The sequence below is a fragment of the Pleuronectes platessa genome, chromosome 3, assembly GCF_947347685.1.
Source record: "Pleuronectes platessa chromosome 3, fPlePla1.1, whole genome shotgun sequence".
Classification (NCBI taxonomy): Eukaryota; Metazoa; Chordata; class Actinopteri; order Pleuronectiformes; family Pleuronectidae; genus Pleuronectes; species Pleuronectes platessa.
Genome location: NC_070628.1, coordinates 29811980 through 30100337, shown reverse-complemented (window position 1 = coordinate 30100337; position 288358 = coordinate 29811980). Strand labels below are relative to the sequence as shown.

Here is a 288358-nt window from a genome sequence, read left to right as displayed (position 1 = left end):
ATTTAATGAGGTTTTTACAGCGAATACACAACTACTGATCCTAGTAGACATCACCATCCAGCAGGACAAACCATAAAAGTAGGAGCAGAATATATTTAGGACCTTTAGTGAATCACAGTGTCACACTGCACTCCTCATACAGAAAGAAATTGCTCTTACAGTACGAACGTTACTGGTTGGACAAGACGCCACTAAAGTGTCAAAATTGACCATCCTGGTGAATTTATTATTTATTTGTCTGCTACTTGTTCATAAACAGTTGACAGGGAAGTCAACAAAAGATGAGAGACTGCAGTTGAATGGTGGCCACAGTTCAGGGTTCATAGAATAAATTACGTCAACTCAATTGAGGTTTTTTAGTCGGCTTGACTTGTTTTCTGAGATTTAGTCTCAACTCCATGACACAAATGTCTGCCTTGTTGGTCCCTTAAACAGCTTTAAATATATTGATTAAGTCTCTTAGAGCTATGCACACATGGATGTGGGCAGTTTATCCCATTCTTCCTTGCACATCCTCTCAATTTCCGTCAGAAAGAATGGGAAGTGCCTGTGGACTGCCATCATCATGTCTCTCTACAGATGTTCTTTGGGGTTTAAGTCTGGACTTTGTCTGGACCACTCAAATACAATCAGAGTCTTGTCCTGAAGACATTACAGACTTGTCTTGGCTGTATGTTTTGGGTCAGTCCTGCTTTAAGTCCCATGTGCTTTGGAGCAATTTTTCCTTAAGGATCTCTTCCTGCAACTATCTTCCCCCTAAAATGAGAGAGTAGGTCATCTGTTTGAGCTGCTCATTCTGAAGCTGGAGCAGTTTGTTCTGGAGCTGCTTTAACAGATGACCTAACTGTTTACCTTAAAAACACATAACCATACTAGCGGGGCCTTCACATTATTTATTTATTTATACATTTATTTATTTCTATGTCCATATGTCAATTAGTTAGGCAGGCTTAACATAGAAAAAGTCAGATTGGAACTATGTGCTTCTTCTTTTTTGAAGACAAGATGCAGTCCCTTCATGCTACCTTCACAGGCTGATAAAGCAATGAGGCTTCATGGACCGATGTGTCCACATCTCTACAGAAGCCGATGCTTGAACATAGTCCGAGGTAATGGAAAAATGTTTCCCAGATACGTGCAACTTCATTAATTGGTTCTTCTAATGTATTGTAAAGCTTGGACATGGAAAAGAGTTTGTGCCCCCAAAAGCCAAAAATGGCATAAGGCAAAAAATAACCAGATTCATGAAACAGTTCACATACACACCTGCACATGCAAAGAATTTAATTTATGTTGATGCATAAAAATGGCCCTGCTGATATTTAAATGCCGCATTTATATGTTAAAAGCATAGGATACATCACACCTTACCAAATTGATCACGACAATCAGTGGTCTCTTAACCCTGGGATATCATTTGGAATTGGAAAGGAAATGGAAGTTTTACAAGTGAAAGCCTGTTATTTATTTAACCGGTCTCTGTGTGATCTGTGCAGCTGACAGAACAGTCATGTTCACTACAGCAATTTGAGAAACAAAAACGAATGAAAACAAAAGTTTGTGAGTGTACAATGATATTATTGAAAACTATTAACATCCTTGGGCATCTTGGTGTAAAAAATTTGAGCAGTCGCTGATCTGCATGGCTTCTCTGGATGTGACATTTTGAGTTCTCGGTTAGGAATTAAAAAGCGCACACACCTAGCAACTAGATTCTCCCCATCACCTAGGACCTAATTTACAACGCAGTGTGTAGGATTCACAGTAGTGGAAAAAGCATGTACACAAAAAAAGATTCAGATTCATAAAACCATGCGCATGCACACATGAAGGGAATATTCCCTTTATAAAGTCTGTCAGAGAAGAAAGGGAGGGAGAGAGACTGAATGACGAGGCCGAGATACACAATCTGGGAGCACCATTTTCAGGTACCTCTAGAAGGCACAAATTACTAATCACATCCCACAATCTGAGGTCACTTACAGAGACAGTTTATTTATATTTTGTAAGTGGTCTCCGGTGCACTTGACTACACAGTCACGCTCACTACAGTCATTTCACAAACACACACACACACACACACACACACACACACACACACACACACACACAAATGTTGATACATACACAGTGGTAGACAATATTATCAACAACTATTCATCGTTTGGCTCTGCTACTCTGCTATTGAATGCAATCTGAGCATAATTCGGGTTAATAACTTGATTTTAGTCTTATACAATTGAATGAAGTTATGGCAAAGTTATTTCTTATCACTAATAACACTGCTTGTTTAATGTTAACGATAAAGTTGAACTATAATCTGGCTTTAATTCACCACATCACGTCTGCATCATCACTTCGCAATCTCCAACCTCCAACAAAGACTCAATGAATAAACAAACCCAGTGGACAAACTAATAAGCTGCAGTACATAAGGAGCCCTGAGAGTGGACAAGACTTGACAAGACTGGACCTTGTTCATTGCTCCTGTAAAAAAGCAAACTGTGTTAAGGGTAGATGCACATGTTAACTAAATAAACTGCAATGTGTCAATGCACAAACCGCATTTCAAGATGACTATGCTTAAATGGCTTGATTCTGCTGATCAGGTAATGGTTTGTATGTGGTACCCTGCAGGACATACACTCCTGATCAAAATCTTAAGACCAGTTAAAAAATTTCATGAATTTGCATTTTGCACTGTTGGATCTTAGGAAGGTTCTAAGTATAGCTTCAAAATGCAAAAAGAAGAAATGGGAACAAGAGCCCAAAAGTTGTGAGCAGGCAATTTATTGAAAACAACAATTTAACTCAAATAGGCTGTTCATCAGCTGATCAAAAGTTTAAGACCACAGCCTTTAAAAGCCCAAATCTGTGCAAAAATTTGGATTCCATGTCATTTCCTGTCAAGTAATCACACTGTGAAGATCTCTTGATGGCAAAGGCAAAAAAGCTCACGTCTTTGAACGTGGTAGGATTGTTGAACTGCATAAACAAGGCCTCTCACAACGTGCCATCGCTGCTGATGTTGGACGCAGTAAGATAGTCATTTTGCATTTCTTAAAAGATCCTCAGGGTTATGGAACAAAAAAATCAAGTGGTAGACCCAAAAAAATCTCACCGGCGCTGAGCCGGAGGATCCGAATGGCTGTCCGTCAAGACACGGGACGATCCTCGTCCCAAATTAAGGCCATTACTGGTGCTGACTGCAGCCCAATAACCATCAGACGGCATCTGCGAAGGAAGGGCTTCAAAAACAAGAAACGTCTTCAAAGGCCACGTCTCCTTCAACGCCACAAAATTGCCCGTTTAGACTTTGCAAGGGAGCACCAAACATGGGACATTCAAAGGTGGAAGAAAGTTTTATTCTCTGACGAGAAAAAATGTAACCTTGATGGTCCTGATGGCTTCCAACGTTACTGGCATGACAAGGAGATGCCACCTGAGATGTTTTCTACGCGGCACAGTGGACGGGGGCGCCATCATGATCTGGGGTGCTTTTTCCTTCAATGGAACAATGGAGCTCCAGGTTGTGCAGGGGCGTCAAACAGCAGCTGGCTATGTGGAGATGTTGCAGCGGGCATCCCTCATGACTGAGGGCCCTCGTCTGTGTGGTAACGACTGGGTTTTTCAGCAGGACAACGCTCCAATTCACAATGCCTGTCTGACCAAGACTTTTTTCCAGGAGAATAACATCACTCTTTTGGACCATCCTGCGTGTTCCCCTGATCTTAATCCAATTGAGAACATTTGGGGATGGATGGCAAGGGAAGTTTACAAAAATGGACTTCAGTTCCAGACAGTGGATTCCCTTCGTGAAGCCATCTTCACCACTTGGCGCAACATTCGCACTAGCCTTTTGGAAACACTTGCATCAAGCATGCCAAAACGAATTTTTGAAGTGATCAACAATAATGGTGGAGCTACTCATTACTGAGTCCGTTTTTGACACTTTAATTTCTGTTTTAGGAGTTTTTTTTTTTTTTTTTAGCTGTGGTCTTAAACTTTTGATCAGCTGATGAACAGCCTACTTCAGTTAAATTGTTGTTTTCAATAAATTGCCTGCTCACAACTTTTGGGCTCTTGTTCCCATTTCTTCTTTTTGCATTTTGAAACTCTACTTAGAACCTTCCTAAGATTCAACAGTGCAAAATGCAAATTCATGCAATTTTTTAACTGGTCTTAAGATTTTGATCAGGAGTGTATAAGAAAGGAGAAATAAGATGAAATGATATAGCTTTGTTCAGTTAAATTGTTCCTATTTTGTTCCTTTGCTGTACATTCTATAATAGGGAAAGAAAACAAATTTACTTATGCTTAAAAACACATCTGATTAAACTGTTAAACCTTGCCTGGCTTGCATACTCAACAGGACTGTAGTTTTGTTGTTATTTTAGATTTCTTTTAACTCTTCTCGCTGTCTCTACTCATCGGTCAAATAAAAAAAAAAAAATGCTATTTGTGAAGACAAATTTACGATCAATTAATCAATGATTAAATGGCAACAAGAATATAACAGATTAGTGTGGTTTATGAGACTTCAATAATTGCTATATTAATTGATGAAAACTACAGATGCAACACTTTAATATCTAATTTCTGTGCAATGTAAGAGTAAACACTAGCTAGTGACATTATTTGTAAAAGCTAACTCTGCCACAAAATGTTATCCAAAACAAGCAACATGCATATTTATATGATCAATAACATCAACACTTGCAGTTACATATTGAGTGCATAGCCGAGTGGTGCAGCTACCGTGTCCAATGCCCATTCCCTAAGAATATCACAAACAAATCAAGCACAAGAGCATGTTTGGAGAAACAGGACCCTGCTTAATCTCAAAAGGTTTGCCACTGTTTTGGTTGAATGATATGTTTGCTTGAAATGGTGTGCAACAGGCTTCGACTTATGTTTTCTATTATTTTGTAAATGTGTTTGAGGTTTTGTTCACAGGAACTCCAACCCATCATATTAACAGGCAATGCACACGATGGATATTAAAGTTTTCCACAAATGCGAAAACTGCTGCTTGGTGTCTGCATCAATTGAAGACGATTGAAAAGTATTTTATAATTATACTAGTATAAATATTATACTTATCTAGTTATTAAATACAATAAGCTTATAGCAATTAATATAGCTAATAGTTACACTTTCTGACGTTATTTTAATGTAGGAATACTTGTTCATGTAAGTTAGCTGATCAAATGTGAGCTCACCATTCCGTCAGCAGTCCCTATAGAAAACCCATGTCATCAACTTTCAAGATTTCTGACACGAGAATGTCGACAACGGCCTTCACAGCTGATTGTAGAACAAGAGGATGTTAAATGCACCACATTTTATAGGTGAACCATTCAGCAGCCTACAGCTCCCTAGCCCAAGCCAATTGATCAAGACCTTACAGGAGGTAACCTAGAGGTGCTTTCAAAGGTCCTAACCAGCAGACCAAGCACCCACTCTCACACAAAAAACCGTCAGACACAGGCACAAATGATGCAAACACACATCTGGCCTTTAAGTGCACTGATAGCACACCTCAGTAGTTGTTTGATGGAAAAAGAACAGGAAAAAACTTATCTGCTGGAAAAGCTTCTCCCAAGTTGAACAAGCAGTTTATGAGCTTATCCCCTTAAGCACTTCCTCTGGCCCGGAGCCCCTGTTTTGCATTAACTCAAAGTTTTTATGCTGCAGTTATTTGTGTCTGCTGTGTTGGTTTTTAGTCTTTATTTTTGACTTTGTATCATTTTAGAATTTTCAGCATGCCTTTCACCAGTATGATTATTTCTTTGCAGTATTTTTCCACTAGGGTATTTCATTTAGATTTGAGAATTTTGATAAAATATAAAGTTGGGGCATGTTTATATTAAAAAGAACATTATTCATTTATTTTAATACACAAATCCTTTATAGGACAGTGCCAGCTGCTGCCTCCTTTTGGTGTTTATTCTACTTCTCAGCTTCTTGGAAAGATTTTATCCATTCACATAATGCTCACTGCTCACCTCGTTCAATTTCCTTCTTCCTTCCTGTCTGTAATGAAAACACAAGCTAGCTGTTCTCTGCTGTCCTGGAGCTGCACTAGCAGCAATAAATCTACCACCAGACAGACAAGGGAGAACAGAGAGAAAATGTGATCATGCCTTTTTGTTTCTTTTGAACTAATAAATCTTAATTGAGTGTCTGCTTGGGCTTCAATGGTCTGCAAGCTGCTGGTGAATGTTGCACATCACCTGACAAGACCTGGGACACCGGCAGTGTCCTTTAAACAGCTGCTTTGAGGAGTCTGAAATATAACATGAATACCTGCCAATGATTGGTCTCTTTCACGTCTTTTTCAAATTGTATGTTGTTTCAGTCATACTGGGGTTAGTGCATTAATCTGAAAATAGAATTAAGAAGTATTGTTGGCTAGATTAAATTTTATCAGATTATTTTAGCAGGGGTAAAAAAAAGCAAGTCATTACTTTTGTAAGTTGCATGAAGAATTAAATAATTTTTTCCATCTTTCAATTTATTTTTTAAACTTCCATTCATTTCCATTTCCATTTCAAACTCCATTAAATATTCTTTATTCTAATGCATTTGAGAGAAATATGCATCGATCTTCGAAAAGCTCATGTCACTTTTATGTATCTATGTACATAGAAAACTTCTGGAGTTTTAGGGGTAAACTGTGTTGCAGCCGAATCCAATACAATTGAACTCATAAAACAACAGAAATGAAATAAAGATTTTTCCGACTCTCACTTCAAATCCAGGGGTACCCAGAATACCATGCTGCCCTCAACCCTCAACAAGAGTAAGGAAAAAATGTATGAAAAAGCATCCTGGCAGGGCTGCCTACAGACCACTGCTAGCATCCTGAAGCTGTGTTCTTTTGATAGATACCTTAAATAATAATGCAAGCTTTACAATTTCATAGATGTTATTTGAATATTATAGGTTTGCCACTTTAGTAACTGCAAACAATAGCATTGGTTGATTTAAGATCTCAACAATATTATTACAATCACATCCCCAGCAAAACTTTTGTCTTGTTTGTTTACATCAGGGGTGCCCCAACTTTATAGGCTTGTGAGTTACTTTTTAAATGACCAGCTCAACATGATCTACCAACCTAATAAAACATAATGGCATTGCTGCCAACACAAAAATGTACTGAAATAAGAACAAATTAAGGTTACGCTACATTGTTTCAAAATCAAATAAGAGATTTATTAATAAACTAAAGGTAACATGGAGCTATAGTTGTAACTCTTACTTAAATTACTATGTACAGTAGGCTCTCTCTCATTGATTCAGACTGTGTCCATTCACTTCCCTGCATGTAAAAAGCACAAGAAGCATCGAGCTAAGAAACCAAACTAACCAATAGAGCTGTACATAATCCTGAGCACACAGCAACACATCATAATAGCCTACATTTCAACAGATTTAGGACAGCAGCACATGCACCCTTACACACAACCAGTGCAGGGCCTGGCGCATCGCAGCCTATGTGAACCGCTCAAAGGTTTTGCAGGGAGGTGGATAGGAGGTGCCTGGCTCTCCTTGGCGCTGCGCGGCGCTTCAGCATCCGGTGTGCAGTGTTGCCAACTCCTCAGTAAGGAAAGTAGCTATTGGCTGTCCTAAACGTCGCTTGAAGTCGCTAAATGACGTCTTCGCCTAATTTGCATAATTGTAATTATTAGTAAAACTAAATATGTTTAGTACTACAAATAAGCTTTCTTCTACAGAATTGTATTACGATTCACTTCACAAAAAAATTATTCTGTTTTTCTGAGATAATTATCTCGGAAATTCGACGACTCATCCAGGAGGTCATAAAAGACCAGAGAACAACATCTAAGGAACTGCAGGCCTTACTTGCCTCAGTTATGGTCAGGATGTTCATGATTCAGCGATAAGAAAGACACTGGGCAAAAAATGGCATTCATGGGAAAGTTCCAAGGCGAAAGCCACTGCTGACCAAAAAGAACACTAAGGCTCGTCTCACATTTGCCAAAAAACATCTTGATGATCCCCAAGACTTTTTGGAAGGTGTGGGTCCCGTTACATCTGGCGTAAAACTAACACAGCATTTCAGAAAAACAACATCATACCAACAGTCAAACATGGTGGTGGTAGTGTGATGGTCTGGGGCTGGTTTGCAGCACTTGGGTTATGCAGCAGGACAATGATCCGAAGCACACCAGCAAGTCCACCTCTGAATGGCTCAAAAAAAGCAAAATGAAGGTTTTGGAGTGGCCTAGTCAAAGTCCCGACTTAAATCCGATTGAGATGCTGTGGCATGACCTCAAACAAGCCGTTCATGCTCGAAAACCATCTAATGTGGCTGAATTAAAACAATTCTACAAAGATGAGTGGGCCAAAATTCCTCCACAGTGATGTGAAAGACTCATTGCCAGTTATCGCAAATGCTTGATTGCAGTTGTTTTGCCGCCAATGGTGGCACAACCAGTTATTAGGTTTAGGGGGCAATCACTTTTTCACATAGGGCCAAGTAGGTTTGGATAGGGTTTTTCCCTTAATAAATTAAATCATCATTTAAAAACTGCATTTTTCATTTACTTGGGTTATCTCTGCCTAATATTAGAATTTGTTTGATGATCTGAATCATTTAATTGTGACAAATATGCAAAAAACAAAAAAATCAGGAACGGGGCAAACACTTTTTCACAGCACTGTACAAATAAATAAATATTAAAAAAATGTAAATATACACCTAACAAAATAGTGAAATACTGTAAAGAAGGGTGCATTTGCACCATTTAAATGTTGTTGTATGCTAATTCCATCACAACATTGATTTTCCAAGACAAGATCTCATGGTTATCACCATGTCCTGTGAATTAACCTTGTCCTACTGTATAAAAGACGCCAGCATCCATAAAATACAACTTCCATTCAATTTTGAAATAGGCTGACTTTGAGGAGCATTGGAGAGAGCTACAAAAATGCCCTCCACCAAGACTGTCCACTTGTGCCCAGTATGTCAGAAGGGCAACAACATGAGCTTTGACGCTGTGAGTCTTGACTTGGGCTGGAGCAGACCGTTGGCTATGACTCCCCAGTCATCGTGCCCATAAAAGCTCCTCCCTCAGGCGAAGAAGCAGCACAGGGCAGATGCCTTTGCTGCTGCTGCTGACGAGGTGTGGACAGTCAAGACACTTATCCTCTGGATGGCGATATACTTTCGACAACAACTCCGCCCCTTACAGCGAGGGTTGGGCTCCTGCACAGGTGGATGAACTTGTTAAAGTTGGAGCATTCTCAACCTCCCCACCTCAATCGCTGTGTGCTCCTCGTCTTCCACCACCTCTACCTGCTTTTGCTGACATGCAGTCTGATCCACAGCACGGACAGAGGAGACAACAGATGGCTTGATCCTGGTCAAATCCTCTTGAGAGGCCACAGAAGAAGCAGGTCAGGAGAAAGTGACTTCTAGGTGTGTTGTGATCCGAAATGCAAAAACACCTAGAAGTCCCTTTTACAAACTGTTTTCTTCTAATCAATGCTCTAAATTCTCTTATTTTCTTGATGTCCTCAGTTCACACGTGTCATCTATTGTACTTCTGATCGTCCTGGGAGAGGGATCCCTGACATGTGGCTCTCTCTGTGGTCTCTACGTTCTTTTTCCCCTGATCAAGTTTTTTTTTAGGTGGTTTTTCTTTACTCTTGTTGAGGGTTTAGGACAGAGGATGTCACACCTTGTTGAAGCCCTATGAGACAAATTGTGATATGTGAATATGGGCTACACAAATCAATTTCATTGATTGACAATTTGTTCTTTGTGAGTCAATGCACAACAGCTCTTTTAATAGCCACACACCAAATTCCTCTAAAGAGCATCCTCCCTGCTATAAATCTAAAAGGGCAAGAGACAAGAGACAAGAGAAACAGGTATGTAAGGTAAAGTCTGAAGACTACAGAGAGGAACAGGGTTTAGTTGTGTTATTTGATTTTAATTCCTGTTTTGGTTTTGTTTACTCTTCTGTATACAATAATTAAGTTGACCTCTTAAAAGCCCTGAACAAGCTCATAGCACTGTAATGTCCTATCACTTCGCTCCCAAAATATAGAGTTGCTAAAGTCTGGAAAAGTAGAACAGCAGGTACAACTTTAGGCTACAAGGCTCACCTCCTGTGGAACCAGCTCCCACCTTTAGATGTCAAATTGTAAAATTAGTCAAATTGTTCCCTTAGCAGTCTAGTCCTTTTAGCTTTTAGTTAGAGCTGGATCAGATGTATTAAGTAAGGCTTTCACATTGCATTGCATCACAATAACAGTCATTAGCAAAGTATTTGAATAAAAATATTTATCATGTCTAGTCATAATAATAATTATATGTGTATATACAGTTTTTAGCATTGCTATAGCAGCAGTAGCAATTGTAAATGATGAATGAGTTTTGGTAGTAACCATAGTAACAGTAGCAGCAGTACCTGTCGAAGCGTCAGTGCGGTATTTAACCAGGAGTCTTTTGTAATCCAGTCTGAAGTGCATGTCTGTGTTGCAGTGGCTGTTGCAGTGGCTGCTTGTGCTGATGAAGTGCAGGCTCCTGGGCTCAGGAGGCCATCCATCATCTCTATCAAGCTTAAATTGGCCTGTCTACCACCAGACAACGAGCTGGGTCCACCGGTCTGAGCTGGACTGAATAAATGAGTGCCAGTTGACTTTTTTCTCAGGCACCTTAAGTACCTTATTTAATACTGAAAGTAAAATATACATTTTATTCCTTATTTTGTACCGTGTGCCACATTAAAACCTTTTCATAACATGTTTCTGTGTGGACAAAACGTAAGACTTTTTCATTTCATGTCACTGTAAATACTTTTGGAATTTTGGATTACTTGACACTAAAAGCACTTCTGCTTGAAAAGTCCAGTATGAAAATGCATATATCAAAATTCACAAATATATGTCTTTGTGTATGTGTAGACATAGGTCATGTATTTCTCCCCTCTGCACTCTTTTAATTTGCAGAACGTAAACACTTCCCCGGGATAGGCTATATTCACAAAAACACAGATGTCAAAGGTCATATTGTGTCTGGAGATGATTTACTCTATTTTGCCTGTTTGATCTCAAATATGCATATGCTCTCTCTCTCACACATACACACACATTTTTGTTTCTTTATAACTTTGGAGACATTCATTGACTTACTATACCCATAACCTTAATCTTAATAATCATAATTAAAAACCTAACCTTATCCCAATCAAACCCAAACCTTACACTCTAAAAAAGAACATTGGTATGGTCTGCATAACCTTTCATCATCAAAACGACTCTGCAAGTCATTTGTATAAGACATTTAATACAACCTACGGTTTGATAGTTCATGGAACAGCTAAATATGACTGACTGACTGGCCTCTAGTGGTGTTGTGTAGGACAGCATCAGTTGTTTCAGAAGTAGATGTGTTCAAGTGACAAATCTATAGAATAGCTGCAGTTATTATTGTTACCATGACGACAAGGGTCCCCTCACCTTTCAGAGTACTAATTTTAGCCCAAACCATGATTCACTCAAGAGCCGTTGGGTCTTTCGAGGCCCAATATATGTTCTAGAACAATTTTTTATGTGCAATTAATTTGTTACTTAATATCGCTCAGCAAAATCCCAATACTGATTTCCAAGCATTGACTGGATACAAGTTCGAAAAACAGGATTTGATGTGTAATATCTCCTGCAATTGTTAAGGAAATTAATTCAGAAAACAATCCGATGGTTTGGATGGAGCGTGACAACAAAGCTACTCTATTGTTACTTAGGTCGCAGGACTTGAAATCATCAAAGTTGAAGTCATTAACACTTCTGATTAATGACTTAGATCAGATAAACACACTGTTAGTGCGCTTTCATTAAAACGTTTGATCTGATTTTAATTCATATTTTTCATCTGATTCTTATCAATAAAGTGTAACTATTATATTATTATTTTAATTACTATATAAAAAGGTGTGCAAATTAATATCCTTAAATAATATTATTTTATCAGTAGTGATAAGCTATAGTAGCTCTATCATCATCAATTAATTAATCCATAGAAAATGTAACTGATAACATGTCCATACTGTCAAGCCCAGATTTAATACTTCATATATAAACAGGATGTGGCCTTCCTTCAAAATTGAAAGCGAACAATAAAGTTTCAATTGGAAATCAGTGTCAGCAATGATTAATTTTCAATGAAATGAATTTGAAGGAATTAGAAGTTAAGCAATGGTAAGATAGACTAAGATAAGAAAAACGTCATTAATTCCAAACTAGGGAAAAGTCTAGAATCTATTAACTTACAAAAAGACAAATAAAAAAGTTGTACATTTTCGTATTGCAACTTGCAATCTAGTTGATGATATATACCCTGGTAATCAGGTTTAATTATAAAACCGCCACAATGCCCTCCTGTCTCTGCAAAACACGTTTAGTGGCCATTGTGAAATGCTAGCTGCTGGCGGAGGGAAAATACTTTATCGCGATCTTATGGGCATCATTATTAGCCAAACAAAATTTTGACATCCAACAACAAATATAATCAGCATTTAAATAACACCCTTTTGTTTTATTACTTTTCATATCAGTTTCTTTATTTTATCAAGGACTGTTAGTTAAAATTGCGAAACTTAAACATGCATTCCTCATCATTCCTTGAATAACGTCCCTATCACACCTGAAGTGATGTTATGAAGTCATTATAAAACTGATTGTCTAAGTCAAAATGATGGATTATTCTATTATGTCAGGGACGTAGTGACTGCGTTTTTATGAAATTAAGCTTTTGACTTGGGCAGTTAAACATTTGGCAAAAATATGAAATTATAGCTTCTTTATTTTTAAACAGTAAATGAATGAATCAGAAGCACTGCACATTTGACTTCAGCCAACATTTTTATCCAACTTTAGAGTCAAACTTACGGAATGGCTTGCTGAAAAAAAACTGAACTGAAACACAATCTGAATAAATTTGAAGCATTAATATTATACCCATATATATTATATATAAACTTTAATATTATAAAATAAACCCCTAAAACATGTTATGCAAAGTTAGTTTCTCCATTTACCATTTTACCATCATGCCTTGCCACTGAGGTGTTTAATTTCCAATTGACACCTGGTATTAAAATGTGTTTTGTCTCATTGTCTGATGGTAGACAGGCCCATTTCATTTCATTCTTTTTCAAAACATTTTTATGAATGCAGCCTGTCCACAAGTGATCAGATTTCCTATGCATACACCCCCTTATGAATTTGTGACACTCATTAGACAAGCAATTTAAAACACAGGGGAAAAGTATGAGATATAGGATTAAAATGCAAACATTTTCTTCTAGTTAAATCTTGACACATGGACATTCTGATACGCAGGTAAAAACTTTACTAGTGACTGATCTTATGCTAGCCTCTGTCATTTGTTTCACTTCCCACAAGAATAGGTGGACCAGTCTTTATCCTACCAGTGAATGAGAAACTACTCCTGTCCAACAGTTAATCAGCACAACTCCCCCAGTATCTCTGACCAGCCGAAGGGAAGTTCTCCCCTTCCTCCTAGACCCTTCACCATCATTAGTCCCCATGTGTCAGTGCAGTATCATAGTTCGTCCTCTTAAAACGGCCTCATTCTTGACTTTTAAAGACATTTAGATGATGTTACACCTGTAATTTTACACTAATAACATCACTAATATTTGGTAGCACAGTCATAGTCTCACAGTGTAGCAGATCATTTTCTTTGTTTTACTAATATTTAAATAAGATTTATTTATTGTTACATTCTTCAAAGGACATGTTCTTCCAGTTCCACAGTGCTCCAGACATGTATAGGGTCCTAATCACCACTTCCTGTGATTCAGTGCAGTATGAGAATGTATACTGGTCCGCTGGTTGGTGCAGCTATGCAGCCACATGGCCAATCAGATATATATTGTCATAGAGGTGGCCAGCAAAGTCATCTGAGACATTATGTGCTGCTCGGCGAGTGTTCCTGATAAACTCCCTCTTCGACATTTTGTTTTTGACATGTGGGCTGGTCAGGTCGATGGACAGCAGGATCAGACTGTAGCACAGTACATAGACAGCATCTGCAGAGAGATGACAGGATATGTTGATTTAATGTCATTGTTTCCCAAAAGCTTTTAAAAATCCTAAGCTATATTCGGCACTAAGGAGAACAAGTAAAGAGTCTAATGTGAGTGGGGATGTTAACACTACAGGACAATGCTTTGAATCTCTAACCTCTAATCCTCGTTTAACCAAAATATAACTTAAAAGGAAACACTGTAAAGAGAGACAAAGGTCAGTAAAGAAAACATTAACACTCTCTGAATAGGACTTGTAAATCTTATGTGTAATTTAAACCTAAAATATGATAAATTAAACAGACAAATGTGTATAGTGCTACTATGGAGAGGCAGAGCAACAGTAAAATTATCTGCCTTTGGAAAGCAGCTATCCATACTGTAGCCATGGGCTTGGAACAATTACTCTAATCCTACTAGTGCTACTAATCGTAGAAGCAGGTTCTAGGACTGAAGAGCAACAGAGTTAGAGATTGTTTCTTTATGGTCTGCTGACACTGGCAAAGCCCTCAGTTAATAAATGGATGGTCCATTGACAACACTGAAGCCCAGGATTACTTGGGAAATCTGTGGTTGGGAAATAGATTTGAAGTGTGGCAACTTTAAAACCCTTCTACTGTCACATCACCTACTGGTCTTCAAGCTGCAGGGTTTACATATGGGGATTACTGGTTAAGGTCAGGATGAATTGCATTTCTATTTTCCAAAGAGGACATGATCCCCTAAGAAGCATCACCATCCAGCCAAACTTTCAAAGATTACACCAGATTTATTCAAATCTAACCACACTGTTTTAAATTGACTGAATGTGTTTGTTATCCAGAAGATTAAGACACTTTTATTTTAGACAAAACATCAACAGTATTCCTCTAGCACCACCTTCAGGTCAAACTGTCACTTCATACAAATTGTGCCCAGAGTTGTAAATTATAGGATGATTTTAGTTTATTGCATATATATCTTGTTTCTTCATGTATTTTGGCCGATGAGAAGCAAGAAATTGTAGGATAGGAATGTGAAAGTTACACACTGTGTCGCTTTTTCTATAATCATGCATTTTAATTGTTGATACAGCCTATCATGGAGCTGTTCATTAATGTTCTGGTTTTGTCACACAACATCCCCACAGTGAAATAAGATGGACTGTCTCCCAGATGTTGTCTAAAATTAGCAATTTTGCTGTTTACATGTTAAGGTAAGAAAAGAAAAATGTACATCTTTCTTTGTTCAGGCGTTTCACTGTGGACAGAGGCCTCTACAATACCAGCCTAGAAACAATAATGCGCATACAAATAATTTTCAAACTAAAATTACCGCCCTGCAGTTTTATTGCAGGTCTGAAAACCATGAATGTTGTCCCAGACTCAAATGAGGTGACCACTGAAATCTAATCTCTGAGTCCAAAGCTGCATTCAGACATGTACTGAACTCCAGAAATCGTTCAGAAAACAAAACAAAAAAACATCTCAGGATGAAAATATTGTGTCATCGAAGAAGATGTCAATAGAGCTTTTGGAAATAAGGACCAAAACTGTTGTCAATGTGCTGTTAACAAAAATAAATGATCTCTGCAGTGGAATTAATAAATTAAGTCCTGCTTCTCACCGGAGTGCTCCAGAGATTTCTGTGTCGTTGTCAACGCATTTGAGTGGAGAATCACCCGCTGCGTTGATCATGTGTACCTCTGGATAGAGATTGCAGACATCGTCCTGAGTTCAAGTCTGAAGACGGCTCTTCCGACAACTAGCCAATATTTTTAATGAAATTCCCTAAAGGCAGACTTGAGATATCAAGTTTAAGAGGCCAAATGTGCCTGTGAGATCACTGTGAACTTGACCTTTGACTACCCACATCTAATCAGTTTGTCTGTGAGTCAAAGTATACATTTGTGCCAACTTTGACGAGGCTTTTTTTAAATAAAGCATTTTGTTTTCGTGTGAATGTGGATTATGTTCCTAAATCTCTGTCCATTCATGTGTAGGGTTTGGTCTTTTCCTATTTTCTATGTAAATAATGTGCTTCAATTTCAAATATTCTCCGTGCGTGTCATCATGGTGGGGAGGTTGCTATGGCCGAATTATTTTGTTGACACCTCAAAATTGCTCACAACAAGCTGGATCGTACTCTTCGCTTATATTTACAATCCACCTAAAATTTTGTCATCCTGAAGGTCAGAACTTTTAAGAACTTTCTCAATATTACATCAAAAAGTAGATAGTTAGACCTATTGGATAAGTGCTTCATTACGCGTAATAATATTCAGTGTGTTGAAGTACTGTGTTGAAGTACTAACCAGGGCTGAGTCCCAGTTCTCGGATAAGAACTGGATTACAGGTACAAAATCTGTGGCTGAACTTCGTGATGAGGGTTTCCAGATATTCTCCTCTTTCCTCTGGTGCATGGATGTGTCTGAAGAAATCCCGGAGAGCATTGGGGAGGAACTGGTTACTGAAATTATGGAGGGTCACCAACTCGTCCAGGACATCTCGCCTGCACATACACAGACACACAATTTATTCCCAATGGAAATATAAAGGCAACAATTTTTTATTTTGTTTAGAAAAGGGTACCAATAAATAAATGTATATTTAATATCATGGCAGAAACCCAATATAATCTACTTAGTATAGCAGTTGGGATCTAATGGTGAGGCCCATAGTCTGTGTGTGCATGTTTTAACCTCTCATCCAGATAAACTCTTAGCATCTTCCAGTTGAGCCGTCTGGTGTAGAAGATGAACTTAGCCAGCTCGGTTGGATTGTCACGTAGTATACCTTTAGACATAAAATAACTGATACCCTACACACCACACACCACAAAACAAACACACAGACACACATCCAGGCACACATCCAAGCACACACACACACACACACACACACACACACAATCACAACACACACACACACACACACACACACACACACACACACACACACACACACACACACACACACACACACGATTAATATGATATGATTAAACACTATCATGATTGATACACACACAAACACTCAAACATGTATTACCTCCTCTGGGTTGGCATTGAATGTTAGGCTGCCTTCATCTAGTTGTAGGTATAGTCTTCTGTATGAATAACCACCCGATAGTCTTCTGTTGTATATGGAGCAGTGTCCCCACGTGGACTTACAAAGTCTAATGGATGAAGACATGCATCATGGAACAGATGAAAGTAAAAAGTAAACAATAGAGCTTTATTGTACACATTTGGGGAAATATGGTTTGTCTGGAAAGTTCTGAGAAAACTTAAAGGACAGTAGCTGTCAGTACATGGCTAAAACATGTAATTTGTTTTCAATGCGTTGAACTTTGTCCCCTCTAAGTCTAAGTATCTTTCAGCATTCATTTAGTTTGACAGATCATAGAAGATCATGCAAACAACTGTTGTCACTGCTGAGAATTGGACTGAAATTACTACATCATAACTGTAATCCCCCAAAAAGATGACAGAAACTAGAGATGATGCTCCTTACCCCTGCCATAGATACTCGTCCTTTCCCAGGCCCTGCCACACACAGCCAGCCAGGCACAGATCAGTAGCATTCAAGTATGACAGTATGGTGATGCCTAATTCAGGTGGCAGCATCTCCAAATCTCTAAAACCACGCTGCTCATGAACTGCGGAACCCCAAAAAAGAGGAGACAAATAGACAAAACCAGATATTTAGATTTTGTTTTTCATAATGTATATTGTTATTTAATTTGGCTACAACACTGTTTACCCCTGAGACTCCTAAAGTGTTTTGTGGACTCAAACACTTCACCCACCCCTCCATAGGCATAGCGGTGAGTAGATTATAAGTAAATTTCATTTTTCGGTAAACTAACCATTTAAATATTGTTAATTGGAATATGCCTTAATGTAAGCCTTTTGTTATATTCTCCCAACTGGGTGTTCAAAAATTTAGCAGTGGTGGATAAGGGCAGATGCACTTTACTCTTGTTTGCCTTGGTTATCCTCCCTCCCTACTCCCCTGCTGGCCTGCACTCTAACAATACACTCAAGCAGTTCTGAATCAATTATTTTGTGTTTGTTTGATTCGTTCTAGAATTTCTGTGTTTCCAGAAACACAAAGAATTGAATTGTGGTATTTAGTAGCAGCACGAACACCTCACAGCAAGAAGGTTCCCGGTTCGTCTTTCTGTGTTGAGTCTTTATGTTCTTCTCGTGTTTGCCAGGTAATCTGGCTTCTTCTCACAGTCCAAAGTCCCTCAGATCGAGGTTAGGTTTATTGGAGACTCTAAATTGTCAGTGTGAATGCAAGAGTGAGTGATTGTGTGTGTCTGTATGTTTGCCCTATGATGGACTGGCGACCTGTCTGTGTGCCCAATGTCAGCTGGGATTGGCTTATAAAAATTGAAATAATAATGATGTTAGATAATGTACATTTAGACGAACTTGATAATTAAAGAGAGTGTAGTGCAGATACAGACAGTAGCTATGCCCTTAGTGTGCATTTGTGTGCTCATACCTCCCCTGCATGTCCTCAGCAGATGGTAGATGTCAGGACCATAACATTGCGGAGGAGCTCTCCTCTGGGGACCTTCATACTCTCCTTAAAAGAAAAATCGGAATAATCATTTTCTTGTTATCCCAGCTAACAATGTGACTACTGATTTGGCCGTCCTCATAACCTGGTTATTAACCTGGGTATTAAAAAAAGACTGTCTCAGTTCACAAGTCTAGCCCCAACTATTCATGTCGAGGCAGAGTTATTAAAATGCAACATCATCAGAACCATGAGTAAAGCATTTAATATAATGTGAGAAAAAACTCCAATAACTGCTAGTAATTTCAATTACGGCAAAAGATCAAAGTGACATTCATCAATATGACATGTTAACTATATAGCAAAACTACAAAAGAAAAGTAAGACATATGTGATATATTACGTTTATTATTTATTATTTCCTGACAGATTTTTGTTTGTTCTGACTCTGTTCTATTTTGACGAGCCTTTGTATGTACACGCGTGTGCACATGCACTCGTGCACTCAAGCTGCCACGTAACTTGAAGCACACTTGTGCACTCACACATGGATTAAACCGGAGATGCTGCAGTGACCACAATTAACTTCATTTATTAAATATGCTTGCTTGTTTTTGGGGTATCAACTGATTAAATGGCTTTCTGCTTTTTACTGCTCAAAAAGATCATAATTAAGGTAATCCTCTAACATTTCTATTAAAAAAATATTGGGAAAATAATTGTGGTCTCAATTCTAAGAAGGAAAATTGTGATTTTCATTTGTTTTCAGAATCCGGTAGCAGAGAATATTATCTATTTGATTAGTTGTTTTGACTAGAAAAGTGCCATATACTGTAAATGCAGTTCATTCAATTATTCTTTGGTTCTTATTTATGGCTACAGTATTGTGTATATATGTATATATTATGAATTTAAAAATTAATTCCTAGACTTCTCAGGAACCCTAACCCTATTAATAACTCATACTTCATTAGTAAGAAATAAAGTGCTCGTGAAATGTAGGTAAATGTTATCCTTGCTTTGAAGTCACAGAGAGATCATCAGCATAACTTGTAATAGCAGTGGGTGTAAACTTCTTCTTATCAACACAACATTGATACATAAAAATGTCTTTCCATCTACATTGCCAATCTGATTACCCCTAATATTGGAAATAATTGTAGGCTTTGACCTATGCAGTGTTTCAAATAAAATATCTAGATGGTGGTGGCCCGACATATTCTTATTCGTGCCACAAACCATAATGAACCTTATTGAACTTCTCCCTCACTCGATCTTGCACACTTGCGCTATTGCTAAAGTTTCACCATCCTGGTAGACTGCCAGAACTTGTAGCAATATGAGGCGAGTGGTATATAATACAATACATGCAAGATATTCTGTTTCATTCTGTGGTCTGTGTATCTGTCACTCGTGGGTACATGTGCTGGTGCACCCACGCTACCACCATAGACTGAATCAATTATGTGGGAAACACTGCTGTGGTATGTTGTTTCCAGCTGATTATGTTACTCTCCTTGTACTGCATTTTATAGTTGGTGCAAGACACTTGGACCATGTTTTTTCCATGTTCCAAAAACATAACTTACATTGTTGACAGATAAAACATGCATCATTTATTATTTAGAATTGCCGTCCAGGGACAAATAAAGTTTTTGGAATTTAACTGAATTTGAACATCCTTAGATCTATCATAACTGAGTAAAATGATCTCCTGCGTTTATAAGTCATTCGCAAATTTGCCATCTGATTTAAGGTATCACTTCCTATAATGACAATAATTTGAATATTTATTAAGGACTGAAACTCCAAACCTGCTTTTTCCTTCTCTATAACAAAAATCTTATTTTGTCTGAAACTAAAAGCATTAAAACCAAATACTTCTGATAACAGCGGCCACCTAAAAACTATAGAATCCTATACTACATCTGTTGTTGATAAATTGTAAGGATTACCTTGCTCTTGTCTTCTTCCCTGGTCAGCCAGTCGGTCAGCTAGCTCTTCCTGAAGCTGCTGCTGTTGTCTGGGAGGCAGCCTCCACAATGCCTGACCCATCTTAATGGCAGCCCAGTAACAAAATTCACACAATGAATTTAGATGATGAGATACAATATATACTAATAATAATACAAAATGCCTTATTACTACCAAGTCTGACCATCATGGTAATCAGGGGTAGTCATTAGTGCTTTAAATTGTTCTCCTTTATATCTCACAGCATTGTACTGCTCGTGATGAAAGGGAATGCTATGAGGCAAAGGCTGGTACAGCAGTACTGTAGTTGTCATGGTTTATAAGCAGCTGTCTATGATATTTACATGCTAGTGCATGTAAAATACTTTACTACCCTGAATAAACTGTTAAAGATTAACCATGAGAAAAAAATCTCCTCAGTATATTTAAGAGTTAGTAATATGACAGGAAAAGTAATAAGATCACATTATACAAGAATGCACAGGATACTAGTAGCTATGATCTTTCATTACAAGCATCCTGATGAAGAATGCAAATCTATAACACAGGGTGAAACATCAGTTCATAAAAGAAGTACCACTGTATCTGAAAACTATCACAAATAAGTCTCGTATATCGACAGGTGTGTAATCATACTATATGCCTAATGTGCTTTAAACAACACGGACTAACCACCGGGATGAAAATAAAGGAATTGTTTGGCATCATATTGTTCACACTGCAATATTGAACTCACCAATCACCACAGGTTTCATACAAACTTTGCCTGCTAATTAGGTTATTGTGCTTGAGATGAGACTCACTAAGACATTAATGAAATGAAGATGTTACAAAACTCGGATTACATTTGGCTCACTCATGTCCAGGACAGTCCTCTTAAATTTACCTGAACGATTTTCAGTAGTCAAGAATTCAATGGGATCAAGTAGACTTGATTTCGAATGAGAAGAAAGGCTGGCCTTAAATGCTTACTCTTACTGATTAAGTATTCTGATGTCTATTTTCCTATCCCGGTGTTTGCGGTTATATGAGAGACAACAATAAAATGGGACTTTGTTCGACATTTAATACAGACAACAGAAATACTACTTGTATACAAACTACCCCTGCTGATACAATAGTGACAGCATCTTCTTACAGCATGATCAGGGCTTTAAAATCATCTTCCCAGGTTAAATCCACGTGTGTGTATGTCCAGTCAACGCAATAGAATCAACAGAAACCTGCGGTAACTCTCTCGCTGTTACTCTCAGGCCGACTATCGTCAAATGTGTTTCATAAACAAGTTCATCACACTGTCACATTACACTGTTGGAACTTCCAGCCAGCAAGGTAGTGTGACCTGTAGTCCCGCCTTCCCTGAAATACTGTTGGTCCCACACAACATGACAGCCTTCAAAATCGTCCTTCGCTGGTTGAATTGGTTTTCACTCACGCTTAGTTAGCTGTCTGCGCTAGTTTAACTTGAGGAAGTCAGGCGACCAACACTCTGTTGCTGTGCTGCGCTTTAAACGACGCAATGTATGTTTCTGTTACTAGCATGTTTGCATGGATGGTAGGGCGATACAGCAACCTACCTGAGTACAGTGGTTCCTGTTACACTCCGACCTGCACACAAGGACGGCAGGAAATGTGATTCCCTGCTACCAGGCGTGCTCAAGTGTCATCTCACTGAGCCTAGTCCAAATAAAGATTAAGCAGTTATTGCGTTTCTCCATACTGTACTACAGTGCTGCTTGCTTATCACATGTTGTTGTTGTTTTCTCTATTCTTCTTCTTCTTCTGATGTTTATTGGCGGCTGGGAAAGAACTCATCGGTGCATTACCGCCATCTTCTGGAAAGGCGTATGAGTCAGACCTGAGTCCCTCTGTAATATTTATCTTAGCCTTCTTGCTAAACTGTTTCTTTGGAGTGACTTTTTAAGTGTGCTGTCTCTGTCGATGGTATTGTGGACAGACTAAAAATACATGCTCCACTGTTTCCTGCTGTTAACATTGTCACATGTGCCTGTGTCAGACCTGTATGACCACTTCTTCTTTGTCTTCTTCTGCTGCTGCTGCTGCTTTTTTTTTATGGCAGTTGGCAAACATAACATAACTATACAAAACACAGGCAGAAGAAAAAAAAAAGCAAGTAAAAAAAAACAAATACATAAAAAAAAACATGCCATCCATTTTTTTACAACAAAGAAAAATCAAGCTGCTCCTCTTCATATTGTCTATTTTGGCAGTATAATCACATTTGATATTTCACAATAGTATAGAACGATACAGCAATGCCGCCCCACTTAACAGTGCGGCGCACATCGTCCTGCGGCGCTCATCATCCTGCGGCGCACATCATCCTGCAGCGCATTTCATCTTCACCGCACGCGGCGCACATCATCCTGCGGCCCACATCATCCTGTGGAACATCATCCAAGCTGCTGGAGCCGTATCCAATGCCACACAAAGGAACAATCTGCTCACAGTTAAACAGACTGTCTGCATGGCTTTACGTTTGTTTATCTGTTACCTGTTCACTGTGGGTGATGCAGAGAAACTCAGCAAAAACACTTTCTGCAAAGCACTACATATGCTAATTATAGTCAGATCTACTCTAGGCCTAATTATTGCACAATTTTACTATTAATTAATATTACCAGCTGTCATTCCTGCCTTTAGCAGCTGTAACTGTGCTTCTTCTTAGTTTTCATAATGTGTTTATACTTATACTTTATCCTTGTGAAATATGCAGCTCGGCTGTCAGTACACTTGCTCAAACTAGAAACCTTGGTTGACTTATCGAGTTGATAACCAGCATTGTGTGACTACTTAGCCTGACTGTATTTGTAGATCAGCCGGATATGGATATGTTGAACTGGCTTCGTAATATAGGCCCCTGGTCTGGACTACAATGACAATGCCCCAAACTACTGAGAAACTGTTCAGGACCAAGCCACGAACCAGTATACTAGTACTAGTACGAGTATATTTGATGGACACATTCTGATCTCTGACATTTATTTTGCTAACATTGTTGCAGGTCGAGCGAAGTTGGTTAGGACCACCCTTCAACAGACTCAAGTGGTAATAACCAATGGATTATTTTCAGTGATCTTGGTCATACTGTTTTAATTTTAACAGATTTTAAAGTTGTGCAAAGATGATTCGCCATGATTGAATGTCAGGCTGTAGTGGTTTTCCCGGACATGCTGGGTTTAAGGATAATGCAACTGAGCATTTCACTGCAAAATACTCTATTAATAAATATAAAATAAATGTGAACGTATTTTTTGAAAAGTTAATTTTAACTGAATCCACTTAACTTGGTCGTGATGGAGTTGTCATTCTCACAGTATGTCTGGGATGTTTAGCTAAACTGTAGAAAATGAATGACTTGTTTTAACAATTGTCAGATGTTATTGTTTTCTGTATTTTCTGATTAACAGTTACAACTGCCCATAGCCAATATGACAGCTATCAACTGGCAAAGGTACTGACAAGCATTTGAAGGACCAGCATAACCTGCAAACTCTATATACTGTATACTCCAAACAGGCAGAGTAACATTTTTATATTGTAATCCGACTTTACAATGACTTCATCATGACATAATTTATACCATATGATGACAAATGATTGGTAATTCAATATAAACCTGACATCGACTTTCTAATCTTATTGGTTGCAATTGTCTGTGCATTACTACTGTCTATAAGGTCATTTTCTGACTTCATAGTGATGTCCTGATTACGCAATTCCTCTAGCATATGATCATACATTTTTCCTTATAAAGTCATGTCTTTAAGTCAAAAGTAAATAGTAGAACACAGAGAGACCTGGAAAATGTCATTTTCTTGAGCTGTGTTGACGTCTTGTTCTGACTTAACTGTGACTTTTTCATGAAGTCACTTATGTTATATAAAGTGATGGGGAATCCTTTTCTGATCAATTTAAGCTTTGCATTGACTATTATTTGTGTAGATATCTAAGACGCATACGCGCGCACACACACATACACACATACACACACGCACTCAACAGTGTATACTGATAGGTTGCATCCTTTGGGGGGCAGTCTAAACGCTCTCAACTACAAAGACGAAGAAGCAGCAACAGCAGAAGAAGAACTCACTAGCCAATCCGACTCGTTGCCGTTGATCCCCCGGCAGAAAGAAAAGGAGCCACGAAAAGTATCGATGTCGGGGCAGACAACGCGTATTGTGTGTTAATATTTCTGTGAAACAAGCGGTTATTGAGGAGGCTGCCTCTATAACAGATCCAAGTTAAAGATGCTGTCTACTGGAGATGTCCAAGGTTGTCTTCATAAACTGGAAAGTCTTCTGCGGGTGATAAGGTATCCAGGATATGTGGACTATAATGGGTAAGCCATTAAACTAACTGTAATGCCACTTCTCTACTCAGCTGTATCTTGTTAAAAGTCACCATGAATTTGTTTTTCAACTGTAATAATATAATAATCTTAATTTCTAGAGCACTTTTCAGAAGGCAGGTCATAAAACATCAGGTTTAAAAGAAACAGATAAAATACATTAGTGTATAAAAACAAGTGCTGTATAAGATGCTCAGTAAAAGTTATAAAGAAAGTTAAGACTCAGGTAAAACCAGGAAAGGCTGTCCGATAAAAGTGTGTTTAAAGAAGAGTTCACTCAGGCAGCTGATCTAGCCTAGCATAACGTTAATAAAGTAGTAAGACAAATAAGCAGAAGTAATGAGACCCTCTGTAGACATTTCAGTGTACGTTTAGAGAGTTCATGTTTTTGTTTTACACCAGAAACAATAATCATGATATTTGCCGTCTCTGTAATTCTATGTCAAGTCAACACCGATCATTTGTGATGGACCAGCAGGATATGTTCTTAGTAGCTGAACCTATAACAGGACAGACAAGACAATGTCTGGCAAATGCACTATAGCAGCAGAAACAATTTAGAGCATCAAAGACTCAGAATGAGTAGAAATAAAGAATGACCACTGCCTCTTAGAAATTCATAACCATCAAGATATAATGTAGTTTTACAAAAAAAAATAATGCATTACTACATTGCATGTGCGTGACCATCCACTCATCACTAACTGCTGTTAAACTAATTTGTAAGCAATTTGAAGCCACTTCAGTCAAGTAATGGTACATCAGCAATGATTCATGACACAGAGATGTACTGTATGAATGTGTGTGTGAAATGCATGGATGGCAAAACTGTACTGTAAAGAAATTTCGAGTGGTCATTAAGACCAGACAAGTAATGTTATAAATAAGGGCGGCAACAAATAACTACTTTTGATAATTGATTAAATGGTATATATTTTTTATTTATATAGAGCTTTTCTAGTCTTGATGACCACAGTTTGCCATTCATCCATTCACACACACATTCATAAAGTGCATCTATTAGCAGCACTTCTGGCAAGCAGATGAGGAAGACTTGGATCAAACTGCCGACCTTCTGGTTGGAGGACGACCGCTCTACCACTCAACTGGTGGCTTAGTTTAATCGGTTGATTATCCTATGCAGCAGTATTAAAAAAAACCTCCCTTCAGTTCTTGTACAATTATCTTACTAAATATTATTTATCCACCAGTTTCAGCTATCTGCAATTACATTCTGACCAATCATAATTCAAGTTCAAGATGCTTTTAATTTATTCTCTTTTCAAGATAAAATAAATTAGGTTTTAACTAATCAGAATGGTGTTAGATAGTATGAACCTATTGAGAACATAGGACGAGATGCTAAATATCCCCATGTTTGAAGGTCTCCTGCACAACTTAGGTTACCAACTACCAGTAGCTGTTAACAGGTGTTAGTGGCCAGCAGAAGATGTTATGGATATAACTGTGTACCGATTAATCTACCGATTTATATTTTATTTCTTGATTTAATGATTTAAAAATAAAATGAATTTATAGAAAATAAAAAATGTAAAACTTGTGTCATTTATATAAACTTCTCTTACATACAAACAAATCTGACAACAAACTAAGTATGCACTGAAAGGGCATTTTTCAAACAAAAAACAAAAAAAAGCACAAAAAAAAGCCCTGTCTGAACCACTAATCTGCCTTTTACAGTCCCATATCTCTCCAAAATAAAATTTGTGCAAGAGCTTGTTCCATTCAAGTAAAAGGTATCAATCTACATTAAGCTGTCCAACAACAAAATAAATGAAAATGTAAAATTCAATTCACTTTCTTGAGGAATGTCAAAACACTATGTAAACTCAAGTTCAGCAGTCTATCAAAAAAATTATCTTAGAGTAAATGGTATTGGTAAATGGTTTTGTATTTATAAAGCGCTTTTCTAGTCTTGATGACCACTCAAAGCGCGTTACAGTACAGTTTTACATTCACCCATTCACACACACATTCATACAATGCATCTATTCCCAGCACTTTGTTATTCTATGGGGGGCCAATCTGGGTTCAGCATCTTGCCCAAGGACACTTCGGCATTCAGATGGTCAGACTGGGGATCGAAATGCCGACCTTCAGGTTGGAGGACGACCACTCTACCCCTCAGCCACAGCCGCCCTAGTAGCCTTGTAGTTGTATTAATGTCTGTCTGTTTTCAACTAAAATAAGGTTTGCATTTAATAACAAAATAAAAAGCTTTTGAAAAAGTCCTTAAGATAAAATTCTTTATTTTTGAAAAATGTCGTTTGAGTTTCCCCTTTTCTTCTTTTTTCCTAATATATAACTACATTACACACATAAACAATTTCAACAAAAATTAACAACTAAACAGCTTTAACTTTACTCTTTGCTCCCACTTTATCTGGTTCAGTTAGAGAAGTAAACACCACGGTGTGCCACCAGGCTTTACCACCGTAAAGACGGGAAAAGCTGCGCAGGTTAAAATAGAAAAGTTCCTTCACAATCTAATAACAGTTTCTGGGTCTGTATAGAGCGGCTTCTGGGTGAGTATATGCTTTGACTGTGCGCAGCCACCTAGTTATGTATCCGCGTATGCCTTCTTTTGGAGAGACTTATTTTACAACCAGTGAGGGTGTGCCTGAGGATAGCTGGAGTTGAGCAGATTGGGCAGGATGGGTCTTCGTTCAGTCACTGTTGTAGGTTTTTGGGTGATGGAAGGACGTCATGGGTTGCCCTAAGCAGGAAGCTTATCCTGCTTGCTTCCATTAAATTATGACCCCAGCAGAAAAGCTGCACTGGGCTGCATTCATGTCTGCATAACCTGCCAATTCTACATTTTCCTGCAGGTTGTTTTTGTGGAACTGTGGTGAAACAAAAAGATCAGAAAATGTTGTGTCTTTGTTTCATTATTTTCTCTCCTCGTTGAACCAGGGAAGTAACAATAATTACAAAAGTGGGGACAGATAACATTTAAGCCTTCAAAGAAAACATCACTGTAATATGCATCTGAAGAAAAAGCATGTTGGAGCTTTGAGCAAACGGGACGACTACTTCTCAAACAGTCTTCTTTGCAGGCTTTCATCTAATTATTATTAATCTAATTAATAACATTATTTGTTTCTCCACCAGTCTGTCAAAAGGAGATCCATCAGCTTTTCTTCCAATAGTGAGCTTTACCCTGACATCCTTCTCTCCACCTCTTGCTGAGCAACTATTGTCAACTGGACTGGAGCTCACTGGCAAAACGGACCTCCGATTCACGGACAAGCTTTACAAGGTATAACAACGTATACACACGTTTTGAGCACTGTGTTCGCAAGTGGATTAAAGCAACACAATGTAGAATTTGCACCCGGGTAAACTCTAGATCCCCCTACAGGTGGGAGGTGTACTTCACATTGTTATCGTTTCACTCTTAAAGCAGAAAGGACTCTGTCTGCTGTTTGGGAACTTCATTATCCCCGATGCAGCATATCTTTTTTTGAAAGTTTTCTATGGAAGCAGCTGCTACTCACAGCATCCATACATATATCAAGAGCAGTGATGCATAATCTATTGACATAGCAACTCTGGATGGCATTGCCCAATCCTCTAGTGAAGTGGTTCTCAACTGGTCTGGCTTCGGGACACACCATCACCCCTTAATAATAACCCAAATCGAGTAACATTTTCAACTGCTCAAATTTATTTAATAAAAAGATGGTGCAGTATGAACCTGAGATAGTACAGAAGATCACAGTATGCCAACACAAAAAAAGACAAGTTTAATGATAAACCAAAACGACCCGCAGATGGCAATGCTAGAGAGGGAAAAATCCCCTTTACCCTCAATTAGCTGCATTTTAATTAAAACCCCCAAAGTGCCTTTTAAGGACACAAGGTAATACAACTTACATAACAATTCAGCAACTTCAGCCTTTTTTAACAGACTCAACAGTGCTTTCATGTACAAACTTGAAATAAAAAAGTCCATCTACTTAAAAGTAGTTTCAAAAAGACCCAAATTATGTAGCTTTAGCTGAGAATACTCACTCACTGAATCTATGCCAACAAACAAAACTGATCCTATTCACACTCTTTAACAAATACTGTTAAGGAGTGTGAATAGACGGCACTCCGCTGCATAAAAAAATCCACTTCAAAATAAAAGCACAGGATTTTTTTCTTAACATTTTTTTTTGCCCAGGCAAAGGCCTGCGACCCACTGAAAACCGGTCCGGGTCGCAACCCACCATTTGAGGATCACTGCATTAGTGAAACCACCCAGAAACTAGGGGTTATCTTTGATCTGGACCTAGTTATGTCCTGTCTCAAAAAGATGCAGAAAAATTAGTCCTCACAACATTGTAGAGAAACCCAACAGTTAGCTCAACTGTTTTTTCTCTCTTTCTAACTCTGCAGTGAGCCATGACATGATAAACCAGGTCGGCATCTATCCTGCATCCCTTTGCGTCTTTGAGCTCTCTGTTTTTCACTTCTTCGATATCTTCAACAAGGCCATCCTCACTTTCTGATTGGCTCTGCCATGATTACCTTTAATACAGACCTGGTTTTTCTTATAGTTATCTGATAGCTTTTGCTCATAGATGTGGGTTTGGTTTTTGATATGTGAGGTATGCTGTAAATCATGTCGCAAATACAACACACTATTATATATTGCAATTCCATGAGTTCTGGTTGTGACAGTCGCAGATATTTCATTCTCCCTATAATATTTGTTCACCATCAAAATTATTTTAAAACCATTATTTCTTCAGGTTAAAAAACAACATTATTTTGCTTTAAGACTGGTCCCTGCTATGTTGCAATATACTGCACTCATTCCACATTCGCAATCTTCCTCAATGAATTTTTTTGATTATATTACTATTATATATTACCGTACTATTGACATAGAAATGTGCAAAATGTTTGTTAACATTAACAATGACTGATCTGCTAGCCTTTAGTGGTCTGTTCATTTGAGATTGTATGTTTTGTGTGTTTAGGTACTAAGAGATATATTCCACTATAAGCCCATACTAACCAAGCAGCAGTTCCTCCAGTGGGGTTTCTCTCAAAGGAAAATCTCTGTCATCTGTGACGTCATTAACTTGGTACTAGAGAAACATAACCAACTGAAAAAGGTACAGTATCTTTTAAGTGGTTAATTTTCCTTTACATTAATATCTGTATATGTTGTGTCTCTTGATTGCATAACCTGTACCAGTTCTACCTCTTCTACCAACCTACCATTTTATCGTAAAACAATATGACTGACAATTACCTCGTGTTTGGTGACAAACAAGGGGTCTTTCAAACATCTCCTTGTCAAACCTTTTTAGTAGCAATGGTTCTTACATGAATTGTTCATTGTGCAAGGAGCAGAAGAGGAACTCTTCCCTGTACTGCGTCTGGCGCTAAAGCATTTAGTGGTACAGACTAGTCCTGTTCTGTATCGCTTTACTTTCACCCCTGCTACAACAACAAAGAGTTGGTCAGAGCTAGAAACCGGAGGCTAATCCACACAGAAGTTGATGTAGTCCGTGAGGCTGTCAAAGTCCTCCCTATGGCCTTAGCAGGGTTCTGCCCTCACAGTTGAATTAAAAAAAAAGTCAGAAAGTGGGCAGAGTGGAGGATTGAGAGGCAATATTGAAGTCCTCAGAGGTGAGAGCTGTGTCTTCAGCCTGCTCACCACAGAGTTGAAGACATCACAGGCTGCATCAGAGTTAGCAGAGGGGGTAACATTTGCAGCTATGGCGATAACATGGGAAATCCCTGAGTTAGGTAGTGTGGTATCTGTCCCTACAGCAGGGCTGTTCTTTAAAAGGGATGTTCCCAGAGTTTCACCATCTATCATTTACAAACACTGCCAGCTGTCCTCCTTTCCTCTTACTGATCTCCACTGTCCTGTCCGATGGATCAGCTGGAATCTGTCCATCATCATAAGGGACCTTCCATTCCTTATGAAGATGAACTGGAGGACAGGTCTGTAGCATATCCTCCTTGCACGATGCGTGGCCCCCGCACAGTTCCCCGGCCTCCTCCTCAGCTCGCGGGGAACATTGGGTCTCTCCTCAGGCAGCACCGCCGTGTTGCAGAGTGCCAACAGCTGATCCCTACTGTAAACAATAGGGCTATGGCTCCACACAGGATCTCCAGTCATGGTTGAAAGTGTAAAAAACAGCAGAAAGAACGCAGCAAGCATGAAGTAGTTGGGTTTATAGTTCAACGATGTCAGCTGAAGTACAACATTTGAAAAAGATCAAGTTAAAAGGGGAAAAAAAGATGTTTCTGTATGCATTCATCAATTAATCTAAATAAACTGAAACCAACACAAGCTCAGTGCATTGTTGTTAAAACAGGACCGGAGCGAGGCTGACGCAGCCACACATACAAATGGACGACACTGCAGGGATCCAGGCGAGCTGAATTTTCGGGTAGGGGTTGCACCCTTGTCTTGCTGACAAACAAGCAAGGAATAGATTGCTACTAATTCTATGTGTTTGTATGTTAAAGCCCAGAGGCAGATGTCCAGGCCCACACAAGGATCATAGAGGAGAGGCCCATCCAAAGCTGACTGATGTAGGCAGTGTAAGTATTAAGTTATATACTATTGGGATTGTGCAAAGGAAAGTGTTGGACGAGAAGCAACAGATCAGCTAAGCAGTACAGCAAAAATGAAATCAAACTTTAAAAAAGCTAAGTATCTGTACAGCCCATTTTCACAAATCACAATTTGTCTCAAAGGGCTTAATAAGGTGCAACATCCGCTGTCCTCAACCCTCAACAAGAGTGAGGAAAATCTACCAAAAAAAACCTCTGCCAGGATGTAGTTTGCCCAGGCAAAGGCCTGCGACCCACTCAAAACCGGTCCGGGTCGCAACCCACCAGTTGAGGATCACTGCATTTGTGAAACCACCCAGAAACTAGGGGTTATCTTTGATCTGGACCTAGTTATGTCCTGTCTCAAAAAGATGCAGAAAAATTAGTCCTCACAACATTGTAGAGAAACCCAACAGTTAGCTCAACTGTTTTTTCTCTCTCTCTAACTCTGCAGTGAGCCATGACATGATAAACCAGGTCGGCATCTAGCCTGCATCCCTTTGCGTCTTTGGGCTCTCTGTTTTTCACTTCTTCGATATCTTCAACAAGGCCATCCTCACTTTCTGATTAGCACTGCCATGATTACCTTTAATACAGACCTGTTTTTTTTTTGGAGGAAAATCTACCAAAAAAACACTCTGCCAGGATGTAGTTAAACACACCAACAAAATCACGATTTTTACAACATTGATTGGAAGAAACAGTTATTAACATAATGGAAAGGTGTGTTAATGTTTAAAGTATTTCAACAAATGAAATAAAGGGAGCTGCAGTGACAATTGAAATGGAGGAGTTATTGCCAATAATGGTAGAATATGTTAATAGGCCTATTGTTCGATGTGGCTATAAACGTTGCCACCGGGGTCTCCCCAAAGCAGATCTACTTCCCAAGTAGCCTTAATGTCCTTTGTCTAAGTGGGTAAGCGCTGTGACGGTTAGCGCTGTGTGGGTCGCCAAAGGAACGGCATCGTTCTTGGACCTGTTAGGTCTGTTGACAAACTATGGGGCAGCGGTTGCCGATCTGCCAATCGAGATTGAGTGGTCGTTATAGCCATTCTCCACTGTCAATCCCCGCTCTGGACCCACTGGCTGCGGTTGTTCCGCAGACCAGGGGCCTCATTTCTTACGGTTTTGTAAGCACAAATGGGGCTTGAAAGATCCACTAATATGTGAAGTAATCGGTTCTATTGCTCTAAATATATAAATACAGATGGACGGAAGGCTGAGGAGGAAACGAGTGTTTCACAAAGATCACAATCACACAGATTTGTTTGTCCCATGATGATGACTAATCAGCTGATATAGACTCTACAGATCTTTGATCTTTCTGATGAATTGAATCCAGTATTACAGAGACGGACTAACAGAACGGACCATCCTAGTACAAACACAAGTACTCACTACACGGCTTATTAGCCGACAGGTCTGTGTGTGGTATGATTAACAATGTATAATATTTACCTTTCTGTGTAAAGCCTCTTATCATTTAAAATATCTACTTTATCATTAATTAGTGTTTCCTGACAACTGTAGTAGACATGTTAACAGGAGGCCACTGCTTTCTCGGGGACTGGCACGATGATGGATGACTTAAAGAGACGGGGACCCCGGACTGACTAAGGAAGCGGTTGAATATGTCGGTGAACACCTCTGCCAGTTATTCAGCACAAACCCTAATAGCGCGGCCTGGGTTAACATCTGGTCTGAGAGCTTTGCGGGGGTTGACCCTTGTAGGCTGTGGCTGAGGGGTAGAGCGATCGTCTTCCAACCTGAAGGTCGGCAGTTCGATCCCCAGTCTGACCCATCTGCATGCCGAAGTGTGCTTGGGCAAGATGCTGAACCCCGAATGGCCCCCCATAGAATAACAAAGTGCTGCTAATAGATACACTGTATGAATGTGTGTGTGAATGGGTGAATGTAAAAGTGTAATGTAAAGCGCTTTGAGTGGTCATCAAGACTGGAAAAGCGCTATATAAATACAAAACCATTTACCATTTAACATTTGTATAGGACCATATTCTGCAGTTTTTAGGGTCAACCTGGCAGCCTGTCCGTCCACTCAGTTGTTTATGTTTAACTGGGCGTAGAAGGTGTCTAGTTGGTCTGGGAACGTTGCAGTTTCTTTCAAGCCAGTTGGAGGGTAAAATTCTCAACCACATGCCAACACTGAAAGAAGCCACACCATCAGTTGATCACCTCCGCAGGTACACTGCTGGCAGAGCACTTTAAGTCAGCATCACTGCTGGAGTTTTATTCTTCTCTCAAAGAGGAGAACTTTTCATACGTGAGGAGGCATGCTCAGAAGATGTTGGTTCTCTTTGGATCTACTGACATATGTGAACAAACATCTTCTGTGATGAAGTTTAACAAATCCAGATACAGATCCTCTCTCACTGATGATCACCTGTCAGCTGTCCTTCGCATATCCACCTCAGATATTCAACCTGACTTCAGTGCACTTGTTCAAGCCCAAAACAGACTAGATTTGTCTCACTTAACAAGAAAAGAAAAAAAAACAGCAAATGGGATGATTATACTATATGTAAATAGTAATAGCACTTTGTATACAGTTAATTTAAAGCTGATCTTTGGAATACTGCAAAAAAAAATCATATTTTGTTCACAACTGTGCTTGTAAATAGTGTGTGATATATTGTTGGCGTTATTACTTTGCCTGGCTCACTTTTTCATTGCCTAACCATAACATTTACTCTTACCTGTAGAAGCTTATCAAATTAATATGAGTAGAATTGAGTTCAGCTTATTGGTCCGGCCCTCCACAACTGTCCATGTTTCTTATAGGCCCCTCGGGAAAATGAATTGCCCACCCCTGCTCTAGTCTCTCTTGTTATCCCTGATGGAGTTTCGAAGCTGCTTTGTTTGCATCAGGGTCTTCTGAGGTTGAAGGCAGTGGTCTTTGCTAGATGGAGACACACAGTCAGTCCTGGGACACCTCCAATTTGAGGATATCTCAAAGTGGAGTCTGGGGACCCCAAACAGTCCTTGAGAGAACAAGGCAGAAGTATTTACCTCATGCGTAACTTAGTGAACTCTTGTGTATTCACAGATACAAAACTGCCTTAACTTAAAGCAAAGTGCTGTTGATTCAGACAGGTGAACGATTGAAAACATGAATTGGTAAAATTATAGCAATCAAATAATACATACAAACATTAATATGCCATTGTGTTTGTGTGTGTTTCAGGTGTCCGGGTCATTTGGTATGACTCTAATAGAAAATCCTTCCACTTTTCCCACAAACTCCTCCAATAAAGTAACCTCCATCTCTAAGCATAATGAAGTCTACTCCATCACTTCTCCTGAAAATGGAATCCCAGAGCTGGTGGAAGGGAAAGATGACAAGGATATCATGTTGCACGTAAAGGCATACTTTTACATATTTATCATATAATATTATAATTACTCAAACTAAATGAAAACATATATATATATGTGTGTGTGTGTGTGTATATATATATATATATATATAACCCTTTATCAGGAATTTCCCCTACTTTGTCCACAATGCGCTGTTTTTGGGAACACAGGGTCGCATTACACAATATAATATTTCTATGATTGTTTTAACTAGGAGTTAAGCTTTTTGCCTGCTGCTTTTCATTTTTTCCATTCTCTTCATTTGTGTTTTTGTTTTTTGTGATTGCTACCTAGCCTTCAAAAATGTCAAGAGAAAACACTGGTCTTTTCTGTCTTTTAGTTGTCTGAAGTGGATAGACGGCTCTTGGCAATGGAAACTCAGCTAAAAAATACTCTGTCTGGACTAGACAGGCTCGAGGTCCTGGAGAAACGCCTGGAGGAACTTGAGAGAGGGAGAAAGAGAGACAAGGTTGATAAGACAATCTCTTTTTCTCTCAATCTTTAATTTCTTCCCCATTTTATTTCTTTTATCTTTTATCATACAGAAAGCTAAGACAATTTAATAAAACATGATATGGCACATAAAAAAATTACTTTTATGAACGCCACTTTCTTTATTTACCATTCTCTATTCCAGACGGGAGAAGAATTCCTCACCATAAGTAGCACCAGCTGGGAAAATCTGATGAGCAGAGTCCTATTATTGGAAACTAAACTGGAACTGAGCAATCCACAGGTAGGGCAAGTGCAGTGACATTTAAAGGCTGGTTAATTTGAATGTGCGATAATAGTGTTGGGCTGATGAACGATGATGACTGATAGTTGGCTCAACATGGTGATCCTGTTTTTAATGCCAACAAACTTTAAAAGGAAATTCACTCACTTCATTCACCTTGGGTTCTAGATATGCCATCCTTAAACTGCAGCCTCTGGTATAGCAGGAATCACATTCTCCTTCTGGTGTGAAGTGGGGACTATCGATACACTACTGTGAACAAATTATTCTGATTCGCTGTATCAGTGTTTTTGACAAGCTTATCAATAGGTGGTAAAATGTCACTTGATGGAAACTAACACAAAGCCAGTTTTTAAAGGAATATTTGCACATAAAATGTATGTATTTTATTTATACTGCCCATTATGCATTTCCCTTTTCTATTTCGTCTCTCTTCTTTAGTTAAATGCTGCCCAACCATGTCCATCCTCCAGCACCTCCAACTCCACGCCAGATTCTTCAAAGGTGAGACAGACCAAACGACTATTTGGACTTTTAATTTTGAAAACACCTCATTTTGTCCACCCACTATAAGTTGTCTCTTTGCCTCTAAGTTCATCATAACTTTCTAAGTTAGGAGTTGGGGAAGTTGATCTTCCACCAACAGCAGATTTTTATGCCCGCTAATTACCTGTTTCGCATGGCCAATACCGATATAACCAGGGGCGGTACATTTTCATGACACGTGGGGGGTGGCACAAAGCGGTTTTCTATTATCTATCATATCATTGTGTGGGGAATTGGCAAATTGGCGCCCCCTGCAACTGTAGGCGCCCCTGCTTGATGTTGTGTGAGAAGGGGCAAGGGGAGGGGGCGCGGGGGACAGTTCACTCTGGGTCTCCCAAATGGAACGGACAAGAGGGGGAACGGGGGATCCACTGTACAGAGAAGTGATTCTCAAACTGTGTGGCGTGCCCCAGGCATAAACTAATATTATAGCCGAACCAATGTTTTAATGTCCGCATCTCTTTAACGGTGGAGCAGTAAACAAATCGCTCTTTCGCCGTAGCAAGGGGTTGGCAACCTGAGGTTCTGAAGCCGCGGGCGGCTCTTCAGCCCCTCTGCAGTGGCTCCCTGAACAGTGTTGTGCCTGTCGCGCTTATTTTTCGAGAACGGACAGCACACACACACAGGCTCGCTCACTCTCTCAGAGTCACACATAGTGAGATCAGAGCTCGTTCACGTGAAGCAGCCGGTCAGGGACAAACAAGAAACGGTGTACAAAAACCAAGATGAAAAGAAAGTACGATGGAGCCTGTCTTGCTCCTCGGTTCACAGTCAATGTGGTAGGACATGAGGAGAGACCAGTGTGTAATTTATGTCTGAAAACTCTATGAGACCCAACAAATTAAAAAGACTCTTAGAAACAAAACAAAATTAAGAACTTCCCTGACCTGCCATCAAAAACCATGAGCCTCCTTGAGCTTATCACTTTTATGCATGATAAGGATCTATTGGAGATCTACCCCAACTTTTGGACTGCTCTCAGGATTGCACTTACTGTGCCAGTCACAGTGACTCAAGCAGAGAGGAGCTTTTCAAAACTGAAGATGATCAAGACGTACCTTAGGTCAACCATGTCTCAGGAACGGCTGACTGGCCTTGCCGTCATCAGTATCAATCACTCAATAGGGGAGCAGATTTCATATGATGATATTATTGATGATTTTGCATCAAGGAAGGCCAGAAAGGTTCAGTTTTAGTTTTAGTTTTCTGTTCTTCGTGCAATGGTGTAATAATTAGATTTTCTTTAGTGTGTTTTTATTTATTCTATATTGTATTTGTATATTATTCTTAATATTTTATATTATGTATCTCTGCTCTTATTTGTATATTATTCTTAATATTTTATATTATTGTATCTCTGCTCTTGTTAACTTTTTTCTATATCTGATTGTATGTATTTTTGCCACTTTTATGTCATAACTTATACTGTGTTGTGCAGAATTGTGTGCATTGATTCTGTTAAGTGTGTTATTCAAATGTTATGGAGGGGCCTCGCCCGGCGCTTCTTCCATGTAGAACCGCCACTGGATATAACTTCATGTTTCTTAAAAAGACGTTCATAGCCTGTAGTTTGTGAACAGCTGTGGGTAAAATGGCAAAGATATTGTAAGCAAATATGGGTATTTAATATTCCATTGTTAACAAAGCAAATACAGTTCTGACTCAGTTCTGAGTGTTGTTTAGTTTTTTTTTATGTATAACAAGAAGCATTTGTGCTTGGCTTGCATTTCCTGCTCAAACCGATACATCTTGTGAGTTTGTGCTTTTATGAGATTATTAATTTTCATAGCGGTATTATTTCTCCGATATTATCCTATCTTCTTAGTTTTAAGTCATTATCCTGCCCCTGGTGTTTCCTCAATTTGATAGCGTTTCCTCAGTACAGTTCCTGCGATGTTCTTTTTTAGTTTCTTCATTTGATCGAAGAGTTTTGGCTCTGGGTGTGGGTGGGTAGATGGTGGGGTAGGACAGGGACATTTTTTAATGTATGAAAAGTGCTATACAAATAGACTGTGCTGGGATTGATGAAGCTCAGCACAGTCATATTTGTTGATGTGGTAGCTTTCGGTACCTGATTCTGTCCTTGCCTCCTCAAAAAACTGAAGTTATATGTCTTAAAGTGATATGTATTTAGATTCTCTTGTTCTAACAACTTTGGAGGGCTTCATAGCCTCACTAAACAGTCTTCTCCCACACACTACAATAAGGGGGCTTTGTGCATGCAAGACACATTTTGCAATGAGGTTCTATACACAGAAGTGTTGTTGGCATAACAGAGGAAGTAGTGAGAACAGATGTTCAATAGATGTATTCTAATACTGCACAAATAGCGCAATAATAATGATGACCTATTAATGGGTAATCACTTTATTATATAGATAAATCTAAAGAAAGAAATAACTTGTCTGTTCTGTGCTGCTTAGTAATTGGACAGCACTGATCTGAAAGCATATCTTATTTGTCTATGAGTTGTACCATAATTTCTTGTCTCTCGTGTCTCTTTGTCCAGGAGGTCCTCACAAACAGGCTAGAGAGCATCACCAACATGTAAGTTATTTTTCAGCAAAAAAAAAAAAATTCTTCATCTTCCAACAGTTCACTATTTACCAAATCAAGATCATGAGATAGATGTGCTCCCTGATTTTGAATTGTTTCTTAGCTTTCTCTATTTCAATTCAGGCACAAAATCTGTTCCAAGTCCAAACAAAACTGCAGATACTAGTACTTATCACTTTTCAATAAGGCATTTTTATTAATCAATGTTATTGCTACATCCAGTCATATCTGTCTGTGTCCCTTTCTCTCTCTTTCTCTCGACTGAAATCTGAAGGCTAAAGACCACCTCCAATTTGTTGAAGAACACTGAACCCTTCACAACATCTTGCTAATAAATGATAAATGATGCACACACACACACACACACACACACACACACACACACACACACACACACACATCTTGCTTTGTTGCTTCTTTAAAAAGCTACTTGGAGTTTTTAGACAAGATGAGAAAGTCCTGTATGTAGTGAAATGATTTTTAGAAAGATACTGTCACCATAAAAATGTATTCAGGGATGTAGGCCTCAGCCGATAAGATTTAAGTAGACGATTTGTAAATTGTTACTCCACAATAAAATGCTAAATCCTTAAAACTGTGTCATATTTATTCTTTTCCTTCCGTAGTCTTTCAGGCAAGAGGTTGTTGTGATGGGATAAGTGAGTGGTGTGGGGGAAATTGTAATTTCCTGTTTTTAAAAGAGGGTTAAAAACTACTTGTGGACACATACAGTATGAGTAAGGAAACATATGTTATATTTATTTTGTTGTATTATTTTAATAAATTATAATAAGGACCATCACAACCATCTTGCGGAGAAAAGCAAATAACCTCCCGAGTCTGGGCAAGTATGGATGAGGTTCCGCAGCTGAAGCGTGCTGATGTGGACAGGTAACTAGTTTTAACTTGATTTAACAGTTTGTGCAATAATTCTTGTATGTACATATATACATATATATGCAACTTATATATATATATATATATACATACACACACTGCGTATTAGTGTCCTTATAGTAGTATGAGTAGTAGTTTGTGACAGTGGTGGACAATTTACTTGGGAATGTAGAAATACCAGAGTATGTATATATTTTAAGTTAAGGTCCTACAAAAAATCTTAAACTGCATAATATTAACAGGCAAGAGGGAATTTAAAGTATTATTAGTAAAAGCCTCAGTACCACTACCGCCAGTTAGGATCCATCAGCAGCAGCCACCTCGGTCGTGTGTCAGGGTCTGCTTCCTCCTGACCCCTCTGACCTGCGTTCACTTTACACATTAACAATAAACACCATCACTGATCACAAGTTATTAGGACACAAACAGGACTGATATTTACTTTGTGTTTGTTTGATTCTCTAAAGTTTATGAGACACATGCTCAACAAAACCTGCTACACAACACAAGAATGGACGTGACGCGCACAGTCAGGACTTCAGGGTTAAAGTTATTGGAACTATTCGGAGGCACCTCCAAGCTCCGGCCCCAGCTGTGGTGGTTTTTCTTGTCTTGTGTGGAGGTGAGTGGTGATAAACAAAGAACAAATTTTTCTATACATTTGCAAATTGGCACTGCAAGTGAATAAAACATTTCACCAAAGAAGGAGCAGAAATGTACTCGTGTGTGGACATGGATGTCAATGTAGCCCAACCCTTGAGGGGTTTGAGGGTTGGCAAATGGGGCAGAACTATATACTAAATATCTATATATGTAATTTAAAAAACTCTCATATCTTATTTACTGCTACCAAGTAATCAGTTTAAATCAGCAACAGATGCTCATTTTAATTGCACTGGAAATTGACCGATCTATTGTAAACTAAGTTAACTATCTCAACCGTTATAGTTGAAGATTTTAATCATGAAAATAAATGATGAGGATGAACTATGTGAACAAATTCAGGTAAGAACATATTGATGATCCCAGATTTATGCGTCAAACGTTCAAACGCACGGTTTAAGCCAGGGGTGTCCAATCCACGGCCCGCGGGCCATCTGCGGCCCGCCATCCATTTTAAATTGGGCCGCCTCAAAAAAAAAAAGAAAAAAGGGTTAGGGTTTTTAAATGGCACTTACTTATAGCACTTTGTAGTTTTGCACTATTTTTGAAGAAATTGTACTTTCTTGATTCTTGTTGTTCTGGGGTTCATACCCTCGGGTACCCTTGAATGGACTTAATATAAGTTGCTTTGGATAAAAGCGTCAGCTAAATGACATGTAATGTAATGGACTTCACAGTTTAGACGCTAGGTGGCGCCCAACTCACCCCTGACCTGCCAGCTGTCCCTCAGAACGCCGCCACGCCCCCCCCACCCTGAGCAACACGATTGAGGCGCACTGTCAACAGTCCACTCCAGGGCAGGGGGGCGTGGCGGAGTGAGTGGCCCAGACCTTCGTATTTTTTTCTGTATGTGGCCCTCGGGATAAAAAGTTTGGACACCCCTGGTTTAAGCACACAGAAGTGCGTATGGACGGTTTGTGAATTAGACCCAATCACTTCATCAACAGCATCCTCCCAGGGTACTGTCAATTCTAAGAAGTAGACGACATGCAGGATGTTGGACCAGAATGTCAGGTCAGGTCTAAGGGTGGTAGTGATAATATGTGTTGGGACTGTAAGCCGCTGGCCCACATCCACAAACATCTCCATTGCCCTTTCTGTCCCTGTTTTCCCTCACGGACAAAAGTTCTCCTTTGGACTGTGTTTGTGTTTTTGATGGATTTCCACAACTAACAATTTTCGCCGCACTAAAGGAGTTGCCTTGTTCCACAGGGGTCAGCTCTGACCTAGGCTCAAACCTTCTCTTTACTGTTGAACGTGGCCCACAATGTCAGCATGTTCGAGTGCTGCTTTTGCTTGCTTCTTTTGGTGTCCATTTCTGACCTGTTGTCAATGATGGTACAACAGTCCGTATAGATGTGTCTCGGGACTCTGAGAGGGTCGTCTCCAGCCTTGTCTTGGTGCATTTAAACAGCCAGCCTTGAAGTCCACTTTGAGATGCTGACATATGGTGGGCAAATCTGGTGTGGTAAAGCAGGATTGCAGATCTTTGAAGTAGGCTTTAATCAAATTTGTGATGGTGTCTGGTACTTTGAAGAAGTCGAAAGCAGCCCAGAGGACATTATGTGGTACTGACTCGAACGCATTAGCGAGATCAAGGAAGATGACATAGATGTGAGGTTTTGTTTTTGAACTGGACCAGAAAGCAGACACAGAGAGAGAGGGGTTTGTGAGTGAATAAATAGTCACAAGCTGGATGGTGGCTGAGACGGAGCATGTGATCCTGTGAGCTGGAGATAAGCCAGTCAGGTTGGCTCGGGTAATCCTGAGGCACAAAAGAGAAAAAAACATTAGGAGGTTTCACGAGAACCATATGAAATAGTATTCACTAGAAGCCGTCTTCAGATCGTCAGAGAGTGTGAGTCACTGAGGTGACGGAACAAACTGGGTGTGTAGACTGGCGTGCTGGAACTGCCGCACACATAAACACATAGGGGGGAGATGAATAGGCGGGATGCAGAGACAAAAGAGAAAAAACTAGAGGAACAGCCTGAGCCGTGACAGTAGATCTGTCTTCTCACTTTTGCCTGATTGGATTTGGTGCCAGATCATGCTAGTGTTTTATAAACATCCAGAGAACCCTGGAATTCCAGGTTTCCAGCTAGGACTAGATCGTGAATATGCCATGTGATTATCAGTTCCTGTGTGAAGAGGGACAGAGACTAACAGACACTCACACATACTCCTGCAGATAGAATATCTTCCTGCATTTTGTGATGCAACACAGTATCTAAACTTCACTGTTGCAGAAGAAGCTTTGCAGGTTTTTTATAAAAGCGTGAGTAATAAGTGTGAGTAATAAGAAAACATCAGAGGAGTAGGATCCGTTGTTGACCTGCGGAGTAATGCACCTCAGTGCAGTGGCGCTGCCAAGGGGGGCCAGGTTGGTCCACCTTGAAATGGTAAAGGCTATAATCAGAGTTTGTCTTTTTAAGCCTTAAGTGCAGCACACAATTCTAAAGCGCCTTGAGATACTGTATATTATGATCTGGCGCTATACAAATACAATTGAAGTGAAATATTTTTCGGACTGAGGTATTAACTAATGAAAACAGCCATGTGCAGAAAAATAAGAAAATGTGGATGTGATGCATTGAGATGCATAAATATGCAACATTGTGTATACAATTGAATCGTTTACTGCTGAATCAAATCGTGAGGCTAGATAAGGTGCCCACCTCTAGTGAGTACACAGTCATCAGCAGTCACGTCAGACAGGCAGGCAGCACTTCCCACCTCCCAGTTGTCAGAGGCGAACTTAACCATCAGGCAAAGGTCAGTGCAGCATAATGCCAGTGGCTCCATAAAACACCACATAAACTTTTGGTTAAGATTTTTTCATTAATTATTCATGTCATTCAAATTGGCATCAGACTGCCTATAATTCATGAGTAACTAGTGTCTCAGCACCTCCCTCCCCCTCAGTTCCCACTACAATTTATTGTCACAGACTGTCCCGCCTAGACTTTCCCGTGTCCGTCACTGTCAGTGTTCCTTTTATGGACAAACTATCATTACGATGGCTGAATCTGAGTGTGAGGCTTGCAATCTTACCGTGTCAAAGCTGAGGTAAAGCATAATTTCTCTGAAAGCTGAACTCAAGGAGAAAGATAAGCTCAACATAGGCTTCACCACTATCGCCACGACTCAGGCATCACATACTGCAGCCTTGAAAAACTCTGGTTGCAGCTATAACCTGAATGCAATCAGGCAAAGTCTCCATGGCCACTCCGCTCCAGGGTTGGATAACGATCCTACAGGGCCATGGCTTGGCACCAGCGTCACAGTAGTTGCAGATCCTGAGTCTACTCCACCACAGCCTGATGATCCGTGGGTGACAATGGGAACAAAGCCAAAAATAATAGCCAACTCCACTCCGTACCATGATCCGGGAAAGTCGCGATTACCCCGTGGGGGTCATGCCTTGAAGGCCCCGACTACTTCCTGCAATCAGGTGCAGTGGATTATAGCCAGAAAGGCAGGCACTTACACAGACATTTGGGGGGGCAGGTGTTCAAACTCCCAAAAAAGGTTACCCATCGCCAAAATTATTTATTAAATTAAAATTAATAATAATAAATGAATAAAAAAACACAGTAGGATATTTTCAACCTATGTATTTATTTATATGTTAACAAAGTAACTCGGATTATCAATTTGAATGAATAAATGAATAACAGGCAAAAACAAGGCCATATTGAACAACCAAATAATATATTAGGGTTAGGGTTAGTGATGTGATGGGCTCCTCTGGACCAGGTAGGGTTACTGATTCTACATCATCTGTTTTACAAGTTGATGGCCTGATCCAAGATAAATGAGAGCTGCTACCCTGACGCCGGGTTCACACCGGACGCGGAAGCGACGCCAAAGCCTGGCGTAAACGCTAATCCCTAGCGCGCCGGCGCTTGGCTGTTCACACTGGACGCGGAAGCCACGCTGAAGCGCCGGGAAGCGCTAATAATATCACCCGTTGATCCAGTAGTATAAAAGCATATACTTACTTGTTGCTCCAACATTAAGCAACAGCGTCCCAAATTTGTCTTTTTTTGTGTTGTCTTTATACAACATGTTCCGAGGATCATACAACTCAATGTACCTCTCCAATTCAATTATTAATTTAATGTCATCCATGTTGAATAACTTCTCCGCTGTTTGATCCGTTAAATGTCGGGTGTCGAGGGTAAATTAAGTATTCTCCACTCAAGCCTATGTAGAGAATACGTAGCCCCCCCCTCTCTCTTTTTATCTTTATGACTGCTTGTGTGGCTGTAGTAGATGGGCAGAGGGGGACATTTAATAATGTGGTTGTTAAAAGTGGTCAAATTAAAACTCCAAGACAACAGAAGGTTAATACAAAGTATGGGATGCATATTTGATCATTTATATCATATAAAATATGTCATCAATATCGTTTTAAATCATTTTTCAGTGTGTTTCCTGTCGCGATACGCTCGCATCAAGCGGAACAAATAGACTCGACGCTGAAACGATCGCTTCACGGCGTCAGGCAGCCTTGGCGCGGCGCTTCAACGTCCGGTGTGACAAGCACAAAGGTTTATGGGAGTGGATGGTAGCCAGCTGTTATTTAAGGCTTGGCGCTGCGCTTACGCCACGCTTCCGCGTCGCTTCGGCGTCCGATGTGAACCCGGCGTGAGCTGCTTGCTGCAGTTCCCTGTCCTTCTTCTTTTGGAGTTTGTCTTTTCTTGGCATTATGCTGCAAATCTTGTAAATGAGATAAATCAATGTTGTGCATAATTATCAAGAGTGACTTACATAATCTCTATTACATAATTTTATTCTTAAATATTGATGAATGAAGAAAAATTGGGCTCCAGCAGAAGGGCACTTTTCTCATACAGGGCAAAAGGGCCAGTGCTTGAGCACCACTAGGGGTCTATCTGTGCACGTGCCTGCAGAAAGGACAAGCACTGTTCTGGGCGCCCGTCTCCCCCTCATACACCTCGAGACCTCCAGCTGTCCAACAGATGCAAAATGCTGAAGACTGCGGACTTCCTGCCTCTGGAAGCACCCCTACTCAAGGGGTGGTCAAGTCCTCTACCACCACCCGCCTCAGGTTATTGATGGAGGCTGTGATCAGGTGGAGCTACAGAGTTCTCACCGGCTTGGCCACAGCAGGGAAGCCATGCCACACGGAGGAAGACACCACCTCACTTCTGCACCCTATGGTCGCCTCCATTCCACATGCTGGTGCAGCAACCCGGTGCTCGCCAAGATCGCCCAAGCCAGGAACACCCCTGCTTCCGTTTATCCTTCCAAACACCCTGATAATCGGAGACTCCATCATGAGAAGTATCCGCTTCATTAATGCAGTCACACACTGCTTTCCTGGAGCGACAACGCCAGAAATCATTGGCAAACTTCCCGGACTCATTGCCTCGTTCGTCGGATCAAAAGACACCAGCCGCCAGCAGTCCGAGCTGACAATAGCCGACTACATCCGTCCCTTTGCCTGCTAAATAGCACTGGAAAGTCTGCTTTCATCTCGGATCCAATTCCCACACTGGGTCGCGGAATTGGCCGCTTCAGCAGGATCCTCAGCCTCCACACCTGGCTCCAGTCCGTATGCTCCACTCACAACATTGGTTTTATCCACAACTTTAATTTATTCTCGCTCTCCCTTGTTTGCACAAGACGGACTGCATCCAAGCTTGCAGGGGAGTCTCATGCTTTTAGGTAATCTGCAACACGGTGTACTTTTTTCACTAATTTTTGAATGACTATCTGTATCACCTGCTCTTCTTCTACCACTCTAAACGCTCAGATTCTATTTGCGACGATCGGCGCTTTGTGAACCTCAACAATCTTTGCATGCTTCGCCGCACCTCAAAGCTGGACAGTATGGATCTAACTCTATACATGGCTCTGATTAATGCGAGGTCTATACCCAACATAACTTTTGTACTAAATTACTTTTTCACATCCCGTGATCTGGACTTTATGCTCCTAACCGAGACCTGGCTTCATATTGGTGAGTCCACAGCTTTTTATGAGCTTCTCCCTCCTGACTGTACGTTTTTCAGCTCTCCAAGGACCACTGGTAAATCTATCTGATTACCAGAAAGTGGTAAAATCAGCAAAAACTACTCTTATATCTGACCTGGTCTCAAATAACTATCACTGGCCTCAGGTTCTTTGAATATTTGTAATAATAATTAAGTTGAGTGCATTTCAGTGCAGCTGATTTTATTTTTCTCACCGTATTTCCTATATTTGATTTTGTTTTATTATTTTTATTATTATTATTTTTATATATTTTTATGTTACATTAATAATTGTATTTTATTTGTATTACTTGAACTTTAATGTATGTTTAATGTATTACTTGAACTTTAATATATTACATTTTAACTGGCCTTTTTTCGTACCACTCCACCTGTAAAGCACTTTGGTCAACCAAGTTGTTTTAAATGTGCTATATAAATAAAATTGACATTGACATTGACCGTACTTTTGTCACCTGAATCACGCCAATAAAAACTAGTTAATTTTCATCTGCATGAACTGAACTTGGAAGTCGTTCTTTTTTCGGGTGTTCTGGCTAAACACTTCTTCTACAGATGGGCTCAGATTTCACATTCACATTTAATTGTGTAAAGGTTTGTTTGCTTACTTGCTGTCTGCATTTTCATTGTAATGCACGACTGCAAGATACAACCTACAATAACCCTATTTTACTGATAAGTGGAGTCCATCAGAACCTCCACTACCCCAGATTTTGCTTACCTGGATCCCCCTTCACAACAAGATTGTCTTAAGCTCACATCAAAACTGTTAATTGGCCATCATACTTCCATCTACGTAACATAAATTACTTCTGCCTTATTTTTCTTCTGTTTTTATCTCTGCTTTGTAAGTTGACTTTTAGTGCTGTGAAAAGCTCCTGCAAATACATAATCATTATCTATTATTATTAACTACTTTTACCAGTTTTATCTTAATACTTTAGGTGAACTTTTAGATACAGTATCACATACGAGTGTCGTCCAGCCCTTTTGATGTGATCCCTACAATGTTGTTACTTAAAGTACGTGAATCTGCTTGGCCCTGGTTGCTTTCCCTTTTTTACTCTGGTCAAGGTATTTTAGAACTGCATATTTTCGACCCTGGAGTAGATTCCTCTCTCCCTCAGAATTTTTGGCCAATTTCAAAGTTACAATTTATTTCCAAATTAAGAAAAATGTGTGTCCAATGGATTTCTCGCTTTGCTTGAAAATCTTCATATCTTTTAACAATTCCAATCTGGTTTCAGGAAATTTCACAGCACAGAGACAACGTTGCTTAAAGTAACCAGTGACCTTTTAATGGCTGCTGATCAGGGCATGTGCTCAGTCCTTGTACTGCTGGATCTGAGTGCAGCCTTTGACACCATAGACCACAACATTGTATTGGACAGACTGAGGCACTGGGTAGAGGTTTCTGGTATGGTTTTAGATTGGTTTAAATCTTAACTGACAAACAGAAGGTACCGTGTCTCTGCAAACTGATTTCTCGGCTTTTTCTGATGTAAAGTATGGTGTACTCTAGGGCTATGTTTTGGGTCCAATTTGGTTTTCCTTATACATTCTGCCCCTCGGTCACAGCATGGTGTTTCATTTCATTTTCATGCTGATGAAACCCAATTGTACCTGTTACACCCACAGACCCTGGTATGCTGAGTTCTTACAACTGTCTGTCTGAGATTAATAATATTTTATTTCATCACGCATTGACTATTGTAACTGCATTTTTACTTCCCACAGTAAAACTTATTTGTCTAAGTTAGAGAAATATAATGAATTGTGTTAGATAGAAGGGATTATGGTAGTGGGTTACTTAAAAACTGCACAGTTATTATTTAAAATTATTTATACTATTTGGAAAAGTAGCTTGAGATGTACTCATGTAAATATATATATATATATATATATATATATATATATATATATATATATATATAAGGCTCTGTTGGAATATGGTTTTTGTGCAAACCACAGGCCTCCTGTCGGCCTTCATGTGTGGTCAAAGCTTGAAACAAGCAACCTGCATGTTCTGGAGTGAACTCAGTCTCCCAGAGTGCCACATGTTCCCTTTGTCTTAAGACAGTCAAGGAACTCCGTCTCCCAGGATGTAACAGGATGCTGCATTTCCTGTGGTCTGGGCAATGTCACGCATAGGTGTGAAAAGTCACAATGCTCACCTCCTATTGGTCACTGTAGCCCCGGACTCGTGAGGTCATCAGGCCGATATAAGGGGTCTGCTGCCCAAACTCATTATTTTTCCATCCACCCACCGAGGACAGCAGGGCTTTCCAGCCCTTTCTCCTGCATTGCTGAGGAGAGGGCCTGTCTGCCCCAGCCCACTCTTCTCTTCCCACCAACTACCGGAGGTCAAAGGTGCAGCTCCCAGCTCATCTTCTCAAGGAAATCTCCTCACCCTTCAAGTTCTACAAACTCCTCCGAGCGACTCGATGTCCTGCAGGAAAACTTCAACAAGCAACGGAGCTTCACAGCTCAACAGAACCGCTAAGGCAGAACCCTTCCGACAAACCCAGGAGACGTCACAGAACTGCAACTGGACTGCAACTTCTTTTCCCCTTTCCCTCAGACTGGTAACATAACCTGGGCTTAATAATTATACTACGCTAAGCAAGACTGTTTATTTGATCGGTGTGTGTTTATAAGTTTGATATGTGGTGTGATATTATGGCAACAAGTTATTTGAAAGTAATTGTTAGTTAGGCCCTTCACAGGCCTCCTTTGTAGGTCTCTCTGACTCTTGCATTATCTGATTAACATCTACACAGACACACGCATAGTCTCCACCTAGTTAAACCTACCCCCGTAAAGCAATCTCAGAAGTGGGGGGGGGGGGGGGGGGGGGGCTCTTACCTCTGGGATAAACTACCATTTGATTGTTTAGTAATTTGTGTTTTTATACTTTATTATGTTCATAATAAATGTTCTTCTTTCACAATTGTTATTTCATTAATGTTGCATAAGTGAATTTTGCCAACCGTTACACTGTTAAGAACTCCATAACCTTCATTGTTCATTATGTAATCTTTAATGGTAAAATATTGAGATTTCTAATTGAACTATATCTAAATGAGACTGATCTTAATCAATAAATTGGCTATCTTTTCCCTTCTATGAATGGTGGTGCCCCGCGAGACAACTTTAACCAATTCAAGTTATGATTTAATATTAATATTTTAAATATTAATGTTTTATATTTTATTTTGATAACCAAATTTATTGAGTGCCTAAAGGCACACCATTCTATGGTAACACTTTTTAAGCACTATTGCACAACAGCTCATAAACTACTAATCTACTAACTGTAAGAAAGGGATCCGAGCATATTACAGTTACAGCGGTGGGAATCTAAATGAAAATTGTTCTAATCTTTTCAGGTTAGTGGGTGTTTTATTAATTTGATAAACTGTTGCCCGAGGAGACACAAACCACTGCAGTCTGGATCCCTGGCCGTCAGGGGTAGGTGTTCCAAAGTGGTAACATTAGGTGGCAGTGTCACAAAAACCCAGGGTCCGAGAGATGCGCTCTTGAAACTACAACGTCCGGTGTCGCGGTACTATCTTAATGATGTTAAAAAAAAGCTGGTTTAACAAGCTTGAAGTTAAAAAAAAATGACGGAGGAATGACTTCCTGCTTGATGTCTTCTTCCGGGTTCAGTCGTAGTTTGTTGCCGCGGCTGCTTTACATCGAGCCATCACAACCATCGTGCGGAGGAAAGCGAATAACCTCCCGAGTCTGGGAAAGTATGGATGAGGTTCCGCAGCCGAAGTGTGCTGATGTGGACAGGTAACTCGTTTTTACTTGACTTAACAGTTTGGGCAAGAATTATTGTACATACATACATACATAGATATACATACACACACTGCGCATGTTACGATTAGAGTCCTGACAGTAGTATGAGTAGTAGTTTGTGACAGTGGTGGACAATTTACTCGTGAAGGTAGAAATACCAGTGTTTGTATAAGTTAAGATCCTACAAAAAAAATCTTAAACTACATGAAAATTGCAGGCAAGAAGGATTCTAAAGTATTATTAGTAAAAGCCTCAGTAACACTTGTGCAGAAAAAGTATTCTGTGTCACGTTAGTTTCACGTATTTGTTCAATTAATCTGTAACAGTAAATCTCATTTGTATGCTAATCAAATGTTTTGTGTGTGAAATCTTCCCCAGAAGTGTTATGTTTCCAGCAGATTCAGTATTAGTTTCTCTAGACTTTTTTTTAGATATGTTAGTGTTGACACGGGAACTCTGTGTTAATGTTCAAATAAAGTCAGAAGTCAAAAAACCCCTGGGAATGCTGTTAAACCTAAACCAAACCTAACGTAAACCAAACCATTTTTCTCTGCAGAGTTTAGGCACAAACCACATGAGTGGTCTGAGATTCAGAAATTTAATCTACAGCTGGTTTCCATGCTGCTTGAAACAGTTGTATACTGTAAGGCATGATGTTCAACCTTCTATTGAAGATTTTACACACAGTGTCTTCTTTAAAGATTTGCCCCTTTTAAAAAACATTCTTAAGAGGGGATTTCTGCTTAATGCCCACCTAGGCCATTTTATGAACACAAATGTTTTCTTGTTTAGGATTAGTTCTTGAGTAAGCACAGAATCTACATCCAATAGCACACTTGCACACATTTAGACAATCAGATATAGTGTTTTAAGTATATTTTTTAAATGATCATAATATTTCATAATTCATAATAGGGCTGCAACAACTTATTTCATCACGTTATGGTTATTGATTAAAAAAAGGATTATAAAAAAGTTGGCTTTTAAATTCATAATTGATCAGTTGGGTTTGTTATAATATAAAGTTCACACTGTAATGTCTCCTGAGGTGAGGGTAGTCACCCAGGCAATACAGTGCCTCGTAAATCTTATGTGACCATGGCGTCTCCTCTCTGGAGTGAATGTTGGCAAACAACACGAATGATACAGCAGAAAGAAGTTGTCAGAAGTGTGCGAACACTTTAAATGAAATTCTTCGAGAAAGATCATTAGCTGCGAAATGCACAGAGCTAATTTCTCATGGAAACAGCAGCATACTACTGTGGTATGAACATGAAGAGACAACATGTTGGATCCAACATGTTCTTCTTCTTTTTCTTTCTTGGTTTACTGGTGGATTGTAAACAGTGTAACGTTCCATCCTGTAGTGATATTGTGTTGCTGTGTCATTTGAAATCAATTTTGCACATGTTTTGTTTGACAATGTTAATGTAAAGTGTTTCCACAGTTTTAATGGCTGTTGTGACTGAGTGCTGATAGTGATAATAAAGCTGTGAAACAATGACACAAAACCTAATTTCTGATGGTGATGGTTTTGGCTATTCTCTCCTGGTTGTCGAGGACAGCATCCTAGATGAGGCGTGGGGTGGTTTAGCGGGACCTGGAGGTGTGCATGGAGGTACTCATGCTAGAAGTTATGGGCAACAGGTTCCACCAGGTTCCAAGTATGTTTGTCTCAACATGAGTTCATCTGTACATAAATGACTAATAAACCATGGTGGGAACCTTTTATTTTGGGTTGTTTAAATATAATGTTTGGTCCAGACTGCAAAAGCAAATTACATTTTGCAAAAAAACTTATCTTGAAAACATATTTTGTGCGTGTGAACATGTTGAAGAGGAGGACACTTAATCACAAAAATAGTCACCCATCTTTAGGTTTTAGACACTGCTGTTTACATATAAACTGTTTCACATGTTCCCTGGTTTTGCAGCTACAGATTTTAGTTAGAATGTTCCATCCCATTTTAGCCTGTTAATTCTGAAAAATTATCTTACTTTCTGATTCTGAGAGGGAAGATGTGCAACGGCTTATGACCTTTTATGGGTGTTTACCTATGGTAATTAGGAATATATTGCAGATTTACAAAAATATTTAGAATAATCAATTTAAGAATACTGGTTCTAACAGTTTTGCAGTTTAAGAACACATCATGAATCTGAAGAAGAGTTTTCAACTACTACTTAAGGAGTTAAGGGCGAATGAGGCCAATTGCTCTGTGGTTTTTGAATGGACTGTGCTAATGACTATCTTGTTGGAAATAAATCCCGAGGGGTCTGTGCCTGCACATACAGTGCCTTGCATAAGTATTCACCCCCTTTGGACTTTTCTACATTTTGTCATGGTATAACCACAGATTAAAATTTATTTCATCGTGAGTTTATGTAATGGACCAACACAAAATAGTGCATCATTTGGAAGTGGGGGGAAATATTACATGGATTTCACAATTATTTACAAATAAAAATCTGAAAAGTGTTGAGTGCATATGTATTCACCCCCTTTACTGTGAAACCCCTAACAAAGATCTGGTGCGACCAATTGCATTCACAAGTCACATTTGCAAGTCACATAATTAGTAAATAGGGTCCACCTGTCTGCAATTTAATCTCAGTATAAATACACCTGTTCTGTGACGGACTCAGAGTTTGTTGGAGATCATTACTGAACAAACAGCATCATGAAGACCAAGGAGCTCACCAAACAGGTCAGGGATAAAGTTGTGGAGAAATATGAAGCAGGGTTAGGTTATAAAAAAATATCCAGAGCTTTGAACATCTCTCTGAGCACCATAAAATCCATCATAAGAAAATGGAAAGAATATAACACAACCGCAAACCTACCAAGAGGAGGCCGTCCACCCAAACTGAAGAGTCGGACAAGGAGAAAATTAATCAGAGAAGCAACCAGGAGGCCCATGGTTACTCTGGAGGAGTTGCAGAGATCCACAGCTGAGGTGGGAGAATCTGTCCACAGGACAACTATTAGTCGTCTACTCCACAAATCTGGCCTTTATGGAAGTGTGGCAAGAAGAAAGCCATTGTTGAAAGGGATCCATAAAAAATCCCGTTTGGAGTTTGCCAGAAGCCATGTGGGAGACACAGCAAACATGTGGAAGAAGGTGCTCTGGTCAGATGAGACCAAAATTGAACTTTTTGGCCTCAATGCAAAACGCTATGTGTGGCGAAAACCCAACACTGCCCATCACCCTGAGCACACCATCCCAACAGTGAAACATGGTGGTGGTAGCATCATGCTGTGGGGATGCTTCTCTTCAGCAGGTACAGGGAAACTGGTCAGAATAGAGGGAAAGATGGATGGAGCCAAATACAGGGAAATCCTTGAAGAAAATCTGATGCAGTCTGCAAAAGACTTGAGACTGGGGCGGAGGTTCATCTTCCAGCAGGACAATGACCCTAAACATACAGCCAGAGCTACAAAGGAATGGTTTGGATTAAAGAATGTTAATGTCTTAAAATGGCCCAGTCAAAGCCCAGACCTCAATCCAATAGAGAATCTATGGCAAGACTTGAAGATTGCGGTTCACAGACGGTCTCCATCCAATCTGACTGAGCTTCATCTTTTTTGCCAAGAAGAATGGACAAACCTTTCCATCTCTAGATGTGCAAAGCTGGTAGAGACATACCCCAAAAGACTTGCAGCTGTAATTGCAGCGAAAGGGGGTTCTACCAAGTATTGACACAGGGGGGTGAATAAGTATGCACCCAACAGATGTCAACTTTTTTGTTCTCATTATTGTTTGTGTCACAATAAAATTTATTTTGCACCTCCAAAGTACTATGCATGTTTTGTTGATCAAACGGGAAAAAGTTTATTTAAGTCTATTTGAATTCCAGTTAGTAACAGTGCATAATGGGAAAAAGTCCAAGGGGGGTGAATACTTATGCAAGGCACTGTATCTGCTAATACAAGTTGAATACCAATAAAGTAACCTGGAAAGTTGTGTAAACTGAGGGAATTACTGCTCTGAATTCCGTAAAAGGAAAGCTTCTTAACTCAAAAGGATCGATTTTTCTTGTCAAATCACGAAACTTTTTATTTCATTCTCTCTTTTTTGTGTGTTTCTTAATAGCTGTGTAACAAAGAAGAGAGATGATTACTTGGAATGGCCAGATTACTTTATGGCTGTCGCTTTTCTCTCTGCCCAAAGGAGCAAAGACCCAAGTTCGCAGGTATGTGTGTGTTTTTTAATCTGTAAAATTGTTTAAAGATGTTGAGGAAAATATAGGAAAAAGTTAAATGTGTTATAGTTGTCCTTGCTTTCCAAAGTAGAATCTGTTTCTCTAAAATACTTGAAAGTTATGCTGACAATTGTCAAGTTCTTTCAGAACAGGACATAGGGCTCGACCATATCAGAATCAGATTTCTGAGGAAAAATACAACAAAAAAGTATTTCTTAGGATCAAGGAGATAGGTAAACAGGAATCTTAAGTACAAGAGCAAATACTGAAATGCTATTTAATAAAATTAAATATACAAAAAATCTAAAGTAAAAAATGTATCAAGATATATCTACAATATGACCCTGACCTTATTACTAACACTGCAGAGGGAAACTGAGTTAATCTTGATATTTTTCACACTTCCTGCAAGGCTTACTAGCTCTAATAGAAGTCATTATTTGCAAATAAACAGGACGATTCGGTAGGAGAATATCCATCTCTCAAATCTTGAAACAAACAAAGACCAATATATATGTCAAGAAGACCAAAAGCCTTACCCTAAGCAGAATATAAATGGACCCTATTAATGTTAAAGTCTTTATAATATGTTAGATATGGCTGTGGACAGAGTACTGTTTGAAATAAAAAAAATTTAAGCATATTAAAGGGATAGTTCACCAAAAAATGAAAATTCACTCATTATCTACTCACTACTATGCTGATGCAGAGGTGGGTGAAGTGTTTGAGTCCACAAAACACAGTTTCAGGGGTAAACAGTGTTGTGAATTGACATTTTTTGGTGAAGTATCCCTTTAAAAATCTAACTAAATAACCTTTCTACTTCGTTGCAGGTTGGGGCATGTATAGTGAACCAGGAGAATAAGATAGTTGGCATTGGTTACAATGGTATGCCAAATGGCTGTGATGATGATCTACTACCGTGGTCCAGGACTGCTGATGATCGGCTCAACACAAAATACCCATATGGTGAGAGGACATCTTACATGCACTCTTTAGCATTCTGCTTTGGTTTTGGACAATCTGTATTCACTTTGATTGGATTTGTTTCTGGATTCAAAGAGTGACATAAGCTGCACTTAGACATGCACTGAACTCTGTGGATCCTCTGTATTTAATCCGGAGGAGGAGCATGTGTGAACGCAAATGTCAGAGTGAGCCACTCCGCGGTTTCTATGGACTTTATCTGCCTGACCTCTTGGTATAAAGTCTGTAGAAATCCAGGAGAAGTTGATTTGTGAAGGGGATCCCCCTCTGGAGTGTACACCGTGTCAGATGTTGTATCTCCTCCAGCAGAGTAACCAGCTTCAAAGCCCCGACAGTCAGATGCAACTATGCCTCCTGCATTGCTCTGTCAGCTCCTAAAGTTGTTTGGGACGTTTCTGCTCTTGTGATTCATTCATTTATTCATGGTGAGATCGACCATGATCACCTGTTTAGATTTTGTCTGGAAAGTTGAAAATATAAGCTACGAGTTCTCTAGGCGATGTGTTAAGGACATGTCTGATGCCTGACCCAGATTTACTCTAAACTGCCAGTGGTCAGCTGAGGAAAGGAGGTCTATCTCACATTCAGGCTGTGGGGTTTTAACACTTGGCAGCCCGGTGGTTGTTAGGGCTGAGGCTACTGTGTCTGCAACTGCTCTCAGCACTTAATAATGCTGCCAGTTATAGCAGCTTTTAGCAAAGACCTTTGGGCAGCTGCTGAGGATGTGCTTTAAGGCATAGTGTTAGGGAGGTTTTCTGGAAGCTGGTGAAAGGAGAACTCAGGCAGAAGCTGATATCTTATGCAAATTGTTTTAATGTAGACTTGATGCATCAAGGAGACCAGAAGGTGAAACAATATCTATATATTTAACAGAATAACATGAGCAATTGTCACCCCCAAGTCTGAAGATTTCTCCCACAGCAACCCCATATATCTCCCTCCACTTGCGTCACCTCTTGTAACAGCACATCCATGAATGGCAAGAATTGCTGTCACTCTCTATGTTACATGTAGGTGTTCGTATCTTATTGGATAGTTAAGTGTAAATATTTATTCCTAAATCACATTGTGTCCTTGCGTCTTGCCACTGGTTAAATACACAAAATAATTATAGTTGGTGAGAGTTAAAGTTGAGACACTACAATGCACTGTTGTTTGGCCCTTTATCTAAAACCTAACCTTGGGTACTGCTTAAAGAGAGAAGGGAGTAACTGTGGAATTTAGACAGGAACTGTTCTCCTGTACAGATATAATATACACAATATATAGCGGCATATGCAGTAATGTGTGAGGATGGTCAACAATTCTTCAACAGACAGTTCACCAAAATTGTATTATTAATTCACTTATCTACTCACCACTATGCAGATGGTGGAGTGGGTGAATAGACTAAACGATTTTGGAGTTTGTATGGATAGTAAAGTTATTGAGACACATCATTTGCATATTCAATGTTGTTATTGCTATTATTCCACACCCTGGAGCGTTTTTTATGAAATTCACCTGTAATGTTATGCATTTTATCTTGTTGGGGTTCTTTCATATGTGGGAATAAATAAAAATAAAACTGTTGGGTGAAATTTAGGTGTACAGTCTTTAAGCCGTTCTTTATTGATTTCTTACAAGTGAAAATGTCCATATTGCTGTAGATGATGAATATCAATAGTTAAAACCATGGGAATCTGACAATCGGCTTCTAAAACTAAAAGCAAACGTAAGATGGAGGGATTGCCAGACTAAATTGACCAAGTGATATTTGGACCATAGGTAAACTGAATTTTGTTTGTGTTGCTACAAGCCTTGTTTGTAATACAACCAAATTCTTCTTGGTGACTTCGAACAAGAAAACATGCAGTGTCTCATACTGACTGAATACCACTACGATTCTCCATCTTACAGTGTGCCATGCAGAGCTGAATGCCATAATGAACAAAAACAGTGCTGACGTGAAAGGCTGCACCATGTATGTGGCTTTGTTCCCCTGCAATGAATGTGCCAAGCTCATCATCCAGGCTGGTGAGTGTTGACAAAATACACTCTTACACACCAGTCACTTATAAACATTGGTTGACTGATACCAATTTACGGTTTTAATGAAGTTGTTTAGAAATGTCTTCCTCTGGGTACTGAGAAGTGATGTCATGTCAGTACAATGAACATATAACTTGTGATAGGGCTGTGGTTAACTCCAATGAGGTTCAGTTTCAAAATCATGAAATACACAAACATATCAGTAGAATGTGATCACGAATACAGTGTTCAACCATTTATACTGATCAAAAAGTTCGCCTTACAAATTTTGATTAAATAATTTGTTAATAGTGATCGCGTAGTCCACTTACGGGTGTTATTTGGGTCTTTTCATACATGTTTGGACAGTATAAAAATGTTTTTTACAGTTTTACCAGCTCCGTCAGTCATTTAGAGCTCCTCTCTGTGTCTTCATCACTTGCGCTGTGCACTGCCAACCGAATCGAGCCAAACTAAGTTCACAAATTCAGTTGTTTTCACCCATCAAGCAGGTCACTGCTAAGAAGAAACATTTTTATTTTGCACTCTTGCCTCCTGCGTATCTTAATAATTCCTCCCTCTATTCAGGTATTAAGGAAGTGGTCTATTTGTCTGACAAGTATCACACCACACCGGAGATGACTGCTTCCAGAAGGCTGCTCAGTATGGCAGGCATTCAATTTAGGTAAGTAGAATTTTTTTCTTGCACACAGGGAAACATCCTCCTGCAGAGCCGGAGAGCCACCCGTTTCAGATGTATGCACGAATCCCCCAAACACTGTTTCAGAAGGGCACTTTATTATACTTTGTTGAATATATACATGTATGTGTTGTGAGTTTTGTCATTGAAACCCCCTGCCTACCTGAACAGATGGGTGTCAAATTAAAACAAATGTGATGTATTTATGGGTAGAGCCTCTTAGTATTGGTAAAAGCCTTCCGAACTGACCTCATGTTTCTATGAAACTGGTAAAAAAATACCTTAATTCTAGACCTTGAGGATTACATTGATGAATGCATCAACTGACTGCACCGTAACTGTCATGAATAAGGACCGAGACATGGAAAAATTCACCTCAACATCTCCGGCGATTCAATCTTTACCCGAAGGTCATGTCTGAAAACACTGTTCTCCTCAGTTGACATATAAAGACAGACACAAAAGGACCAGTACAGGTCAAAAGACTATCAAAAGTTGACTTTGAATGTCATACAATATATATATATATTATTATTTTTTATTTTTTTTCAATGTGTGTCTTAATATTCTCAGATCTGTCTTGATGTTTTCCTTCATGTTTTGCAGGCAGTTCAAGCCCAAAAAGACCAAGATTGTCATTGACTTTAATTCCATCAACAACCCTGGAATGCCAGACAGCTCAGCCATTTGAAAATGAGAACTGCTCCCCACAAGAAGCTGCTAAATGAGACGGGGAGGAGGCAGAAGAAACTGTGGAGATACAAATTAATATTTTTAGCTTTTAGAATTTCCTTTTCGGTTTAAGGGATATACAGGGACTTTGAATGAGTTGTGGGTTGAGTTTAATGTCTTTTGTGTTGTCAACCAGATTTTTTTTTATAGTTATCTGCTCAGGGGAAACTTTAAATGTGTTTTTTATCCTCCTTTAAACAGGGTTCCTATTAGTCAAAAGTAGTCTTACTATTCAGTTCATTTTAGGTTTCACTATGACAGAGGAAAATGCGTAATAAATCAGAGTTCTCTGTTAAAATTTGGGAGCTGCTCTATTTTTATATAGCTGGGTTAACTATTTAGATTTCCACTATACAGGTATTTTTTTCTAAAATAAGTTAGGTTTGAACTTTGGTTCATCAAACCAGTTTGCAAAAAGTTGCCTCTGAAAATTCAGCTGGTGCTGTATGAATATTGTCTTTAAGCCATTTTTGGTGGTCTCATGTCTCATCTGTATGCTATCCTCAATATAAAAAAGGAAAGGTTTATGAATGAAAATGAATAAAATGAGTTAATGTTGAACTCCAAGAAAAAACTTTTTTTTAATTGATCAGATTTAAACCAAAGTTAGCTTATTCAATTAAGTTTAATTTGTATTGCACCAAGTCATTATACACATTATGTCAAGGCTCTTTACACTGAAGGTCAAGACCTTAAAAATTGAAGAGAAACCCAACACTTCCAATAATAAGAAAGCACTTTGGCAACTAGGAGCTGGTTCCACAGGAGAGTAGCCTGGTAAATGAAGGCTCCACCTCCCATTCTACTCTTACTGACTAGGAACTACAAGACAGCTTGTGTTAAGGAAGCATAGTGGTTCTATTGGGACAATACAGTGTTATGAGCTCTTTGATATGAAGGGACTTGATGGTTAAGGGCATTAAATGTGAGGAGCAGGATCTTGAATTCTATTCTGAATTTGACAGGGAGCCAATGCAGAGAAGCTAAGAGGTGTAATGTGAGATCTCTCCTTCTAGTTCCTGTCAACACTTGTGCTGCAATATTTTGGACCAACTGGAGGCTTTTCACAGACTTACTGGCATATGCTGATAAAATCTGGGGGCCAAACTAATACTGACCAAGGTGACTATCTGGTCAGATAATGTTTCTCTGAGATGTTTAGGGGCAATTACAATAACCTAATTTCTGTCTGAATTTAGAATTAAAAACTTCTGGGTTCGTCAAGGCCTAATGTTCTTGAGACAATCCTTAAGCTTGAATGAATAGATTCATAAAGCTTCATAGATAAGAACAGCTGGGTGTCATTTGCATAACAATAGAAATTCTGACGGCACGAGCGATACACTGGTGTGATGAAAGACCAGCCTCTTGGCTGGCTGGAGAGGATCTCCCCGCGGCTGTTGCCAGCCATACTGCCTGTATTCAGTGTACGTACCACCGAGCGCATTAGCTCACAACTCTGTGATAAAGCCTTTGTAACAAGGAGGCATACAAAAAGAACCCGATTCAGCCGTCTGGAGAGGAAAACCGTTACTTCTATTGAAGGACACTTTCCACAATCAGCACATCTCCCTCCAAGCATGTTAGCTCATAAAACTGTGAGCAATACGCTGTGATGGGGTCTTAACAAATGTTACAGAGAGAATATAATTCAAGATCCTGCTTCTGACAAAGCCGTTAACAATCAAGCCCCTTCATATATTAAAGAGAGAGAGAACCACTTCGCTCCCAGAACACAATAATCTGTAAGAGTAGAATGGGAGGTAGAGCCTTCAGCTACCAGGCTCCTCTCCTGTGGAACCAGCTCCAACTCTGGGTTTGGGAGGCAAACATCTCCACATTTAAGGTTAAACTTAAAAGATTCCTTTTTGAAAAAAAGCCTATAGTTAGGTCTGGATCAGGTGAGTCCTGAACGCATGCTTCTGCAACTGCAGCTGTGGCTTTTCACGCAGCTGTGTCGATGGACCTGTTTTAATTTATGGTTCTCCAAGGGTTGCGCGTGTTGCAAAGCAATTCATCGCCAGAACACTTGGTGGAGTAAAGTTTTTTTGTTGAAGACGACCTTAGAGATGCCTTCTTTGTGTGTGGCAGTCGTCTACGACTGTTTATTTACATCGCCACTGCTGCTCCTCTCAGCCTTTTTCTGGCGGACAAATTTGTCCCTGTCTTCCTCCACAGCTTCGTACAATCGTCGACCTGCAAACCGACGTTAGCCGAGATCTATTTGGTCCATATTCGTTCTTCTAAATCTTTCTTGGTTTCTGCCGGTATAATGGGGCATGAAACCGGAAATGTGACTCCGGAAAGGATGAAGTAAGCAGACCAATCACAGCCTTGCGGGCTGCGTGAGGCTTGCGTAGCTTTGTGGTTTAGTCAGAAAAATTGGGCGACTCACGCAAGCACACAAGAAGGGGTACGCAAGGGGCTCTTGTGATTGTGTGTCCCTGAAAAGGCAGAAGCATGCCTCGGCCTTTAGTCGTGCGGCTATAGGTCTGGACTGCTGGGGAACTCTCATCAGGCACTGAGCACATAAACCCCAATTTCAGTAATGAATGCCTTTTCTCCTCGGAGAGAGAAAATATCTTTCACTGTTCCCTAGACTGTGGCAGACTGGTTCCTCTGTTTCAGCTGTTGAAGAAAGTATCTAGGAAGTTTGGTGAAATGTTTTCTGAACAAATGAACACACTTGGCCACAAATGCACAAAAATGCAAAGAATCAAATTTAAACTATCAAACTTTGTTCTCGGCCAATCTGAAATGGCGATCTAAATCAGTAGAAAGCACAAAATGGAAAACTCAGCAAACTGTGACAAACACAATTTTAATCAGAATGATAAAAACCAGACTAAAAATCAATTACAACTTCTACAGCTTGACAAACAATCTGTAACAATTCAAAAGCATCTGGTGCAAAGAAAATGTTTTTTGTTCTGTTGTAGAGAATGACCAGATTCTTGATTCTATCTTGGGCTAATTGATATTTTTTTTTATCTTCCTTTTTTGCTCTTTCTTCTTGTGTAAGTAGTAGTATGTGTGTAGTAGTAGTGTAGTTGGGGGAGGTGATGGCTGACACGCCATCAAACTGTGTCCGGCTGTGGACTGCTCTGTCGAAGAGGTCAGTCTGGCTGTGTTTGTTGGCTGTCATAGCTTAAAGTCTGCTTCAAGAATGTACAGCGCAGTGGTGATTTCTCTAGATAATGGAGTGGGATTTAGGACTCTCTCACACCTGTACTTGTCACTGGCTAATCCTATTAAAAAGGTCATAATATCTAATGTGGACCCAATCCTAAAAAAGCGATCTCTTAGAGAAAGAGCTGGGGAGACATGGACAGTTAATGTCCCCGATAAAAATGATCTCCATCTACTGTAATTGTCCCCAACCTCAACATTAATTAATGAATTAATTTACACTCTGCATGTAACATGTCGGGTGTAAATCTCCCAGGTTGCCAAAAAACGTTTAAAGTATCTGCTTATGCTGACAATGCCATTGTCCTTATCGAAAAACAAATGACATCAATATCCTGTTTGAAATTGTTGATCAATTCGGCAAAATATCATCTGCAAAAACTAACTGGGAAAAAGTTCAAAAGAGCTTGTTTTACCTGGGGGGTTGAACTGGAACCAAGATATCAATCAATCAATCAATCAAATTTTATTTGTATAGCCCATATTCACAAATTACAATTCGTCTCATAGGGGTTTAACAGGGTGTGACATCCTCTGTCCTTAACCCTCAGCAAGAGTAAGGAAAAACTACAAAAAAACAACTTTAACAGGGTAAAAATACATAGAAACCTCAGAGAGCCACATGTGAGGGATCCCTCTCCCAGGACGGACAGAAGTGCAATAGATGCCACGTGTAGGAAAACATCATCAAGATTAAAGTTTTTTAGCAGCATTGATGAGGGTTTTTGAAGGATAACTTCAATATTATATGTCAAGCAGTCCTGCTGCAATCATAGTCTATGGTCAGCAGACCATATAGAGACAGAAATGACATGCCCTCTTATAAATAAGATAAATAGCATAAGGCCATTTAGTTTGTTTAATAAAAGAGCAAAGCTATAGACCTGTTTTATAGGAAAGGTAACATAGTGGAGGAAATAACAGCAATATTTTGGGGAAATCGTTCAAATGGTGATACAAGCGTGAAATTTGTTCCAAATCATCTTTGAAGGTCACTCTTCGATTTAGGAATCGGGGCCACTCGAAAATCAAAAATGGCCGCCATTTATTTCAAGATGGCCACCATGGTTAGACTGATTTTGCATTTCAGCATAATCTTTGCCTATACTTTGTAGATGTCAATAATATCGGACTCCCATAGTGTGTTTTCGAACATTTTCAAACAGGAGTTACCAGTTATAACCATCTGAAACATTTCTAAAACATGTCATAGGCTAACTGTGTTATAGCTCACGGGGAAAACTACGTGAAGTTTAGGGTTAATTAGAGGGATAGAGGTATTTGGGAGATATACAGTATAGGAGAACAGTAAAAATAGTAGCTAGATTTGTGATTGTCTGTCTGGTACTATATAAGGAGAAGCACTACCCTCTGTTCTCATTCCATATACAAACCAATCTTTAAGCTATGTGTAGAGGACAGTAAAAATAGTAGCTAGATTTGTGTGATTGGCTGTCTGGTACTATATAAGGAGTAGCACTACCCTCTGTTCTCATTCCATATACAAACCAATCTTTAAGCTATGTGTAGAGGACAGTAATAATAGTAGCTAGATTTGTCGCTATAGTGGTTTTTTTGCACTCTAGCATGTGACATTTCAAACCCAAACCTCAATAGTCGCTAGATTTGTTCGCTAGTCACTTTTTCAGACATCGAAAAAGACTAGAATGAACGAACAATTTGATTGGCTGTCTGGTACTATATAAGGAGTAGCACTACCATCTGTTCTCATTCCATATACAAACCAACCTTTAAGCTATGGGTAGAGGACATAGGTCTGGAGAAGCTGTGGATTGCTTTTCGTCAGGGAGCCCATTCACGATGGATTCCAATCCATGACATCGTTTCAACAATTCGGCCAGAAAGATCCAGTGACCTACCATTTCTCCATGCATTTAGTGGGTATGACGTTGTGTCTGCATTCCGTGGCAAGGCTAAGAAATCTGTATGGCAAACATGGAATGTGTGTGATGAAGTGTCAGGGACATTTGCCAAGCTCAGTCACTGGCCCACCACCGTTGATGATGATGACCTCCAAATGCTGCAGAGATTTGTGGTCATAATGTATGACCGATCAAGTGCAGCCACATCTGTGAACGATGCACGACTGCATCTGTTCGCCCTCAAGCAAAGGCCATATGATGCCATACCACCAACAAGTGCAGCCCTCAAGGATCACATTAAACGTGCAGCCTACCAAGCAGAAGCTGTCTGGGGCCAAGCAACTGTCACTCAACCAGTTTTACCAAGTCCTGCAGAATGGGGATGGAAACTGCAAGGACAAAGGTGGTTGGTGAACTGGACAACACTTCCACCAATTGCTGCAAGTTGCCAGGAATTGGCAAAATGCTCATGCAAAAACAGCTGTACTAATGGCAGGTGTAAATGATTTCATCTGACTCTGTCTTGTACAGCCTTGTGCAGCTGTGAATGTCACTGAGAGGTTTGAGGCCCAATGAAGTTCTTTTGACTTGACACTGAAACAATTGCATTTTCAGACTTATTCTAGCCAAGTAATCGCTTGTAAAAATCGATTAAAAAAAAACAACATAAATGACAAATAAAAGAATAAATAACAAAAAGACAACATAAAAATGACAAAATAACAAAAAAACTTTTTATCTATCACAATTGGTGAAATATTTCCCCAAATATGCAAGAAATATAGTTATGACTTGATGATTTGGCGGCCATCTTGAAAAATGACCGCCATATTGGATTTTTGGATGGCCCCCATTTTAGAGTTAAAGAGATGACCCAGAAGAATGTTAATGCCAAATTTCATGCTTGTATCACAAAATGAACGATTGTTCCCCTTATTTCCTCTACTAACATTAATTGACTTGAATTTTTACTTGACCTTCCAGGGGGGGCGGGGCGCCTGATATAATGGTAGGGGAAACACTGGGATGGAGAAGAGGAAAAGCTGGAAAGAGAAGCTCAGTGTGTCACGTTTCATAAATTCCCTTTGTGTCTTAGCGTCATCAGGGTTTTTTGCCTTGCCAGGCCGAACTTGGGGGTACACTGAGGCTCAAGGTAAATCTGACTGGCTACTCGTTTGTATGGTAGTACGATGAAACCAGAGATTATTCCACAGCAGAGGGGCTTGATGGCTGAAAGCTCTGGCTCCTACTCTACTTTTAGAGACTTTAGGGACGACAAGTAAGCCTGAATTCTGGGAGCGGAGTGCTCTAGTGGGTTTATAAGGTACTAACAGCTCTTTAAGGTAAAATGGCGCTATATTATTCAGGGCCTTGAAGGTGAGGAGGAGAATTTTAAATTCTATTCTAGATTTAACTGGAAGCCAGTGTAGCGATGCTAATACTGGAGAAATGTGCTCTCTTTTCTCTGTTCTCGTCAGGACACGTGCTGCGGCATTTTGGACAAGCTGTAGAGTCTTTAACAACTTTCTGCTGGAGCCTGATAGTAAAGAGTTACAATAGTCCAGTCTCGATGTAACAAAGGTGTGGACTAGTTTTTCTGCATCTTTTTACGAAAGAACATGTCTAATTAGAGAAATATGTGTCCTACAAATTTGTTTTAGGTGTGATTTAAAGGACAAATCAGGATCAAAGATCACTCAAGTTCCTGACTGTTTCATTGGAAGCAAGGGCAATGTTGTCTAGCGCAGCTATATCATGAGATAATGTATCTCTAAGGTGTTTAGGGCCAAGTTTTATAACCTCTGCTGCATTTGACACAGTGAACCACCAGATCCTTATTTCCCCCCTTCAGGACCGTGTGTCTCAGGCTCTGCTCTCTCCCTACCTCAATTAACGCACTTATCGGGTAACTTGGAGAGGATCTGTGTCTGAACCTTGTCCTCTCACTACTGGGGTCCCTCAAGGTTCTGTCCTGGGTCCTCTCCGCTTCTCTTTGTACACCAACTCTCTCGGCTCTGTCATTCACTCACATGGCTTTTCCGACCATAGCTATGCTGATGACGCCCAACTAATCCTGTCTTTTCCCCCATCGCAAACACAGGTAGCAGCACAAATCTCTGCCTGTCTGACCGATATCTCTCAGTTGATGTCTGCACACCATCTAAAGATTAACCTTGACAAGACTGAAATACTTTTCCTTCCAGGGAAAGACTCTCCCACCCAAGACCTGACTATTAACTTTGACAACTCCGTGTTAACCCCCACTCAGACTGCTAGGAACCTGGGTGTGACACTCGATAGCCAACTCGCCCTTACTGCCAACATTAATGCAACAACACGGTCCTGTAGATTCATGCTGTACAACATCAGGAGAATACACCCCCTTCTCACTCAGAAGGCAGTGCAGGTTCTGGTCCAGGCTCTGGTCATCTCACGCCTAGACTACTGTTACTCCCTCCTGGCAGGTCTACCTGCTACTGCCATCCGACCTTTGCAGCTCATCCAGAATGCAGCAGCTCGACTGGTTTTTAACCAACCTAAATTCACTCACACTACTCTGCTCCTCCGCTCCCTTGACTGGTTACCAGTGGCCGCCCGCATCCGGTTCAAAACACTAGTACTTGTGTACCATGCTGTGAACGGATCAGGTCCAGTCTACATCCAGGACATGGTCAAACGTTACACCCCAGCACGTTCACTCCGCTCTGCTTTGGCTCATCGGCTCGTTGCTCCCTCACTGCAAGCTAAACACTCATCAAAATCACGACTGTTTGCTGTCATGGCTCTTAAATGGTGGAATAAGCTCCCCATCGACATACGTACATCAGAAAGTTCACACATCTTCCGGCGAAAACTAAAAACACACCTCTTCCGACTGTACCTTGAAAACAAAAACAAAAACAAACTACTAACAACTTTTTGAAACTAACACTTTAGTAGCACTTAAATGGCTATTACTTATGGCACTTTGTAGTTTTGCTTTATTTTGAAGAAATTGTACTTTCTTGATTCTTGTCGTCCTGGGTCTGTACCCTTGGGGTTGAATGCACTTATTGTATGTCGCTTTGGATAAAAGCGTCAGCTAAATGAAATGTAATGTAATGAATGTGTAACACAGGAGTAAAACCCAGAAAAACAAACAATGGTTTCAAATATTTTAATTTTTTCTGTAAAAACACTGTACATAAATTATTTTCTCTGAGACTAATATTGATGTATGGATAGGTGGAATCTCCCAACTTCAAAATAAAAAAGGATGATCCAATAAAACATTGTCAACTGGTCTTCATTCTCTCATTCTGTCCTTTTAAAAAGATTAAAGTTGCCCTCCCACCATTGTAAACACAGACACAAAGAAAACGCTTCTACATGAGACCCATGATTGATGAGAAAACATCCACTTCATTTTTTGATATATTACTGTTACTCGTTAATGTCACTGATGGTGATGCACTGAGAAACAAGCAAAAACAATGAGAGAGAAGCAACAATTAGTTACTACTCACGGTAACCCCCCCCCCCAAAAAAAAAGCCATAACAACATGTTTCTATTGCAAGCAATACTACTACCTTTGACCAATATAAGCACAAAGTCTTTGCATTATGAGTCAGAGTGAAAGATTCCAGGTCTGACCGTGGAGCAGTGTTTTATGGTACCAACAAGCCCACCCGTTCCACAAAGTGTACATCCTCAAGAATCAGAAACAGCTGTGGCAATGTTGTTGCTCTGCTTCCTCAGTTAGTGCTGTTGTCTGAAGCGGTAGACCTTGTAAAAGCACAGGAGGAGTGATTTTACAACTGATCAGACAGATCAGAGATATAAGTAATAAAGAAACAAAAGCACAAAAGTTTTCTGGTTTTGTTTAGCTCAATTCATGGTCCATCCGGATGGTGGTGGTGTAGTAATAACAGTAATAGTGGTATAGGTAATAGTATGTAAACATTTGATGATTAAAACCCCCATTTTTGTCTGAAGCAAATGCAATTTTATATATAAAAACAAACACAATTCAGTCTTTTTCACCTTCAAACAAATCGTAGTCCTTTTTTGTGCCTGTCTCTCAGAGAAAGTTCACAACAGTTCCATTCAATGGCTTACAGAGGTCTATAACCCCAAGCGACACATCTGGTCCAGACAAATATGATACCTGTAACATCGGTGAATGATCCGCATTAGTTGTGCTGACAGCTCTTGTGCTGACAGCTCATTTTGACAGTTTACAACTGTCGAAATGCTGAAATACTCACTTGGCTGTTTGAAAGAGTTGGCAACCCACTGTTTCACAGCTATACAATGCAGGATGACAACACTCATGATAGCCCTGCCGGCATGCGTTTAAAGGCAGATGGCAAGGTGAAAGAAAGACAAGAAAAAGAAGCCAGGAACAGAAAGAGAGAAAATGCATTGCTCAAAAAAACTTTCTTTTGACCTTTTGCAGACTCATGAAAACTGTTTTGAATCCTCACAATTGTTGCTCCATAACATTTCATGTCCGCTGCGTTGAAGTGATTGTTACTATTCTTATTGTTACTCTACTTGACCATTCCCAGTACAAAACATCTTTGAAAACGTGGGATCTCTTCAGTGGCAATTTTTGAGTCTCAAGGCAGTTCATTCATTGACATCCATTTTCTTTGAAAACTGACTTTAGTTAGTCTTTGACAGTCACAGGTGTAATCATTTGCTGACATTTGTTGATGTTGTGTTACCTCCTGCCTATCTCACTCTGGCGTAGGAACTGCATATTGTTAGCGCTGTCGGCTAGCTCGGGGTACTGCTCTATGGACAAGACGTAGTAGCCATCATAACCCAAAACCTTGCCACTGCTCAGCAGTTGCCTTTTCTCTCCCTCTGTCCACATCCGAACTCCTTCCTCACCATCTCTTACCCGCTGCTGTTCGCGGGCCCAGGCACCCGACAGTGCCCTCTGTCTTGCATGCTCCAGGATTCTTGCTTTTTCTTCATCCAATGTTGTCCCATAACGTACATGGAGAGCCAGATTTCCATACTGCAGCTCCACATCAGCGAAGCGTCGCGTTCTCCCATTCATCACTGTTGTAGACTGTGACACTGTGACATTCACACCATTTTCTAACGACTTTCTGCCGGAGGTGAGCCGCAGTGCACTGAGGTCGTTCTCTGGTAGACTGGTCTTGATGAAGTAGTGTGTGTCTCGTCCCTCTACTGTAAAATGCAGGTCTTCAAGGTAAAAGGCATTATTTAAGACTGCAGCCACTTTGATGCAGTCTTCATTTGCAATGTTTAAAGCGTTGGTCACCACACGGCCTTGGATCACAGCTAGCATCACTCCCTTTCCAATAAGAGACTTGACAGTAGCAAACCACAGCCAGGGTTTGGCGTGATTTGAATGCCGCCGGCTGAGCTGAACTTCTGGCATGCGCTCAAATGACAGGAAGGCCTGAGACTGACGAGTCACCTCCTGCTGGACACCTGAGATAGACTGAATGAGAGAATGAGAAAAGTTTCACTTCATGTTCTGGTTAATGCTTAATGCTGGGATATTTTCATAAAAACATGCAATGCATTTGCAGTTTGACATTAGGTTACTCTTAAATAAAAAGCAAGAGAGCAGGAAAGAACAGGCTATATTCTGTGAGCTGCAGAGCTGCAGTTCTAATACTGTGTGTGAGCAGAAAACATGATCAATGGGATTCTCAGTATTGATAGTTTGGTATGTTGGTATGTTGTTATAACAGCTATTCTGTGGCCCGACACTGGGTTGAAAACAACTATCCTGTAGAAACAGAAGATTTTTTTTTTTTTTTTACATATTTAGCCAAATAAGCACATACTCTGCGTCAATTCATAGCCACAAGCCTCTTCTGTCTGAAATTGTGATCATCTGACTGATTTGATGTTTAGTATATACAATTTAAACCTAAATTGAGGTAAATCACCATCAATCTGGCATAGATTGCAATAGAAAGTGGTGGCTGACTTTCTCCTCAGATTCCTAATCCTTAAACCTGCTCTGACTTCCTTTGTATTTAGAGTGTGGAAACCTCCTACACAATATCATGCTCAGCTAAATGTACAGCTTAGAACTGTTTTCAGCAATGTGCTTTGAAGTTATATTTATAGTACTTAAAACATATTAACACAATTGGCATCATTGCTATTAAGTAGTTCTGAATGAATTCAAACCCTAATTTGCACTGCTCAACTTGCACTGTTGCAAGTAGTCTCCATGCATTCAACCTTTCTTTAATAGGAGCACATAGGATACATACAGGTAGGTCATCCCACAGCTGACTCTTTTTCATCTCCAGTGATGGCTGCGTCAGGTCAAACTTAGGAATAGGGAATCCTGGTATTGCGTTGTGAAGATGGAAGCCAAATGTAACAAGCCAGATATTGACATCTACATAGAAAGTGAGCAATGGGTTTGAAGACAGAGAGAGAAAAATAAAAGCAGTTGAAGAGTCAGTTTAGCATATTACTTTGGTTTTGAATTAGTTGGGCCCCAGAATTATATACTGTATTATTACTATATTATTATAATTATATATACTGTTCCAGTGTTTCCCATTCATTATCTAGACTATGGCTGCCCACCATATCCTTCTCTGTCCCACCACAGTTTCAAAATAAACACATTTTTTTTAAAAACAATTCTCAAAATAACGTTAGAGATCTTGGTGTGTTTAGTGATTTTTCTCACACTAGAACTTATCTTTCACTCTTTAGTCTGTGTACTTGTCACTCTCAATCTTTAGTGCATGAGAGGGACCTTCATGGGCGTCCATTTGCTTACCTGTTACTCCCTTTAATTGAATGAATTCTCTGTTGGAAACACTGACTATACTGCAATGCATTTGTGGATTTCTTATGTTTTGTCTTCTGTTGCAGTCCTTTACTTACAATCACTATTGTCCCCAATCTATAACAAATGCTGGACTAAAGTAGAACTTAACTGCTGGATAATTTCAAACCACTATTACAACTTCTAGCTTCATACTGTACATCTAATTTAAAACTAAATTCATCTTTCAGATAGTGTCTGGAAATAAGGCAAAACCCCAGTGACCAAAATCAGACCTATAATAGAACCTTGAGCAACATATTGAAAACATCTTCAGTTGATCATCAAGACCTTAACATCTGCCCCCATGTGTTTTCTTGTTACCTGTAACATATTCTTTGACCTGGTGGATCTTGCTGATTGGGTTGTTTCCTCGGAACATGTAAAGGTTGAAGGGCTGGGGGTCTTTACCAACACGTGTCCATGTGCTAATGTCAGGAGTCGTCCACCTTTGTAAGAAACAAATTGGTCAGATGTGATAATTACAACGTGGGAATAGCATATTTTACATTAAAACTCAGTCATCTTCGGTCATGCCTGGAATGAACATGTGTAAGTAAGAATGCCTACCTCCCAGCAGGGATGTCATAGTCTCTGTCTCCAAAATGCAGAAGTCGTGTCAGTGAATCATAAAGGCCTCCATGAAAACCAATTACCAGCACAAAGTCTGGGTTGGAATCAAAGTAAACCTCACCATATGCTGTGTACTGCACCTGCACACACAGATATTTGTGATTCAGACAGCAAATGAGCTCTCAAGTACTATCTACCTTTGCACCATGAGAATACACACATTCAGATACATACCTGTTTAAGCAAAAGTCCATTGTTGCTGAAGACAGCCAAAGGTGTCCCAGTGTTATCACATGCTATGTAATACTCCTCTCCACTGCTGATCTCCATAGCAAAGACATGGCCCTGTGCAACAGAGAACATTACAATCACACAGATTAGGAGTATAATAATAATGACCATATATATATATATGTGTGTTTATTCTAAAACTCCACAAATGTTAACAGGAAATTTATAAAATAATGAAGTCACTATTACTTTTATTAATGTTGCTCTAATTCCTTCCAATTTGTTAACTGTATCCATCACAACAAACCAGTTCATTTTTAGATATCGCTGTTACAGGTTTCCTTACCTGTTAAGTAATTACATTAACAAAAGTAGTTTGGACAAGTACATTTATGCAATAATGTGGGATGGCGACTGGACAAATCATCCCCTCCTCTCTAATTGGGATAGTAGTGCACATTATTAATGGAGTGGAACCTCCTCCAAAAAGACTAATGAGTAATGAAGAATGAGAGTGAGTGAATCTTCTCCAGAGTTTATACCTGCAGATCATAGTAGAAGGATGTGATCTCAGAGCTGGAGTGGTTATAGACATGGGTGATCCTGGTTGGGTAGTTCAGGTCAGCATAGAAAAATTGCAGGTGTTGACCCAGATTGTTTCTAGAAGCCACACGCCGACCCAGACCATCATAGCGGTACTGGATTGACCAGCTGGCTGCTTTACTGTAGACACGAACTAGAAGACCTGAAGCACAAATGACAAAACAGAAACAATGAGGATGTAAAGAATGACAATGTGCTGTTTACTTTAGCAATATGTGTTCGCAGTAGAAATTATGCCACATGTTGGAGGTAATCATAAGCAGGAGGCATCTAAAAAAATCTCATGGTGCATGTAATTATTATTAAATTAGATTAGATTACATTTGGCTATGAGGAGTAAACATTCGAGGAGGTCACTGGCTTAACAACATGGTTCTTACCTATTGTGGCACGCCCTAAGCCTAAAGATTCTGACAAAGTAGGGATGTGTGTTGACATGCACCAGTCCAACACAGCTATTCATCGCTCTGCATGTAAGCAGCATGGTCAATAAAGACGCTCGCTGTGTGAAAAAGGCCCCCTCTACAGGTGACTTAAGGTCAGTTCTCCCTCACTAACTTTCCACCTGAACTTTGCTTCACACCACACATGCTCTTCAAAACGGAGCTACGCCATATTGTCCAATCCTGAAGTGGTTAAATGCTCAGGACTTTACTGGACTTTACTGGTGTTAAGTTCTATTCCAACTGTCATCTCGTCTGATGTGCGTCTAGCACAAGTGAGTGACAGTTTAACTAGCTGCTAACTGCTAGTGCCAGCTGCTGATGAGTTCCCTTTGTGTTTGTGTCAGTTAAAAGAGTCACTGCTAGCGTGAATTTTTAGTGAGTTTTCATTATAATTGTGACACATGATTCAATTGCTGAGAGTTAATACATTTACATACGACCCCACAGTCCGCTCCTTTCATAAATTATGTATGTAAGCTGCACATCATCATCTGGACACTAGAGGGCAGAGTTGACTCGTCTTTGCAGGAATGCCTATCCGCTCATGTTTTTTTTTCTGCTGTAGTCCTTCTGCACTGCATTGGGGTGTATATATTCTTTCTATGGGCTGAGGAGATTTCTGTTTGTTATATTTTCATAGATTGCATGAATTCTGTGATATTTACAGTTTTCTCTATATGTTATTCTGTAAATTTATGAAGAACCACTCAATCATCAGACGGTTGTGAATAACAAATGTTGTTGTGGTGGTGGAAATAAAGACACTTGAAGTGGAAACATCTGTGTGATTCTGATCATTCACCTGCAGTACGCTACTAATCCAAGGAAATCCTGCATATAAGGGAAGCTACAGCTTCCTCTCACGCCGTTCAGCACATTGATCAAAGAGTGCATAACAGAGCAGAACAGAAAAACTACAGACTACCTGTCATGCATACTTAAATTGCAATCTTTGCTGGTTGCCAAAAGTAGTATCAATTTCAATGGGATTGTAATCTTTTTCTGCAAAAAAAAACTTGAGCATCAGGAGATTTTGATATGGTATGATAAAACTCTCCACATGTTGGTTTTAACCAATGTTTTTTGTCATTCTTTAGGGTTTAAGGGCCTTTACAGCGCAATGTTAGATTGGTAATAAGTTCAAAATGCTATATATTATTTCCCACCTTTAGAGTTGTATTCAAATATCTCAGCTCCTCTCTGTCTCAGGAAACCATCTTCATCCAATCGGTACTGAACATCTCCAAGTCTCGTGATTCTGTCCCTCAAATCGTAGCGTAGGGGAGTTAATCGACCACTGTTCCCAGGATTCAGCAAATGCAGGTTCCCATTCAAATCATAGTTATACCTGGAAACCCAGAAAATTATACAATTAGCGTATAGTAACATCAAATGATCGTACTTTTATCAGGTTAATGTAATAATCCTACCTCCACATCATCTTCTCATTGAGGGAGACTGTCTGCAGCTGTCCATCAACATCATACTCGTAACCATATTTGGTTGTATTTGCAAAAGGTCCAATCTTTATCTCACGTTTGGTGACACGGCCCATGTTGTCATACTGAATGGTGATCCAGTACATCAGAGACCTGAATATCTCATATTGGATCTCCTTGATGCGGCCATGCTGGTCAAAGTGTTTGGTGTAGGTCATCACTGCTGTGGAGATGATCTAATACAGAGGGATGGAAAGTTCAACAAGTCTTACTACACTATCAAAAGTCGTGCCCTCCAATGTGCCAGAACCTCCTATTATTCATCACTAACAGAAGAAAAAAAGATCAACCCCAGGTTTCCTTGAGCACTTTGGCTCCTTTAACCCTTAGCAGAAATGATTTCATGAGCTTTTTCAAAAATAGAATTGCAACCATGAGAGAAAAAAAAAAATACCTCCCTCCCACAAATAGCAGATAAACTGTCCAGCACAGTATCAACTACAGCACCTGCACTGCTGAAAGTTACAGACAACCTGTTCGTGGCCCCAGAGAATGGACTCGACTAGTTCAGCTCTATCTTTGTGCTTTATTTGACATTGATCACAAGATTCTGTTCCTGGAACATTTTTGGATTAAAGGGACAGCATGCGGAGGGTTTAAGTCATACTTATCAGATAGATTCCAATTTCTTAATGGTAACAAGGTCTCTTCGATGCACACAAAAGTTAGTTTTGTAGTTCCACAAGGTTCAGTCGGACCAATACTCTCAAAAGCATGGTGAATAAATAGTCCATGCATTTGTTACCTCTGTAATTCTTTACCATCAATATTCAGATCTGATGCTATTATTATTTTTATTATTATTAATTGGTGATGCTATAAACAATAACATCATTTGATCTGCAGGTATCACTATTGTTATTTTCATTATAACAGCCTGTCTAACAGAGCTTAAATATGACAATTACACAGCTGTTCCTGATCTCTCTTTCTTCTCACCCCCATTTCGACCTTTCTCTCCTCTCTCTTTTTTCTTATCTTTTTTCTCCCCCAAGCAGTCGAGGCAGATGGCAGTCCGCATTGAGTCCCTTTATGTTCGAGGTTTCTACCTGTTAAAAGTGAGTTTTTTTCTCTTTACAGTTACCAAGTGTTTGCTCGCTGTGAAAGCTGTTGAGTTTCTCTATAATATTGTATGGTTTTACTTCCTCCCTCCAATATGAAAGAACCTTGAGATGGTTTGGTTTGGTGCTATACAAACAAATTTAACTGAATTAAAGCCTGATTAGTATTATTATAGTATTATAATAGTTATAATATATTATACAAAATTTATCCAAGGTAGTTTTTCTTAGTTATTAATTAATGAACTGCAATTTAAATAATGCTGCGTATCCTGTCTTACCTGATTGATATCATAATAGATGACTCCAAACTTCCCAAACTGCTCCACCTTCCCAGATATGTCATCAAATTGATAGAGGTCAATGGGCAGTGGCGTCTCATTGATTACAGCCTGCATGCTGGTAACCCTGAAGCTGTTGTCGTAGGTGTAGTCAAAGCGGGCGTTCACCATCCCATCCTCGCTGAAGCGGAATATTTGCCGGTCGACCAGTGGGCCGATCTGGCGGTACCGGATGGAGCAGATGAAACCTTCGCTCTGCAGGTTGACGGTTTTAAGCACACCAGCGGTCTCATCATAAGTGAAACTGACCCGTGTTGAGTCATAGAGGATCTCTGCCAGCTTGTTCTGATGTGACAAATAAAACAATGCAGTATGTGTTTACAATAATGCACTTTGTGTAATACCTGTTGCCACACATCCAGGATCCACTACACCATCACTTTCTGTTCATTTCCTGCTGCTGCTGCTGCTTCTTACAATTGACTTCGTCATGGTTCTCCATCTGTTTGCTATATTGATCTCTCTTTGCTTTGACTTCATTTACACCAAACAGAGCATTGATAGATCGATTCTATCTAATCTCTGAACTCATTATCTTATTTTGATCCGGTTAGTTAGGAAAAATAAATCTTACAAACTTTTCATTTGTGAGTTGACCGATCAGAAAATAAAAATTAAGAATTTAGAAACAGATAAAAAATGGATCGAATAATCTTAGTTTTACTACAAATATTGAATTATACATTTTTATATGAATTATTTATTTATAGCATTTATTGAATTTTTTTACTTTTTAATTATAAACTGGATGTGCAACAAATATAAAAGTCCATACAGATAAATGTTAATTCATGTATTTTGTGTAAAAACATAAATACCTGTCTGCGATATTTGTACAGGATTCGGCGACCAGTTCCTAGATGGGCAACTCTGAGGAGCTACAAAGAGACAAAGAAAGCAGTAGACATAAACCGGAAGTCGGAACTGACCATGGTCACACTTGGGATGCAAAAAAAATGTAGTACTTCCTTAAAGTCTTAAAACGGTATAATGTAGGTTGATGGAGACACAGAGTGCGAAAGATAAGTATAATAGCATAATAATATTATGGGTAATATAGTTTAATTGGAAACAACTATCTTTTCAGGTTTTCTCGCTGGGAAAGCTGTAATAAAAGGGAAAATTAAAGAGAAGAAAAACAGATATTCTATGCAGTGAAATTAAATTCCTCACAAACATGGATACAGACCTGTCCATCTTCAGAGTAGTCCACAGTGACAGAAGCATTGCTCTCTGGGGGGGTGTACATGTTCCTGTAATATCCTATAGATCTGGTGGTCTGCATGGTGTGTCGAGCCACACTGGGCATGGTGACTGCTGACAGATGGTCTCCTGAGTCATAGTCAAAGATGTACTGGTGCTGGCTGTGTAGCAGCAAGACCATGGACTGTTGGAGAGAAAGTTGTAGAAATGTGTGAACAGTACAGACAGAGTAAAAGACACAAAAATACAATTTACACAATGTGGAACATTGGGCATTCTTTCATACACTTTCCTAACACAGCTGACTAATGACATGTAATGATAGTCTCTTGTCTCGATGACCACTTAAAGCGCTTTACAATACAGCTCTGCCACCAGTCCGGACACACATTCATACAGTGCAGCAGCTTTCTCTATCATCCCTCGTACCAGTATCATACATCTCTCGTAAACTGCTCAAAAACACTTGCGAGTGGAATGGGGAAAATAGGTTAGTGTTCTGGTTCTCGTTAGTGTTCTAGTTCTGGTTAGTGGATGATTCGCCCTATCTCCTGAGCCACAGCTGCCCACCAACCTGCCCAGGGGAGGGATAGCCCCATTTTACACCATGACACATTATAGCTGGTCCATTTGGTCTCATACTGAGGCAAAATGCTTGGCCAAGATGTCATTCTCACAAAGTAAGATATTATGATCTTGCGATACCACTGCTCACCCATCCTCATCCATCACTAGTGTAAAATCATAACATGTATTATCTCATGGCACTTTACATAGTAAGGTATATATATTTGCGTGTGTGTGAGTGTGTGTGTAAATCAACAATGGCAGCAGCCATGGTATGGACAGCTGTTCAAATCAAATAAATTTGATCTTATAGCACCAAATTTCTGAATTTCCCTTTGGATTAATAAAGTATCTATCATAATATCAGTAAGGTTGAGAAATTATAGAGGGGTCTTGGCATTAGCAAGTCAGTGAAGTTAGTCAGGACATGGTATCAAAGTTTAGACCTCAATAATTGTATTTATGATTAAGTTATGATTGGTTGTTAGATGTAATGCACGCACGCACACACACGTATACAAACTCATCAATAATAATAGATACAAAATAATCATGTTTTCACATAATCAGATTAGGGTCATTATATAATTTATACATTTGCATGTTATACATTTCCATCCATTAGTTTTACCAATAGCTCACAATGTGCGAGAGATGGGATACAAATGATGGTCAGTCTGTAACAGGGCTGACACAGACACCAACCACCATTCAAACTCACATTCATGTCTCAATTTTACATTTAAAGTCACCAGTTAAACCTGCATGTGTTTGGACTGTGAGAGGACAATGGAGTACCTGTACCGCATGTGATTTCTCTTTTTTGGTCATATCTCTGTAGACTTTACAGTCTATTGTGCATGAGCTCATGTGCATGCATGTGGCACTACATCATTGAAATACACAGCTTACACATAAAAGGTGATACCTATGCAGTGATGATACATGCTCTTATCGAAGCCTTAGAAGTGTACTTCACCTTATCCAGGTAAGTGTAGCTCCATGTCTTTCCATCAGCAAAGATTCGGGAAATAATTCTTCCCTGACTGTCGTACTCCCACCTCTCTGTAGTTGGACCTCTCTGGAGGCCTGTCAACCGACCCGTACTAGACACACACACACAGACACACACACACACACACACACACACACACACACACACACACACACACACACACACACACACACACACACACACACACACACACACACACACACACACACACACACACACACACACACACACATTTGGCATTTACACATCACAGGTTAATTTCAGACAATGTGAACAAAAATGTACAACTTTTTACACACATAATTGATAATATAATAAAGTCCAAAGTGCAGCAGTGTGCATTGGATTGTATAAGGTTGTATCGGTTAAAGTCAGTGCACCTCCACTCTCCCAAATGCCAACATTTCTGTGAAATAGTGAAAATGGGACTGTACTCTGTCACTAAGCAGCAAGTAACCAACTTACAAGTAGAAAGGTTCTAAAACTAGAATTGCACTTGGTGCCAACGCCCATGCATAGTCCCCTTATGAAACCACATTTAAATTCACTAGATGAGGATTTTTATTTAGATCTGCACCAAATTGCACACAATCACCCAATATCAGTTCATTAAAACATTTTTTTCATCAAACTTAATGGATTATTCTCTGAGAAATCAAGGAAAACCTTTAAAAACACCATCTCAAAATGTTGAAGGAAGTTAAAAAATAAATCTGTCTAACAGAGCAAAGAAAAACTGAATCCTTGATCTGCCCCATGATGCGGATCTGCACCTAAATTTAGGGGGCCTTCCTTCGGTTATGCCATACCCCTCCACACAATTTCACGGAAATCCGTTCAGTAAACAAACTCCTTAGCAGAGGAAACTAGACAGTAACTAATGTTATCCTCAATTAATACCTCAACATAATCTGCTGGATCTTTCTCTTCCTCTCTTGGTCAGAAATCTGATGTTGTTGTTTTTTTAATAGTATGTTTACTGAGCATCGACAATACATAATAAGGACAAAAAAGAGAAAAAAGTACAATGCTCACATTTTTCCAAATTTTTCAATTAAATTTCTAAAAACACATACATACACAGGGTACATCTTCAAACACCCATTACAGTAGGGCTTACCTGGAGTAAGTCAAGTTGACCGATAGAAGCTTGCTGCTGGGAACCCAGAGAGTGGGATGGCCTTGGGTGTCATAGATGATCTTCAGCAGGAACTTCCTGTGGTCATCATAAATTTTCTCTGTTCGCAGTGTACGATCGTAATCCACAGACAGCAAGTTCCTACCATTCACCTGGAAACACATTAATAACCAATTAATAGAGAAACTCTTTATGAGGTTTTGTGCAAATTCAAGTGACTGTATGGTATTTTATTTACGTGGCTTTATCTTTCCTACAGGGTGTCCTTGCTATTTTTAGTTACAGATACATCAACAGTGGCAGGGTATGGCTGGTTTGGGCTATAGCCTCACCAAGAACTGTGTTATCCCTACTATGAAACAACCAAGAATATTAAAAAGCAGCATAAACCATTATCGTTTATTCTCATTAAAGGTAGGGTAAGCTATATTAATTCAATACACTTTTGCTTTTGAAAACCACTACTGTGTGGATAGCCCACTGTAGTTTATCAAAAACAAAACCACTGTACAAAGGCCAAAGTCCTCTCTTACAGAAAGTGCATGTAGAGTCCCTTAAGTGCTTGATTGGTATAGGCGAAGGCCAATGTTACCATGGCTACAGCAGTGTTCAGATCTGATTAGGATGTGTCTGGATAAGGAATGTGATATTTCCAACACAAGCTCTAAGTGGCTGATCAATCACAAAAGAGTGGCCCAGCTGGACCTCTTGCTTTGATCTGATACTGATCTATTAAGTACAATAATGTAATAAATTATACCATTAGAACACAAACATTAGAACAAATCTTATGCTTAAATGTATCATGAAATGAATCCGCTCTATTACTTGTATCCATAAACTTTAGATAGAATTGACAGTAAAAGTTGCCATTGATAAACAAATACATCTGGAAATTACTGATTGCCCTACATGATGAATTAATCATCTTGTTAAACTTACAGGTTTGTTGTGTGTTTTCATTATTTCCTCTCATTATTTAATTTCATTTCACTGAAGGCATTCAAGACAGCACAAGTATTCTCTTAAAGAGTTACCAAGTGGTCCCTTTTCGCCACTCATAAGTCATAGCTTATGATTGCGCTTTGCTGCCTTAGCATTCCAGCTATTTTTCATGTCAATTAGGTTTCTGTTCATGACTCCTAAATAGGTTTTTCTGTCTGTGTTTGGTGTTACTTGCTCTTGTGTTTAGTATCACTTAATTGCAAACCCTGTACTCCACAAACTGCTTCACCTTAGAAAAAACGTGCATTTGGTGTAAAGTTAAATGTTGTAAGACCACATCACCCCTATCCTCCAGAATCTCCACAGACTCATCACATCCAAATCAAAGTCCTCCTCCTCACCCACAGAGCCCGCCACAACCAGGATCCTTCTTCGCTCACAGACTCCTATACCACAATCCTTCCAGTCTCCTCTCCTCTGACGCCAACATCCCTCTCCATACCACACAGGAACAAGCACCGGACATTGGTTGACAGAGCCTTGTCAATAGCTGCCACCTCCCTCTAGAACTCTCTTCCCGAATACATCAGAGATTGCACTGACCTATCCACTTTCAAATCCCTTAAAAAAACTCACCTCTTCAAAACTACTTTCAATGTATAATTATGTAATGTTTTTTTGCTTTTATGTTACGTGTGTCTGTCTTAAATTGTATGTAGGTCAGTTCCTTAAAAAGTGCTGTATAAATAAAATGTATTATTATAATCATTATTATTATTATTAAGCCCTGTCATTGCATTGTAGCTTCTGAATGAACTTTCTTCAGAAATAATAATTTAATGATGATATTAAAGTCCTCCTTTATGTTGTGGGATAAATGGAGAAACAGCTAAGGTTTTATGACAATATATACCTTACATAAAATAAATTCATTGAATATTTTATAGTCATATTCAATGCGAAGAAAAATCTATTTTCAGATACGCCCAAATAATAGTCCTCATCAGAAAAGCACGTTCAGAGGTCGTTAAGACTAGAAAAGCACCAATAATGATACATAATGTATTAACATTAACGTTGTCTCATATTCAGATAGTCATACAATCCCAGCAAACCACCATTCACACTCACATCCCCTTCTACAGGCAATTCTGAGTAACCAGTTATCCTACATATGTTTGGACTCTGAGAGGAAGTTGGAGCACCTGGAGGCAGCCCACGCATGCATAGGAACAACAAGTTCATTTCACACATAGTGAACTTCAGACCCCCAGCCTTCAACTATGAGGTGAGACTTAGAACTACTGCAGCACCATGGGAACAGAACTGGTTAAAATAATAATGATACAAATTTCTATTTGATTAATGGGTTACGAGATACTACACTGTTGATACAAGATGGTCCTTATTTATTTATTATGTTGTAAAAATGTCTTCTCCAGTAGGCAACCATAACCTCTTGCTGGAATTTAAACACATAATAAATTGCACAATTACTTATGATAATTACGATATTCTTCATATGAGAAGTTATAGTTATTGAAATAACTCTAAGTTATCAACTAATATACCATGGATAATGTCAATTCTGAGACATTCTATTGTTGTCTGTTTATGGCATGCTTTAGCTGGAGACCTCTCACCCTCAGCTTTCTCCCAAAGACAATGACTTTTCCTCGTGTCTGTTCCTTCCTGAATCTCCACTCCACCAGGTTTTGGCCATTCTCTCCCGGAAGTGTCATGTTGCGCCGGGCTACAGTTGGGTTAGCAGCACCTATGGAGGGATTTGAAGAATATATGAATGCCAACACTATTGTGGCACAGAACAATCTAAAAATAGTGTATAAAAGGAAAAACAAAAGCACATTGGATTGTTGCTGTTCATAACCAGTACGTGCTAAAATGTAATTGTGTGACTGTGCTAAGTGTATAGTTTATCGGACAGTTTAATTATATTCAGTTAGTCCCTGTATATCCTAAATTTGAGTTTTATAGGTTGTTTCTTACTTTATTGCAAAATCCCGGATGTGTTGCATATCATCTGTGGCAATGCTCACACTTTGTCAAGGTCAATGTAATAGCTGAAAACCACTCAAAGAGTTAGGTTTGGGATTGGTGTCACTCTCGAGTCTTATGACACTTGGGTTGTAAATGGCATATACAGTATTTATGGAGTCCACATCGTCAGGAATATGGGGATCTATAGGCTTTTGGGTCCACATGAGTAACACCCTGTTAAAGCCCTATGAGACGAATTGTAATTTGTGAATATGGGCTATACAAATAAAATTTGATTGATTGATTGATCAGAGCAGTAGGAGTGGCTCTTGGACCCAGTTGACAACAGTTGCTGTGACCAGTCGCACTGCAATTGATGACTATGTATCCTCCAGCCTTCTCCCTGCTTGATAGGCAAACTGTAATTGGTCCAGTTTGTCATCTATTATGGAGATGATTTTGTCTCTTTAAGATTTTTTCAAAGAATTTCATCACAAGAGAGGCAAGTGCAGCTGGTATAAATTCACTTTTTGGAATTCATGATTTTTTATTTAGGGATAGGTATTAAGCAGACCTTTACCATACAATAGGTATCTGTTCACTATCTATACACATTTGAATGAGAGTTGTGAGGCTGATAAGCACAATAACGCAACATGCATCCGCAAATGGCTTAAGGGCCATTAAGGGCCAGACCAAATCTGTGCAGCCGGATTATTTTAGATTTCAATTTGTCTGTAACATAATCTACTTGACATAAAACCTATAACTAGTCACATAATTGGGGTAGTGTGCTCTAAACTGCATACCTGCCAATATGTGGGGCTCTGTCTGGTAGTGTGTGTCCATCCCATTGGCGTATATGACCCTCAGTGAATGGTCATTACCCACATGGTAGTTGTTACGAAGCTGGTCTGTATTAGAGAAAGACAGGGACAATTATCATGACAGAGGCATTACAATATTTTACATTAATTCTCTTTTCAATAGGCAAGTTTTAAGGTATTTATTCAAAACTCCTGTAAAATACTTATGTGCACTGAGGATAAATTATAGAAAAAAACATGAGTTAAGAACACAAAATGAATAATAAAAAATGCTAATTACCACCACGTATCTACAAATTTGACAATTCTTATGTTTTTATGAACTCCCCACACTGAACAAATGTAGTAGATATTTTTGATATGAGAACAACATGGTCATGGAGAGGACTCAGAACATGTTGACTATTCTAAAGTTAGGTTTTGTAACAAATACATAGAGAAATGGTTGAAAATCTGTGTGCTCCTTTTAATAGATATGTTTGAAAATCTCTGAAGACGTCCATTAATAAAGGAGATAGTTATTCTTGTGCTGACTCTTTTCTTCTAGAACCTGTGCATCTCAGTAGACCTCCATTGTTTCTCATGGTGTAACCCATCACTTAAGAATAGCATCTGGTCTTTGGAGTAGTTGTGTGCTATAATGGATTTACTAAGTGTGGGAAGAGGCAACTTTAGAATAGGGTAACTGTGTGGGTTAATAAGTGTCACACTACTTGTGAATTAGTTATATGAAAAATCTCACTTTGGAATGGAGAACATCATTTAGAGTTATTTGGACACATTTAAGCCTTGCAGTTTTGTGTTTTTTTACATGTGAAGAGAACATATTTATTAAGTGTTATGAAGGGAGTATGACTATTCATGTGGTACTACCACCGTATAAGGCCGATACTGAGAAAAAGCATATTAAGATGTAATTCATGTTCAACAACTTCCTTACTTACTATCAATAAGCAGTAATAAGGAAGCTATTAAGTCACAGTGGTTCCATGGTGCATTCAACCTTAGCCAGAGGAACATTTTGTGGAAAACAATTTGTATACGGAACACACAATTTGTTTTTTGTCAAATAAATAAATAATAAATAATTTGACCAGGAACAACATTATACTTCTGTCTTTGTTTCTCTGTAACATGCATGTTTGTGTAAGCACCTTACCCTGCACTATAGTGTAGTAGGAGTCGATCGATGATAGATTGGTTGTTATAGAAACATCCTCATCTCTCCCAGACGTCTCTATGTCCACAGCAACAGCTCCTGATGACATGTCGCCGTGGAGATTGGTCACAACAGCGGTGGGGAAGGTCACATTAGTCAGACGACCCTCGCTGTCATAGCTTCAAGGAGAGTGAGGATGCAGGGAGAAAGGAATAGAAAAACGTTATTTACAATTAAATAACAAACTTGATTGATACCAAAATCGATATAACTATCACATACACACTTAATGAAGGCACACTTTAAAATTGATTTAAAAAGAAAATTAAATTAAAACATTTTTGTTAAATTAGATGAGGCAGTTTAACTTTTTTATTATTCAGTGTCTCTTCTAAAAAGACAAATGGTTTGGTTTTCATAGTCGTGAAAAGAAGCAGTGCATGTTTTTTCAGTTCAGCTTGACACTTAGCATATGTTCCCCTCTTTGTGCTGGTTATGGGAGAGCAATCAGAATATACATTTTTCTCAAAACTGCCTGAATTTTTCTTTCACTTCTATAAAAGAGTCATGTAGAACTTAAAAAATCCAAAGGTCAATCCATCGACCAGATTACAGCCATTCAGAAATGCAATCAAACAGTAAATCTGCTCACTCGTAGAAGGTAGTCCAGCCTATCTGGATGCTCTTGGTAGCCAGCAAGCCACTGCTGCCATGGTAACTAAACAAGACCAGTTCCTGACCCTGAGCCGTAAGAGATTTAAGTCCACCGTTAGTTCCGATGCTCAGCCAGATAACCTGATAATACACACAAACAAACAAAATTATTCTCATAAGACATAAATCATAATGTGTGACATTAGTGCAAGACTAAAATATACAGACAGACATACTAGAGATATACAGATAGACTACATTGTCAGATAGACAATAAGACAGCTTTTTATTTTTTGTTGTTAAAGATTTATATTTATCTAACATACATATAACATACATCATACACTTTTGTCTTTTGCGGAAATGAATATGTGAAGATGCTTATCTCACCTGATTGTCAGGGGCAACCACACGTACAGGCATCCTGTTGGTATCTCTACGGATACGGAGGGTGTTTCCACTGCTGTCTGTCACTGCAGTCACATCCTCCTCGTTGCTGAGAGTCAAGGAATGAAGGGAGGAAAATTACATGAATAAAGAATTCGGTGTATATTTTTAAAGTAGAAAAAAAAAGAGACTGCAGAAATATATATATTTTTTTAGATGTGATGAATAAAGAGAGGTTTTGCAGGGGATTTTTAGTAATGTATTTGTATTAATCACTTTCTTTTTTAGGTGGTAAAAATGTGACAAATTACACACACACACACACACACACACACACACACACACACACACACACACACACACACACACACACACACACACACACACACACACACACACACACACACACACACACACACACACACACACACACAAACCTGTAGCTAAAGTTGTATTTGTAGTCTCCAGTGACCAGAGACATGGTGAATTGATGAGTCCCATTCACGTCAAACACATATAACTCTTCAGAGGTTGGAGAAGCCACTTCATAAAAGCTGGGACCCGAAGCCAGAGAGCCTGGTGACACAAGGACAAACAGAGTCACCCAGTTTATATGTAATGCAAACTTCAATGTACAGTATCATCACAGAACCAATTGCAGTTGATGAATTGGAAAACAGTATATGCAACTACGATGCATGTTGTGTGGTCACTTTTCAAACCCAAACAACTTTACTGAAAGGCACAGTCCATGTAATCAAGTGTACATACAGATTAGCCTGCATCTTTTTTAACCTTTATTTAACCACGTAAACCATTACGAACAAATTCTTATGTACAAAGTCAGCCTGGCACAAGGGGTAGGGGCTAAAAAGTTTCAGCTATCTTTCAGCGAACATTTGTGCTGGAGTATTTTCCTAATCAGTAAGATAGACAGAGGAGAGACAAAGAAGGTGGTTTTCTGGTTCAGTGGGGTGATTTACAAATACAGTGGCAAGAAAAAATAAGTGAACCCTTTGGAAATTACCAGCATTTACAGTGCCTTGCATAAGTATTCACCCCCCTTGGACTTTTTCCCATTATGTACTGTTACTAACTGGAATTCAAATAGACTTAAATAAACTTTTTCCCGTTTGATCAACAAAACATGCATAGTACTTTGGAGGTGCAAAATAAATTTTATTGTGACACAAACAATAATGAGAACAAAAAAGTTGACATCTGTTGGGTGCATAAGTATTCAGCCCCCTGTGTCAATACTTGGTAGAACCCCCTTTCGCTGCAATTACAGCTGCAAGTCTTTTGGGGTATGTCTCTACCAGCTTTGCACATCTAGAGATGGAAAGGTTTGTCCATTCTTCTTGGCAAAAAAGATGAAGCTCAGTCAGATTGGATGGAGACCGTCTGTGAACCGCAATCTTCAAGTCTTGCCATAGATTCTCTATTGGATTGAGGTCTGGGCTTTGACTGGGCCATTTTAAGACATTAACATTCTTTAATCCAAACCATTCCTTTGTAGCTCTGGCTGTATGTTTAGGGTCATTGTCCTGCTGGAAGATGAACCTCTGCCCCAGTCTCAAGTCTTTTGCAGACTGCATCAGATTTTCTTCAAGGATTTCCCTGTATTTGGCTCCATCCATCTTTCCCTCTATTCTGACCAGTTTCCCTGTACCTGCTGAAGAGAAGCATCCCCACAGCATGATGCTACCACCACCATGTTTCACTGTTGGGATGGTGTGCTCAGGGTGATGGGCAGTGTTGGGTTTTCGCCACACATAGTGTTTTGCATTGAGGCCAAAAAGTTCAATTTTGGTCTCATCTGACCAGAGCACCTTCTTCCACATGTTTGCTGTGTCTCCCACATGGCTTCTCCAAACGGGATTTTTTTATGGATCCCTTTCAACAATGGCTTTCTTCTTGCCACTCTTCCATAAAGGCCAGATTTGTGGAGTAGACGACTAATAGTTGTCCTGTGGACAGATTCTCCCACCTCAGCTGTGGATCTCTGCAACTCCTCCAGAGTAACCATGGGCCTCCTGGTTGCTTCTCTGATTAATTTTCTCCTTGTCCGACTCTTCAGTTTGGGTGGACGGCCTCCTCTTGGTAGGTTTGCGGTTGTGCCATATTCTTTCCATTTTCTTATGATGGATTTTATGGTGCTCAGAGAGATGTTCAAAGCTCTGGATATTTTTTTATAACCTAACCCTGCTTCATATTTCTCCACAACTTTATCCCTGACCTGTTTGGTGAGCTCCTTGGTCTTCATGATGCTGTTTGTTCAGTAATGATCTCCAACAAACTCTGAGTCCGTCACAGAACAGGTGTATTTATACTGAGATTAAATTGCAGACAGGTGGACCCTATTTACTAATTATGTGACTTGCAAATGTGACTTGTGAATGCAATTGGTCGCACCAGATCTTTGTTAGGGGTTTCACAGTAAAGGGGGTGAATACATATGCACTCAACACTTTTCAGATTTTTATTTGTAAATAATTGTGAAATCCATGTAATATTTCCCCCCACTTCCAAATGATGCACTATTTTGTGTTGGTCCATTACATAAACTCACGATGAAATAAATTTTAATCTGTGGTTATACCATGACAAAATGTAGAAAAGTCCAAAGGGGGTGAATACTTATGCAAGGCACTGTATGTGTGAATTTGTATTAAAACATTCAACATGATCTGCGGTTAAAAAATTGCATCTGTTTTAATTAATACCACACTAAATATTGCATTGTTCTTTTCCATATTGAGTGCAACATTCACACGTGAACCCATTGACTAATGACTTGACTAAAGCTTAACGGAGTCAGAAGTTAACAAACCTGAAGTCCAATAAATTAAACAAATTCAGAGGTGTGGGTTAGACACCTCTGAGCACACTAACTTGAACTAAGTCAAAGCTGAGCCGGGAACATGAACAGAACATTCAGTGTTGTCTACCAGTAAATCGACTTATCATCTCCCTTTTTCTTCACAACTCTCATTCAAACGTTTTGCATTTGCTATTCACAAGAAGCTTCAGCTGATGTGAATCAAGAGTAGTTGACTTTCATTACACTGGAAAAGATTTTAAAAAATCCCAAATACTTCGATAAATGGTTTCAATCAATTTTTTTTTATATAATATATTGGCTTTTGTTAGCCAATATTCACAAATCACAATTTGTTTCATGGGGTTTAACATGGCGTGACATCCTCTGCCCTTAACCCTCACCAAGTGTAAGGAAAAACTAAAAAAAAAAAAATTTTAACAGGGTTAAATGAACGTAGAACCCTCAGAGAGAGCCACATGTGAACATAGAAGTGCAGTAGATATCACGTGTAAAGGAGAACATTATCAAGATAAGGGTATTTGCAGCATTGATGAGAAAAAACATTTTGTAGCATAATGGAAGGTCAATGAACCTTATGTCCAATGAGGTACAGTGGTTAGTCTCACTACAGGTGGACACCCGGCCAAAGTGACTCCAAAGGCACAAGGCAGAATCATCAATGAGGTAAAGAAAAATTCTAGAGTAACAGCTAAAGGCTTGAAGAAATAATTGGAACTGGCTAACATCTCTGTGGTGTCCGGCCACTGCTCTCCAAAAAACATTGCTCCATTGCTGATGTTTGCCCAATAACCCATAGACACTTCACAATCTTACAGGGGAAACAGTTTGTGGACTGGTTTAACTTAAGTTGAATTGCTCAATCTAGCACTGCTTACCAACATGAAAACCTAATCTAAATCGGGAAGTATCACGATTTGCGGCTTATTGCTGCCTCATGATCTGGGCCGCTCACCATCATCTAGGGCAGGGGTAGGCAACCTTTACTATCAAAAGAGCCATTTTTCCCCCTCTTCCCCCAAATTAAATCTGCCTGGAGCCGCAAAACATATTTGATAACAGAAGGTTATAAAGTTATGTACATAGTTATACAATATATAAAAACTATAGTTTGTTGCATTTATTAAATTATAACGAGAACAAAAAAAACTGTTGACATTTAACTGCAATTTTTACCTGTTAAAAAAAAGGAAAACACCAAACTCTTATGAAGAGGATAACAAAATACATGTGTAGGCCTCCTTTGAAATAAATGAAACACAGAACTATGCTTTTTTTGGTCATCTCCGGCTAGGTACTTTTCAGCAGATGCTATGTGCTTGCTCTGTAAATGTCTTTAAACATTACATTTTCTTTTGTTTGCTAATTCCTCGCCACATGTCAAGCATACAGGTAAGCCAGCATCGTTGGCAGTGAAAGCAAATTAATCTGTCCACGCAGAATTAAACTCTCTATTTTCCTCGCAGACTTTTCTTTTTTGGGATCGGGGGGTCGGACACTGTAGATTAGCGACCTGCAGGGAAGAGCGCCGGGACGTAATAGGATGTGACGCATATTTTAGTTGACGAAATATTAAAACAAAACGTGAGAGCAGGTCAGACTAGAGACGGACACACCGAAATTGAAGCTCGGTACAAACCACCTGCAGCTTCTGCTCTGATCAAGAAGCTGCGGCGCTGATCTCTGAGCAGCTGTGACCAGAGAAACTCTGTGTTTTCACTGTTTCTACTGTTAAGAAGCAGTCAGTCACTGAGCGGCTGGTTCACGTGAAAGAGCTCTGATCTCACTGTGTTCTTTGTGAGCGAGGGCGGGGGGCGGAGCCCCGGGGCCTGTGTGTGTGTCCGCTTTCTGGGAGCGCGCGCGCACACACGCACGCAAGCACGCACGCACGCACGCACGCACGCACACGTGGTGGGGATTGATTATCTTTATGGGTGGGGTAGGTGTGAATAAAAACACACATTGACCTGTGCATATACAGCGGGTTGGTTTTCATCTTAATAACGATCAGCTAGTAACTCTGAGAGAGCTTCATCATAATATTCCCATGATCATTCTGGAATTGCTTATCCTTCTGAGCTTCTATTAAAGCCATCTGAACCGCAGCGTTGTACAACAATACAACTGTAAAGATTGTATCGATATCCAACCATTTGTGGACCCATTTGATTTTTGCTTTAACTAATATTTTCACCATGCCAAAGAGAGAGAGAGAGAGAAATGTAGAATGTTTTTGTATTGTATTCTGTACATACCAGTGGGTGGTTGGTTTCGCCGAATGGCTCGAATGCGGATGTTTCCCAGATCAGCGACATACAGTGTCCCATCTGGAGACACCACCAAAGAGGAAGGGCAATTAAACCTTGCGTCTTTAGCATAGCCATCTCCAGTCTGATAGCAGTCACAGTTGGCATCATTCTGCAGGGCAGATGGAGGTGAGGAGTGGGAAAGAAAGAAGTAGCAAGAAAGAAGTGAGACACAAACTTGGCATGTGTTATGGAAGGCATAGGAAAGAATTAGGTCATTGTACCACTGTATTGTATTGGGATTAGATAACATACATATTCTAATGTATTTACACTTTATGTCTGCTTGAATGGGGAAATGTGCACGGAATGTGTATGAAATATGTTATATCTTGTGTCTTTTTAATTATTTGATTAAGTTCATATGCACATCTTGTTGTATCACCATACTATGACGATAAAGTCTATCTATTCTATATACAAACATAAGGTTTCTATACAAATATACAAATATATTCTATATGTAATCTAATGCATGTAATGTTTTGACTGCCACATATTCATTTGAGCTTCAGAGGGTTTGATGAGCTGATGGACAAAGCAAAAACAACTGGGGAGTGAAATAGTTGTGGCATAGTACCTTGCAGTCACAGTCAGATAGCGCTCCAGCTAGATGGGTAATTTCTCCATCAGTCGACACCTAGTGGGGGTGATAGCCGTAAATAGACATTTTTAAACTTAGTAAAATTAGAATGCAACTCAGTAGAATGCATACCTCTGCCATAACTGAAAAAATCCTGTACAAGAAATATAAAAGTAAAGGGAAGAGGTCTGATAACACTTCTAAACAGTGTGAATGACAATGAATGCAACGTTTTTTACTCTTAAAGGTAGGGGTTGGTAAGTTGTTTTTGAATAACATTTTGTCTTATTTGTTGAAATTCTCTTCACATCCCGATAGTAATCAATAAATAAAGTCCTCTCAAAAATAAAACAAAAAAAGGACAACCTGCATCCCTCTCTTCCCTTCCCCCATATCTGTCTTCTCTCCCCTCTTTTCCACCAATCTCTCCTCTCCTCCCCATTTTTCCCTGCTCACCCCAACAAGTTCAGGCATATGGTCGCCCACATTGAGTCTGGTTCTGCTACAGGTTTATTCCAGTTAATGAGGACGTTTTTTCATCCCATATTCATGATTATCATCATGGCTTGGCTCAGGGGGTTGAGAGCGGGTCGTGCTCTAACCAAAAGGTTGACGGTTCGATTCCAGTCTACCCCATGCTGTGTGCCGAAGTGTCATTAGGCAAGATACTGAACCCCAAATTGCCCATTTTCATAGAAAAAATGCTGCACATAAACGCACAGTACAAATGTGTGTGAATGGGTGAATGGCAGAACTGTATGGTAAAGAGCTTTGAGTAGTCATCATAATCAGAATTTTTCGAATAGCACTAACACGCAGGGTCACACTCAATATCTACGTGACGAACATTACCTCAGCTAAAAGGAGCAATGTGATTGTATCATTCAGAGTACATTTCATTCGTCTTGGTACTCAGGATGAGGTATTCATTTCTTAAGTAGAGACTTGAGTAGATGTTTTTCATTACACTCCATCACATCCACAATAGCTGAACAGTAAATACTATAATTCTATTCACATCATAAGGCTCTTTAAAGCAGTTGCCATTGAAATCAGAGTCTTGAAGATAAAATGATAAATGGCAACCCATCTGTTAAAGACCACTGCGGTATGCTAATTAATTGTAAAGCCAAACTGTGCTTAACACACTAGCAATGAAGTCCTGCTAGGAGCGGTCCACAAATTATGTACAATATATATATATATATGTAGTCTACCACTAAACGTAATGTCTGCGTTTCAATCCCAGTTTCCTTCAATCCGCGTGACCAAGTGTCCTTGGAAGAGTTACTGAATTTCCCCTGAAGGCTATGCAGGGTGTGTGAGAGAGACAATGCTGCACATAGATGCACTTTATGAATGTGTGGGTGAATGGCTAAACTGTACTTTAAAGCCCTTTCAGTGGTCAACAAAATGCATAAATGCATTAAATTCTTTATCTAATCAAAAAATAACTTTCAAACGTTTTTTTGTTGCACCTGAAATAAAATACTGTCTATTGAAGACAGAAGAAGTGTATTTGCAAGACAAACTGATACAACTTTATTTATGTTGACCACAGCGGATATTTCAGTCATTGTAAAGCCAAAAAAATTCAAATTGACCTATTGAAGAGGCCCTACTTCCAAAAATCTGGAAAATGATGAAAAAGAATGTTTCAATATTTTCCCTGAAGATTACCTGTCGAATGCGATGAATTTTCTTCTCGTCTGTCTCTGCAATGTACAGGACCCCGCTGTAGGACAAGGTTATGGCTGTAGCTCCTTCCAGCATGGTCTGGACAGCTCTCTTCCCCATAGTGTATTCTATACCAGGCACCTGGCAATGCATGGGACGGCCTGCCACGATATGAACCTGGACACATACAAACATGGATTTGAGTTAAGAATTTATATGGTTCACCTATGTTATTGCAAACAAACAAATTGTATCAATGTGGGTAGAAACATTACCTGTCTATTTTCAGTGATTTGCAGCACAACATTGTTGTCCAGGACATAGAGGGAGTTATCCATGGGATTGATGGCTAGATCTGTGGGCCATTCTAAACGAACCTGGGTGTAGAGATGAAAGATGGGATGCAGAGAAACTTTCACTTCATATGCTACACTAATTCAGAATCATTTTATAAAATGATGGTGTGTTTTTTTATGTGATACTACATCTAATCTATTCAAAATGTGATCAAAGAAATATTAATGAATAATACAGTATAACTTTCCATTATGTCAGAGCTAACCAGCAGCATAAAATGGGTCAAGTGAGGACAGACCTGTGGTTCAATTCCAGAATAGATGCAAGTGACTTGTAATGAATGGAGACCATTTACAGACAGACACACACACATACACTGGTAGTTTTTGCCTGTTACCTGTCTTATGTGCATGCTGGTATCACAGGTCAAAGGTCGTGCAGAGGTCAGGTCGTTGCTGCCCAGCACTGTTGAAATGATTCCGTTAAGATCCACTTTCCTGATCATAGTTCCATCCACAAAGTAAATCAAGCCATTTTTATCCACTGCAATCCCTTCAAGAAAAAAACACAGGGCACATTCACAATTTCAATATATCAAGTTGATGAAGTTGTTAATCAATTTGATTATTATGGTAAACATTATTATTATAAATATATAAATTCAAGGACATGAAGGAGGATTCGAATTTAATAATTCTCCTGGAGGGAAGTCAGGATGGAGCTTCAGCAGACAATACAAAAGTAAAGAAAACCATATCATGGATATTGATTGTAATACTGGATTTGCCAAATAGAGATAACACTTCTCTGCACAGGAAACATTTTCACTTGAAGCATAAGCAGATCATCTGTGTGTTATAAGCAGAAATTCGGTTAGAATACTGTATGTGGATTCGTTAAAGTTTAGTGGAGTAATTACATCACAATCAGTCTTAAAAGACTGATTCCTCTGAATCAACAAATTGGTCTTCAATCCTATACACCCCATTCCTCTCTGTGCACATGCCCAGTGCTGCTGACGTCTAACATTTCTCTAGCTTTAGACATTTCTTGTGGAATGTACCCTTTGGTCCCAGTAGCTGTGCATCTGTAGCTTTTCTTCCATCTCCACAGCGTGCTTCATCAAAAGGAGGACACTGTTCACCTGTACCAGCGACTACTTCACCATTACCTGAGTAGACACACAAATACACACAATTAAATACACATGGACACACACACACACACACACGCAAACACTGCATTTATTGCGAGTACAATTGAGAACAATTCACAACTGAAAGCTTTGATTTCTTCCAACATGGCATTTCACCCCCAAAAAATTAAGTGAATGCTTACTGATGAGGTCACGGGCACCGCTGAGCATCTTGGGTCGGTAGATTCGTCGTGAGTTGGTGTCCGATGCATACAACTGCCCTGTGACTGGGTCGGTTGCTAAATAGTAACGGTGAGCAGGGTTGTTGCTTTGGAGGGTAGTGACCGAAAAAAAGGAAACAAAATATAATTAGTTCATTCAAGTTGTATTTTAAACTATGATGCTATCAGCAACATCCTGTTTGACTTTTGAACAAACACACGACTTCTGAGAAAAGACACCAAAAATCCATTGAAATATCACTATATGATCCAGATCAGAGACGGTTTATGGCTGTAACAATATAACAGATGGATGATGAACTTCCAATGGAATTCAACAGAGCAGATTTACAACTTAATCTCAAAAGCATTATAATGTCAAATGAGTTGGTGATAATGAAGACAAAATGGACACACACACAGATATATACATGTACAATATCCTCTGGTCATGAGTTTCTGGTTGGTCAAAAGCAGTAGATGATCATGGGCTGGTAAATAAGACAGCTAAACATAGACAGTGTGTTTATTTTTTCTAGACTTGTGAGGCTTAGACATTTTAGTCAGACTACACAATTTATTTACAAGAAGAACTCACTTAAACTCTCATCATTTGCTGTGTTAGAATAGACGTAAAGTCTACTCATCATACACAGTGACATAAAAAGTAAATAAAAATAAGGGAAACATGCGAGGCAATGGAGAATAAAGAAAGACATCCATGACTGTGACTGTAAACATTTTTTTTAATTAAGTGATGTATGCGTGCAATTAAGGATGTTGTGAATGATAAATGCTAAGAGAATAAAGATAATCAAACAGGAGGGAGTGCAAAAACATTCAGTTAACATAAAGGAGTGACCAAAGGTAAAAAAAAACATCAACATGGCGAGTCCTGCGAAAAGAAAGTTGTTTTTTAATTGAAAAGTGAAATTTAATTTAAAACTATATTTGGATGAGTAAAAAATTCCAGGAATCCGATCACTGCCTTGCCGGTGGCAAAGTAGCTGTACTTATAGCACTGCTTTTTAAGTCTATGAGAAGACAATTAAGTAGGTTAAATTCAATTTTCAGAAGGAAGGACAGTCAAAATAAACCAATCAGCCTAAAGCACAGAAAAGACCAAAAAGGTCTTTAAATTAAATTACGTATTTCTTTGTTTGTCTGTGCTTTCGAGAAAAAACCTTACAAGCATTTTCTGATATTATGCCACTATTGAAGGGGCATCATTTGTGCCTTCCAAAACATTGCAAATCACTGTGTAAAAATTTAATTTAAAGTATGACATGATTGGGAATTTAGTGAGTAACTTAATAAGTATTGGAATGGCTACAATAACAATGGTGCGTTTATGGTAATAAATTATATGAGCCAGAATCTGTTACATTGACATCACATGATGACTGTGATATACAGCAAAGTAAAAGAGATAAAAGAGGAACTTGGCTGCATTGCACAAAACTAAGGCGATGATGTAGGTGCATCATCGCCTTAAAAACCAACCTAGACCCAGAGGTTTTAGCCAATTAGAGGCCAATATCTAACTCCCCTTCATGTCTAAAATCTTAGAAAAAGTTGTAGCCAATCAGCTGTGTGAGTTTCTCAAGAAAATAATTATCTCAAGATATAGCTGTGCTAGACGACATTGCCCTTGCTTCCAATGAAACAGTCAGGAACTTGGGAGTGATCTTCGATCCTAATTTATCCTTTAATAGTCACTTAAAACAAATTTCTAGGTCAGCCTTTTTCCACTTGCGTAATATCTAAAAAATCAGACATGTCCTTTCGCAAAAAGATGCAGAAAAACTAGTCCACGCATTTGTTACATCGAGACTGGACTATTGTAATTATTATCAGGCTCCAGAAGTAAGTCGTTAAAGACTCTACAGCTTGTCCAAAATGGCGCCGCACGTGTCGGATGAGAACCAAGAAAAGAGAGCACATTTCTCCAGTATTAGCATCGCTACACTGGCTTCCAGTTAAATCTAGAATAGAATTTAAAATTCTCCTCCTCCCTTTACCTTAAAGAGCTGTTAGTACCCTATCAACCCACTAGAGCGCTCCGCTCCCAGAATTCAGGCCTACTTGTCGTCCCTAAAGTCTCTAAAAGTAGAGTAGGAGCCAGAGCTTTTAGCCATCAAGCCCCTCTCCTGTGGAATAATCTACCACTTTCAGTTTGGGAGGCAGACACCATCTGTTCGTTTAAGAGTAGGCTCAAAACTGTCCTTTTTGATAAAGCTTATAGTTAGAGCTAATTAGTGCAGCAAAACGTAACTTGTTCTATTTTCTAAAATAGGAAGCGTTTAGTCTAAAAAGGCATAGAGGTATTGATGGCTGATCTACTGAGTGGGCCACATGATTTTCATCGTACCATCATACAAACCAGTAGCCAGTCAGATTTACCTTGAGCCTCAGTGTAGCCTCAAGTTCGGCCTGTATCATTGTATCATTGATTACAGGGCAACAAAAAAAAACATGATGACGCTAAAACGCAAAGGGAATTTATGACAAATGACACTCGGAGCTTCTCTTTCCAGCTTCTCCTTCCTCTTCTCCATCCCTATCCGCCTTCCCTGGAATCCCTTTGCTTTATCGCCCGCAGATCCAGGGCCTCTGCGGCCGCACCATGGATTACGATTTGTGGATTGCGCATCAGAGGTCACAATGGTGGATCCAGTATGGCGGATTCTATATCGTGTGGGCTGATCATAGTGGTAATGGCGGATCCTGTGTCGCGTTGGCATCAGATACGGGCGGTGGACCAGGATCGCGGCAGAGGCTCATGATGGATCCTAATAAGCGGCAGTGGACAATGACTGTTGACTAAAGTAGCATCTGATCTGGATGGTGGATCATGATCCTGCTGGTTGCTGACCATAGACTATGATTGCAGCTGGACTGCTTGACATATCGTATTGAAGTTATCGTTCAAGATGTTTTCCTACATGTGGCATCTATTGCACTTCTGTCCGTCCCGGGAGAGGGATCCCTCACATGTGGCTCTCTCTGAGGTTTCTACGTATTTTTACCCTGTTAAAGGTTTTTTAGTAGTTTTTCCTTACTCTTGCTGAGGGTTAAGACCGAGGATGTCACACCAGGTTAAAGCCCTATGAGATGAATGGTGATTTGTGAATATGGGCTATACAAATAAAATTTGATTGATTGATTGATTTTGCTGAGCACCTTGACATCATGGGGTCAACATAAAGAAAATGTTGTGTGGAAAAAAAAGTTGCGAACATTCATGTGTATGTAGACGTCTTAAGAATGAAGTACAAGCATCTGTCAAAGAGAAGTTCCTGTTAAAACTGTGTCTATCACTTACCGTGCTGGGCATTGTAAGGGGCCATAATGGGGCCATAATTTGCACAGAGGGTCCCTGAGTACTATGAGTACAATCAGAGTATTACAAATGATGTGTGTGTACTGTATTTAAACTATCACAATGAATAACAGAACAAGCTCTCCCAAGCCACTGCCAGTAAACTGTACATACTATCTATACTATACTACATCTACCTGCCATACTAACAACTGAGAGTGAATAAATGGACTATGTGAAATATAATTAAGCTTTTCTTAATATTCACATATTTAGAGTCTGGAATGAATTTGGGACGTTATTCCATGTATATGATTTTTTTGTCAAGGTTTAAGTAAGACATTAATCTGTCAACTACTGGATGTGAGTGGGCAGGATAGTGTCCCTCCAGTTGAGCAAAACTGTTCAGCAAGCCAGAAGGGTAGCAAAGGATAAAGGACGTGGTCAAAATCCCAGTCTTCCCTATCTGCTGCTCTAAACTTGTCCATAGGGGCATGTCTTACGACTGACACCATACAGTGGGCTAAATTAGACTTTTCTGAGATAACTTTATAGAAAGGACTCTGTGAATAATGGTGGTGTCTGCTGATGAATGAGAGCTGGACAATGGAGAGAGCACATAATCTCTTGCTTGCAAAAATCTGAAAAAATTTGAGAAGAAATGTTATGCTACAGTGTTTCACCTCTCCTCTAGTTTCACTATATTTGTTGTGGCTGTAACTGAAACCTGTGCTATCTTAGTTATATTTGTTTATTTAGAAGGATTCCCATTAGCTCTACCCTAAGACAGAGCTACTTTTAGTTATATAATCCCTGTGCTAAAAGATCTCAGAGGCAACACTGGTATCAGTCCTGGTGGATAGGACCATACCAGGAGCTGTTGACGACATGCGGATAGACATGCATGTCAGGGCAAACTGTTACCTAATGGTGCATCTTGGTATGAAAAAGATTTATGAGAGATCAATGCAGTTGTTGTATTACAATCCTACTCACCAGAGCAAGGTGACAGCTGCTACTACAAATTCAAGAGCCTCATGCAAACTGACACACACCCTCACTGACCCAATTATTTCCAACAGCCAAACTGATGTAATCAATACTGATCCTCCGATAAACATTCTTTCAGAGAGGAATGGAAACGACATATCATCGAGGGAGCAAGCACATACAGAGAGCAGAAGTGGCATCGGCATATCTCTATGAAGGGTAGAAGATGACGTCAATACAGTCTTGACAGAACAGTTGATTCAATGTCATGAGTATTCTGTTTTCCTGAGGTAATACTAAGACAATATCAAAATCTAGCAGAGAACAACTATGTGGGTCTACTCTTTATACTGCATGAAGTAAAGAGATTTGATTCATGACATTGGGTTCTCTAGATAATTTGCAATTCCTAACATTCAGGAAGAATTTCTCCTACATGTGCCAAGAGCTCCATCTATTGTTGTTTAGAAATGTTTTAACAAGTCTAATAAGAGGTTAGAATATGTTCTCTGGGCAGTGATGCTTCATCATCTTCTCATGTTTGACTGAGGGCAGACAGGACACCACATTGACTCACTGTTGAGGTACAAAGTGGAATTATGAAATTGGATAGGCCAAGACTATCTAGTTAGCATGCTAACTTCAGTAAATATCTCTGCAACACCCAATGTCTTTAGTATAACATCTAATTAGTATTCACATTATGTTAAGTCTAGCTAACTGTGGAATGTTGTAAACTAACAACAGTATTACTAGACCTATATTAATTAGGATACAACCAATTTAATACTAAGGTCTAAAAGCTGCTTGGAATTAGTAACAATGATTGTTTTTATTGAAAGATGGAATATGCACAGACAAAACTGGTGAACAAGCAACATACAATGCACAGTGAAAATAGAAGGTTATAGGTTGAAAAGGATTAGTCATTCTTACCTATGTCTGAAGTCTTTATTTCTTTAACACAGAGCAAGCAAGCAAGCAAGCAAGCAAGCAAGGATAGAAATGAGAAGAAACAAGAGTTAGTCGACATTGATGCTTGATATACATTACAATAAAAGAAACCTTACTTGAAAACAGAGAAACAAAGGAATAATTAGAAGTTTGGAAATGGAATTATAGCTCATTGGAGTCAACAGGGAATAGTTTTCAGACCGTTTGGAACTTTTAAGAAATTAGCACTCTAAAGTCGGCCGGAAGCATGTTAGCATGTTTTGAAAGCAGACTTTAAATGTCATGTTTATCTTATCTTTTAACACTGAGTAAGGTCTAAGTATCTCGGACAAGATGGCGGCGCGTGTAGACAAAGCGGTGTTTTGTTTATTTAATAAGTGTTTGTCCGGAAGTTTTCCGTGTTCGTCTCGTCTGTCTGTGTCGGATTACAAGTACAGTCAACAGGCTCTGTTAGACATCTTCAAGAGCAAGATTAACAACGGGTTGGATACTACAACAGAGACAACCATCAAGGAGCTCGGATAACTCCGCCAGCCCGTGATTACACCGAGCCTGACTTTGACTACAGCCCCGAAAAAGAGACGTCGGAAACGGTGTGCGAGGAAGCAGAAGAGGGGCAAGCGCGGAGGTATCCGAGCTAGGCTAGCGGCTAGCCCAACTCGCCCAGCCATACCATCCATCATCATGGCTAACGTACGATCCTTGGACAATAAAATGGATCATATACGAATGCTGAGGTCAGCGAATCGGACAGTGAGTAACTGCTGTGTGCTTGTTGACTCCGCTGTACATCTTGAGCAGCCAGCATGCTATCGAGCGGACAGAGCCCTCGTCACTCTCCACTATCAACCCCCGGAAAGCAACAGGCCCAGACAACATTCCAGGCCGTGTGCAGAGGAGCTTAAAGGACATATTCACGGATATCTTCAACACTTCTCTGAGTCAGACAGCTGTTCCATCACATTTCAAGACCTCCATCATCATACCTGTGCCAAAGAAACCGGCTCCATCTTGCTTCAATGACTATCGCCCTGTGGCACTGACCCCCATCATTATGAGGTGCTTTGAACGGCTAGTCATCAAGTCCATCCTCCCCCCGACCCTGGACCCCTTTCAGTTCAAATATTGGGCCAAACGTTCCACAGAGGAAGCAATCTGCTCTGCTCTCCACCCAGCCCTCACCCACCTGGAAAACGCAGACTCACATGTGAGAATGCTTTTCATAGACTTTAGTTCAGCGTTTAACACTATAATCCCACAACAACTCATCTGTAAACTGGACCAGCTGGGGCTCAACACCTCCCTTTGCAATTGGATTTTGGACTTCCTCAGTGAGAGGCCACAAGCAGTACGGGTCGGCAACAACACCTCGAGGGGCATCACACTCAGCACAGGGGCCCCACAAGGCTGTGTGCTCAGTCCCCTGCTCTTCACCCTGCTGACTCACGACTGCACATCAACCTACAGCACCAATCACATGGTGAAGTTTGCGGACGACACAACTCTGGTGGGTCTCATCACCAAGAACGATGAGACCCACTACAGGAAGGAGGTCAACCTTTTGACCACCTGAAGCAGAAACAACAACCTCCTGCTGAATGTCAGCAAGACAAAGGAGATTGTGGTTGACTTCAGGAAAATCCACACTGAGCACTCACCAATGACCATCGACGGTGAGCAGCACCAAATTCCTGGGGGTGCACATCAGTGAGGACCTCTCCTGGGCCACCAACTCTGCATCACTGGCGAAGAAAGCCTAGCGGCACCTCAACTTCCTCCGCAAACTCAAGAGAGCGAGAACTCCCATACCTATCCTGAAAACATTCTACCGGGGCACCATTGAAAGCATCCTGTACAGCTGCATCACTGTGTGGGGCAGTAGCTGCACTGCACACAGCAGGAAAAAACTGCAACGCATAGTAAACACAGCTGGTAAGATCATTGGTGTCCCACTCCCTTCCTTGCAAGACACTTACAACACCCGCCTCACCCGGAAAGCTACCTCGATTGTGAGTGACACCAGCCACACGGTCTGTTCAGCCTCCTACCCTCTGGAAGAAGGTATAGGAGCCTCCGTTGCCGCACCACCAGACTCAGAAATAGTTTCATACACCAAGCTTTCAGGAAGCTAAATTCTCTCCCCCCACTCCCACCAGCCATATCCTCCAGTCTGACAGGAAGCTGAAACCCCCCCCCCAAAAAAAACACTCAGGACTCTGCAACAAACTGTCTCTTGTACTTTTTGCACTTTTATCACTTTAATCACTACGTTTACACTTTAGAGAACCTTATGCTGCTGTACTAAAAAATCTGTATGTTTACTTAGTATTAGGAAATGTCTTGTGTTATCTGTTGTGCCTGTGCACTTTATATGTTTCACTGTGGGAGAGTGGGAAACGTCGTATCGATTCCTTGTATGTCTTGAACATGTAAGAAATTGACAATAAAGCTACTTTATCTTTTATCTTTTATTCATATGTTTACAACAGTAGTGGTAAAATGCCCAAGCTGGCAATGCGTTTCTCCTACTCTACCTTTACACTTTCAAGCACTGCTTAAATGACCTCCAAGACACATGATCATGATGTGGAGCTGAACAGTTGAGTGCAGGAAGGAATGATGGCAAGAGAACTTAGGCGGAGCAATTAATTCAAATGCATGAGACTAAATAGCAAGGCGACTTTTCGCTACTTTATATATGCATTTGGGTCTCTGGGCTACTAGAGCAGAAAGATCAAAATAGGATGCCTAGGTCTGAAATCAGTAAAATGTTTAGATATGGATCCCTAAATGACAATAATTGGGACTAGATCCACAAACTCAGAACAATCTTTGTCTATTTTCCCCTTTTTCCCACAAGCGCTGGACCTGTAGAAATATGTCAGCAGGGAGACTGACCTCAGCTTAACATGGTCCCTGCCACGGACGTAATTTGGGGGGGGGACACAGGGGACATGTCCCCTGCGCTTTTTCAAAAGGCCGTTCTGGTCCCCTGCAGTTTTCACCGTCCGGAAACCATGTTACGCTATGGTAAACAGAGACTCGTCAGGCACTAGGACCAAGCGGAAACGGCCGCTCGAGCTGAAGCCAGTTTGCTTTCGTTTAGACCTGCCCACAAGCTCCTCCATTGGCTCTGCATTCCTTGTGTGATTGGCCGTCCCCGCTGTCACTCCATCAGGTTATAAACAGCACCAGGACGCACACCGGTCTGCCAGTTGGGGAGGAGGCCGTGTTAATCTTCCGCTGTAAATTGGGCGTTTGTTTTGCCTGGGCCACGTCAGCTGGAAGGATTGTAATATCAGAGGTTTCATTTACATTAACGTTTGAATCGGTGTGTGTGTGTTTGGTAATTAGGCGCAGCCAGGATGTCTAAAAAAAGAAAAGTGGACATAAGAGACTTCTTTCAAAGTCAAAGTGTAAGTTACTCAAAGAAATGCGTTACACCATCCTGCGACACCTTCACTGGCTCCCAATAAAGCAGCACGTCCACTTCAAGATCCTCCTCATCAATTACAAAGCTCTCAGTAATCTTGTAAAGTGTATTTGAGTTTTATTGAAAGTGCTGATAAATAAAATGTATTGTTGTTAAAAAAAGGTGCGAAAATTTCTGGAGGAAAGCAGAGGTACCAGTTTCTATCAATCGCTCTAAAAACCCCATTTCCTAACTTTAGCCACATAAAATATATATGCAGACGTTCAGGAAGAGCTCAGGATGCTCACAGTGAAGCCGGTTCAATGATAGGAACTAACTACAGTTTGGCCAAAAATGCTTCGGTTTCAGTGGTTTGTCTCTCAGCGGTGTCAAATGTCACAGGAGCCGCTGCGGGTGACTGCTCTGCTCTGATTGGTGGGCTCCACCAGGCCCTGACAAAATTTCTTTAGAAATGTTCTAGTTGTTGTTATTATTATTATTATCATTATTGTTATAACAGTAGAGCCTCAACAATGCAACGGATTTAAAAAAGCTTATATTTAATGCCAAAGAGATACACTTATTTTCATGTATTATTTTTTATGTTGAAAGGCAGCAACATGTTATGTTGTAAAACACTAACAATGAAAGATTTAGGGAAAAATACAATAAAACCTCCGAAGACAACATGTGTCTGGAAGCTTCATGTAGCTGAGAAGCCGCAAATATACTAACTGAGGCTGGTGGATCTGTTAATCTCGCCACTGTGTGAAAGAAACAAAGAGATAACAAATACAGTGTTATCAGACAAACCGTGTAATTATAAATATACACCCTTTCACACCTTAATTGCCACGATCATCCTGTAAGGCTTAACAAGACGAGAAACTACTATAACTGCCTAAAATGACAGTGGTTCTGTGTTACATTAATTTTAAATAAATTTGATCACTTGACTACTTACACTGAATTATGGACATTTTATTCAATTTCTCCCCACCTGTGATATTCCTGCCAGTTTGACCTGCCCACCACTGGGTAGTGCTATGTAAATGAGGTCTGTTTACCATATATTCCAAAAATAAGTGTAAAATTGGTGCTACTGAGATGGAGTGAAGTTGACTAACAAGGTGAAACACAGAATTGGGTGATAATGTTTTGCTACATGCTTTACAACCAGACAAACCAAAAAAGGGAACAGTAAACTTAAAAGTAGCAACAGAAAACTAGAAGAACTAGTAGAAAACACAGTGAACTGAAGAGTTTTATAAAAAATATTTGTGTCCCCCCCACCTCTGAAATCAAAGTTTCGTCACTGGTCCCTGCTCTGTAAGAGCATGAGCTCAAATTAAATTCTAGTACCACCATCACCAACCATCCTCCCTCCTTTTGCTCTCTTACCTTAGCTCCATGACACTTGTAACATTCCCAGACGGGAAGATCCTCCTGATGTAGTTGAAGTCTCCAACAAAGATACTGCCATCTGCCCCACAGGCCAGAGCAAGAGGTGCCAGGAGCTTGTTGCCCTCCGCCTGCCCATTACAGCTGGGGCAGGAGATGCTGCGTCGACGCCCATTTCCTAGAAAAGGATGTTAAAATATATTTTTTACCCATTGTTTCATTGGTTTCTGCTCCACATGAGAGACATGCCATTTCGAAGACTCATTCCATTATAGTTTTATCAGACCACGTTTTTGAACAACGTTATTGGTGTTACATTATTACACTTTCAGGTAAAAACAAATGGGCAGTGACACCATGGGTCAGAGCAATAGGATCTAGTGGTGCCAAGGACTGCAGCAGATAAGAAATAGACATTCAAATTTTATGAAAAAAAAGCACAACAGTTGAAGTTCGTCTGATGGCCACTAGAACCAATAATTCTGTCTGCAAACACATTCAATCTTCAATTCTGTCATAAAGTCAGTAATGATTTCACAAGAACTCATCACGGTTTCATATTGGGAAAGTTCTTATTAAATAAAGGACCTTCCTTAATGTATAGGGTTTTGTTGACACCAGCAAAAAAAAAGCACAATGCACCGGGTAATGTTATGCTCTGGGTGACAACGGATTACTATGGCTCCCTGAAATCACTCACGCAAGTCAAGGTTAATGACCAACAATCAAGAAATCACATTTTCGTGATTGAAATCATATTTTGATCTGTACTTACCCATGATGCTGCTGATGACAGGGGGCTGCTGGGAGATGAAAATGTTCTCACCGTTACCTCTGTACAATATACCTAGTTGAGGGCAGATATGAAGATGAGCGATAGGAGCACAGACAGGCAGCAGAGAGAAAACACAGCTGCCTTTCAATTATATCATATCATCCTTTAGTTACTGCGTGTGAACCACTCTGCTCTTCTAGAGAGTCGGGTTCTCACCTTTTTCTCCATGAGTCACCAGCGATTCAAGTCAAAATAGCCAGGGAGAACGATAAATATATGCAAAGAGGGGTTTCCTTCTTCAGTCTTGGTGACTTATATAGGTGGTTTAGTTTTCCCACTGATCAATACCCATCACTTTCCGATGCAGCTGAGGTGGAAGTAGGGAATGCTAGGCTAGTATCATTCCTTATTTCTGTACAGAGATGTATACATTGTCCACAAACAAAGAGAAAGTGAGATAAGGAGCGTGATGGCGCCTCTTTAATGAAACCACAGCTATGCAGTCCTCTTTGAAGTTTTGAGGCAATTTCTTATAATCTCATTAATTCACCTTGCTGTGTCAAGAAAGCTTAGACCTGGCAAGTATCATCATGCTATGCCACTTCAATGTCTAGGAGCAGATCTGCAAGTTGTTGGAGCCTCTGACAATCTCTATTTTAAGCTTTGGGAAGTCATCCAATCTGTTTCAGACAGAAGCTTGAATTGCCTCTGGAGAGCCATAACACTTGTCAACCCTCTGCCTGAGAATGGTAAAACCCATACAAGGATTATTATGTGCACTGCCCTTATCCTCTTAGCTCAGTGCAGTGACTCCCCACCAGGACACTTAAGCTACTTCTGTGTTCACACATGTACTTATGCTGTGCAGTCCAATTTACCAAGTAAACCCAAGAAGTTCAAACTTGAGCTCATGTATCCCCTACTTGCAATCTAAGACACATACAAGTTTAATTCTATAGGTTTCTCATATGACCAAATGAGCGGGACAAATTTAATCAAGAATCTAAGCTTTTCGAGGAGGATTTGAAATGGAATGACCAATGACAGATTTTCAAATTCTTCAAACCAAGCATGACATGTTGCTATCAGCACTTAAACTCCATTTCAGAAAAGCCTTTTTGCAGACTTGAACCCCTCAAAAATATCAGAACAATGGGGTTCAGAGTTTGCCTTTCACAAATAAAGAACACAGCAGGAGATTCTGTCGGAAGAATTCACAACAATATAATTATCTCTGGGTGGTGCAACATGCAGAAGGCAGTTGTAAAAAGACATGACACCTGCATCGGCCCTTGTCACCAAAAGTTATTTTCCCCTGTTACATCCTGCGATTCATTTATTCATATATTTTTTTCTGTTTTGTGTTTAGTGTTTTCTGATGTGTGAGATACACATCATCTATTTGCCCACTTGAAACCTCTAGATAATCTCCTTTTGTATTCTCACATGGACTCATGCTGATTAACTAGTCCATCATCATAATTTCAGGAGATTATCTACCTACCTACCTCTATATCCCTCTTCTGTTTCCCTCTATAATCTCCTCCTGTCTCTTTCATCTTGCTCTCCATTAGTCAATATTGATTGATCAACATAGGCTGAGCCAGGAGGGTTTCACTCATGCTGTACTGCACTCTCCACTGGCATCCAAATACTTGCCTGCTTGGAAAACATTTGTGTGTGTGTGAGGAGGTGGGGTTGGGCCAAGCATTGAAGAAAAAATGATGAACACAAAATTTCCAGCTGTGTTAAAAGAGAGGGCAGTAGGGGTTTCTCACATGGGTTCTCACATAAATAAGTGTTTGACATTGATCTCAACACTCATTCAACACTCTCACTTATATAAGAGTATGTGAACAAGTAGCTGCAGTTTAACAGAACAGAAGTGGTGTTTTGTTGTGACACCTACCATTTTGTACATCCAGAATGTGTTGTTTGTCCAGCGTCCATCCTCCCATGTTGGAAGCATCCAACTCATAGCCTTGTAAAGTGGCTGTTCTTTTCTCCCACAGGATGAGGTCCAGGCAGGACTCGTATTCAAACCCCACTGACACTGTTAAGACAGGCACAAAGAGAAGTCGGTCAACTCTTTTATTTGACGTGTTGTCAGTTCAAACCAAACTTAAGAGGAAAGCTTCTGTGATTCAGGCCATAGGAAATAGACAACAGGTTTGAAGATGGAGTGGAATTAATCTCATCCTTCTGCTCAAAAAGGGACCTCATTCGCTGGTCCAACAACCACATGCTCGTTTGTTTCTTCAACTGAGACAATACTTGGCAGGGCTGGGAGCCAATCTATCAACTAATTCCACAAATTTCTATCTGTCTGTCTGTTTTCATGAGGAACACATATCTCGTGGATTGTTCATCTTCTCGGTTTCATACTTGGCATGTGTATTGCAAATTGTCAGATGAATTTGAATACATAGTCAAACAGCGCCTTGTAGTCAGTGGAGGTGTGAGTGAGCCTTCAGTCTGGAGACCAAGTTGGACATGTCCTCTTCTAGGTTATTGGATTTAACTACAGCAGTCGGTAACTGCCTGGGTCAAACCATGAATCAAAAATCGTCACCAGATTATTTGAAAGTTTGATTTTTATTTCACCATATCTAACTGACACTGGCAGGAGTTGCAGGGGCTGATCTCCTTCATAGCACCCAAATACATAGTTCTACTGTTTAGAAATTGCCCTGCAAAGTAAAACCAGAAGTGTTTTTTTTGCTATGATGCTTTCATTTTGAAAAGTTATGAATGTTTTTTGGTCTGAAGATTGTGTCTATTAGTTAAAAGACCTCTGAAATAGATGAAAACATAATAAAAGTTTAGTCAGGAAACCACAGCCACACTATGAAATCTATAGCCGTTCTCAGACATGTCCTGCAGAGGAACAATACAGCATTGGTGCACACTTTCTCTGTAGTTTGCCTTTCACACATGCACAACAATGCAGGAGCTTCTCTGCTGAGACGTATTCACAACAGCAACAAACCTCAGCACATCAACATCAGGGTCTGCCCTCGTCACCACAAACTCTCTAGACATCTTTGTCTGTGTTTTCTACTCCGGAGGTAGAGTGGGCCGTCAACCAGAAGGTTGGTGATTTGATCCCTGTTTCCCCCATTCCATGTGCTGAAGTGCATGGAGCAAGATACTGAACCCCACAATGCCTTTGGCGACTCTGCCGGCAGTGTGAGGTTAATGTATAATAGACAAGTGCTACTCATAAATGCACTGTATTCAAAATGGCAAAACCCTGTACTGTAAAGAGTTGTGAGTGGTCATCAAGACTAGAAAAGTGCTATACAAATACAGACATTCTCCCATAAAGATGCAAGACTGTATCATGAAAGAGGTCATTATACAGTTATCTATGTGAAGGAGACAATCATTGTTTTGCCTATCGCATCTCTTTCCAGAAGTGGTAGCAAATATATGTCTTATTGAGGTCTAGCTAATGAAAGGTTGAGCTGAGCTGCCTCAGAGAGACACACAAACAACTGGGGACTAATGAGAGACAGAGCTGTGCTAAGCTGTAAAGCTATATGCCAGCAGAAAGTGCTGGATTTATGTTATATTTAAGTTTATGTTTGCACCTGGTCTCTAAATAAAGGACTTTGGAATGTTGAAGACCGAATGGTTTGTCTCTGGCTGCTCCCCCGCGGCATGGTCTACAGCCTCACCAGCCAACCACTTCTAATGCAGCACTTTATTTAAACATGAGGATCATAGTCCATCTCTTTTGGTGTTTGTACTCATGACTTTTTGAGCCCGTACTATTTTGTCAATTCCGGGGAGAAGGTAATGTTCATTTACACCAGTAGAGCCAGTGACCCAAGTTTTCAGAGTTAAGGCCAGGACTAAGGCAGCTGCTTAAGTAGCTGCACTGATGTGGAAGCAGTGTGGGAGGTGTAAAGCTAAGGTGAGAGCCAACAATATTTACAGAGGAGATGAAGGCATGTTGTGAACCATGATCTTGACAATGCCTAGATACTGAACCCAAAAAAACTCAACTGTATGAATGATGGACAAAACTGAACTTTAAAGTGCTTTGAATGGTCATCGAGACTAGAAAAGTGCTATATAAATACAGACCATTTACCTTTTACTCCTGCTGAAGGTCAAGGGCAGAGGATGTCGCTCATTTTTAAGCCCCATGAGGCAAACTGTGATATGTGAATATGGGCTATACAAATAACGTCTGATTGATTGATTGATTGATTTGTTAGCTCTGATTTAAAACTTGCACTCTAAAAATACTTATCTTAATGCTCTCTTATTAGAACTTATCAGTATTCATTTCAGAAGTGTTACAAAAGATAGCGCCAGTTTACCATAAATAATAATAGGCCAAACTGCTGGACTTGTCCCTCATAAAGGTGTCAGAGGCGTAAGCATGCCTTACAAGCCCTGTCCCTGTCAAGGCCTTTCTGCAAAACCTGTTTAAACTTGGCTGTGGTTGTCTCACTGGTGCAATTCAAATACACTTTATATTTTATCTCCACCTCTGTCATACACCGATACTTGTACTATACATTTTCCTCCAGAGTTAAAGGTGTCTTGTTACTTTCATCCCTGAGTCAAAGAAAGGGTCAAATTTAAGGTGAAAATATTAACATGGTATGCTGTATGTAGAAAACAGGACCCACATGTAGGAAGATGGGAGCGGTGAGGAACTTAAATTAAATTCATTGGCTTACTGTCTTTCATGGAGGCAGATGGGCAAACAAGCAAGCGGGATAAAAACTAAATCGGCAGCAAGTAGGCTAAAAGTAAGTAACGTCCCACACAAAGATGAGGAAACATCAGGCAAATGAACAGATAGAGTTATAACTGAACAGTTATAAACAAACAAAACTAGAGCGGTAAGGATAATGGACCACAGGTGACCACAGATCATATAATCACCCAAAGAAGGAAAGCAGACACAGACAGGAAATAAAGCAAGTGATAGAAACACAAGAAAAGACGCTACAAATAAAAATGGAACTAACAAATCCCAAATACAAACAACTGAGATATAAAACCAAATATCCAAAGAGGAAACACAGAGAAATTACATGTCCAAAGAAAAGTAATATTTAAGCAAAAATCGGGGCAGCTGCTGATGATTCAGACATATTATTGTATCTAATACTGTGCCTCAATTAATCCATGAGTTCAATTCATTATTTGTTTAAAATTAGCCAGTACTTTGCAGGAATTAAAACAATATATTAGTACATAGGTGAATAACGAAATGGAAAGAGAAATGCCGTAATAGTCTTACCTTCGATTACTGTGGACATCAACCCATTATTTAGTAATTACAGAACTGTTAACCTATTTAACACATACATATTAACATTATTGCAATGCAGGCAGCATCATTTGCATCACTTACCTGGAGATTGGAGGAATATGAAATAAATAACATTTATTTAGTTTATAAATCTACAGAGCTGAACTATCACTGAACAACACCATTACATCTTCCTTGATAAGTTTTAATAACGTAAATATAATGGCAACTATTGAAAGATTTGTTGTTTGTGTTTAATACTGAGTCCATGGCAGTAAAATGAGCAACAAGCTAGGTGGCTTTCTGCCATTGTTGTTTGATGACACATGCAACCAATTCTTGAATGAATGTAGGTATGCAATTGTAAAAAAGATAGTTTTTTGAAGGCTTAATGAATCCCCCTTGTAGCTGTGCAGTCCAACAAAAGCCATCCAGCTCTGTTGGTCACTGAACAGCTGCATCTTGATGGGTAACTTTTTTTGAAAATGATAGTCATTTCATTCAAAATACTTGAAAACAATTGCATGTGATCACAATATCAATTAACCTCCACGCTTGTGCCTCAATTCGATCATATAAAAAGCACAGCACAAGTCAACGGTAAAATCATAATTGAAAGCCACTCTTGTTTGCATTTCTATATTAGGTGTTATAAAAGTAAACCTAGTTTTCTCATCCACAGACGTCTGCTGTGAAGGTTTTCACAAAAACACAACGCAGTCTCACATTACAGCAATTTAACTTTAATAAAACTAGGCTCAGCTTCAAAATCTTACTTTGGAAAGCAAATGATCTGGCCCCTCTGTACTTGGAATGGTTGTGTCTACTTCAAGGTTGATTTTGAAAAGTGAGCCATTCTTAAATTGACGCTTTTGTTCTGGAAAGTCTCAAAGAACTCACCAACTGCCTCAGATAGTCCATAGACGCGTTGGGCATAAGCATCTGTCTTGTCCCAGATAAAGGTGTACGATAGATTCGGTTGGGCAGGGAACCATTTCTGGAAGAGGCGACCCACTACTGCCACCATTAGGTGAACCTGGGGAAACAGCATCAGAAACAAAGGTCACTAAATGGTCTAGGGCTGAGGAATATTACAAATCGGTGTGGGTGAAAGTGATTCTCAAGGCCCTTTCAGATAGAATGCGGTTTGCACTTGCCACAGTTTTCAGCACACAGCCCTCAACCACCCTAAGTCGGCACAATGTGGGGATTTAGGGTTTGATTGTTTGTTTACACAATTTCATTACCTACAACAAGCTACCTGACTATTAAAACATACTTGACATGTCTACTTGACTCAAAGTGTGTTGGGTCAGTTATAAAGGCTGAGCTGGTTTTTCACATTACATTGTGCTTGGATGAGGTTCATACAAAAATGTAAGAATGCGTGTCAGGTTCTGATTGTTTTTTGTTTTCTATTTGAAAGGGCCTTTTGGGTAGAGATCTTTGAATGGTTGTAAAAATAGTGAAACGGCTGTATGAATGCAGTTAATTTACAGTTGCAGAGCACTCCGCTCCCAGAATTCAAGCCTACTTGTTGTCCCTAAAGTCTCTAAAAGTAGAGTAGGAGCCAGAGCTTTCAGCCATCAAGCCCCTCGGCTGTGGAATCATCTACCACTTTCAGTTCGGGAGGCAGATACCATCTTTTCATTTAAGAGTAGGCTCAAAACCTTCCTTTTTGATAAAGCTTATAGTTAGAGCTAATTAGTGCGGAAGAACGTAACTTTTTCTATTTTATGACACATGTTACACGGAGCTTCTCTTTCAAGCTTCTCCTTCCTCTTCTCCATCCCTATCCCCCTTCCCCGGAATCCCTTTGCTTTATCACCCGCAGATCCAGGGCCTCTGTGGCCGCACCATGGATTGCGGTTTGTGGATCGCGCACCGGGGGTCGTGGTGGTGGATCCAGTGTGGCTGATTCTGAGTTATGTGGGCTGATCGTGGTGCTGGTGGCGGACCCTGTGTCGCGTTGGCATTGGGCACGGGCGGTGGACCAGGACCGCGGTGGTGGCTCGTGATGGGTCCTGGTGGGCGGCGGTGGACGGTGACTGAGGACTGGAGTGGCGTCTGGTCTGGATGGTGGATCGTGGTCTGGATGGTTGCTGACCATGGACTGTGATTGCAGCGGGACTGCTTGGCATGTCATGTTGGGGTTGTCCTTCGGGATGCTTACCCTCATCAAATGCTGCTAGAGACTTTAATCTTTAATCTTGAAGACTTTAATCTTGATGATGTTTTCCTGCACGTGGCATCTATTGCACTTCTGTCCGTCCTGGGAGAGGGATCCCTCACATGTGGCTCTCTCTGAGGTTTCTCCGTATTTTTACCCTGTTAAAGGGTTTTTAGTAGTTTTTCCTTACTCTTGCTGAGGGTTAAGGACAGAGGATGTCACACCCTGTTAAAGCCCTATGAGATGAATTGTAATTTGTGAATACGGGCTATACAAATAAAATTTGATTGATTGATTGATTGATGCTGAGCAGCTGACTGAGGCAGCTAACTGTTGGCATTCTGTACTGATCTGCAGTGGCTTTGGCTATATGTTGTAGATTACATCTCTTACCTTCATCAGGTTGAAAGGTATAGATGACTGTGTCATGGTGACTTTGAGGACTGGTTTATATCCCGCTGCTCTGGAGCTCAGATAGATAAGGTTAAGGTCACTGCCTGGAATCGAGGTTTCTTCATGTAAAACCTGCGGAATAATAAAATGACACAAAAACATATCACCATATAACAGTATTTCAAAATCCCGACCCGTATCTATAGTATTATGCGGGCGGCTGTGGCTGACGGGTTGGAGCCGTCATCCAGAAGGTCAGCAGTTCGATCTCAGTCTTCCCCATCTGCATGGCGAGATGTGACTAAGGCTCCATCCATACTACCACATTTTAATTTAGTTTCACAGCTAAATGAGCAGTGTGTTAATAAACTGTTCTCATATGTGGAAACATCACAGACCGCAGATCGCTGCAGCCTGAACCAAGATGTTAGAAACACATCCAGGTCTGATTAGCCTGTGGTTGGCCAACCTTACTAGAGGGGGTCTTGTAATTAAAAGGCTGAAAAACCAGATATATTTGAAGGTGTGAAACTGTTCTGGTATAAACACTTAAACTGCACCATCGCCTTTTAATTAGCCAGGCATTTAGTGTGCATTACAAATCCATTACATCCCCTTTAAGACTGCCCTCTCACTGCTCTCCTCTCTAATGGACTCCAACAAGAGCTAAGTAGCAGCTCTCTATTCAGGTACTTCTGATTTGCACTCAGGCGCGCAGTCAAGCACACTTATTCATTGTCAGCCTGCTGACATCTACATTGCCGTGCACAAAGAATTATCAAATACTGGTTAAGGGTTGTACAATATATAAAAGTACTCTAAGGCACAATCCCATTTCACCCCTTGGACCTATGTAGGGGTGGCTGTGCAAGGGTTGTCCCAATACCTGTTTGAACGGAGGGGTAGGGCCGAGGGTTAGGGCTCTATATCCCTCCACACTGAGATTTTGCAGACCCTCATTTCGAAAGAAGGGGTACACAGAATGCCTTGCGAATCACCGGCAAACTGGGAGAGAGACCCAAAAATGTAGTATTGTCTCCATTAATAATAATATAAAAATTGCGATAATGATTGTAATATTTAATATCATTTCAATGTATTATGGTCACTTTTTTCACAACAAATTTAAACACAGACACATACACACGCACACACTCACACACACACAGGCATGAGAACACTAGTGTGAGATTAGGGATCGTATTATTTTGTCAATATGGATGTACTTTTAATTATATTTATAAAACCTAAATATATTTTCAGTACATTTTTCCAGATAAAAAGTGGGATTCAATAAATGGCTTTATTAAAAAAGTTTCCCAAGTCCATGATGATATTTCCATAATCTTATTTGGTCCAACCAACAGTCCAAACCAAAAAGGTATTCAGTATAAAATGAAATATAATTGAGAAAAGCTGAAAATATTCATATGCTAGTACACACAAATGTTTAAATGATTATCATTGTCTTAAGGACTGTGGCCTATAATCATATTTTGCCACTCTTTGTCTAAATTCCTTTTTGTTATTGTAAGCATTTAAACAGCACACTGTCAGAAGATATAGTTTGCTCTTCTGAATGTATTGGTACCACAACACCCTAGAATTAAGATAGCTGTATCATGAGAACTGCAGCCAAATTTCTTACAACCCCAGAGAAGAAAGGAGCAGAGCTGTTGACTAATCACCACCTGTAGTTGAATTGGATCTTATGAGGAAGCTTTCTGAAGGAGGACCTGTGGAGCTGGAAGGCAAACACCTTCTCTTAGGTATTTCTAACCTGTGTTTCAGGTACGATGGGGCCATCCTCGGGTGAACTCCTATAAAATGTAGACAGAGGAGAGGCAACAATGACAGGACTGGGCCTGATGAAACCACTCAGGTCACAGCTGGGAATGTCATTCTCCTCCTGAAAGAGACAGACACAACATGCGATCAGTAACCTTAACCTTTGACCCTGGACATTCTTGAGATATTGTTCACAGGAATAGGATGTATGTACGTCCCTAACTGAAAACATAATGCCCCGGGTCACTGGCTGTTGCCAGCATGCAGGCATAATAACGGAGAGCTTACTATTTAGAGGTGAAACATCTTCAAAAATCCAAGCAAGTCCAGGAAGATTTTGATCTGTATACTGGGAGTCATCAGTGCATGACCCTGATATTTGTGATTACAGACGAATTTCTACACAGATGGCAGTGACACCACCCACCTTCTTCATGACAAGTGTGTCCATCACATAGAAGACATTCCATGGCACCCACACCGTTCTGTACTGAATGATGAATGGAGCACGCTCAAAACTCAGTGTCAGAGATGCACCACCATTGGCCAGGAGATCGAACCTTCAATAGATTACAAACAAACAAACAAAGAAATATGTAAATGTTCTCCATAGATTAATACATAAATGTGTAGAGTTTAAACACACTGCTATCAAATTAAGACAAATACAACTATAATCTAAACAATGTAAAATCATTCAAACTTTCTGACTGAGTTGTGTTAGCCTGGAAATGTTGGAAGCATGTATGAAAGCAGGATTTACCCTCAATAGTAACTTGGCTCTTCAGTCTTAAAGTAGGAAGTTGTAATTGACTAACTTAAATTGTTCCATTACATGTTTGCCTCTCTAATTTACCACCCATTTCCTTTTAGTGTGTGTACTATGAGTGCATATGATTACATATCCATATGCTGTTGTGTATGTGAGCATTTGGGTGGTCCAGTTATCACTCATGTTGAGGGAACCTAAACCTGTTTACACAATCACAGTATGTGGATTAAAAAGTCCCCAGAAAGTTAATCATGGCATTTTAAGGTAAAGCCAATTTTAAGGTTAAGGTTATATTTTTTGGGTGATCAGGGTTAGGTTCAGAAGTTGTTATGGTAAGCCAATGTTATATCCTGTGTATGTATCATAATGTATGTGTGTGTGTGTGTGTGTGTGTGTGTGTGTGTGTGTGTGTGTGTGTTAGTGCGTGTGGAATGGAATGTGTGTTCTGCAGTGATTGATTGCATCCATGTGAATCCAATTTATGTAGTCTTACACTGTTACACATTACAACCTCTTTGGCAGATGTATGGAAGAAGAGTAGAGCATATACTTCAAAGTGCAGATACAAATCTAGTCAACGTCTAGAATAGAATCTTATAAATCTTATAATCTTATTAAATATATATAACAGTCAGGCAATGGACTATCTACATAAGCTGTAAATTATAAAAACATGTATTTAAATTTAAAGGTTTTTGGCATATACATATGGCACTTAATATGATTTTCATAATACTCAAATACTAAAGAAACTAATGGTCCCAGTTTGTGCAGTGAAGAAGAGCATCAGTCTGCCTGCCTGTCTCTCTCACACAGCACTGTGTACTGATCACTGATCTGCTTCATATAAATGTATAAATGCTTTAGGGATGTGAGAAAGCCTTAGCAACATTGCAAGAAAAGTATATTTGTCTTTAACAAAAAAAAATATTTTTATCTACCATTAACAGTGGAAATGATTGAGGATGATGAAGTGAAATGAGCGAGTGGTACAGTTGTGGTATAAATTCCAACTGTGCTATGTTGAAAAGGTGCAGAATGGTCAGCAGCACCTGTGGAATAACTTTACTGGGGAGACATCCGTAGTATATACAGTATATAAACAGAACGCAACTTGGTTTGTTTCAGCAATAGATGTGTAATCAGAAGCCCGTCTGGGATAGAAGTGCTCACAGCCTCGAATCTCTCCTCCAAATCATCAGGTACCTTATATATTGTTGGTAGTTCTATGTTCTGGAAATTCTCAAGTTACAGTACTTTTCGAAACTGAGAGGGAAAAACATCCATTTTTAAAAATAAACCAAGTTGCAACAATTTTATGACGGGATGCACTAACCCAAGGTTATACATATTGTGTATAGACATAAATAATAAATAAATACACACATGCCATCCTTGCGAGTTACAGTGAATCCATGTTCAGGATAGTGAACAAACGTCACATTGACGCCAATCAGAGGTGTTCCATCAGCTGTCAACACCTGACCTCGAACAATTGAAACCAAGCTGGAGAGAGAGAGAGAGAGAGAGAGAGAGAGAGAGAGAGAGAGAGAGAGAGAGAGATTAGCTTTATTAAATCTTCAACATTCAATATTTACATGATTTAAGAAATAAATTGTTATTTTATTGTAATGAATGACACTGATTCAGAGAAGATGAGCCCTAATTCCTAAAGCCATGTCACTTTTATTTCTAAGTGAGTATGGGGAACATTTAAAAACATGTCTCTTATCGAAAAATAATTAAAACCAAAAGAAGCCTCACGCACGCACGCACGCACGCACACGCACACACACACACACACACACCCCTTTCCTCTTGTCATTGTTTTTATGTCAAGCCATCTGTTACTGTATGTGCATTCCTCCTCCAGTGATGTTCCATCTCACTTTCTTTTTCTACATCATTTATGTCACTTTAGAGCTCTCTCTCTTTCTTTCTCTTTATGAACAATTGAAATAAAAAATAAAAAAGAGAGAAAGTACTAAAAGAAATGGGAAGATATGCTGAAGCCCTGGGCAGGTCATAGTTCTCTTATTTGTACAGGGGAAGCCTTTTCGAACAGCATACAGCAGTTACCACATTATTACATCACTATAACAATTGTTAAGTACCTAATTGTATGTTGAATTTATGAAACTGCAAACTGTTTTCATACTTCACGGAAACATTACTAACACCAGTTTAGGTAATTTTAGACCTCATACTTGATGGTTATAACTTATTACTCTCCCTTTAAATCAACTGGTTATGAACATTTTATAAAATCACAATTTGAACGGCTATTAAAACCCAACTATTATTATTTGAATGCAAAGTCTACTTATTGCATTGAGAAATTGCACAGCAAATACAGTTGCTGAACATAAACTTTTTGTTAATAGTGATTTGCGGATATGAGCTAAAAGTTGATTGATTGATTGACCTGTAGATTACTCTACAATTACATATTCTGAAATGTGTTTGCTTGTGTGAGTTTGAACATAATTACCTTCTATTGAAAGGACTGTCTCCGGTGATTACATGTGTGGATTCAGGACCAACTAGAAAGTGAATGCGCTGGTAGAAAGACCTCGCAGCCTAAGAAAGATAAAAGGAGATAAGAAGATAGAGTGATGATGCTTCCTGTCACCCTTACTTGACATATTTTTTTATTTCTTTATTTATTTCAGTTTTTACCCAGACATAACCCTTGTGATTTTTTTGATAACATTTCTTATTGGAGCTTTTTACCTGCTGAGGAGCCAACGATGTCAAAGACTGACTGAGCACCTCTCCTGGGTCAGGTGACCCCCTACAGTATAGCTGGTTTTGACAGGAGGGCTGCAAACAGCAGTCTGGATCCATACAATCAGCCAAGCCATCTGAAACATACAAGATATTATATTCACAAACATGAGAGGGAAGTGTACTTTATTTATACACATAATGAAATCCAACACAAAGCATTTCACCTAAAAGCAGTTAGGATTACTTCAACAATTAACCATTGTGCCGCCTAGCTTGTTTAAAGCAGGAAGTCGACATACACCTTTACAAATCCTTCAGTGACCCCAGAGACCTAGACCTAGGGAACTATGAGGGTGTACGGCCACCAGATCATGTTGAGGTATTTGACTTGAGAGAGCCACTCCTGAAAGAAGTTTAGGATGTAGTAAAGCAAGCGAGGCCTAGCTAAGGATCAGGAACAAGCGGAACATCCTAAACATTTTACAAACACCGCAACAAGCTGTTACATCAGCTCTGGAGGATCTTCAATGTGAGGTCAGGACCTTTATAAATCTGGATAGGAAACCAACAGCAGAGCAGTGGTAGCTTAAAGATTTCTAAGGAGGAAGACTCCAAGAACATCCATCTATCCACATACATTGTAATGTATGCATCAATCTATCCATCATAGAAGGAAAACACACTAAGCTCTAGATATAAGTCTGGGAAACTGTAATCAACAGTTCACAGTAAAAAATAATACAGTTTCTTCCATATATGTGAATCACAACTCAAAACTTTTGGGTACACACACAAAAACATGTTTCTTGTGAAATGTGACTATTCTGTTCAAACCCAAAAATCCTCCACTTGATGGTTTTACAAGTGTTCACAGCTGTCCTGATACAACAGATTTGACTCACGTATCAACAGTGTAAGTTGACTTCTTCTCCGGCACAATATATTTAACTATATATATTTTTTTGCATTACTCTGTGTCAAGTGAGGATGGGGGATCAGCTGACTGGATGCTGTTAGGGTCGTTTTATTTCCTCCGCTTTATGCATATCTGCAGCTTTAAATTACTCCAGACCGAAACAAGGTAAACACATTTTAAGACTTAATGACTCACACATGGATGGATCTATCTTCACACTTACATTGTATGTACAAATATGTATATAAATACCTCCTTCATTGTCCTTGCCATCAGTACAGAGTGTTTCCATGGCTACATGACACCCGTCTCCCCGCCATCCTGATTGGCAGATGCAGTGCCAGCCACTGGCCTCCAGAGTGCATCGTCCGTTGTTGTTGCAGAGTCCTGGGCAACCCTCTGCACACAGGGAACAGACCTCCATTTGAAAAGGGACCAATGTGAGTGAGGGGAATGGGGTCACAGGCAGCCAGGAGGTGAAATAGGTTTAAAAAAAATTACATTTTTTAAAGGTGGATGAAGTACTGGAGCTCTGAAATCAATAGATTTGTTTACAAAAGATCATCTTCCTGCCAAAATATTCAGTGTTTCCCTCTCAGCATGAAAACACCTCTGAAACAGCAATGAGACCATGATGGCAAAATAAATGTCCACTGCTGAAAAAAATCCATCTGTGGCTGAACTGATTTTTCAGTTCACACATGGGTCAAAATAAAACATTTCATACGTACAGTATTGTCTAAAAATAAATCAATAAATAATTCCTTATCATTAGATCAAGATCAAGTTGTAATTTGTCATGTTTGGTCTAAATTGGGGGGGACATGGTGGTGCAGCGGTATGCACTGTCGCCTCACAGCAACATGGGTTTGGTGGAGTTTGCTTGCTTGCATGTTCTGACTGTCCACTATATTGGTTTTCTCCAGGTTCTCAAGCCTTCACCTGCAGTCAGTGCAGATTGGGATGAGGTTAATTGGAGACTCTAGACTGTGGGTCTGAATGGGTATTTGTCTCTAAATATTTTCTGTTCCTAGATAACAAATTATATCTGTAGAGGTAATAAATTCGCTATTTGGTGGGTAATAAACATGGCATATGCAGACAATTTGCAAAAATGATGCAAGATTGAAATTCACTTTCCTTTCTGTCTAACAAGCCCCTGAGTTGAGAAACAGCTGAACAAAGATTGCCTAACCTTTAAGGCTTAAAAATACGTAAAGGGTATTTATTTTTGTATCAATCTCAAACTTAAATTAGACCACGCTATGAGCAAGCTGAACTCTTCAGTATGACAGTTTTGTTATAATTATCACCATCATTTCTAACCAACACCTGCACCTGTCTGGTGGTAGCAACATAAATGCATACAAGCTATAGGAATTATGCAAGTCGATTCCAGCCAAACAGCACAACTTACATCATTCCAATGACAGCTCAGTAACATTCTATAATTCTATAAACATCCGGGGGTTTACTGGGGAGAATTTTAATGTCCTGTAATGTCTAAATGCTGTTTCAGAGGCAATTTTTCACCACAGACTTTTCAGGATGAACTCAATGCTTATTTAGTTTTCAGGTTTAACCAAATTGCACATTAGCACAAAAGCTGTCAGCAGCTTCATTCAAAAATACCAGACTTCAAAAACCCATATTTGTTTACTCCTGATGTGTATAAAGGCATATGGCCTCTGTGATGACCTTTCTCCAACAGAAGACCTGACTGAAAGACAGATAGGTAGACATATAAAAATGATCAATCCATTAAACTACATGTGAGGGACACAGACTGGCAGACAGACAGCCTTCGGTGAAATGCACTGATGTTGTAGTTTCACATGATTCATTCAGATTTCCTAAAGCCTAAATTTGCCGATGTGTGTTTTTGGTAAGAAATATATGTTATTTTTACATAATATGAGGAGGGAAATCAGGACATATAAACAAAACTATTTTAAAGTTTAGTGGCAAAACAATTTCAGCATTGTTTAACATTGTTTTTCAAGTTTATCAGTCCAAGGTAAGTCTTATCAGATATTTAGGACATTATACAGCCAGCCAGCTGAGAAAGATAAAAGTTTCTCTTGAAAAAATTTGAAATCCATGTGAAAACACAACAGGTAGACAGATACACAGCGCACAAAGTATAGGGAGGACAAAGTTTTGGACTGCATGCCTCTGAAGGCTTTACTTTATGCCTGTGTTGACATTCCTCCATCACAGAAAAGACATTGAGGCTGGCAACTAGATTGATAGATTTATAAACAGAGAGTACAGAGAGAACCAAGCATAGCCCCGCAAGAGAGAGATAATGAGGGATGGAGGTAAAGATATAGGGACAGAGGGTGAGCAAGAGAAACAAATAGACAGGGATATGAAGATAGCGAGATGGAAGACAGAAAGACAGAGAGCAGTTGGCTGAATTAAGACATATACATAACAGGCTTGTGGATGCAAGACAAAACATGAGTCACACACCTTGGGTATGTTTTTGTGTTTATGTACGTGCGTGCATCATCATCTCTTTCTTTTTTATTTTGTGTGTGGTACAATAATGATGTGATCAGAAAAAAACAAACAGGACAAATAAAAGATTGAGACTACAGAAGTAACCGCACAAGTACATCGCGATAAGACAAACAGACACATTGAGTGGTACTAAAGACTGAAAGAACAAAGGACAAAAAGAGGACAAATCTGGAAAATCAAAAAATAAGATTACTTAGAAAAAAAAACTGAATCAAAGAAAATTCAAGATAACAAAGCAGAGCGTAAAGTGGTTGTATTTTGGGACAGTAAGGCCTTTATTAAGTTTTTGGCATGAATTACCTTTGTATCCTGAGTATAGGAGAGGGCACGAGGGAGAGAGGGAGGAAAATTAGGGAAAAAAAGTAAATTGAAACAAAAGCAGCACCGCCAAATATACTCTCTGTGATGGACAGATAGAAATGGCAGCCAAAGGAAGAGGACAGGAAGGACGAGTTTGATCTTGGGGGTGCAATAAAGATGAGAGAGACACGGCAGTAGAACCTGTCTTCGGTCTTCATTCATATTGTAATCACTCAAGATGGAATAAGGACAAAAAGGAAGATGAAAAATCTAATAAAGGTAAAATATCTAATAAAATTATTATAAATCATCCATAGAACGATTCTTAAACAACTTGTGATATTGCATCATTCAAACAGAAATTTCACACACAAACATAACACACACACACACACACACACGCACGCACGCACGCACGCGCACACCATTTAGATGACAAGGTAATTAAGTTATGTTTTCATCTCGATTTGTTTGTTAGTTTTTGTCAGTAAGCAACGGGATTATGGATTACCACAAAACTTGGTGGGATGATGAAGTATGGTTCTCGGAACAACCCATTATATGTTGTTACTTATTTGGATCAGGGAATATTCTTTTCACTTTTTTTTAACATTGCAGGTTTTATTTTGTTTTGATATTTTCACCAATTTACCAAAATAATTTTGTGAGGTCTTGACCTGACTATAGTAAGTGCCTTTTTTGTATGTTAGGATTTGGTGCTATAGACATCAAATTTTATTTAATTTAAATTAAACTTGGCTAAAGTTTGCATTCTATGATTAAAATCAATATTTTACAGGCTACTTCCAGAAGATTTCTGATAGACGTAATATACTTAAACTTGTTGGTTTTGGTCATTGAATTGCCTCTAAGAAATTATACAGAAAGTCTTTACACAGAATATCCCACGTTGGCAGTCAGAAGCTTAAGTTCATTTAAATAAAAAATGCAATCGTGCAAACAAACTAGCAATTACAGAAATGCCATGTCTGAAATAAGTTATGTCTTACATATTTAGTACAAAAGCTGTTTGTTTGAATGAGACTTCTTCAACCCATTCACACATGTAGGTATTACAATTGTGCATAAAGACACAACAGGGACAGCAGAGGGGACAGCTCACAAGGACACTAAGCTTAAAGCCAAGCCAGGATTTCTTAATCATACAACTAACTTTCAGTATTATATTTGTCTGTGCTTGTACTGAGCTTGTTTTCTGAGAGTTAAAAACATGCCTTGACCATTGCACTGCCCGAAGCCACTGAGAGTTCGACATACGGTATCAACATTGGAATGAATCGAACAACAATTCATGTGTCTTTGGAGGAGTGGAATAGTATTTTAGCTTATTTTCCTTTTTGATCAACATATATTATAGTATGCAGTGAAGGGGACTTGTATTGTACATAAATATTTAATATAAGTTGACATAAATGTCCACCAATTCACGATAAAATAATAAAAGATCCAGAAAGCTAATGCTGCTAATACTGCTTAATGCTCAACTTTTTCAACAATATCATTTGGAATTTTTGTTGGGAGAGAGACACAGGATTCTTAAACTAAAAAGAGTAAAGCTACTTGAACAATATATACACAGAGAAAGTTCAATATAAACTTAATTTACATTGTATTTTAAAAGTCCAAAACTGCTACCTAAATACAAGTAAAAATAAAACCATTGTTTATTCTAATAGGGACTACATTTTATTCATTAATGTTTAAGAGCAAGTCCTCAGAATTGCAAATGATGTGGGGATGAGAGCCAAACACACAATGTACTGCAGATTTCCAAAATTTTAAAGAAAACTGTCTGAAAAAACTGATAAATACCAGAGTATGAAGAAAATAGCAAAGAATGAAGGAAGGAAGAGAAAAAAGCTCATGACAAGGAGAGGAGAAGAGTACTGTACCTTTGACTCTAATGTCCGGATTGTGAGCTTTAGGATGGAAGGAAAAAGAAAGACAGGGATTGACAGACACTTTAGACCAGTAAAATAGGCAGAGGAACTACCCGAAAAAATATCAGCATCAAGGATCACAGCAGCAGCTGATCACAGAAGTGATTCATGAAAGCAGCAACAAATACAAATGAAAGAAGGTTCAGTGAAACCGAGAAAGGAAAGAAAGATAGACAGAAACAGAAAAGTTCAGGGTCCAGGGTGAGACTGACTTATAGTTTATATTCCATTATTTACTAGTTAAACAATGATTTGCTCTGGCTTTTCAGAAAAATCTAAGTACATAATGTAAGTTGGGCAATGTCCAGTTTCTGAAGTGGAAACGATTCTGCCCCGAGAGTCTAAGGCAAGGTGTAAACGTGATGGTTAGAGACAGGGGGACAGCAGCAGGAATCCTCTCCTTAGCTGTATAATCTGTGTGAACAAATAAGCAATGAGCTCTTGATGGACTTCATCTCATATCACCGTTGTTATGGTCTGCGTCCTCCTCCATGTGTCTCAGTGTGTGTGACTCTTAGTGACAGCATCTAAAACCAATGACTAGCTGTTAATAGAGCAGTCAATTTGGTTAGCTGAGGCTGCCATAAAGGTCACTCTACTCATTTTATCAGTGGTTATGCATTGAACTCCTAAGATCCTCCACAATTTCTCTGCAGGGGCTATGAACGCAAATGATCAAATGAAAGCTTCTGGAATTTCACAGTCTTAACTTTCAATCATGACATTTCAACCTCTATCAAATCACTATTAAATCCAAAGGTATAACAAAAGGGAACACTTGAACATACATCAGTGTGATGAGAAGTACCTGAAATAACAGAAATTATCTAAGAAAGTCAAACATTGACTTTTGACTTTGGTCTAATGAAACAGATGACTACTATTCTTGCAATGTTTATCCTGGACTGAATTTTTTTAATGTAAATTATTTTTTCAATTCCAGTGGATAAATTCAATTATATGGGTGGTTATAGCAGGGAACGAGGTGATGAGATGGGACTTTTAGCAGTGTAGATAACTTATTTGCCTAATATCGGGTTATAAAAGAAGTTATTGGCAGCTTTTCCCACTGAGACAGTGATCATGATTCTAAAGGCTATTGCGGCATTGGCAACCTAGAGGTACTATTGTAGCTCCAGTTTTGTTGAATGGCAACAATAACTTGCACAAACCTGAACATCCATATAATTACAAGCAACATTCAATCTAATCCTGTCCTGCAGCAACTATGATGAAACAATAAATAATATATCTACCATACATTCTGCTACATGAGAGTGTAACCTTCTCAGTGCAGCCCGGCAATTCAAAGGTAAAACTTTTGTTTTTCTCTGTTTTTGCAAAGAACACATTGTATACACTCCTGATCAAAATCTTAAGACCAGTTAAAAAATTGCATGAATTTGCATTTTGCACTGTTGGATCTTAGGAAGGTTCTAAGTAGAGCTTCAAAATGCAAAAAGAAGAAATGGGAACAAGAGACCAAAAGTTGTGAGCAGGCAATTTATTGAAAACAACAATTTAACTCAAATAGGCTGTTCATCAGCTGATCAAAAGTTTAAGACCACAGCCTTTAAAAGCCAAAATCTGTGCAAAAATTTGGATTCCATGTCATTTCCTGTCAAGTAATCACACTGTGAAGATCTCTTGATGGCAAAGGCAAAAAAGCTCACCGTCTTTGAACGTGGTAGGATTGTTGAACTGCATAAACAAGGCCTCTCACAACGTGCCATCGCTGCTGAGGTTGGACGCAGTAAGACAGTCATTTTGCATTTCTTAAAAGATCCTCAGGGTTATGGAACAAAAAAATCACGTGGTAGACCCAAAAAAATCTCACCGGCGCTGAGCCGGAGGATCCGAATGGCTGTCTGTCAAGACACGGGACGATCCTCGTCCCAAATTAAGGCCATTACTGGTGCTGACTGCAGCCCAATAACCATCAGACGGCATCTGCGAAGGAAGGGCTTCAAAAACAAGAAACGTCTTCAAAGGCCACGTCTCCTTCAACGCCACAAAATTGCCCGTTTAGACTTTGCAAGGGAGCACCAAACATGGGACATTCAAAGGTGGAAGAAAGTTTTATTCTCTGACGAGAAAAAATGTAACCTTGATGGTCCTGATGGCTTCCAACGTTACTGGCATGACAAGGAGATGCCACCTGAGATGTTTTCTACGCGGCACAGTGGAGGGGGCGCCATCATGATCTGGGGTGCTTTTTCCTTCAATGGAACAATGGAGCTCCAGGTTGTGCAGGGGCGTCAAACAGCAGCTGGATATGTGGAGATGTTGCAGCGGGCATCCCTCATGACTGAGGGCCCTCGTCTGTGTGGTAACGACTGGGTTTTTCAGCAGGACAACGCTTCAATTCACAATGCCCGTCTGACCAAGACTTTTTTCCAGGAGAATAACATCACTCTTTTGGACCATCCTGCGTGTTCCCCTGATCTTAATCCAATTGAGAACATTTGGGGATGGATGGCAGGGGAAGTTTACAAAAATGGACTTCAGTTTCAGACAGTGGATTCCCTTCGTGAAGCCATCTTCACCACTTGGCGCAACATTCGCACTAGCCTTTTGGAAACACTTGCATCAAGCATGCTAAAACGAATTTTTGAAGTGATCAACAATAATGGTGGAGCTACTCATTACCTAGTCAGTTTTTGACACTCTAATTTCTGTTTTAGGAGTTTTTTTGTTTTTTTTGAGCTGTGGTCTTAAACTTTTGATCAGCTGATGAACAGCCTACTTCAATTAAATTGTTGTTTTCAATAAATTGCCTGCTCACAACTTTTGGGCTCTTGTTCCCATTTCTTCATTTTGCATTTTGAAACTACTTAGAACCTTCCTAAGATTCAACAGTGCAAAATGCAAATTCATTAAATTTTTTAACTGGTCTTAAGATTTTAATCAGGAGTGTACATGACCTTCCAGAAAACATTATTTTTTGCACAATCTTTGCTTAAAAATGATGAGTTCCATTCGTATAATTATGCCTACTGCGATACTTCTTAGTACCACTCTTACTTTCAGTTCTTGCATTTTATCCTGTAGAGTGTGTGTGTGAGTGTGTGTGCGTGTGTGTGTGTGTGTGTGTGTGTGTGTGTATTTTAGAGCATGTGTGCTTATATGATCGACTCACCAATATTACAGTGCTCCCCTGTCCATCCCTGGTCACACTCACACTTCCCCTCCTTACACACTCCGTTCTTGCTGCACAATGGGTGGCAGGCCTTCTGGTCACAAACAGTCCCTGTCCAGCCCTCCTCACACCGACACACACCACCAAAACAGACTCCATGGCTGCCGCAGTTCACTTCACACACCTCTGTTGGAGAAAGAAAGAAAATCATGCATTCAAATAATTAACGGATTTGTGGATGATCAATACATTCCTTGAGTAAATGTTATTTACAGCATAAACAATATTATACATTTGCAAGGTGTGAAATATACATCATGATCACATAAAGTGTACATTAAAATCTACTGCACAGATTATTTTTGGGAAATTCTCACTAAAAAATGTATGTGTAAACAAGTATATAATAAGAAGAGGAATATTAATAGTATAGCAGTATAGAAAAAGCTTCCTTCTCTTGCTGTAGCAAACAGGGCAGAAAATTGTACAGAGGGTGAAACAAACTGTTTGGGCGTGTTTAGGCTTTAAAAACCAAACCGAGGAGCTAATGTCAAGCAGAATACAAATTAGTCTGACTGTGAAAGGAAGACTGCAGCATCCAGCACCTTTTTTATCTCCCTTCTGAGACTGAGAGGATTGTTTGTAAAAAAGCTCTGCCTCCAACACAGGTAGCTCTACTTGTGCAACTTATCCTAGACAATACTATGTGACCTGCAGGCCATTGTCCTTGACATCAGAAAACTCTCTGGTGAATGGGTCTCACTCACACTATAGCTCTACCTTTGCTCATGTTTGTAAACCTACTACCACTCTCAGACAGCGAGTGCTGCTGTATTTGCAATGCTACAAACATGCTGTTCTGTATTTTGAATTGATGGCAGCAGGGCACAACTCAGCTGCTACAAGCAACCAAGCATCCAATCCTACATCCATACAGTCCATGTTTGCATCTATCCCATCATAATCCATACAGCCGTCTGAAATTAAGGATATGGTTAGTAGTATTACACATATGCATTTGGGATAGACATTTCGCTGCCACTAATAGATAATAACACATTAAAAGGGATGATGACTCAACACTGCTGTAAGTAAATCATTTGTTGCTGCTGAAGAAGATGTGTATAATTCAGAGAGTCCAGATATCATGAAAACCTGCAGTTGCCATGATCACAAGCCAAGCAATGGAAACAAGCTGAAAAATATCCATCAGAAACATCAACTCATATGATCAAACCTCATAGCATGTCGGTGATTGAATTGGAAATAATGGCACTAGAGACCGCTCACCGTCTCACACCAGAATGTAACATTATCTTGGCATATCACTTCACTGATAATCTCAATGGGAGCACCTGAATCCACATAATGCCATATACATCACTTTCACATAACGTTTCATTTGCACTGAACTGAGGAGCTGAGTAGAAGCAAACCAGGAGAAAGCTCTGATTCTACTCCTAACCATAGTGTCCTGATAATGTGTATATAACTGTGTATGTGTAGCTATCTGACGGGAACTCTGCCTGTATGCCTCCTTTTGTCTACACTGAATCCCTTAATTCAAAATATGTGCATGAGTGAGGGAGGCAAGAAAAAGAGAAAGCATACTAACAGCTCAAGGTAATACAAATAGAACACACACACACACACACACACACACACACACACACACACACACACACACACACACACACACACACACACACACACACACACACACACACACACACACACACACACACACACACACACACACACACACACCTTTCCTCGTCATTGTTTTTATGTCAAGCCATCTGTTACTGTATGTGCATTCCTCCTCCAGTGATGTTCCATCTCACTTTCTTTTTCTACATCATTTATGTCACTTTAGAGCTCTCTCTCTTTCTTTCTCTTTATGTCCCTCCCTCTCTTCAGTACCAGAAAAAAATACATTTGTCATTTGTTCAAATGTCATAATCTTATGCTTACATTTGGTTGACTCATGATGGAAATACTGTAGCATAGCTTCAGAACCACACAAGCTTCGGTTGGATGAATGTGAATATAATAACAGAGGCCATTTTATGCACTTAAATTCTGCTTCGCTTCTGCTCAAACTGTGTGCTTGCATTCATCGTCCGCTCACAGATTTCTCCTCGGCCCTTGGAATTTTTGGGTGGGACATCCTTCGCAAAATTCCCCAACCGATAGAATGCCAGATGAGGAGTTGACCACTGGTCAAACAATGAAATGAATGATATGATCCCTTCCTCGTTGGGGGCGCGTTCGCTTTACTTCAGAGCGTCCCAAGCGGGCTGTTACTCTTTAACCAGGTTCATCCACTCCCGCCCTCCAAGGCTTTATTATATGGACTTCCCCTGTCCTGTTATTCCACAAAGTCATAGAGAAAGCAAGGTGAAAGGCCATGCCCTTGAATAAAGATAGGAAAAAAGCTCCTTATCCAAGTAATCGTCAAAGCATTGATTAACAGGTCATAGTGTAATCGGTTGTCACACACACCGCACACCCTTAGAAGCCTATAGCTCTATTGATGTAATTAAATAAAATCTCAATTTCAACTGAAGTTACATTTACTATATTTACACTTCCTGCACTACTTCACTGCCTTCTGTAATGAGAATACAGCCAACACAAGGTGGAGACACTGATATTGTAATTCCTCTGAATTAATAATTCACCTTCTATAAAAGCCTACATTAATTTCTTTAATTAGAGTCTATACCTCTGCTAAGGCCCAACAGTCCCTTTAAACACACTCATAGATAGATGTTATAATGGACTTTCTTATTCACTTTGTGTTTTAACTAGTTGTTTAACAAGCAGTAAATCCCATCTTCTATAGGTTAGGGTCAGTTTGCTTAATTTGTGTGTTCTATGTGTGTTCTTAGGAGTTCAAAATTCTAACACCAGGGTTCATACACATTTCGACCAATGGATTTCCATGACTTTTCCATGACTTGTCAATAACTTTAAACCAAATTTCCATGACCGAACATTTTGTGAAATCTTGGTGTATATGCGAAAAAGTGACAAAATGTAGTATTCAAACTAACAATTAGAATTCCAAGGCATACAGTATACCTTAAATGACACAAACCCAGGTATGCCTGCTTATATTTTGAGCGTATTTCTTTAAAAGCATATGAATTATTTAAAACTCAGCGTAAATGAACTAGGGATGGGCATTCGATTAAATATTTTTATATTAAAATTCACTATTTATAGGCTATATTAAATAGAAAAAACACAGCGTGTTTCCTCATTGAGATCTTTATTACAGTGGCAGTTAAACGGGATCACTTCAATGGTTACACTTGAAAATATGCGCTGCTGTACTCTTAAGCCCTGATGAGAGAGCAGCTAGCTGCTGAGAGCTAGCTGGATTTGACAGTTCTCGACCTCTCGGTCCGGTTGTTGTCACGCCCTCACTCACTTCCCTGTGGACTGACGGTCCGTGTGTGGACATGAAGCCGAGCGAGCAGCGGAGGCTAGCTTCGGGCTGCTTCTTCCAGCTGCTAATATCTTCGCTGTGCTGCGTTCAGGGCAACTCGGATAATAAAAAATTATGTCATCGACGAAATTCTTAACGGTATTATTCGACCGTCGATTAATTATGCCCATCCCTAAAATGAACGACATGAAAATATGAATATAACAAATTTCCATGACTTTTCCAAAACCTTTAGGAGATTATTTTTTTCCATGACTTTTCCAGGCCTGGAAAACACATATTGAAATTCCATGACTTTTCCAGGTTTTCCATGACCGTACGAGCACTGTAACATTCTTAATTTGCATATGTTATGTTTATCAGTTTAATGCAAATTCTGTTCTTCTTAGTCCTTGTTTAATGACTGTAAAGCACTGAATAAGTTCTAAAGCACAGTGCCATGATGCTTGTTTATTGTTTTTATCAATTCTGTAAGAAATGAAAAAGGAATCAAATGGAAAGAAAATGTTAATATTAACATGTTTGTTACACCACATGATATTAAACATGACACGCACCTAAAGAGCAGTCGGGTCCAGTCCAGTTCTGATCACAGGTACAAATGCTGGTCTCTTCGTTGTGGGTTCCATGACCTGAACACTGGTCCGGGCACATGGCTTTGGCAATCTCACAGCTGGCTCCACCCCAGCCTGGCTGACAGTGACACTCACCATGAATACACACCCCATGGGCTGAACAGCTTGGGTCTATGCAGTCCACTGGAGACAGAAAAGGAAGAGACATAGTTAATAGATAAAATAGCTTTATATGTTGTAGCTATAACACATGCTAACATATATATATTAGGGCTGTGAAACGATTTTTTTTTTAATCAGATTATCCACCATTTGTAAATGCCCGAAAAATCCCCATTTTCTCTGTATATTGTTCTGGGAACAGAAAGATAAATGACAGAAGGCGGATATCTACATTTAACTTTTTTTTTTTTTTTATTGATAATCCTAACACTAACCCAAATGACAGTTATTCAGATTGAGAAATCATTAAAACTAAAAAGTACAACACCATAATTAAGTCTCTTTGCTAGGCCTCTGAGCCACTATGATGTTATTTAGAATAATTAACTAGTTAATTCCACAAATAAATCATCCCGCGTTAATGCGTTAATTTTGACAGCCCTAATATATATGTAGTCTGGTGCCAGCAGTAAGACATACAAATCACAGCCATTAATATCTCCAAAAAGTATATATAACTTTTGCAAAAAAAATTAGCATATCTCCAAGATAGAGAGGAGGGTAATGCTTCAGCTTCCTGTTAGACCCACATTAGGGGTCTATCTGAAGGATTCAACTTGTGTCAGTTGACCCCTCTTTCACGACCCCCCTTTAAACCAGGGTTGAAGCTAACAGTGGCATCATTGCAGCTGATACATGCAGTTCAACAGGACAGGTTGTAAAGAAAAAGGCTAAGGACCAAACCAAAGAGGTCTGTTAACAGGAGGCAGACAATATACAATATCTTTAAGGTTAGGCCACAAACCTTTTTGATAAAGCTCTGAATCATTCCTTTGTTATGCTGCTATAGGCGAAGACTGCTAGGGGAACTTCTAGCACTTCTCTCTCTGTCTCTCTATCTCTGGCCCCCCAAGTATTTTTATCACATTATTACATGTCACTCACTTTGTGTTTTCTCTCTGCCATAGTTTGCAATCATTATCATTACTGCTACTATACATGGGTACTGCGATTATTAATAAATCATCTTTGAGTATCGCTATTATTATTTTCATTTTAACAACCAATTTAACGGTGCTTAAATACAAAAATTACACAAATGTCCTTGGTCTTTTTTTTCTGCTCTTCTCTCCACTCGCACCCATTTTTCCCCTCTCAAGAGGTTTCTTCCTTTCACAAAAGTTGTTTTTCACCACATTCGCCAAGAGCTTGCTCATTATGGGAACTGTTGGCTTTATCTATAATTATAATGTCTGGACCTTACTATGCAATGTGTCTTGACATCATACATGTTGCTAATTAAATAAAGTAGCATTTAATTGAATTATATTTAATTACTGCTATGGCACAAGGTAATAGAAAAAAACTGAAGGACACCACAGGCAATTGCATGTTACTATGGATGTTGAGGCTTAGTTTGATTTTGTTTTAAGTTGTGTTGCTAAGAGTCATTATCACTTCCCCCTGTCATAAGAAGCCACGCCAAAGAGAAACAGTTCCAGCCATTGCAAGGTTAGTGTATTCAATAATTTCGTAGGGTCCACAAAGAATGTTATACAAATTAAAATAGTCCTTGAGAGAAAAGGTTCCCCCACCCTGATGTAAACAGATCCCACATTCCAGAGTTTCCCACAACATGACCTAGACCTATTTAGCTCAGTGCAAATTCTCTCTTAATCTTTCGCTTACTAAAAAGGGATTAGCGTGACCAAGGATTGAACTAATTAAACTAATGTGGTTATTGTCCCCTGATAAATATATCTGAATTAGTGTGTGTATGTATGTATATATATATCTATATAGATATATCTATATGCATATATATCTATATGGACGGGTCTGACAACTTTGGGCTAGAGGTGTGCATCTTCAATAGCCTCACGAGCCTCATCGATGCATCTTGATGCATTTCAATGTATCACATCCACAACTTTCTATATAACTGCACATGGCTGCTTTTTTATCAACTACAAAAAATCTGTCAAACATGAACTCCATTTTTATTTAGAAAGTGCTTTAAAAGGTAGAAGGAATTTATTAAATGCCCTGTCAGGCTCCCTAAATAAACACTAAAGGTTAAAAGATGTAAAATTTGCAAGTGAAATGATTGATAAATTATTATTCAATTATAACAAATTGGACAAATGTTTAGTGTGAGCTGATTCAATTATTTATGTTCCCGTTTAAATATGTTCAAAGGTATCCACAGAGCTATATATACTTGTGACATTATGCAAAAGAGAGTCAAATAGTGAGAGCATGAAAGCTAACTACTGCCAGAAACATAGAACCTCACTAAAATAAGCTTTTTTGTCATTTCTTTGAAGAAATTGTTCTTACCTTCCTCACAGTTGTCACCTTTATATCCAGTATTGCAGATGCAGGCACCCACAATACAGATGCCATGCCCTCCACAGTGGATGTCAATGCATTGGTTGGCTGGCACATCACACTCAGTACCTTTCCATCCACTGTAGCATTGGCAGCGTCCACGGGAGTACTGGCCATTACCACTGCACAGCACTGGACAGGCAGCTGGACACATGCAGAGAAATGGATCAGTTATTGTGGACATATTGGCTTTATGGACTGAAACCTGAACCCCACAGTGCCCTTTCGGCACTGTTCGTCTTCACCGTCTGCACCATGCATTAAATCTGTCCTAAAAACATAAGATTGTTTTGAAATCAAATTTTGGGTTAATTTTATTTTAAGAAATGACTGTCTATGTGCACGAATGACTAATTATTACATCATGCCCTGCATATAGTCATTTATCATGGTAACAACAATTTGAATTGCCCTATGGCCTTTTTAGAAGTCCTTCATACTGTCTTTTAATTACTCAGGTACTATAAAGCCAGTTTCCTGTCCTTTCAGTGTGATGTATTTGAGCTTTTCAATATTGCAGTAGTACAGAATCTGTAGGAAAACCAAGAGATGAACTAATTCTGATCAAGCCACAAAACTGTTATGAGTGTTTTGGATATTGTTTGTCCTAGTATCAAACCAGTCGTTGAGGCAAAATGGCTGACCAAACTGAGGCAGTGGAGGTGAAGAGGAACAGAAAAGTAACACAGCACGGCTTTCAGACATTCAGAGTGAGAGAGTCACACACACTACTGGGATAACAACCTCCCAACAATCACACCCTATCTGTAGGTGGGAGTGTTTGTGTGTGTGTCTGCCTGTGAACGTGTGTTTACCTCTGGAGCAGTCTGGCCCAAGAAATCCTGGGAAACAGTGACATGTTCCTGAGAGACAATCTCCGTTTCCATGACAATTCTGCGGACACTCCATAATTGACTCTGATTTAGAGTTAGTAAAGGAGAGAGAGAGAGAAATGCAATACTAAATAAAGATTAAGTCACCCAAAGTTTTACATTATTAGGCATATCACATTACCATGTCGCAAATAATTAAAAAGACATGAGCCTCAATACAATATAGATAGGGAATAGACATACCCTAAATACTATACTATGCATCCCAACTTACACAGTAAGTTGGGATGGGATTTCTAGATGATCGACCCTTTCAAAAGACTTTTGAACTCCATGGACTTTTCTCATGTACATGAAAATACACTGGATTCTGGAATGCCAGTGTATTTTCATTAAAATATAATTTCTGCATCTTTTTGCCCTGGCATCCTGAAAACGTGAGCCCTTACGGCACAAATTGGCAAAAATTATGGACTCAGCAGTCTTTCAGATTTCCAAGGAATAATTAAATGGAATTTCTGACTGCATCCAAGGACTTTATATATTCCTGTAGTCCAATAAGGAAAGGAAATAGTTCAGCTCTTTCTCAGAATCTGCTCCTGTCTAAACCCTGGCTACTAATGTGGTTCCCTGAACTGGAAGAATTGCTCACTTCAACTTTAGACCATGTTTTGAACCGGCTACCTGCAACCTACATCCTTACTAAACATGATGACAATTAACCACCATAGTTAGCCTTCAAACTACACTCCAGTAGGTTACAGTCTCAGCTCCACTGAGACTCAGTTGCACAGCCAGCTCGAGCAACACACACCTATACTCACACATACAAATAACCTCAAGGACAGGCTTCTTCCTTCATACAGTTTAACTGGTAGTGACCACATTTATTAGACCATGTTGTATGGATTTGTTTACTGTAGAGGTGCACCTACTGTACATACATTAACAGTAACTCAGCAGCAATTACAAGACATACAGTTTTATAGAATACATGGCTGTCTCACCTATGACGATGGTATTGTAAATGATTTGTTCTGTATTGCGTCCATCATTGTAATAGGCCAGATGCCAGATTCCTATGTCCAGATACTGGATGAAACCAGCCTCGTGTACGTTCACGGACCGTATGTTTCGGGTGCCAGACTCCTCCTCATGCGCACGAGCTAGATATGAATTTCCAGCATCCATGTCACTGAGCGCTCGTTTGTCTTTGGAAATGAGACGACTACCATCCAGTAGCTCTACAAAGTCATACTGGAAGACAAAAATACAAAAATATGCAAACATTTTTAGAAGATTAGTTTTACTTTCATTTAGCATAAAAGGCAACCTTGAGGAGGACTTCCAGCGGGCAAACTGCAAAGAATGTCAGGGTGACAGAGCTATCTCCCACACATTTCCCCCCAAAATTCAACTGATCTTAAATAGAAAATGGAATGAATCCAACTCTTAATGTGAATTGACCACAATATTGGGTATATTGCAGCTGTCTTGATTACGCCCTCCACTGAGAATGGGTCTGAAGAAGGACCCGATTACATTTCGAGACAAATTTAACGAGTCCTCATGATGATAGCACCCCTCCTTGTCATCACCATTTATTGATTCTACTGGGAAGTCAATAGTGGCAGAATCACATTTTAGACATTCACAATTCCCAAATGGTAATTTTGGCTCACACACAGTGGAGTTGCTATTTCCTTTTTTTTTTAAATGACCTGGACTTCCCAAGTGCCTCTCCAATGCCACTCACAATAAATGCATCAACACTTAAAGGGGACATATTATGCCCATTTTACCACAGTTGATATGGTTCCTTGGGGTCTTAATGAAATGTCTGTAACATATTTTGGTCAAAATCCACAAGTATCATTTAAAACAGCACCCTTTTTACCCTGTCTAAAACAGCCCTACACAGATTGACCTGTTTTGAGGGCCCCGCCCCGCCCCCCCCCCCCCTCTCTTCACGAGACACAAGCGCTCCGAATTTTTGCTATTCATTACCTCTGTAGAAATATGGCTACTGGAGACGAAGATACAATCTTGCAACCATTTCGTTTTGAACCAGAGTCAGGTGGGCCGAAGCCTGGATGCAAGAGCCCCAGCTCCCCAGCGCAGCCCCGCAGTGGGAGCAGTGGGAGCATGAGCTGGCGCAGCAGCAGCATCCTTCCACTCTGTTAAGTCAACGTTTAGAGGTGTCCCAGGGGTCCCTGACGGGTAGCAGCAGCGAGCTAACGCTAGCCGGGGGGAGCCGGGCTCTCCTAGCCGGGGGGAGCCCGGCTAGCGTTGGCTCGCTCGTCCAAGGCCATGTAGCGAGACTCCCTACATGGGCATGGTGTGACTATGACGTTTATTTCGGTCGTAATCCCATTCGACACACTCTAGCGTATAGTTTCTGACATAGAGGAACCACAACAAATCGCGGGAGTTGTTTCTTTCCAGAGTTTTTGGGACGGTAGACATGCCAGATACCCAAATTAACGTGTAGAAGCACTACAAAAGTGGAATTTTCATAATATGTCCCCTTTAACACATATCAGACCAACTACCTTCAAACCTGGGGTGGCTGATGTTTTGATCTCAAAATACATTTAATGACAGCAGGCATCTGTCTTCATCACCATTTACCCCCCACAACAACAACAAAAGACTGCATTCAAAAGAATCATTAAGGATTTTATTGCCTCAATGCAGAGGGATTAATACTGAATGAGTGTTAAAAAGATTTCAGAAATAGGTAAAGCTGGGTGTAATCTGCATAAAACCACTTAAATAAAGACCACCAATTAATTAGATCAATAATAACCCAAACTTTTGTATTTCATCTAAATTAACAGAGGTTGGGAGGGTCGGCTGTTGTGAATGTGAGTGTGAATGGTTGTGTTTCTCTGTAAAGTGGTCCTGCAATACCCTGGACAATCTGTCCGCGGTGCAACCCCGCCTCTCAGCCATTGTCAGCTGGAGTAAGTGGTATAGATAATGGATAAATGGATGATCTAACAAAACTAGATCAAACATGGTTCTCCTTCTTGAGCTGGGGAAGCAACAGTTATTAAAAGTAGCTTGTGCACAGCAGATTACACAGCAAAAGAACATCACTGTGGTATGAACCTTAAGGTTGTTTGCGATCTGCCAGTAAACCAATACATGTTTCCCTTCAGGTTCATAATGTTCCCATACTTTTGACGACACATGACTCCGCTATAATATATATATATATATATATGATAGCAATGAAGAAGAAAAAAAAAATGTCAGTCTCCATTTTACTTGGAGGTGTTATTATTATTGACAGATGCTTCTCACAGTAAAACATTACATTTCGATGACTATACATTTTGTGAAGACTTCGACATCAATTTCATTGATTTATTGTTAATCTAAAAGCAACATAGTCTGCCTGTTTATATCTTTCACCACAATGCATAAGATCTGAGTGTTAAATTGGGTGCATTGACTTGAGAATTATGGATTAATTCTCGCTAACACAGGGTTAGGGTTAAAAAAAAAAATACACTATGAAGAGTCTGGCAGTAGAAAATTCATGAAACTTACTCGAGATACACAAATGAATAAAAATGTAATTGCCCATGCATGTGTTTGTGTGACCGACCTGTGTGTGTGAGGGTGGTAGGCCTTTACGTCCATACACCCCAACAAGAGCCTCTTTCTGGACGGAGATGTTGAATTTTAAGAACTGTGGTTGGTCAATATATAGTTGGGACCTCCAAAACACTCCTTGAATAGAACAACAAACCAGTCAATTCAGTCAGTATTTCAACAGACTTTGATTAATGTTCAGAATTTTTCCTTCAATAAACCATATATGAATCAATATGCTCACATTAAAGCAAATAAACAAGTCATGGATCTGACAAACCTAACATTCACATTTCAATACATCCAATGCAATATATACATTTTACATTTTCTATTATAATTTTTTATATTTTTTGTATCTTCTGGAAAATGTATATTAAGGATATCTGACAATAAAGAATAATAGTAAACAATAGTTGAACTAGAACACATTTCAAACTTAGTTTATATTTATTAACTGAAAAAAATTGTGCTAAGAGTCGCATTTCTTCATTTATATCACATTATTGTGACATAATTATGGTAATTTGTAGTTTTCACAACATGATACCGTACAACGGTGTGCAGCCAGGGAAATCATGTCAGGCAATGTTGAACGGCTGTTTTAGCAAAAATAGACATGAATTATAGAATACCCTAGTTGAAACTGCATCTATCCTTGCATCTGATCTTAACATTGTTCTGTGCCATAAAGCCCTATCGTGGATGTGACCTGTCCCATTGACAAAAGTCTGGAGCTTTTCATGCAAAGTGGAAAGTAGGTTGGGACGTGGGATGTTTGGTTATAGCTCATTATGCTCAAGTGTGTTTGTCCATGAATCAGCTCCCAATGTTCTGGGATAGGTAATTATATTGCTTGCATTATGATACACATACACATACACATAGATGCTTGTGGAAAGTATTTGTCTTTTGTTCATAAGCACTAATAGTTAGCAGTAGCAGGTAAACTAAAGTTACCCAGTGGATCAACATCATACTTGTCAAGTTCCTGTACTGTAATGGCTCTCAATTGCCCTGGGCCCTGTACTAAGCTGGATTTGCACTTATAGGGGTAACTTCAGGGTAAAGTCAGGGCTCATTCACTCGTTCATAGGTTACCATAGTGATTTACCATGGTAACCTATGCTGAACTAGTAATCGTATCGTGGTCACATGATAAAAACTAATTATCAAGAAAACTAGAAAGGAAGTGGCGCTCCAGCAACCGTGTTGAAAATCTCATAGACTGGAAAAATAGTGTTAAAGAATATAAAAAGGCTCTCCACAAAGCAAGAGCTGCCTACTATTCAAAACTAATAGAAGAAAACTACGACAAAATTACTTAAAGAAATTCTGCCCCTAATTGATAGTTTGTTACTTAATACAATCAATCTGTCATTATCATCAGGATATGTACCACAGTCTTTTAAAATAGCTGTAATCAAACCCCTTCTCAAAAAAAACACCCTAGACCCAGAGGTTTTAGCCAATTACAGAACAATATCTAATCTCCCCTTCATGTCTAAAATCTTAGAAAAAGTTGTAGCCAATCAACTGTGTGAGTTTCTCCAGGAAAATAATTTATATGAAGACTTTCAGTCCGGGTTCAGAGCCAATCACAGCACAGAGACAGCCTTGGCAAAAGTCACTAATGACCTTCTTATAGCCTCAGATCAGGGACTTGTGTCTGTCCTTGCTCTGTTAGATCTCAGTGCAGCATTCGACACAATTGACCATCACATTTTATTACAAAGACTTAAACAGTTAATTAACATTAATGGAACTGCCCTTAACTGGTTTAAATCTTATTTTTCTGATCGCTCCAAATTTGTGCAAATTAATGATGAGTCATCTGTGCGCACCAAAGTTAACCATGGTGTTCCACAGGGCTCTGTGCTCGGCTCAATTTTATTCTCATTATATATGCTTCCACTAGGAAACATTATCAGGACACACTGGGTAAATTTCCACTGCTAAGCGGATGACACCTAGTTATACTTGTCATTAAAACCTGAACAATGTAATCAATTAACTAAACTTCGAGCATTTCTCAAGGACATAAAAACCTGGATGACCCGCAATTTTCTCTTATTAAACTCAGATAAAACAGAGATTATAATACTTGGCCCTAAACACCTTAGAGATACATTATCTCATGATATTAGGGGCGGTGTGGCCAAGGGGGTACAGCGGGCGTTCTCCAAGATGAAGGTTGAAGTGTCCTTGGCAAGATACTGAACCCCTAAGTGGCCCTTCATAAATGTTGAGTGTACTAAAAATGTAAGTCGCTTTGGACAAAAGCGTCAGCTAAATGACATGTAATAATGATATAGCTGCGCTAGACGACATTGCCCTTGCTTTCAATGAAACAGTCAGGAACTTGGGAGTGATCTTTGATCCTGATTTGTCCTTTAATTCACACCTAAAACAAATTTCTAGGAAAGCCTTTTCCACTTGCGTAATATCTAAAAAATTAGACATGTTCTTTCGTAAAAAGATGCAGAAAAACTAGTCCATGGCTTTTTTACATCGAGACTGGACCATTGTAATGCTTTACTATCAGGCTCCAGCAGTAAGTCGTTAAAGACTCTACAGCTTGTCCAAAATTCCGCAGCACGTTTCCTGACGAGAACAAAGAAAAGAGAGCACATTTCTCCAGTATTAGCATCGCTGCACTGGCTTCCGGTTAAATCTAGAATAGAATTTAAAATTCTCCTCCTCACCTTCAAGCCACTGAATAATATGGCGCCATTTTACCTTAAAGAGCTGTTAGTACCCTATCAACCCACTAGAACACTCCGCTCCCAGAATTCAGGCTTACTTGTCGTCCCTAAAGTCTCTAAAAGTAGAGTAGGAGCCAGAGCTTTCAGACATCAAGCCCCTCTCCTGTGGAGTAATCTACCACTTTCAGTTCGGGAGGCAGACACAATCTGTACGTTTAAGAGTAGGCTTAAAACCTTCCTTTTTGATAAAGCTTATAGTTAGAGCTGGTCCAGTCTTAGACCTGCTCTAAGGAATGCTGCTATAGGCCTAGAAGGTTGATAACATCAACTGGCGCTATGCATTAATTAGTGCGGCAGAACTTAACTTGTCTTATGTTCTAAAATAGGAGGTGTTTAGTTTACAAAGGCATAGTGGTATTGATGTCTGATCTACTGAGTGGGCCACATGGCTTTCTTCGTACTACCATACAAACCTAGCCTGACGTTGCCATACTCATAATTCTAGTCAGAATATGACTCTGATAGCGCTCCATTGGGCTGTGATTATGGGGCGTGTTTCAACCGAACTAGGAAAAAAATACCTCTTCGCTCAATTGGATAGACCTACAACCAATCAGAGCAACGTAGTATGTGACGTATGTTAAGCGACGCATAAACGATTTTTGCCGGTGTTGTAAAAATAATTTAAGGATACACGGAGAACTTACCAACACGATCAGCATTTTTGAGAGAAACAGTAACGCCGGGTTCACACCGGATGCGGAGACGACGCCTAAGCGCCGCGCCAATCCCTAGCGCGCCGGCGCATGGCTGTTCACACCGGACGCTGAAGCGCCGGGCAGCGCTAATAATATCACCCGTTGATCCAGTAGTATGAAAGCATATACTTACTTGTTGCTCCAACATTAAGCAACAGCGTCCCAACATTTGGCTTACTCTCTTTCTCTTTTTATCTCTATGACTGCATGTGTGGCTGTAGTGGATGGGCAGAGGGGGACATTTAATAATGTCACTGGTAAAATTGATAAAATTAAAACTCAGAACAGAAGGCGAATTCAAAGTATGGGATGCATATTTGATCATTTATATCATATAAAATAGTCATCAATATCGTTAAAAATAATTTTTCAGTGTGTTTCCAGGCGCGATACGCTCGTGTCAAGCTAAAAAAAAAAACTCGACGCCGAAACGATCGCTTCACGGCGCTAGGCAGCCTTAGCGCCTAGTGACCCGCACAAAGGTTTAACATTGGAGTAGATGGGAGCCAGCTGTTATTTAAGGCTTAGTGCTGTGCTTACGCGTTGCTTTGGCGTCGCTTCAGCATCCGTTGTGAACCCGGCGTAAAGGTGAATGCACGTACGAAACAAGTTCTCCGTTTGGGATTACAACTCCACAACACATCAAACAAATCGTATAACATTTGTTGGTCCTGTAAAAACATAATAACATGGTCGGACCGCGACATTCCCGTGTTTAAAAAATGGACAGACGGCGAAGGAGACCAGGCTTAAGAAGCATGTTCATCTGAGGCATCAGCGAAAAGAGACCGGGGGCCCAAGCGCTCTTTGGTGACGTGGTTGATTATGTTACTGTTGATCATCTGTCCATCATCGTATAAAGCCCGCCCTGACAATTTGATTGGTCCGAACAGCTTCTGTTCGGGCATAGTTTCTCCCCAACGGAGCGATGCCAGACCGAATTTCCCGACCTCAAATGTTGTGTTTTTTTTTGTAGTTTTTCCTTACTCTTGCTGAGGGTTAGGACATAGGATATCTCACCATGTTAAAGCCCTATGAGACAAATTGTGATTTGTGATTTGGGCTATATAAATAAAATTTGATTGATTGATTGATATATATTTTTACCAAATGTCACCGGGGGGCTCTGTAACATACACATTCACACAATCAGAGATATTTTACCAGCTGTTCGTCCTGCATTAAGCAGCTTTAAGTGTGTTTCTTTAGTCTGAATAATGTGTTTGTTCTCCTCATATTTTCTAATAAAAAAGATTTCTCCTCATTGTGAAATATGTGGCACTAGTTCGATACACTTGTCCATGTCTGTGATTGGTCATGCGCAGTTAACACACCCCTTTCATGTGCAAACGCTCAGATCTTGAGGAAAAGCTGGGTTGAAGTTCAGCTGGATCTCAGAAATATATCTAGGAACAGGACTCTGGTCTGCAATACTGCTATTATATGCCATCGCTACCTGAGTTACTCTTACATATCTTGGTCAGCCAAGAACTGCTGTATACAGTGCCTTGCATAAGTATTCACCCCCCTTGGACTTTTTCCCATTATGTACTGTTACTAACTGGAATTCAGATAGACTTAAATAAACTTTTTCCCGTTTGATCAACAAAACATGCATAGTACTTTGGAGGTGCAAAATAAATTTTATTGTGACACAAACAATAATGAGAACAAAAAAGTTGACATCTGTTGGGTGCATAAGTATTCACCCCCCTGTGTCAATACTTGGTAGAACCCCCTTTTGCTGCAATTACAGCTGCAAGTCTTTTGGGGTATGTCTCTACCAGCTTTGCACATCTAGAGATGGAAAGGTTTGTCCATTCTTCTTGGCAAAAAAGATGAAGCTCAGTCAGATTGGATGGAGACCGTCTGTGAACCGCAATCTTCAAGTCTTGCCATAGATTCTCTATTGGATTGAGGTCTGGGCTTTGACTGGGCCATTTTAAGACATTAACATTCTTTAATCCAAACCATTCCTTTGTAGCTCTGGCTGTATGTTTAGGGTCATTGTCCTGCTGGAAGATGAACCTCTGCCCCAGTCTCAAGTCTTTTGCAGACTGCATCAGATTTTCTTCAAGGATTTCCCTGTATTTGGCTCCATCCATCTTTCCCTCTATTCTGACCAGTTTCCCTGTACCTGCTGAAGAGAAGCATCCCCACAGCATGATGCTACCACCACCATGTTTCACTGTTGGGATGGTGTGCTCAGGGTGATGGGCAGTGTTGGGTTTTCGCCACACATAGCGTTTTGCATTGAGGCCAAAAAGTTCAATTTTGGTCTCATCTGACCAGAGCACCTTCTTCCACATGTTTGCTGTGTCTCCCACATGGCTTCTGGCAAACTCCAAACGGGATTTTTTTATGGATCCCTTTCAACAATGGCTTTCTTCTTGCCACTCTTCCATAAAGGCCAGATTTGTGGAGTAGACAACTAATAGTTGTCCTGTGGACAGATTCTCCCACCTCAGCTGTGGATCTCTGCAACTCCTCCAGAGTAACCATGGGCCTCCTGGTTGCTTCTCTGATTAATTTTCTCCTTGTCCGACTCCTCAGTTTGGGTGGACGGCCTCCTCTTGGTAGGTTTGCGGTTGTGCCATATTCTTTCCATTTTCTTATGATGGATTTTATGGTGCTCAGAGAGATGTTCAAATCTCTGGATATTTTTTTATAACCTAACCCTGCTTCATATTTCTCCACAACTTTATCCCTGACCTGTTTGGTGAGCTCCTTGGTCTTCATGATGCTGTTTGTTCAGTAATGATCTCCAACAAACTCTGAGTCCGTCACAGAACAGGTGTATTTATACTGAGATTAAATTGCAGACAGGTGGACCCTATTTACTAATTATGTGACTTGCAAATGTGACTTGTGAATGCAATTGGTCGCACCAGATCTTTGTTAGGGGTTTCACAGTAAAGGGGGTGAATACATATGCACTCAAAACTTTTCAGATTTTTATTTGTAAATAATTGTGAAATCCATGTAATATTTCCCCCCACTTCCAAATGATGCACTATTTTGTGTTGGTCCATTACATAAACTCACGATGAAATAAATTTTAATCTGTGGTTATACCGTGACAAAATGTAGAAAAGTCCGAAGGGGGTGAATACTTATGCAAGGCACTGTATATATCTATGGCAAAGAGAGGATATGTTGCAGAGTGATTCACTCCATTCCTGTTTTCTTTTGAAAAATAGGATGATAGGAAAGGAAGATGTGTGTGTACGTGTGTGTGTGTGTGTGTGTGTGTGTGTGTGTGTGTATAACCGACCTGGTGGGACGTCTTGTATGGCTCGTCTACCCACATCCACCTCTCCTGTGTCTATGGTGTTGTTCTCTAGAGGAAACATTTTACCTGCAAAAATTACAAAACAAATTAACAGAGGGTCCAGCTACTGTGAGTAATTTTGTTTCTTCTTTCGTGTTTGTTATGAGAACAAAATCATGTTCACAAGGTAAAACTGTGATTGGTGAGGTCACAGCAACCTTGACCTTTAACCTTTGGACACCAAAATGGACAGACAACCTGAAAAATAATGACTATGGCCTCTGGCTGTCACCTGTGCAAAGGCATACAAATTCCACACAATAGCAATAATTGTTAGGTCTGGTGGTAGAGGCGAGAAGGGTCCTGCTTATCCACTCCACTGCTTTTATAATGAACTAAAATATATTTCATAATAAAGTGATATTACCAACAAACGTTTTTAGTAATTTCTGGAAGGATCTAGGTGATAGACTCAGACCTCAAATTGATAATATCAGAAAATAAAGATGTGTCACTTTCATGTTACAAGTTACATTTTATCTTGAATAGAGAAAGTGCATCAGAGATTCACATATCATTCAAACAAAGCAAGAGGCCCTGCAGAGACCAGCAGGTGGCAATATCATGAACTATGCAATATCATCAACACTGAGTCATAAACAAGTCTGGTCCTTCAGAAAAACATAAAATGGAACCAACACTTTTGTTGGCAAACTTTATTATATAATTTGCCTTTCCAGTGGATAGAAATAATACAAATGCATTAAAGTGGGACTTACCATTGTCTGTGGACACCATAAAGGTGTTAGGGGTTGTATCTCTTCCACCTCCTCCATTTTCAAATGCTCCAAATACCTCACTCTCTTGAAGCTGCCAGTTCAGACCAAACAGGTGCATAGCTTGATAAAGAAAAAGTGGAGAGGAAGAGGGAGCAAGGACAGGAACAAGCAGGTTAATACATTGCACAAGGCTATGGAAAGAAAGGAGAACAATAAAATGATGCAACAGATATGACAGTTAAGACAAAAATGGGGGAAATCAAAACAGAAAAGTAGAGAAAACAAAGACAGACAAATGATGGAGGGATATAAAAGGAAATATTTGATGACAAAAGATGGTCTGCATTTATATAGCACTTTTCTAGTCTTGATGACCACTCAAGGTGCTTTACTATACAATACTCAACTCTACCACAAACAGTATGTTTTTTGTTTTTTTTCCCTCTGTGTGTTTGTCTGTGTGCACAGGTGACCCCTTGAGGTTGTAATCATCTGCTCACTTTCAAATAGATTTATTTTATTGTGATCAGTAGAATCATTTGAATCAACAGTAATTATTTACATTTTGTATGGTCATACTATTCACAGTCAATGATGTGACACACAGGAAACAAATACAAGATACAACTTTACCTAAAGTAACACAACACTGAAGCAGTCATTTCTGATAAATAGTCTGCAGAAAGCCCAGCTAGATCAACACCATACAGTATGGTCTGCCATCACATTGGAAGACCACAATACAACATCATTGAAAGTGATAAGAGCACAAATGTTGTACAAATTTTTTATTTTGGTGATTTAGATCATGTTCAAAACAGCCAAATCAAACAAACTAATATATTTCATAGTTAGGTTTGAGAGCTTCTTAAAAGGGCACACTACATTAGAACATTGAAATAAAAAAAATAATCCCCAATTATTTTACATCTGAGAAAAGTAAGATATTGAATATGTTGAAAGGACCCATCCAACGACAGACCATGGCAAATCAAAAGTGATAATAAAAAAAAAAGTAGTAGTCTGTTTGTGTTGGTGGCTTTGTACAGGAATCTAGTCTTGAGTGTGGACTGGACTCCTCACACAGCAGATATCAGAGAGAGAGTCGGACCAATTAGTGAGAACCCCCTGCCCAACACACACATACACACTGCTCTGCCTCATTAAATTAGAGCCGTGCTGTGTTAACCCATTACCCAACACCCCTCCTGGTGAGGACAGGAGCAAAGGGTCACGGGAGAGTGCTGGCTAATCGACATGGGGCTGTGTGTGTGTGTATGTGTGTGTGTGTGTGTGTGTGTGTGTGTGTGTGTGTGTGTATTTGGGGAGTAACAGAGAGAGAGAGAGAGAGAGAATTATTGGTCAGGGTAACAGTCATGCATGAATGGTTCACTCTACCAGAATCCTTTTGAGAAATTTAGGAAGTAACAGAACATTTCATAAATCTAGTTGTATATTTAAAGAAGCAAAAAAATATAGTGACGAGTTTCGCTGAAATCTTTGAAACCATATAAACTCTTATTTATTCAAAGTGATGGTAATTTGACATGTACTTTACAACCGTATATCATAGGGCTCTGGTGGAAAGTTGACGTAAATTGATTAAAATTATATGCAGTTTAAACAAATTCCCCAATATTCTCTTTTGAAAGGGAAAGAGGCAAGAAATAACAACAGAATAGCAAACCAGTCAGGCTAAAGGCTGGCACATGCTTCTGCAACTGCGGCTTTTCACGCAGCTGTGTCGAAGGACTCGTTTTAATTTATGCTTCTCTAAAGGCCGAATTATAGTACTGCGACTGCAACCGCGGCTGGCCACGCAGCTGCATCGACGGACTCGTTTTGGTTTATGGTTACCCAAGGGTTGCGCATGTTAATTCCCCGCCAGAACACTAGGCGCAGTAGCTTGTTTTGTCGAACACCCAAAGAAGAGACGTCTTCTTCTTCGTCGACTGTATATTTACATCGCCACTGCGGCTCCTAGTAGCCTTTTTCTGGCGGACAAATCCGCCAGTCAGTGACGGGTTATCCAAGTGGTCATACTGGCGGATCTCTTCTGCCAAGTGCTCTTCTATTTGGTCCATATTCGTTCTTCTAAATCTTCCGTGATTTCTGCCGGTATAATGGGGCATGAAACCGCAAACTAGACTCCGGACGGGATGTAGTAAGCAGACCAATCACAAGTCTTGCGGGCTAAGTGAGGCTCGCGTCGCTTTGTCGTATAGTTAGAAAAATTGGCGGACGCACGCAAGCCTCAAGAGGGGGCACGCAAGCACGAAAGGGGCGTGTTGCGTGTCTTGCGTCTGCGAAAAATCCGACTATAAATCGGCCTTAAGGGTTGCGTGTGTTGCGAAGCAATTCACCGCCAGGACACTAGGCGGAGTAACGTTCTTTGTCAAAGACGGCCTTAGAGATGCTTTCTTTGTGTGTGGCAGATCCGCCAGGCAGTGACGGGTTATACAAGTGGTCATACTTTCGGATCTCTTCTGCCAAACGCTCTTCTATTTGGTCCATATTCGTTCTTCTAAATCTTCCATGGTTTCTGCCGGTATTATTGGGCATGAAACCGGAAATGCGTCTCCGGAAAGGATGTAGTTAGTAGACCAATCACAGCCTTGCGGGCTGCGTGAGGCTTGCAGAGCTTTGCCGTATAGTTAGAAAAATTGGGCGACGCTCGCAAGCACGTGAGAAGGGGTACTTAAGCACGTAAGGGGCCCGCAAGGGCTCTTTCGCTTGCGTGCCCCTGAAGACGCAGACCCACTGACCTAGGTACAAAACATCCCTGGACTCCCATGTCATCTTAAGTGTATAGATGACCTTTACAAACTAGATATACCGTTCTGCGGTTGTATGCCTCCTTCAACTAATGCTTCAGTCCCCACAAGTGTTGCTGACATATTACATACACAATAACACAATGACCATTACCTTTGACCACTTAAATCTAATCACAACATTTTCTAGTCCGAATAACAACTGGTGAAGACTTGAAGGCAATGTTCAAGAGAACAGAAACATATTCTGTGTGTGTGTGTGTGTGTGTGTGTGTGTTTGCGTGCATGCACTTTTACCTATGCAGTAGCAGAGCAGGACAGAGAGCAGTGCAGATATTCCTACCGCACTGAGGGCTGTACACCTGAAAGAAAACACAATCATTGTCTGTACATTCGCTATCTTCAGAATTGGTTTTGTTTCTAATAACCTCCACAATATCCTTGATTTAGTACAGCTTCCTAATTGTATTATCTCTATTGTCTGATTAACTTCAGCTGCCAATATTCAGTAAACTTTAAGATGTAAATCAAGCCTTGAATAGCTACTAGGGACGGGAATCGGCAGGGACCTCCCGATACGATACAATCACGATACTAATGTGGCAATACGATATGTATTGCGATTCTGTAAATATTGCGATTCGATATTACGATTTCTTGCGATTTTTTTCTTTAAATACTGGACCATGAAAAACAGTTGAATCATACCTTAAATACAACAAAGTCAAATTCACATAGAGCTTTACAAGTTTCAAAACAGGACAATCAGAGGAGGGCTGTTTTAGACAGGGTAAAAAGGGTGCTGTTTTAAATTATCCTTGTGGTATTTTGACAAAAAATGTTTACAGACATTTCATTAAGACCCCAAGGAACCATATCAACTTGCGGTAAAATGGGCATATGATTTGCCCTTTAACATTAACTTAATGCCTGCCGGGCAGCCAATAGAAAAAATAAATAAGAATGTGCCTATCACATGAGGTTTGTCTTGTCTTGGGTTTTTTGTCTCGTAACTTCCTGTTTTATTTTGAAATCCTAACTCTCCTCTCGTTTCAGGTCACTTGCTCTTCCTCATGTGTCACCGGTCTGATTGTCTCCCCTGATCCCGGATTGTTTCCACCTGTTCCCTTCACCCTCATGTGCTTATAGTCTGCGTCTCCCCTTTGTCTTGTGCCAAAGTGTTTCGTCCTTGTACCTAAGCCCTTTTCCACAGTCATTGTCGTTTTTTGCCTATGAGGTTTGCTACGCCACGTAAGTTGTTTTCTGTTTCCTCCTTGAGAGTGATTTTTCGTTTGTTAAAGTTTTCTAGCTTAGCTTCGTTTTGTGTTGTTTGTAATCTGTTTTTCTTCCTCCCTTTGGGAGCGATTTATGTTTAGAGAGTTTTAGTTAGTTTGATGAGCCTCCTGTTTAGGTGAGCCTTTTCTTTTGTACCGTTTTCATAGTAGTTTGGTTTTCCTCCTTCGGGAGCGCTTTTGATTTCTTGCTCTAGCCTTTTTGTTTATCATCCTTCAGGAGCGCTTTGTTTTAAACCTCTTTCTTTTTCTAGTGTGTGCTTAGAAATATTAAGTGAATTTTTCATAGCCCAATCGTTTGTCACTCTTCATCGAGGATCTGAATTCAATAAAGTGTGCTGGTATGTATAATCCTCTGCATCTGAGTCCTCATTTCAGTCCAGGCCTGACAGTGCCCTATTATTGTAAAGTCCCTGTCAACTGCACACAAAGTGACAGATTAATAAATGTATGCCACTTAGGCTACTTTTAAACAATAAATAAAAGGTAAATTTAACAGGATGTATAAAAGTTTACTTAAAATATACAATTTGAAATGAACAAAAAGTAGGCTATGCTTCACTGTTGTTTGCATGTAGGCTATGCAAAGCCAGTGCTTGGATATGTATAGATTATTGTGCAAAAACAAGAGCTGGTCAACATGCACTGGGTAGAGGTTACCACCCATTTATTTAATCGATCCAGTTTGTGGAGCCCAGTAGGTGCAGAAGGTCTGTTATTAGGCATTCCACTGACAGTGAGCTTTTTTTTCTTTATGATTGACTGATTGATAGATTCTTTTAAACTTCAACTCCCTTTATGGTTAGAAAGCAGGTTACTGCCCGAACCATCTGTATTTGTCAGACATTCTAAAAGGCCTTCATCACATAAACTGACACCCCATCACAACACAACAAATTATTCTTAATTAAAATAGGGATTTAGGGACAGGCAAATTTGTATTTTTTTTCTTAATATCTTCTAATACAGATTCCCGCATCGATTTTGACAGCTAACACGATGAGGTTGTGTCCTGACCTTGTATATTTCAGCGTTAAGCAGTGAACAACAGGACCCCGGTTCCTCCCTGCTCACTCTATCTTACCTCCATGAGCAGTACTTTGAAGTTTTCTTAAACTTGAAGGCAGAGCGGGACAGCGTATTCCTCGGCAGCGGCCTGGTAGGAGGCGAGTACACTGAGCCTGTAGCCATAGTGTAGCCAGGAGTAGCGGTGGAGAAGAGGGGGGTGGTGCCTGTACCGGTCTTGAAAAGGAAGTGCCTGGAGGGAGAAGGAAGAGAATGAGAGGAATTACTTGGGCAATATTAGTTTGGGACACTGGCTTTGTTTAGATGCACTGAAAATGTACTGCTGTACAAAACTGTCACAGAATGTTACCCCTTGCTAGCAGCAGGTAACTACATACATTTTGATTAGTGTAGTGGCTACAAGAGCTGTAAGGATATGCCATTAGGCTACAGACAAAATTTAGGTTTAACCACCCCTAAGCCACTTTTGTTGGATAATGACCCATCTTAACCATGAATACTGTTTTTCATGATTATTTCTTTAAGGCCCATATCCAAGACAGCACTGTTGTGCATCTGTTAGGTATCTGGCACTATTGAGGATACAAAATAAAAAATGTCGACAACTGCTGAAATACAAATAAAACCAAGATTGAAATGTATACCTAAAAAGTTGCAGAGTTGTGTATTTATGTATGCTTAACTTTCATAGTTCATTATAGTCCTGCGACTGCAACCGCGGAAGGCCACGCAGTTGCATCGACGGACTCGTTTTGGTTTATGCTTCTCTAACGTGTTGCAACGCAATTCTCCGCCAGAACACTAGGCGGAGTAACGTTGTTTGTCGAAGACAAAACACCCAAAGAAGAGACGTCTTCTTCTTCGTTGACTGTTTATTTAGATCGCCACTCCGGCTCCTCATAGCCTATTTCTGGCGGACAAATCGGCCAGTCAGTGACGGGTTATACAAGTGGTCATACTTTCGGATCTCTTCTGCCAAGTGCTCTTCTATTTGGTCCATATTCGTTCTTCTAAATCTTCCGTGATTTCCGAGTATTGTGGGGCATGAAACCGGAAACTAGACTCCGGACGGGATGTAGTAAGCAGACCAATCACAAGCCTTGCGGGCTGCGTGAGGCTCGCGTCGCGTCGCTTTGTCGTGTAGTTAGAAAAGTTGGCGGACGCACGCAAGCCCGCAGAGGGCGTGTTGTGTGTCTTGCGTGCATGCGTGCAACCCGACTATAATTCCCTATGCCATTTGTTTAACATTCTGCATCCTTACTCTCACCAATAGCAAGCTTCTACTACCAGTCCTGAACTACTTTAGCTTCCACAGTTAAACCATGAGAAAGTTACTTTAAGGTATTAAAGAAATTGGGTTTCATCATGGTAAGAAATTTAGATAAAAATAAAATGAGTTATTGCTTGAAAACCAGACGAGTTGGCTCTACTAAATGTGGAATGATTTAGAGTTTACAAAAGCATACAACTATCTGTAACTATCATGTTCATATTTGCTGAGGGATAACATTTAGAGCAGGGGTTTTCAACTGGTTTTGTCCCGGGGACCCCCATTCTGACTAGAAAGTAATCCGCGGCCCACTGACGTGCCTACACGCGCGTGCCAACGTGTGTGTGCGTGCTACATGTGGATAGAAGGAAGTTTTAACATTTGGTTTTCCATGTTGGTTTTATTTAAAAACCTCAAACAAATCTAGAAAAATCTGTGTAAAAAACAACAAAAATGGTTGATTTTTAGTGCTCAAGAATTGAAAACAAAATTAAAATGCAGTTTGTAGTTGTACTGCATCTCAGAACCATATGTACATCAATATATAACATTCATGATTTAAATGTACAGACATGTAGCTGACATGTTGAGATAACGTTAAAGTAACAGTGATCAATAACAATCATTGTTTGTGCCAATAGTAGGGACACAAATACATTTCAAACATGAGATGTACTCATTAACACAATCAAACAGCCAAAAACAAATATATATGAGATGCGATGCTGAACTTTATCAACAATAACGTGAAACAATATTAACACGTCTTCACAAACTGTTCTTAATATCACCAGCAATCCCTTACACTCAGATGATTTCATTAGTGTGAACAAATACTGACAAGACATAATAATTAAAAAAACAATTTACCCCTCCCTGAGCATGTAGAACAAGCTACATCCTACACACTGGACCTTAAAGGTTTTTCGGTTGCTAAATTAAGAGTAACAAACAGTTGCCTTTGTCCTGTAATGTATTTACTTAAATATGTCTTTTTATATTTTGAGTTAAAGGGGATTTGTTTTATTTTGTATACAAAATGTGCAGTTGAATATGAGCTGGAGACAGCGTTTCTTTAGAAATTACACATGCGGTTTTCATAATGCGGTTGCACAGAGCAGAATGGAATATTGAATACTAACTAGTAATGTGTCTTGTGAGTGTAAGTCAATTACAGCACACACAGTGTTTGGATAATCAAGTGTAAAATGACTGTAACCGCAGTGTGCTTTTCTGAGAAGAGAATGTTATCAACCATTACTAATCTGGTAGTCCACTAATACTAACAGCCTTTCAAATGCACTGCTCTGGCAACCTGCATTTACATTACATCAACACTACTTACACGGCATTTTAAGTGATTTTGACTATAGGAGTGTCAAAGGGGGTTGAGGTTGGTATTTATAGAATCAAGCTTTTGTGTATGTGTGTAACAAAGTGTGACATTAAGTACAATAGGGAAGACATAGTTTACGGATCCACAGGAAGAAAGTGACTGTTACTAATACAGTTGCACAGACATATTCAACCCCCTCACCTCAAAAGACATTATAGTGTATAATACAAATACACTTACTTCACATATATTCATATTATTTAATTTAATATTCCCCACTCCTTCTCCCTGTAAACTGCTGCTTCATTTGACTGTTATACATATATTCATATTATTTAATTTAATATTCCCCACTTCTTCACCCTGTAAACTGCTGCTTCATTTGACTGTTATGTTATACATATATTCATATTATTTAATTTAATATTCCCCACTCCTTCACCCTGTAAACTGCTGCTTCATTTGACGATGATATATGTTACGATGTTATATGTTACGATGTTGTATGTTATTATTCTATTTTGTAAAGTCGTCTACTGCGTAGATGTTGCCTGCCATGTCACAAGAATTTCACTGCTCCGATGACGCTGTCATTGATGCATGTGACAATAAACTTTGATTTGATGTGGATGACTGTTTGATGGCTTCCGTGCTGCAACTGCCTTCTTTAAATCCAACCAAAGATTTTCAATCAGATTTAAATCTGGTGACTGAGAAAGCCACTCCAGGACGATCCAGGATCTTTTTCTCAACCAATCTTTTGATATGATCAAGATTGCCAGTTCCTGCTGCAGAAAAACAGCCCAACATCATCAATGACCCACCATCAGGCTTGACCTTGGGGATGGTATTCTTATGGTCATACGCCTAGCCTTTCGCATGCCAGACAAACCGCGGGTCCATATGTTCAAAAAGTTCCATTAGTCCATAGAACTGTGACCCAAAACTCAGTCGTCTTATCCAAATTCCTCCTGGCATATTCTAGTCGACTTGATGTTCCTTGTGGTCAAGAGCTGAGTGCGTCTTGGGGTCCGGCCATGAAGTCCTTGTTTATTCAGTGCACGTCTTAGAGTTGCAACTGAAGCACTTGTACCAGCCTTCATCAGGTCATCCTGTAGGTGTCTTGCATTCATGCAGGGGTTTCTCTTAGTTGTTCTGACTAAGTTGCTGAGGGCCCTTGATGAAATGTTGGGCTTTCTTCCACGGCCAGGCAGGTTTGAAGATGCTCCATAAGTTTGAAACTTCCTTATAATGGTCCCAATAGTGTGTCTTGGAATATACACTTTTCAGAAATCGTCTTATACCTAAGGCCCCTCAGGTTTGATGAAATAATCTCCTCTCAGCTTTTGTGGAAGCTCCTTTGTCTTTCCCATGGTTGAAACTCACCTTGAATACCTTCAAGGGTGGGGTTTATATATGCATCACAGCTGAAGCAAATTAAGGATCATTATAGAGTTCCCAAAGGCTTAAATAGGTTTCAATTCCACTTTAGGCCATACAAACGGTCAGACAGCTGTAATGTTATGTATAGTTATGTATCAATCAAGTCATAAAGAAGTCATCCGAGGCAGAATCTTGCTCTTTGAAAAAGCTGTAATTGATAAATCCTTAAAATCTTTGTGGGGGTTGAATATTTCTGATTGCAACTGTATGTGGATTGTAAATGTGTAAACGATAGCTGGCAAACCTAACACTGTGACACACGCATGGACAACAGCTCTCTCCATATAATCCCACATACATACTAATAACCCACACACAACTGCGGCAAGTGTTATTTGAATATACGTTTCGTTTACTTGCTTTTCTCTCAATGCCTAACATCCTAAAACATCCACACAAACCTTTAAATTTAAGTGATTCAGATGTCTGCATAGTAAAAATGCCTAGTGTATAAATGTGCAAGAAAGTAGTAACTATAATTTATTCATATATTTATTTCATGAAAAAACACACATGGACCTTGAAAATCCAGTTTGGATACTGAATAAGTGGCCTAATTCTTCATAGTGCAATTTCATTTTGAATTCCTTGTCAGATGTAAATAGCAGCAATTACCCTTTCTCTTTCTGCGCACATGCACATTTTTGTATCAGCAGAAGAGGGAAGAGAGCATGGAGAGAACAGAAATAAGTTAAGACCCCAAGCGAGTTGAAGGGAGTCCAGAAACGGTTACTGACAGTGTTGAACCGACTTAAGGACAGGAAGTATGAAACGAGACGTTTCGATAACCTATTTCTTAGAATGGACTAGGGATGGGCATTCGATTAAATTGTCTTTATCAATCGTCGGGAGAATTAACGATCGATTTTCGATTAATCGTTAATATTTTTTTATTAAAATGCAGTGAAAATAGAAAAATCACAGCGTGTTTCCTAATTGAGATCTTTATTACAAGATGAACAACTCTTGTGGCAGTTAAACGGGATCCGTTCAATGGTTACACTTGAAAATGTGTGCTGCTGTACTCTTAGCTGAGAGAGCAGCTAGTCGCTGAGAGCTAGCTGGATTTGACGGTTCTCGACCTCTCAGTCCGGTTGTGCTCAATTCCTCACTTCCGGAACCCCTCACCCAGACCTGGCTCTGTCCGGGTCCGAAGGGGCTAGCTTCGGAGCTAGGCTTCATGTCCGCACACGGACCCTCGGTCCACGGGTCTGGGAACCCGAACAGACCCGGGTCTGGGTGAGGGGGTTCCGGGAGTGAGGACGTGACATCAGACGGACTGAGGTCGAGAACTGTCAAATCCAGCTAGCTCTCAGCGGCTAGCTGCTGCTCTCTCAGCGGGGCTTAAGAGTATAGCTCCGGGCTGCTGCCTCCAGCTGCTAACATCCTCAATGTGCTGCGTTCCAGAAAACTCTTATTCCGACCTCCTACTTGAAGAGGAGTGGACTCCTTAGGCGCTCATGGAGATGTATAGCTTCGCAGTGTTGGCAGTGAATGCAACATAATTTCGTCGATGACAAAATAATGTCATCGAAGACATTCTTAATGAACAATTAATCGATCGTCGATTAATTATGCCCATCCCTAGTTACTGTGAAACTTTAAGTAGAGTTTATTTTTTTGTCAGAACGGAAGACTGAATTAACATAAGAGAAACATGAAGGCTTTAAAGTGACAGCAGCAGAACAAGAAACATAATACGTATTTCATGACTTATTTCTATTTATCAGCCCTGCTCTAGCAGCTGCTACATAGGCTGTGCAGGTAAAAGCATAGGGGAAGGTAAGCTAACCTACCATTAACATGGAGATGTTGCACTGAAGGATTATATGTGAATTACTTGGCTTTCTGATTGTTATTAGGGTGAAAAAGCACAAACACGCACAATTGTACTAACACACACACACACACATTCACACACACTGCTTGTGGTGCACAGGGTAATGATAGTCTGTGTGAAAGATGCAGGTTATTTTATAGTTTGGTACAGTCTCAGTCATGCATTTCCCTCCTTAACCACTATAATCATCTATTCTGGCTACATTTCCAACTCTTTGTATCTGAAGAAAAAGAGCACAGACATATGAAAAGTAAGATAAGGTCAGGGTACCTTGTCTCCAGAGGCACATTGCTACCCAGCACCCAGCTGTCTTGCAGCGGGACACTTTCGGGGGGCGTGGTCTGCAGCTCGGCTGGTGATTGGCCGGCCACAGGGGCCGAGCTTCTAGTAGGTGGGTTAAGCTGCCGCGATGAATTCAGGGTCTGTCCAGCGTGGTGCGTCAAGCCCAGAGATTGGTTGAGAGCTGTTATTGACGCCTGCTGGCGGTGAGGAGGTGGCACAGGAGGCAGGCTTGAGCCGTGATGATTGGATTGTTGCTCTGCAAACAGAAAGGCATCATGGTAGGAGGGTTTCTTCTTTGCTTTACATTTATTGCATTTTAACTGGTGCCATCGAGCAATGTAAACTGGTACTTTTTCAAACAAACATTCTAAATGAGAAAAAGCAAAGGCCCATTTTTCACTTTCTATTGAGAACATTATCGGTGACCGAGGTCACCTCTTTTGGTTAGACTAAAATGAAAGTCAAATGGTAGACTAAACAAGTTGGTTGTGAAAGCTATTAACTTTGACAACTCCTTGTTAACCCCACTCAGACTGCTAGGAACCTGGGTGTGACACTCGATAGCCAACTCTCCCTTACTGCCAACATTACTGTAACAACACGTTCCTGTAGATACATGCTGTACCCCATCAGGAGAATACGGCCCCTTCTCACTCAGAAGGAGCTGCAGGTTCTGGTCTTCTAGACTATTGTAACTCCCTCCTGGCAGGTCTACCTGCTAGTGCCATCTGACTCCAGCTCATCCAGAATGCAGCAGCTTAAGTTGTCTTTAACCTAACTAAATTCACTCTTACTATCCCTCTCCTCCGCTCCTTTCACTGGTTACCTGTGACTGCCCGCATCCAATTCAAAACATTGGTACTTGCGTACCATGCTGTGAACGGATCAGGTCCAGTCTACATCAAGGCCAAACGTTACACCCCAGTCCGTTGACTCCACTTTGCTTCGTCCTAACGGCTTTTTGCTCCCTCACTGCGAGGGACACCTAGCCACTCAACAAAATCACGACTGTTTGCTGTCCTGGCTGCTAAATGGTGGAAAGAGCTCCCCATCGACATCCGGACATCAGAAAGTTCACAAATCTTCTGCCGCAAACTAAAAACAAAGCTCTTCCGACTATACCTTGAATAAAATTATAGCACTTGGTAGATGTGCTTTTTTTTTGGAAGAAATTGTACTTTCTTGATTCTTGGTGTTCAGGGTTTTTACCCTCATGGTTGAATGTACTTATTGTAAGTTGCTTTGAATAAAACCGTCAGCTAAATTAAATGTGATATAATGTACGGAAAGCCCCTGTATTTGTAGAGCTGCCATTTGTAACATAGCTGCTTTATGATTTGTTTCAACTCTCAGGGGGACAGTCAGACATGTAGACACATATCAGCCTTCACACTTAGAATCCCCTCTGATAATTATTAAACATTAGCATCATTAGCAAGATAAACTCCATCACATTTCAGATAAGATTAGATGTCATCATCACCCAAGAAAAAAAATATTCATTTCAGTTAGATAATATACTTTTCATGAAGGTAAATATGAATTCCTGTGATGCTCTTATTAGCAAACTCTCAACCTGTTGAGAAGACAACCACTTCAAATGCATAAGCCTCAAGGCACGACATTTTTAAGATACTGAGCAAGATCAACTGCAGAACCTTCCAATTTTTGTTTGTATTAATGTAATATGATTCAGACCCGTCAAGGCGGTGAGAAACACAACCCAATGCTGCACTGATCTCAGCCAAGCTAAATACTGCCTACACATTTCTCTGTGTGGAAATATTAGCTCTAAGTTGACCTGGCTTCAACTTTTACTGCAGTTTTTCCCGTTGCTTCTCAGCTTTTCTGCTGCCTTTGAGGTGCTCAGGAGGAAATGAATGGCTATGCTGGTATTTGATTTACATAAAGAGCATCACGGCTCCATTTCCCAGCCCTGCTGTTATTCATTCTCAACTGCCCTCACTTTAAAGAAAATAGACAGCAAAGCAAGAAGAAAAGAGATATATGCAAGACTGTTGGGGTGGATGAGGGACGGTTTTTTGGTCGTTGGGAATCCACCAGCGCTTCTATACACTGTTATCCAGTTAAGTAATTGTTCAATTTATGCTGATCTTCAAGGCTCAATGCTGAATACCACCTGTGTGCTTATCACCTCTGTGGGTGAGTGTGTTAAATCCCTTAAAAAGAGTTTGGATGTGCATGTGTGTAGATTCCATTTTGTATTGAAACAAAAAAATACTGGCTCTTTGTGGATATGAAGAGTTATAGCCTGCAGGTTCAACTGTTACAAAAATATACATTCAGCTGAGGAATGGGGACAGTCTAGCAGCATCCTCATCTCACTCTCAGGACATGCTCTATTATGCATCATGTGTATTACTGTTTCTACAACACATAGTCCCGTGATTGACAGTACATCAGCTTTTTCTTAGAGTATAGTGTGCATTAACGGTTGGTTAATTAAGTGTGTGTTTATTCATCCTCTTGAAAGAAAAGTTCTGCTGCATGAAAAACCTTGACTATAACATTGAAGAAGTGTTACCGTTTTGACATCATCATTATTTTTAGGATTTTCCACCCCCTTCAGATGTGTTGTGAAAATGGGCCAGGAAGCGTTTATAAATCATCCATCATTATTGTCTAATATGTGTCCAAGGTCTTCCCGAGAGCCATTGATTGCCATGTTTCCCACAGTCGTCATGCAATATCTAATACAACTGCCAATTCAGTTTTTTACATGCAGATACATATGTACTAGAGATGGAACAATTCTGCCTGACCCTCTTCAGTTCGCCTACAGGCCAAATAGGTCAACTGCAGATGCCATCTCCCTCACCCTCCACACTGCCCTCTCCCACCTGGACCAGAGGGACACATATGTGAGAATGCTGTTCATCGACTACAGTTCAGCATTCAACACCATCGTGCCCCTGAAGCTAGTCACCAAGCTCAGAGACCTTGGGCTCAACATCGCCCTCCGTGAGTGGATCCTGAACTTCCTGACGGGCAGACGACAGGTGGTGCGGATCGGCAGCACCATATCCTCCACCCTGACTCTCAACACCGGTGCCCCCCAGGGCTGCGTGCTCTGTCCTTTCCTGTACTCCCTGTTCACGCATGACTGCTTGGCCACCCACAGCTCCAACACCATCGTCAAGTTTGCTGATGACACCACTGTCATAGGCCTGATCACCGGCGACGATGAGAAGGCCTACAGAGAGGAGGTCGAGCCCTGACATCTTGGTGTCAGGACAACAACCTCCATCTCAACGTCAGCCAAACGAAGGAGCTGATTGTGGACTACAGGAAGAGACAAGGAGTGGAACACGCCCCCCTCTCCATCAACGGGACCACGGTGGAGCGAGTCAGCAGCTTCAGGTTCCTCGGGGTCAACATCACTGATCACCTGACCTGGACCCATCACACAGACTCCATCAGGAAGACGGCCAGACAGCGGCTCTTCTTCCTCCACAGGCTGCGGAAGCTCCACATGGACTCCAGGATTCTCTGCAACTTCTACAGGTGCACAATAGAGAGCATCCTGACTGGCTGCATCACCGCCTGGTATGGCAACCGCACCGCCCTGAACCGTAAGGCTTTACAGAGGGTGATGAAGTCTGCCCAGCACATCACCAGGATGGCGCTTCCATCCATGGAGGACCTCTACACCCAGCGGTGCAGGAAGAAGGGCAACCGGATTATTAAAGGCCCCTTTCACCCCAGCAATAAAATGTTTTACCTGCTGCCGTCTGGCCGACGGTACCGCAGCATCCGGTATATATATATATTTTTTTTTTTTATTCTTGAGCCTGTGCCTCAAGCATTTCATTGCCAGCGACTGTTTAATTGTTATCTCTGTACATTTGATAATAAAACTCTTGAATCTTGATAGGTGGAGGAGCAATTGAAAATTGTGAACTACTTGTGTTGTGTTGATGGTATTGTCAAAAAATTGTTTAGTGGAAATTAAAATGCAACAAAGTGAAACATGGTCACAGGTTCATATTCAACTTTTAAATATGAAAGTTATGTGCTTTATGTTTTTTTGTGGTACCCACTGAACTGAGTCATTAAGTAGTTTCTTACTCTACTGTTGATCTAACTAACGTGACACAACCCTACCATCAGGGACATCCTAATATAGGATAAGGCATTAGTTGAGTTTTAATCAGTTTCCCGATCAGGGAGCGAAACATTGTATTCCTAAATCCCCCTTCCATTCACCCAAGTCCTGATCCCTGCAGGATAATAAACATCCAGGTCACAAACATGCACAAATGCATTTGCGCACACACCCTTTCCAGTGGCTTTTTTTTTTTCAGGAGAAAAAAAACTGATCCAGAAAAGATTAAGAGCGAGACAGATCAGCATTAAAGAGAGAGAGAGAGAGGGAGAGAGAGAGAGCTACAGACCTTGAAAAGGACAGATAAGGTATGCAAATCAAGGAAGACACCAAGGAGACTGATGGAGGGAAAAGGGATGAAATCATTGGCCGAGGAAACCCACTGTCTTTCAAAATATGTGAGGGAGTTATTGTTTTCACACAGCGAGCATATTGTAAAATACTGATGGTCGAAGATTTACATAGTGAATTAGCATTTACCAAGAGCTATCTGAGTAAACTCACTATGGGCAATAGAAATGATGGAAAGTAGTATTCCCTAGTGGGGTCCGTGTCACTTCAATAAATCATCCGATATTACCTGAATTAATTTCCACATTTTAGGGACAAATTAAATACTGCTGGACAGTTCACAGTGTTCATGTCCAGATTTCCCTCAAGAGTGTTCACCGCAGTATGTGAAAAGTTAAATTTGTGAATGGATTTTTGACGGTGTCTGACACTAAACCCCCTTAAACATACAGTACAACATAATATCAGTTATTTGGCAATGTTTTCAAGAATAAAATTATTCTATTGACCACAAAACATTTGTGTTTTTAATATTCCCAACCTAAAGCATGTTAAGAGTTAAGATTAAGCAATAAGGTTGAGGAAATATGATACAACCATGCAAACAAAATACTGTGGTCACTCCAAAAACAGTGCAGTCACTACCGAAACACTGGATGTTTTGTAAAAAATTAAGTATATTGAGTTATCAACTAAAATGTTATGATACTGATTGGTTTAATGTATGTTCAATTTCATCAATCATCAAGTCTGGAATCAATATGATCAGTATTGTGTATTTTACAAAGAAATATTGCATTTAGATTTTGATGAATTGTATAAATTGAACTTTGAAATTTGTCAAATTCCATTTTTATTGATTTAATTGTGAAAACATTCAAGAAATATTTTTAAAAATACTCTTCAGAGAAAGGAAGGAAACATAATCTTAACAGGTTAATAATAATACTTTTTTACTATAGTTTTTTACTATGTTTCGGTAGTGACAATTTTTTGGAGAGGAAAAACATTCCAACACAGTCTGAAAATACAACATAAAAATTGACGGTTCTTTTACTAGATATGTGTACTTTAGATATGGTACAATATATATACGGAAAACGATTTGGGAATAAAACATACAAAATTTCAAAATATTTCCAACCTGACTTTGCACCAATTCGGTAGAATGGCCCATATACACTTTGATATGAGATGTCAATGGTTTTAAAACTGAACTGAAAACTTTTCTTAATATGAATTTTTCTCTTGCATGAATCAAACTAGAAAAATTTACTTCATCTTTACTCAACCCCCTCAGAACAAATTGCATATACATTCAGTTTTATGAAAAACTTATTTAGGGCCTAGAATTTTTTTTATAATAATAACTTCGAACAAAATAACTGATTGTAATAAAAGATATTCCGTGCAGTGTAAAGTCTCAGTGTGCTTTTGAGGAGCTGTTTTGTCTTGACATCAGTGGCCTCTATCTCCTCGTTTGACCATGCTATTACAACACCAGCTGAGAATCTGATGACTGTCACAGTGTTGATGGCTTGGACCTTGTTTTATCCATTCAGCTGGCTTTTCAGGACCTGCCTTACTCTGTGTAGGTACTTGACTGTGGCAGACTTCCTTGTGTTCTTCATGGTTTCCATTTTCCTGTGGGATCCCAAGGTATTTGTAGCTGTCAACATCTGCTATTTTGCCTTGTGGCAATTCAACAGTTTGGATTGTGATTATTTTGCCTCTCTTTGACACCATCCGATGACACTTATCTATCCCAGATGAGTTTTCCGATATTGTTTCGTTAGATCCTGGTGATGTGGACCAGTGAGTCAATGTCTTTCTGGCATACAGTTTGATGGCATCAATGTAGAGGAGGTAGGTGCTACTTTGGAACAAGTATCGATAGCCACTATTTTAAATGCAGAACAGCAGCCTGTTTAACCATTGTTTCTTCTTTTCACCGTGAAGATAAAGTTCCGGGTCCCTCATCGTTATCATAATAACCCCCACAAATTTTCCAACAAAAAAGGGGCACTATTTCAGTAGACAGTTGTATGGGTGATATTGGAGGGTAGCTTGTTAAAGTTTGGACGACTTGTTGTTTATCATAACCCTCGTGCAAGAAAGAACAAATATCACAAGCACCAAAAAGGTGGAAAAAAATCAAAGGCAAATATACAAACTAAAATGTTAACTTTGTTAATGTATTCTTACTATGATATAAAAACCAAGACAGAATAAACTTAACAAGATAATAAAGGAAATCCAGTTGAAGCCTAGGTCTGTATTTGGGTTAAACTATCAGTGTTGATACAAAACTAAACAAGGACAGAAGTAGAGAGCCTATAGAAAGAACAGGAGGGGGCAGAGGAAGTCAATTAAAACTTTCAAAAGAAACAACAACAGAGATTAAATAAGGTGGAGAGAGAACAACATGGACTGTAAGAGAGGCACAGCAAGAGGTGTAAGCAGGGAGACAGACAAGGGGACGCACAAGGATGGCAGTAGTGAGAGATTTATTGGATAAAAAAAGAAGAGAGAGGAGTGAATAGATCCTGGAAAATATAAAAGAGTAGTTGAAATAGTGAAAAGGGGTCAGTAGAAGAGTTAAGACCTGTGTTTCTTGAGGCGTGAAAACTCATTCCACCTTTTAAACTCCTGGCAAGGAGAGGGGAGTGAGGCAGGTTTTTTCACTGAGCGTGGAGCTGCCTATGTGCTATATGCATGGGGAGAGTGCACCTCTCTGCCCCCTGACCCATACTCGGGAATAAGAAAGAAAAAACTAAAAACCTTTAAAACAACTGGAAAAGAAACTGGTCATGGATAGAAATTATACTTCATTGGCACATTCAGGCTTTCATTTTTAAAACAGGCACGAGAGACAATCAGTAAACCTGGGTCAGAGGACCTAACTTTTGTAAGTGGACACCACCATAATGTTCAGACATGAACTAGATGAATGTCTGCAAAATTGGGTCCAGACACTTGATAGTTGCCTTTCACACAGGAAAAAACACCAGGATATTCTCTGTTCAGACGGATTCAACACAGACATCTCCAGAGCTTTCCAGTGAGGGGTGGCACAGCATGCAGGGGCAGAGGCTAGATGTAAAATATTATTTCTCCTGAGGAATTCTCGTAAATGGTGTGTATTTACAAAGCACTGTTCTAGACTTTCGAGGTTTTGATGATGCTTCTAACACAAAAAAATAAACAAAAATCCCTGTGTGTAAAATCTGAGCCATACCGCAGACGATGGTGCCGAAGTCCTGTAAACATGATCACGTGATCTCTGCAGCAGCATGAATATCCTGCCTCTGCCTGCTGCACCCAGCTGCAAGACCCTTGTCTGAATAATGCGGAGGATTTGATGCTGTTGTGAACACCTTTGTGCAGAGAACCTCCCATAACGTTGTGCATGTGTGTAAGGTCAAATCCGGTTTAAATCCAGACCCAATTTCCTGGACTTTATCCAAATGTTGTGTCTGAAAACATTCCAATATTGATAGAAAACAAGACATCTGAAATGCAACATGGCCTTGAAGAACAAAACAAGGGATTGAACCAGTTAGGAAGCTCCCTACTCTTCAGTGCCTCCATTGGATAAATATGATGAAATACAAAATCTGTCATGTCAAGGTGTTGTGTGTGTGAAGGAGATCTTCAACTGGCACTTGGGTCATCTGCAGATGAACAAAGACATATTTTCCCTTGACCAGGTAACAGATGTAATTTTGATTAGTAACTTGAATAGGGGTGCAACGATTAATCGATGACGAATCAGACGAATTTAATAGTCGATGATTCGTTGGTTACGTCATAGTGTTGGAACATCATTTCGTTCCGTGCAGCTGAACTAAACATTGTTTTACCGGAGGTGCTGGTGGAAGTAGCTGAGGAGTGAGCCATCTCGCTCCCTTCCTATCTCTGAAAGTCGCGCACGTGCAATAGCGACATAACATAGACCAATGGTGGTGTCCGTTGAAACACCAGTGCGTACCAGAAAGTCAAAAGTATGGGAGAACTTCAACCTTAACATAGCCCGATAAAAAACGACCTGCAATATTTGTAAGGCGGACCTTGCTTTGGTTTTAAATTGGCTTGCCTTGGTTTTAAATGGACAAAAAATTGATTTTTCCTTGTTTTTGTATCAATAGTACCCTAATATGCAGCAAAGTATATTAAAATACATTTTTGATGAAGTGTTGATCTTTATTGTCTTTATGTTCAGTCATCACATGCCGCGAACAAACTCAAGCTAACTTTAAAAGCTGATGGCTGAATAAGAACAATTGAGAATTTGGGTGATTTATAGCCCGATTAATCAATTAATCGTTTCAATAATCTATAGATTAATCGACTATCAGAATAGTTGTTAGTTGCAGCCCTAAACTTGAATCAAATCAGTTGTGCCCAGGTCATGTGTCTATCTGAAAAAATCACAACGAAGAAAAAAGACAGCATTTAAAACAATTGCATTTAATTTATGAGGAACAAAACCTCTGTATGTCCTTTTACATTCAATTATAATGTTCTTTTCAAGCATTTCAAGCAACCCATGTCATTGTGCTCACAGCAAGTCTTAAAATTGCTTCTTTTGTTTTCAGTATGAACACTTAAGAAGTTTTTAAAATAAGAAATATTCAGGAGAATTGTATTCATTATTGACAACTAAGACTCCTCCTGAATTACTCTGCTTAGATTAGATGTGTGACAGCAGGTTTGTTTTGACCCATTTTGTTTATAGCAGTGAGTCAATGTTCTTCCTGACAGATGAACAGGCTTTACATACAGACACTAAACACAGACTGAGGGAATGTCAAGGCTATATACATTTCAAAGATTTCCATTTCTTTTGGCTCATATAGATAACAACAATTTTCATCTGAAACATGCAGAATCAAGATGGGTAAGGCTACTGCTAAAGCCTTTTAAGATTAAGATACATGTATTTGTCCCAAACACATGCACAGGCACACTCATGCAGGTAGGGAAATTTAACCTCTGCTTTTAACCAATCTGGTGAAGGACACACAGAGCAGTGAGCGACCATGTACGGCGCTCGGGGAGCAGATGTTGGGGGAGTAAGGTGCCTTGCTCAGGGGCACTAGACAGGGTAGGGAGAATCCTCTTGGATTTTTGGACAGATCAATCCAGGTTCGTCTTTTTGTCGTTTCACCGTGGATTCGAACCAGAGACGAACCAGAGACCTTTTCTGCCCATAGTCCAAGTTTCTGCCACTAGTCCACCGCCTCTTTACAAACTCTACAAGAGAGGACCAAGTGTAGTCATATGCAAACTCACTGTTTATTAAGCATACGTGTGCAAATTGGTTTTCTTGAGACTGGTTTGTGGTTATAAATCCCTAATCCACACTACAGAAGCAAAGCCAACATTATCCTGTAGAAAGTGATGATGTAAAATGGCAACCGTGAATGAATTTATAAAAATATAGGAACACCAAAAGAGTTCCCTTGATCCTTTGCAGCCTTGACTGTTTATGAGGAGTACAAACCTGGTTTATAACAGACCATATTAGTTTGCTTATAATTTGCACAAACTACATAAAAACTAAATTGGGAATTTCACTTTAATGAAAAACATTTAGAACCTGGTGGGATCACATTTGCCCTAATCCTTCTGCAAAATGAGTTAATATCAAGTAGTTAATAATAATGTGATCACAAATAATAACCAGGACTTGTAAGTGATAAAGCAGAAAAACTGCAGGCGGATTAAATCAAAAACATTGTAATTTCAAAATATTCCTCCATCTGTGTTTCATTGCATTGCCTGTCACACTCTCCATCCCTTCTCCTATATCCTCTAAACATCCATCTGTCCACGTTCACTGGTCATGCACGGGCCAATGTAAACAGTAGGCACACATCTATTTGTTGTTGGGTCCTTAATTAAAGTAAATACTACTAACAGCAGTGGTCAAAAGTAAGATCATATATTTGTCTCAGACCGAAACGAGATGATTTTCAAACTAAAATTGGGGGAGCATTTCCAAAACTAAAGGCTGCATCCATACTAACATGCGTTTGTTTTAAAACAGCGTTGGAAAAAATCTCCCTCCACTGTGAATTCTGGAGTAAATTGCTTGCTTACAGATTATTTGTTTTTGAAAAAATTGTGAAAAGAATGATGAGGGATTAATTTCCTTGGTGGAACTGTTACTGAGACAAAGTATTTAGCATTCACAGCTAGAGTTATGATAAGAACCAATCAAGAAACAAATAATAGTGATCATCGTTTCATGGTGTCTCAGTTTTTGTCCATCCACACTAGGGTTATCACAATAACAACATTTTAGACTTTGCTTCAATACTAGAAAAAGCAAAAAGAATACTCTGTAACATATTGAATATTTGATAAAAAAGATAAAAGGTTCTACGAACAGAAATAAGACACGTCTTTTCTTTTTGTTAACAACCAAATACACAGTATTAGTACAGAAAAGTCTCTGAACACATACCAATATTATTAATGTTATTCTTAAAGGTTTTATCTGTCTTTTCATAATTCTTTGTCATTTTTGTTTTTAATATTTTTTTTTCTTTATGGTTGCTTCACTTGTGATCACAGTGCAGTGGTATTGTTGACAAACATTTTTGAACGTGTCAATTAAGACTCAGCAGATGAAATAATCAAAAGTGGCACTCCTTACTGAATTACTGAAAAACAAGTTTCACCTCAAAAAAGTCTAATGATTAGAAATATTCTGATGACAAAATGGTATAGTTACAGTTAGGAGGACTTGAGTCAGCGAAACATATGACTATACACTTAATAACTGCAAGGCTGTGGTTGGCACCCATTTGTAACACCTTTTACAAATTGGCTCGTTGGTGTCTTTCACCTTTCCCTGAGAATATATATCCCCAAGCAGTGAACAGACCCTTTTCCTTTGCTATAATGTTTTGTACTATCGAAAGTGTAATTAACAGAGAATGTGTTTAAATGTGATAATGAAAAAGGTATGAAAGTATTTTCCAACAACCCTAGTCCAGACTACAATGCAGCCCCAGAGTTTTTAAACTAAAACATGTCCAACAGTTCTTTCGAACTTAATTCAAGGTAAAAATCTCCAGAGCATTGTGGATGCCAGACAAAAACACGGTGATGCAAAAGGATTCTCTCGAAAAGTTTTTGAGATATTGTGTTCACGAAGCAAACAAGAGGCAAGCAACAATGGCAAATGGGTTCAATGTTCTGAGTCAAGCAACATTGAACTTTGAAAAAAATGGTGACTTGTCTTTGTGCAGCAGCAGTGGTGCAGCTTCATGGTTTGCAGACTGAGTCGTTACTTGCTAAGGTTCAATTACTGGGTAGCCTGGATTACCGGAGGCCAAGACATGTTTTCAACAGGCACTGCACCATTTTGTACCAAATTCAAAGTAATAATATGATGGATATAGTAACTTCGCAAAGTGACTTTGACCCTTGACCATTCAATTCTATTCACTTTCTCTGTGTGTCCAAATGAAAATTTATTACCAAGATTGGAGACAGATGTGTTCACAAGGCAAAACTGTGCTTTTTGATGTCACAGCTTCCTTCAACTTTGACCACAAAAATCGAATCAGTTCATCCTTGAATCCAATTGAATTTTTTTTCAACAAGAATAGGATGTAAAGACAGACAGACAACCCAAAAACATATTGCATCCAGCCACTAGATTTTGCTGGCGTGGAGGCATAAAATACAAAAGACACAAGAAAAAAGGGAAACACTGATAAAGCATTATGTGTCTGCTTTAGATCCCAGCCCAAGGTTCGATCGTCTATCAATGATTGATGTCGCTCTTTTCCTTTCCTCTCCTCCCAATTACCTGTTTTATCATTTTACTCTGCTCTCTCCCTCATTCTCGATCAATGGCTCATTGATTCATTCTCATGTCAACAGGATCATTTCTTTCTTTCTTCCTTCCTTCTGTCCATCTCTTCCTCCCATCAACATCATTGATTAGGTCTGGTGTTGAGGAGAAATGTTTTTTTTTCCATTACTCCCCCCCTCTCTCTTTCCTTTCTGTCATTCAATAGCTCATTCAATGGATCATTGATTAGTTCTGGTGTTGAGGAGAATTGTCTTCTTGGACCCAACATGAAATGCACTAAGTGATATTTGTGTTTCTCTCCCCACCTCAGTCTGACCTTCCTTACCCCCTTTCAGCCGAGGCATTGTAAATAAGCCTGGGCGTGATCAGGTTGTTGGCAAAGAAACTTGTCTATTTCTGTTGCTTTTTCCACTCAGAGCTAATAGCATTGGCGTCCCTGAGACTAGTACTTGTTTGTTTGATAGATGTCAGAGCTTGGTTTAACAGTTTGAGGAACTAAACTATTGAATGTCTATTATAAATATTAACCTTATTTCAAATTAGAATTGAGCTTGCGGTTTTAGCTATTATGTTGCACAGTATTCAGCAAACAAAAATTATACGATTTTTTTCCATATGGTCCACCCATTAGTAAAAAATACTATAAGCAGTTTTACCTAAAGGGACGTAAGATATATTGTGAGAGCTTGTTTCTCTCTTTGATTTGAGTTATGGGATCAGCAAAGCATTTGAGAACTTTAAAGGGAATAGGCTTACTCAGACATTTGAAATTGCTTCATTGCTTTTTTAAAAGCCAAAAATGTTCGAAACCACTGAATAGATTTTAACAATGTCATTTGTTCATAACAACAGCTTGTTGTATTATCTATTGTTTATAATTTTCTTTTTAAAGGAAGTAAAGCTGTCAAATAAAAGTAATGAGTAGAAAATAAAATAATTCTCCCTGAAGTGGATCACAATAGAAGTATTGAATTGCATAATGTGGTAATACAAAAGTACACATCCTTAAAAAAAAAAATACAAAAATAATATTTGAGATTTTGGGAATTTGTGACATTGTGTATTTATTTAATTAATAAATTTATTAAAACAATACAAATATTAATACAATAATGACAAGGAACTAGGGGCAAAATATTGAAATCTATATTGGATAATTAAGCGGAACGCTTGTCACAGCGTTTTAAATACATTTGCCTTAAGTACTGTATTAAAAAACAATGTATATAAAAATAAATTCATGGTTATTTTGAAAGATTTCATACTTATATTTATGAGCAGCAGACACCATGTGGATTCTCTTTGTGGTAAAGCATTATGGAATTTCTGTCTCTTTGGGGTTGTCTCGGTTTTTTTTGGGTTCCTGAATTCACTACAGTTGAAGGGCTGTTTGTAGGGCTAGATGGCCACAACACCTACATCCCATAGAGAGGAATGGGACAACACTACCCCTTCACGGCCATGCACTAAACAAAGGGCTACGGCCAAGTGGTAGGGCTAAAGGATGAATTGGAAAAGGGCCTTACACTAACAGTCATTGTTTGACCTTTTTACCTCAAAATTTGTCTAACATTAGCTCAATCTAGTCGAAGAATTCCTGTTGTGTTAACAGTTATCCGTGGTAAAAAGTAACTTAGTTACTTTACAGATTACTTGATTTTAAAAGTAACTAAGTTAGATTACAAGTTACTTTATTAGTTACATTCAGCAGCTGCCGACAACACCCCCGCCGCCTCAACATAAAAATGACAACCGGTTTTGCCAAAACTCACTTTATTAGAAACCGCCGGAGGGGGCCCCCGCGCGAACGGAGGGTTCCCCAAGCGGGCGCCGTAGCTGAGGTGATCCGCGAGAAGGGACCGACACGCGTCCAGTGTCAATGCCGCCTACCGCCTAACCCGGTCCCCTCCAACCGGTCCCCGCGCCTTCTGCACCGCTGACAGACACCACCCCGCGGCCCAAGAGAAAGAAAGAAAGCCCCCGCACCAGCGACACCGTGAGGCGCCGCGGACGAGGACCTCCCCCCCAAAAAAATGTCGAGGCAACTAGGGATGGGCATTTGATTAAATTGTCTTAATCGATCGTCGGGAGAATTAACGATCAAAATTCGATTAATCGTTAATATTTTTTTATTAAAATGCAGTGAAAATAGAAAAAACACAGCATGTTTCCTAATTGAGATCTTTATTACAAGATGAACAACTCTTGTGGCAGTTAAACGGGATCCGTTCAATGGTTACACTTGAAAATGTGTGCTGCTGTACTCTTAGCTGAGAGAGCAGCTAGCCGCTGAGAGCTAGCTGGATATGACGGTTCTCGACCTCTCAGGTCTCGGGAGTGAGGACGTGACATCAGACGGACTGAGGTTGAGAACTGTCAAATCCAGCTAGCTCTCAGCGGCTAGCTGCTGCTCTCTCAGCGGGGCTTAAGAGTATAGCTCCGGCCTGCTTCCTCCAGCTGCTAACATCCTCAATGTGCTGCATTTCCAGAAAACTCGGCTATTCCGACCTCCTACCTGAAGAAGAGCAGTGGACTCCTTAGGCGCTCATGGAGATGTATAGCTTCGCAGTGTTGGCAGTGAACGCAACATAATTTCGTCGATGACAAAATAATGTCATCGAAGAAATTCTTAATGAACAATTAATCGATCGTCGATTAATTATGCCCATCCCTAGAGGCAACACTAGATATTAGATAATTTCCCACGGCACACCTGACGATCTTTCACGGCACACTAGTGTGCCGCGGCACGCTGGTTGAAAATCACTGGGCTACATGACTTCACTCCCAGAGATGCGAGAAGAAACCAAATATATATTTGACTATTAATGACAAAATAGTAACGCACAGTGACTTGGACAAGTAACTGTAATCTGATTACTGGTTTGGAAATAGTAACGTGTTAGATTACTCGTTACTGAAAAAAGTGGTCGGATTAGAGTAACGCGTTACTAAGTAAGTTACCAAGTAACGCTTTACCGGCATCACTGGTGGTAAGTGGCCTTTGCTGCTGTGACAAATGTAGGAGGTAATGGATAATATGGTACCAGGGACTTTTTCACTCTGGCAGAATGGATCAGCTTCTGCAGCACTCAACAGCTTCAACTTCAACAAATACACTTTCAACTTTTTAAAATGTTACTTGTATAAAAAATGAAATTGAGTGGACATTCACAAGTATGATATGATCATACTTATTTGGAAGGAGCTGAAGCTCAATTTAATTCCTGCCTAACAAAGGTAATTCCTACAAGTCTGCCTCACTGTCCTGCATTGAGAAAGGGATTTGTTGAGCACTTTTTGACCATCTTCACACATAACATCCGTACACCATTTGGAGAGTGGGGCCTGTTTCATTCCACCCATACTCCCTCATCTCTCCAAGCAGTACCCAAACTCAGGTTATAGATAAAGCGCCAACCAACAGTACATTGTAGGGCCTACGCTCAGGGATATTCATATCTAATTCAGATACCCCAGACAGAGAGGCAACCACTCCAACTCTTTTGCGTATTACACCAGTGGTAAGACATTAGGACACAACGTGATTTAGGTATGCATACTTCAAGGGCTAGTTCACCAAGAAATAAAAATGAACTCATAATCTACACACTGCTATGCTGATGGAGGGGTGGGTGATGTGTTTGAGTCCTCAAAGCACTATGAGTCTCAGGGGTAAACAGTGGAGCAGCCGAGTTCAATGCAATTGAGAAAAATCTTGTTGTAAAAAAACAACAGAAAAACGACTGCTCCTGTGTTGTCATACGAGTCTGCGGAAGCCCCAACATTCATATTCAACTCGAAACATGGTCACACCAAAGTGCTTTCAGGGACAGTCGGAAATGCTAACGTCCGCTAGCTCAGCCATTTCTGGTGGACTTCTCCAATCCCTTTAATTTAACATACTGTAATACTTAGTTCTGGTGTAAATTACACATTGTTGCACTTTCCGATAGGAGGCAGAGTAAGCTTATTGTGGCAATAGTCAATAATACATGTTTATGTGAGTTAAAAAAATACTATTCTCTCCCCTCTTCTCATATTTTATGCTTTCTCTTACTGCTTTACTTTTTGGAAACAAGTCGTTTTTAAAACTACAGCTTTCTGCATTTGTTGCTGTCTTGCAAGAAAATATGCAGCTAAAGGCCTCTTGTTTACTTTGCTTCAGTGCTTGCTTGATTGAAACAGACAGAAACAAAAAGTATTAAAAAAGCATGAACTGGAGTAAAGGGCTTAGACAGATATAAGTGACTTAGTTAAAAAATAAAGAGCATTTCTAAAACTTTCAGGAAGTGGTAAGAGCGATATTTTAAATGCTTGGCTGAATGTGACTACTTTGGGGAAAGAGGACCACACACATCCACAAACACAAATGACCAACCTTTTAGCCATTTCAGGACCCTATTTCATGGTAGTTTCTGATTATGTTTAGATTGCAATGTATATATGACGAGACATATGTCTGTCTCTCTTTTTTCCTCACTGTATGCAGCTGTCTTTGTCATTCTTCCAAATTGCCCTCCTCTTTATTTCTCCCTTTTAAGCCCCCTTTCCTGATGTAGTCTAGCCTTACTTGTGGTCAACTCAGTTCCTTTCTTCATACCATCAAAGTCTGTTTCCTATCAAACTCATAAGTACAAGAAGACTGATTCAGAGACACAAGCCAGCCAAGGGGACATAGCATCTGGTGCTTGTCAACCTCCACAGGCAAACAGGTCGCAGCTCAGCACTCTGATTTGAACCAAAATCAGCCCATATGGCCCCAGTGTTTCAAACAGCCACACTACGGTTTCATTCTGAACTTGCACCCTAATATTTACCATGTGGAGAGCCTCGAGGAGCAGGTATAATGGCAACTACATGAGATCCGGTTAGTGTCAAACTCAAACAAGCACTTATGCTTGGACTGGTGTTCTGAATGTTGAAACGAGAATGAAAACTGTAGTCTCCACACTGCACCTAACTCGTTTTCTGTTTCTTATCAAAACAAAGTCCCTTGATTTGAGTTACGATCAAATTACATATTGGTTCGACCCAAGCTTCAGAGTCCTGTCCTGTCTGTTTTAGGTGTCTTACACTTATTCCCACATGTGTCACCTCGGTTTCCATCATGGATCACTTAACATCCACCAAATCATTGTAAGTATGTTTGTTTCATGTATGTGGACAACAACATGTTTAAACAATGTGTCAATTCCTTGTTACCTGTGTTGTTATCATTACCTTAATAAGTGAAAGTTTTGGGCATGGCTTTTATTTATAACTTTCTGTCAGCCATAACTGAAAATGGCTCTAACTTAATAACTGAAGATGTTTTTTTAAATATTCCTGTTGCTGACCACGTTGGACTCTGAAGCCTTATTGGTCTCTGTCTTTCAGTTGCTGTCCAACAGCAGTTTGATCTATTGAGGATTGTCATTGGCAACACCGAGGAGTTATCAGAAGTTTAAGCCTCTATAATGGGATGTCTGTTAAGTTTAATGAGCGACCTCAACAGTCATATTTCTCAAATAACATGAAAGACAGCTCTAAAATGTGAAGAGGAAGTTGGGATGAATTAAGTTTTACTGTACTTTGAGACATACAGACTGTGTTGGAGGACCACCTGTCTGTTTTTTAACAGAATGGTTGAAAATATATTGATAGTTTGATGGCCTTGCCTGAGTGCTGAGATGTGGGTGTGGTGGAAAGTTACTGTGTTTTCCTGTGTGTTCTTGAAGGTACCAGAGGAGCGCACGCTTTGCTTTTGTTTAACTTTTGTTATGCTTTGGCTCCACAGCACATTACAACTCACTGTGCTCACACACTCACATCTACATTACTGAACAGAAGAACACATGCTGCAAAACATTTCCTGCAGCATTTTAAAAGTGATGCACAAAAATTTCCAAGATGCAACTTACAGGCAAACTTGGTGGGACAAGCTGAGCTTTCAACACATTATATTTTGTAGAATGGAAAAGTAACAGATCAGGGGTTGGGAAAATGTCTTGATAAAAGAGACATGCATATGTTTCCTGCACCCACATATACAAGTGATGCAAAAGAGTGCAACACTTTTGTCCTGCTCTAAATATTATATGCCAGTGTTCATTGAATTTAAATGTGACGCTAAACAGTAATCAGTATAAATATTACGGAGAGACCTCAACCAAATAGACCCTGTTTAGGTAATAAAAGGAAACTAAATAGCTTCTAGAAAGGTAGTTAATGAAGTAATTAATGTCCCTTTACCATGTGTTACTGATGAGTACAATTGGGCTGCATACTCCTCCTCCTCTTGTTCCTCCTCCTCTTCCTCTGAGTCTGGCTCATTCGTGTCGCCTAATAACAGGTTGTCCTGTGGACTTCCTGTTTGCGGATGTGATTGGTCAATGACAGATGATGGGCAGAAGGGGGATGGCATGGGAGAACCTATAAAAGAATACAACCAAAAAAAAGGAAAACAAAGGAATGATGAATTTTACGAATGAGTAAAAGTAACAACAACAAAAGCAACAAAACAATGTATGAGTGAGCAGTGAATTGTGGTGATAGTTGCTGATGGTGTGACTTAAAGTTTTTGCATGAGAGTTAAAAGCAAGAAAGTTACAGCAAGTGAGGGACAGTCCCTGGGTTGAACTGGAGTCAATCATCAAGGTTTGGGGGAAGCAGCTTTCTCCTTTAACTTGCCATGCACCATTTTATTATAAACCACTTTAAGCTGCGTTTTATGTATGAAAAGTGCTGTATAAATAATTGTATTTTTATTAATATATTATGTTACATGTTCAGAGCATCATCACTCAGTTGCTGCCTGAAAGACGAAAACTATTTATTCAGGTTTGACCTACTAATCGTTCCTGTGCCTCCTCATCCCATTCCCAGTTTGTCAATACTCATTCTACAGCCCTACAGATCCTACAATGAAACTTCACAACATTTCTTCACCATCACCCACTTATAATTGATAGTGAACTTGGCAAAAGCTGTTGAACTGTGTCAAGTGTCAGTCTGAGCATCAGGTCAAGGCCGTTTCTTACAAGCAGCGTGTGCAAAATCAATTGTGTATCGATGTGGCAACCTCGGCATTAAGTAACTTCTCAATGCTAAGTGGCCTGTTTGTTCTGTTTTTGAACATTAGCGTTTAGAAGTCTTTGTGTGTCCAGCCATGGATCTTCAAACAAATGTGTTTCTGCATAGAGTGTAATGAGTTGCTGAAAGCAACAAACAAAAAGAAAAAGAAGTGAACAGTTATCATGATGTTTGGCTTTACAGAAAAAGTGTGTTCTTATTCAAAATCTCTCACATTTTGTAGGAAGGACAAAAAAAAGCAATATACAAAATCAATAAAAAGTTATTTTGCGTGAAAAAGATTGAAATTTTCTTCGGCGTAGCATTTGCAGCATAAATGTTTGATACAACTGGTCAAAATTAACAGAAATTTCCCAAAAAGCAGACATGAGATATCATGATCAAGAGGCAAAACAAAGCTTTGTGTTAGCCACAATGACCTTAACTTTTGACCACCGAATTCTTCTCATGTAATTCATGAGTCAAAGTGAATGTTTGCATCGGATGGGTGTTCCTAATGTACAAGAACATGAGGTAGCCATGACCTTGACTTTGGACCACCAACAACTTATGTGGTCATCTTTATGTCCAGGTGAACGTTTGTACCAAATTTGAAGAAATTCTGTCAAGGTGTTCCGGAGATGTAAATGGTAAATCTTAATGACCACTCAAAAAGCTTTACAGTACATGTGCAGCACTTTCTCTATCATACGTCACTCTTACACTGTTGGCACAGCCGTCAGATGAAATTTATCTTCACATTGGCACTTTAGCATGACAAATGGGGGTGACAGGGATCAAACTGCCAACCTTGCAGCTATTTACTGGGCGGCTGTGGCTGAGGGGTAGAGTGGTCGGCAGTTCGATCCCCAGTCTGACCCATCTGCATGCCGAAGTGTCCTTGGGCAAGATGCTGAACCCTGAATGGCCCCCCATCAGTGTTAATTTTGGCAGCTATTTTTGATTTAGTCTTAGTCTTAGTCTTTTGACGAAAATGCATATTAGTTTTAGTCACATTTTGTCATTTTTATCCTTCTTAGTTTTAGTCTAGTTTTAGTCGACGAAAACGAATTACATTTTAGTCTAGTTTTAGTAACATTTAATAGCCACATTAAACTCCTTTTCTTCCCTTCTCAGGCCCAGGGACCCTGTGTTGTGTCTAAAACAGCAAAATAGTCTAGCTTGCAGTACTTAGGTTGTCCATTAGATATCCCTACCAGCATAGGTCTATAGCAGGGGTCGGCAACCTTTACTTTCAAAAGAGTAATTTTGCCCCCTCTTCAAATAAAATTTGTCTGGAGCCGCAAAACATATTTGATAACAAAGCTAATAAAGTTTAATATAAAGTTATACTATACTAAACTATAGTTTGTTGCATTTAAGAAATTATAGAACGACAATAAAGAAAACTCTTGACATTTTATTGCTATTTGTACCTGTTACAACAAAGGAAAACACCGAACAATTATGAAGAGAAGAAAATACACAGGCAAGTGTAGGCCTACTTTGAAATAAATTAAACACAGAACTTTGTAGGGCTATTTGAATAAGAAGTACCCTATTTTGAAATAAATAAAAACATACAGCTGCAGCCTAATAGCTTAAAAATATATATTTAGTTTTAAATGTGAAAACAAAAAGTGAGAGCAGGTTAGACTGGAGGCGGACACAGAAACTGAAGCTCGGTACAAACCACCTGCAGCTTCTGCTCTGATCAAGAAGCTGCTGCGCTGATCTCTGATCAGCTGAGACCAGAGAAACTCTGTGTTTTCACTGTTTCCACTGTTAAAAAGCAGCTTCACATGTACGAGCTCAGATCTTGTGTCTCTGAGCGAGTGAGCGGGGCGGAGCCTCGGGACCGGTGCGCTATCTGGGGCGCACACACACACACACAGACACACTCACTCGCCCGCTCCTGATACTTCATGACGGCCTGATACGATGATGTTTAAATAAATTATTGTGACTTAGTCAACCACCAACATTTCCGTCTCGTCTCGTCAACGAAAGTTAAAACAGATTTAGTCATAGTTTTTATTTTCAAAGAATCGTTTTCGTTACGTCTTCGTCTCCGTCATGGAAAAAAGATCGTTAACGAATATTTTTCGTCATCGTTTTCGTCAACGAAATTAACACTGCCCCCCATAGAATAACAAAGTGCTGCAAATAGATGCACTGTATGAATGTGTCTGTGAATGGTTGAATGTAAAACTGTACTGTAAAGCACTTTGAGTGGTCATCAAGACTAGAAAAGTGCTATACAAATACAAAACCATTTACCCTAACCATTTATCTACAGTGCCTTGCATAAGTATTCACCCCCTTTGGACTTTTCTACATTTTGTCATGGTATAACCACAGATTAAAATTTATTTCATCGTGAGTTTATGTAATGGACCAACACAAAATAGTGCATCATTTGGAAGTGGGGGGAAATATTACATGGATTTCACAATTATTTACAAATAAAAATCTGAAAAGTGTTGAGTGCATATGTATTCACCCCCTTTACTGTGAAACCCCTAACAAAGATCTGGTGCGACCAATTGCATTCACAAGTCACATTTGCAAGTCACATAATTAGTAAATAGGGTCCACCTGTCTGCAATTTAATCTCAGTATAAATACACCTGTTCTGTGACGGACTCAGAGTTTGTTGGAGATCATTACTGAACAAACAGCATCATGAAGACCAAGGAGCTCACCAAACAGGTCAGGGATAAAGTTGTGGAGAAATATGAAGCAGGGTTAGGTTATAAAAAAATATCCAGAGCTTTGAACATCTCTCTGAGCACCATAAAATCCATCATAAGAAAATGGAAAGAATATGGCACAACCGCAAACCTACCAAGAGGAGGCCGTCCACCCAAACTGAAGAGTCGGACAAGGAGAAAATTAATCAGAGAAGCAACCAGGAGGCCCATGGTTACTCTGGAGGAGTTGCAGAGATCCACAGCTGAGGTGGGAGAATCTGTCCACAGGACAACTATTAGTCGTCTACTCCACAAATCTGGCCTTTATGGAAGAGTGGCAAGAAGAAAGCCATTGTTGAAAGGGATCCATAAAAAAATCCCGTTTGGAGAAGCCATGTGGGAGACACAGCAAACATGTGGAAGAAAGTGCTCTGGTCAGATGAGACCAAAATTGAACTTTTTGGCCTCAATGCAAAACACTATGTGTGGCGAAAACCCAACACTGCCCATCACCCTGAGCACACCATCCCAACAGTGAAACATGGTGGTGGTAGAATCATGCTGTGGGGATGCTTCTCTTCAGCAGGTACAGGGAAACTGGTCAGAATAGAGGGAAAGATGGATGGAGCCAAATACAGGGAAATCCTTGAAGAAAATCTGATGCAGTCTGCAAAAGACTTGAGACTGGGGCGGAGGTTCATCTTCCAGCAGGACAATGACCCTAAACATACAGCCAGAGCTACAAAGGAATGGTTTGGATTAAAGAATGTTAATGTCTTAAAATGGCCCAGTCAAAGCCCAGACCTCAATCCAATAGAGAATCTATGGCAAGACTTGAAGATTGCGGTTCACAGACGGTCTCCATCCAATCTGACTGAGCTTCATCTTTTTTGCCAAGAAGAATGGACAAACCTTTCCATCTCTAGATGTGCAAAGCTGGTAGAGACATACCCCAAAAGACTTGCAGCTGTAATTGCAGCGAAAGGGGGTTCTACCAAGTATTGACACAGGGGGGTGAATACTTATGCAAAGCACTGTATGTAGATACAGTATGATGTGAATGACGGAGTGGATAGTGTGATCAAATAGACACTCAAGAAGTGTCCGAAGCCATGGTTCCATGAAGAAGCAATATTTTGAAATGTTCCATCTCCTTGATTTAGAGTGAACAGAGTAGTCTGCAGAGTGTCATTAGAAGGTGGCTCTAGAGGCGTATTGAATTGTAATCAGTTGAGGTTGCAAACTAGAAAAAAACATGCTGTCCAAAACTTCGAAGGAGGAGATAAAAGCAGTTGGGTTGGGAGATACCAACAAAAAAGAGGATTGGCCACAATATTTACACATTAATACATCTTTGTGCAGCATTTTCTCTATGAGAAGGGGCTATTTTGGTCTCCAGTATATTGCTCTGTAAGACACGGAATGAACCGCACACTTTCTGGTTAGAGGACCACCATTCTATTCCCTGAGCCACAGTTGCCCAGAACACCTCGACTGAAGAATACAGTGTGTGCTTTTTTCTAGTTTAACCACTATTTAAAGTGTGTAACACATTCATATAGCCTCTACATCTTCAGTATCTTGATGAAAACACTTGCATCAAACATCTCTCTCTCTCTCTCTCTCTCTCTCTCTCTCTCTCTCTCTCTCTCTCTCTCTCTCTCTCTCTCTCTCTCTCTCTCTCTCTCTCTCTCTCTCTCTCTCTCTCTCTCTCTCTCTCTCTCTCTCTCTCTCTCTCTCTCTCTCTCTCTCTCTCTCTCTCTCTCTCTCTCTCTCTCGTTTTGTTTGAACTGTTTTTATAAAAGACATTTAATTTATGGGAACAGGATTTTTCTTTATGTTAGCAGCCTTATCACAACAAATGCAAACTAAGCTGTTACGCAGCTGTTGAAGAGAGTGTGTATTTTTATGTTTAGAACACCTGGCTCCTTCAGTGTCTCCTCATTCTTCATCCTTGCTTGGCTTGGTTTTGACACACACACACACACACACCGTGGAGGAAGTATCAAAATCATTATTTATTTCAGCCAAAAAGAGGCAGATAAATATTATCTATTTGATAAAAATGTACAAGCATAAAGAATATACAGACAAAAATGATTATGAATGAATGTGAAACTGATTTAATATATGTATGTATGCATGTACACACACACAAATTCTGAACTCAATGTATTGTTTTATGTGGGGATGCATAATATAAAGGTGTAGCAAGAAGACTGGACTTCACCATTAACAATTACAACTTGACCCTAACCCTAACCCTAACCCTGTGCTTTGACTGGCTACTGCTGACACAAAGCTCACCATAAATTGATTATGAAATGGTTCTGATATTAAGAACACTTTAGATAGATTGTACATGTAAAGAAACTAAACAAATGATGCATGAATCGGCAGCGTCTTAATAAATAATCAAAAAAAAGAATCTGGATAATCTAAATGTAGCTGCTCCGGACATTAAGGATCTCATGAAAAAAGTCAGACTGTCAATAATAAGTTTTCATAATAAAAACATTTTAAAAAAACAGGAACATTTCCAGATCATTCGGGATGTACGTAGGGTTGCAAAATTCCGGGAATATTCAAAGTTGGAAACTTTCCATGGGAATTAACAGGAATATACGGGAATGTATGGGAATTAACGGGAATAAACTGGAAATGTTGTGGGTAATTTATACAAACTGTATTTACCTTGTCATATAAAGACATAAATATAAACCTTTTTTTTTTCATAAGCTGATTTGAGCCCTGAGGAAACTTTGGGCACTTGACTATACGCTTCTCCATCTTTGTGTCATTCTTAACATAGGTCTTTGCACAGTATTTGCAAATGTACAATGCCTTTCCTTCTATATTGACATTGAAATGTCTCCACACATGAGATAGTGCACGTGGCATTGTTCTGTAGAATAAGATGAGAAAAAAAGCTTGTAAAAATACACTAATGCAATGCCAGAGATATAAATAGTTAGCCAAATATTTGTATTTTATAATATACAATACAGTATTTTACAATTGATGGATAAATGAATAGAAACAGGCTAGATGAACAATCCTCAATCAGCATGCTAATATATTTCCCCCAGTAATATCATCGACACTTACCTGACTAGTCCTGCACACTACAGCAGGCCTCAATAGCATCGCTGTAGTGTGCAGGATGCTGGGAATTATCTGTGCATTTGATGGAAGAATGCACAGTGGAGGGTTGAAAAAACGTGCAGCGTGAGCTGCATTCCATACATCTTTAAAATAGAGTATTGAATGATGTTTTTATTGCTCAGCGTTTAATTTGTGTTTTTTTTTTTTTTTTTCAAAATTCCCAAAATTGCTGAGCTTAACTTCCCATGGAAAGTTTTACGGAAAGTTTCCGGAAATTTACCCGAAATTGTCCACCCCTTTGCAACCCTACATGTATGACACCTCTTTTTTATTTTGATTTCACCCTGACATGTTGTCATACGATTTTGTCTGAGGCCAGACACAATTATCTCTTCACAGATAAATCCTTCCTGACACACACATGCACACATTGACTTCTATGTTTATGATTCAGTGAGGGAAAAAGTGTATAATCGTCACAAGACACTGCCATTCTTCCTTTCTTGCCAAATCATTTGTGTTGTCACTACCCTGCTTTTAAGGACACAGATAGATAAGAGGAAAATGAAAAAGAACAAGAAACTCAAACTGAGCCAGAGGTGGCCCATTTCACTATCCCTTCTCCGTTATTTTTGTCTTCATTTTTCAGGAGTGAGATTAAGTCAGTCTTTTGTTCTTGTGGACTAGAAGTGAGTGTTCAGCCACTGTGTCCCCTGGGTACAGTTACATAAACAACTGTGACTAGAGAGAGACACGTGATAAATCCTCTGGCCACACACACTCAGAAATTGCCAAACTTCTTCTAGTTTTTAATTGTTCCTTTTGTTTTCCACTCAGCCCTGTTGCGACAAAAAAGCAAGCAATAACATTGCTTGCTACTATCCATTCATAGATGTTTTTTACCATAACTATATAGAGTTGTGAAGTAAGAGAAGTTACTATGTGTGTCTTGGCTTCCAGCTGTAAAACAAATCCATAGCTGTAATTGACATTAAACTATCCTGGTTTAATTATCCAAACAACTTTGTTAGAAAATATCTTGTAAAAGGTACAAGAATGTGTAGATAAAATTCAAGGTGGTTAAGTAAAATACTACTCCCAAGTTGATTTTCAGGTTGTATTTGCCGTGCATGTGTTGACAGACTGATGAATTTCTCTTTAAGCTGAGCTTTAAAAACCACAGCACAAAATAATCTTTGAGAAAAATGTATTTCATATATTTGACTTTATTTAAGGGTCCCATCCACTAACATAGAGGAGGCGAAACTTAGGACCTATATAACAGCCAGCCACCGGGTGCCAATCGAGACACCTTTGCATCACTTTAAGAGGGTGGTCATGTCTTCCGTCTTTATACACAGTCAATGGTTTTGATTGGGGAACACTGTGTAGGTCTGTATTGTGTTGTCTTACTCCATTCAAAGCAGCACAGTGTGTGAATCCTTAAGTTCCTTTGGTTACACAGTTATTTGCAAATGTAAAAATTAAACCTCTGTTATTTGAAAAATGTATTGGTTTATTTTAAATCTGTCAAAGAACCTGTCAGTCTAATAGAACATAGATACAGATGAAACATTAAAAAAAAATGGGTTAATGGTTAATGTTGAGAAGAAAAAATCTAAATGTGAATCCGTACTCTGTCTGTCTCAGTCTTCATGGATGCACTTACTCAATAGATTGAGCTTGTGTCCATTTACATAAACATCAGTGTGAGCAGATAACTAACGCCAGGATATGGCTGCTTTATGTCACACAGAGGAGTAAGGTGTGTCTCTTTGTGTATGAATTTCTGTAGACAATCAGCTATGCTCTTGAGCATCCTGCTACAGGAGCAGTCACAGTCACACAATGGTGGTCGCTGAAAACTCTGCCTGGATGGCCAGCCAGGTCAAACATACATGAGAAGACATGTACATAAACTTTCCACTTCCTTTGTGTGCTTGTGTGTTCAGTGACTGCTTTGCTTTAGCCCTAAGGCTAAAATTAACCTCCAAGTTGAGACCCTTTCTGTAACTGTGTGTGTGTGTGTGTGTGTGTGTGTGTGTGTGTGTGTGTGTGTGTGTGTGTGTGTGTGTGTGTGTGTGTGTGTACCCCAGGCACTGTTCTACATCTCGTGTCATTGCAGAACTTGTGGGAGTGGAATACAAACAGCTAATGTGTAGAGTCAGTGTATGCAAATTAGACTATTAACCTAGTGCTGGAACGATATTGACAGAACACTCAACAAAATGCAGCAAATGTTTTCGAGCAATTAGGGCTCGAAGTGTTTAAATTATGCATTCTGAGCCTCTCCCCCACCAAAATTGATCTAAAGATTCCCTCCTCTGCTCTGGGGAGACACCTGTTCACTGTCAAGGTATGCGGGAGGACACTGAAAGACTTATTTACCTGACTTGGGCAGTGACAATGGATGGATGGTCTGATGAGATTCGATCTCACTACAGGTATAGCTGTGTTTACAACATGCAGTGTATAATGAAAGTTTTCATTTATTTTTGCATCTTTCATATTAATATTAATTTGATGTATGTATATGTGTGTCTGTGTCCCTTCTAATTGTTAATATTAGGACATGCTGTTGTTAACCAATATTCCAGTATACTACCTTCAAAATATGCATGTGACTCTATATTCCTCAGCGGAAGTACTCAAACCTTAACCATCACATCTATATTATGTGCAATTGTTTCACCACATTGGCTTGTGTTAAACCCACATCTCAGCAAGCCAAAATCAGCAGTTTGTCAAATGGAAACATGTCTAGCACCATTTGGCCATTTCCCCTGTGGCGGGATTCTCACTTGAATGCTCCATGTTTCAGATCTGTCATTGAAGATCAAGCTGATATTCTCACTGTCAAATCAAGGCCCAAGGAACACAATAATGTACTCACAAGCTATATCATTTAAATTTTCTTGACAGACTGCAGCATATCCATTTTTTTGTATTTTAGGATATTGTATATACTGTCATTCAGACTCATATCATATATATGTGAATCATGCTCTCTAACAATCTATTTTACCTTATTTTTACTCTACACAGAAATGCTATCATGATGGATTACGTTAAAGCAAAATATAAAAAAATCAGCATTTTAGCAAGACTGTTTGCTAGATTCATGTTTTCCCAGCTGCTGGTGTGTGAAGTTGCTCTGTTCGCTGACCAAATGGAATGCAAATCCATCCCGCATCTGTCAATGTAATTATTAATCTCTCAATCGCCATGTGTCCTGCACACTGTATTTCACCAGCTTCCTTTCTTTCATGCTTACCTACAGTGAGTGTGGGTGTGCCTAATAAACATTCATATTGAGCGCCTGTGTGTCTGCAGAGCTGCATTGTATGGATGTATGTGAGCATACTGGTCTTCACATTTGCATTTGGTGAGTGTGTGTCAGCAGCAGAGGAGGACAGATGGTACCATGTGGATAACCACTTGCAATAATTGTCTATATTTCTCTCTCACAATTATCCTGATTGGAGCTGCATGCTGCCTTAATGACTGCAACATGTGACACATGCCATTCTGTCTCTGATTATTATGACGCTGAATAATCTAGTATGCTTTAATCTGACCTCCATTTATTATAATTTACATTCACTTTCAACTATTGCTGTGTCACACTACTGTGTCAGGTTAAAAGCAAAAAGGTACAATTAAAAAATGTAATTTAATGCTTAATGGTACTTAAACATTTTAGGGTACTAGCTAATCATTTTTTCCAAGCTTTAATCCTAAAGCAATTGTGTTCAGCAAAACACATTTTTTTACGTATATTTAATCAGCTTTTGACAATGTATCCTTAATTACCCAAAAAATGTTGACTCACACTTACGACACAGTTTACACACGTGGGCAGATACATTCAGTATTAAAGTGACAAGAGAAGTAAGTTGACACTACACTCCAGTGGATAAACAATTTTGGGTTCTAGTTGCTGGAGTAAAACATGAATGCTGCCAAGGTTAAAGCTAGATTTGGTAAACCTGGGAAAGCAAGCAAGAGCATGGCTAAACTTAGAATATATGCATATGACAATGCCAACCCCTGCCATCAGCCCACTCATCAAAGATACGGCCCAAAACACATTTAACATGCACTGCCTTACAACTGTTAAGCGCCGACTTTTCTGTGATTCGCGCGCTAACTTTTGGCAGTCAGCTGTGCTTCAGTGATGTTTGACTCTCTCTGTCTCTCTGGGTTTGTGAAAACTCAGGTCATGCGCCGTGAGAGCATTGGCAGAGTGCCTGAACGCAGGCAGGTCAGTTAATGACAGAAAGGTGCGCAGGCAAATCAGTCTGAATTGACTAAGATAAAAAAAAGAGCATTATCTCTTAATAATTTATTTTCAGACAACTTTATAATTTATTGATGGCTACTAGGACGTAAGAAGGATTTCATCACTTTATACAATAGTTAGCTAGATTCAGAAACAACTAGAGCTGCAACGAATAGTCGACAAAATTGACGACGTCAATTGTGAAAAAATGTCGACATGGATTTACACAGAATCCATGAACCCGTACACCATGTAGTGCATTTTAAAATACCAATCTCACACGGCAAGCGTGGATTTTGCACGTCTACAACCCGTATGATAGTGCATTCTGGGTAATGCAGTTCACTTAGTCTGCTCATAACACACGGTCCAGTAAACGCGGACCTAACTTCACCGGTGCAGAGGTGGAGGTTCTGTTGCAGAATGTAGATGTGTCCATTCTACTCCACTATGGCTATATCCACGCGATTGAGTTTAGTCCTTATTTATTTATTCAATGCCATTTGCAATGTTCGTGTAGTGCTTTGATTTATTTTTCCTCAAAATTTCGAGAGATGTGCTCTAGCATAATCATTGATGCCGGTAACGCGCTACTTAGTAATGCATTACTCTAATCTGACCACTTTTTTTCAGTAACGAGTAATCTAACGCGTTAATATTTCCAAACCAGTAATCAGATTAAAGTTACTTGTCCAAGTCACTGTGAGTTACTATTTTGGTATTTGTGGTTAAACCGCTGGGCACGTGCCGCGGCTGGGGGAGCAGTCGCCCCGTCGCCCTCCTCTCCACACCGCCGGAGGCACGCCTCTACGTTTTTTTTGGGGGGGAGGTCCTCGTCCGCGGCGCCTCACGGCGTCGCTGGTGCGGGGGCTTTCCTTCTCTTGGGCCGCAGGGCGGTGTCCGTCGCCAGTGCGGAAGGCAGGGACCGGTTGGGGGGGACCGGGTATGGCGGTCGGCGGAATAGACTCTGGACGCGTGTCGGTCCCTTCTCACAGATCACCTCAGCTACGGCGCCCGCTGGGGGAACCCTCCGTTCACGCGGGGGGCCCCCTCCGGCAGCTTCTAATAAAGTGAGTGTTGGCAAAACCCTATTGTCATTTTTATGTTGAGGCGGCAAGGGTGTTGTCGGCAGCTGCTGAATGTAACTAATAAAGTAACTTGTAATCTATCTAGGTAACTTTTAAAATCAAGTAATCTGTAAAGTAACTAAGTTACTTTTAAAATCAAATAATCTGTAAAGTAACTAAGTTACTTTTTCAAAGTAACTGTGGCAACACTGAGCATAATACAAAACTATGACAATATAGCCTACAGCGTGATAATTAAAGCTTTGTGTTTTTTTCCCTTTCTCTTTTAGTACTAAGCAAAGGCATGTGGACAAGTTTGTCCTGAAGAGAGGCTCATGCACCCCTGACATGAGACCTCTATCATTGGTTGAGGATGAGGGCTTTAAGCAAATGGTCAACACATTTCATCCAGGTTACACCTTACCTTCCAGAACTCATTTTACAAAGCTCATGGAGCAAAAGTATGAAGCTACACCTGTCAGTTAAAGATGCTCTGAAAGCAACTGAGAACAAGATTGCCCTCACAACTGATGCTTGGACCAGCGTAGCAACAGAGGCATATCTTGGCATCACATGTCACTTTATAAGTGATGACTGGGAGCTCACTAGCTTCTGCCTCACAACCATGCCACTTGAAGAGAGACACACTGGAGCCAACATTGCTGCATGGATTGAGCAGGCTGTGGAAAGATTTGAGATCCCTACAAGCAGAATCGTGATCTTGATTGGTGTTTATAGTTACTTTTAAAACTTCATTTGCACTTTCTCTCTTCTTTAAAAGCATATTTGCACTTTAATTTGTATTAAAATTTTGTTTATTTATTATGATGTTTACATGTTTACACAACTTGTTACTGAAATACATTTGAAGTTCAAATTCCAACATTTTGAGTCATTATTTTAATTTGCTTTGGGAAATAATCGTAAGATTAGTCGATTAATCAAAAAAATAGTCGATAGACTTATCGATTTCAATAATAATCGTTAGTTGCAGAGTGTGTGTGTGTGTTCAATAAAATGAGTGGGTCAATTCATAGCTACAGTGATCTTCTTTTCACGCACAGACACTTTCTCACCATCCCCTCCTCTCTGACCAATCCTTAGAGGGATTCTGGTTTGGCTTTGCTCATTCCCTCTTTTTCAGATTTTCTCTCTCTACCTCTGTAATCAGTGTACTGCAGCAAAGAACTGGGAACATGATTTACTACAGTCACTCAGTCTCAACCTCACACACCCTCACACACACACACTCACAAGAGGAGGATTTATGTCTGTGCAGGTGGAGAGTTCAAGGGTAACAGATTAGTCTAACATGCTGGACACCAAATTATTATAACATTTTTTGACAGAGGACATGGTCTCTCTCTCTCTCTCTCTGTCTCTCACACACACACACACACGTCTCTCTACAGTTGTGAGTACACTGACACAATGCATTCCCAGCCCCTAACCCTAACCCTAACCTAATTCTAACCCTCACAATGATGGTTCTGAACCAAAAATGGCCCTCATAACTATAGAAAGACAACCGCCCATGCAGGCACATGCACACTCACAAATATCTGGGTTTTATTAAAACCCCAAATGTGAATAGTAAAGAGAAGAACACTAAAGTACATGTTGGACTTGACTTCACAAAGAATAGGAAAGAGGGTGTGTGTTTCTTCCCCATAGCCTCAACATCCAGAGTTCAAGATGTACATTTTTAAAGTCTGTTTCAGTCTCCCCCACAAGCCCAGCACAGTTCAGATTAATCCAGTTCAAATACACAAAAAAAAGTACATATAATCTCTTCCGGGTTTTACCACAGATCTTCATAAACAAACAACTCAGGAAAGTAAACAAACGAGAAGAGTCCTGTCGCTACATAACAACAGCGTTCCTATATACAATATGCACAGGGCACTCACAGTACCGTCAACGGTCAGGTCAGTCAGTCAGTCAGACATAAACCGACCAGCAGCTCCAGGGAAACTCCATAAGGAATAAACAATCAACCTGACTCTGACTTCAGAGACGAGGCGTCTGATCCAAATCGACAACAACACACATACTTTACGAAGCACTTTTGCGAAGGTAAAAGAAAGGTAACATCCCAAGCAATTGATGATTACATATTCCCCATATCTGTGAGCATTTGTCAAGTTTGTCAAGTTTAGCTGAGATTGACTCCAGCTCGCTGCGACCCTCAAAGGATGAGATGTAAAACTATTGGATGTATTCGCTCTAAAAAAAAAGGCAGCTTGACCACCTATGTGAGAGCTGAGATACTGAGAGCTGTAGATACTGTAGCTTAAACTGACACACACCCTTCCCCAGAGCTGCATAGACCATCATCTCTACAAAAGATGTATACACAAGTATGCCCCCAAAAAGAGCATGGACACACAAAGCAGAACACTGACGAACACAAAGGGCCTTTTATAACTGGCCTCTATTGTTGTCATTTGTCTCCATCTAATTCTACTTGTGTCAAGATCGATTTAACGGTCTGAATTTGAAGCAAAGCACCCTAGGGTCATGTAGCTAGCAACAATCACACTATGTGTCAACACGCACAGTGGCTGTGTGAGTATATCTTTATTTGATTATGTATAGAACTTCTTTCTTGGGAAATTATCTCAATTATTACATATGTGACTAAATGCAGGTATGTTTTCATACATTTTTAGTTTGATAGTGTTAATAATAATGTGTTTTCTTAAGTGCTGCAGCTAGGCTTGCTTTTATGTGTGGGTCAATGAGCTTTATCCAGACAAATGGGTCAGCAGTTAAAATGCCAACGCAGACCCTGCTGTCATTTCACATGGAAGTCCACATTCAGTGTGTGTGCGTGCATGAGTCTGTTTGTGTGTGTATGTGTGTGTGTGGTGTGAAGCAGTGTGTCTGCGTGAGTGAAGTTAGGGATTCAGAGAGATAGATGTAGTGTATATGTAGGGCAAACCAGTTAGCTGGACAGATCAGTTCATTGTATGAAAATGTTAATGGCGTGATACAAAATGTCTGCCATTTTCTCAGTTCCTCGTTCATTATCTTTACCATCTGTTTACGATATAAAATATGCTACTTCAGACACAATGTGTATCTTTATGTCGCTTTGTCACCAATCTATTCCCTCCTCTTGTGAGGCATGTAATTGTCAAAGACAGACAGCAATGACTGGCATTAAAAACAATGAATGACACTCCAGCTTAGATGGCATGGCATTTGAATATATATAGTTGGTTGTGCCATTAGGACGTTAAGGCATAAAAATGGTTGAGAGCATCAAATAATGCTGGCATAGGTCAAATTTTTCACTTCTGAGCAGCTTGCCTTACAGGACGGACAGAGATGAACAATTGATAGACAATCTTTATAGAAGGCTTTAATCAAGCTGTCAAATACCTCTGCATAATTTCTCACTACTAGAGGATTGCAAACAACTGTGCACACTTGAACTTGAATCATTATTAATTAGAGCTTAATAGTAGATATCTGAAACTTGAATTATAGTCATAATTAAAGGGAACATATTATGCCCATTTTACCACAAGTTGATATGATTCCTTGGGGTCTTAATGAAATGTCTGTAACATATTTTGGTCAAAATACCACAAGGATAATTTAAAACAGCACCCTTTTTACCCTGTCTAAAACAGCCCTCCTCAGATTGACCTGTTTTGAGTGCCCCGCCCCGCCCCAGGCTTCGCCCCTCACCCCTCCTCCCTCCTTCTAGAAATACAAGCACCCAGATTTTTAGCTATCCATTACCTCTGTAAAAATATGGCTGCTGTAGACGAAGATACAATCTTGCAACCATTTCGTTTTGAACCAGAGTCAGGTGGGCCGAAGCCTGGCTGCCCCAGCTCCCCGGCGCAGCCCCTCAGTGGGAGCAGTGGAAGCTTGAGCTGGCGCAGCAGCAGCATCCTTCCACACTGTTGAGTCAACGTTTAGAGGTGTCCCGGGGGTCCCTTGTTTATGCGGCCACTTAAATGTCTGACGGGTAGCAGCCGGGGAGCTAGCCGGATGGAGCCCCTAGCGAGCCCGGCTCCCCGGCTAGCGTTAGCTCGCAAGCTAACCGGGCCAGTGGAGCCCGGCTAGTGTTAGCTCGCTCGTCAAAGGCCATGTAGCGAGACTCCCTACATGGGCATGGTGTGACTATGATGTTTATTTCGGTCGTAATCCCATTTGACGCACTCTAGCGTATCGTTTCTGACATAGAGGAACCACAAAAAATCGCGGGCTTTTCTCTATTTTTGTATCAAGGTCTTGGACTATTGTGACAAGATTTGAGGCCCATCTGCCAAGACAAGTTGTAAGACATAAATATTTCCTAAAGTCCTTAACTTTGTCCACTCTTGTTTTAAAAAACATTTCACTGGTCACACTAGAGGAAATTGCTTGAACATTATTAGTATCAATCAGTGTTGCCAACTTGGCGACTTTGTCGCTAAATCTGGCGACTTTCCAAATCCTCATGGCGATTTATGTTGGCAAAAGCTACTAGCGACAAATCTAGCGACTTTTTCTGTTGATATTGGAGACTTTCTGGTGTTTTGGAGACTCTCACGTGAAAGCACGTTTCGTTTGGCAGTTACTGTCCTCAACGAGCAGCGGGTGCCAAACAGGGCGATACAAAATAAAATTATAAAGTGCACATTTCAGGTAAACAAGGACTCAGCCTATAGTGCAGCTAAACCATGGCTTAATACTTTCTTTTTTTCAAGTTTGCTGTGAACATAGCATTCAGGCCTCTTATTTCAGAAACAATGAACCGTAACAGTTAGGTTACCAATAAAAGGTAAGCCTACTACTTCTTTGCTTTCAGTCAGCTACTCAAACAGACAAGCAACAAAATAACAAACAAACAAAATACACAGGCAAGTGTCGGCCTACTTTGAAATAAATTAAACACAGAACTTTGTAGGGCTATTTGAGTCCTCCCCATATTTGTGGAAAATGTATGAAATAAGAAGTACCCTATTTTTAAATAAATAAAAACATATAGCTGCAGCCTAATAGCTTAAAAATATATATTTTAGTTGGCGAAATATTAAAACAAAAAGCGAGAGCAGGTCAGACTGGAGGCGAACACAGATACTGAAGATCGGTAGAAACCAACTGCAGCTTCTGCTCTGATCAAGACGCTGAGGCGCTGATCTCTGATCAGCTGAGACCAGAGAAACTCTGTGTTTTCACTGTTTCCATAGTTAAGAGGCAGTCAGTCAATGAGCGTGACCAACTTCACGTGAACGAGCTCTGATCTCACTGTGTCTCTCTGAGCGAGTGCGCGGTGGCGGTGGGCGGAGCCACCGGACCGGTGCGCTATCTGGGAGGACACACACACCCACACGTGTGAGAGACGTGTGCGTTAATCTCGCATTAAAAAAATTTACGGCGTTAAAATGGGTTTGCGTTAATGCCGTTAATAACACGTTTAACTGACAGCACTAGTTCAAAATATAAGCAGGCATACTATCTCGTACTAATTGAAATGTTCGGTGGGGAAGCAGGTGAGATAATGCACTACGCCAGGGAAGTGTAGATTTAACCATGCTTGGCTACAAATGGAAAGTACATGCCATGGGTTACAACAGACGTCTATCAAACTATTGTCTCTTTCATTTGTGTAATTCAAGGTATACTGTATGCTATGAAATTCTCATTGTTAGCTTAAATACTAAATTTAGTCTCTTTTGCATGTATACACTGAGATCTCACAAAATGTTTGGTCATGGAAAGTTGGTTTAAAGATATTGAAAGTCATGGAAATCCATTGGTCAAAATGTGTATGAACCCTGTGTATTATACATCAGGAGGTGTTGTGTAAGTCAGTGCTCAAAATGTATCATGTTACTGATGTTGTAACTAAATTAGTTAACTTTATCAGGGCAAGAGCATTGAATCTAAGACAGTTTGTTGCACTTTTGTGATATAATGTCGGCGTTATAACTTTGCCTGCCTCACTTTTTCATTGCCTAACCATATCATTTACTCTTAGCTGTAGAAGCTTATCAAATTATTATGAGTAGAATTGAGTTCAGCTAATTGGTCTGGCCCTCCACAACTGTCCATGTTTCTCATGTGGCCCCTCGAGAAAATGAATTGCCCACCCCTGGCTTAGAGGGAGAAACAGGTGCCACTTTAGGGTTGATTGAAGACTATTCCCATTTCTGTTGATACTTTTATAAAGCAAATTTTTAAATAACCGAGCAATGTCTTCACCTGACACACGAGCCATCTCATGTTATTGTGGTGTTCACCTGACTAGGTGATTGAAAAGTACAAGAGTTCTTGTGAATAGAATACATGTAAAACAATGATTTGAGTGACTTCCCAGCTGGATAAGCTTGCAACGAACAAGAGAAAGCTTAGAGTGTAAATATATTAATCAAACTGCATTACTTTTGATTCATGCTAACAACTTCAAAGCCATAAATCCACTAAATCAATCAGACGAGATAACACATAAATGGCTGGAGTTGCTTGAGTTTATTTTCTCACCGATTTGTACCTAATATTTCCTGACAAGCCTGCTGATTCTCTCTCTCTCTTACACTCACACACACACACAAACAAATACACACACACATCCTTTCAGCATTTACTACGCAGATTTTATTCATTGCACAGTTTTTTAGTTGAAGCACCAATATGCTGACTACAATACATGCACATCACACACACACACAGATGTGCACAAACACAGTGCAACTGAATGGCATCTTGCTGTAATCTAGGTCACTAATACGTTTCCACAGCAATGGTCTCTTTCTCTCTATGTCTCTGTCTCTCTCTCTCTCTGATGGATTACCACTAAAATGTGGTTTCATTAGGGGACTGTTGGGCCTTGGCGAAGGTATGAACTCTACTGAGTGCAATACTAGTTTCTTTGGAGTTTGGCAGACAGGTTGCTCAGTCTATCTATTTTGTTGAAGTCAAAGTTCACAACCAATCAACAAATGTATTACTGCAGACCCTGAAAAGTAAATACTGGGAAAAGTCACTCTTGGACCCTGGCTCATTGAAAGCGATTAAGTTTAGTTTGAGATTATAATGTTGTATTTCATTATAATGTTTTGCTGCTTCTGCTTAGTTTTTAGATTCAGTTGGTCTATTTCATTGCACCGGGACCTCAGTACTTAGTTTGGTTCCCTCTCATATACCTCATGGAAAGAACAGAAACACAGAGGAATTACAAGATGGTCTACAAACCGAGGGGTATATACATCATCAACTTGATGTTTTCAGAAACCTTTTCATATTAATGCTCATATTTATTTAGACAGTACAGCATGAGCCAGTATAGCAGTGGAAAATTAAGTAAACATAGAACACACACAAACCAACAATAATCCCAGTTGCCATTTTAATTCAGAAGCCAAACAGCGATGGCCACACACCCGTATCTGGGAATTAAAGTCTGAGTGATGTGGTAGCAAATTACCCAATGCATTGCAGTAGAACCCGACCAAAATATTGGTTGGGATAAACTTTTACTCACTTATATTGGTGTCAGCCCTCGAAAATCCATATTGATCATTATGCCAGTATTAATTGCAAATATGAAAATTGTATTATATGCATTTAACATGTGCATCTTTATCTTTTAAAATTTGGGCAAAGGGAACCATTTCTCTCTTCTGTAAATATTATAAAGCACTGATCTAATGGCAACATTGAGAAATGTTATATATCCTGATGAAGGCTGTTACCAAATTATGTGTACATTTTTCAACGGGTAATAACCATGTAAGTGTTGGATTTTTCTGAATTTCCATAGCAGAAGCATGTGGACAATAAACAAGAATATAGTTTCCAAAAACTAGGGAATATGATATCAATAAAAAATGTTGAGTCAAAATCCAATTTACTAGATGTTCAGTCCTGTATTTAGGGTGTCACTTCGACCATCTATAACTTCCAATACAAAAGCTATTCTGTCTCTCTCCATATAGGACATTGCTGAGTCACGAGGTCAATTAGTTTCAAGGCAGTGTTACTATGCATGAATAAGCCAGGCTTACATGTGAAACACACATATTAATCAGCTAATTGTTAGAGGTGGCTTCAAAAATGTAATCAGAAGAGTATCATTACAGCTTTTGTGCTGAAATTCACACTTTAGCTCAGAGCAGTGGTACATCAGCGACCCTCAAAAGGATAAGCAGTATGATTAATTGATTGATAGATGGATGGATAGATGAATAGAGAGATGGATGGATGGATAGATGTCTCTGTCAAAGACAACTTTTATAGTATCCTGAGAAGGAGGCCATATCCACTCTTCTGCACCACATATTCAAATTCAAAATGCAGCACAAAAAAGTATTAAACTTGTCCATGTGTGTAATAAAAAAAAAAATTGTAGCGTCTGTCTGTCTGTCTGTCTGCACGCACTCTTCACCAATGCCTTCGGATTGCACTGACATCTTACGAAACAAAAGCCACTGCTCTTGTTCAGAACCAAAAATGTTGCTTCTTCCACTAAGAAACTCAGCAGGACAACTATACCCTACAAATCAACACTATGAAGGTTAAGGGCTGAGGATGTCAGATCTTGTTAAAGCCCTATGAGAAAAATTGTGATTTGTGAATATGGGCTATAGAAATTAAATTTGATTGATTGATTGATAATGTGGGATTTGTAACAAAGCCTTGGCTTATCTGCAGTGAAATTGTATTCATGTGTGTGACTTACTGTTAACACTTGTTATGGGTTTGTGCAATGAGAGCTTTGATCGCATTGATAGTTCTTATTTATTCTGTGTGTGATGTGTCTGGGTAAATGACCAAATATTAATTTTAATAAGGGAAACAAGTTATTGATAATACTGTGAACTATTTATTTTTTTTTGCACTTTCAGTTGTGCCTGTGTCAGATGTGACCAAATTTTAAAGGAAAAATATGAATAAATATAACTTGTTTCCCAATACTTTCAGTTGTATTGGTTTAAAATTTGTCATAATCTCCTGCTTACTAGCCGATGAAAATATCTGGCCCAGCTAAGTTTCTCGGTTTGAAAATCTGACCCAACTGAATATGTAACTGAATAGCCCTGATCCAAGGGCAGCCTCCATTGGCCCTAATGGCTGTTCTGTATAAGTTAAACAAGATGTCCGCACTATGCTCATTCTCATTTGCTGTTTGTGTTGTCCGTCAAAACATGGACGGGATGAGTTCTATAGACGCGTTTTAAATTTTATCGAGGAAAAGTTATATCGCAATAACATCTATATAGTTGTATTGCTTAGCTCTAGTTAGAAATGGTGACTTCATACAAATATCTGTGTACTATGATCTCCTTAAATCTGATATGCTATGGTGAAACAGGGGCAGCAGAGAATCTTTCCCTCTCTCTCAGCCCTGCATTGTCTGTCATTTTTATCACTCTTTTTTTTAGGCTCCTGTGTTTCTCTCGCATCAGCTGGTTCCACAGCCTTACAGTAAACGACAGAAACAGCCTAAACAAAATTCAAAATCTGTTTTATAATCACAAAAGTGAAACAAAGAGATCCAAGTTCTTTCTGTAGCCATAAATCCTCCGGAAAGCAGTCTTCTGAATGTGTTCTTACTCGTGAGTTTTCCTTGTTGCCTTCAGGGTGTTGTTTTGTTTTGTAACACTACATGCTACTCTATATTGCGTATTCTTCCTCCAATCTGCCTTAAACCCTTTAGCTTTAAGAATTTGTATTACATTTTAAAGTTTTTTATGGTCATTACATTTGTTATTTAATCTTTATTTGTTTTTATGTATTCTTATGCCTTATTTCGCTAACTTATATCGCGCACCTGTCTGTGTATGTTTTTTGAAAAGCTTGTCTAAATGAATTGGATTAAAAGTTGATTAAATTCATAAAATTGGTTGCTTGTATTTCGTCAGGATGTGGGCATGGAGGTGTCTGGGAGAGCACCTCCACCTGTACCAGAGGATCAATCAGCGCAGGTAAGAGCTGTTAGCTGACTGATCCTCAGGTTTAACAGGCAGCAGTGGAGCTGACAGAGAGAGACACTCAGAAACAGAGCTGTAAAGCCAAGGCGCCAGCGGAAAGGGCTGAGATTTATGTTTTGTTTGGACTTTACGTTTCCTCACGTGTGTTAAGGAAGAAATAAAATGCTGAAAAGTAAATGGTTTGTCTCTTGTTGCTGTGGGGAGACCCTGATGACATGGTCAAATGCCTCAGGCATTTTTCAGGGATTTCCAGAAGGATATGGAATGGGTTAAAGTCTATAGACAAACAGCTTTCATCTTAGCCTCTTCAAACAAATTAGCTTAACCATGACATGGTTGTGTAAACATGTCATCTGTAGACTTCAGTCAAAACAGTTACAACTATCACTGTTCTACTTACTTAACTTGTTACGCATTAAGTTTATAGTAGTTACTCAAGTTAACTCAAGTTAATCACTCCATGGTATGTGTGAGCGAATATGCAGCCCCACCCCAGGAGGATAGGAAAGAGGATTAGAACGAATGGGAGTGGATCAAAACAGGGTTTCGTAGTAAGTACAGATCAAACAGGGAATTTAAAATAAAGGCCACACAAGCCTCAATATAGTTGCCGACTGAACTTCAATAAGTAGCAGGCACTTGTGGAAAGCACTGGTTATTCTTCACTTTGATATTAAACAGTTTATTTTGCCGCTATATCCCTGTGAGAACTACTGTTACGAGGTGGTGTGAGATACAAGATGACTGGGCCATCCTACTAGAGTTCTGACACAAACAACCCTCCCCCCCTCGTCTGACCACATCGACTCAGCTGGAGGAAGCAGGACCCTGCTCAGATCTACTCTCTTGCTAAGATACGCTATCTACATCTCCAAAACTATTGTGCTTTACGGAGGTAAGCAACATTCCTTTTTCACCTTGGACAACAAAGCCATGAAAGAGACAATTCATAACAGAAAATTACAAGGGTGAATAATGGATGTTTCAGCATGAGGGATTCCCTCGGACTGTAGGGTTGCGATTTGCATCAAATTGCGACGACGATGTATGGCCAGGATATGAGGCGCATGCAGCTAGCCTTACTGAGAAACTAAAAAAAGGCTTAGGAGAGTGTCAGTGCAGCAGTGCCACGAGGGGATGCGGAATCGGAGCCGATCTCGGCCCAGCGAGAATAGTAATTCATCCATATTTGCTTACTATATTATGCAAGTTTACCTGTATTCACATATTCATGTTCCTGTCCTTGTATTGTCTCTTGTCTTGCAAAGTTAAATAACACACACTGACAAACAGTGGGAGGTAACACAGGGACCCACCTGACACAAAAGAGTGGAAGGTAAGGTGAACACCTTACTTTTAGATAAAGCTATAAGGCTAGTTCAGGTTAGTCCTGCACCTTAGTTATGCCAATCTAGGCCTAGACTACCGGGGGAAGTCCCATCATGCACTAAACACTCTCTCCCCAACTCTGTCTTTGTGACTCCCAATAAATGTTTCTATATGTCAATAACTTTTTCCCTCCCATAGTGTGTTTGCTCTCTCGGTCTCTCTCTGTACAATATGGTTTGGACATTATCAGGGGATCATGTTTGAAAATAGCTCAGCTGAAATGCCTAATAAATGGCATAAGGACAGAAGAGTGTTGAATGGAATTCTACCATATTTCTCCTGATGGTACACAACAACTGTCAGATTTTAAATGAACTACATTATGGTATTGAGTGCAAAGTGTGAATGGTCTGCAGATACAATGCAAACTGAGGCAAAACAATTTGAAGTACAATCTTTACAGGTAGCATCACTAAAAGCTTCAGTTTTAGTTATATTATTGACAAGCTATTAGCAAGGTAGACAGACAAACCATGACATTTCCCCCATCCTGAGCTAAAGGTTAACTTAACTTGCATTCGAAGTGCACATTATAAAACCAAAATACAATACCACCTCAGACTGATGCAATCAAATCCACATTGCATATTATGCCTGCCTCTAGGAGACTGTTTCCAACTTTGGTGGATGCTGAACATTATTAAATGTCAGTTTCAGACCTACATAATCAAAAACAGTTTTAAAAAGATGATTGCAATTTTCAACTTTGATAAGAACTGTTGAATATTTGCCTGGTTTGCCATTAGACGGGTAACCATATCATCATCTTTAGGAGTATGAGGGTGCATGCAAACTGTGCTTCCATAGTTCAAATTAGTGATGCACCGATGTATTGGCCGAGCATCGGTAGCGGCCGATATTCGCCTCGTTTACTGATATCGGCTTATCGGTAATAAACTTGACTTTCACCGATATCATTGGCCGATGTTCATATTTGTGGTAAAACCGCTGGGCACGTGCCGCGACTGGGGGAGCAGTCACCCCGTCGCCCTCCTCTCCGCGCCGCCGGAGGCTCAGTGTGCGGCACGCCTCGAGGTCTTTGGGGGGGGGGGGCTCCTTGTCCGGTGGCGCCTCACGGCGTTGCTGGTGCGGGGGCTTTCTTTCTCTTTCTCTTTCTCTATGATGCTCAATAGGGTTACTACAGGAAACTCACCTAAATGAGGCTGAACACAAGAAATTGAGAAAAGATTGGGTGGAGCAGGTGTTCTATGCATCTTGTCCAAATAGCAGAAAGAGAGGAGTGGCAATTTTGATTAGTCGATCCAGTGGACTCACAGTACATAGGGAATTAAAAGATATTCAGGGCAGGTATATAGCAGTCATAGGAAAAATAGGTGGAATAGACCTGACCATCATGAATATTTATGCTCCGAATGAAGATGATCCTTTATTTTTTAAGGTCATTGCATCCATACTGGCAAGGGAAGCTAGGGGTACCATAGTTTTGGGAGGAGATTTTAATTGTGTCTTAAATGCGAAGTTAGACAAATTGCCCTCAGACCATGGACCCCCTAGCAGGAAATCCAAAGCTGCAAAACATTTATTGGAAGAGTTAGGGCTTGTAGATGGCTGGAGAGCCAAGAATCCAACGACAAAAGACTTTACATTTCTGTCTACAGTTCATGGGTCATACTCCAGAATTGATCTGATTTGCATTTCAAAGCAGAGCCTTCATAGAATTGAGGAATGTGTTGTAGAACCTATTACTCTATCTGATCATGGACCAGTAAGACTGAAATTGAACTTGGGTTTCGAAAAGGCATTTTAAATACTGGAGATTAAATGTCTCTTTGCTAACAGACCCGACAACCCAAAAACAATTAAAACAAACTATAGAAGAATACTTTGCAATAAATGATAATGGAGCGGTGTCTCACTCCACCCTTTGGGATGGGGCTAAGGCTATGCTGAGAGGAAAATTTATCGAAATAGCCGTTAAATTAAATAAAAAGAGACTTGAAAAGGATAAACAATTGGAAAGTGATATAAAAAGATTGGGACATGAGCATAGAGTAACGGGGGACAAAATTATATTGAAACAATTACAGGATTGTAGAACTGCTCTAGATGAAGTACTTACACGCAAAGCTGAGGAAGCGCTCAGATATACAAACCAGAGATATTACGAGATGGGGAATCGAGCAAGCCGGCTACTTGCCTTTCAGTTGAGAAAAGAGCAGTCAAATCGTATTGTTCCTAAACTAAGGCATCCAACATCCTTAGCTGAGGTTTCCAATCCAGTAGAAGTAGCAGAGGCGTTTCAAACCTTTTACAAGAATCTTTACGATGCACCAGAGGAAGCACCAAGCACAGTGAAAATGGAGGGAATATTTAAAGATCTTAATTTAGTAAAGTTATCAGAAGCAGAGGCAGAGGAATTGACAGCCCCAATTTTAGAAAGTGAAATAGAAGGAATCATTGGGTCTCTGAAAAATAACAAATCGCCGGGCACAGATGGTTTACCTGGTGAATTCTACAAGATCTTTATGAAGGAGCTTGTGCCTAAGCTTTGCAGGGTCTTTAACTATGCATTACATGAAAACGACCCACCCAAGAGCTGGTCAGAAGCTGTAATAACAGTCATACACAAAGAGGGGAAAGATCCACTGGAGTGTGGCGCCTATAGGCCAATTAGTCTGCTTGGGAGTGATGTAAAGATTCTTAGTTCTATATTGGCGAATAGAATGAAGAAATACCTGGGGAACTTAATCAATCCTGATCAGACTGGGTTTATACCGGGCCGTCAAGGTGCAAATAATATTAGAAGAGTTCTAAATTTGCAATCAGTAGCAAGAGACTCTGCCAGTCCCTCAATGCTACTCAGTCTTGACGCTGAGAAGGCGTTTGATAGAGTGAACTGGTCGTATTTAAATTACACTATGGAACGAATGGGATTTAATTTGACATTTATTAGATGGATTAACACTCTAAATAAAGACCCAATATCAAGAGTTAGGGTAAACGGTCACTGCTCTCAATTCTTCAAACTTAAGAAAGGGGTTCGGCAAGGAAATCCAATGTCTCCTATTTTGTTTGCACTGAGTATCGAGCCGCTGGCCGAATTAATAAGGGGTAATGATCAAATTGAAGGTATTGCAGATGAGGGGGGCATGATGCATAATATATTGTTGTTTGCGGATGATATTCTTTTGTTTATAAGAAATCCATTGTTGTCTATACCAGCGGTTATGCATTGTCTGAGGAACTATGGGGAAGTTTCAGGACATAAGGTTAATGAGGGGAAATCAGAAGCGATGATGATTACAGGAAGCTGGCCCACACAATTGGACAGACTTGTGAGATTTAGATGGTCGAAGGGGGGCTTTAGGTATTTGGGGGTGATTTTGACTCCTGTTTCTTCTAAACTATACAGTGCAAACTATGACAAACTTATTTCCCAGATCAAAAATGATTTGGAAAGGTGGGAGATGCTTCCCCTTTCTTTGGTTGGGAGGGTAGAAACCATTAGGATGAATGTTCTGCCAAGGCTGTTGTTTCTCTTTTGTTCTCTTCCTATTGCTGTCCCGGTATCTACTTTTAAACTCTTAGATAGGCTGGTTTCCCGATTCATATGGCAGAATAAAAGGCCTAGAGTGAGACTCAAAGTTCTTTGCTCGCATAAAGAGAAGGGCGGCCTATCTTTGCCTCATTTCAGAAGTTATTACTGGGCAGCACAACTTAGAGTACTGGTCTCCTGGATGAGATTTGATATGGATACAAAATGGGTACATATAGAGCAAAGCTCAGTGAACACATCACTCTCAGCCCTCCTCTTTCAAACGACAAATGAATGGCGGAAACTCAAGATACGAAATGAATGGGTTAAGTATACATTAACGGTTTGGAAGAAAATAAGAGAGGTGTTAAACTTACCATTATCTATATCTAGGGCAACAAAAATAGCTGCTCTAAGTGATTTTTTGCCTTCTAAATTAGACAGTGGTTTTAGTAAATGGGCGGAGAAGGGTTTGGCAACAATTAGTCAATTATTTGAAGGAACGACTCTCAAGGCTTTCGCACAACTTCAAGCAAAGTATGGTATTGGAGCTAAAGATTTATTTCGATATTTCCAACTTCGGCACTATTTGACCACACACAAGGAGTGGGACAAAATTAGGGAAACACCAGGCAATTTTGAACAGTACTGGGTGGAGATAGCTGAGTATCGAAGTCGAACAAAACATATAATATCTGGTTTATACAGAAGAATTCATATGGATACAACTATTGACACATTAGATATAAAAGGTAAATGGGAATTGGAGGCTAACACCATTATTACAGATGATGAATGGGAAAGCTCTTGGGTGTCCTGGCACAAATGTTTAAGTAGTCCAACCTGGAGAGAATTTAGTTGGAAGCTAAGAATGAGATTTTTTAAAACACCCATAGTAATAGCCAAATACGACAAGGAGTATTCCCCTCTCTGCTGGAGAGGTTGTGGTATAATTGGCGACTTTTCCCACATTTTCTGAGATTGCCCTAAATTGCAGAAGTTCTGGGAGGGGGTGAAGGGGGAAGTACGTGAAATCTTGAACTTAGACAGCTCGATTGACACACAACAGCTGATTTTGGGAACTACACCTTCAAGGGGGCTAAGGAAAAATGAATTGTATATGATCAGAGTTATGATGCTAATTGCCCACAAAATTATCACAGTAAACTGGCTCAAGCCCCACCCACCTACCGTGGACCAGTGGGCCCAGAGGCTCCAGGCTGTGAATTGCATGGAAAGTTTAACTGCAAGCCTAAGACTCCGGATGGACATTTACTTAGCAAAGTGGACACCTGTGATAACGTATCTGTTAAAATGAATATTCTGTTGACATTTTACTGGATAAGCTAGACTGGATGTGAACCTATTGGGATAACTCTTCTGCCATTTGTGTTCTCTTTTTATTTTGTCTTCACTTGTAATATTGTATGACATGCTGTGTGAGACTCATTGTCAAGGTACTTGTTCTAATAAAAGTTCAAAAAAAAAAAAAATGCATGTTTTGTAAATTGCCAAAATAAATAAGCAGAACTACTTTATCAAGTAAATCAGTGTTACAAGAGTGAAGAAAGCTGATACATAATCCCTGAAAAGAAATTAAAAAAAAAATGAGTGTTTATTATTAGCTGTACTCGCATATTATGACTGTTGCCACTATGTAGTGTTTATGTTGCTTAAACCAAGAGCTAACACAATAAAGGTACGAATACAAAGTAGAAATCCTTTGACTGACAGTTTGTGAAATGTCAAAAACCTCTGATAAAAAGGAAGGATGAAGAAAATATCTTTTGTCCTTTTTTGACATAAGAAATGTAGGCTTGTATGGGTGCGAGAAAGTTGCGTATATGTTGTCTAAATTAGTATAGAAATGTCCGAGCCACTTTCCTAGATCAAAGCCAAAGCTTGTAGATATCTGTGAAAATTTAAAATCATCCATGTATTCCAAAAAAAGTTTAGTCAGGGAACAATAGGACTTTTGGTTTCCGTTAGGGCTGAAAAATAACAATAATAAGTAAGCCCATTACAAGAAATTCAAATTTCTTGCTTGATCCATATAGGTACTACTCAGTGGTCACCGTGTCTCGCGTGGAAGACCTGCAGTGGGCAGTTTCATTCTTGTGGTGCGCTTGAAGGTGTGGTCAGTGTGTCACTTTATATACTTACACGTTTAGGGCCGACCTTATTCATACTAATGATCAGAAATAGTCTTTTACTTCTCATAATACAATATAAGCCCCCTAACTCTGTGTTTTTTAACGTTTCATGTGTGCAGTGGTGCTACTCTCTCACAGTCATGTTCATACATCTATGTTTGTGTTGAATGGTTTAACAGAACATAACCAAACCGTTTTAATGCCTTTGACACCAGCTCCGCTGCACAGAGCAGACACTTTCAGTTTCACTTAGGTTCTGAATCCGTATTGCTGACACATGAAAATTATATAACGTCGACATATAGTGTAATCAGAATTTGCCATTTAACAAGGGCTTCCCTGGCAGCCCAAATACACACAGATGAACTTCGATTCTAGTGAGGGCACTAATTGGCATAATGCATTCCTAGGCCCTACCCATCACAACTAAATGCCTAACACTCTAGGGCCCGGGGGCACCTAGGATGTGTGAGCAGAGTGTGTGCATCGCGGAACAGTTTGCCTTTCATTTTGGCATCCATGTTATCAGGTCTCCTGCGTGTGATCCACACTGCTCTTCTAGAGAGTCAGGGGTCACCCTATTTTCACCACATACCACATGTGGCTAGTAGGAAGATGGATAGTATAACTAACACTTTTTCTCAGTAAACCTTTTCAAAAATGTGCATCTTAAAAATGTGTTTAATTTGAGTTATGAACATGCCTGACAATTTGTGGTCAGGCATGTGCTCTGCATTGTATTCTGTAGAATACTCAAACTGCCAGCCGAAATTATCAGCTCCTCACACACCATATACAGGCACAAAGAATATAATTAACACTGACATTACTCTGTTGCTAAATGCAGCTGTAGCTGCCAGCTATTCATTCAAAATTTATTTACATGAACGATACAAATTAGTGACTAGTTGTCAACTGCTTGATATATTTGGCTTTGGACCATTGAAAATTAAGGTTCTGCCTGAATTCGTTTCCCGAGGTTTTAAAAATAAAGATAATGATGATGATGAATCTCCCGCCACGTTCTTCATGTGTGAAAGGCAAACTTCATAGAAAGTCCAGACCCCATTGTGCGGACAATCTCTGGAGTTCAGGAAAGGGATATAGAAAAAATACCCAACAGTTTTCACAACTGAGGTTAGGTATTGTTTTGGATTTTTTCGATACCAGTGCAAAATTAATACTTAAAAAACGGCTCTGGTACAATGGGGCCAGACCTGTTCCATATTTCTTGGGAAAAAAGACAAAATGATGGTGGGTGATTTTTTTTAAATTGCAAATGCAGATTGGAAGTTAAAACTTATCACATTTAAAATATACTTAAATATGCAAATATATATAACTGCAAAAATCCCGACATATTCACATAACACACTGAATAAAACCTAACCCATCTATGTAAAGAGTGTATTGCCACCAGAGTTAAGTTATCTATCTATATCTCCGCACATCCTGTGCTGTTCAACTATTTTAGAGCTTAGGTCTGGTAGTTATCGGCCATGTATACCCAACCCAATCCAAAATAAGTAAACACTGTGGTGACACCTGTCCATCTTTAAGACAATGCTCTGCATTGTATTCTGTAGAATACTCAAACTGCGAGCCAAAATTATCAGCTCCTCACACACCATACAGGCACAAAGAATATAATTAACACTGACATTACTCTGTTGCTAAATGCAGCTGTAGCTGCCAGCTATTAATTCAAAATGTATTTACATGAACGATACAAATTAGCGACTGGTTTTCAACTGCTTGATGTATTTGGCTTTATCATAAAACACCAAGTAATGGCTCCTTGAAGGATGCCCTCTGTGGAGCATTTAAAACCTATCCCTGCATTCCAACAATACAAATAGTAACACCCACACACACAAACACACACTCTTGTAACACTAGCCGGTTCCTTTCAGGTCTTATCTTGCTGCTGTAGGAAATGAAGACTGACGATGTGATGGGAAAATGAACCATGAGCACATGAGCCACAGAAGGTGGTGCTGTATTTAGAGGTGATTAGAGGGTGGGTGTGTTTGCGCGTGCATGTATTGTATTAGTCACTCAGTATCTCTTGGCACCATGCTTCTCAGTAATGTTACCTCTTTTTTCAATATTTACTTATTTACTCCTAATCTCATTAATCTTTCCAATACTAACCCCACAAATTTTAGCCATAAAACCGAGTTCTAGTTAATGGTTTGAGATCAAGAATGTTATAGTGATCAAGCGAGGGCAGCTCTTTGAATCAGTGCTTTATTATCTTAAAGTCAGCTTTCATCTAAGGTGGTATACAATATTATGGAGGTCACACTGGAATTCATTGCCAAACTGCTTTTCTACCCTGTATCAGGAGACAGTACAACGTGTAGTATTAGCAAAATAAATTGATTGTTATGATGCACAAGAAGAACAAGCTCTGCCGCAATTGTTTCTGAAGGATTACATCTGTAAATGTAAAGTAAGCGGCTGTCCATTTTTTTCTATAGATTAAATACATTCCTTTCATACGTCCTGGTCCTATAGAATCATGAGTCAAATATAAATGTTATTAATGTTTTATTTTATAATGTTTTGAACAATGGTGGATATTTGAAAACGATTTTAAATGTATTCCTCATTATTAGTGACTGTAAATATTCTGTACTGTATTGCCAATGAAGCTTGTTTAAAATGAGAGAAAGAGAGAGGGAGAATAATGGTTTTGATAAAAGACGATGAAGAGGGGAGAGGGGGTGGGTTTTGAAACTATATGGACTTCTTTCTCTGGCTCTTGATTTAACCGTTCTGAATATTTCAGCTCTCTGCTTTCTCCACCCCCTCGGAAGAAATGTTGATGCACACTTTCTACAGTGTTTTAAAATTATTTTCTGTTTATATTTTTTATAATTTGCCACAATGATTTAATTTTCATCATCTTGCATCACAATCGAATGTAGCAATAGGAAGTACTATGTCAGAATATGTGTGTGCGTGTGTGTGTGTTGGTGTTGAGGGCTGTTTTGATTTGAAATTCAAACATTCATTCGGACATGAGAAAAATATTCAGATTTGAGTTGTACCTATTCTATTATGTGCCAGCGCATCAGAACTTCTGAAGTAGTTTGCCTGATGATCCAGCAGAGGGCACTCCCCATCAGCTTGACCTTCTACATGCCCTCTTGACCTCAGTTAAGTAGGTAGGCCAGAGGTATTACTTATTTTACTATATGAATGGAGGATGTAACTAAGCAATACTGTACTGAGCACAGAATCATGACATATATCACAATATCTTCATATAGTTATTGCATGTTATGAAACATCCAATCGTTCATTTTAGGAAAAGTGACAGCCCTAGCGTGTGTAATGTAATGTAAGCATCTAATAAGGAAATGTATACCAGTATGCAAACACACACACACAAACACACACTGCATTCATTCCTTTACTTCTGTTTCAAAGTCATGTCATTCTGCTGTATTTCATCATCTAGCTTTGAAGCATGATCACACACACACACAAAAGCAGACCCCTATACCACAGACAAGATGTATTTCTCAAAATAGACTGTCAGAGGTATTGTTGCTAAGGGATAGCGATCTATTTGTGGATGGTGACAGATTTGAGATACCTGTATTTTATCTATCTATATATTTGTGTATATGCAAGACATAAATGGATATAGATATATATTTATACAAAATATACCTACACAGTCGCACAGTAAATTGCATCGGTAGCTTGTTTCTTAAACCTAGGACAGAAATAAACATTGCGTTTGATCTTTAAATCAATCAATCAAATGTTATTTGTATAGCCCATATTCACATATCGCAACTAGTCTCAGAGGGCTTTAAAAAGGTGTGACACCCTCTGTCCTTTACCCTAAGCAAAGTATGTAAACAATGTAAAGACATGCTTGATCACTCACTGAATGTCTATATATCTGTTAATAACATAGATGGCCATATATGAGTGTGTGTGTGTGTGTGTCGACCAATTGCATTAATAGTGGGATCAAACAGGTGATATAATGTTTCACTGGTAACAAAATTCTTATTTGAAACAAAAAGATCAGAAACAATGTGACCTTGAGTCTACAGAGTAACATTTACACAGACTCTAGTGCTCACATTGTTGTCCTTCTAAAAACATACATCTAGAAAAATCCCATCATAAATATAACATTTCTACTGATATCAAGTAATAAACAGATGGTTTCAATTATCATGTTTTAAATCAATAAAATACAAACAACCAGAGAAAGTTGACCGTAGTGCTGTGCAATTAAATAACATTGGAAGAGATAAAAATCAAAATCAAAGCAACCTGAAAAGCTGTAAATGAGTGCACACGGCAAAACCCTTAATTGTTTAAATTGCTGTACATTTTGTGTCTAATTTCCATTTGGATAAGAAATTTCCAAATAGATTTTCCCTTGAGTAATAATGCTTAGGTAATTGGCACAACAATAAATAGAATATCTCAATAAATGCAGGTTGCATGTTTTACAGGAAGCAGTTTGATAATTTATTGTAGCTTTAAAATTATTAAATATTTATCCTGCAATGAATTTTTAAATAAGGCGGAGTCGTTGAATGATACTCATACTACTACTGCCGCTTAAAGTAAAAACACATTCCATTTGGAATTTTCGAGCGGCACAGTAAGATTTGTTTGAAAATTTGGATTTTGATTGTCATTCATGGAAGCTTTTTTGTTTTAACAGCATAATAAAAAGTATTATTTAACCGTCAGAAATAAAGAGCTAATAATAGAAAGTTATTAGGTGTATTATATTGTAATCCTTTTGTGATACTTTTTCTTTCAGGCTTTGAATATAAAATTAATATAATCACACATTTGTATGTGTGTCAAAACAGCTCATAATAGCATGTGCATCACAACAAGGCGGGTGCTCCATAATCAAATTGGTGAAAACGTTGTGCTTTTCTTCACTCATTTTTCCAACTCTTCTTGGTATTTTCTTTAGTCCAACCACCATGTAATATCTCTCTGTGCAGTGAGCTCAGTCCCTCAAAGTGATAGGTCCGCAACTCCCAGTCCTCTGAATTAAAAAATATTCCAGAGAACCAGAAAAAAGTCCAGGTGGGAACAAGAAGGAAACATATCTGTTATATCCAGGAACTTCCACATCAGTTGATTATATGGGGCAGACATGCACACATTTAAAATCATCAACTGAAACACCCAACAAATATTTGTCTTTTAATGTAAAACATCCTCTTAACATCTGCATCTGCCTTTTCATTAATACTCAAAAACATATATAACATGTGTTATATATATGTATAACATATAATATGTATTATGTAAATAGTTAGTAATTAGTAACTATGTTAATGTTATTGTAGCGCTTTGACTCCAATGCTGAATCTTCAAGTGGTCGATGAAAATAAATTTTTCAATGGCTGACGCTTGTATATGTCAGGGAGGTCGATAGCCCGTCTTTAAGATGATGTTATTATGGCGTTATTTTTATTGTTGTATCTTATAAAAAAATTGTAATAATAATAATAGTAATAAATTATATTTAAATTAATTCACTTAATAATTAAAATAGAAAAATTCTATGTTTACATAGACCTACGCTCTACTTATTAAACTCTCTAAAACTAATTAAAATCATACTGTGTAAATAATAATTGAATGAAAAAATAGTTGCTGCTAATAAGTAATATGAATCACATGACCAACCATTTTTCATACTTCCATTCAACTGTGACATACTAATATTATTGCTGTGGTGTTTCTTTCCTAATGGACCCACTGGAATCTTAATAAGTTACACATGTTCTCTCTACCACTTTCCCTGGCCTCCTTTCTTTATGATGTGTCCATTCAAAGTCGTTTTTAAGCAGGTTTCCTCCCACAGTGACAGTTTAATTCCTTCAATCCATCACCGACTTCCTTTTCGCTTCATTATTCACACACGTTCTTAGGAGCATCTCAAAATTGATGTATCTAACTGAAAAGGTTAAACTTCAGAGGAGAACACAGGGAAAAGAAAAAGGAAAGAGAAAAGAGACAAACACATGAACATGCGCGCACAGGCACACACGCGCACAGCACAGGGGAAAGCTATGGAATGCAAATCTCCATGTCTGGAAATGATTAGGCAAAAAGCAAAAGCCTCTCTTTCTGTGTATCTGAGCAGCAGCACTAAGTCCAGCCACTGTACCCCCCCCCCCCCCCCCCCCCCCACACCCCCCCACACACACACACACAAACCCACCCTAACAGGCGTTTCAAAGCACAAATTGCTAGAAGCAGACACGATAAAAAGCCTGAAAGCCAAAACACTGCAGATGTTTTCTCGAGTTTTACCTCATTGGTTAAATACAGTTTGTTCGCTTCTGTCAGGGTGACAGACAGCACGGATGAACCTATTTCCTCCTACTATTCAGAATTGAATTACACTTTAGAACCAAGACTTACTTCTTGTAAGGACAGTATTTTTGAATCAAATAAAACAAATAGCACCTATACTCTCTACATTTGAGATAAAATCCAAACTTCACGAGTGCTAAAATATAAAGACCGAAAAAAACCAATACAATATCACCATGTGACCAGTTCACGTACGAACATGACCTGATGTCAACAAAACAAAAAGCAATGGACTGAGGACTGCTGAAAGCCTGACACACTGAGGGATCACAAACTAGGAACCGAGCCCATGTGTGCTACACGAGGGCAGCTGTGAAGTATATTAATATTAAGTGTGATCATTTCCAAGTCGACTTGGTGTATCCTTTCACATTTTGAATGTTTAAAGTAGAAATCCAAAGCACCCTTCATCAAACAGGAACAAATAAACACATTTTTGAAACTTAAATGAATTCAAAGGCCAGCTGCTTCTTGTTCAGAGTGACACTTCACAGTTTCTTTCATCTGTTTGAAAAGAACCTCCAGAAAACATGCTGGTGTAAACACATGTAGGACCGACAACAGTTTGTTTCTCATTATGTTCTCCACATTGATTCCTGCTCTAATTATGCCAATACTCCCAATCCCCTCTCTTTAAATATTGCCCGCACATAATGGCCTCGAAATCTAAAGCAGCCTTGAAGCTAATGCTCCCTATGTATGATTGAGCACAGAAATATTTGGTGTGCTTAAGAGGACTGCAGCAAGGAAACAAAGGCAGTAGTCCCTAATTGGCTGGCAGCAAGGGCTACTTACTGGAGAGGAGTGTGACAGTGATTTAGGATGAGCTGATGTGTGAGTGACTGCTCGTGCTGGATTAGAAAGTGACTGGAAAAGAAAGAAAGGAAAACAGAAGAGTGGCCTGCACCAAAGGACTGTCGGCTTACTCGCCAACTGTCCGCTGGATTTATCTTTGAAGTCTCCGGTTTGGACAGTGAGAGCACGGGCAAGAGACACAGACGGAAACAGGTGAGAAGAGGAAATAGAAAAGAAAAAAGAAAGATAATACAGGAAGACAAATGGCAATTCTACCACATTCGTCTTCTCCCTCTCTATCCTGCCACTTAATCAACAAATCAAACCATGAGGCCAAACACACCCGCGCGTATTTTGTTTTGTCAATGAGTTTTTAATTAGTCAGCCAATTCGAACAATGAGACACACACACACACACACACACACACACACACACACACACACACACACACACACACACACACACACACACACACACACACACACACACACACACACACTAGATGGAAGGTAAAACAATAGAACTGGCTTCAGTGGTCTACCTTGTCTGTGTGAGTACTCCAGTTTCGCCTGAATGGAAAGAGTTAATGTTCCCCAAAAGCACACAGGCTCCCTCCAGGCAGCATGAACACGCAGTCTCCCCGCTGCTGAGGGGAAATAACATCACACCTCCTCTCTGCCTCCCCTCGCTCCTTCCACCTCTGGAAAAGCTTCACAAAGCACACGCCGCGTGTTCTGACGTCTCTTTTTTCTGCCTCGCTCCTGTCTCTCACTTCTTCTCGTGTAGCCACTGCGCCTCCAGGTGACGAGAGGAGAAGGGAAATGTGAATGTCGTCGCTGCTTTCTTTACCTCCTCTACGTCAGTTTAGGAAAGTGCACCAGCCTCTCCCTCTCTCTGAGCCCCTCTGCCTCCTTCTGACTCTCACTCACCGCCGCCCCGCTCCCTCCCTCTCTCTCTCCTGCGCCCATGTCGCTCTCAAGCTCTCTCGCTGCTCGAGAGGGGGCGGAGTCACGGGGGGAGGCACAGGGAGCAGAGTGAAGAATGTGATTGGCTGACACAGATGGAGGGTGAGAGAGATTGAAATGTTGAGAATCATAAGACGAGGAAATACTTGGAAGGAGGGACTCTGAGTGGAGAGGGAGAGAGAGAGAGGGACAGAGGAGAGAGAGAGAGAGAGAGGGAGTGCCCCACGCCATCTCTCTCTCTCTCTCTCTCTCGCTCTCTCTCTCTTCCCTATCCTTCTCTTCTGTGTCAACTTCTCCTCTCCCTCTCCTTCTCCTTCTCTTCTCTCTCCCTCTCTCCTGTCTCTTCCCTCTCTTTTCTCTCCGTCTCCCCTGTCTCTTCCCTCTCTTCTCCCTCTCCCTCTCTGCCTCTCACCCTCTCTTCTCTCTCTGCATTCTTTTGCCCTGATCTCCCCGATTTCCCGACCGCATATGTATTCATAGCACAGCAACTACCCCGCTCAGCCTCACACATGAGCTCTCTCTTTCTGTCTCACTCTCAAAAGCATAAATGTGGTGTATGTGTGTGTGTGTGGGGGGGGGGGGGGGGGGGGGGCATGTGTGTGTGTGTATTGGACTGATGTATAAACCAAAGGTACTAAGAGAGAAAGAGAGGGAGTGACTGGGCTTAACTAAGGATTCGGTAACAGAGCAGCATGAATGTATTTTACAAGGACTCTCAAACACACACACACACACGTGTATATATATATATATACAAAGATAGAGATACAAAGATATATAGATCAGTGGTTTTCTCAAAGCTTCTTCCCACAGTCCAAAGACATGCAGATGTGAGTTAGACTCTAAAGTGACTGGTGGTCTGTTTCTGTATGTTGGCCCTGAGATACACTCGCAACTTGAACAGGGTGTCCTCCACCTCTGGCCCAAAGTGACCTGGGATTGCCTCTAGCTCCCTTCACGCCCCTCAAAAGGATGAGCAGTATAGATAATGGAAAGATGGAAATCTTCAATTTTGAAGGAGGATAAACTGGATTTCAAGCATAAATTAAAAAAAGTATCAAAGCCTAAATCCTCTGATTGTACTTTCTTTGGCATAACTGAAAACAGAGACTGGACACAGCAGGTAAATTGAGTTTCTATTGGACGTAGGAGTTATTGGAAACAACAACACACACACGCACACACAATTTTGGAAAATATTTGTTTAGCAGATTTGTTATTGTCAGATGTTTCAGTTCACTATAGAAAACATGATTGATCCATTTCTTGTTATGAAATGTTTTTTTCCTAAATCTTATTCTAATTCCTCAAAATAATAATAAAAGGTTCAATTGATATTCTTGGTTTTCAGGGCCAATTTCTTCAGCCAAAAATAAAATAGACTGTAGAAGCAACATGGTCAGGTTGTGTAACTGTTTTGTGTCAGTAAGAGAAACCAGTATTTTTTTAATTAAATATAATAACCTACAGGAAAATAAATGTTGAAGACATTGTTGTCCTTTATTGCAGAGTGATAACATAATAAGTTGTGGTCAATTTGTCAAAGAAAAATTTGGAACCAAACTGTGTTTTCAGCATATGGCCCGTTCTATATTGTAAAAACGTTAAAAAAATTATTTTGACAATCTTAATAAAAAAATATTTTCCTGTGATATTTTAAAAAAAATTCAAAAAAGTATTAGTCTGCTTACATAGACTTAAGTTCTATAACATATGAAATATTTATTATGCTTTTGAAGCTACACCATTTTACATTTTCAGGCACGTTCAGTCTTACCTTTTGTGAAAAATGGTATAAATGTTCCTTAAAATAACATGAAACCAACATAAACACAAAATATACATTTCAACAAACAAACCAAAAAAAAAAGCCTGTTAAACCTCATAGAAAGTGCTAAGGTCACACACAGAGGTCATATTAAAAGCCCAAAGGCCTGCTGAGCTTTTGCAATGGTGACTATTACATGAAGACAAGAAGAAAAAAGGCAGAAAAACAGAGCATGAGATGAATGTGCAACAATAAACAAAAACACATGCATTAATTTAGCCAGTACTTTTGTATACGCTCATTTGATTATGAAATGTACATTGAGCTTTTGACGGTAGAAATTATTAATAATTATTTTGTCATGATACAGATTTTGTGGGATCTAAACATTTTATGAATCTATACATTATTATAATCCTCACTTACAGTATACACACACAAAATAATGATACAAGCATCACCTCCCACAGAGGTTAATGGAACATTGATTTTAGGTCATTGGTAAGGACATGTGGTTCCAAAGTATGACATATCCTAGTCCTTAATGCTGCTGCTTTTAATGCATGTTTTGCATGTTAGAATTGTCACACACTCACTCGCTCGTAATAAGTCCTGTGGAAGATCTCCTGTGTTCTCACTTTCGGTACCCTCTGGACTTTCTGTCTAATTGTAAACCTAACTCAGTCCATGTCTGAAGGCAGCTACATTGTCCATTCACACTACAAATACCAAGCAAAAGCACAACAGCCACTACATTTGCTAAATAAATATCTACGCAAACAAAAATGCATCACTACAAACCACATGAGAACGTTCACTCTGCCCATCAGTCTATCTTTTCCATTCTGAACATGTTTTTTTAAAGTTAATTGAAGCTCGACTTAGTACACAGAACCCCAATTGGACAATCTGTTGTTATTGTTGTGAATTCTCCCACTGTCGCGAAAGCAGGGTTATTGCCATTGCTACAGATATTGAAAGTTTATTAATATTAAACATATTACTTTCCATTTTCACTTTTTTTATTGTTTGCGTGCTGGATGTTTTGTGCAGAGCGTTATGTATTCATTGTCTATGTTGCAGAAAGAACGTTATAAAACGTAGCTTTCATCCTACCTGGTTTAATTGCAACAAAGCTGTTCTGATTCAGTTTTTTGCTCTGATTTTATAGTCAATGTTTTTCATAAAATCAAACTGTATTTTCTTTATTAGTGTTTAGGTTTGAAAAATATTTTTTCCCACCTTGGAAAAAGTAGAAGGGAGAAAAACATCCTCACTGCAGGCTTCTATGTGGCTATTTTAGATCCCAATACCCTGCAGGAAGAGGCAGGATTGGACTCACTGGGCAGTTTTCTTGCTTATATTTCCCTCCTTCCAGCAGTGAGGCTTTTCTAACACCAGTGTATTTGCTGGTGCCCCCCACTGACCCACACAATACTGATTCTATACGCCTTCAGAGTGTTTGTGAGAGGGGGAGGTGTCTGTTTGTGTGTGTGTGTGTGTGTGTGTGTGTGTGTGTGTGTGCATGCGTCTTTGTGTGTGTGTGTGTTTGTGTGTGTATATACATGTTTAAGTGTGCAGTTAAGCAGCAATAAAACAGCCCTTGTGTGTATATGGGTGTAAGTGTGGGTCCCTCTTTGATTCATGGTATGGGACCAATACTGGACAAATACACAACCTTTGAGTAAGAAAAGGATAAAGGAGCTGTGCAAGGAAAAAGGTGAGAAGGAGGCACAGAGAAAAAAAAGAGAGCTTAAACAAAGTAACTGGTAAAGCAATATCAGAGCCATAAACCAGCACATCTGAGAGGAAAAGAAAAGATGTCTTTCTTTCCTAATCCTTAAAGCTTCCTTTAGACATGCAATAAACTCTGGATATTCCCCACGAAAATCTGACTTTTGTGAGAATGCAAATGTCTGGGTCAGTTAGCTCTGTTCGTCTTGTCAGGATGATGTCCGAATTAATTAATACAGCAGGATATTGTCCACATAATTCACCATATGCGATTGAGCACATACAGTTAGGTCCATAAATATTTGGACATTGACAACATTTTCCTCCTTTTGGCTCTGTACACCACCATAATGGATTTTAAATGAAACACTCAAGATGTGCTTTAAGTGCAGACTTTCAGCTTTAATTTGAGGGAATTTACATCCAAATCAGGTAAACGGTGTAGGAATTACAACACATTTCATATGTGGCACCCCCCTTTTTAAGGGACCAAAAGTAATTGGACAATTGGCTGCTCAGCTGTTCCATGGCCAGGTGTGTGTTATTCCCTAGTTATTTCATTGACAAGGAGCAGATAAAAGGTCTAGAGTTAATTTCAAGTGAAGTATTTGTGTTTGGAATCTGTTGCTGTCAACTCTAATTATGAAGTCCAAAGAGCTGTCACTATCAATGAAGCAAGCCATCATTAGGCTGAAAAATCAAAACAAACCTATCGGAGAGATAGCAAAAACTTTAGGTGTGGCCAAAATCAACTGTTTGGTACATTCTTAAAAAGAAAGAACGCACTGTTGAGCTCAGCAACACCAAAAGACCCGGAAGACCACGGAAAACAACTTTGGTGGATGACAGAAGAATTATTTCCCTGGTGAAGAAAAACCCCTTCACAACAGTTGGCCAGATCAAGAACACTCTCCAGGAGGTAGGCGTATCTGTGTCAAAGACAACAATCAAGAGAAGACTTCACCAGAGTAAATACAGAGGGTTCACCACAAGATGTAAACCATTGGTGAGCCTCAAAAACAGGAAGACCAGATTGGAGTTTATCAAACGACATTTAAAAGAGCCTGTACAGTTCTGGAACAACATCCTATGGACAGATGAGACAAACATCAACTTGTACAAGAATGATGGGAAGAGAAGAGTATGGAGAAGGGAAGGAACTGCTCAGGATCCAAAGCATACCATCTCATCAGTGAAGCATGGTAGAGGTAGTGTTATGGCGTGGGCATGTATGGCTGCCAATGGAACTGGTTCCCTTGTATTTATTGATGATGTGACTGCTGACAAAAGCAGTAGGAAGAATTCTGAAGTGTTTCGGGAAATATTATCTGCTCATATTCAGCCAAATGCTTCAGAACTCATTGGACTGCGCTTCACAGTGCAGATGGACAATGACCCGAAGCATACTCCGAAAGCAACCAAAGAGTTTTTAAGGCAAAGAAGTGGAAAGTTCTGCCATGCCCAAGTCAATCTCCTGACCTGAATCCAATTGAGCATGCATTTCACTTGCTGAAGACAAAACTGAAGGGAAAACGCCCCAAGAACAAGCAGGAACTGAAGACAGTTGCATTGGAGGCCTGGCAGAGCATCACCAGGGACGAAGCCCATTGTCTGGTGATGTCTATGGGTTCCAGACTTCAGGCTGTCATTGACTGCAAAGGATTTGCAGCCAAATATTAAAAGTGACAATTACATTTATGATTATGTTAGTTTGTCCAATTACTTTTGGTCCCTTAAAAAGGGAGGGCCACATATAAAATGTGTTGTAATTCCTACACCGTTCACCTGATTCGGATGTAAATATCCTCAAATTAAAGCTGAAAGTCTGTACTTAACGCACATCTTGATCGTTTCGTTTCAAATCCAATGTGGTGGTGTACAGAGCCAAAATGATGAAAATTGTGTCAATGTCCAAATATTTATGGACCTAACTGTATGATGTTTATCAAATCTGGACCACACTAGGTGTGTGTGCAGCGCATGGCGGCTGCGTCTCACAGGCATATGTTGTTCACGAAGGGAGTGTGTCTGCTGCGTGTCTGCTGTGGAGCTGCTATGTGAGATTTCTGGTGTGCCATATGTATTTCCTATACTAAGTAGCCTATGTATTCAACCTGCCGGACCCAATTCTCCAGATTTTACCCGGACTTTGCCTTTCACACATGCACAATGCAGCGGGAGGTTCTCTGCACAAACGCATTCACACCGGCATCAAATCTTCATCATTATTTATTTAGGCGAGAGGTGGATGACATGACGATGTTTACAGCACTCCGACACCGTCGTTGGCTCTTATCACCACCAACTCTCTTGACATCTTCGTTTGTGGCTTCATTTGGGATATATTTGATTTTTATTCCTTCTTGTGTCAGTCTCGTGTTGGAAGTGCCATCAACACCCCCTAACTACACTCGCCCACGGTGAATCCAGCAGGGGATCCCCTGCTGTGTTCGCTCATCGGATTCTCCTGACTTTCTGTGCACTTTACACCATGAGGCCAGGCAGGCCAAGTCCGCAGTCTCTGCGGACGATCTCGCTTGCACCTCTTCCTGAGAAAATGCGGAGGATCTGCCTGAGATCTGGAGTTCAGCGCATGTCAGAAAGCAGCTTATGATATGAAGCCGTGCACCTCCCAGTGCTTGCACCACTATGAGTTGGGACATTTTAGCCTCCTGGCCAGACTACAAAATAACAGTAATCATCTTGACCAGTACCCTGTAGCTGTGTGTGAGGGAGCAGAAGAACACAGTGCATGTATATGTGTACGCACATTACACTGTCAACCTCTGTGCAGTTCATTCAAAATAACAGTGATTACTAAGATCATATGGGGGTGGACTAAACCATTTAGGATAAATGATGGCGACCTGCTGCTTACCCACCTGTGGTTTAAACACAATATAACACACACACACTCTCGCACACACAGACACAATTGAATGCACAAACCCACACAGATTACTATCTTTTTAAAGTCACATGATGGAAAATATGCCAAATTCATGGCCATACAAGATGTGTGACATATAGCTGGAACACACACCCTTTGTGTTTCTGTTGAAAAGGCTCAATAGCTGTGTGCCGAAGAGATCACTGAATCTACGTGTGTGAGACAAGTTTTCTAATCACACCTTGCATTACAATGTCTTGAATGTGTCTTCATTGACTGTTTAATATTAGATCTCACTCCATATAAATTATCTAATTTGTGTTCGCTACGAGTCTATACAGATGTGTCCACTGTTAATGTGTCTTCACACACGTGTATTTATGTCTGTGCATGTGATTGTCATTGTGTTCAGCACAAGGGAGTGGAAGAGAGAGAGTTAGAGAGAGAGAGAGCAGTCAGGAGGGGCTGAGTGGATCAATGAGCTGTACACAGCTCTGCTATGAAGAATTATGTAGTGTTTAGTGATGAGATTCTGACAGTAGTCACAAACAAAGGAAGTGAGAGTAGAAAGTTTGGGCAGCAAGAGGCGTAAATAGACTTCTGATATTTTGTAAAACTGTAGCAGCTCAGAGGACATCAGCAGTTCACTATGTGGAAGTCCCAAATTAATTAAGTGAGCAAATTTTGAGTAGTTGTGAGGTGTGCTGCACTTCGCACAAATCACAGCCTAGTGCTCGCAGGAAGCCCGTAACCAGCTTTGACGTCACCATTTGTCATCAGGTTTGGTAAATTATAAATTAATATTATTGATTGTATATTTTGGAGCTTATATACAAATTTGAGGCTAACTACAGTTGCATACAAAATACGAGCTTTGTTAGGGAGACTGCAAGTGTCCCTAGCATCTTGAATAAGCACTTGTACTGTAAGCAGTTTAAATGTACACACGTTGGAAAGCAACACTGAGGTACCTTGCATGTGTGACTGTGCTGGCAGTATACCATTTATCAAGACAAAGCAATAGTCATTATGCCATGATCTGTAAGAAGAAAGAGAACATTCAAAGCAGTAACATGGTAATGCTTTCATTTTGCACTTTGCAGAGACCATGAAGTTCTCAACAGCTGTGCGCCTTTGACAATGGAATTTGTAGTTAAAACAGTGACTCATGTGTATCAGTAAATATGGAGTCAGAGAAAAATGCTGAAGGAGCAATTTTGTTGTTTTTTTTCTTTCCCAAAAATACACACACCTTCTCAATGTCTTCATTACAGGAACACAAATCCCATTTCTCAATCAAAAATCAAGAAATTCCTGTTCTCAGAGTTGTGCTATGGTTGCTGCAGCAAAATATTAAAAATATTATTAATCGAGTATCTCAGTCAAAGTGGAGCATAACTGATTTGTGTGTCTATAGAGCCTGGGGTAGGCTTTGTTCAGAGACCAGAGAATCTCATTTGTCAATAAAATTGGTTAAAAAATGTCTGAGAAAAAGTACTTGTAAGAAGATATTTGCAGGTGTACAACTCTCATTGACACACTGATTTGGGGATGTGTAGATTTAGTCCATGACATGATTCATATTCCTTGTAAGAGGTGTGTATTGCACAATAAGTTGCACCAAATATGTGATTCGTAACAGAGGATTTGTGCATCTGAGAGAAGAATTTGAGAAATTTTGGGCTGTGACTTCAAATTTATTGATAGAAAATGTTAACTGCTTACAGTAGAAGTGCTTCTTCAAGATGCTGCACTTGCTGCCTCCCTCAGAAAGCTCATAATTTGTATGCAAGTGTAGTTAGCCTCAATCATGTGTGACTATTTTCTACAACAACAAATTCCTTTTTACAAGAATGGAGGAGGACAGAAAGCAGAGGGACAGAGCAAAATAAGTATAATATCATTATTATTATTGTTGTTATTATTATTATTATAATGATGGTTGTTGCATGTTTTTTTGTCTTTTTTTTAATGAATATATGCATGTGGCTTATGTATGAATGTAATGGTATGGTGTGCTTCTTATAAACCTTGTTCACATGTATTTCATATCCATACCTCTGTCTGTGCTTATGTACATACTCTCCTGTATTAAAACAATTATTTATATCCAAATCTGAGGTTGGAAAACATTAACCAGTACTTAATTTTTTGGTAGATGTTGATCTTGGGTTGTGTTTCCAGAGCAGAGCTGCTCAAAGTAATCAGAGTTAAGTGGTCATTGAGGTCATTTTAATCAGATCTGAGCTGTAATGAAACCAAATGGTTGAAGGAACACACTGAAAATCTAATTCCACGTTATATAAAACAGCAGTTGAAAATGAATTTGAATAACCACAGTTTCCTTTTCTCACTCTTTCTGGCTCTGGAATGCTGCCTCTTGAGTGTAAGATAATAGGGTTATAAACAAAGAGAGAGTTTCAGATAGGGGCTTTGTATTTCAGTACCAGCTTTCTCTCTCTCTCTCTGTGTCTCTCTTTCTGTGTGTGTGTGTGTGTCTAAGACAACATGAAATAGGTGCCCCACTCACACATAAAGTCACCACTGGAGCAGTGAATGGACAGATGGAACGACAGCCTGTGTACTACCTTCAAAGTAAGCACTTTGCTATTCTTTTCCTCCTTTGCTATTTGTTCTCAATCGCTCTCATATATCTTATCCATCCAAAAATCCTGTATTGTGTGAACCTTTCACATTGCATGTGTTGTGAGAGAGGTCGAGATGAAAAATGGCAGGTGGCAAATACTGTAATACTGTCAGCTTATATCTAACACACACATCCAGGGGCATGACCAATATTAAATTACAATGTAGAAGAAGGTTGAGCAAGTATAAGCAGATTACAAATACATTGAGAGTGCAATATGAGGGAGATAATACCTAAGAGAGTGGGGTGGTGTTGGGGGAGTGGATGGGGAGAAGGGGCCAAGAGAGGGAGACAGAGAGAAAAAAATGAAGTAATAAAAAGTGCATGACTCATTCATACAACATATTTCACCTTCCCTTCACACAAGCTTTAGAGGTTTTGTCTCATTCCTGTTCTTCTCATTCTCTCACCTTTGTTCTCTCCTTTGAGATGGTGTGATTACTTAAAAGCATCCATCCGCTCATCATGATGATGGGGATGGAAACATATGAATGCCCTTATGAACTGTGTGTGTGAGTGTGTATGTCTCACAGCAGAGGTGCCATTCAAAAACCTCCTCCTCACCTCCTGTTGCACAAGCCACTAACCTGTCCCATCTCTCTCTCTCTCTCTCTCTCTCTCTCTCTCTCTCTCTCTCTCTCTCTCTCTCTCTCTCTCTCTCTCTAACTGTGTGAATTACAATTTTTTTTACAGAAGTTCTATCATGAGGACATAGTAAGACAGGGCATATCAAAAGAGGTTGCAAGGAAGGTTTAACTTTTTAAAAGTTGATGAAAATGCAATAGTGGCCATGCTGTCCAACAACAAAAGTATGTGCAAAACTAATGATTGTACCATGTTGGATAGTCTGGTCTACATCTGGTACTGGTCTTGAATTCCAGGCAACAGTACCGGTTCTGTATCTGTTTAAATGTGAACGGTACCGATATACTGAAATATTACAGTTTGTTTGTCTATATTTATTTACTTGTATACCTAATGCTGTTCTGTATATCAGAATCAGAAGTATTTTATTGCCAAGTAGGTTTACACCTACAAGGAATTTGCTCTGGTAATTGGTGCATACAATGAACATAGAAACATAAAAACGCAATAACATAAAAACGCAATAAATACAACATACATTGGAAAACCAATAACAAATAGAAAACCAGTATATATTTACTCACTGTTTACTTCTTATTTACTCACTTTTTTCCAATATTTATACAAAGTAACATTTATTTTGACATAAACATTTCTGAATCAAAATATATAAAAGATAAGATATAAAAAGTGAAGTATATGACCATAAGGCTATATAGAAGACAGTAGGTGAATGAAGCAGAACAATCTAAGTGTCATTTTAAGCTGACTAGTCTGCGGTACAGACAGACTGGCCAACCCACTCAACAGGCCTGCATACACTCACACTTTCATACACACACATATTCAGCTAAACCGCCTTTGTTAGTGTCATAATCACGTTAGGAGCCATATGACACTAGAAATAGCTGCCAAAGACAGACAAGGCGAATTGGAATGGGAGTTTGTATGCAACTAAGAGAGATACAAAAAAGGAGTGTTTGTGTGTGTGTGTGTTTGTGTGTTTGTTTCTCAGTAAAATAATCCATATGCTCAGGTCAGCCACACTATCACTAGCATCACAGACACTTTCGGGCAGACTAGCATGTCAGTGTGTGAGTGTATGTGAGAAACAGAGGGAGGCAGGGTGAGACATCAGAAAATTGTAGTTATCTCTCCATTCACCGTGAACAACATTGATACATTGAATTCAAGTCTCCTTTCCCTAATTAAAAAATTTAAATCTAAGTGTAAATTTCCAATGCTCCTTTGTATACTGCCAGTTTGCTATAGGATTCAATATCAGCAATATTAGCTGACTATGCTTGGCATTGTTGTTTTAGTTTGGTAAAAGGTTCATCTTAAAAGTAATCACACTGGGAGGCCACAAATAATTTAATTCTCTGCAAGCAAAGGCACAACTGCACATTATTCCAAATGACTATCATTCCCATTTTAGTCCTAATTTATATTCATTGATGTACAAATAAAACATAAATAAACTAAGTAAAGTAAGTGCAGTATAATTGAAAAGTATTGTAAGTATCGTGTCTTATAAGCTTTATAAGCAACTATCAATATTCGATAGGAATTTCTCCTGCACCCTAGTCTTGATACATCCTGTAGGATTGCTCCATATGTGTACCACCTGTGTTATCAGGGTAATACCAATGTGTCACATAGGAGCACACCAATAGCAGGCACACTGTTGAGCTTCTGAAATGGTTATGACCAAAGGAGACAACAATACAGATTCATACAGCTGTCTCCTGTGTCAAAGTCCAGTGTAGAAATAGATCCTTCAGGAACCCTCCTATATCCCACCTCACCTGCCACAAAAGGTTGCATACATTTTTTTTACAGGACAGTGTTAGTGTGACTGAGAGAGAAGAGGAGGAGGTAAGAGGGCGCAGGCTAGAGGCAATGTCCTAATGATGTAGTGGCTGTCAGAGAATTTGCTTCAGAGTGTAAATGATCCTGTAAGACCAGCATAGCTATTGATCCAGCTATTACACATCTCAACATACTAATGATTGTGTGTGTGTGTTTGTGCATGTGTGCTTCAGTTTGTGTGTACGTGCACACATGTATGTGTGTGTAACAGAGAGATGGAACAACCATGTAAAAAAAAAAGGTACTTTACAGTTTTTGCAAAAGACTGCAGAATGAATAGAAAATGTCATTTTGAGAAATAAATTGAAGAGAATAGTGTAAAGAAAAGAGAAGAAAAATTTCAAACAGCAAATGTTATGGAGATGTATTGTGTGTGTGTCTGTGTGTGTGTGTGCGTGTGTCTTCTAACAATTCTCCTATTACAATGTGACAGATATGAAACCCAATCTGAACCTGATCTGCTTGAAAGCCGATCTTAGTTCTCACCTTGAATATTTCCAATCGCATTCAACCCACACACACTTGCCCGCACACTCATATGCAGTAATATACACAACACACAGTACATCTTTATAGTTATCAGAAATCTCCCAGCTGTACTACTTATTCACATGATAAAATAATTGCATTTCTGATTCAAATACCAAATTTTCATGCTATCACAAAAAACATGACCCATGTTAAAAAATAAGCAAAAGACAAAAAATGATATGTCTTTTATGCTAAAAGTATACGTGAGACAAACTGTGATTTGTGAATTTTCTATACAAATAAAGTTTGATTGATTTATAATTGTAAGCATATTGTATATTTTAATATGACAAAACAGATTTGGGTGGGATACCTTTTTTAGGATTATTAATGAAAATCTTGAAACGCAGCATCGAAGCATCATTAAAAGTCCAGCTATTTGAAGTTCAACATCTTCTTTGCATATGCAAAATGCAGTTGGGCAAAACACAGAGAAATGCTGTTTTATTTAGATTTTTCAAAGACAAGTTGTGTGTGATCAGATCCCAAGACTCAAGGAAACTCAGAAAAAGATGGTTGTAGAATATTTTAGGCTGAACTCTCCCTCTCTCCATTCCTCTCTGTCTATACCTCACTCACTCCTTCTCCCTCTGCACTTCTGGTAATGGATTTAGTTGAATGGATTCCTAGAAACACAGGTCAAGAGAGGAAGAAGAGGGGTGGTGAGGCAAGGCAAGGGGAATGGGAGACTTGTTGTTCGTATTAATCTAATAATGGTAGTTGGTAATAATAATTATTGGTGTTTTAATAAGTTTCAAATTTATGGATATATATTTATAGATAGATTAGAATTGTTTGGCAGTTTTTGCTATGTAATATATTGTAAAAACAATGAGCTGTACTCGAATAACATAATAAACTAGAAGAGCACATACCATAGGTTCAAGTTTGAACCAAAAGTGGTTCTATCTATCCATCTATCGATCTATCTATCTATCTATCCATTCATCCATTCATCCATCCATACATACATAATCAGAAACCTTTCATAAAGAGTTTGTTGAAAATATACAATTGTATTTTTTATAAAACTAAAACTCATTATTTTGAAATCTACTTGTTTAAGCCAAATTCTTGAGACCCTTCAGGTATTTCCCTCAGAAATACAACATAACATAAGTGATTAAATAAAAACTATTTGAACAAATTAAATTGAAAAAGCATTTTAGGCCACTGTTTTATTCTGCAGAGTAACAGTTGAATTAGTAGTTCAACCTAACGATGAATTAGACACCTTTTGTGTATTTCTCCCATTGTGCTTGTGATCAGAATAACAGTTATAGCTCCTCATTACAACATATGTGAAAGCAAAATCCAGTTAAACATGTATGGTTGAACATAAGTAACCATCCAGGACACAACAAGGCATACAGAGAACGCATTGTCTCTCTCAGGCTTTGGAGTACTCAACATTGAAGAAGTGATAGATTATGAAGGCAGCAGCCAGGGCAAGGGAGATGTCCATGCTTTATTATTTGTTGAATCGTGTGTCAGTCATGACCTTTACCTTTACAGCCTCAAGAATGGTGGCTAGTGGGTAATGTTCGCTCACACAGCTAATGCTAACACACTAACACTAAGTAGCCATCTAATGCTTAGTTCGCTTTTTAATCAAGCGATGTGAGAAAAAAAACATTACAATTAGGATAAAGTGTGATTCTTGCTGAAATTGTATCGCAGTTAACCTCGACTCCACCAGAGATAAATGATTTCATCACATCGTTTGCCAGAATTCCCCTTGACTGTAGATCTCCAGCTCGAGACCAGAGGGCGGGAAACAGACAAAATGATGACCTTACATTCTTCTTCTCTCCAAAAAAGATGATTAACATAAAAAGGTTCTTCAAAAAACCAAAAGAGCAGTTAGATGTGGGGTGAAGAACTCTTTCTTTGAATTCAGTTCCCCAAAAGAACCATAAACAGCAAAAAAAAGGTTCTTAAGCGGGAAAAGGCTCCCCACATTATTCAAAGTACTCCAGAGTACTTGTGAAGAACCTTTTTTTCTTAGAGTGGTTAATGGCCCAGCTTTCCATATAAATAAAGAGAACAATTCCTGGATCTGCCCATTTATCTAGATCTGCTCCAAAATTGTATGGCTTCTTTCTTGGCTGGTGCCCTATCCCTCCATAAAATGTCATGGAAATCGGTTGACAAGTTATTGCATCACCCTGCTAACAAACAAACAAATGCAGAAGGAACAACATAAACTCCTTGGCTAAGAGCCTCAACAAATTTGCTAAAAACGCATCCTATAACACATAACAATAACCGAATGGCTTTAACACCTGCTTTTCTCCAGCGAGCTCTCACCTGTCCCTCCACGATTTTAAATCTGTGCAGGAATGTTTTTTCTGCTTTTAACAATCACCTTGGTCACCAGACACATGAGACATACTGGTTTGAACTGCTCATTGGAAGAATGAACATGTAAGAGTCTGTCCAGTCTTAAATAAGGACTTGTCTACTTTTCTCTTTTCAGAGCAAGCCATGTTATGTTATTTTTCTTACTATTCTGTAACTCACTCCTCCTTGATTGGGTGGGTGGCGCCATGTGAGATGATGTAAATTAGATGCAATGGGTCTGTGGGTGTCCTGGGCTGCAAAGGCTCTGCAATAGAGGCTAGAAAAGCTGCACCTGTCAAAGTAGAAGCTCTGTCAAATATTCAGTGTACCATTGTGCTGCTTTTTATTTGATCAAATTGGAAACATTTACTTACTAACCTCTGGACAAAACTGTCTGGGTAAATTGTATTCATGTTTTATTGTCACACAGCCCCTAAATTATCCCAGCTCACAACAAATTGGTTTCAGACTTGACTTGATGTGTTGGTATAAAAACTCTGAATGTTGGCCATCAGTAAAACTCATCTGAACCAGAAGAAATTGTATTGTTCCACAGATAGAAAGGAAAGGAGGGAAGAGAATAATAGATGATACCAAGAGATAAAAGGGGGGGGGGGGGGGCACAGAGCGTGATGCTGTATGGTTCATTATTTATTATTAGGCACTTGATGGAATGAAGTGTCTTCATTAGTGGCACCAAAGTTAAACCATCTAGTCAGTTAGTCTCTTATTCATTGATTTCTGTGGTCAGCACTGGATTTGTATTGAATATGACTGGCACCAGGGCTTTGTGTGAGTGTGTGAGAGGGGCTTGCATCCTGTGAACTGAACACTTGAGTTATTGGTGGAAAACTTTTTTTACAGTATTCTCCACTGGCACAGAGAGAACTTGACACACACACACACACACACACACACACACACACACACACACACACACACACACACAAAAACAGTCCTGGGAGATAATATAATATATATAATTTACTGTCATTTTAATTTATTTTATCCATGATTAGTGGACAATCTCCTTTCATTCTGTACCAAATGCTGTATAAAAACTGTAAGTGATATAAATGTGAGAGAGAGTTATTGGTTATGATTACTAGTTACTACTAATTGTATTATTACAGCAATCAATGTATGTGTGGGTCTGTGTGTGTGTTTGTGTGTGTGTGTGTGTGTATATATATGGTTTCTTGTATTTATGTATTTAGCTCTGGAAGCCTTCTTCACTCAAGTATTTAGTTAACCCTTTGTTAAAGTTTTCTTTCCTTGAAAAGGTGCTTTTCCTTTCCACCCAGAAACTTGCAAGTTGGAAATATGCATTCATCTCATGCCTCACATAACACAGAAATGATTGATTGTCCGGGTAGTGTGTCTCCCCGGCATAAAGGTTTTAGCCTGGATTTAGTCTGCTTTGGCACTTCATATGTTCTAGTGACTTTTGAGGGGTTTAATGTTAATTAGATATACTTATGCTCTAAAGTAATACAGAATGAATGAGACTCATTCTCTGGTATTATATTGTCTGGCATACCAAACAAATCAAATCCTTCATGTGCATCTCAGGTATTTATGGAGGAAAAGTCAGCACTGCTGCTTAACAGCAATAGTCCCTGCCTCTCCTAATGACAAGCTTACTTTGTAAATAGGGATGTCACAGTAAGAAACGCATGAAAAACTGGTGCTACAAACTGGTGATATGAGTTGACTCAGTGTCAGACCGAGGCGCTTCCTGAAATCTGTCAAATTAATCTTGAAGAGTGTACTGCTGTCTGTCTGTCTGTCTGTCTGTGTCTCTCTCTCTCTCTCTCTCTCTCTCTCTCTCTCTCTCTCTCTTAGCGTAATAAAACATCAAATTCTTATCCTCCTTCATCATCTCCTATGGTCACATGATCTTAACTACTTTATGATGTGACTCTATACTGCTGCTGAAAGCAGATTTTTAGATTTTCAGTGAAAGTTGTTTTTTTGGAATGCAATAAACCATAAAGAACAAGAATATGTCATTACTACACAGTAGCTAGAGTCATGCCACTTCTACAGCCTCACAGAGTTCTTTAGCTGTGGCCATTGTTCGTCCCTTTTAATACCTAAGATTATTTCTAAAGAGGTGATAATCAAAAGAGGTGAAAGAAAGACTGAGAAGCTGTGAAGCAAACACATAGCCAGTAATGGGACTGGGTGACACCAGCCCGCCTACATTTCTCACTGGCCCACCCAGCCAACTTTGATAAAAATAAATTGACATGTTTTATTTGTCTTCTAAATAAAACAGAACCCTTGAATTGAATAAAAATTCTAATTCAAGAGTAAATTGAAAAAAAGAGTCAGTCTGACCATCAGCAGCATCAAGATAAACCCCACTCTTGGTTGTATCACGATGGATAGTTTTAAAACAGGGTTAATCCTCTGGAGTATAAGTCATTTTTTCCTATTTTTGGTTTGCCTGGTCTCCTTGTGTACTAATGCTCGTATAACCTCAACCTGCAGAACGAATACACACATGCCCAGTCAAAAACACAGCCACTAATTGGTCGACAATTCAGGATCAACCACGCTAACAAAAACATTAACTGTTTTAAACACGGAGCAATGGATAAACAATCACAGAAAACATCCAGTGTTGGATTTGTCATTATGGACAGTAAAGTTCAAGGCTGGATTAAAAACATTCTGAAAGGGATACGATCACCACAGAGCCCTTATTGAAACGGCACAACACTACCCTTTTGAGCAAAATAAGTAAGTCTCTAGGACACATCGTTCCTGAGATACAGTATGTAGTTTTTGATGTTGTATTCGACAGTGAGAGGCTCTATTGAAATTGAAAGGGTTATTCTTATTATTATTATTATTATTATTACGACCCCCATGAATTGGCTTTTTGAGGGCTTCATCGTGCTCAAAAATCTTTTAAAGATTGCAGTAAATTAGAAAGTGGTGAAAATGTACGTATTCTGGAGTATTTGGAAATGGGCGTGGCCAAATGGCTCAACAGCACCACCTGGAACCCAACCCCTAGGTTTCCACATAACCGAATTTCACCAAATTCGGAAAGAAGGTGTATCGTGACCAATCATAGAAAAAAGCCTCAAAGAGCATTATGAAAAACGCAACAGGTAGCCCGCCATTTTGGATTTAGTGGCCATTTTGGCCATATTCCACATTTTTACTTTGATGTACTTGTCATAGAGCTTTCATCAGATCAACTTTCAATTTAGATGAGTGTCATCACAAAAAGATTTAGTTGTAAACTAAACATGTAAGAAAAGAGTCCCGGCCTGATGACATCGACACAGAAATTATGACTTGAAATCACAGCGCTAAAGGAAGTGACATGTTTTATTTATTTTATTTTTCGATTTACATAACATTTTCACAGTGTGATATGCAATTTGATAGCGTGGACCGTAATGAGCAATTAGCAGGCCACGATCGACATCGTGTGACGGACGCAGGAAGTGAAGCGTTCAACTTGCCGAAGTGTGAAAAACGCATGAAACGCGGACACGTATGCTTGGTCATCGATTGCTCTCTCCGCCGACCGCAACAGGCTTCAACGTGCGGGTGCTTGGGCCCGCCACTGCTACAACTTAGGCCTAGCTTTCTTTGTAATTCAAAGGGTTGCTAAGTCAAATTTGTCTCATTTTTTGTTTCACTTTCATTTTACGTTTTTTATAATTCTATTTTTTTGCAAAAAAGATGTCCCACCCACTTTTGTGCCCATCTATAACATTATTTCTGGGTATGGCACTGTTGTGTATAATGAGTGGGAGTAGCCACAGTCCCACACACATAGTGTGGAACATTGTGACTGACTTATTCTCTCCAAAACATCCTGATACTGTTGCTTCAGTATAAGTGTGTAATTCAGCGGGACAAAAAAGATCAATAATAAATGTAAAATGACTACAGAATATTTACAGTATCCAGTTCTAGTTTGGTATTTTTCTGTATTTATCACACAAATCGATTGCATCCCTTTCAAAAAGTACCACCGGAAAATGTCACTGTAACTGGGAGAATTCATGGTGTGAAAAGATCCATCCATCAATGTCTGTCTCCATCTGTCTACCTTCCTGTTTGTGGCAATGTCACTGGAGACCCTCCCCGTTGACACATCCCACCCTCTGGCTGACACACTTTAAGGTCTGCAGCTGACAGGTGGCAGTGGATTTACACAAGGAAATAGCAAAGGAGGGCAAGTAGGAAAAAAAACATTTAGGTTTTTACATTTGTATCCAATAATTTATTTTATTCATAGACACCCTCACCATAATATTTATCGAGATATATCAGGATGTCTTATCAAGCCTAGATATGTATTTTGGATTCAATTTATGAAGTAAACCTCTGCCCAAAAAACTGTGGCAACTAACAAAGTATGGTGATATTTTTTCTAAAATAATGTGGACTTGCTAAATCAACTCAATTTAGTAGGGATGCACCGATATGGAAATTCTTGGCCGATACCGATATTTAAAATAACAATCTGGCCGATAGCCGATATTTGTTTATTTTCTTTTTGTTGTTATTCATTCACCCTTTTGTGCCAGAAAAATAATTAAATGATTATTTAGAAAGCACTATTTAAAAAAATTTCAGCCCTTCATCACTCTTATCTTTTAATGAGCACAGATTGAATCAGATTTATTAAACAATCTTTGATTTAACTAAGCTTTATTTAACAGAGACATATTATGCCCATTTTACTGCAAGTTGAAATGGTTCCTTGGGATCTTAATGAAATGTCTGTAACATATTTTGGTCAAAATACCACAAGGATAATTTAAAACAGCACCTTTTTACCCTGTCTAAAACAGCCCTGTTAAAGTATCATTATAGAGAACGCTCTTCTCATTGATTTACGGTAGCAGTATTGCCCGTTTATTAGATGTGTTACAGCTTCTGTGTGTATGACGTATGTTGTCAATTCCCTTGTTACCTGTGCATGAGACGGATGAATAGAGCCGATGCACATGAGAATAAAGTACTTAAACAGACGCTACGCTCATACTTTTTACACCAAGTTACACTGCGTGAGTCAAGATAACTTAACAAGCCCTCCTCAGTTTTACCTGTTTTTAGTGTCAGGCAGAAATCACATCGCGTCAACACCCACCGTGGCCCTTCGCGATGCTTGTTTTAATTAAACAGTCGGATTCCCCTGGTCCGCACCAGTTCTCAGTCAGCTGCTAGGCGCCAGCCGGAGGGTTCCCCCAGCGGTCGCCGTAGCTGAGGTGATCCGCGAGAAGGGCCCGACACGCGTCCAGAGTGGCCGCCGCTGACCGCGTACCCGGTCCCCTCCAACGGCCCGCCTTCCGCGCCGGCGATGGACACCGCCCCGCGGTCCAAGAGAAAGAAAATACCCGCACCAGTGACGCCGTGAGGTGCCACCGGATGAGGACCTCCCGGTGCCGCACACTGAGCCTCCGGCGGCGCGGAGAGGAGGGCGACGGAGCGACTGCTCCCCCAGCCGCGGCACGTGCCCAGCGGTTTTACCACAAATATGAACATCGGCCAATGATATCGGTGAAAGTCAAGTTTATTACCGATAAGCCGATATCAGTAAACGAGGCGAATATCGGCCGCTACAGATGTTCGGCCGATAAATCGGTGCATCCCTACAATTTAGTAATCTTCGTTTTTCCCCATCATCACACCATGGGTCAAACCTACTCCACACAAGGGCAGAATGCATCTCTAATTTCAACATACTATAAGTTTTTAACTGGTTATGAAAGTGTCTAATTTTAAAAGTGCTGCCTCTGTGGGACCTACAACACCAAAAGAAGAGAGAAAATTTGCTTTTTTGATAAACTATTCTAAATGTCTGTGGTCGGGTCGGACCCCTGGCAAGGTCAGATGAGACGATTGATGGCAGGGTTACTGTTAGAGTATGAACCTAAAACAAATTCATGATGTATTCACATTAGTTACCAATCATACAGCAACAATAAGATGCATGACCTCATCGCTATGCATCCTTCACACAGCTGTGTCTTTTTTCTTTCACACCTTTCCAAACAAATGCACTTGCTGGACAGAACGAGTTTTATACGACAGGAGACGGTGGAAACACTGCTTTGGTCAACAGAGAGGCCAATATCAACGAAACTGAAAAGTTACTTGTAAGGGCTTTAAGGTTGAACTTTGACTTCCTTAAACACTGAGACATACACTCCTGATCAAAATCTTAAGACCAGTTAAAAAATTGCATGAATTTGCATTTTGCTCTGTTTAATCTTAGGAAGGTTCTAAGTAGTTTCAAAATGCAAAAAGAAGAAATGGGAACAAGAGCCCAAAAGTTGTGAGCAGGCAATTTATTGAAAACAACAATTTAACTGAAGTAGGCTGTTCATCAGCTGATCAAAAGTTTAAGAACACAGCTAAAAAAAAAAAAAAAACTCCTAAAACAGAAATTAAAGTGTCAAAAACTGACTCAGTAATGAGTAGCTCCACCAATTATTGTTGATCACTTCAAAAATTTGTTTTGGCATGCTTGATGCAAGTATTTCCAAAAGGCTAGAGCGAATGTTGCGCCAAGTGGTGAAGATGGCTTCACGAAGGGCATCCACTGTCTGGAACTGAAGTCCATTTTTGTAAACTTCCCTTGCCATCCATCCCCAAATGTTCTCAATTGGATTAAGATCAGGGGAACACGCAGGATGGTCCAAAAGAGTGATGTTATTCTCCTGGAAAAAAGTCTTGGTCAGACAGGCATTGTGAATTGGATCATGATGGCGCCCCCCTCCACTGTGCCGCGTAGAAAACATCTCAGGTGGCATCTCCTTGTCATGCCAGTAACGTTGGAAGCCATCAGGACCATCAAGGTTAAATCTTTTCTCGTCAGAGAATAAAACTTTCTTCCACCTTTGAATGTCCCATGTTTGGTGCTCCCTTGCAAAGTCTAAACGTGCAATTTTGTGGCGTTGAAGGAGACGTGGCCTTTGAAGACGTTTCTTGTTTTTGAAGCCCTTCCTTCGCAGATGCCGTCTGATGGTTATTGGGCTGCAGTCAGCACCAGTAATGGCCTTAATTTGGGACGAGGATCGTCCCGTGTCTTGACGGACAGCCATTCGGATCCTCCGGCTCAGCGCCTGTGAGATTTTTTTGGGTCTACCACTTGATTTTTTTTGTTCCATAACCCTGAGGATCTTTTAAGAAATGCAAAATGACTGTCTTACTGCGTCCAACCTCAGCAGCGATGGCACGTTGTGAGAGGCCTTGTTTATGCAGTTCAACAATCCTACCACGTTCAAAGACGTGAGCTTTTTTGCCTTTGCCATCAAGAGATCTTCACAGTGTGATTACTTGACAGGAAATGACATGTAATCCAAAATTTTGCACAGATTTTGTCTTTTAAAGACTGTGGTCTTAAACTTTTGATCAGCTGATGAACAGCCTACTTCAGTTAAATAGTTTTTTTCAATAAATTGCCTGCTCACAACTTTTGGGCTCTTGTTCCCATTTCTTCTTTTTGCATTTTGAAGCTCTACTTAGAACCTTCCTAAGATCCAACAGTGCAAAATGCAAATTCATGCACTTTTTTAACTGGTCTTAAGATTTTGATCAGGAGTGTATGAAGCAAAATGTCATAACTTTAATGTCCTAACAAAGATAGCTGTGTGTGTGTGTGTGTGTGTCTGTGTGTGTGTGTGTGTGTGTGTGTGTGTGTGTGTCTGTCTGTGTGTGTTAAGCAGCTTAGTGCAGCCAAATGGATTAAGTGTTTTGTTGACATATAGTGAAGTAATCTGGTTAGCAAGACAAAATACACACCTTTTTATCTATCTTTCTAAAAACACACAAAACACACATTTGCGAGAGAACACATTTAACCTCAAAGCGTTTAGACAGTGGGGGTCAGCCTGTACGACTTCAGGGGCTGCTGTGGCTCAGGAGGTTGAGCGGGCTGTCCACAAACCATAAGGTAGGCCACTCGATCCTAGTTTCCCCTATTCCACGTGTTGCACGGTCCCTGGGATGAACACTGACACAAATGTCCCTAACGAATGTGTGTGAGTGACGTCTGATAGAGAAGAAAGTTCTGCTAAAAGATTCACTGTATGAATGTGTGTGTTATTGGAAGCATGTAAAGCATGTACTGTACTGTACTGTAAAGCACTCTGCCTGGTCATCAACACTAGACAATCTCCATATAAATACTGATCTTTCGTCCTTTACTGCTCATCTGCCTGTGGTCCCTCCAAAATGTTGCCTTGTGTGTGTGTGTGTGTGTGTGTGTGTGTGCGTTTGTGTCCACTTGGGAGCTAGCGAGTCGTCTCCGGTCTAAAGTGTCCTCTCAGTAGAACAAACAATGCAGAGGTTTCTCCCTTCCCCAGTTCTACCTTTATTCTCAACTTTCCCTGCTTCTCTTTAAATAATAATTCTCCACTGAATGACTTTCTTCCGCTCTGATATTCTTCTCTCCCATTTTACTCTACTCCACTGATATCTATTCTTTCCCTCACTTCTTCTTGGAACAAAGTGCAAAGAGGGGGTGATAGAATCTCACACTTTCTGTTGTTGCCACACACACACACACACACACACACACACACACACACACACACACACACACACACACACACACACACACACACACACACACACACACACACACACACACACACACACACACACACACACACACACACACACACACAGTGGCTGAGGGGTAGAGTGGTCGTCCTCCAACCTGAAGGTCGGCGGTTCGATCCCCAGTCTGACCCATCTGCATGCCGAAGTGTCCTTGGGCCCTAACCCTAACCCTGAATGGCCCCCCATAGAATAACAAAGGGCTGCGAATAGATGCACTGTATGAATGTGTGTGTGAATGGGTTAATGTTAAACTGTACTGTAAAGCGCTTTGAGTGGTCATCAAGACTAGAAAAGCGCTATATAAATACAACCCATTTACCATTTACACACACACACATTCTGCTGTGAACCAGGAGCAGTATCAAGATACTGAGCAACAATAGGTGCCTCGGTGGAGTTAACCGATTGTTAACGTTAGCTAAATGATATGTATTGTAATGTTTTGCTGTTTAAAGGACAATAAAATCACTTTAAGCTCCATTTGCAATCCTGTCTTTGAGGAATTACATTTCTATACATCTAATAATAGGACATATGATTAGGACTACATTGTATTTTCTATTAACATTATGTGGACATGTTGTTAATTGAGGTTTTTGATAAGACGCCAAAACGTTATACTCAATGTATCAGTGACATATTCACAGACCATTTGTTTTCTTTCAATATCCTGATAGTTCAAAAAGCACTTGTAGTGACTCCAGCGTTACTATACTGTTTAACCTTTCATATACTTTTAACCTAACCACCATCTTTCACTGACTTAACCAAAGAGCTGTATTTGACCCTAACCCTATTTTACAATATTTATTTTGAATTCCCACATTGAGCTGGATGGATTATAACTAAGTCAATAAATGTTATTTTCTAATACCAAGTACATACAACTACTTCATTTTACAAGGAAGGTTAATATATAGTGTAAATTAGGTTTCTCTCTCACAAATCTTCTTGTCCATTAAGGATTCTAAAGCCGGAATGTTTAAGTTTTGTTTTACATTGCTACTTTTAACAATCACCATGGTCTCAGAACATATGAGACATACTGGTTTGGACGTGCCCGTGGGAAGAATAAATATGTCTGTCCAGTTTTGATTAAAAACTCTGTTTTCCCTGTCTACCTTTCATATATTAAAATGTTCAAAACCAACAAGCTGCAGTCCATAGGCACAAACAAATGAGAGCAAGAAGGGACGCACACACACATACACGCACACAAACTTGCATGCACGCACAAACACACAACTGCATTATAAAGACCCAATTAGCCTGTGAAAACTTGATGACGACTCACTTTTAGAAATGGGTTAAACCTCCAAAGCATTACTGTTGACGGCATAATGCCATTTAATAAAAACATTATCAAACTTAATATTACAAATACAATGAGTCAGCGCTTTATCTCGCTGTTAATTACAACATTACATCTCCTAATGACAATCCATTGTGTGAATGTGTCTAGCTCATCGTGTATTTCTTTGTGTGTAATAATAAAGTCCTTTATGAAGAAGATAATTTACTACTGCTCAAGAAAACTAACTTGAGGATGCTGAATATAATTCAAACATACACATGACACACATCAAGACACATTAAAATAATTTTCTGAACTTTTTGTGTTCAGCATCCTCCCCGCAAAACCAGACAGGCAGTGGACGTTTACAATTAGAGTAATTCCCACTGTGAGAGGTCCCTGTTTCACCCTGATCCAAGTTTTTCCCCTCTTTCATTGTGGCTATTTCATTTATTTAAATAGATGCTTCAATTTAAAAATCTTTTATTCAGCAACAAAAATTTATAATGTTTTCAGAAACACAATCACATTAATATTACCAAACTAAAAAAAACAGCCATTACTTATTACTATATTTAATTATATTTAGTCCAGGACAAATTGATCATATCACATCTACTGCAGGCTTGAGCATTTAAATCATACTTTCTTACTTTATTTAGCATTTAATGAATGGAATCAAATTGTCTCAGACCACAAAAATCTTCCAGTGAAAATTAATACAAATATAGGAAAATAAGCTTTGTGTAATTGCTCAAATGTTACCTTCTTGACAACATCCAATGGCATTAACCACTGCTACTGTCTTTAGAGAATGATGAGATAAGAAAAATTGCCGGAACAAAAAAGGTAAGTACACCTTATTCCCGATCTCTCTCACACACAAACCACAACCAGCAGAGCCACATTCTGATTGTACTAGAGAAAAATTTAAATTCTCTGATTTAGTAAATAACAATATCCAAGGAATCTTGTCCCATACTCCTTCTAGAGTATACAATCAAAACTAGCATTTTACTTTTAGTATTCAAATCTTCTTCAATTCCTTCAATTTTATTAATAGTTGAATGTGAGCATTAAAACCAGATTCCATCCCAAACATATTTTCCTTGATACGTGCTGTATCCTGTTAGTGTTAAGACAGGGCATTGGAGTGACTGAGGCAACCACTTCTAGTGCGTAGAATAAAGAAGGGAATTTCCAAATATACATATGAGAGTATTTAGACATGCTGGTGGTGAACATTACAGTTTTCAGGACATATATCTATCCTATCGAAACAAGCTTCCTATGCATACTTCAAAAACACCACAATAAAGACTGAAAAGTAGAAATTGAATGAGTAACTCTAGGGGAGATAGTCCAGTCAATAACAGACTACAATTTAACCACAAACAAAGCCATTATATTGAAGAAATACAAAAATACAAAATTGTATTAGGTGAGGGTTTCTGCACACAAAAGAAAAAAACAAAGAGAGAAAAAGGTTAAGAGGAATCCCTACCATTTTCGCTGTCTGACTTGTTCTCATGCTCGGTATCAGTAAGAGTCAGCACCGAGTTGGAACGGCTTGACAGGCAGGAACTCCTCCCGGATGATTTACCCAGGCCGCCGCGGCCCCATGGCCGCATGGCGCGGTCCGGTGACATCACAGCCTGACTCTCAGTATCTAAGTCAGGGGTTGTTCCAACTGAGAACCCGCGGTGAGGAAGGCCCATCTCAGAGCAGAACGCCAGGCCACGACGTGACGGGGGCTCGCAGATTCCCAGCTGACGAAGACTGAAATGCTGACCTGAAATAGATCCAATTATTTTTTCCTAATAATAATAATCTATCCTTAAGCACCTTACATTTTTTTTGTTATGATTTGATGCTGTATAAGTAAAATTGAATTGAATTGATTGGATTCCTTAAAAACATGTGCAACTCAGATTATGTTGATGTTCATCTTAATTAAAATGAATATAATCACCAATTTAAGTCATCTCACCAGTCCAAATCTACAACTATTGTTTTACCAGTTAAAATCTCCTTCATTTAAAATGGGCTTCTGTTTATTTCCATTTGCCAGCCACATTGTAAAGCATGCGGACTGGGGAAAGTATTTAATTAGTAGATACATTTACGGATTTCCTTTGAAATGAAATTGTATGAACCTATTTCACATCAGTTGGAAATGGGCTGAATTCAGTTTCAAATAAAATGTGTGACAATCTTCTAAAATATAAATGAAAAGGTGACAAACAAAGTCTCTGTAAAATCTGAGTTTGTGCCTCTTCATCTTTAATCAGCATATGAAAAAGGAAATTATAAAAGCTTTCTGCAATTAATGGCACAACAAGAGATAGCAAGTGCTGCCGTTCAATTAAAAGTTATATTAATTTTAAATTAGCTCCAATTAGGCCAGCAATGAAAACGAAGGTGATAAGAAGAATGAGTAATTATGATTTTTTTCATTCCTCAAATGTTGACGCTGTGTTAATTGGAGCTGGAGAACAATGGATCGTATCTCTGGTTAAGTATTTTTCTCTTTTAATGTGCTGATGTTTCACTTTCAATGACTCATTAAAGCCTCCGTCACACAAATTTAATAATCTATACCACTTTAACATGCTCCTTCTTATTGTGGACCATTCCTGCAATAAGAAAGTTTTTACTACAATTAAATTGTCAACAAATACATGCCCTAATACAGAATAATAAAATAACACAGGTTTAGGTTTGGATATATTCCATCAGGATTTACTTGGTGTGACATTTAAATGTGTGTCAATGTCATAGTAATCATACATTTCAAAATAACCCCTATTAGGAAAAATAGAGATTACAATTTTTTGTAATTAACATGACATTTCAAGGAGTCGATGGCAAGGCAGTACAGGTAACCTATTTAATTAATCAGGTGAGGCCTATTGCTATAGGTCTGCACAGATAAGCGAGGAGAGGAAAGCACACAGCATCTGTGTCTGTGTCTGTTTGAATGGACTCACCTTGTCTGTTATAATCATCCTGTTCACGGTGAACCATGTCCTTGTGTCCCTTGGTTGTCCCGTACAGTAACCTATCAACGAACGGGAACACAATTTGCCAGATGTGTTACTATAATAAAGGACAGCCACTGACATTAACTGAATAGTTAAAGATTCTTGTAAAAGATTTGTAAAATTATTTTGTATTGTAGCAGAGCTAAGGTGGCTTTCAAGTTTGAAATATATATTTCAAATTAAGTAAAATTCAATTTAAAGGTGTTAAAGGTGTTAAAGTATATATCCATTCAGCATGTGCTGCACCTCATATAGTACATTGCCATTCTCAACCAAATATACATAAACACCAAAGAGTGGAATACATTTTAACTTCAATTGTGTCTTAGCCAATTAGACTACTGAATAATCAACATAGACAGAATCATTAGTATAATCAGTAATGGCAAGGCCAATTTATTTTAGTTTAAACAAACTAGAAATAACAGCTTAAAGAAGTAGATATTAGTGAGCTCATATGGGAATTTAGAAAAAGCATTACTCTAATCGTTCCAGAAGAGCAAAAACTGTACAGTAGAAATGTTAATTAAAATATATGATCTGATGCTTGATATATCCACAATACAGGTCTAACAGTATCCATCGGATTATGGAATAATGGAAGCTACTGTCATTGTTCAAGATAAAATAACAAAGTTTTCAGTGCAAGATATAAGACATTATTTTGTGTGTAATGGCAGTTCTTACCTGGTCTGGTCTTGGTGTTGGTCAAAGGCCTTGAGTGTTTCACTGGACGAGTAAGACTTCTGAGTCGGGACTCGTAGTCCCTGAGAGCCAATGGTACAGTCTTCACTGTCTCCTGATGAACCTAGAAGGGACATTCACAAGCACTCAAGTATCGTGAATTTTCAATTGAAATGTTGGTTGGTTGCAATGTTAATACTACTTATAATAATAATATGCTTTATGCCTTCAGAGGTTGTATTTCTAATATTGAATATTGAAACAATCATAATGATAGGACATGGCTGTTATGACAAAACACCACCACTGTGTGTGTGTGTGTGTGTGTGTGTGTGTGTGTGTACTTGTACTGATATCTTACTCAGAGCACAGTCTCCCTATGAGGACATTTTTGGAAAATGAGAAAATTTTCGCCAGTCCTCACTTTTTCAATGGGATATTTATGCTATGTCATTGATTCTCCTAGATGCTACTGGTAGTGATTTGTAAACCATCTGTTACTTTCATGCTGGTTTGTCTGATGACAAACTGGGGGAAGTATTTGGAGCCAAATCAGGACTTTTACTTTGAGATTATATTTTTTCAATAAAGTTTAAAACTTTAGGTCTGGATCTCGCGTGGGGTGCGTAGCATCAACTGAGAGGAGGGTGGATTCCCGAGTGACAGTCCAACAGAAAAAGCTGGGAAGCTTCGTCGAACAAGTTGCCCTCTGGGAACACATGCAAAAAGTGTGACTTTATTCTTTATATACACCTTATTTAAGAGATTTGCAAACTGACACCGTTGTTATTAGTAATAAAACAATTTTAATTTCATCAACTGATGTTTCCCTCTTCTACACAACTGTCAACGCAGCGTAATATCCACCTAAAATTCACCAAGACAACCTGCTGGTACCAGCGTGCAGGTAAGAAATGCTTTCTCTCAGTAAATACCACACCACCCAAGCCAGAACCAGGCTAAAAGTTTGAAACTGACAAAAATATTATCTGAAAGTCACGAAAAATGTGATTTGAAACTGAAAAAAAATCAAGATCTGAATTTGAAAACATAAAATCGACAACTGAAAAAACAAAGACTTAAAATATCAAAACATTAACTACATTTTCAATTAAGTAATTAAAAGAAGTCCAAAATTAAATTAGTTTTAATTGATAGTTAATTTTTTATTTAGAATTTTGAATATTTGTTATATAATTTTAGTTTGAAATCTCAGTTTTACCATACTATTGTATTCACCAAAGTTCTGGAAAAAGCTTGAACATAAACTTATCTAAATTTAGAGAATTTCCGCTCTATAGTATTGTATAATACTATAAAACTATAAGTTGGTCCTCCTCTTGATATATGAAAATGACGCCCTTTGATACATACTTCCTGGTCTTGCAGTAATCATAGCAGCAGTAATCAGACGACTGCGAAATTTAACAACGCTTCTGGAAAGTCTTATTCCCTAAAGCAATTGATCTCTGGATTTGATTCTGAATAAACTGATCTCTGACATTTAATGAATAAACCAACAAGTGAATGGAGAGACAAATAAATGAACAAATAAATGAATAGGAATCACTGAGCGATCTGTTCAAACTCACCAGTGTACGGTCCCTCTTTATCCCTGCGGCTCTTGGTGAGTGAGCAGTATGGACGTCGCTCTTTCACTTCCATAATGCTTCTGCTTGTGCTGGAGGCAAACATAGAGGCATGCTGCTGTACAGCTGCATAGGTAGAAAGACAAACACACAGAGAGGAACAAAGACAAAAGAAGATAAAGGATGGATGAAGCCAGAGAAATTTGGATAGAGAGAGGGAGGCGGTGTTGGACTGTTGCCAACACAATGATACACGCCAGTGGTTCAGGTGTAAGAGCGGGATGTTTACAGGCAGTTGGCGGTTTGATCACGGTCTTTACCATTCCGTGTGCCTAAGTGTCCTTGCTGCACATAGATGCATTGTATGAATGTGTGTGAATGGCAAGACTGTACTGTTAGGCTCTTTGTGTGGTCATCAAGACGAGAAAAGTGCCACAACAACAAGACACCATTCCAGAGTGACTGTTATACTGTAAAGTGACATCAATGCATGTTACTCAACTACAGTGTACATTATGGGCTCCCGACATGCTGATGCTGAAATTAACAATCCGCAGTCTGATTGCTAGTCACTACAAGTACTTTTGTATGATCCGCATTAAAACTGCACTCATTTATTACATTGAAACTAATTCTGTGAGTCGCGCACATCCAGTGTGTTCATAAAAAGGGATAAAGATGTAGAGAGGCACATTCATATCAGCTTAGACAGAAATATGCATTTGTAGTTTCATCCAATTAACAATATGACTTCAAGTCGTATGCTTCTATTCATTGTTTTATTAATGCTTCTCCCTTGATTGATTCTTCAATCAAAGTTTTAATGTGGATTCTATATCTACTGAATAGCAAAAACACCTCATTAGTATGGGGGTTACAAAGCCACCCTCATACCTTTCAATCTAAATGTACTGTGTATTGTGTGATGTAGCTTCCTGCTCTGATATTCATCAATGCATGAATGCAACTGTAAAACATATCATGTATGTTCATATTTATCATGTAACATTATTTTCATGAACGTAAGTTAACAATCACATTCCTGTCCTCACAGAAGGTATTTACAAAGTAAGGCTTGTCCCAGTTCTTTACAATATGTGACAAAACTTAAAGGGATAGTTCACAGAAAAATGAAAATTCACTCATTATCCACTCACCACTATGCCGATAGAGGGGTGGGTGAAAAACACCAATACACCAACAATACAATTGAAGCATCTGGTGATACTTCTTTCAAATGTAATAAAACAACAGAAAAAACACAACATGCCTCCATACTGCTCGTGTGCTAAAAACACGGTATAAATTATCTGGTTTTGAGTCGAATGACTCATTTTGATTATGTAATTACTGTGTTTCACGTAATGGAACTGAGACACACAGCACAGGTGCTGATCTGTCATGGCAAAATCATACTCAGAATCCCTTCCTGTTTGTTGGTTTATACTGAGCAGGATTGCAGAGCTTTTATTTTGAAAGATGAAGACGAGAGATTGTGTTGGCTGCTTAACAGACCCCAGAAATAGTGACGTGCATTATGAAAACACAATCAACTCATCCAAAATTCAATAAAAAACACACACATGAAGAGTAATAAAACACATTCAGTTTCATTTTATGAAAAAAACGTTGACAATAAAAAGGTTTTTACCAGCTACAATAAACAGGTTTTCTAATTTCACTTGAATTGCACCATCGACTGTTCATAATAAGCTCTGCACACAACGTCCAGCACACAAACAAACAATAACAAGTCCAACTGTTTGAGGAGGAGTCACTTATGACCTTTTCCAAACTGGCAGGTTTACAACAGGCACTGCACTAGTTAGCTTTCAATTGCTACACAAAGCTTTAAATTGCCTCCATACAAAATGATTGTACAAATAGTTGCCGGACTTGCTGGATTTGTATTCCACACACAGAGACAGGAATGCAAAAATGTGCGAGAATCAAATTTTTCTCAACTAAAATTAAATATTGATCATTGATTCAGATATAACAAGAGGCTGAGAGGGGAGGAGAAATGACAGCCAGTCGTGGCAAGACAGCTTTATAAACCATCAACTTAATCTGAGACACTGAGCCTAAAATCCCCTTCCTTCTGATGGTTATGCATGTGTGCTATTGATGTGTAGGTTTGTTTGTGTGATGCACTTTACTGTCCAGATTCTTTGGTTTGTCCATTACCTTCTACTCAGTGTTTACTTAACCACGTGCCTATGTGAATTAATCTCGTTTTGTATGATCACATCTTGAATAAGAGCAGGATGAGGAGTAATAGTGACCCTAATCATTCATTAACCACATGTTCTTATTTCTATTCAGTATATGTCTGTGTCAGTGAAACCTTGGACATCTGAGTCTCCACCTCACACTTCAGACGACTTGAGGTACTAGAAGAACAACAGGAGCACCAGGCAGAACTTCAAAGTATAAAGGAGCGCTCACCATGAAGCCAGATCAGAGTCACATATTAACTACTGATCTGAAATCAACCCTCAACAGCACAGGATTTTAATTTCACACCTGTATTCATTAGGTATATGATGCATGGTTGCTCACTGAAAGTATTTGGTCCATTTACAACTTAGTGGAACTTTCTTTAAAATGGTATGACATTATATTAAAGCATAATGCTATTGATCTACATTCCTTCTCAAAATATGATCACTTCATTAAAACATTTCACCTAAACCATCGAGTCCCACAACCCTTAGGAGAAACTCAATACCTACTAGAACAGATTAACAGATTAGATCTGCAAAATGATTTCTCTGGCAAATATAAGACAAATAAATCTACTTTTATCAGTTACTTTATCATGAACAGACCCGGCTTGTGAGCAGTACGTAATCTAAGAAGCTCATATTCTGTCGAATTGAACTGTGTGCTGCTGCTTCTGTTAATCACTTTGCTCCTGATTTTTGTGTCCAGTGAATTGCTCGACTTTAAGAGCTCCGAGGAATACACACATTCCTATTCAGTGACATCCAACCCTCTTTCTTTTTTCAATCACCTCACTCTAAATTTCTTATTCATATGCACCATCTCTCTCTGTTTCCCATCTCTTTTCACGTAACATGAATGATGACAGGACAGACAGTTCTTAACAAATTACTTATGCATCGTATTCTGTAATGAATGAACAGGATATATTCATTCAATTTAGGGATAGATCATTAATTTGTTTGTATAGTTAAGAAAAGGGAATACATTTCTTTGTCCTGGCCATCAGACCCATGGATTTAAATGGAAAACATGAGCTCAGCTCATTTGATACAAATTTGATACATCCGTGCATATCCTGTGACATTGTATGAGTAACAATGATAACTCTATTCTTTATAGGATGTACTTTTTAAACTTTTATCTTTCACCATTTCTCTACATGTGCTTTAATAAAATACTGAATGCAGACTTTTTTCACTGTATGCCTCCGACTCTTGATGGGATAAAACTGCTTAAGATTCACTAAGTGCAGGACAAACAGATTTAAAAGCTAATTTGTCCCTGCTGTCATTCAAATAAGTAGTGTATTTATTTACACTGTATTATCTATTGTCTGTTTTGTCATGCACTTATTGCTGGTTGTACAACAAAAAGCTCTTTTTTCTTGACTTGTCTCCAACATAAAACAATATCTTACTGCAGACATAACATACTTGTTTGGATGACAGTCACAGCAACACTTGATTAGGGCTACAATTGAATGTTGTCCTAGCTGTTATCAAATCCACATATCCAATCTAAAGTCTTTGACATCTCTTATCAAATCTATTTGGATTAAGCTCTCAATCTTTTTGTAAATTAATACAGTTAATGAAAAATCTCAAAACCTGTAGCGACAGACTGAAAACATTCCCTTTAAAAGAACTGCATGATATGAAATGTTGATCAAATCAATTACACAATTAAAGTGTCATGCAGTACTTGGTCCTGGTTCACAGGTTTAATATGCATGAAACCTTGGAGATTCCTACTCCTAGTCATGGTTGTGTAATGAACTTTCCAAAGATTTTTAATTAAGTTAGCCAATGAGGTTAGGTTTTTCTTGTTTGTCTGTTGTTAATGAGCAGGACAATGCAAAAGCTACAGTACAAATTACCATGACATTTGGTGGAAGAATGCAGGTCAGGGTAGAACCTGTTACATTTTGGTGCACATCCAAATACCTTCTCACAGCATACTGTGTAGGATTGAAACTGCTAATATCAGAAATAATAATTATAGAAACTGGACAGCGCGGTCGTTCAGTGCACTGTTGCCTCACAGTTTGCATTTTTTTCCATCAATCAAACACTGCCAGCACAGCCATACGGGGAAATTTGGGGCCTAGTATCCTTCCCAAAGACACGTGGTATTGGGGACACCTCCAAACTTCTGGTTAGTGGTACTCTATAGATGAAAAAATGGCTTAACAACTTGATAAGATATGAATAAATAAATAAATGTCATTCATTAATAAATACTTAAATACATAAATAAAAATAAATAATAATTAATTAGTTTGGCAGTGAATTAGGATTTATAAGTACCTCTACTTTTATTTATCCCTGTATTTGTGCATGTTGTTTACTGTACTTAACATAAATTAATACAAAATACATCAATAACAGTACATTTTGGTGCAGCAGGCAGAGGTAGGATGTATTGTATTACTTCTGATAGATCACACATTTTTATTTACATCACATTGCACATTGCACATTGTTTACAGTGTCAGCTCTTTTCACCAGAAACTCTATTGTCATCTTCGTCTATGAAATATTTGTGAGGGTTTCCTTTTGTTTTCTCATTTTGCATCTGTTGTGTGTTAGAAATGTCACCAACACACCAACCCACTCCTGTGGAAGATCTCCGGCTTTAAATGGTAAATGGTTTGTATTTATACAGTGCTTTATTCCTCTTGATGACCACCCAAAGCGCTTTATTAAAAACTCCGGAGGCTCTCACTCTGAAGTTTGCATTCACACATCCTTTACAGAGAAACCTGTCTATAAACCCATCACACTACGGAACAATTCTAGTCTGTTTGAAATTCTATATTTGGAACGCAAATCTTGCAAACTATTCATCTAATTGACTTGGCATGTGTATTGCCAGTGGTCATGGGAAGTGCAGTGCTGAGTTTGGTGTGACTTGGAAACGCGATACATTCATCATTAATACAAACGTAGTAAACCAGCAACCAGCACTCTGTTATAGTAAGAAGCATAACAGGCTTGTGAAGTAGCTGACATTCGATATATTAAAAAACGGTTATATGAATCATTGTACAGAAGACAGGCACGTGAAAACAAAGAAAATTCTATTTCATTTAATGAAAACAATCTTAATTTATCACAATATGATAAACTCAAAGTTTTCTAACTTCACTCTGCACCATAGTGTACATAAAAAGCTTTGCACACCATGTCCAGCACATGAACAATAAACAAGGTACTGTATGAGGAGTTTCCCTGGGTCTTTCACTTTGGAAAGACTTCTCATGTTAACCTAGTGGAAATTTTGAGTTTCCAATCTTTGTAGTGGTAAGAGGGAAGGGTGTGGCTGGTGTATAAATGTGCGTAACAGACGGTCTCAACAGACATAATTAACGTTTTGATGGTGAGAATGCTGCGGGTATAAAAACCTTTTTTTTTAAACATCAAGACTCTTGTTTGGTATATGTAGGATGTATGATGATGACAAAAAAAAAAAATAGAAATGCACTCAAAGAAAAGTTACAGCCATGCAGCATGTTTTTAATGTTGAATATGTGCTAGATTGTTAAAATGAACTTGATAAATAAAAGAGAAATGCAGGCCAGCAAAACAGACCGATGAGCAGAATATATGTATTGTGTTGATATACATGTTGTGTAGATATTAATAACAATGCTTTAAAAGTTAAACAATGTGTCACTGAATTAAAGAGAACTGTGATATGTATATGTATGTATATGTGTTTTCATTGAAACTGTCATAAAAAATTGGATCCCACACTGTGACCTTGTCTTTGACGAGTTAAATGCGACAGATGCCATTCACCAGCTATAGCAGAGGCGTAATGTGTGTAAATCCATTTGAAAACATACATACCTCAAAACATAGACCTTTTTTTTTATTGCTGTTTCAATCAATTCCAGATAAATAAAATTCCAATTCCCATTGTCCATGTCGGGATTGACATCAGCACCTTTCAGGTGATGACATGTGCAGAGTTTTCATCATATAGTGATAATTCAGAAGGGTTAGGATTTTGTAGATGCAAGCAGCAAAAATCAGCAAACTCAGAGAAAAAAAGTTCGGGAGGCAAAGAGAAAACAACAGGATGGTTTAGTTTAGGTAATTAATTATGAGCAGTGAGAACCAAACAGTGAAAGGAAAAGTAAAGTAAACATTTCAAAGGTTTTTAATTTTTTTTCCAAATAGGAGAAATCACCTGGGTCACTGTCCATGTTTTAGTTATATTATCAAGAGGTGAGAGTTTTTAACAATTTTAACAATTTTAAACTGATACAAACTCAATCTTCTTAGGATTCATCTGACCCCATAGAAAAAAATTACTGACAGTCCATACAGTCACAGCACAGTTTTGGCTCTTTGGAGAGATTTGGGTTTCAGATTCAGTGTTCCACTTCATCTGTCAGTGTGGCCACAGCCCTGTAAACTACTTAATTTCAAACAGTCAGCTCTCAAAAGATATTTCTGAAAGCACTGTAACCATAATGTCATTTCACTATACTCCACACAGGGTGCCCAGTGGGGATGGTTTTAAGAGCAGCACCATTGTTTTCATGGACCTTTTTGAAAATGAGCACCAGAATTTGGATGATATCACATTTCTTTTATGAAAGACTCCAAGATGATATCACCATCCGGCATGTACTGCGTGATGGAACAGATGAGAAATGGAATGATGATGGAGGAGTTGGGAGAAAATATCTCTTATAACTCTGCAAAGAATTTCACGATCAATGCACAACACAAAGTGCAATGTTTTCAAAGTGCCTGTCGGGAGGCATGATTTTGGACAGCAGCATGTAGGCCGAATAGCATCTATGAAATGGGTGAAGGAGAGATATCTTCTTGTGAAGACGAGGGACCTTGCCAAAACGCAACGTCAATTTTTATAAAATCTTTCGAGAGCTAACGTCAATTATTGAGCAAATATCACAAATGACCCTTCTGATGAACATCTTGAACTGCTTCTCTGTACACGACACCTGATGTCAGATGGTGGGGATAAAGATGCTATCCTCAGTTGATTTGTTTGGTAACACACATTATGGTACACTTCCAACTCACTTCATATCAAAAGCATATTTGCTCTTTATTTGTTATAAATTATACATTTCGTATTCTGCATGATAACATTCTAAAACCACTAGGCCAACAACTAAGAGTTTTCCCTCAATAGCCTCCTAATTACTGCTTATTAATGCTAAGTAAGGACGTTGTTGTGTATGACTTACAATCTTAATATACTTTGCTCAGTGTGGGCCTTTTGAGGTAGTGGTACAAAAATAATATTTATTCTACCTTATGTTCTGGCATTGCCCAAGTTTAAGGACATTAGCAAGGCATTTTTCGATCACTATCTTTTAGGCCTGAGATAATGATTTGAAGTTGCCGCAGTTCTCCAGGTGTAACACAGTAAAACAATAATACCTAAATTAGATAACTGGCTTTCTTTATAGACATGAAGCCATCAATATCAATAATTGTTGCAGTAAAGATGCCCATGTTAATCAAATAAAACAACTCTTATTTGTAAAATACTGTAGCAGCAGAGTCACATCACATATCAGTGGATGAGAGGAGAGTTGACAACAAGGAAAGGTTTCTGTGGCGGAGCAAAAAGCTGTCACATTTCCGATTTAACCTGATGCTAGAAGAGAACAGATTTGGGGGGATTTAATTTTGACAGATTGCTGTAGAAAATCTCGTATTTATCTTTTATTTAGTCAGTTTTAGCTTTTAAAATTATCTGTTGGTTTGGCAACCCTTGTGACTAACAAGACCCGACTGATGGAGATTTTAAAACTCTGCCGAAATACCATCTGCTCTAACTTGAATAATAATCCACTCTGTTTATGAAGTTGGAGCCACTCAGAGGGTAAAAGCCGTTTCGGCTGACACTCACCCTCTTCACCCAGAGTTTTGTCTCTTGCCATTATGAAGCAAGAATATCTCCCTAAGGAGGATTGAGCAGACTTTTTAGAAGTATTTTTTTTACTGGTATTAGCAGCACTTTTTCAATTTCATTGTATTTTCATGTGTATGTCTATGAATTTTTGGTTTGTGTTTATTATTTTGTCTTATATATTGTTACATCCACCAAAATTATTATTATTATTTCATCTGATTTTGCTTGTTTGTTAGCAAGATTACGCGGAAACTACCTGACAGATTTCCATGAAATTTGGTGGAAAGGTAGGCATGACTGCAAAAAGAACGCATTGCATTTTCAAGCAGATTCATATCAACTCTTTCACAAGGCATTATAGAGGTTTAGGCTTGTTGGAGGTATATGCGCTTCCTGAACTCCCTTCTAGTTTATAATGTGTGCACTGGTGTTTACAACTGCAAGTCAAATTACCCCTTGGGCATGAAAAAGAGCATCCATCCCGCCTTGTAACATTATTGAGGCAATCCACAAACTTTAGTGCGACGAAGGTGGAAGCCTCTGGAAATAGTACTTTTATCAACAAACTCACAACTTCAAGTGCACCACAAGAGTGAGGCTGCCTACAGCCAAATCTAATGTTAAAGATCAAAGTAAGAGCTCTGTAGATACTGAGCTGACTCGTGGCTTTTCATGTAAATAATTGTTAACAATGGGGTTTGCAAAATTCTATGACTCCACACTTTCGTCCAACTCTTAAATAAAGAAGAATTCCTACATATATATATATATATTGTATAAAATTGGGTTTTATATTAAACTTGGCCTAGTGCCATATATAAACATAGCTACCCTGTTATTGTGCATTCAATACTAAGCTATTCAAATATAACACGGGTTCATATATTCATGTTTTTATTTTAAACATACATGTAGAGGAGACAGTGAATCCTCAAGCCATTTGTGGATGGCCCACATACTCTCACATTAGTGAAATGTCGGACCCTGATGGGTTTCAAACAACTTATCTGACCTTGGACAGATGGAGGTCGTCAGGCAGAGGGTCAAATCAGCCTCTCAATATGTTGGATGCATGTTAATGTGTATTTAAAGACATTTAAATTTGTGGAAAAAAAAATTGGTTAGATAATAAATCCAAAAATATAACAAATTGTCTAATCAACCAAACATTTCGCGACCCCCCCTGCAGTAACTCCACGGACCCCCTGTTGAAGACCTCTGCTTTAAGGGATAATATCAGAGGGGGGGTTCTGTAAGTGCTTTAGTGAGAAGAAGCAGTTAGGTTAGGTTTTCTTAGGTTTAGGATTTTTGTTCATCTGTCCTCGCTGCACAACAATCCAGTCAACAATGCTCATCTGAAAATATTCCATGCATTCATTTTTCTTTATTTAAGCCACCAATCATTTCACCCTCCCCGTTTCCTATATATCTTTGGTGTTTGTCTTATTCCTCTTTTCCATTCTTTCTCTCATTCCTTCTGTTCTTATAACTCCCACATTATCTGACCTGAGTTTAAGAGAGTTTACAAGTGCAAATCTGCTGGGATAATCTCTCTCTCTCTCTCCATCCCCTACCTTTCCCCTTCTCCCATCTAATCCCCCTCTATCCTCTGGGATTAAAAAAGAGAGAGGGATGAATAAAAGAAAAACAGTTGCATGGATGCCACCGTCTGTGAGACAACACGCTCACAGGGACATCTGTGGTGAAAAATCGGAAAACTAAAAATGTTCACTTGCCATTGTCTCCAAGTATATGTCTCTGTAAATATATCTGTAAGAGTTCAGTCTAGACCTGCACTACATAAAAAGTGCCCTGAGATAACATATGATGTCATTCGACTATGAATAAATGTAAATTTACTTGACATTGAAGTGAGATAAGCAAGTACAGAAGACCAGAAAGGTGGCAGCAGTGTGCTGTGCTGTCTGTCTTTATTTATACAGCCACTGGGCGTTGCCATTGATAAAAATAGACAAGTAGACACATGGGCTTTGTTATTATTACAGGCTCACAATGAAACCGACAAAATATTTAATTTGGCCAAACATAGAAATGTTGTGGAAATTTAGCCGTCCAAACTTCTTTTAATGGAGCTTTGTCGAGTACATTCATCTAGCAGAGGTGCCTCAAGAGCGAGAATAATATAATCAGTGTTGGAGGATGTATGGAATTAAAAAGATCTTAATAATATCTGCTTACTTTAAGCTTTTATTTATATTTACATTAGATTCATTAATTTAAAACAAATGTTTTGGAGCCAGCAGAACTCAAACTGATACCGCAAAAGCAACCTGCATTCCAACCAAATGTATGAATTGTATCTAAGACACCCACAGACATGAAACATTAAACATTTCAACCAGGTTTTCCACTTGGTCTTTCATCATTTGAGGTTTGCAGTTACTGAAGAACTTGCCCCACCAACTGCCTTTATTAATGAGCTTTTTATTAAGAGCTTTGAAACTTTGAACTCAGTATGCAATCAGCAGTACTTCCCTCAAGCATCTGTTTAGCTTTAGCTTAAATGTGAGGTGGCTGATGGATTGAGTAACTAACATATAAGCAGATACCCGTAGCCACTGGAGTGATGAATGGAGGGAGAGTGAAGGTCTTATGTGTGTTGTTAACAATAAGTCTATTGATTTCAAGTTCACAACTTCTCAATCTGTCACGGTCTTTCTTCCTGTGTCTTCCATCTCTCCTAACTCACGCGCCTCTCATTTGCCTCCTCTCCTTTCTGTCTGTTGGGTAATATCTTTATGGATTTCCCTCCTCACCCATTTGACTTCCCTACATTTTTGCTCACTGTCTCACTACATAAAATTAATAAACAAAATAAACAATTATCAATTGTAAAGAGAAGAATAATTCCAGGGAAACTAGGGGGTCTACCTCTGACAGGTCTTGATAGAATGAAGTTAAATTCCTCAGACATGTGTTTGGTTGAAATACGCTTTGTTTCATTTGAGCAGATGCTTTATCAGAAAGGCGCCAACCATTGATTTTGGCAAAGCAATTTAGAGATTTAGTTTTTTGAATCTCAGGTCTTTGCTCCTCATATTTCACGACAACTTCCCCTCAAGTTGTATGCCTGAAATAACATTAAAATGACACACAGCTGCCCAAGCAATGGATTAAAAAGTCTATATCTCCACCATGTTCTTTTCTTAGTTGATTTAAAATAAACCTACTTCAAGTCTGAAGTTTAAGGGGAGACATTAAAATAGCTTGTCATTATGTATACACTTCCTTTTTCTTCCCGAGTATCATGATAAAATGTCAACAAGAGTCAGTTTATGTCCCTACGGCACTGCAACCATGTGCGGTTGACTTGTCACTGAAACAGAAATATGACAGCAGTATCTCCATCACAACCAAATGAGAGTTAATAGTCACTGGTACCAACAGTGTCACTCAGTAAGAATTTATGCTGATTATTTTACATCCTTTGTGCTGCCAAAACAATGTAGCAGACAGCAAGCTGCATTTTAAAAAGATGTGAAACACAAACAGCAGCTGGAATCACACTGACCTTTACACTTGTTTTTTCTTGTCATGCATCATAAAAGACAGCATTTGTTATCTCACATTTACCATTGTAGAAATAAAATAAAAAGGTTAATAATAAGGCTCTGTTCAATGCTGCAACCATCCTCACCCCCTCTGACTGACACACTGACACACACACACACACACACACACACACACACACACACACACACACACACACAATTGCTGTCAGAGTCCTTCAGCGGAAACAGCTTTTCCTCAAGAGCTGCCTTCCAAAAGCACTTGACAGGAACAAAAATTGGCAATTCATTGCTTTACTTGTTCATTTCTCCCCCCCTTGCTTCTCTCTCTTTTATTGATTGCAATCACTTGTTTGCTGCACGTGTTCAAATTGCAGAGCATGTTTTATTCCGTTTTTATTTTCTGAACTGCGAGAAGAATGGCCCAATCAAGGCAAATTGGTGCTAATCTTCTTATTCTTTAATGAGAAGAAGGTTGAGAAACAGAACAATTTCAGCAAAAATTAGTAAGATAGAAAGCTAACTATACAGAAGAGACAACCGAGAGGCAGATTGATAAAAACTATACAGTGATGGAATGAGAAACAGATGAAGGCACAGACAAGAAGAAGGTTTGAGTTGAACCTACCAACTTGATGAGCGGTCTAGCAGATGACTGGCACTGATCTGCTGTTAGGTCGTGTCATTCCCTTCTGTACTGTCCAAGCTATGGACAGAAAAAAAGTATAAAATCAGAAACAAGTTATTTCCAATATGCTTGGCGGTTCCAGACAGTGTGGTTCACTTTTGACACAGTACGGCCATATCTTAGAAATGTTGTATTTCTTCTTATTAGCAAAGGTTTGACAATGGAAAAATAAAATAAAGACTGTAACACTTTAAGCCCTTTGGCACGGCAAGAACCCCATTGGTTGAATGAAGACAAGGGAAAAGTCCCCATTACCATTGTTTCAAAGAACCCAATGTTGACTTTGGGTTGACTATGAATGTAAACAGCAAAATAATGACATGCCACCATTCAAAATCACCTCTCCGACCCTCCCCCTGTTTTCAGTGACATGTAAAGATATGCTTATTCTGTCTTGGACAGGGCTACATATGTTGTTTAAGTAAACAACTGGTGCTATATGCATAACCACAGGAGGTCTCTCGGCAGGAAATGCTAAACATATCCAATTAGACTGTAAGCAAGTTTTTATTTTTTTATTTTTACTGTGAAACTGGTTCATCTGACATTAGGATCATAGTCCACAGCTCGGATTAGTTCAGGCTGACTTGACAACTTTTAGCAACGGACTTAGGTTGAGATATTGTTTACAGACGTGTTAGAAGGATATTGGAACTGTACAGAGGATGACCAGATAAGAAGGAGTAGGAGTGTCTGTGGGATTGTTTTGGTGAAGTCTGACAGTGGTGGCAACACACACACAAAGTAACACAATCCTTTCTAGATAAGCTAGATTGATCTAGATTCAACACAAACAGGGTCACTGAGAGGAGTGGCAGGTTTATTTAATCGCTTGAACAACGGTAAAGATGACAGAACTGAGAGTATAAGGACATTAGTGCACTACAACAGATGTATTATGTTTGAATTCATATACTTTTTTGTTTGCGCATATACCCCCCCCCCCCCCCAAAGGGTTTTGGATAACCGGAAGAGGAAGGCACAGAACATACACAACAGATCTGAGTGAAAGAGAAAAAGCAACTAGTGTTTTTATAGTGAGCCAAAACACTTGCATGCCGGAAAAGGCATACATACATACACGCACCGGAGACTGGAGAGGTCCAGCTCTTCCATGTGACATTGAGCTAATCAGATTTGAGGGAGGGTAGTGTTTGATAAACAAATCCCTCTCTTCTCTATCTCTCCCCTACGTTCTCACTAATCATTAGAAGAGCTTTTAGAGTGCAGAGAAGCATTCCTATTTACTCACTAATGCATGACAACAGCCACATCTACTCCAAGACGATGAATAAACAACTATTTACCCCATAACCACTCTTCACACTCAAAAGCCAACTCCTTAACAAAAGCTACAAAAAGTTTCATCAGCAGGGCACCACCACCCAATTGGAAAGCAGTCTGAAGTCAATTCTGAATACAGTTAACATGCATGCAAAAACACACACAACTAAGTAAGCTTAAAATCTGAGTCTTCTGAAATAAAACAGAAGAAAGCTTCAAAACGCAGAGATCTCAGGCTACGTTGACCAGGTCATTTGCAATGACCCATTTGACTGATTATGTTTGAAAAAGGCCTCAAGCTGCCCATACAATGGTTATCACACTAGACCTTGGCATTTCTTACACAGCTCGCTATTAAATGCAGATACATCGAGAGAAAGATATAGTTAAATAATACAAATGTTATAGAGAGAAAGAAAATGTGTGCTTTCTCCTTTGACAAATAACATTTCTTGTATGTGAGTAATACACTTGTTACTGTAGTGAATATTGTGAACTAGACATAAAACTTGCATACCAGAAAAATCACAGTATCACAGCTAATTCGTTTAGAGACCTATCAATATACAGGTAGTGGATTCAACAACTATTAATGAAGAAAGTACAATTACAGATTCTATGTGGCAAAAGCCAAGGACACACACAGTAAAGCTGCTTTCCAACATGTACTGAACTCCAGACATTCTCCGAACATTCCCTGTTTCTCAGGAGGCTCTCCTGCCAGCCCTCTTGATATGTCAGTATGAGCCAATGAGAGAACACAACCTGGGGATCTTGAGAAGTATTCATCACAGAGTGAGTTGGCATATTGATGTTGAAAAAAAAAGAAGAATCATGATAAAAAGTGTTGCCAAGTGTTGGAATTAATACTAGTTACATCCTGCCTCAACATGCTGCACCACCCCTCCCTGAATCCTTCAGAGATTTCCGTGATGTTTTGAGAGCAGCAGATTTTTTATGTATGAAAGACAAACACCGGAGAAAGTCCGGACCCAACAGTACACAGCCTGTCGGAAAATTGCTAAAGACTCTGTCTCAGGTTTAAACACACTCAAGCAAACACATTGAGAAAAGTTATCCATCTTTGACCTGTTCTGCAACTTATATTGAATCTATTAACAGTTCTTCACATAAGCATGCAAACACATCAGTGAGTTATCAAGATACAGATAAAGGCATTAACACATGCTTTAATTTTCCCCATCGAGAACTCTGTTTGACCTCTAATACTTTTAACCATTTCACAGACAAATTCAAAGCCATAAAAAAACTTGTGAACTTATTTTAACTGGCTGATTGCAGAGCCTGTTTTCTTTTGGGGCTTTTTTCTGAACTGCGAGACAAATGGCCCAATCAACGCAAATTGGTGTTAATCTTCTTATTCTTTAATAAGATGAAGGGTGAGTACAGAATGAACAATTTCAGCAAAATGAACAAGATAGAAAGCTAACTTCACTGAAGAGTAAACAGGAACCCTGACTGCAAGTTAGCCCTTTTTGCCCATCATCATGGTGGCTGACCACACTAATGCTCACATAGCTGAATAGGATCAAATCACTGCAGCCAGTATCCAACATCTGGTGCAGAAGAGTGGAGGATATTATGGTAGTAGAGGTTTGGCTATTGCTTTGGAATGACAATAAATATACATAAATGCAGTATTAAGGGATCCGAATATGAATGATATGTGACAAATTGTGTCCTCCAGTAGCTAGGTATACATCATTAAAAACAGTTACCAGTTTTAACGTTGAGGCTGATCAATTTTTCTTTGATAAAGACATTTTAGTGTTCTTTCTTTTCATATTCAGCTAATGGTCACTTGTGATTCAGCATCAACTGTCTAATAAATAGTTCATTTTGAGAAAAGGTCAAACCTAACTTACTTAACATATAGATATATGGCACAAAGCAACTTAACAAAGACCTCCATTTGTATTTTAATTACTATATCTCTCTCTGTAAGTAAATCCATTCATCTGTTTATCTATGCTCTGCATCTCTCTTAGCTAGAGGTATTTTTTACCCTGCCAAAGAAGCAACATAACATTCTGCTCGTAGGAGGGTTGGCTGAGCCGCACTGTTCCTTTTCCATATTTATGACTGAGAGGTGTGCAAGGAATTGCTTCCACACCCCCTCCCACTTTATCTCTTCATCTTCCAACTATCTATCCATCTGTCAATTTTCCCATAGTACCTGCTGATCAGTGATATTATCCAAACTGCTGTAAGTACATTTGCAACAGTATTTCATTTTCAAACAAAATCCACCTTGTTTTTGTCTTTCATGTTCTGACAATTCATTATTTAGTCTGCAATCTGTATCAATGTGTTGTTTATGCAGACTCAAATTGCAGCAAAACACATCATGGCAGACATGAAATGGGAATGGATAATATGGATGAAAGATGAAAATCTCCAAAAATGATTAACAAAAATTTTGAAAAAAATAGCATGATTAAACACAAACTTAACCATCATCTATTGACATTCAAATCCCCTCAAACCATGTTCCAGGAATAGGAAAGATTTCAGGGTACATCTATGTCACATGTGATGGCTGCACCTGCTGCCAAACAGTCACTTTAAATGTGGGTAACCCTTCTGCACTCAGTTTAGTTTATTTATTTATTTACTCACTTAGTTGACCTTTTGACCTCAGTTACATTGCTTTCACATATACAAGAGCCATACAGATAAATAACAACACATACAACATATTTTGTACATTTAGATTAGTTCACAGTAAATAAGTTCTTATTTGTAGCGCACACAATTAGTCATCTTTTGTACAGTCATAATTTAGATTTATTGTTGAGTTTGCCATGAGATCTACTTTTCCTGTTTGAGTTACCAGTGGTGCAAATATATATATATATATTTGTTTATGGCCACTGCCCCACTAACAAAACTGATCAACACATAATTTCAAATATTTTTTAAATTGTGTCAAATCTTTCTTCATTGCAGATCTTCAGCTCATTATTTATTCAGTTACTCCGGACTATGTGGTTTTCCTTTCCCTCTTTCTCACTCTCACTCAATTAAAATTACATTTAGAAATGAGATTGCATAAGCATGTGCAATTTTATCCCGATTAATCGTGCAGCCGTAATGGTTACCCCAGAATCCAAACATTCAGGGAGAGGTAAATGTCTGATGGCCTCACAGCAACAGCTCCGGTTGACCTCACATGACCCGTGAGGTTGTCATGGCAGCGTCAGCCTTTTTCTCAAAACACCACACTGTTCCATTACCGCAATGTAATTTATTCATGAAACCATTACTTTACAGGGTCACTGTGTGTCTGAAAGTGTGTGTGTGTGTGTGTGTGTGTGTGTGTATATGTGTGTATGTGTGTGTGTGTGTGTGGGTGCGTGTGAGGAATATAGAGAATTTCTGCTTTTGAAAATGATAGCAAATATGTGAATAAGGATGTTTTTGTATGCTCGTGTGCATGTGTGTGCTAGATGTATTAAGGGCTGTTCAGGTGTAGTGGCTACAACAGGTGAGAAATGTCAGTCATGCTGCATTCAATGTTAGTCGCTTAGGAAGTTGCACTACATATGCAGCTGCCATTACTAAGCAACCAAAACTGCTTGTCCAAATAGCCGAACGGGCTAAACAAATTTAATGCCGAAAAAAAGTAAAATATAAAAAAAATGCTGTGATCGCACTCTATTTATGTGTACACTCAGTAGATGCTACATCTGAAAAGACTGTGCACGAGCATGCAAAGGCTTGAGGTTGTAGTAAAAGCTGAAACTAGGCTAAGAGAGGTAAGTACATTCAAATGAAATAATTTTTATCTTTGTAATACATACTATCAGGATCCTTGGCCCCCGATTGGGACTGCTCATTCTGGCCAATAAGGTTGACAATTTTGGACTTCAACAAGTAATAAATGTTGGAATGTTTGCAACTTTGTCATTTAAGATGATGTTCATTATTTAAAGAGATGTTAAAATCTTGATCCTTAATCTGGAAGAACATTTCACATAAATGCATCAGATTATGCTCAAAGGCATTTCCACCATAACAAGAAAGTAGCATAATTTTAAAAAAAAATACAGGATAAACAAATGAATGGGAAATATTTTGATTCAGTTGTGGGTCAGCAGAGGTGGGAATTTTTGTATTACACGTATAAAGTCAAGGATTAAAGTAGACATATGTGAATCCTACATACAGCATCAAATAATCTGTATAGCACATATTCCTCGGATTTGGAGTAAGTCTGCAGATAGGAGAATATGTCTGAAAACAGGATGTTGTGAAAAAACTAGATTGGGTTACCTCATGTCTTCATCTATAAATACCGATAAGTAAGTAAAGTGTCCTTTAGTAGAGTGCTGATAATGATAACAAATGAATACTGTAATACAATGATATATCATAGAGCACAACATGTGACCTGGAAATCTAGCTGAGATGTGTGTGCCTGAGATCTGTGGGTGATAACCTTGTGCGTGTTCGCTCCCTGTCACTATCAGAGGCGCCTGCAGTCTGAAGGAAAGCATCTGGTTTCAGCATCTGGACACACACACACACACACACACACACACACACACACACACACACACACACACACACACACACACACACACACACACACACACTTTGGAGGTGTGTGATAGGGACAGTGAGAGGACATCAAGAAGGTTATCTGTGATCAGCGCCTGCAGTTATGTTATACATGAACACATACGAACAAGTGCACACAATACAGAGACAAACAAATACGTCTCCTCTCTCTCCCTCACACACACACACACACACACACAGACCTGTCACATTTTGTTTCTTGCTGCCTGTTTCACTTCCATGATAAAAAATACAGGGCACCAAGGAGCATTATGTAAAATCAGCAGCTTGGTAATCCAGACAGAAGCTGCTCATATCCTCACTGACGTCCATTTCATTCCTTGGGCTGATCTACTGTATTTGATCATACGAGAATTGGTTACTTTGGTTAGAATGTGTTCAAGTTTGTTAAAATGGTAGTGCATTTTTTGCATAATGAAGATACATGGGTGTGATATAGATTTTTTATTAAAACCTGCTCAATGGCTAAAGACTATAACATTCCATCATCTAGGGATAATAAAAAGTCATATTTGATAGAACATAAAAAACATTTTAAGAGCCTGTAAGGGACCATCATTATCTGTAGTTTATTTAGCAATTACTGAAGGGCCATGAGATAAAGTAGAATAACAGTGATACAAGCAACTACTATAGGCAGTAGGAATTCTTTGAGTCTGATTTATTTTGGTTAAATTTGACCTAATTAAAATGTTGTCAATATCATGATGCTGACATTTTTTGATAGTACCTACCTTCATTTTCAATTAATGTCACTCATATCAAAAATCAATAGTAATAATCAATCACAAATGAATTATTTGTCGTCCATTTTGGTGATTGTGATCTTTCTTTAACCACTTTAAGGGCATTGTTGGTGCAACATGTACATATACCTAAATTATAAAGAATGTGATATCTCAGAAGTATGGGTGAAGGCAAACGTCTGTGTGAGAGTATCCAAAGTTACTGGGGACTTTGTCTGCCTGGCCCCCTAGAATAACATCAGCAGAAAGTCCGCAAAAGTGGAGATGAGCGCATTTCAGGAGATTTCCCGCTGGATTAACTCAAGCAAGTTGGATGGTTGATGACATCCCTGAGGCCATTTAAGCCTCTGAAGTGAGCTGAGAGCCAATTAGAGGCACATGCATTTTGTTCAGCTGAACTGGGACAGATCTAAATACCTGCAGTGGATCTTTGATTCATCTATTATGGCTCGGGACCCAAAGTGTTGCTGCCCTGCTTGTGGTGGGCTCCAACATGATGAGCCCACTTATATAGTTCAATGAGCATCAAGTCCCATGATGCTGCCGAAAGTAGAAGGTAATATTCTTTCTTCATCAGTAACAAATTAAAATATAACAATGAATCAGGAAATAAAGGCTGCTCTATTCCTACGTTTCCTCTTTAGAAAACCCTAACACATTATGCTGAATGCCAAATCAATACAGGTCTGCATTTCATTCAGGTGAGTAGAGAGCAGGTTACATGGCCACTAGTACAGTTACTTGGTTAACTTTCTGTCTGTTTCAAGGAATAGATGGAGATGTTTCTGGTCTTAAAGGGATAGTTCGCAGAAAAATGAAAAATCACTCATTATCTACTCACCACTATGCCGGTGCAGGAGTGTTTGAGCCCACAAAACACTTTCAGTGGTAAAAAGATGGTGACCACATCTTCAAACATAGAATAAAACTGAAAAAAAATGTGGCCCTTGGGCAAGAGCATGGAGGCATGAGCAGCTCCGGGCTGAGGATAACAGAGGACATTTAGGATACTAAATCATTTACACACCGTGTAAATGATGCCGTCCGGGTCGAATTTGAATGTCTGGGCTTACAGACACTTGGATGACACAACAGGAGCAGTATGGAGGCATTTTATGTTTTTTTTAGTCGTTTTTTTTACATTTGAAGGAGTGGTCCGCCAGTTACTTTAATTGTACTGCATTTTACTTTTACTTAAGTAGATTTTGACTGAAGTATTGTACTTGCGCAAGGCAATTCTCACTGCAGTGGTACAGAGCTGCCAACTGTCACGCTTCCGCCGTGTGACACACGCTTTTGCATGTTTTCACACGCACTCACGCCACACATCCAATTTCTCACGCCAAAAAAAACCTGGATCTTTTAAGTGAAGCGCATGACTAAATCTATTTTAACTTGTTGACGAGACGAGACGAAAATGTTGGTGGTTGACTAAGTCACGATCATTTTTTAAAACATCATCGTATCAGGCCGTCATGAAGTACCAGGAGCGGGCGAGTGTGTGTGTGTGTGTGTGTGTGTGTGTGTGCCCCAGATAGCGCACCGGTCCCGAGGCTCCGCCCCCCGCCCCGCGCACTCGCTCAGAGACACAAGATCTGAGCTCCTTCACTTGAAGGAGCTGGTCACTGACTCACCGGCTGCTCAGTGGAAACAGTGAAAACACAGAGTTTCTCTGGTCTCAGCTGATCAGAGCTCAGCGTCTTGATCAGAGCAGAAGCTGCAGTTGGTTTCTACCGAGCTGCAGTTTCTGTGTCCGCCTCCAGCCTGACCTGCTCTCACTTTTCGTTTAAATATTTCGCCAACTAAAATATATATTTTTAAGCTATTAGGCTGCAGCTATACGTTTTTATTTATTTAAAAATAGGGTACTTCTTATTTCATACATTTCCCACAAATACGGGGAGGACTCAAATAACCCTACAAAGGTCTGTGTTTAATTTATTTCAAAGTAGGCCGACACTTGCCTGTGTATTTTCTTCTCTTCATAAGCGTTTGGTTTTTCCTTTGTTGTAACAGGTAAAAATATCAATCAAATGTCAACAGTTTTCTTTATTGTTGTTCGATAATTTCATAAATGCAACAAACCATAGTTTAGTATAGTATAACTTTATATAAAACTTTATTAGCTTTGTTATCAAATATGTTTTGCGGCTCCAGACAAATTTTATTTTGGGGAAGAGGGTCCATTGTGTTGCTTAAAAAGGCTATTGTTTAAGCACTTTATTTGTTGCACTTTTTTGTCTGATGGAAAGTGTGGTGGGAGGCGAACATAAATCATTAACTGCTCTTAAGAATACAATCATTTAAAATATAAGTTAGGTTTCAGTTCAGAATTAGTTGAAAACCATTGTAATCAAAATGTCAATCAACCTACCTTGGTCAAATCTTAAACAAAGGTCTATTAATTAGGCTATATTGTGGTCATTGAGGCACAACAATAGTTTTCTGGTTGAATGTTCAGCTCAAGGCTAGAAGGCCCTACAAGTCATGATCAGAGGAACATGAATCAGAAGGAGTTCAGGTATTGCACATCTTTAGCATACCACCCAAAAATCCACTAGAATGCAGGAAACAACATCTACTTAAACCAACATTTCCTGGGGGTGGACCTTCAGCTATGTCTTTGCGTCACAGAATGTAACCAATGTTGTCCATCTCCAGTCGGCCGCTCCTATCAACGACTTCGGGCCCCAAAGGCCACCAGAATGCAGCGAACAACATGGATACAACGCCAAATTCCAACAATTCCCTGATATTTGAGCCACCAACGTGTGTGGCTGTGTGCGCGGCAAAATGTTGGTCACCCCCGACAAAATCTCACTCCAAGGTTTTTTGAAAAGTTGGCAGCTCTGGTGGTAGATGCGGCATAGAGTGGATGACGTTCCCTCACGTGCACGTTCAACAAATAAAAACTGATCGTAAAGTTCACTGTTCGCGAAAAATATGCGCGACATGCAGAACACTGCACAGGGAGCCATTGCAGAGCGGCAGCAGAGCCGCGTGTTCCGACCCCTGGCTCCGTTGAAAGAGCGATTTGTTTACTGCTCCGCCGTTAAAGAGATGCGGACGTCAAAACATTGGTTCGGCTAGAATATTAGTTCCGCCTCGCATTTTCCCCTCCCGGTCGCGCGCACCACCTGTTGTGGGCGCACCACACAGTTTGAGAATCACTGCGCTACACAGGGCCGGCCCTAGCACATTTGGCGCTCTATGCAAGCGTCACTCCTGCCCTGTCCCCCCCCCCCCCCCCCGAAAAAAATATATATTTTTTTTTTTAAACAATTTCCCACAAAAACGGAATTGCAACTTTCAGACGGTATTTTGCCCTGTAAGACTGCATTTATTTTCAAATAAACACAACAATGATCTCAAGACAGCGTCTCTCCTCGGGAGAAGGAAAACATTCTGTAACGTTTTAGCTAGACCTCAGATAATATGAACTTGTTCACCGTTCAAATTAATTATTTGTCATTAAGTTGCGTTCAGTTCAACGTTCTCATAAAAATGAACGTGTTCAATGAACGCGTTCTTTTGAACTCGTTCATGCACAACACTGCCTGAAACTCAACACTGGCCTACCTGCCTCGGCCGCCTGCGAGCCACTCTTTAGCTGTGCTGCTGTTCACTGCAAAGCGAGCCCGGATGAGCTCTACTCACCTTGAAAATCAGCTGCTGCTCAAACTCAACAAGAAGTTTGTAGACTAGTGCTCTAAAGGTGGATCAAAGTTTAACCAAAAGTTTAAATATACAGAGGCATTTTAACTTTTTATTTTAGCTGTCATGTGGTTCATGTCTTGACATGTCCTCCCAAAAGTTATTAAATGTTGTGTTGACATGTTACATTTTTTATGTTTGATATGTTTAATGTCATTGCACTTATATTTGTTAAGATTCTCCTTTAATAAAAAATTCCTGTTTTGGGATTGGATTTATGACCCCTTGTCCTTTTTTGCACTGTATAGGAGCGGCCCCCATCAAGTTGTTGGAAGTAACTAAGTAACTTTTACTTAAAGTACCTTTTACATTAACTACTTTTTACTTTTACTTGAGTAGATTTTTAGATGGGTACTTTTACTTGTACTTAAGTAAAATTTCATCAAAGTAAAGGTACTTTTACTTGAGTACACTATTTCAGTACTTTTTACACCTCTGGTGAGTAGATAATGAGTGAAAAAAATTGTTTGGGTGAACTATCGCTTTAAGTACATGATCAAAGTTATTAAACACAATTGCAGCAAATTAGCGAGCTTCCAAAGGCCTGAGAAAAATAATCATTAAGCTCCAAAAAATGTTTTACCCTGTGGAATTGTTTATAAACTAGTGTTAAAATGTGAGATCGAAGTCAAAATTAAAATTCTTGTACTATCCTTGTCCACTGTTTTCATTGTTTAAACGTTTACTGGAAAGTTGAGTGAATCATCAACTATTTAAGATAGGAAGGAGCTCGAGTTGGTCTGTGTGTGTGTGTGCGTGTGTGTGCGTGTGTGAGACAGAGAGAGCTAATGCTATGTCACATGCAGGGTCGCTGGACACCATGTTGTGAAGAAACAAAAACAATTAACCTCGAGTTTGCCAAAGAGCATCTCTGTAGGAGGAATGGTCCATTGGAATTGAGTAGGAGTTGTCATCTTAAGCGTGTTTGTTTTTACTTGTAACCTGTGAAGATCAGGTTATATGTTATTAATAATGAATATAAAATCAGCTCATCCCAAATAGTTCACATACATACTTGCCATTGCATCTAAACAGCATTTGGTGATAGAAGTGTTCTCTGCATTCTCATCCCCTAATTAAAGCCATGGAAAATACTGTTTATGTAAGCTCAATATTGTATTGAAATTATTCTCCATTCCCCAGACCTCAGTAAAAATAAAGTGGAAGCAGATACAAAAGGGACTAGCCGATGACAATTGTTATTGTGTCTCTGTGTATGTATATGAAGTTGCAAACACACTTCAATAGCAAGTTTAAGTTTTCTGCCTTACCCTTGACTCAGCATTTGGCAGGCTGGTTCCCCCTGTGTTGCTTTTGAACACACATACACTACGGCATAGAGAACCAAACCACAGATTACATCAATTGTCAGTATATATGTGGTATAACTGCATCAGGGACAAGTGGACAGAGGCAGAGAGAAATGGAGTGATAGGCTGATGGAACTAAAGTAACATATTGTGACATGTCAATTTCACCCATTCGCTGGGGAACAATGAAGCAAAAAACTTTTTTCCCACTTGAAAATCGAAATCCGCCACAAACAAAATGTGATGTGCCTTTAAGGTCATAAACTGATGCCCCGCTGTTGGCCGGCAAAAACCAATTCAGCCATCAATGCACAATCTGACACACACGCTATGACTATAGGGTTTGAAAAGGTAATGGAGGACGAAATGCAAAAACTTCACCTCCATTATAGATACAACTTGTCATGTGTTCACAATAAAAAATAGATGTGACGTGTTAGTTGAGGGTGAAAAATGTATGTAGCACTTCTCTAGTATTAACCACCACTCAAAGAGAATTACATTCATGCACATATTTACACTGTGCTTCTATCCAGTGCTTTGTCTACCAGTCAGGCATTTCATTCACACGCTCCTGGTACAGCTGTCAGGAGCTATTTGGGGTTCATTGTCTTTCCCAAGGACACTTCGGCATGCAAGTCGATAACCAACCATCCCACTCTACCTCATGAGCCTCAGCCGCCTGTTCTCTGTGTGATTAATCCAAGTCAGTTATGTATATGCGCGTGCGCGCACACACACACACACACACACACACACACACACACACACACACACACACACACACACACACACACACACACACACACACACACACACACACACACACTACATACATTCACGTGTGACCAAAAGCCTGCTGTAAATGGGTGTGTGTAGCAGCACTGGCTCTAAAACAGCACTTTTAACACTGCTAATTCTATTCCAGATTAGTCCTGCTGCCCTCAGATGCAGAAGGAATTAAATCCATAAAAAGCAGCTGTGCACAACAAATACTGTAACAAACAGTTTATTTCAACATAATAAGATATAGATCATTTACATTTTAACCAATAATTAGTTGTTGCTGCACATTTTCAGTTATTCAGGGGCTACAGTACATAATCTGCTCAGCCAGGAAGATTGGCTGCAAACAATCAGCCATTTAGCAGCTGCACTCCAGCAGGGTCAATGCAGGCGAGATCACTTCCAACCTATCCCACCCAAGACATGGACATGATTTCCGACTATACAGTGTATGCATTCCTCCTCCATTCCACCTCCAACTGTTATTTAAACTAACAATTTTATGTGTTATTAATGTTTTGCTCTGATCACTTTAATCAATCATTTCTCAGTTTTGTTCCACAGCACAGACCATATTTCGTTTGACACATGTATTGCCAATTCCTGTCTTTAAGGTCTTATTAATAAACATTGCCTCACTGTTTTTATTCTTATTCTTCTATGTTGTATTTGTGATGCAAACACTAAGACACATTTTGTATGCTTGCATACTTGCCTAACAAAACAGATTCTGATCCTAACTGTTGTAACCAGCCTGCACTGTAGCTACGAGTGTACCCTCACTAATTATAGATACATTGTCCTATCGCAGAAAAGAGCGAGCAGCTCTGTGAAGTGCTTCATCTCAGTGTTTCATGAACAATTTGCTGCACGTACTTTTTTGTTTTATGTCAACAAAACTAAAGCAACATTCAGAGAACCCACAAATTGTATTATCTGCCTTTGTTCTGATAGTGTCGGTTCAGTCATTCAGCTTGGTGTAGATAAAAAGACCAGAGCCAACTTTTCATTCATTTTTTGGGTTACCAGGTGATGAGTTTCACCCATCTGAGTGGTTGCCTGAAAATAAGCTACATTAATGACACTAAAGGCTGAAAAGGACAGAAATTGAAGCGCTCAGAAGACACCCAAAAAAGCTTTCACGCTCTAAAAAACCCATTGGGTGCAGAAAATATTCTCAAGCCGACTGCATGCAGCTATATATGATATCTCCTCATTGGGAAACATTTTTTAAATCATAAGGTAGAATAAAATACGCCACGGGAACAGGCCCTGAGTCATTGATTGTTGGAACCTGGCCTGTGTAATTATAAATAATTTGATGCCACTACGACATTATCAGCAACAGGCTTGATGCACATAACAGAACAATACTGTTTTTAATTCAATTAAAATAAGCCTCAGAGAGAGCTGCATGTGAGGGATCCCTCTCCCAGGACAGACAGAAGAAAGATGTCACGTATAGCAGAGTGCAACAACTTAACAGTGTCAAGATCTTACACAATATTATTGAGAGACACTCCACCCAACCCACAATAAGCAAACAATTGGAGACAGTGGATATAAAAAAAAACTTGACCAGGTAATCAATCAATGAAATTATAATCCTAATAAAACAAATAATAATTTCAAGATAATAATATTAGTCTATTGTTAAAGTTTTGTAGCTGTATTCATATTGTTTCATTTTAGACAATATGTTTCTGACGCTCCGTTGTGTGATATGAAATTAAATAGATAAAAGTGTTACCAACATTGACCCAAACAAATAATAACTAATCAATAATAAATGTATGCATGCTCAAAATTCATACAATTTGTACATCATCTTCCATTCTGATTTGTATCACTCAATGTACATACATCAGTTCAATCATATAAATTGTATATCAATATGATATAAGGTTTGTTCAACTAAACATTGAACTCTATAGTCAAGTTACCATGGTAACGGACATCTTACTTGTGTTACTGTTACTGCAATCATATTTGATTTAAACGAGAACATTTTTTTGTTTGCAGAGCACTCAACAGTCTAAAAAATTGCAGCTTTCTCACTTGCCCTTCCACTGTAAGTCTGATGAATTCAGTTATCTTCCTCCATTTATTTCTCATAGGCTATGTGCCAACACAGAAACAACTTTGTAGTGTGTTTGTGTGCGTTTGTGTACTGACTGTATTATACAGGGTGCACTCTTACCATGGCAACCAAGGCCAAGAGCTACACAACAGAATCTACACAACAAAGGACAGCGTGTTGAAGCATTGACCTATTAGAATGCAGTTTGTGATGCAGCATGGACATAAATTTGGATTTTAAAAAATATGACATAATCAAACTGGTCTCAACAGGGAGAATTTGATCCTGCGCAATATTATAAAGCCAATGAATTCCACCTGCAATCACAAACAATTTAAATATTGTAACTGAAAACCGTCAGGATTCCGCAAAAAAAAAGACACACCCAGTGAAATCTTCTCCACACTTCACAACTGGATCAAGAAAATCACCACACATCAATTACAAGTCCAACCAATGTAATTAGCAATTAGCCACCTAATTAGTAATTAACTATGCAATTACATCAACAATACATTGCTAATAACTAGCTAGCCCCCTGTTAACTAACTAACAGGGGGCTTTGATTACTGTGGAACTAGAGGGCTTCAATGGGTTTTATTCTCTAATAAAACACATGTGTGTTAAATGAACTACACAACAGTTTGAATCCATATGGAATCAAACAGAATCAAGTTCAAGACCACACAAGCAGTCAGGGCAATGGGACTTACAACAATTATAATATTGTTTTTATGATATTGTATTTCATTTCAAATAATGTTAACCCTTTCCTTCTTTTCTTTTGCTTTTTACATCACCATAAACGTGCAGCACAGCCGCAGCACACTGTCTCTTTTAAGAACTACATGAGTATGCTGTTGACTAGCCCAAAAACCATGACAGATAACATTGGATGAAACAAGAAGTTAAAGCTAAACGACTCAAGCACCATGGGTTTGCTTCAATGGCAACATGGTCGAAAGCTCTTTATTGGAGAGTGAGAAGAAATGTCAAAATTTGTCTGTCTAACTTACTAATAGCTTGTCAATGTAACCAGCCCAGTCTTCCCTTTAACTATTGCAGCAATGAGGGTGTGACGTAGGCCTCTAGAGGTGTTAAGGTGTGTGTGTGTGTGCAGGAGAGTGTTCGCTACATGTGTTTCTATGAGTGTGAATTGCCACATGTTACTGCAGCTGCACTCAGAGTGTATGCCACATAGCGAATAGTTAGCTCAAAGTTTAGCTCAGCGAGACAGCTCAACAGTGTTTGGTGGCTGATAGTTATGTTTGCCACTATGTATGGAAATAAAGTTGTCTGTTCCTGAACACAGCACGCCAACTCCTCCCTTCTTCCAGCCAAGTGCTCGGACCGATAAGCTAGTTACCAGCTAATAACTAGCAAAGCTACAAAACAACTGCGCTTCTTACTACGGTTCGGGTGCGATAGACTGGCAAGAGGTAACATCAATAAGGTTCATTGAAGGTTTCAATGATATTTACTCTTGTAAAAACACTACATATGGATGTTTTGCTGTTTTCTTTAAAATAAGTCACTACTACTATACTATAGTATATAGGTGTACATATGTAACTAATCACCTCTCTGTATATATGGTAGATGTCTGGTTCATTGCAATCATTGTCATAATTTTCTTTGGACTCATTAGCATTGATGTAAGTTGTGCATGAAGGCATTGCATATTTGCAAATAGAAAACAGGAAATACACTTGATATAACAATTTTTACATGTCAGCTACAGAGTGACTCACATGATAGCTGTAAAATAAATTATACCAGCATCTGGTTCAAAATTGCTTTAGCTAACTTCACTTACATTCAGGGCCAAAGCTGAATGCATCAGCGTAATTAAAGACATGCAACTGTGTGTCCCTCTGTGATTCACTGATCGGGCTTCCATTTCAGTTCCTTTCGTGAAGACAGGAACTGGTTCATAGAACTTAACATCCTCCCCACCTGTCCACAATTGACAGAAACACAAAACACAAAAACATGCATGCATGCATGCAGGCACACACAAACACACACACAGACACACACTTTTAAGCATGGAGGTGAAAGACTTTTGTCACAGAACAATAGAAATGGATGGATGGGATCATTGTCATCACTCATGTCTCTTGGAAAAAGACTCGAACAAAGAACCCAGAGTAACTACACAAGAGCTGAAGAGCACTTGCATGTGCACGACACAAGCACATGTAAGAAGCGAAAGAGGGTGGTGATTAATACCAAACAAGAGATTTCTTCATCTTTTCCACTAATATTTCCTGGCCATTGTAGTGGTTTTATGGCCCCACAGGAACCACCTTTCTACAGTAAAGCCACTTGATTGACTTTTATGCTACCACAGGGCAAACCTCAAGGGCCCAAATCAGGAAGTTAAGAGAGACAAAAGTGGATTAGGGGGTAGCAGTCAACCTTTAGCAATTCTATCAATTCTGAAACATACTATAAAGGAAAGAGCTTAAAGTAAAGGTAATAGTTGAAAACTCAGCTGCCTATTTTATGGTTTATGCTGCTGTGTCATAAATAACAATGGGGAATTTCTTTTGAAACTTTGAAAAGTTGACTTACACGGTTTATAAACACTCTCTGCCTCAGAGAATTCAGGCAGTTATTGGTGCACTGATCTCACTTAAAGTCAAAAAAAAGGACACTGTGAGAGTTGTATAAGCAAGACCAACAAAACACACCAAACAAGGAGTACCATAACACTTTGCAGCCAGCTCAGTATGTGTTTTATTCTATCTCTTAGGTATCTATTACTTAATATTGGTAAGATGAAACAGACTGAATATTACAACAACTTATCCAGATGACAATTCTGTAAAACAACTGTGGTCTTCTTGATAGAAGTGGCTCAGACTGAACATAAAACTGCTGATGAATGGAATCTCCTCAGTAAACTGTGTATTGTCTCTGTCATGCATTTTTGGTCAGCTGATCAATCTTTGTGCTTGTGAATGAGGTGTCAAGTGACAGTGAAGTTTGCAGCAATGACCATAGTTCCCCCTGAATCCTAAAAAGTGTTTCTCTCTGTGCAAAGTGAAGCAGTACATTCAATAAATGCACTGTTTCACTCTCTGAGGCAGTGCAACATTTACCCTGGAACTGCATCAATGCAGCTGAAATCTGGTTTTCTTGTGTTCTTCATCTCTCTTCAACAAAACATCTGAGTTTCTGTTGACAGAGCACTTTCTCTTACTCTTGCAGCAGTCAGTAGCCTCTATGTGCACACTCCACAACCCCATGAATACGTCTTCAGTGTGCAGGCCCATAACACACTGTATAACAGTATTGATAATTTTTTAGCATTCTATTAATTGGCTAAAGAATGGATACTATCTTACACACAATAACAGCATGAAGGCTAAAGCCGGGATGACATATCATCATTTATTCTGAACATCTAGACCCAGCATTCCCAGTAAGGTCACATCCCATGTTTTAAGGTGAAAGGAAAAACTCTCATAATCTGTTTGACTCCATCCTTTGCCCGTTGCTGGAATCAGAGTTTGTATTATGCAAGTATTTCAGTTATATTGTGAAGGGCTCTTCAAGTATACACTTCAGTGAGTTCCTCTGATACTGGGCTTTCTTGTTAACCTGAAGAGGACATTACAGATACTGAAGAAATCCTTAAAAGCCCTCTCTGAGGACATGGCAAAAACAAGAGCTAAGTAGTTGGTAGTTGCTGCAGTAAGGAGTGAACATATGGGAATCCTCTATCCAGCTCAACATGAAAGAGTCTTTGAAACCCACCAAGTCCCCCTGACATAAGTGAGGCCCCATTGTAATTTTGTATTTTGTCTCTTTTAAGTTCCAAACTGAAAAGTCTGTGTAAGAAGGTTGCATCACTTGAATCTGACATTTGAGATTGTCAGGAGTGTCTCTTTAATGGTGCAGCTTTCATCAACAAAGTGCAGAGCAATAGTCCATTCAAAGCTGCTTCCTTAATAATGTGTTTTGTTACCAATTTCCTCATCAGCTCTCTTATTTCATATTGAATTCCATGACTTATGTAGTTTGCATTGTGGGATCGATAGGGGCAATTTTTCCAGCTTTAGATATTTTTCTAGGATATAAAAAATGTATAAGAATCCCCCACTACCAGACTGTGCCATACATTCCAAACAGAAATGCCAAAAATGTAATTTCCTAACCAGTCTGAACACACATCTTGCATGAGGTGTAAACATCCTACAAATGGTGCCGACACTGGCAAAAGGGTTTCCTCCCCAAAAAAAGCTGAAGCTCAAAGCTGAAAGCTATCCAGGATAACCTGTCTGGCTGTATACACCCCCAAGGTAATATGGAATTTATCAATTTAATTCTACAAGATGAAGAAGGGCATATAGTTGCACCACTTCCAATCCCCAATAGTAGTGGTGGTGGAGGAGAGGGAAATGGAAAAAACAGCAATGCCCCTTAGCTTTGCCATAGGGAAACTTGACACCATAACACTGCTGGGAAAATGTTTTGTGATAATTGAATAATGTGCTCTAGCTCTATGTGATGGGTGTTTTATGGCTTAAAACAAGTTTTTCAGGAGTTCCATAAACTCCCTGTGCAACAAATGGGAGCCAAAACGGTAATAAGACTGAACCTCTCAGTTTTTCTCTGATCCACGTAGGCTCATGTACACTCATGTAAACACACTTGCCTTTTTGGCAACCGTAGCTCCTTACCAACCCTTACAGCAGACATAGCCTTGTGTTTTTATGTGTCTGTATGTGTTCTGTCATACATCATTACCTGTGCTGGCAGGTGTTATGCAGGGGGGAGCCTTACACTGAAGCATCAGTGTAGTTCAGCAGTACACAGCGCTAATAAGAAACACACATGTTGGTAAGAAATTTGCTGAAGGGATTCACATTGTCTGATTTGAAAAATATTTTTCCCTTATAAGCTCAGAAATTAATCTTTTATTTAAAGTATTTGAAGATTCAAGTTGCTTTAGAAGAGAAATGTTATTCTTGTTGAGTACCTGCATTTTTCTTACATTTATAAAGCAATTGGTCAGAAAGAGCCTTTCTCCAATGGTTGAGGTTATTATTGAAATATTGCTTTTTCTAGTTTTACATATTTCAGTAACTTCTTATAAGTTATACCCTACCTTAAAGATTTGTAACAAGTAATTTTTCACATTTCATTGAAGGTTAAGATTGTCGTGAATTTGAGGCGAAAAGAGATTCTTTGTTGAGTTACTTGAATGAAACTACATAACAATACAATATAATACAAACAAAGTGTAGTGTCTTTAGTTAAATACTTGAGAGATTTCACTATCAAAGAAAAAGGAGATAAACAGAAGAAAGAATGAAAAAATCAGAATTAATAATTGTAGTAATTATAAAAAACTAGAAATACTAGCATGATTTAGTATACCTCCGTCAACAGTTTCAGAGATAAAATCAGTTAATCTGCTAGACCAAAATTGTAAGATATTCCAGACTTTAGATATATAGTTCAAGAGGCCAAAAGCATGTTTTGTAAGAACTCCCAAAACAAATTCCCTCAAGGTGGTGCTGAGATTCACAAAACAAAAACTGTGATTGTTGGTCACAGTTACCTTGACCTTTGACCACCAAAATATTATAAATTCCTCCTTGAGTTCAACTAAATGTTTGTGCCAAATTTTAAGTAATTCCCTCTAGGCGTTCTTAATAAATCATGTTTGGCTTGTACTTATTTATAGAAAACACAAAAACATTCCTCTGGCCACTTGATGTTGCTGGCAGGGAGGTATACAAATTGTACTGACTATAAAATTATTAAAACAGGTAAATCTCAGAAAATAACAGGTAATTCCTATGTAGAAGTCTTCCTGTCTTACAGTGACCTGCTGAAATTACCTGGGCTAGAATTGAACAATCTGCATGTTTTCTCATATTTAAATATAACATTGTCATATAAGAGCAGTGATTCTCAAACTGTGTGGCGCGCCCAACCGGGAGGGGGAAATGTGAGGCGGAACTAATATTATAGCCAAAGTAATGTTTTGACGTCCGCATCTCTTAAACGGCGGAGCAGTAAACAAATCGCTCTTTCGCCGTAGCCAGGGGTTGGCCACCCGCGGCTCTGCAGCGGCTCACTGTACAGTGTTGTGCATGTCCCTCATATTTTTCTCGAACGGACAGCGCACAGACTCAGGCCCCGGGGCTCCGCCCCCCCGCCCCGCTCACTCGCTCAGAGACACACGCAGTGAGATCAGAACTCGTTCACGTGATGCAGCCGATCAGGGACAAACAATGTGTTTAATAACCAAGTTGAAAATAAAGTACGATGAAGCCTGTCTTGCTCTTGGGTTCTCTATGACACCAAACTAATTAAGAGACACTTAGAAACATTACACCCTAGTCACATGCATCTGTTCTTTTTGGTTGAGCTTTATCATCTTAATAACAAAGTGATTATAATTAAAAACTATATATATATTATTGAAAAGTACAGACTGATGGAGGAATGTATTGATAAATGTCACCTAAAGTACTTCAATTAAGTTGAATTTAGACAAAGTTATGGCACAATTTTTTTTTTAAGTGACAAATGTCACAAAAAGTGGTTTGAAAAAGCCTTTTCATTTGTACATCAGAAATTCCTGAAAGTAATGTGGATTTAATGTTCATGTGTATGTTATGTAAATACAAATATTAAAATTGCCCATTTTGTCATCATTTTGTTTGCCAGGGGAGCAGGTGGGGCATGACAAATATTAGAGCTCAAAAGTGGGGCATGAGAGAAAAAGTTTGATAACCACTGCATTAGAGTAAACATTCACATCTGTAAATCTGTGGTTGTGAGCATCAGCTGAACAGGTGGCTGTTTTGATGATTTTACCTTTTGCACCAAATTGACCCATAGGGTTGGATCTAATTCAGAACAAAAACAGCAGGTCATTCAGCTTTTCACTGAACCAACATGTTTGTTTTATTTTTTCTTATATCACAAAGAGATCACAAAGAAGTAACTCATCGTGAGTACGAGTATTAATAGTGGAGCATACAACTGAATCTTTCTTCTATACCTGTGGTTGGTCAGGTGTAATGTTGACTTATTAATGGATCACTAATAAATTGCAGTCAATAAATAAATAAATTCAAAACTAATTTTATTTTTAAATATTTTAACCCACATGCAAATGATGAGGGCACAGACTGTAACCAACATTTAGTAACTAAAATCAGCCCTTTTTCCAGGCCCCTGCTCGAAAAGTACATGGCCAAAACAAATATAGTATAACTCTGCAACAACAAGATCTGTAAGAATAATTTAAGTTATTATTTCAAACAGACAAGGGGACATTGGAATAACTTGCTGCACCAGAGTTATGGAATAAAAAAATACTAATCCTGTGAAAACAACAAGGGTTTACTTTATATATGTTGCTATTTTTTTTGTGCTTTTCTTTTGCTGCTGGTCCAGTAAGTTTTGGTTGTTAGAAGATATGAAAGATACCATACTATTAAACTCCACATCATGCTGTGTGTACTCAGCTCTGTCTGAGCATTGAGCTGGTGTAATCTGAATTTACAAAGCAGGAAACAAACACAAGAAATGCATTGATGCAAAAACCCATTAAAGTAGCATAGATACTAAAATGCAAAGCATAGATACTAAAATGCAAAGCAAAGATACTAAAATGCAAAGCATAGATACTAATATGGCACGATGCTGCCTCCCTAGTGGCAGCCTGTTGTAGCAGCTCTCGCTCACTTTTGGGCTTTTCCCTCTTAAACTCCTTTCTTTACTCTTTGTGTGCGTTGCTCAGGATATTCTCCAGATGGGCTGTATGTGAGAACACAAATGTCTGAGTGAAAGCCTCTGGACTTCTGCTGCCCCAGCAGCCAATGCAACAACTCTCTGGGTGCAGGTCAATTAAAGCCCGCCCACAGAGATTGATCCCTGACATTCCATTGGCTGAGAGCCAACTGAACCCCCCCTAGCCCCCTCCGGAAGGGGGCAGACACCGCTCAGGTAATAAGAGGGGCTGCAGCTCTCAGATCTTTGCTTTTTCCCTGCACTGACGATTCAACCAGACCTTTTCATGTCTATTGTTTACCCGTAACGTCCCCCCACTTCCGGTTCCGCTGTTACGGCTGTGTCGACTGTATTAAAAGTGCCCGGCCGCACTGTTATCGTCCGATTAGGTTTGCAGAGACTTTAACGATCAAAAGATCGGTACAAAACGCCAATTTGGGTACCGAGTGGTAAAGTCACTGTAAAATTGTCTGGTGTGTTTTTGAGAGCTTCTCTGATCTTCCATTGTATGATTTTCTTTTTCTCTCTCTCTCTTCCCCTCTCTCTCTCTCTCTCTCTCTTAAACCTGCTTTTACACACTTCCCGACCTGCAGTCACACATTTCACATTACATCTAATGATGATAAATCTGGACTTACAGAGCCTGAACGCATCGTGACGCCATTCGCCGCAAAAACCACGAGATAAGAATCTCTTTGTTGAAAAATTATTTGTGTAACTTACGCGACCAACTGCCATCTTGACTTCGGCCTCATGGCGTCGCTAAGGTAAACCTCCATTTTGAAATTATGTGAACGTAACATCATCTTGAATTCGGCCAGACTACGTCACCATGTGACCGCGTCATTACGCCATTGCCACTCCCCCTCTCTCTCCCACACACACACACACACACACACACACAAACACAATTATATTATAAATTGTGATAAGTGCTGCTGCTGTTGTTATCTTTGAAATGTTGGAGTTTGGTAAATGAAGAATCATTGAATAACATTAACTTTATTTCCCTTTTTAATAAATCTGGATTCTGTGATTATATGTGCATATGTATGTGAATACAGCTGGATTAGTATAGCCTGTGCTCGAACTTGAAACCCTTCATTGTTTATTATATAATCATTCATATTTAATATTGAGATTATTAATTTAACTTTTATAAACTGAGACTGATCTTTACAGATTGACTTGTTGGTCCCTGTAACCAGTGTGGTGCCCCGCAACGATAAGTAATAATTACAGATTGTATTATTCTTAATTGATCATTTTATTGTTTTCATTAATTATTAAACTATTCTTTATTGATAACCGTATCATTTCGAATTGATTATTTTAATATCTTAATTGATAGCTTTATCATTTTTGATAAATATGTTTTATTATTTTAATAATCATATTTCATGATTATTAATAATTAGATAAAACGTCAAGTCTACTACTATTGCACAACATTGTAAACTATCCTGACATGATTAACAGTGTTTAGGCTATGCTCAAGTGAGAAATAATAAATAAATAGATCAGTGGAATCACTTCGCTGTTCTATGTTTTACATGTGTCAATCAATCAAATTTGATTTGTATAGCCCATATTCACAAATCACAATTTGTCTCATAGGGCTTTAACAAGGTGTGACATCCTCTGTCCACACTCATTTTATTTATACTCATTATTCTAACCCAGGCTCACCCCACCCGGCTGGATCAGGGACATCCTCTCTTGTAGGACATCATTCTAAAATGTTTTTGAGAGAACAGTTGACAACTCGGCTTCTACTCCTGATTGCTCTGTGGCTCTGTGGAGCAGTCACTGCCTCAAAGTAAAAAATATCCAGATACTATCAGAACACACAAATAAGAGAGGGACCAATTTTTCACTGCGAGCCCTGTTTATCGTGCTAAATTTCTAGTTAAATTTGGGCCCAACTTTGTAAGGTCAATCAGAAAGAGACAGCTTGATTTCAAACACCTTGGAGAGGCGTTGTCAAAGCAGTCTTTACCAATATTTGTCTCTCCTCAGTTCTGATAGCTCTTAAAAATGTCTGGAAAATGTCTTGTTCAATGGTGTAAAAGTATCTGGAGAGGCTCACATATTTAATTCATGGTTTGGACGATGTTGCTTCATATATCAGCTTATCTATATTAGGTAAGAGACAGAAAATTAAAACATATGTTGAACTGAATAGTGGTGTCCAACAAAGCGCATTACCCTGATCACTCTACTGTATAGATAGATAGCAAGAGAGATAGATAGTGAAAAAGTGGTGACACTGACGAAGATTAAAGAGAGTTTGAGGTGCTGTAAACATGATCACATGATCTTTACAGAGTTTATACGTCACTTCCTGCCTCTGTCTGCTACCAGCTGCTCCACCTCTCACCTGAATAATACAGAGGATTTGTTGCTGTTGTGAATGCGTCTGTGAAGAGAAGCTTCCGCTGCGTTGTGCATATGTGAAAGAAGGACTCTGGGTAATCGCCAGACTCAATTGTGTGGACTTTAACCGCAGGTCATTTCTGATAATGGCTTGAGTGTGGGAGTGAAGTCTTGTGGCAGTTTGTGTGCGAATGTGTGCATATTCAGTCCCGCCATAGGAAGAGAAGACAGAGAATCAAAGCAGATAGGAACACATAAAAATGCTCAAATATTCCTTAGAATTATCATATCACAGACATGCCTGTCTGATTTGCAGGCAGTCTGGTGGGCCATAGAAAAATATAATGGGCCACAGGCCAGTAGTTGACTAGGTCTGCTGTAGTGAGTCAGGGAACATCGGCTGAGTAGGCAGTTCTTCATATATTGCTTAGGAGAACACATTTGTGTTCACACAGTTTAAGGTATGAGGCCACATGCATCTTAGACCACATCCGGAGGGATCGGATCTCACGATCCATTGAGGCTGCATTTGGGTGTGTTCACACATGTACTTAGCACTGTCCACTTGTGATCGACCATACAGGAAGGATGTCAATGCCAGGTCTGAATGGGGTCTTTGTCAGTTCAGCTACTCTGGGTAACTGGCTACCTCTAGTTCAGTTTACATGCTGAAGAGACAGGGAGCACATGAGTGGCTGAAGGGGGAGAGGGCAGGGATAACGGCTTTGCCATGAAAAATTTTAAAACCTTGACTTGAAGAAAAAGTGCCACTAGGAAAAATATTATGCGAAACTCAAAGAAATGAAAAATGTCCTAGAGGATATAATGAAATATACAATAATAAAATGTGGCTATTATAAATAAAAGTGTGCAAAAGTGATACATGTAGAAAACATATTATTCATGTCAGACTACGTGATCTTTAGCACCTTTTACACAGCATGTTCAAGGCGGGAATGTTGTAACTTTGTTTCATCTCCGTATAAATGGTACAAACGCTATAGGCATTGCAGTTCCATCTTCTTGCGCAATAGGCACTAATAAACCTGCTCGTTTGGATCAGTGTAAACAAGCAAAAATAGAATAATGAGGAGTCTTCTTTATGGCAATATAGTGGGATCTCTGTTTAAAAGGGGCTTATGGCCTACCGTGTTCCAGTTGAATATTTCACTGACACCCACACACACTACAGTACACCAGCATATACACACGTCTTTACGAGTGGCTCAGCACCAATGAGCCAGCGTAAAATATAACCAACCAGCCAGCAAGAGACACACACAACTAATGTGCTGAAACGCACTGAATGTTGGTGGTGGTGATGTGTGTGTGTGTGTGTATGCGCGTGTGTGTGTAAGAAAGAGACCACTAGGGTGGCAAAACACCCACACTTGGTCGCTGGCTGGCCAGTTACATTTGCAGATATACCATTGTAATGTGTTCTCATTTTTGTCACAGTATTTCTCAAACGTTAAATAAGTTTAGGGGTCAATTTTAATGTCCCCAAATTTGTGAATCTGGTCAGCATCTCCACAAAATGCAGGGGCAGCGCAAGCCTTCTGAAAGGGTTGAATGGTAGAGCATTTCCCTCCAACCAGTAGGTTGTCAGTCCGATCCCCAGTCTTGCCCATCTGCAAGATGCTGTACCCTGAATTTCCCCTCATAGAACAAAAAAAGGGCTGCTAATAGATTCAGTGTAATAAGGGGTGTGTCAATGGGTGAATCGCAAACTGTACTGTAACACACTTTGAGTGGTCATCAAGTCTAAAAAAGCGATATACAAATGCATCCATTCACAAAAACAATTTAATTCACTCTATCTACTCACCACCAGTGGTGGCTGGTCAATTATGGGGCGCTACGGCGCCGCAACATGCAACACCCTGAGACAAAAAATCCTATATACAAATGTCAAACATGATTTAATAAGATAATAACAGTTTACTCACACAATAATCATTGTAGACCGTAAGCGCCTGTGAGCATTAAATATAATTTGTTTTTAAATCGTATTTGGTAAATTTCTGTCTGAATAAATATACTTCCTGCCGTCGGCCGCTGGCCAAAGGATTGACATATTGTGTTTTTTTTTTGTATTTTTTTACATTTATCTGCGCCATGATAAGACTAAGTGTTTTTGTTTTATTGAGCAGGTAGGAAACAGTAATTCTAAACAGTCACAAATAGTTGTGAATATTTCTTTTCAGACTATATGGGTGAAGAGGCACATGAAGCCAAATTCTTCTGGAAAATAATTCACTACATACAGAAGAGAAGCCCTTAAAACAAAATAAACATCAGTGTATATGATTGAATAGTGGTATTATTTTTGATCCAGTGTCCACCAAATTTAGACTTTTTTTATGGCCAAAGTTTTTCACATGCCTCCAAGACCCCCTTAGCTGGCTACCATTTTCCCACTGCCGGGTTACTCTATATAATTGTGGAAAGCCCTGAAGCCCTGCACGCAGGCTCCACCGTTCGACAAAGGATCCATTTATGAAGCTCCAGGTAGCTTTCATCAGCTGGAGCTTCAGTCTGAGCACTCCCTGGATAATACACCCATACACAAACACACACACTATGCGGATAAATCTTCAGTTTGAGGGCTCTCATGGCAATCATTGAAAATACACACGCACAAAAGCACACAACAGGCACAAGCACACATGAGGCACAAGCATACAACAGGCGCACACATACAGTAGGTGTGTGTTTGTCAATATATTAGCACAAGCAGTTAGAGAGCAAGAGACAGTGAAACAATAACACAAACACACACACACGCATAAGCACACGACATACACACATACACAGAAGATACATCCACAGACCAGCAGATCTTTCTCTGCTGCAATAGGGCCAAGGCAAATCAAGGGATTTTGAACCGGATACAGTTACACACAGTGACTTTCAAAGACTAGAACATCCTGAATTACAGAAGATCAGACGGAGATGTTTTATGATCAGTCTGAGGGTACTCTGTTCATTTATCAACTGGTGATCAACCAATTAAACAAATGAAAGTTAAAATAAACATTTACTCTATTAGGAATTGTAAGAAAAACCCATGTGGAATCCATTTTGATAGGTTTCCAGGTTAGTTGAAACGTGTTTGCAGTTGGAGAGATGAACCAAACGGTTATGTGAATAAAATCACTTGATAGAGTTACACATTCGTCTACCAAAAGTGCTATAGATAAGTTTTAACATGCAGCATTTCAAGTTGACTATGAAACATAGCATCCAATGCAAACCATAATAATTAACCTAAAAACAATTGATTTTATAATTCCTTAAAAAAGTAGTGCCTAATTTAAGTGGTTTTACAACAGTAACAAACATTTTCCCGAGTAATGTCATAAAATCCAATCTTCCCACATCTTCCTAAATACAGCCATGCTTAGAGACTTTTCCAATAAAATTAATGAAGAATGGAGTCCCTGTTTTTTTGTTTTTGTTATACTGAGGCAAGTGCACTTCTAACAAGCAAGAACAAAAATCTAATGTTAGGAGCTTCTAACACCAGATTTTATTCTGATTCACAATAATTCACATTAACTATAGTATTAAGTGAAATGTTTATATTGACCTGAATGATGGTGTGAAAGTAATACTGTATAACAAAAATAGCATATATGTTAAGGATTTTCTTGCCATATTAATCATACCTGCAGGTTAACTTTCAGTAATCACAAAATCATCAAAATAATTCCAGGAGAGGGGGGAAGCATTTTTGCGACTGGACACCATGTCTCCCAGCATGCCTGATTTGTGGCCACCAGAGTACGGCAGTAGTGGAACTACATATCACAAGGTTATAAAGATCAGTCAAAGTTAATTTCTTCTTCTAAAATCTACCTTTCTTCTTGCTTTATCAATTTTTTGGCTTTTTTTCTCCCTCTCTGCTTCAGCTGCTGGTGATGAATATACATGTGCAGTACTTTCTCACCTCAGGTGTCTCCGTGTAACTCCTCTTTCTTTGTCTTTTTTTGTTGTGATGGCAACTTCACGACATTGCAGAGTTGAATAAAGGTATATAAGTGTGAAATAATATATACTGTATACTGCATTTAGTATCCTTTAAACAGAACATATACATAGACATATACCTGTCTGCCATCTGTTCGATGAAACCAGAAACTCGCCTACTATTATTTCAAGAAAAAAAAAGTTTTCGGTTCTGTCTTTATCAAGCAGTATTACACCTGCTCACTTCTTTGTGTGTGTAGCAAGGGGGCTGCTTGATACATCTGTGACACTTACAGTAGTGTACAGTAATTTGTCTCCTCTTCAGCCTGTTTGCTCTAATACATGACTCTTCTGTGTGGGACTCTACATCTAAATCTAGATCATGGTACAGATTCAAAACACAATTTCTGGACTTCAGGTACCTGTAGTTCAGAGGTAATGCAGCCACTTATAGGAAAAGACAACATGTGCATGGTAATATTTTGGAATCGGTATCCTACAGATTAGATAGTATTAATATCATATAAATATAGTGCCTTGCTTTACAATAATCTCTGAATATATGTACAATGCACTTAAAATGAGCTTACATTTTTTACACAATATTGAACACTTCTGCTTCCACACAACTGCCCTTTTATCATATTTTTCATTATGTGCGTGTGAGATAAGTTTAATTGGATCAATGACACAAGTAGCAAGAAACAAACGGAATCAAAACAAACAAAAGCCATATGAGGATGTTATTTCTTTGAATAGAAAAGATAAAACCTTTTGACTTGGATATTTTACTCAAATTAACACACCTTACACATTTGCTGCAACATCCACACGGTTGCTGTACAGTAACTACAAAAGCTCCAGCTTCTCTACAAAAGTGACTGCGTGAAATCTAACTTGAGGACCGTATCTATCAATCCCAAAGCAAAATAATAGAGTGGAGCAAAGAAGTTGTTAGTACCGGTCATCAAATGCTGTCAAAAGAAACAAGGACATACATTCTGTACTATAAAATCCATAGAGAAGAAGGACTGAATGTTTATAAAAAGTCTGAAAAATAAAATTACAAAAATGCAAACACAGGATTGTTAAAATATCTATTGCATATTTTACATGATGGAAATTAAGGAAATATAGCCACGAGAAATATGAGGGAAGGAGAAGAGATGAAATACATGGCGAGAGACACCTACTCCTTCACTATCCTGTGAAATACTTCATAGCAACATGGCAATACATTCAAACTCTCTCTCTTACGCACACATACACACACACGCACGCATACGCACACACACGCAGGTAATAATCTGTCTAAATATGCTTGTGGATTGTGCAGAGGAGGAACGTGCGTCCTGGTTTTATTTCATTCACAATAAATTACCAACGATACAGTGCGCATTAACTGTTTTACCTGTATTACTTATCCCTCCCCTTCTAGATTCAATTAATAAAATCACCCTCATTCCATATTACAGTGTGGAAATTAATTCTATCAAATTGTAATGTGTACTGTGAAGCAATTTTTTTTCCATTTCTAAAGATGCAAACTTTAGCAGAATTCTGAAGATGCACACAGCTTTCTGTCACAGGTTTCACTCTAATGTGCGTTTGTTTTTTAAGCCTAAAGAACTCAAATCCTCCTTGTTTCATTCGGAAACCCAGCTCCTCGTGTGTGACCTTCACGTGTCCCAGGTATCAGATTCACAGAGACTCGATAATTTGCCAATTCATTCAGACAGTAACACGCATTATGACCAGAGCCTCCACCCAAACACGAGATATTAAGTGCACAGACAAAGCTGGGATTTGTATCTTACAAGGGATGTTCTGTCATGACAGCGAATTCAGCTTCGGGGCTTGTTCCGAATCAAAAACAGTTAGAAGGTAGATTCTCCGAGAAGTGCTAAGTCTGCTCAAATCACAAGAACTTTTCGAACACGTCCACCGCGCGTCTCGCTCTTCGCGGCGTTGGAAACAAACAAGAACCTCAGAGAAGTCCCAGTCGTGTTGGACTAAATGGACCTGTCGGGTTTGAGGGACAGAAGCGCATCTGTCGTGTCGACTGGAGCGCGCGGGGCTGCGGACAGTCCACGCACCTCCACGCAGCGCTCCTCCCGCTGTGCTCTCTGTCAGACGGGCCTGTCGGCGTGTGTCCTACCTGTTCGTGGGGCTGCGGCGGGTCTTCGCTGCCAAGCACTCGTCGCTTTTCTTCTGGTTTCCCCAAGAAAACTTCTGCTACTTCTTCAACGTCGACTTCACTCTTTATTATCGAAGCTGGCAAATTACGCAAAAGAATAAAAAGCGCTTTCAGCAACTGAAAGCGACGCACCGTCCTTTTCAATCTACTCGCGTCCCAATCAGTTAGTTCCCACCGAGCTCATTCGGAATAGCACAAAGAAGACAACGTTTTGTTCGTTCTTTCGGGTGGATCTCTTCTGTAAAACATAAAGGGGGGCGCGGAACAACAACCTAGGCAGCGCGGTGTGCGCGGCTGTCAGCGGCACGCGCAGTGCAATGACGAGGTCTCGTAATGACACGTTCCTCTCTCTCTCTCTTCTCTCTCTCTCTCTCTCTCTCTCTCTCTCTCTCTCTCTCTCTCTCTCTCTCTCTCTCTCTCTCTCTCTCTCTCTCTCTCCGAGACGCTCCAAAGTGTCGCTTTGTTTTAAGAAGAAGTCACTGTGGTGGACAACCACCTCTCTCTCTCTCTCTCTCTCTCTCTCTCTCTCTCTCTCTCTCTCTCTCTCTCAGACTCGGGCAGAGGAAGAAGCGCGTCCTCGGTTACCGCTGCCCTCCTCAAGCGCAGTGGGAGCCGGCGAGAGTGTCTTCCCCCGCTGCAGGATGCTGCTGATACGCCAAGCGAGGCAGAAGCGAAATGCTGGGGATCCCCTGCTGCGTCCAATCCTGACGTCCCTACTGGTGTGTGCGTGTGTGGTTGCGGGTGTGTGTGTTTGTGCGAGTGTGATGGATTGTTGTGGGGTGGTGGAGGGTCAGAGTGTTTTTGAACTGTTTGCCCCGACTGTGACAGGAGACGGCAGGCGAGCAGCACATGCACATTGTAATTCACTACCGGATAATAAAAGGTAGGATGAAGGGTCAATTATGCTTTCCTTGTGTAATATTATGTACTTTATGTGTAGAGGCCTACAAACCATTTACACCCATTTGCCTACACCCATACACACCACATAGAAACAATACAGTCATGCTTGCACTCACACACGCACACGCACACACCCATCAATCAATCAAATTTTATTTTATTTGCAAATAAAGGCTATGAAATTTAACTTTGAAATATTAGTACAACCATCTACAGAGCAATATCCCAAGAGCTTTATAGGTCACTGTGTTGGCTTTTTTTTTTAAGACCTAACACATGTATATTCATTGTTCAGCGAGGGAAATTGTTTTCTGGCTCACTCGTCAATCAGAACATAATTGGAAAATTGTTATTTAAGTTTCTGGCTTAACGTTTTCATTTTAAAGTGATCATTTTAGCTCTTTATCAGAGATAATTTCATCAATACTGACAGAACTGAAAACCTATAACACAAGAACGTTCACGTGTGTGTGTGTTGGTAAACAGGGAGCAGAGAATCTATTTGCAGTTGCTTAGTTAGAGAAAATACTGTGAACTAGGTATTTCTTGTCTCGGACCAGATGAAAGTCAGTGACGGTAAGTGATAGCAGCACTTTGCAGTCACCGCTGGTGGTGGAGCTGTGACTCATAAGAACCAATCAGTAAGCGAACCTGCCTCCATTTCCCACCAACCAGACTTAGCGACAACCTCTGTTTTCAACTAATTCAAGATTGGTAGCGTTTCCAAAAGTCTCGGATTTAGAGGTTATAGAGTCTGTGACATCATCAGCTTAACTGATGCAACTGAGAAATCAAATGGTGCCTGGTAAAGGAACTTATGTTTCTTTGTCATATCAGCATGCTCCTCATCAAGTACGACTGAAAGCACTGGTAAAGTGTCAGCATGCCTCCATCCATTTTTGGTTACATAAGTAGCCTATTTTACATATTTCCTGCTTACTTACAGACTGGTCTAAATAACATCCTCAAATTATTATAAGTGTGCCTATACATAAATTGTATTCATAGATTCTGCCAAGGCAGAAGGACAGTTGACCTACACTTTGCGTGACTGCAAAACTCTCCTACAGCTTCATATACATCACAGAATACAACAGCCTGCTGTCTGAACATATATGGACTTATGCAACTCAAACCTGAAGCTTGTAAGAAGCCATCAAAAACCTTTCACTCACATTACGTATCCACCCGGCACTAGACTGCAAGGTCCAAGAGTCCCCTTATGAACACATTTAAATTCAATAGATCCGGATCTTAATTGTACACACATAAATACCAGTCTGCTAATCATTCCTCATAAAAAAATATCAAGCTCCATTAATTATTCTCTAAGATATAAAGGAAAATGTTAAAAAAAACATCCTATGTCACAATGCAAAAGAAAGTGTGAAAAAAATACTTTTTAAAATTCAAACTTAAAGAGATTTTTCTTGACACACACTGCATCCTTCCACCAAGTTTCACGATAATCCGTCCTATAGTTTTGCATAATCTTGCTCACAAACAAGCAAACATACAAACCAACCGACAAACAAACGAACTGGAGTGAAAATATAACATCCTTGTCGAAGGTAAAAAGAAAAAGTATTTTCCTAAAGAGGTAAATAAATGAGTGTGTGTGTGACATTATCAGTTTCTGAGAAGCTCACATTGACCCATGCATACACAGTGTCCACATGCAAACACAGACAACCACTGACAAGCCCCAAACTGATTTACTGACACACAATATCTGGGGACATTTCTAAAGGAAAATCATGCAGATTTCTTCCTCCTATGGGGCAAAAGAGAGAGAACCCTGGGGATAGAAGGAGAGATGAAGAAAGTAAGAATGAAAAACAGGGAGCAAGCGATCAAACGTGTGCCAGAGAAAAAAAGTACAGTACAGACAAGTACAGATTATCATTCTTAATGATTATAATTTAAAAAAGATAAACAGAGGCTGTTGTACAGGACTTTTGGTCTATGAGGTGCTCTGTGTGTAAATGATGAGTTCCTTTGAAACAAACACACATACACGCGCACGCGAAGAGAGAGAGAGAGAGAGAGAGAGAGAGAGAGAGAGAGAGAGAGAGAGAGAGAGAGAGAGAGAGAGAGAGAGAG

At 39.4% G+C, this 288358-nt stretch overlaps 5 protein-coding genes across 6 annotated transcripts; 2 read left to right on the top strand and 3 right to left on the bottom strand.

Moving 5' to 3' along the window:
• Nucleotides 1-12545: 12545 nt before the first annotated feature.
• On the bottom strand, nucleotides 12546-22383 carry fbxo8 (F-box protein 8). 2 transcript variants are annotated; one of them, XM_053419004.1, is made up of 8 exons: nucleotides 22156-22383; nucleotides 20560-20659; nucleotides 18587-18670; nucleotides 17588-17732; nucleotides 17123-17249; nucleotides 16774-16892; nucleotides 16387-16583; nucleotides 12546-14096 (listed from the first exon to the last, which is right to left on the bottom strand). In XM_053419004.1, the coding sequence occupies exons 2-8, from the start codon at nucleotides 20657-20659 to the stop codon at nucleotides 13909-13911; spliced, it is 960 nt and encodes a 319-aa protein (XP_053274979.1). In that variant the 5' UTR covers nucleotides 22156-22383; the 3' UTR covers nucleotides 12546-13908. The 2 variants fall into 2 exon arrangements, with proteins under 2 accessions (XP_053274979.1, XP_053274980.1); XM_053419005.1 differs by lacking the exon at nucleotides 22156-22383 and adding an exon at nucleotides 21717-22141.
• Nucleotides 22384-24721: 2338 nt separating this feature from the next.
• cep44 (centrosomal protein 44) lies at nucleotides 24722-39317 on the top strand. The gene is made up of 11 exons (XM_053419080.1): nucleotides 24722-24944; nucleotides 28086-28233; nucleotides 29945-30082; nucleotides 31301-31375; nucleotides 31455-31529; nucleotides 34747-34920; nucleotides 35260-35388; nucleotides 35557-35655; nucleotides 36097-36159; nucleotides 38711-38748; nucleotides 39032-39317. Exons 1-11 carry the CDS (start codon nucleotides 24853-24855, stop codon nucleotides 39087-39089), a joined length of 1089 nt encoding a protein of 362 aa, XP_053275055.1. The 5' UTR covers nucleotides 24722-24852; the 3' UTR covers nucleotides 39090-39317.
• A 10583-nt stretch (nucleotides 39318-49900) lies between these two features.
• dctd (dCMP deaminase) lies at nucleotides 49901-59343 on the top strand. Its single transcript, XM_053417751.1, has 6 exons — nucleotides 49901-50141; nucleotides 54245-54344; nucleotides 55187-55322; nucleotides 57240-57356; nucleotides 57939-58035; nucleotides 58657-59343. The coding sequence occupies exons 1-6, from the start codon at nucleotides 49978-49980 to the stop codon at nucleotides 58739-58741; spliced, it is 699 nt and encodes a 232-aa protein (XP_053273726.1). The 5' UTR covers nucleotides 49901-49977; the 3' UTR covers nucleotides 58742-59343.
• Nucleotides 59344-66996: 7653 nt separating this feature from the next.
• tenm3 (teneurin transmembrane protein 3) lies at nucleotides 66997-212561 on the bottom strand. The gene is made up of 50 exons (XM_053417750.1): nucleotides 212159-212561; nucleotides 175496-175675; nucleotides 156999-157266; nucleotides 150898-151071; nucleotides 148819-148883; nucleotides 145748-145867; nucleotides 144972-145055; nucleotides 138248-138372; nucleotides 135639-135888; nucleotides 134614-134715; nucleotides 133748-133942; nucleotides 131228-131428; nucleotides 127214-127399; nucleotides 119540-119686; nucleotides 118375-118505; nucleotides 118133-118221; nucleotides 117028-117147; nucleotides 115297-115429; nucleotides 114862-114990; nucleotides 113082-113213; nucleotides 111419-111554; nucleotides 107150-107293; nucleotides 105241-105312; nucleotides 104466-104643; nucleotides 94369-94493; nucleotides 94094-94201; nucleotides 93428-93582; nucleotides 93009-93110; nucleotides 92737-92910; nucleotides 91054-91113; nucleotides 90423-90585; nucleotides 85763-85901; nucleotides 85329-85434; nucleotides 84937-85079; nucleotides 84285-84463; nucleotides 83108-83212; nucleotides 81944-82074; nucleotides 79338-79507; nucleotides 78182-78308; nucleotides 76622-76819; nucleotides 76251-76310; nucleotides 75373-75717; nucleotides 73962-74206; nucleotides 73698-73879; nucleotides 72025-72227; nucleotides 71486-71596; nucleotides 71249-71391; nucleotides 71003-71127; nucleotides 70107-70237; nucleotides 66997-69316 (listed from the first exon to the last, which is right to left on the bottom strand). The coding sequence occupies exons 2-50, from the start codon at nucleotides 175665-175667 to the stop codon at nucleotides 68561-68563; spliced, it is 7839 nt and encodes a 2612-aa protein (XP_053273725.1). The 5' UTR covers nucleotides 175668-175675; nucleotides 212159-212561; the 3' UTR covers nucleotides 66997-68560.
• A 25729-nt stretch (nucleotides 212562-238290) lies between these two features.
• Nucleotides 238291-285645, bottom strand: LOC128436502 (teneurin-3). The gene is made up of 7 exons (XM_053418227.1): nucleotides 285314-285645; nucleotides 254459-254536; nucleotides 242174-242296; nucleotides 240585-240705; nucleotides 239844-239914; nucleotides 238358-238645; nucleotides 238291-238304 (listed from the first exon to the last, which is right to left on the bottom strand). Exons 3-7 carry the CDS (start codon nucleotides 242274-242276, stop codon nucleotides 238291-238293), a joined length of 597 nt encoding a protein of 198 aa, XP_053274202.1. The 5' UTR covers nucleotides 242277-242296; nucleotides 254459-254536; nucleotides 285314-285645.
• Between the last annotated feature and the right edge of the window lie 2713 nt (nucleotides 285646-288358).

Bases quoted from the DNA above. Each gene is read 5' to 3' on its own strand.
- fbxo8 (XM_053419004.1), bottom strand. From the start codon at position 20,659: ATGGGTCAGGCATTGTGGAGGCTGCCTCCCAGACAACAGCAGCAGCTT. The intron at 17,733-18,586 runs GTATGAGCACAC...GGGGTTCCGCAG, and splicing joins GCTGAGGACATGCAGGGGAG to TTCATGAGCAGCGTGGTTTT. The intron at 16,893-17,122 runs GTAATACATGTT...TGTGGTGTGTAG, and splicing joins TCAATGCCAACCCAGAGGAG to GGTATCAGTTATTTTATGTC.
- cep44 (XM_053419080.1), top strand. From the start codon at position 24,853: ATGCTGTCTACTGGAGATGTCCAAGGTTGTCTTCATAAACTGGAAAGT. The intron at 30,083-31,300 runs GTACAGTATCTT...TTGTTAAAACAG, and splicing joins AACATAACCAACTGAAAAAG to GACCGGAGCGAGGCTGACGC. The intron at 38,749-39,031 runs GTAAGTTATTTT...TGAAATCTGAAG, and splicing joins CTAGAGAGCATCACCAACAT to GCTAAAGACCACCTCCAATT.
- dctd (XM_053417751.1), top strand. From the start codon at position 49,978: ATGACTTCCTGCTTGATGTCTTCTTCCGGGTTCAGTCGTAGTTTGTTG. The intron at 50,142-54,244 runs GTAACTCGTTTT...GTTTCTTAATAG, and splicing joins AAGTGTGCTGATGTGGACAG to CTGTGTAACAAAGAAGAGAG. The intron at 58,036-58,656 runs GTAAGTAGAATT...CATGTTTTGCAG, and splicing joins ATGGCAGGCATTCAATTTAG to GCAGTTCAAGCCCAAAAAGA.
- tenm3 (XM_053417750.1), bottom strand. From the start codon at position 175,667: ATGCCATCCCCCTTCTGCCCATCATCTGTCATTGACCAATCACATCCG. The intron at 135,889-138,247 runs GTCGGTCACACA...TTTGTCTTCCAG, and splicing joins TACCACCCTCACACACACAG to TATGACTTTGTAGAGCTACT. The intron at 118,506-119,539 runs GTATTTATATAC...TGTATGTTTCAG, and splicing joins TGGCAAGGACAATGAAGGAG to ATGGCTTGGCTGATTGTATG.
- LOC128436502 (XM_053418227.1), bottom strand. From the start codon at position 242,276: ATGTTTGCCTCCAGCACAAGCAGAAGCATTATGGAAGTGAAAGAGCGA. The intron at 240,706-242,173 runs GTGAGTTTGAAC...TGTCCCTTCTAG, and splicing joins TAAAGAGGGACCGTACACTG to GTTCATCAGGAGACAGTGAA. The intron at 239,915-240,584 runs GTAAGAACTGCC...GTTCGTTGATAG, and splicing joins CAACACCAAGACCAGACCAG to GTTACTGTACGGGACAACCA.